Genomic DNA, 227,500 nt, shown 5'->3' on the forward strand with positions numbered 1-227,500 from the left:
TAATTCATATAAAATTCTGTCCAAAAATACAATTTGAAAAGGTTATTGTGGATATTTAGTTTTAAAATCCATAACAGCAGAGTTTTCTAGTAAAAAGTTTCTTTCTCTTGTTTCTAAATGTGAACCTCTGGCGTAACCAAAGGGAGTTAGAAGCTAGGCTGCCTCAGCTCAGTGTGGAGAGCGGCTAGTTTTAGGGTAGAGAGGTCATGTGATCCAGTCAGTGTGTGTGTGTTTACTAGTGTTGGGTTGTGTTCATGTTGATAAACTAGAGTGTGTGAAGGCTGTACCAACTCCAGCCTGTCTGGACATCGAGTCCACGGGTTTCCAGATCAGAGGAACAACGTCTCTATCTCCGTGTCTGAGGGCGTTTTGTGCAGCTGAATAGACGACTTCTGCAGTCCACATCGGTCGGTACCGGGTCAGGGAGGTCCGCGCCGGAGACCCGTGGAGGGTTTTTTTATTTTTATTTTTTTAACACTTTATTTATAATTGTTCAATTATCAGACATACCAGTCATGACTTTTCTTACAAAAAGCCGTAAAGAAAAAGCAATCCCCACATACGACAGTACAGACAGACATGAAAAATACAAAAGAAGAAAAAATAAATAAAAAAAACCTAACTAAACAGATGATTACTTGACATACCTCTGATGGACTCACACAGGACCTCCACAAACCAATAAATAAATAAATAAAAAATGCACCCGACGTTAGTTTTTACAGGATAATTCAGATAGGGCAGATATGCAGTCTTTCAAGATTCCAATTCCAGGCCAGGTAAGTTTTTCACAAAAGTTGTTAGAGGGTCCCAACTTTTGTGGAACTTGCTGATGGAACCATTAAGGGTACATCTGATTTTTTCCAGCTTAATGTTCTGCATAACATCCCGTATCCAGTGATGATGTGATGGAGGAGTAGAAGCCTTCCATTTAAAGAGAATCAAGCGCCTGGCTAGTAGAGAGGTGAAGGCGATAACCCTCTGCAGACGAGCAGGGGGAGCAGTTCCATTACCAGGAAAACAGCCAAAAACTGCCACCAAGGGAGAGGGTGACATTTTATAACTGTAGGCATTGGAGATTACTTCAAAAAAACATGACCAGAAAGGAATAAGTGTACAGCAGGACCAAAACATATGATAAGAAGAAGCAGGCGTGTTTTACACCTATCACATAGCGGATCTATATTTGGAAATATTTTTGCTAATTTAGCTTTTGAGAAATGTAACCTGTGTAATACTTTAAATTGCATCAGACCAAGCCTGGAACATATGGAGGAGGAATGAATTCTGGAGAGAGCTGTATCCCATTCCTCATCCAATAGCTGGACTTCCAAATCGTGTTCCCACTGTTTCCGAATAAGAGAGATAGAGGGGTTGTAAGCAGCCATGATATGGGAGTAGATGAATGATATTCTACTTTTTTCATTGTATTAACCTTTAAGATAGAATCCAAACAAGGAGAGGGAAGTGTTGGAAAAATAGCAAGCTTTTTACGAGTAAAATCTCTAATTTACAAATACCGCAGGAAGTGATTGTTGGTTTAACCAAATTTCCTGGATAGCTGTTCGAAGCTTGCAAAGGTGTCATTTATATATGAATCTTCAATACTACGAATATACCTTTGTAAATTTAGGAGTGAGAGCCCACCTGCATTTATGTCGGTCTTTCCATGAATTCTGTCCTAATACGAGCTGCTTTATTATTCCATAAGAAGGAAGAAATAATTTGATTAAATGTTTTGCAGAAAGACTGTGGTATATACACAGGCAATGCTTGAAATAAATATAAGAATTTTGGTACAATAGTCATCTTAACAGAATTTGTTCTCCCAATAAGAGATAATGGCAAACTCGCCCATCTTTTAATGTTACACTGATCTAACAAAGGCTACTTCTAAACAAACTAGAGTAGGATTTTGTAACTTTAACTCCCAAATAAGTGAAGGACTCTGTTGACAACCTAAATGGAATATTGAGGTGCTCTCTAATGTTGCTCCTAATCGGGAAGTATTCGCTCTTAGTGGCCTAGTGGTATAGTGTCCGCCCTGAGACTGGGAGATCAGGGGTTCGATTCCTGGTCGGGTCATACCAAAGACTTTGAAAAATGGGACCCAATGCCTCCCTGCTTGACACTCAGCATTGAGGGGCTGGATTGGGGGGTCAAACCACCAAATAGTTCCCGAGTGCGGCTGTGTCTACAGCTCACCGCTCCCCCAGGGGATGGGTCAAATGCGGAGAACAAATTTCGCACACACACCTGTGTGTGTGACAACTAATGGGACTTTAGTCAAATTTAATTTATATCCGGACATGCTTCCAAATTTCTGCAATGTTCTAAGGACTTCTGGGACAGAGGTAATGGGATTGGTGACATATAATAACAAATCATCTGTGTAAAGCGAGACAGTGTGGGTTAGGCCACCACGTGAGGTGCCTTGTATAATGTTATTACTTTTTAAAGCTCTAGCGAGTGGCTCTATAGCCAAGACGAAACGCAAAGGGCTTATTGGGTCTCCCTGTTTTGTCCCTCTAAAAAGAGGGAAGAAATCAGATGACAACCCATTAGTATTAACAGAAGCAGTTGGACTCGTGTAGATGAGCTTGACAAGTTGAGTAAAGTTAGGACCAAAACCAAACCTGCCAAGTGTATGGAAAAGATAATCCCACTCGATACGATTGAACGCCTTTTCGGCATCAAGTGATATTACTGCTTCTGGGAATGAAGTGCCAGAATCAGTGTAGATGATATTAAACAATCGTCTAAGATTAAAGTACGAAGTCGACCCTGGATGAACCCAGTCTGATCCCCTGAAACAATATGAGGAAGAACTGTCTCAAGTCTAAGTGCAATGGCCTTTGAGAACACTTTGCCGTCAGAATTTGTTAAGCTTATCGGTCTATAAGATGAGCAATCCCGAGGATTCTTATTTTTCTTTAATAGCAGTGTAATAGATGCCTGGTTAGGGCATTCTATAATGTCACTAAGCAAATAAGGATCAACCAAGAAAAAAATCTATTCTGGAAAATGACTTGTGCACATTAGAGTAATATGAATATTCTCTTTTGATAGGATATTTAAATCTCCAAGGGTCTATAAATTTGTGTGTGTCTATAAACGACTGGACCGTTTGCAGCGATTTAGATGGTCTAGGTACAGATTGAGAGGAGCAATCTAGCACCGAATTTATCACCAAGTTGTAATCTCCAGCCATAATCAAATGATGACTATCCAGACTGGGGATACAGTTGAACAGTTTCTTAAAAAAATTCTCATTGTCAAAATTTGGACCATAGATATTGACCGTCGACATACATATACATATTGACCAACACTAGTTGAAACAACTGTCCCATAACAACTACATATCTACCATTTGGATCCAGGATGGTATCTGATACAAAAAAAGGAATATTTTTGTGAATGAGTATTGCTACTCCCCTGCCTTTGCTGTTAAATTGTAAATGAAACAGTTGCCCCACCCCTGTGAATTTTAGTCTGGTCTCGCTTTTGAAGGTGGGTTTCCTGTAGAAAAGTAATACCAACCCTAAGATGTTGTAAATGAGAAAAAAAACAACCTTTTCTCTTGACAGCCTGATTTAAACCCTTCACATTGCAACTTATAATTTTCAAGTAATCTTTACTTGGGATAAGATTAGAATTACTCTGAGCTATTAGAGCCAGTCGACTCCAGTATATCTGTTACTCCCCTATTAAATGTATATAAAAAACAGAATACCGTGGGTGCACAAAAATAATCTAGAACAAGAGCCACATAGTTACAACATAAGACACTTAAACAGGCCTCTAAAAGGCTATCCCCCCCAAAAAACGTTGAACTACTTCAAACCTGCATTTGCATGCTACCCGCAGAGTTATGTATATGAACCTTTAATGAACCCCTCTAACAGATCTTTGAACAAGTTGTGATATTCTTTCACTTTTAAAGAGTATAAACAAGTACCAAAAAAACAAGAAGAGAAAAAAAGAAAAAAAAGATTAGTAGCAGTAATAATAGCAAATAAAGTGCTACAGAGAATAAATGTCAGAAAATACTAAACAATACTAATAATACTGATCAGAGCCAACAATGCAACTCGTTTTTCCTCTTCTTGTCCTTCTCTCCTCCCTTCCTTTCCCTCCCCCTCTCCTTCTAATAATTGTCCGAGTCATTGATCACCTCATTAGCATTACCTTAGTCGCCACCCTCTGTAGTGTGCAAGGCGGGGCCTCCGTCCGCAGCAGAGACATTATTGCTTATGTAGGTCAGCGCCTCAGCGGGATCAATAAACCTCATGTGCTTCCCTTTGTGTGTAAACTGCAGAGTGGAAGGGTAATAAAGGCCGAACATGATATTTGTCGAGTGGAGCTTCTTTTTGGACTCGGAAAAGGCAGAGCGTCGTTTGTTGACATCTGGGCTGTAGTCAGGAAAAATGTGAAATCTTGATCCGTTGAATAAGAGTGGGCCCTTCTGTCTGGTGAGGCACAGGATCAGCTCTTTGGTTTGAAAGTGGTGGAGTTTGAACATAAAGGGCCATGGTCTGTTGTCACCATCTGCTGGTTTAGAGACCAGGCTCCTGTGGGCTCTATCTATCGACAGTGGCCTTTCAAAGTTGTCTTCACCAAACACATCAATAAGTAGTTTGGCGATGAATTCTGACGGTCGCGGCCCTTCTGCGTTCTCTGGAATTCCCAAGATGCGTATATTTTGCCGTCTCGTGTAATTTTCCAAATACATCACCTTCTCCCTTAGTGCCTTGTTCTGCTTGGCTAGTGACGTTTGGGAAACCTCCATAGTATTTAGCCTCTTGTCAACCTCGTTCAGTCCTTCCTCCACGTCGGTAATTCGTTGACCATACACACTCAGAATTGAATGAAGAGAAGCGATAGCCACCCTGTTTTCCTCACGGAACGAATCAATGGAGGCCTGCACCGCAGTAACGGCCTCTGCTAGCGTCTCCACACAGTTAGCATTAGCATCCGTTTCTATGCTAGCCGAGGAGTTATTGGAGTCGCCTCATGTTGCAGCTTTCACAGACTGTCGTTTGGGAGACATTCATCTACTCATGAGGTGGTAAAGTCCCTTACTAATTGACCCACCAGTCTCTGACCGGTTAGGTGGTCCAAAATAAGTAATTTTAGTAGTATTCAGCGGGAGCTGTGGAAGACACAGCTTTTAAAAATACCAGCTGGACTGGCTCGCTGGTGTCTGGGTCGGATCCAGCACCCAGAAGCTCGCATGAGCTCCAGAACCGGATGACAAGCTGCCCCCCCCCCCCACCCCCACCCCCCGTCTGTAGCTCAGCTCTGATGACGCTCACTTCTAGTTCCTGAAACAGGTGCACCGGAGCTTTTTTCCCCCAGTCATTCCTACTAGAGACCAATGCAGATCTATAAGGAACATTCTGATTTCATCAGCTGATGTTTAGTTTTTCAACATTTCAAGAAACATATCAGAAATCAAAGAACTGGTTCTGCAGACCAGTGTCAGGGAACTGGATTCATTTGGATTTAATCAGTGGCAAAAAGAAGCAGTCACAGAGAAACACCTGAAACAATCACAGCTCACATTGTGGGTCTGAAATGGAATGTGGCTGATCGGCATTCTGAGATGCAGAGAGGAGAAACCAAGACTTCAGCGCTAAAGCCAACTACAGAAGAGTTATTCATTCATCACCTGTGACCCCGTCCTCCTGGTGTCTCCCTCAGTCAGATGGGGAGAGGGGCAGAGACACCGTGGACCGTGCCCCAGTCCATCACAGAGACAAAAGGGACAGACAACAATAAACATCGCCCTTTAAATCAACATGTTTGTTTAGTTTCTAGGAGAAAAACCAAACATGCACGGGGAGGACGCGCTAACAAAAGGGCCAAAAGGCTGCAGCCGGGATTTAAACTTACAACCTTACTGTGAGGCAGCAGTGCACCACTACACCCCCCCATATAACAGTTTTACTGTATAACTCCAGGTGGTAGCAGGGTCAGTTCCTGAAATCTTGACTCAACATAACTCAGAACAAAACACATTCCAGACATTCCGGGTGGATCCTGCAGCGGGACGAGGGACTGAAACGTTCCTGTAGACACCGGTTAAATTTAACTTCTTACTTGTAAATCTGCATGATGTCCACATCTTCAAACAAACGTGGAGTCTGTTGCATCCGTATGGATCGTCAGCATCCGAGTTACTGAACAGGAAGTGACGCTTCAACCAACCCACTGTCATCTGGACACAGCAGGCAGCACTGTTCTTTGTTCATGTTCTTTGATTTCTCCAGTGCATTTAACACAATTCAGCCTGATGTACTTTGCCAGAAACTCCAGAAGACACAGGTGGGGGCCTCAACTATCGCCTGGACTAAAGACTACCTGACAAACAGACCACAGTTTGTAAGGCTGAAGAACTGCACATCAAACCAGGTGATCAGTAACATGGGAGCACCACAGGGGACTGTACTCTCACAATTCCTTTTCACCCTGTACACCTCAGACTTCCAGTACAAATCAGAGACCTGTCATCTACAGAAATACTCAGATGACTCTGCAGTTGTCAGGTGTATCAGAGATGGACAGGAAGCTGAATACAGAGAGCTGGTGGAGCGCTTTGTGGCATGGTGTGGAAACAATCATCTGACCTTGATCGTGAACAAAACAAAGGAGATGATTTTAGACTTCAGAAGAAACAGGGTGGAGTCAAACAGTTTCCATCATGGGAGAAGAAGTGGAGGTGGTTGAGGAATACAAATACCTTGGAGTTCACCTGGATAACAGACTGGACTGGAGAAAGAACAGCGAAGCCGTTTACAAGAAGGGACACAGCAGACTGCACTTCTTGAGGACGCTTAGGTCCTTCAATGTCTGTAGCAAGATGCTGCAGATCTTCTACAAGTCTGTTGTTGAGAGTGTAATCTCTTCAGCCATCGTCTGTTGGGGTAGTAGCATCAGAAGCAGGGACCTGAAAAGGCTCAACAGCCTAATAAAAAAGGCTGGTTCTGTTCTGGGGATGACTGTGGAAACACTGGAGGAGATAATGCAAAGAAGGATTCTCCAGAGAATCAAGAAAATTATGGGCAACCCTGAGCATTCTCTTCACAAGACTGTCCGACAACGGAAGAGTGTCTTCAGTCAGAGGCTTCTTCAGTATCGCTGCAACACTGACCACTACTGGAGATCCTTCCTGCCAACAGCCATTGTAATATACAACAACTCTTTGATGACTTGATTATTATTATTATTCTGAGCTACTACAGCAATCAGTTTCCCTCTGGGATTAATAAAGGATATACACACACACATATATATATATATACACATATATACACACACACACACACACACATATATATATATATATATATATATATATATATATATATATATATATATATATATATATATACACACACACATACATATATATACATACATATATATATAGACCTGCACCAGGCTGGGAAGAGTGAATCTACAATAGGCAAGCAGCTTGGTGTGAAAAAAATCAACTGTGGGAGCAATTATCAGAAAATGGAAGACATACAAGACCACTGATAATCTCCCTCGATCTGGGGCTCCACGCAAGATCTCATCCCGTGGGGTCAAAATGATCATGAGAACGGTGAGCAAGAATCCCAGAACCACACGGGGGGACCTGGTGAATGACCTGCAGAGAGCTGGGACCACAGTAAGAAAGGTCACCATCAGTAACACACTACAATGGCAGGGCCAGACGTGTTCCGCTGCTGAAGCCAGTGCATGTCCAGGCCCGTCTGAAGTTTGCCAGAGAGCACATGATGATACAGCAGAGGATTGGGAGAATGTCATGTGGTCAGATGAAACCAAAGTAGAACTTTTTGGTATAAACTCAACTCGTTGTTTTGGAGGAAGAAGAATACTGAGTTGCATCCCAAGAACACCATACCTACTGTGAAGCATGGGGGTGGGAACATCATGCTTTGGGGCTGTTTTTCTGCTAAGGGGACAGGACGACTGATCCGTGTTAAGGACAGAATGAATGGAGCCATGTATCGTGAGATTCTGAGCCAAAACCTCCTTCCATCAGTGAGAGCTTTGAAGATGAAACGTGGCTGGGTCTTCCAACATGACAATGATCCCAAACACACCGCCCGGGCAACAAAGGAGTGGCTCCGTAAGAAGCATTTGAAAGTCCTGGAGTGGCCTAGCCAGTCTCCAGACCTCAACCCCATAGAAAATCTGTGGAGGGAGTTGAAAGTCCGTGTTGCTCGACGACAGCCCCAAAACACCACTGCTCTCGAGAATATCTGCATGGAGGAATGGGCCTTACTGAACAGGAAGTGACGCTTCAACCAACCCACTGTCATCTGGACACAGCAGGCAGCACTGTTCTTTGTTCATGTTCTTTGATTTCTCCAGTGCATTTAACACAATTCAGCCTGATGTACTTTGCCAGAAACTCCAGAAGACACAGGTGGGGGCCTCAACTATCGCCTGGACTAAAGACTACCTGACAAACAGACCACAGTTTGTAAGGCTGAAGAACTGCACATGAAACCAGGTGATCAGTAACATGGGAGCACCACAGGGGACTGTACTCTCACCATTCCTTTTCACCCTGTACTCCTCAGACTTCCAGTACAAATCAGAGACCTGTCATCTACAGAAATACTCAGATGACTCTGCAGTTGTCGGGTGTATCAGAGATGGACAGGAAGCTGAGTACAGAGAGCTGGTGGAGCGCTTTGTGGCATGGTGTGGAAACAATCATCTGACCTTGATCGTGAACAAAACAAAGGAGATGATTTTAGACTTCAGAAGAAACAGGGTGGAGTCAAACAGTTTCCATCATGGGAGAAGAAGTGGAGGTGGTTGAGGAATACAAATACCTTGGAGTTCACGTGGATAACAGACTGGACTGGAGAAAGAACAGCGAAGCCGTTTACAAGAAGGGACACAGCAGACTGCACTTCTTGAGGACGCTTAGGTCCTTCAATGTCTGTAGCAAGATGCTGCAGATCTTCTACAAGCCTGTTGTTGAGAGTGTAATCTCTTCAGCCATCATCCGTTGGGGTAGTAGCATCAGAAGCAGGAACCTGAAAAGGCTCAACAGCCTAATAAAAAAGGCTGGTTCTGTTCTGGGGACGACTGTGGAACCACTGGAGGAGGTAATGCAAAGAAGCATTCTCCAGAGAATCAAGAAAATTATGGACAACCCTGAGCATTCTCTTCACAAGACTGTCCGACAACGGAAGAGTGTCTTCAGTCAGAGGCTTCTTCAGTATCGCTGCAACACTGACCACTACTGGAGATCCTTCCTGCCAACAGCCATTGTAATATAAAACAGACTCTGGGGCAGATAACCTGGTTGGTGTCGGCGTAAACAGGTGTGAAAGCCACTCTTTGAAGACTTGATTATTATTATTATTCTGAGCTACTACAGCAATCAATTTCCCTCTGGGATTAATAAAAGATTTTTGAATTGAATTGTAAAGCAAACTGACTTGTCTCAGCTGTTCGTGAATAATTGTATTAACTCAAAAGCGCTGGAGCGCCATTATTCCAGTCGGGTCTGTTATTCTGACACAACTTTTTTTTATTTAAACATCTGGCATTTTGGAATAAAGGTCAGTTATAAATAAAAATATGCAGTTTAATCAGGAACACGCGCAAAAGCTCTCAGTAGAGGCAAAACCAAAAATTTCCAGGTGAAGTAGCCCCGCCTCCTCTGGAGCTCGCTAGCTCAGGTAGACATCCCAGTAGAAATGTCATGCGGAGTCTAAACGGGTCACAGGGAGTTGGTCTTCACAAGCCTGCTGGTGCTTTTACTCAGGATGTTGACCTGCCAGCTGATGATGTCAGACTGGGGCCAGGATGACTTTAATCCCAGCCCCAGAAGAGGATTCCTCTTGATCACGTTTGTTCCATAAAACAGACTCTGGGGCAGATAACCTGGTTGGTGTCGGCGTAAACAGGTGCGAAAGCCACGTCGGCAGCTGTTGACGGGAGTGACACATTCCTGGTATCTGGATTAGTTCAGGCATCTTGCTCAACGGCATCACGGTGGAGAAACCTCTACCTTTGAACTCATTTTATGAAACATTCATCTTTGTGACAGGCCTCACACACCCCGGCTGCAGGTTACCTGCTCGTTCGCAGTAAACTCAGACCCGTTTGGGTCAGTCACAGAAACAGTAGCCATTACGGTGGATCAGTGACGACGCTGCATGGATTCAGATCCTCCTTCAGAGGAGGTGTTTGTTTTATTTACTGTAGTCGGCTCAGGCGGCCTCCTGTAACCACATCAGGTGTGCTGGATTGGGTGTTGACCTAGAGCTGGAAAAGGACATTTTAAAACAGACACACCTACCAAGTCAGCCGACGGACTCAGACTCCAAATCTCCCTGCTGCCTCTAAGGAAGCATTCACTCTAGTTCCACATGTGGAAAGCTGCTTCTCTGGAGTTAAAGCCACCCAGAGAATCCAGGAGGAACTGGAGTTCACCTGAGACTACAGCTCTGAGTGTCCCACACAGGTTTTGGGGACAGATGTGGATTTGGGAGCTGTCCTCCAGCCTGGAGGATGCTGGGACGTTTAAGCTGAAGCACCGAGAACGCTCATTCAGCTTTAAGCCAACGCTGGTGCTCGGCACGTCAGCGGTGTCATCACAGCATACCTCAGCTCACACGCACACACACAACTATGCATTCTCACCATACCTGTTCACGGACTCATTTTAACTGGGTTGAAGGAAAGGAGCAGCTGGACGAAGAACGCTCCAAACAGAATCGGATTCAAAACGTTTTATTGTTAATTATACAGGAAGAAATAACAAGTTATAAACATACACGGTATGTCCGAAAGCTTCGCCACGCACAGAGCCTGCAGCCTCCAGAGGTCACAGAGGTCAGCTGATCAACAGGTTGTCTTTGACTGGAGACATGGGCTCTCCTTTCTTACAGGAAGTCATCTTCTGTGTGTCCCTGGTGGAGACACACACTCGTCAGTGAACCGTCCGCACTAAAGTAATAAATGCTTGCACACTTTATCAGAACTACAGGAATCACTGATTTATGAAGGAGTGATGAGACAACAGAGCAACACGTCTACCAACAGCTACACTAGGATATCCAGTAAACGACAGCGAGGAATGTAAACAGACACTTCCTGCGTATAAGAATGGGCGTCTGATGAAGAACAGCCCACAGATAAATCCGTCTTTCCGTCAGTCTGTTCTGCTCCTCCGGGACCTGAAGTGTCTCCCATTATTTATTATTTCCACCATTTCGATCAGAAATGAACTTTTACTCAGAAATAACAACAATAGTTACTCTTAAATACCTGAAACCAAACATTTCTACCCTAGAGCGTATTAGATAAAGGCTTCCCAGCCGTCGTTCCTCCAGGGTTCCTTTCCTGTCTGTCGTTAAAACGAGGAACGTTTGGTTTAACCATCAGAACGAGAGCTGCAGTGAAGCTGGTTTGGGTCAGAGGAACGATCGGATCAGATCAACAGTCTGTTAATCAGAACCAGAAGAGAGGAAATCTGGCCTGTACAAACCAAACAGGAAGCTCCAACATTCCCAACATATTCCCAGGATCGTTGGTGTTCTCTTACTTTTTGAAGCTGTAGTTCTTCCACAAGCTGCTGATGGTGACCTGGAACCCGGGGTTGTTCTCATTATTGGTGGAGGAGTATTTCTTCCCAGAACCGGAACTCCTCTTCCTCAAACCGCTGGCTCTAGCCGGACCTAAAGACTGGATCTTGGCTGTTTGAATCCGACTGCTGGACTTTAGCCTGGACAGTCCGGAGACCTGAAAGGGACACCGGGAGACGGAGGAGAGGATAAAACACCAAAAGACCAAAGACGTGGTAAAATGTGGACACGTGGCTCTGAGCTCCGTTCATCGGCACCCTCATAATGGGTCATAATGTTTTTGCCTGTGTCTGGGTTTGGCATTAGCTCAGAGGTCACAAGCCTAACCAACTAGAACTGACTAGAACTCCCCAGCTTTGTTAAAGATTCGTCAAGACTGGTCCCCAACACCTTCATTATAAAAAACCCAGTTAGAGATAAAGCTCTGAGGATCTGTGGCTGAAACCCACCTTTGATCCCAGCATTCCGGGTTTCCCGTCTGCCTCTGCCGGACAGACGGGACTCTCTGGTTCTGGTTCTAAATCTGAGGTGGAATTCATCTCCTGAGAGATCAGATAAAACACAGAAATGAAGACAAATCATTTGTTTCTGCTTTGCTCACCAGACAAGAGGAGAACAAGGACGCCTAAAAACGACAGATGATCCGGATCCGAGTTCGGAAACCGGGTTAGGGTTTAAACAGCCTGTCTGGGAAAGCAGCCAAAGTGTGTGTATGTGTGTGTGTGTATATAACATACAGGGGCAGCGTCTTCAGGGCCAGTGAGGGGGAAGCTGCTGTTGAGGGCTTCTTTTTGGCAGGAAGTGAAGGAGGACTGGGACAGGGACTGGGAGATAAATGTACCCTCCTCAGAGGGAGGAGAATCTGAGAGGTTGTCCTTGTCCTCTGATTTGATCTCAGGGGAAGACGACTGTGAAGAGGACAACTGTCCAGAAGGTCTGAGGACATTTTGGGAAGATGGAAAACCCTCCTTCTTGTACTGAAACTGCTGCAGGGTGCTCAGGCCGGAGCTGCAGGACCACTGGAACAGTTTGAGGCCCTGACTGGCTGAACTGGGAGGGGTGCTAGTAGGAGACACAGGTGGACTGGGAGCGTCCACAGAGGGGATTTCAGGACCACTACTGTCATGAATTTGTCTTCTCAGGGAGGACCGGTCCTCAGATGCTGGCTCCACCCCCTGGTTCGAGCTCCTGAAGAACCTGCAGGTGAGGAGAAACAAAACAGCCATCAGATAACTGTAATGACTGAATGAAAGTCTGGCGGTAACCATGGTGATGCTTCAGATGTTTAAGTTCTGATTCAACAACAGAAAACCTGCAGAACCATGAAGCGTCAGGTCGATATCAGAGGTTATCCCTCAGGTACGGCTGACCTTTGACCTCCAACACTTAAAATGTTTGGGCTGATTTCTGCTGATGAGAACGACACATGCAGACGACGAAAACCCCGGTGACTGGAGCACAAACCCTCACAGCAGCGTTGTGAGCTCGCTTCAGAAAACGAGACCAAATCGTGCCAACATGGTGGATGACAGTGACCCGGAGTTCCTCTAAGTCCAGCTGAAGTTAAAGTCCTACAGCCAATAACAACAAAGCACTGAAAAGCTAATCACCGCAAAGGTATCTTCATTCTTATTGGTGTTTCTTAGCCCCGCCCACTCTCAGCTTCTCCAAAGTTTTCCCTCAACAACTGGTAAATGATAAATGGTTTGTGTTTGTATAGCAACTTCTTAGGTTCTACAGCCCCCCAAGGCACTTTACAACATAATCACTCTTTCACACCCTGGTGGTGATGAGCTACGATGTAGCCACAGCTGCACTGGGGCGCACCGACGGTCCCTCCGACCACCACCAGCAGGCAAGGAGGGTTAAGGGTCTTGCCCAAGGACACAACAGCAGCATTCTCTGATCAGGGTTGGAATTGAACCTGCAACCTTCCGACTACTGGACAACCCGCCCTACCTCCTGAGCTTCTGCTGTCCCGTGGAATATTCCTGTTTCCTGAAACTGAAGGAGAACCGAGTCTGATCGGCCAATCAACCGTGGTGAGGACACGATGACATCACCTGCTGCGGGTGGCCTGGCCGCCGTGCTCCTCGACCTCCTGGTTCCTCCTCTGCAGCAGCGTGGCGAAGCGGTTGCGTGGTCGTGTCTGAGCGCTGGACGAAGACCGGTCTGGCTGCTGATCCGGCCGGGATCGCTTCAGCTCTGAAGTGGAATACTGCTGAAGAACTTCCTGATCCGATAAACAAGAGTCTGCAGAAACACACAGACGAGTTCTGATTGGCCAGAGACTTTTCACATAGATGACATCCGTTTAGTTTATTTGGTGTAGTTTTTAGATCATTCGTGTTTTTATCAGACCAGAGCACATCCATCACTCTGTCCTCGTCTCGGATATCAGAAACGTGTCTGTCCAGAGCTGAAGGACATCTGCTTACATAAATAACTGATTCAGAGCGAAGAGGAGAAAAGTCTATTTAAGGACCGTAAACAAATGATCTCATAATCAGCTTTTATCTTTTCTACATTTAAAAAACTGAACCGAGAGTTTTCATTTCACCCAGGCTGCTTCATTAAATCAGACCTCCGATCCTGCTGGGTCCAGGTGTGTGTCTGTGCAACAGAACCAGCAGTTCACCTTCTCTGGGCCTCTTGGCCTGCAGCTTCAGCCTGTCCAGGCTGATGACTCTCTCCTGCCTCCTGGTGGAGGGAGGCTGCTGAGCAGGGTGGAGAGGAGCAGCAGAGGCAAGCGTAAATCTCCTGCTCCAGATGCTGGTCCCGGCTGAAGCCGGTGGCTGGTTCCAGCTGTTACTGCGAGCTTTACACAGCTGGAGAGATGTTTGCTCATTAGTGACGTTTATTTCCTGTTGGATGTGGCAGACTTGCTGTGATGCAATACCTGTGGGGTTGGTTCGTCTGGGTTGAAGTCATCTATCCTCTCCATGGTGTTGATGTTGAGGTTTCCCAAGGCCAAATCCAAACCTCGGTCATCATCTAGATTTCTAAACGTGTCACCATCAAGGAGGGAATGCTGCAGGCGCAGTGAGACAAGAACCTCTGAAAGAGAGGGAGGAGTGAGGGAGAAGGATACAGGCCGGCGTAGCTGAGGGTGGACGGGTCCAGGTGCTTTGGGTACGGGTTCAGGGGCACCACCTTTCTGCTGACAGGATCAAACACCAGCTGGTACAGGAAGGTGTTGTTGGCTTTAACAAACCCCTCCATGTACTCGTCAGGGATGACCAGATTCATTTTCAGGTACTGACCCATCTTCCTGATCACCTGACAGGAAGAGAACTCCCAGTAAACAACAGACTCTGTTCATTAGAGCGATAAATGGCTCAGATTGTTTGTTTCTGCTTCTGGTCTGAAATAGCAGCAAAAACACAATTTGATGCTTGTGGCTGTAGAAAGGGTCAGCAGCCCTTATTACGCTCTCTCTAGACCCAGGAAGTCTGTTAAAACATAGGAAAGGACTGATGAGGGGCCACACTGCCCCTAGAGGCTGACTGTGGTATAACCTACCCACTAGAAGTAAAACATGATTCTCACCCAAAAATAAAACATTAAAGCTTCAGAGTCTCGAGAAAAAGCTGCGAGACGTCAGAGCAACAGGATGAAGACCTGAACGCTCAGGAGTCAAACGGCCGCTGACCTTCAGGATGTCGGGGTCTCTGGCGAGCCGCAGCAGCTTGCAGGCCTTCCCCAGGCCGATGCCGTGCAGCGAGGGCAGGTAGTCGCAGCCAGACAAGATGCACATGTGGCGAAACTTCTCCTCCGTGAAAACGTTGCCCAGGGAGCGGCAGCGGCCCAGGTTACTCTGGTCGATCTCCAGGCCGTTACCATGCTTGTCCATTTTCAGAATCACCTGCAAAAACAGAAAACACTGAGTCCTCCACTTCTTCTGTCAAATTGGTCCCCCCCCACCCCCAACCAGGATCCTACATTCATTTATTGCGGACGCGCGCGCGCACACACGCACACGCACTCACACACATGTCAGACTTTACCGGATCAGAACAGAATAAAAAGGGTCTGACCTCGAGGAAATACCAAGGCGCTCTGAGTTTTTATTTATGGGCTAATGGAAGCTCAGCTGGTGTGTGAAAGTCCAGCAGCTTCTAGAACCTCCTTTATGCAGTCGTCCCCAACAGCCCTCACTACGTCTCACTCACGCACGCACACACACACGCACACACACTGAACTTGAGGTTAGATTAATTATCATTGAACCAGATTAAATTCAGATTATATGTAAAATCCCAGAACACAGAGACTTTTGTATGACTGTAAGCTTGAGTGACAGAAACACATTAGACAACTTCCTGTGACACTTATTCAAAAACAAATACCAGAAAAGCTCAGGTCTGTAAAATTAAAATGTGTTTAGCTGTTGAACACGTGCAGCATGTGTCAGATACCGTTTTGCAGCCAAACGCCAGCAGATCCGAGTCCTCGGTGATGACCGCCTGAGCCAAACCGCACTTGTTGAGGTAAGCCAGCTGAGCGTCAGCCTCATAAGGAGCCACCACACAGTCCACCCCTCGGGTCCTGGCAGCCTGACACACACACGCACACACACACACACACAGGAGGAGGGGGGGGGGGGGGGGAAACACACATACACACACAAACATACATACAGAGAGAGAGAGAGAGACACACACACTTATACAGGAGGAGAGAGAGAGACACACACTTATACAGGAGGGGAGAGAGAGAGACACACACACACACACTTATACAGGAGGGGAGAGAGAGAGACACACACACACACTTATACAGGAGGGGAGAGAGAGAGACACACACACACACTTATACAGGAGGGGAGAGAGAGAGAGAGAGAGAGAGAGAGAGAGAGAGAGAGAGAGAGAGAGAGAGAGAGAGAGAGAGAGAGAGAGAGAGAGAGAGAGAGAGAGAGAGAGAGAGAGAGAGAGAGAGAGAGAGAGAGAGAGAGAGAGAGAGAGAGAGAGAGAGAGAGAGAGAGAGAGAGAGAAAAACACACACACACCAGATGAATGTGCTGTTGCTGATTCGGTTCTTTGCCTCATCGCCTGGCGGCTGCGACTTGACCCTCACCTTAATGAGGTTGTGAGCCATGGCGGGCGTGATGTTAACACAGCGGCTGAAACAGTCTCTCGCCTCGGACGGCTTACCCTCACGAAGCAGCTGTTTGCCGCGTTGGAGGTTAGCTTCTCTGCGTCTGGAAAGAAGCTGAAGTTATTGCGAGTTCCTTCCTCTGAAGGGATTTCTAGAGAAGGACATCTCAGTTACAGACGAGGGGAGTAAGGCGTGGGCCGTCACGGCTGCAGCGGAGGCCTGCTGGTATGTTTGAGGTGGACTTCTGCAGGTCTGAACATTCCTTCCTGCGCTGTCACACATAACAATGTAGCTCTGTTGCTGCTGTGGAACGCAGCGCTTAGAACAAACAAGTCAACGTCTCCGAGAACGACCAGACCTGAGGAGCAGCATTACTGTGGTTGGCACGGACCATTAGTTCATATCCGATACTTCATATCAGAACGATCTGAAAACAATTCCTGAGAAGTTTGATTCTGAATATGAATTCATCGTGTTCTGCTCAGACACCCGTCCGGTCTGAAAGCACAGACATCTGTTCATGCTTCAGAGTTTAGTCTGCAGAAAAGAGTTTAACGATCCTAGAGTTGGGTTAGAAATCTATCAGGATCCATCAAGAATACATGCAAGAAGTCAAATAATACAACTATTCCCAGGAGTTCACATCAGCCAGAGTCCATTAAACCCAGATCAGGCTTTAATGATGAAGCTAAAACCATTTCAGGTGTCAGGATCCATCTCAGGAAATATTACATCAGATTTCTGAAACACTGAGTCTGGAGTGGAGGCAAACATAGAGGATTTCACATCGCTGGCTCACGGGGATCAGAACCAGACGAGAGTTAGTAAACAGGTTAAGGATACATTTTATTTTCAGAGTAAGCAGCAAGCATGCACCTTACTTCAAGCGTAAGCACTTTATTTAGGTAAGTAATGTAACGGTACTGAGAAAACGGAGTTGCTGGATTTTTTTAAGTTAAAGTATTTGTTCAGGCAATAATGGACTCTCATTGTTTACAGATTATCAAAGCATGTCATTTATGCTGAAGAACGTGAATAAAATGACTTTAGTACAAATTTTTGTTCTGTTTCTTTTCAGGTAGCTATAGTGCTGAAAAAGTAATCAGAGCTATACACTGTTACTTTGTACTTCTAAGTAATTTCTCCAGATATTTTTAAAAAAGCAGTAATCAGTTGGTTATCGGTTAGCGGATATAAGAAGCAGGAATGATCGGTTGAAAAATTCATTATCGTGCATCACTAGTGGAAACAGGAAGTACTTTAACACACACACAGAGAGAGAGAGAGAGAGAGAGAGAGAGAGAGAGAGAGAGAGAGAGAGAGAGAGAGAGAGAGAGAGAGAGAGAGAGAGAGAGAGAGAGAGAGAGAGAGAGAGAGAGAGAGAGAGAGAGAGAGAGAGAGAGAGAGAGAGAGAGAGAGAGAGAGAGAGAGAGAGAAACATCCTCACAGATAATCAGCTGAGCGAGTACGGATGGTTTATTTGAGCCTCCCAACAGGCTCGTCTGATTTAAAGAGCAAGTCACCCCCTACCAGAGTCTTACTCCACTCCCACTTCCTGTTTGAAAACTGCAACAAATGTAGACCGAGAGGGGGGAGCCGCTAACAAATACACACACACACACAGGCTCACAACGACATTGTGACATCATACGGTACCAGCTAATGTTCTAGGGTACCTCTTAGCCAATAGCGATGTCAGATTTAAATTCAAATGCAGTACAGAGTTTTTACCTGACAACGGCACAACACTGACAGTTTTAGGCAGAATATTTAAATTTTAACTAAGATGCACTAAAGTGCAAAACTACTGACTACACGTGTCTGCAGCACGATTAGACACACATTTATATAGTTTGTCAGAAAAAAAGTTGATTTGGGGATGACTTGCTCTTTAAACAACAAAGAAACATTCAGACCTAAAGGCCACGGCTACGTGTGCTTCTAGAACAATAACCTCCCATTAGAGGCGAAGGCTCTGAATGTGACCAACGACAGAAAAAATTATCTGAACGTTCTGCTAAATCTGCAACAATTCATTTCTGTCTGGCTATAAATATGGTGATGATGTTTCTATGGGCAGGAGTCTACAGAACTGGTTTTACTCACTGTCTGCGAGCCTTTTCCACCTCTTGTTTGGACGGGAGGTTGCGTCCGTCGAACACCAGGATGGGTTTAACGCTGAAGTTCAACAACATGTCTACAAACTTCATACAGTACCACACATACCTGCAACAGGAAACGTGTTAGAGCCGGCGTCACACCTGGGTATTACGTGGTTGTTTTTATTCATTTAATAATAAAACTACCCACTGGTCGGTTGGTTCCCCCTTTGCCAGCTTCTCGGCACAAGAAAAAGCTCCTTTATGCAGCCAGCAGTACGTGTCCACAGCCACCGTCTGGCCTTTGTACTTCTTCACGTTGACGGGCTCTGCTGCATCTTTGATGAACTGCAACAGCCCAGAAATTCCCATTTTCACACGAATTACAGACCTGAGAAAGAATCAACAAATAAAAACTGCTTTACTGACATGCAACTTTAATGTACAGAACAGAAATGATGATCAACTAAAACACAAAAAGGCCAATAAGGAGGATTTAGAGAAATCTGGCAGCTTGTGGGGAACCTGCAGAGGGAAGTAAACAGTTAACGAGGTGTTGGTGTTTTCTGATGATGACAGCAAAAGTTCAGGTTGTGTTTGATGGTCAATTCAGATAAGATTCTATTTGCTGTAAAATCGAACTTTTTTGTCTTTCTTTGATAATCTACTCAACACTCAGGCATGTTCACTAGAGTAGATGAAGATGTATAGCAGCAATCCTTCTACTGCACAATTTGGGTGAGTTTGCACACGTTTTGTTTAGAAAAAAAGTTAAAACTTGTGATGTTGGTTTGTGGTTTTGCATGTGCACTGATGTGTGCACAATATCCACTAATCACAGGTGCCTGCAGATCTTCACCTCTCTGAAATAGATGTCACCTTCAGTCCCCAAATAAAAACCTGCAGGACCCTCAGACAGGTTTAAACCTGCAGCTGTTTTCAGTTCTTTTCATTACCTCTTAGCTGAATTTGATCATTTTAAAAGAACTAAGCATCTTAAGTTAACATAAAATCCACCGTTAGGTGTTTAAGAAACCCCTTTTAGCGTTTTTAACATATTCCAGACGAGAGAAAATGTTAAATCCATAAATCTCCAAACATAATTTTGACAAAAAAGCGCCACAAAATAATAAAACAGGTTCACATAACCCAACGGTACTACAACCGACATCCAGGGTACGCGAACTCGAACAGGCAAACCGCTACATATTGTTTTATTTCAGTGGTTTAAAAACGAAATCTTACCTTTTTTTGGTAAATCCTCCACATACACACGGCTGAGCAACGCAGAGCATTAGCGGGTTTGGTTTTAGCGGCAAAAGCTGAGACTCGGGAGAAAGGCTGCTATTGGCTGGATGAGAAAACTGATTTAGTAAGACATGTTACCATTTGTTGTTTGGACGAAGAGGGAGGAGTTAGCAAGATGGCTGTAAAGTAATATTTGGGCCAGCAGGTGGCGACAGTGACACCACTGTAGACTCAGATTTATTTATCTATTGATTGATTTTGTGACTGAATCCGGACTTGATTGATGTTAATTATTTTATTATAAAGATTAAACTGTAGATCAGACTATTTAAACGTTTATGTTGATTTAATCATCTTCTCGTTTCTCTTCTAAATAGTTCCCTTTTTTAAAATACACACATAAGAAGAGAAATCAAACAGAAAGACAGACACATTAACTGGAGCAATAACATGCTATGAAGCAAAACCAATGAAATAAGCATGCATTAAACAAAAAGGAGCAGATACAAATACATTCACTAGGTGTGTAAATAATCAATTAAACTATAAATTACTACTACTAATAATAATAAATTGCCGAATATTGACTTAATGCAATTTAAAATGACTGATATTTGGATGGATAGCATAAAATGTTTTGTTTTTATAATTATTTGTTCATTATATTTAATATGATAATAGTTGTCATAGTTGTAATGAATTTATTCCTAAACTTTTTGGATCAGTTTAGGATTTTCTCCTTTCAGACTTCCTCTGTGACTGTCTAGAGTTAAGCTGTGCACGTTTCAAAAAGAACCACAGCTGTAGACATGATGAATCTCTACTAGATGTTCATGTGCTGGCGGACAATAATCACACAATACTTCCTGTTCCTTTTTTTCTACTTCAGTAAATAAAGTAGAGTCTTGCTGGGCCGGCCGCAACAGTTTTATGTGAAAAGTGATTTCCTGTACATAACAGCAAACATTTAAATTAGCTTAAAGGTGGACTAGTTTACCTAAACAGGATGTCAGAGTTTGTGTCTGTTTGACATTATGGTGCTGAGGTCTCAAAGATGTGCAAAATGCTCTTTTGCACCAATAAACCATCACACCATCACATGGAGATCTGTTATTTGAACTTTGCAAAAGCAAACATTTTTTTTAATTATTATGTATAAAAAATCCAAGGGTCCTCCAAGGGTGTCCAACGTGTGGCCCACTGGACATCTGTTCTCCTCTAGCCTGGCCTGCCTGACTCCTCCTCTGAGGGATTTGTGCAACCCTCAAGTCAGGACTCATCAGCACGGGCTGTTGATGCAGATACACCTTAAAAATATCATGTTCAGGTGTTTTACTAATGTGAAGTCTGAAAAAAAGCCGATTATTTTTAATTGTTGTGAAGAGAAATGCAAAGGTTTTAAAATAGGTCCATCCATCCATTTTCACCCGGGGTTAGGTCGCGGGGGCAGTAGCCTACAGTGAGAGGCCCAGACTTCCCTCTCCCCGGCCACTTGGGCCAGTTCCTCCGGGGAAATCCCAAGGCGTTCCTTGGCCAGGTGAGGGACATAGTCCCTCCACCGTGTCCTGGGTCTTCCTTTAGGCCTCCTCCCAGTTAGACATGCCTGGAAAACCTCACCAGGGAGGCATCCAGGAGGCCACCTCAACTGGCTCCTCTCGATGTGGAGGAGCAGCGGATCTACTCCGAGACCCTCCTGGATGACCGAGCTTCTCACCCTATCTCTAAGGGAAAGCCCAGCCACTCTTCGGAGAAAACTCATTTCGGCCGCTTGTATCTGCGATCTCGTTCTTTCGGTCACTACCCAAAGCTCATGACCATAGGTGAGGGTAGGAACAAAGATCGACCGGTAAATCAAGAGCTTCGCCTTCTGACTCAGCTCTCTCTTCACCACGACAGACCGGTACAACGCCCGCATCACTGCAGATGCAGCACCAATCCGCCCATCGATCTCACGCTCCAGTTTTCCCTCACTCGTGAACAAGACCCCGAGATACTTAAACTCCTCCACTTGGGGCAGGACCTCATCCCTGACCCGGAGAAGGTATTCTACCCTTTTCCGAATCAAGACCATGGTCTCAGATTAGAGGAGCTGATTCTCACCCCAGCTGCTTCACATTCGGCTGCAAACTGCTCCAGCGAAAGCTGAAGATCACATTCTGATGAAGCCAACAGGAACACACCATCTGCAAAAAGCAGAGACCTGATACTCAGGCCACCAAAACGGATGCCCTCACCACCTTAGCTGTGCCTAGAAATCCTGTCCATAAAGGTTATGAACAGAATCATGACAAAGGGCAGCCTTGGCGGAGTCCAACTCTCACTGAGAATGAGCCCGACTTACCGCCGGCAATGCGGACCAAGCTCTGACACCGGTCATACAGGAACCTAACAGCCTGTATCAGAGAGCCTGGTACCCCATACTCCCGGAGTAACCCCCCCCCCACCCCCCACCCCCCACCCCCCCCGAGGGACGCGGTCAAACGCCTTCTCCAAATCCACAAAACACATGTAGACTGGCTGGGCAAATTCCCACACACCCTCCAGGATCCCCCTAAGGGTATAGAGCTGGTCCAGTGTTCCACGGGCAGGACGAAAACCACATTGCTCCTCCTGAGTCTGAGGTTCAACAATCCAACGGACCCTCCTCTCCAGAACTCCTGAATAGACCTTACCAGGAAGGCTCAGGAGTGTGATCCCCCTGTAGTTGGAACACACCCTGCGGTCCCCCTTTTTAAATAAGGGGACCACCACCCCAGTCTGCCAGTCCAGTGGGACTGCCCCCGATGTCCACGCGATATTGCAGAGCAGCATCAGCGTCTTACCGAACTCCTCCCATGCCCGGGTTTTTGCCTTGGCGACCACCCAAGCCGCGTTCCGCTTGGACTGCCGGTACCCATCAGCTGCCTCTGGAGTCCCACAGGCCAAAAAGACCTGATAGGACTCTTTCTTCAGCTTGACAGCATCCCTAACCGCTGGTGTCCACCAGCGGGTTCGGGGGTTGCCACCACGACAGGCACCGGCGATCCTGTGACCACAGCTCCGGTCGGCCGCCTCAACAATGGAGGCACGGAACAGGGTCCATTCAGGCTCAATGTCCCCCGCCTCCCCCAGAACATTTTGGAAGTTCTGTCGGAGGTGGGAGTTGAAGCTCCTTCTGATAGGAGACTCTGCCGAGGTTCCCAGTAGACCCTCGCGATACGTTTGGGCCTGCCTGGTCTGACCGGCATCCTCCCCCACCATCTGAGCCAACTCACCACCAGGTAGTGGTCAGTTGACAGCTACGCTCCTCTCTTCACCCGAGTGTCCAAGACATGCGGCCGCAGGTCAGACGAAACAACAACAAAGTCGATCATCGAGCTGGAGCCCAAGGTATCCTGGTGCCAAGAGCACATATTGACACCTTTATGTGTGAACATGGTGTTCATTATGGACAATCCATGACTGGCACAGAAGTCCAATAACAAAACACCCCTCGAATTCAGATCAGGGGGGCCGTTCCTCCCAACCACACCTCTCCAGGTCCCACTGTCGTTGCCCACATGAGCGTTAAAGTCCCCCAACAGAACGAGGGAGTCACTGGAAAGAGCGCTTTCCAGCACCCCCTCCAAAGACTCCAAATGGGTGGGTAGTCTGAACTGTAGTTAGGTGCATAAGCACAGGCCACAGTCAGAGCTGTCCCCCCACACGTAGGCGTAAGGAGGCTACCCTCTCATTCACTGAGGTAAACCCCAACGTACAGGTACCAAGATGGGGGACAACTGGTATGCCCGCCCCTGCTCGGCACCTCTCAGTGGGAGCAACTCCAGAGTGGTAGAAAGTCCAACCCCTCTCAATGAAACTGGTTCCAGAGCCAGAGCCATGCGTTGAGGTGAGTCCGACTATATCTAGTCGGAACCTCTCAACCTCACACACCAACTCAGGCTCCTTCTCCACCAGAGAGGTGACATTCCATGTGCCAAGAGCCAGCTTCTGTAGCTGAGGATCAGACCGCCAAGGTCCCTGCCCTCGACTACCACCTGTCACACACTGCACCCGACCCCTTTGGCCCCTCCCATGAGTGGTGAGCCCATGGTAAGGGCTGTGCCCGGCCGGGCTCCATGGGCTCCAGAGGGGGGCCCCGGTGACCCACGTCTGGGCGAGGGAACACGGTTTCCATTTATATAATTCATCATAAGAGGTCTTCGGGCTGCTCTTTGTCTGATCCCTCACCTACGACCTGTTTGCCATGGGTGACCCTACCAGAGGCAGAAAGCCTCAGACAATTTAGCTCCTAGGATCATTGAGACACTCAAACCCCTCCACCAGGGTAAGGTGGCAGCCCAGGGAGAGGCTTTAAAATAGGTTTGTTTCATTAATTTAGTTTAGGTGCTCTGTTGTTTCTCGCCTGCAAGTACTTTCAGTTTGTCCCTGGCTCAAAAGATTTGCAAATCAATGAACAAAGAGCCATCATTACCAAGTTTGAAACTGGGCTTTCATCCACACACTCAATTTTAATTTATTTTATTTTTTCATTTTATTATTGGTGTTTCTAATGTCCGAGCAATGCGACGGGGCCCTGAACACGCGTTAAGACGTGTCTGTTTTCAGCTTCCTCCTGACTTCCGGTTTGTTGACCACCGCAGCGCTAGGGCTGAACGAAAACAAAATGCAATAATTAAACTTTCCCGATGAGCTGTGATCAATGACAGCTTCATTAACGAGCCTCGGCATATTTCACCAACTGTTCAAGTAAATGCCATTACTCTGGAGCTGATGGGAGAAGCAGCAAAGGAAAAAACAAACATGCAGTTCTCTCCGACAAACGGAGATTTTACCTTCGTCTCCTCTTCGGAAGCTGAGGGTAAGCTAATGCTAGCAGCGCCACACAGCTGTAGGCCGTGACGTTCAACAGCAGCTCTGTTAAATATTTTACATAAGTTTTATTTTGGTAAAACAACGCGTCAGCTCAGTCAGTTAACTTAATTCTCCGCGAAATTATTAAACGTAGAGGATGACTATTTGTACTGTTTATTAGCCTAGCCTAGCATCATGTTCTAGCTGGAATTCCAGCTACACGAATAACAAGTAGATATGAAGTCATTAAACTGATACTATTTTTGTTTCATGAAGGAGATTGAGCTCATTTTTGGACCCATTGCAGATGATTTTGGTCCAGTTCTCCTACATGTACCCACCGGCGCATTTGTCTGTATTTTAGATGACGCATGTGGAACATTAATGTGTTGTTTTATAACATTTGAATCCAAAATAACCCGTAAAACAAAACTTTTATTTTGTGTTTTCGGGGGTTTATTGTATCAATCAAACATATGTCTGACTCCATGTATGATTTATATTAGTATGTATTGAGTCAGTCATTGCTGATCTTCTGGCTGCATAAAGAAATGTTTGTGCATCTTTATGCTGAGTATCTGTGAAGAAAGCCGACAGTCTGAAATCATCTGTGCTCTTCTCAGACCTCAGCGGCACCATCAGCACTCCGGATGTGAAACTAAACATGGACAGTGATGGAGGTAAAGATCCGTACGCCACCACCTTCCTGAGGCAACGAGGCTATGGCTGGCTGCTGGAGGTGGAGGAAGAGGAGAACGAAGAAAGCAAACCTCTTCTGTACGAGGGTTTTCTAATCAATTTTGCTCCTAGCCTTCAGGTTCACATGTCTGATTCTTCTCTACACATTAGGGTGACGGTAGGAAGTTAGAAGAAGTCCCTGATTCACAGACCACGAACAATGAGATCAACAGAAACACTTGAGCTGGAATCCTGTTTATTGTGGATTGTGTTGAGTTGTTGCTGTCGGTCATTGTAGCCGTGTGTCTCCTTTTCAGGGAAGAGCTGGACATTGACCTGAAGGACATCTATTATAAGATCCGATGTGTGCTGATGCCCATGCCATCTCTGGGTTACAACCGGCAGGTCGTACGAGACAACCCGGACTTCTGGGGCCCTCTGGCTGTAGTGCTCCTTTTCTCCATGATCTCCATCTACGGGCAGTTCAGGGTGAGCGGGACACCCACAGCACAGCTGGATCATCTGCTTCCACCAACCATGTTGACCAGTGGCCCTCAGTCTAAATCTGGTTATAACTTATAAATTAATTCCCATCTCCTGTCTGGATCAACACAGCTTTATATCAACACAAAACTCACGATTTTCTGTTTTCTGTCCTCATTATTTTTGCAATAAAACAAACTGTACAGAGTGCGTCTAAAACACCTGATTTTTCTGATTGTTGATTTTATTTATTTCACCATTTAGAGTTATTTTTAGTGTTTTTGCCTCTGAGCCGAGAATATCAGCGGTCTGGGTCTTCTCCAAACTCACACTGAGGCTAAAATGTGGTTTTGTTTGGCAGGTTGTGTCTTGGATCATCACCATCTGGATCTTTGGATCTCTAACGATCTTCCTTTTGGCTCGTGTTCTCGGTGGGGAAGTAAGTTCTGCAGGGAAACCAAACAACCGGCTGTAACTTCTGATTGGTTCAAATAAATCATGTGGTTCCTGTTGGTGTTTTGAGCAGGTTTCTTACGGCCAGGTGCTTGGAGTGATAGGATATTCCCTTCTTCCGCTCATAGTCATCGCCCCTCTGCTCCTAGTGATCGGAAGGCTGGAGGTCGTTTCTACACTGATCAAAGTAAGTCAGAGAAATCTTTTATATCTTTGCTTTAAAAGACAAAATCGCCCGAAATGTTCTTTGAAATGTTGCAAAAAGGGAAAAACTTGCTGTAAAAAGAGTAATCTTTTGTAAAACTTGCAGATAAAAAGGATCAAACCTCACTTTGGTTTTATTGGCTTTAAACTGACTGAATTAATGATGGTGAGAAGGTAATTAGCTGGGATGGCAGCTGAATCCTAAAGTTTGATCTGTGAAACAACAGTAAAGAGTTTTATTAACACAGGATTTGTTTACTTGTTCTGGTCAGGGTTATGTTTCGTTTATATGTTTCAGATCAGCAAAACATTGATCAGACAAAAAAAAAAACGAGTAAATAAAGTAGTTTTTATTAATGTAAAGGTGCCATCTGGGCTAAAGGCGAGACCTGTCAGGTGTTCTGATGTCTGTGTTCTCTCCCTCCAGCTGTTGGGCGTGTTCTGGGCTGCGTACAGCGCTGCTTCACTTCTCGTCGGAGATGAATTCAAAACAAAGAAGCCTCTTCTCATATACCCTGTTTTCCTTTTGTATATCTACTTCCTGTCGCTATATACTGGTGTGTAACTGGACTAGTTGGGCCTCATCACAGACATTGGCCTCGGTCGCACAATAATGAGTTTATTTTAAAAAGGTGTCCATTTCCTTTTTTAACGCTGTTCATTTGAGGGCTGTGGGGAAATATAAATATTATCACTGTAAATACTTTTACTCCTGCTGTCTTTGGTTAATAAAATGCTAATAATTTTGCAGCTTGAAGCTCAAAAATGTCTCGTTCAGCCGTGCACTTCTGTCCCTTCATTTTCTCTGTGGTTTATGGTCCTCTGCAGGGTTGTTGGTGTGAGAATAAATGAAACTGAATGATTTGATGTAAATGTGTAAATAATATGTTCATGATGGAGGAACTAGATACGACACTGGGCTTCTGCTCATGTTTTCACTGTTACAGGATGAGAAGGTCACCCATCATCTCACAGATCTGCTGGCTGATTTTTATAACCCTTAAGGTGCCGTTTGGGTCCTGAAAGCAGGCGGGGTGTCTTTCTGCTCCTGATTCTGTTTTAGACCGACTTCATTCAGAAGGAAATCCAACACTCCTCCGCCTGAGGAGGCCTGGCCTTTAGCCTCCCGGTGTCGGTACAGGATCTGCTCGGGTGCAAGATCGGCTCGGGGTCCGTCGACTGCCGATGACGTCTAAGTAGTTGATTGGCTGAACATGAACCTTACGGAATTACGTAATCACGTTACGTTGTTATCATGTTACGTTGGTCCAGGCAAATCTTTCTATTGGAAAGATGGACAACTTTTACAAAGAAATCCATCATTACCTCTTTGAAAATACACTTGTAGCATAGAGCTGCATGTATATTAGGGCTGAACGATTAACTGCATGTGCAATTAAATTGCGATGTGACAAACGGAGATTTTCTAATCTCAAAGGCTTCAATTTGGCAGCGAGTGGTTAGCGCAATGCTAATATACATGGAAAAACCCATAGGAATGCTAATGCTAATATCGCCGATTACATTATTACAAATTATGATTTAGAAACGTGCCAAATGATTACATTTGGAGTCTAATAGAAAGTAAAAATACCATCAATCAAATAAGTACAGACAGGTATTTTACTAAAGCCAGGAGATTTTCTAATCTCAAAGGCTGCAATTTGGCAGCGAGTGGTTAGCGCAATGCTAATATACATGGGAAAAACCCATAGAAACGCTAATGCTAATATCGCCGATTACATTATTGCAAATAATGAATTACAAACGTGCCAAATGATTACATTTGGAGTCTAATAGAAAGTAAAAATACCATCAATCAAATAAATACAGACAGGTTTTTTAGTAAAGCCAGAAAACTTTTAACTCCAGAGTTTTGGCTAGCAGCTACAGTCTATGACAAGACGTCAAAAACTCTAAACACAAAAATACTTAAATAAACGGGACACACTTCTTTCCTGCAAATACAATTTCACAGGTGTTGCTAATACCTATGATTCTTCAAGGGATGTGCTCAAAGAGGAGTTCAACATTATGAATAAGATATAGTGTTTTATTTTACTAATACCATTATAAACACAAACTTACGTCTTAAGAAACGTTATTTTAATAACGAAAGTGCTAAATTCTTTCCAACAGTATAGAGGTGTAGTGTATTTTGTCCGAGTCGGTTTGCCGTACTTTGACGTCATCGGCAGTCGAAGGACCCTGAGCCGATTTTGCACCCGAGCAGATCCTGTACCGACACCGGCTTCATCAACATCTCAGCTGGACGCATATTTAAGCCATTTTACGTACCTGAATATACGACTGGCCGAGCAAAATAATTTTGCTTCTGCTACACTCTGTCTAGATTTCTACGCTAGATTTATTTCAACTTTAGCCTGATCTTTATGTTTCAGTGGGCTTACAGACCTACTGATGCACGAGCAACATAAATCGTTTTCTCTTATTTATAGCATAGCACATGCTGCTGTTACGCTGGGATTTCTCATCTCCACATCTGAAGGAGGCCTGTAGCCAACAAGGGGGAACAATGTTAGCTTTGCGTCCCCACTTTGAAAGTTGGGAGGCACCTTCAGTCTGTGAGAACCTTAGTTTGTCTATTTTTAAAGCACATCTTTTAAAGGAACAAATGTTGCTTAAAGAGCAAGTCACCCCCTACCAGAGTCCTACTCCACTCCCACTTCCTGTTTGAAATATGCAACAAATGCTGTTGCCTAGCAGACGGAGAGGGGGGAGCCTCTAACAAATACACACACACACACACACAGGCTCACGACATTGTGACATCATATGGTACCAGCTAACATTCTAGGGTACCTCTTAGCCAATAGCAATGGAAGATTTAAATTCAAATGCAGTGCAGAGTTTTTGCCTGACAACGGCACAACACTGACAGTTTTAGGCAGATAATTTAAATTTTAACTAAAATGCACAAAAGTGCAAAACTATTGACTACACGTGTCTGCAGCACGATTAGACACGCATTTATACAGTTAATCAGAAAAAATTGTTGATTTGGGGGTGACTTGCTCTTTAAGGTCCATCTGATTCTGCAGCAGTGAATCCCAACTACCCCTGACGAGAGGCAGTCAGGGGAAACTACCCCTGACTGCCTCTCGGAGATTGGGGCGAGGCTAAATGTGGGGCTACTCGAGTCAAGGTGGTACAGCTTCTTAAAGGGACATGAACGTTGCCAACTTGCACATCTTTATACAGTTAATCAGAAAAAATTGTTGATTTGGGGGTGACTTGCTCTTTAAGGTCCATCTGATTCTGCAGCAGTGAATCCCAACTACCCCTGACGAGAGGCAGTCAGGGGAAACTACCCCTGACTGCCTCCCGGAGATTGGGGCGGGGCTAAATGTGGGGCTACTCGAGTCAAGGTGGTACAGCTTCTTAAAGGGACATGAACGTTGCCAACCTGCACATCTTTTCATTTTTTCAGATCAAATATATTGACGCGGAAAAAATTATCTCGATAAGAGTCAGAAATTTTGATAATGATACATTTTAGATTTATTGCCCAGCCCTGAAGAAGATCAAAGTAAACCCGTAAGCACGGCTTCCTCAATGACCCCAGGCACGCTGGACGTCTCCTGTCTCACCACCCAGGTGACCTCAATGATTGACCCCAGCGTCCATCATCTGAACCGGTGCAGCTGCGCCAACAATAAAAAGCTGACCACCTCATCTGCCACATTCAGACTCAATAGTTTTGCACTTTAGTGCATTTTATTTAAAATTTAAATCTTCTGCCTAAAACTGGCAGTGTTGTGCCGTTGTCAGGTAAAAACTCTGCACAGCATTTGAATTTAAATCTGCCATCGCTATTGGCTAAGAGGTACCCTAGAACGTTAGCTGGTACCATATGATGTCACAATGTCGTTGTGAGCCTGTGTGTGTGTGTGTGTGTGTGTTAGCGTCTCCCCCCTCTCGGTCTGCTAGGCAACAGCATTTGTTGCATTTTTCAAACAGGAAGTGGGAGCGGAGTAATGCTCTGGTAGGGGGTGACTTGCTCTTTAATGAAAATGAAATTGTGAATTTTTATTTATTATTCTACAAATAAAAATGACAAGAGGAAATGATCATGACGTTTATTAAACTGTTGGTCAAAATGAAAACAAACATGTCTAGCGTAATAACGTGTTTAATTAAGGCCCACCCAGAAATAAAACCCGTGTTAGCGGTTACTTTTAACTTTTACTTGATTATAAACGTGTTGCAGTAGTAGTACGTTGACTCAGGTGATTTATTATCAGCAGTGTTTGAGCTCCATTTGTTTCCCTTCAGGTCGTTGGGATCTACAATGTCGATTGGAGACGATTTCTGAACATTCTGATCCCTATCCTCCTTCACAACTTCATCCCTGTAGGGAAGTGTTCATCCTTGTTCTTTGTATCCATCCTTTCCACTTGTTCTGCTTCGTCTTCAGTTGCAGCTTGCCCTAGCAACGCGAGTCATTCACGATGGTTGTCATTCACCTATAATGGCGATAAGGGGGTGTGGTTGACACGCAGGTCACGTGTCTGACAAGGACCAATGATAACTAGCACAAACCAAACCACGTCATTCAATCGTTGCCAGTCACTAAAGAGGACTTTTACAGTGATGCGGGGGTCGGATAAAATATCGCAGTCAGTTAATCCAAGTTTTTGTCGGACTAATTTTAAAAATGTAATATTGATTTCTTGGAGCTCGTGGGGAAAACAATTTTAATATTCCCATTATTTTGTCCATCAGCTGTTCTCGGTTCTAGTTGGTGTAATCGCGAGATGTGACGCAGAGCGGCGGAGTGCGTAACTGACACAGAGCCAAGACCGGAGTTCCTCACTGCTGATGGTACCGGGCGGAGGAGAACCAGGAGCAGAAGGAGTCAGCAGTGGCAGGGGACTGATGGTTCCGACTTAGTCTCGTAGATTTAGTAGTTTTACGTTTACCGTTGGATCCTTACATATCCAGAAAAAAAGAGAAAGGGAAAAAAATACGTGAAGATGGCGGCCGCGGCCTCGCCGGGCTCCGGTTCGTCGCCGGGCTCCGGCTTGTGTGCCTCCTCGGACTGGATTGTGGTGAGAGATGGATGCCTGCGCTGCGACGAGGAGGGCCTGCGGAGCCTCTCCTACCACCCGGCCCTTAACGCTATTTTAGCCGTCACCAGCCGGGGCAGCATCAAAGTCATAGACGGCACTTCTGGGGCCACTCTCCAGTCTTCGGCGCTGCAGGGTAGGTTCTGGGGATTTTTGTGTGTCCTGACAGCAACACCTTCAGTTTTCACAAATCCACCTCCGGTTTGTCAACAGAGTCCGGACTGGGTTCGTTAGCTGTCCCAGCATTTGCACCGGGGCCTAGCTACGTTATTGAGAAAGCAGGGCATGTTTCGCCTTTTGTGCCCCTTTCAAATGCACAGCCAGCATCCTGACACAGTCGTTAAAGATTTTATCTGTTTGTACTGAAATGGGTTGTGACTGTTTTGCCACCTATAGTCATCATGACACCTCTGCATGTAAGCTAACCGAAAGCTACCGGACCTAGCGTAGCGCTAGCTCGCCGGGTTGCTCTTCCTGTTAGAGTTCGTGGGTTTATTCTGGCTTCCGACAACATGTCGTTGAAAGTACAGACCAGACGCCGAACACCTGGAGCAGCACCACGGCTAGTTCACTAAAAGTTTCAGCTGTCCGGAGATGTGGGAGTTTTCAAACGCAAACTGCTGTGTTAGCCGTGTAGCTAGCTGGAACAGCTCACCGGTCGTTTAACGTGATGCTCATTCAGTGGAACAACACGGATTTGTTTGCTGCGTTGGGAGTATTTTCTGCTTCAGAAAAGATTTGTGAAACGTTGTCTGTCAAAGTTATGGTTCTAAAGCTTCTGTGAGAGGAACAGTCCTCTAGGGCAGTTGTTTCTTATCTTAAGCTAAGTGTTTCTGCTTATTTTAACGTGTTAAAATATGCAGGAGAAATATTTGTGTCACAATTCAAAATAAAATGTTAGAAAATAAACATTTAGCGAAGGCGTTACATCATTAATCCGATATATAACGTTTCCTTGATTGGATGCATTTTTATGGCATCTGAATTCTTTATTTAGGGAAAGATGCAACAAGTAAAAGATGAGCTTGTCTGTTAAAATAACTGCTGTTCCTGGAGGCAAGTGACAGTTGTTTTAAGGAACGCAGTGAAACGCTAGAAACGTCACAGCAGCAACATGTAAGGGTTATTCAGGGTTATTATTCATGTGCTGCACCGACATTTGATAAAAAAAATAGCAGTTTAGTTCAGGTTCCAGCTGAATCAAGGTGTTGGAATAATTCATATTTGAAGCGCGCTTATCCATCCATACGTACATGTTAGGAGAGCTGTGCAGAAGCATGTCTGCAAACCTCACTGAACTCAAGCAACAGAAAATTCCTCCACAGGCTTGTGGCTTACTGATGAGGTCATACACAAGACAGTTACTGTTTTATTTGTATTAGTCACATTCCGGCCATGTTTAATGTCCTCAGCTTTTTTTATTTGTTTTTTGCCATATACAGAAAAATCTGTATGCTGATGTAGTGGCATCAGCATACAGACATCAGGTTTACCTCCACGCTGTAATCCTGTAACATTTGTTGTGTTTAGATGCTCTCGTTCTGTTTCCTTAGAATATATGAAAAATGGTTCAGTCACGTGTGTGTGTGTGTGTGTGTGTGTGTGGGGGGGGGGGGGGTACCAGAATGAGAATAACTGAAGTCAAGTCATTTATGTTCACTAGAACATGTTGATTCCTTTCCGTTTCTAATGTGTGCTGTTGCTTTTAAAAGACGTACTAGTTAGTCATTAGTCTTAACTTTTATTAGTCTTAACTTTTTATTAGCTTCTATGACAGCTGGCTCTCAGAAACTAGATGGCCTTTGGCTCTGACATAGAGGTTAGGAGGTAACCGAGCGGCCGACCTTCTGACCTCTCTGTCTCACCTAGATGGTTACCTGGGCGGGCGAGTACAACTCACCCACTGGAACATCCAGAGTGTTGTGGTTAGTTTCTGATCAGACGGGATGATTCTGAATCATTACGTTTCAAGTGTGCTAATGAAAATCTCTCAGGCTGGTTTTCACACTCACGTTTAAACGAAACAGTTTGGTCACGAGAGATGTGTGGGAGCTGATCTGGGGTCTCCGGCTGCACACGTTTGTGGAGTTATCTGTTAGTGGTCAGCTCAGTGAGAAAAACATTAAATTCAACTTATTTTACCACAATGCAGAGCGTCATGCCAGCTCAGACACACAATCCTGCTCTTGTTTTTGTTTGGTGTCTCAAGCTGCGATTCCTAGAAAGAGTTTAGAGAAGAATGAGAAGTTCCACATGTTCTGCTTTTGTTCAGACTGTTTCATGTGATTTCCTTTCTGTTGGAACAGAATTGTTATTCTCAAATGAGGAAAAGTAAAGTTTTCTGAAACTTTCTGTTTCATTAGAGAAGAGTTTTTAGTTGAGGGTGTGTTTATGATCTGACCTTAAAGAGCAAGTCACCCCCAAATCAACTTTTTTTCCTGTTAAACTATATAAATGCGTGTCTAATCGTGCTGCAGACACGTGTAGCCAATAGTTTTGCACTTAAGTGCATTTGAGTTAAAATTCTAAAACTGTCAGTGTGTCATTGTCAGGTAAAAACTCTGCACTGCATTTGAATTTAAATCTGCCATCGCTACTGGCTAAGAGGTACCCTAGAACGTTAGCTAGTACCATATCACAATGCTACCAGCTGGTATGATATCACAATGTCGTTGTGAGCCTGCGTGTGTATTTGTTAGCGGCTCCGCCCTCTCGGTCTGCTAGGCAACAGCATTTGTTGCATTTTCAAACAGGAAGTGGGAGTGGAGTAGTACTCTGGTAGGGGGTGACTTGCTCTTTAAGTAAATTGTGTGCTAACATGCCTCTGTTTAAAAGCACAGCGTGTTAATAAATATAAATTTTACTTTGCATTTACCTAACATAATAATATAAATGTGATTTCTCTCTTTGTGCCTGTGGTTCTACAGCAGAACATCAGCAGGAACTTTGATTTATGTTTCCAGGTTGTGTTGTTCTCCTGGTTCAGGTCTATTATTTAGTTCCAGGGATCTGATAAATGTGTGTATTCAGTGATAAATGTGTGTATTCTGTGATAAATGTGTGTATTCAGTCCTTTTCTGATGCTTCTCCTGTTTTGTCTCATCGTCCTCCCAGCTAAGCCCGGTGGTCGTGTCAGGTGTCAGTACTTTCCTGCAGTGGACAAGGTGCTTTTTGTGGACGACTATGCTGTAGGATGCAGGAAGGACCTTAACGGCATCCTGCTCCTGGACACGGCTCTGCAGCCTCCCGTTGCCAAACCGGAGGACATGGTTCAGCTGGAGCTGCCGGTCACAGAGGTGAGACAGGACAGGGTGCTGTTGTTGTGTTCTCTGAAAAGTTTCTTTCTGCTGTTTTCACCACCCCATGAACATCTTCTACTCATCTTTTTGTCTGAGTCCGAGCTGAATGATTGTGTAAACGGTTCATCCGACACAAACCCGCTCTTCTCTGAATATCATCCACCTTAAGGTTGACGGCGTGAGCTGTACTGATGTTTATATATTTAATACTTGTTCGGTTTCTTTTATTAACTTTGGCTAAATGTTGGATTTTAAGGCTGAGAACAGAATTAAGATTCAACAGCTTCTAACTGGAGGTTCTCGAAACGAGTCAGTTCTGATCATCAGCTGAACTCGCTCTAGAGACGATGGTCTCCATCCTGATCTGTTTACAGCTCAGAAACGCGCTGGACTGCTCACATTCCAGCAGTTTGCTTTTGTACTTTTCTGGTTTCATGATAAAAACTAGAAAATCCAAGTTTTCAGTACCTGCTTCATTGTGGTTCCTAGCGTGCTGATCCAGTCCAGAAACACGACGTCGGCGAGGATGTCAGCATCACCATTGTTGTTTCTGTGTAGCATACAGGTCACCTCCTGCTGTTTTTCTCTGGAGTAAAGGTGGCGATGGTGCTGTTTTCTATAGTTTCTATGTGTAAAGGAACAGAAATGTGTCTTCAGGCTCAGCAGATGCTGTCAGCTTGTCAGGAGAAGATCGACGTCTCCAACATGGAGGGCTACCAACTTTTTATCAGCCAGCTGAAAGAAGGCCTGAAGAATACCTCACACGAGACCGCCGCCAATCACAAAGTGGCTAAGGTGAGACACTGAACATGTTTCTTCTATTCTGTGCTTAATTTCCTTTGAGCTGGTGAATGTGTTTGAGCCGAGACAGCTGAGGCTATTTAGTGGTGGCGAGGCGCGTCTGAACACGTGGATGTCACATGAGCGCGTTTGCTGAAGGAAACCATGCTTCACCGTGTTCCAGAGTTTGCCCAGAGCCACGGTTGTCTTGTTTGGGTAGAATTTACCTGTTTGATTCCTGCTGGGGAGTCGGGGCCATGAGAAGGTGTGGCTTCTGACGCCGCTAACAGCTGCTGATTTATTCAACACAGTTCAGAGAATCAGTCAAGTCCTACAGGGTTGTGTGTTTTTGAGTTTATTCTTCTGTCTGTCTGTCTGTGTGCATGGTGTGTGTGTGTGTGTGCACACCTGTGTGTGTGTCGGAATGTTGCAGGTTCGAGCCCCACTCAGTCTGTCGCTGCTGTTGTGTCCTTGGGCAAGACGCTTAACACCACCTGTTGGTGGTGGTCGGAGGGACCGGTAGCGCCAGAATACGGCAGCCTCGCCTCTGTCAGTGCGCCCCAGGGCAGCTGTGGCTACATCGTAGCTCATCCCCACCATGGTGTGAATGTGAAGAAGAATGCGAATGTAAAGCGCCTTGGGGGGGTTCCAGGACTCTAGAAGGCGCTATAACAAATACAGGCCATTTACCATATAAATGACCCACACTTGTATAACGCCTTGGTCTCCAAAGTGCTTTACACTACAGTTTATCATTCATCCATTCACACCCTGGTGGTGATGAGCTACCGTGTAGCCACAGCTGCCCTGGGGCATGCCGATAGAGGTAAACCTGCGGTGTACAGGCACCATCGGTCCATCCAAACACCACCTGCAGGCAAGGAGGGTTAAGTGTCTTTCCCAATGGACACAACAGCAGCCTTCTCTGCTGGGAGCCGGGATCGAACCAAAAACCATCCAATTACTGGACAACCAGCGCTACCTCCTGAGCTACTGCTGCCCTTTTAGGGGTCACATATCTCCGCTTGACTCCTGCTGTAGACATTTCGAGGGTTTTGGTGTTCCTTTAGCTCCAAGATCGTCTGTTCATTTTTACTCCTTTCCATCTCAGGAACATTGCTAAGCTGAGTCCCATTCTGTCCCGCTCTGAACTTGAGACAGTTATCCAGTCCTTCATCTCCTCACGCTTAGACTACTGTAACTCTCTTTTCACGTGTCTGAGCAGAACCTCCCTGAACCGTCTACAGGTGGTTCAGAACGCCTGTGCTCGGCTTCAGACCAAGTCCTCCAAACACACCCACATCACCCCGCTTCTCCTCCAGCTTCACCGGCTGCCAGTCAACTTCAGGGTTCATTTCAAGATCCTGGTTCTGGTCTATAGGGCCTTACATGGACAAGCACCATCTTACATTGGTGATCTTCTTAGTCCCCTACACCCCCAGCAGGTCCCTGAGGTCCAGTGACCAAAGCCTACTGGTTGTGCAACACCACGCTAAAGGTCAAAGGTCATTTGCTGCTATGGCCCCCAGACTCTGGGTCTCTCCCCCTGAGCCTGAGATAAGTGGACTCAGTGGTCTCCTTTAAACTCACCTGTTCAGGTTTGGTGGGACCTTCATCACCTCCCTCTCCTTGTTCTGCTCTTATTCCACCTTTCCCAGAGCCACTGGTTTCCCTCTTTTTTTATTCATTTGTTTATTCTTCCTTTCCTTTTTTCAAAATGTTTCTTCTAATATAATCTTCAGCACTAAATAAAACTGTTTCTTCGTATTCTCTCCATGTTTATTATTTAGTTTGCATGCAGATTATTTAACATTTAGCATTCTTGTTTAAATGCATAGCAACAGTACAATGAAGGTCACCTCTCATTAAACTAGAGTCTTTGAATCCATGTGAACAGTTTGGAAACTTTTGGGCTCATTCTCTTTCCACGAGGAGCTGCTCCGACTCTCAGCCAGACACTGGTGTAGCTCTAGCAGCTGAGCGTGTCAGCGGGACACGTGGTGTTGTTCCTCTGAAAGGAAAGAGTTGCAGAAGCAGCTTCTGCCTCAGATGCTTTGCTGTCGATGACTGCAGCACCGAGCTGCTGCTGGCAGCCGTCCCACTGTGCAGCACTTTAGCTTCATGGTTGCTTCATCACTTCTATTTAATCTACTGCAGAAGGTCATCTTCACTTTACAGGAATCCACCGTCACATACATGCATACTTCACTTACGATGGAACCATTTACAGTCAACTGGAAGGCTTTGCCTTGGGAAACCCACCATCAGCCACCCTTTGTGAGTTCTTCATGGAGGACCTTAAACAAAACCCCCCCCCCCCCCCCCTTCAAAACTGCTAAATAAAATAATGGAAATGCTATTTGGACGACATATGAGATCATACCAAAAGGACAAACGGACTGTAACAGAACACCTGAACAATATGGACGACATAAAATTTACATATGAGGACCAACGTTTACAAGATGCTGTAAAGACCTGCGGATGTCCGACATGGACAATAAACAAAGGAAAACAACAACAAAATGAAAAGGACAACTAAAACCAGTGATAACTCTTCCATCCGTCAAAGGCATAACAAAAAAAATTAATGTCGATGGAAAAAAAACGTAAACACACCGCCCAAACCATCCACAACAGGTGGGAAAAGACTAGAACACCCAAAGGACAAGATGGCAGCAGCACATACGTGTGGAGTCATTTATGAAGTCCCATGTGAACTCTGCTGTTACACATACATGGGAGCAACCGGAAGCCACCTCAGCACACGAACAATGGAACATAGAAAAGAGTGAGGGGGAACAAGTCGAAGACACAAGAACAGGAAGTAAAATAAAGAAATCAGCTGTAACCGACCACTGCACCAGAGCGAATCATGTAATGGACTGGGACTGTACACGGATCATAAACAGAACAACTAAAATACAAAAGATGGATCAAAGAGGCGATCGAGATGAGGAGACGTTGGCCCAGGACCATAAACGGAGACGATGGAGTTTTAACGCTGGATCGCTCGTAGGACAGTGTCATCGGTGAGGAGGGCGCGGGCAGTAGAGGGTGACAGGAGCGTCTTCCTCTTCATCCTAAACTCAGCTGTGCGTGCTTGTGCAGAAGCAAACTGATCCCGCGGAAACCAGAGTGTTTTGGAGCTTTTGGACCTTCATACTTTCAGCCTGGCTTCGTTGGCTGGAAAATCAGTCAAATCCTGTTAAATTTAACTTCTGCAGTTTGTGTGAAAACCATCATCATGAAGTATGATCAGGCGTTAAAACAAAAGCATCTGAGCTGTTGATGATGCAGCTTTTGTTGGCACTCGGACTGTGGCCTGATGCATGATGGGTAATGTAAAGTGACCTCTGTGGCGCTGTCAGACATGTTTTCGTCACGGCGATGTTCAAGCAAGTCTCATCAACCAAAGTAAACGGACCCCATCTTGCTGCAGATGTCTAACTTCAGCGAATAGAAGATCAATACAAACACATTAAAGTGTGGAGAGAGAGGGGCGATCATCTGCTTCACACCAGAATATCTCACCAGTCCTTCTGATCCAGCCTAATAATCTGATTAAATGTAGTTTTTGAATATTTGAAACCACCTTGAAGGCTCAGAGTAAAAATATACAGTTTATATACACAACAAATCTGTACACACACACACACACACACACACACACACACACACACACACACACACACACACACACACACACACACACACACACACCTGCGTTTGGTTTACCAGTAGGGTCAGCAGCAGCTCACCTTGCCTGCTGGTGGTGGTCGGAGGGACCGGTGGCGCCAGCGCTCAGCAGCCTTGCCTCCTTCAGTGCGCCCCAGGGCAGCTGTAGCTGCATCGTAGCTCATCACCACCAGCGTGTGAATGTGTGTGAAGCACCTTGGGGGGTTGTGGAACCATAAGAAGGTGCTATACAAATATGGACCGCTTACCATTCTCACCTCTTCCCTGTTTCTCTGTTTCATCATCAGTGGGCAACCGTGACCTTTCACCTCCCCCACCATGTGTTGAAGCTCGTGGCTGGCACCATCGTCAGCGAACTCAAGAAGATAAACCAGAACGTCGCTGCCATGTCTGTGGCCTCCTCCATCATGGACAGGCTGTCCTACCTCTTGTCCAGCGCGAGACCTGAGCTCGGGGTGGGTCCCGGGCGCTCCGTAGACAGGTGAGACCAGCCAGATTTGTGATCAACAAGATTATGTAGGTGTCATCTGACTTGATCTTGTTTGCCATAATGAGTTTTAAACCGGATTCAGTTTAATCTCTTTGATCCCCAGATTCAGTAATTTGCATCCATCGGGGCTGCACCGTGTTTGTAATTGTAATCCTTTATTTATTTATAACATAGCAGTTCTCCTCCACACCACTAGGCTGTGCTGTGACACACCAGCTGGGCTCATCTCCAGTCATTACTCGGCTTCATAAAGCGGACCCTCTGGGGTCTATGGACGCGGATCTGGGTCTTTTGAACAGGTCCGATTTAGAAAGACTCCGTCTCCTCAAGTTTCTGTTTCATTTCAGGTTTAAAAAGAAGATTATAAACTGCGACTGGTTTTTAAATGTTACTGGGCCTGGTAAAAGCGGAGTTATACTAAACTAAAGAAGCAACCTTTTTTTTTATTAGAAAATCGGAGAAGTTGTGTAAACCGAGATTGTGAGCTGTCACGGAGTGCAGGAAACTGCAGACGGACGTCGACGGAAGACTTAAGATCAGGGGTGCCCAATCCTGGTCCTGGAGGGCCGGTATCCATCAGGTTTTGTGGTTTCTCTGCTCCAACACTTGATTTAGTGGTTGAGTTGCATGTGCAGCTGCTCCTCGAGCTCTGCAGAAGCCTGCTAATCACCTGCTGATTAAAATCAGGTGTGTTGAAGCAGAGTTGAAACTAAAACCTGCAGGATACCGGCCCTCTAGGACCAGGATTGGGCACCCCTGCTTTAGATATTGGAGTGATCTGTGACAAAAAGATTATAGTTCATATGTAGTTGAGTGTTTTTATGTTTAAATGAGGATGAGAACGATGAATACCCAGCAGCTCAGCTGTTTTTTAGCTGGAAGACAGGAGAGTGAGGCTCACAGCTGGAGTCTGACGCCACAGTGAGGGTTTTGATGATCAGTCCTTCCTCTTAGACACTGAAAGAGAGAAGCTGGGTCATACTCAGGAAGATGAGGTCCTGGCAGGCACAGAAGAAGCTGCTCAAAGATAGAAAGAGAGGAATGGGTATCGTCGTACAGCATCAGTGTTATTCCTCCGTTCCCAGGATTGAGGCAAAGCCCCCGCCCCCTCTGTGATGCTTGTAAGACTGGAGAGGGACTAAAAAGTTTGTCAGGAGCAAGCAGGTTCTGGCCATGGAGAAAAGCAGTCCAGCCAATCCTCCCTTAGTCCAAATGATCTTTTCTATTGTTTTTTCTTACATGGAGAAGCCAGGCCTGATGCTCCTCTGCTCAGTGGACAGAAACTCGGGGTTTCCCCCAGCGCTTTATAAGCCTGGCGGCCTGCCAGGCTTTGCTTGGCCACACATAGATATGTTTATAAGCATGTTTATTATATACATATCTGTGAAGCCACCCATCAGGCCCCACCCCCTTCCCGATCCTACCGTGTCCGCTGACACGAGCGGCGCAACGAAACTAGAGCCCTCCATCAGCTGATACTGGTGAGAAACAGCAGCGGAACGCGTGCAAACCCTCACCCCCGCTCTCACGGCTGAATCAGCCAGGCTTAACTGGGGGAAACCCTGGAAACTGCTTCTTGGAGGAGCACAAATAACTTGAGTTATCTTGGAAGACAAAAAAATCCAATTCATGTGTAAATAGTAAATATTTATTGATAAGGAATTAGCATAATTGTAACTTATTTTGGCACAATTATATATTTTTTGACATCTTTTTGACGTGCGTGCATTATTAATCAAAGACAAATGAACAGTTTCTTTAATTTTCCTGTTAAATTTTTTAAAATGTGTTGTTTGCTGTTCATATGTATATATATATATATATATATATATATATATATATATATATTAATTAATTTACAGTCTAGGTTGTCATTCTAAATGATAAAAAACATTCATCGTACATGTGTGTGGGTGAGGGTTATCTCCAAATATAAAAAAGACGTATACATTCCTACAGTTGTGCTGTATAAAGGCAGTAGTTATGCTCTTTGTTTGGAAATACAAAGGAAAAATCAATGAGTCAACAACGGCTAATTACACCCTGGAGCCCAGAGGGTTATAGCTTTAAGCTAGCCGACGGTAAAAGGTGGTTTAACCCGGCAGCACGCTCGGTTCAGTTAGAGCTTCCTCCTCACGGCTCTGGTGTCTGCAGATCCCTGATGTACAGCGAGGCCAACCGGCGGGAGACGTTCACATCATGGCCGCACGCCGGGTACAGGTGGGCTCAGCCCGACCCGATGGCTCAAGCAGGATTTTACCACCAGGTCTGTTCTGTTGTTTAGAGAGACATTTTTGTTTGTTTACATGTGTTCGTAGGTGTGTGGTCAGACATTTTGGGACCGTTGGAGTGTTCAGTTACTTTTTTCTCTCCTTAACCTCTGAACTTTCTCCCCACAGCCGGCCTCGACAGGAGACGACAGAGCCATGTGTTTCACCTGCAGCGTGTGTTTGGTGTGTTGGGAACCTACAGACGAGCCCTGGTGAGTGGACAACATGGACGCATCATGAGACTGTCGTCATCCTCTCACACGTTTCCGCTCTATAAATCCTGCAGGTCGGAGCATGAGCGACATTCACCCAATTGTCCGTTTGTGAAGGGAGAGCATACACAGAACGTCCCCCTGTCAGTTACCCTAGCAACAAGCCCCGCCCAGTTTCCCAGCAGTCCCGACAGCTCAGATAAAATTGCCTGCTACGGGTTCGGTAGCTGCCCACAGTTCTTGGCTGCCGCCACCAAGAGGGGAAAGATCTGCATCTGGGATGTCTCCAAGATGATGAAGGTCATTAGCGCTGGCGTTTGTTTTCTTCTCATGTGATGATGACAAGCATCCTTTAGCAGCTGTGGTGGTCTCTGCTCAACAGGTGCACCTGAAGTTTGACATCAACCCGTACGATCCGGCCATCCTCCGACAGCTGATCCTGTGCAGCGGGGAGCAGGTTCTGACAGAGTCTCGGAGACCAACTGTGACCTGGTTGGAGGAGTCGTCGTCCTGCTCCGACCTGCCCAAGCTAGAGGGGGACAGGTAGGAAACAAGCCCTACCTATGTCCACTTACACAGTGAGAAGAGACCCTGACTGTGTTTTTAATCATTTCTTGTCTTTTCAGCGACGACCAGCTGGAGGACTCGGACAGCGAAGAGCATTCCCGGTCAGAATCCGTAACAGGTTAGTAATCTGCCGGATTGTTTCTGGAGTTGTGGATGATTGAGAAAATGAAATCTAGTATAAAAACAAACGGTAGATGTGGACTGGAAGACCTTCAGATCTTGTTTTGGTTTGGTTTCAGGCCAGCCGTCCCAGTGGGAGAGCATGGACCTGAGCCTTGGGGTGACGGCGCTGAGCGTGCTCCAGCAGCCGGAGAACCTCCAGTGGGAGGTGGTGGCAAGTGTCCTGGAGGACACCGTGAAAGATTTGGAGGAACTGGGTGCAAACCCCTCGTTGAACCAAACCAAGACCCACAGCCAGGCTAAAAGTAAAGACAAGCTGCCTGAGCACCACAACATTCCCTTTCCCTGCCTGTTGGCTGGAGGTCTCCTCAGCTACTGCTCAGCATCCAGCACCCCCATAGCGGTTCCCCCTACATCAGCCCTACCTTCAACACGGAGGACCACACAGGGTCCACACAGGACTCAGGGCCCTGAGCCTTTTTCTGGGCCTCTACAGGAACAAGGTCCCATGGAAATAGATGCTTGCAATCCCCAGACTGCCCCCCAGGAGCCGATGTTTTCTAATCAGTCAGGGTCTCAGCTTCCCAGCCCCTCCTCTCTGTCGGCTCTGCGCAGGACTATACCGGTGCTGCTGCTGTACAGCATCAGGGAGGTGGACGACAAGTCCTCAGGACAGGTGTTTGCCCAGATGAACAACCTAATGAGCAAGGGGCTCCACGAGGAGGGCTTCACCGTGCCACAGATCATCGAGATGGAGTTTGATACGCACGAGCAGCTGCTGCTTCAGGACCCGCCCATCACCTACATCCAGCAGTTTGCTGACGCAGCCACTAACCTGGCAGGTTTGGACGGTCACGTGGACAAATGGAGCACGTTGGGTGCAGCAACCGTCTCCACCCCGCCTCGACCCGGAGCACTAGTGCAGTGTTTACGGCTGCCCAAGCAGCTGGAGGAGGAGAGCCTGTATGTGGACTCCATCACGCCGTGCTGGGACGGCGTCCACCTGCTGGTCTGCCTGCAGCCTTGTGGCTCAGAGTCTCTCAGCGCCACCAACCAGGTGGAGGCGCTCAACAATCTGAACCGTCTGCACTCGGCCCTGTGCAGCCAGCGCAAAGGAGACCCTCTCCACCCGGTGGCCAACGGAGTGGAAAGCCTTCATCCTGGGGGATCCCCCCCTCAGACCCCCCTCATTTTACCCCCAGGAGAGCCGCTGCAGCAGAGGACTCAGAGCCGGGGCAGTGGGGGGGGCTATCTTGCACTCTACAAACTCAACTACTCCACCCATATAGTCACTTTAGAAGAGGAGCCAATCAAGGTGCAGCAGATCAGGGACCCTTGTGATGCCATCACCTCTCTCATATTACTTCCTCCAGACGTGCTCGACAGCAGAGAGGATGAGAGTGAGGAGGCCTCTGAGGAGGCGCTCCCCTCAGCTCCAAAAAATGGTTCCTGTGGGCCTGAAACGGGTCCAGCAAGTCCTGCTGGCTCTGGGACTGCATACAGAGCAGCCACCAGCAGCAGTGCTACGGTCACCAGTCCTTCCACCTCTGCCTCCTGCTATAAAGAGTGCAAACGGGCAGAGATGGCAGGCCTGGGCCACCTGGTGGTCACCACCCAAACTGGACACATAATGATCCTGGACCTGTCCACGTTGGAGGTCCTGGCCAAGGTAGAGCCCCCTAAAAGGGACGGGTTAGCTGAAGAACCCGACCCATTTGTCTCGGTTACCTACTGCTCTGGGACCGACCGCCTCTGTGCCTGCACTAAAGGTGAGGTTTCAGCACTTCCTGTGGGATGTTGCATCAAAACGCAGAAACGTTCATTTCATCATCTGGGCACAGCAAAACCTTTCTCATGTGTTTCGAGTCCTCTGGTTCAGGCCCAAGGACCTCCCCCATTGTTCTGCAGCTCAGTCAGCGGGTGTCTTGTCTCATGTTGATGACATCACTCACAATGGTTTCACAGAGGCTTCATCTAGCTTCAGTTTATTGTTTTGTTGTGATGAAACTAAAAGATGCCATAAACATGTGAGCCATGAACACGCGGCTGGCCAGCGTGGTTTTACCTGTCGGCCCGGTTTTTAGGAGTAACTTACCGGTACTAAAATGGGATGTTGAGTTTGTGTCTAGCTGCGGTTTGGTTTCAGGGTTCATTCATTCATCATCAGTCCTGTTTTTAATCAGCTTCTGAACTAAACGGTTCCTCTGAGTTTAACTCGACTTTTGTCTTGCTGAAGGTGGAGAACTTCATTTCCTTCAAATTGGAGGTGTGTGTGATGATGTAGATGATGGAGACATGTTTATTGATGGCCCCCTTTCTAAAGGGGCTGAACCGCTTCTGGAGGGCACCAAGCCTTCCTCCAACCCATCTAGTCCTGGAATCACAGGTACAGACACTCGGCCGCTTGCTGCTTTTGATCTGATGCATCCGACCCAGGGGGGTAACAGTCCCATCTGGCTTCCTGCAGGAGTGGACCTCCTGGTGGACCAAACTCAGACCACAGAGAGTCTGATGTCTTTAGTGGAGTTGACCCGCTTCGAGACGCTGACGCCTCGTTTCTCAGCCACCGTGCCTCCGTGCTGGGTGGAGGTGCAGCAGGAGCAGCAGCAGCGGCGCCACCCGCAGCACCTTCACCAGCAGCATCACGGAGATGCAGCCCAACACACGCGAACGTGGAAGCTCCAGAGTTACAGGTAGCTCTCTGTCACGGATGCAGCAGTTTCCTAGTTCAGATTCTTTACATCTGGACAAAATTCCCAGTAGCAGCTTTATTTTTTGTTCATCCCCACATTGAGACATGATTTGATTTCTGCTGCTGACCTGAGTTTTGTCCTCAGCTCCAGCTGGGACGAGCATGTGTTTGAGCTGGTGCTCCCTAAAGCCTGCATGGTCGGCCACGTGGACTTCAAGTTCGTCCTGAACACCAACATCGTCAACATTCCTCAGATTCAGGTCACTCTGCTGAAGAACAAAGCGCCCGGGCTGGGCAAAGTCAGCGGTGAGGATGCTTCTCTTTTACAGTTCCTACACATTGTCGTCATGGTAACGTGGACTAAGTGGCTTTCGGTGCACATTATTGTCTGCGTAAAACTACAGAGGCGTGTATTTATTCTGAATGGACGGGAGAGGAGAGCTCTTGTGTCTGTTGATTTGATGCCAGCAGGTCTTTGATGTTTCTTACAGTTTGAGTTTTTTCTCTTGTGACATAAAAACATTCAAAGGGATTCAGGGTGTCTGATTCTTGGTTTGTCTCCGTCAGAGACAGCAGTGGACAGACAGATTTCATTTCCTCTTTCAAACGTCCTCCATGCCAACGGCGAGAAGAACGGTCCGCCTCTGCTACAGGACTTCAGCGAGGACATTCAGTTCATGGACATCGAGGAGACATCAGGTTAGTCTGAGATCACTCGGCGCTCACGCTGGAACGCTGTCCTGGTTCCTTCAGCTGGTGTTCTCAACCCACACGGGTGAGCGGCGCGGACACCAGCGACCTGCGCTGCGTGGAAATCCTCGGATGAGGCTCAAATCGCGGGGTGAACGAGCATTTGTCCATGCTGCCCCAAAGCTATGGAACTCATTGCCCATTGGAGTTCGGCAGGCTCCATCTCTGGCGGTTTTTAAATCTCGTTTAAAGACCCACTTTTACACTTTGGCTTTTAGACAGTGACTCGTTTTAGTGTTTTATTGTGTCATTGTTTTAATGTGTTCTTATTATTCATGTTTTCTCTGCTTTTAATTGAGATTTTATCCTTAGTTTTAGCTCCTTGTAATGGGTGTGTTTTATTTTAGCCTGTGCAGCACTTTGGGCAGCTCCCATGCTGCATTTTAAATGTGCTATATAAATAAACTATGCTATGCTATGCTATGCTATGCTATGCTATGTCTGGGTGGGGGTGGGTGGAGGGGCTGCTCTCACAAACCAAAAGATCACATTTGTCTCCACAACAACCATGGAAGCAGATGCCACTTTCTACAGAGGATGTGATGTCATAATGCTGATTCTGCAGCGTCAGGATAAAGTCTCGTGGCTCACTCTAAACATGCCGATGCTCTCCTCAAACAGCGTAGGGAGCAAATCAGCCCCGTGCTCACCGGTAAAGACGTAATTCATAATTATTTATGAAGCGCCAAATCACAATAAGTCATCTCAAGGACCTTCACGAAGTAAATATTCCAATACAGTTCAGTTCGTTAAAGTCCCATAGTCATCATCACACACTGGTGAAATTCATCTCCCCATCTGACTCATCCCCATGGGGGAGAGCGGTGAGCTGCAGCTGTTGCTGCGCTCGGGAACCATTTGGTGGCTTAAACCCCCCCCCAATCCAACCCTTTAAAGCTGAGTGTCAAGCTGGGAGGTGTTGGGTCACGTTGTATGACCCGACCGGGAATCGTACCCTGATCTCCCAGTCCCAGGTGTATACTCTACCACTATGCCACTGAGCTGGTTAAGCCAATCAGTAACAAGTTTCCTGTGTAAGGAACCCAGCAGGTTGCACCGAGTCACTGACTAGTGTCACAGTCTTTACAGCAATCCTCATACTAAGCAAGCATGCAGCAACAGTGGAGAGGAAAACTCCCTTTTAACAGGAAGAAACCTTCAGAGGATCCTGGCTCAGTATAAGCAGCCATCCACCACGACTCACTGGGGATGGAGAAGACCGAACACACACACACACACACACACACACACACACACACACACACACACACACACACACACACACACACACACACACTCACACTCACACTCACACTCACACTCACACTCTCTCACACACACACACACACTCACACACGCACACGCACACGCACACGCACACACACACACACACACACACGTTTCTATGGCTACATTGTGATTTCTTAGTAAATATTCTATTTGGTGAGAGATAAACTTTAACTTAGTGAATCTATAATTAATTCAACAGGTGAACTAGTACATCACAAGTCTTTATTTGGCCTTTATTTTGAAATTCACTGGATGATTTGCACTGATGCAGTGTGTGATTTCCTGTTTAGCCCCATGGTAACTGTGGAGCCTGATGCGATCTGGAAGTGTGTTGCATCAAAAATAGAACCAAAGCTAACGTTTAGCGGCACACCGCATCGACACGCTTCTAAAAGATGCCGCGGTGTGTCTGATGGAAATCTGGGGTTACACAAAAACACACATCTGTAGCGTATTCCACTGTTGGGAGGTTTTTGTTGGCTCTTCTCAGCTTGTTATTCTTTACTGTTCATCACAGGTTCTGTGTTGTGTCCGTTTCTGGAGGACCACAAGGAGGACATCCTGTGTGGTCCAGTGTGGTTAGCCAGTGGGCTGGACCTCTCTGGTCACTCTGGGATGCTCAGCCTCACCAGTCCCAAACTGGTCAAAGGTAACAGAAATCAGCGTTTCCAGTTTACCAGTCGAACGGCTCAGATGTGATGGCAGCCATCAGTCTGGGTTTGAGTAAAAATGCTGAGTCATCCTGTCTATCCTGCAGGCATGGCAGGAGGAAAGTATCGCTCCTTCCTGGTTCACATCAAAGCAGTGAGCGATAACGGCATGGAGGAAGGCCCGAGGCCCGTGGTGAGAATGCCCAGTGCAAAGCCCCAGAGCTCCAAAGCTCACTCCCTGTCCTCCCTGCTGCAGCAGGCTCAGGCCTCCAAGGTGCTCATTTCATGTCTCAGCAATTTCCTTTATGGTTCCTGCTCTTAGTGAAATGTTTCAGTCTGCTTTCTGTCAGCAGAACCAGAGAACAGATCCACTTTTGTCTTTAATGATGCAATCCATCATTTTCAATACACAAACACAAATGCTCATGTAGGGAATGAGTCTTCTGCTCCTTTAACAAGGACTGGTTTGTTCTGATGCATTTGTCTAGAGACAAGCTAAACGTTTTCTGTGCTGATCGTATTCTTGCATCCGTAGGAGAGGGTTTCTCCTGGAAAAATGGAGAACTCGTCACAGTCCAAGAAAGTTGAGAACCTACGAGGGTGTGACCAGCTGCAGGAAGTTTCAGTCACAATCAGAAGGTTCAAGAAAACGTCGGTACCCAAAGAAAGGTTGGTTGTTTTTTTCTCATAGATAACAGGAAACGGAAGAAATACTTTCAGAAGTTTTCTTTAGCTTCACATTAATGTCCTTTTGGCTCCGCAGGGTCCAGCGCTGTGCCATGCTGCAGTTCCCAGACTTCCATGAGAAGCTGCTGGATGCTCTGTGTCAGCAGGCGGAGGGCATCCCTGCCACCGAGCACGCCCAAAGCCTCACCCTGGACATCCTGTGCTGGCTCGCTGGCGTTTTCTCTAACGGACCCTGCAGGTGAAACCAGGACAGAATCACCTCCTGTCTAACAGACACTTTAGTTCCCCAAGATGACGACCCACCTTGTTCCCTTGTTTTAGCATCAGAGAAGGAAAGGAGGGTCTGCTGGCCAAAACTCGGATCAGGTTAACCAACATCGTGCGGGTTTGTTTCTTTGAAGCGGGTCGCAGCATCGCACACAAATGTGCCCGCTTTCTTGCACTTTGTATTAGGTAAGAAACACGAGTTTGGACACACACACACACACGCTCGCACGCACACACACACACTCACAAAACAAAAAACAACTTCAGCTGAAACTGACTTCCTCAAAAGAAAATCACCATTTGAAGTCACGATCAACAAAAGACGTTTTGACCTTGAAGACGGCGACTGGTGTCTAGCACCATCTCGTTTCCTCTGGCAGTGCGAGTTCTGGTATTGGACGGTCGTGTCTCAGGGTTGATAGTCGGTGGGAGGTTAAGGGTTCTGTGACGTGTTTGTGTTGACCAGCTAGCTTGTTTTTCAGATGTGCCATTGCCACTTTAGTACTAACGTTCTGGGTCATGTGGGATGAAGTTTGAGCTCAAAATTCAAACCCTTAAGGTTCTGCTGTAGTGGGAAGAGGCCCATTCGGTCTGTTTTTCATTCAAATGTTTTTGTTTGTTTTGTAGCAATGGCAAAGGAGACCAAAGTCAACAGGGTTTTGGTGTGAGCCTTCTGAAGGCTCTGCTAGATAACATGCCTTACTTACCTGCAGCAGCCACAGGTGGTGAGTACCACTCAGAGCAACAAGCAGCCCCTCCCTGCAGGAAACCCTCTCATCTCATGTTCTAACTGGTTTGCTCCTAGGTTCTATGTTCTGGTACTTTGTGCTGCTAAACTACGTGAAGGAGGAGGATCTGGCAGGTTGCAGCACAGCGTGCGCTTCCTTACTCACCGCCATCTCTCGCCAGCTGCAGGACCGCCTCACCCCACTGGAGGCGCTGCTGCAAACTCGGTAAACGTCGATTCTGTTGAGCTCTTCTTGGCGAGTTTACCTGGAAGTGCCTAGTTTTAGCTTACACCCCCCTGTTCCCAGGTACGGTCTGTACAGCTCTCCGTTTGACCCCGTGCTCTTTGACCTGGAGGTCAGTGGTTCTTCCTGTAAAAATGCCTTCAGCGGCAGCATCGGAGTCCAGTCAGACGAGATCGACCTGTCGGACATCCTCTCAGGTAGGAGCTGCTGTTGGCACATGGCTCAGCTCCAAATGACCCGAGATTGTTTTGATCTCTGTTCTGTGATTGAAAAATCTGTTCTTATTGGTAAAGATGGCTGCCTCTGAGTTTAAAGAGCAAGTCACCCCCTACCAGAGTATTACTCTGCTCCCACTTCCTGTTTGAAAAATGCAACAAATGCTGTTGCCTAGCAGACCGAGAGGGCGGAGCCGCTAACAAATACACACACACACAGGCTCACAATGACATTGTGACATCATATGGTACCAGCTAACGTTCTAGGGTGCCTCTTAGCCAATAGCGATGGCAGATTTAAATTCAACTGCTGTGCAGTTTTTACCTGACAACGGCACAACACTGACAGTTTTAGGCAGAAAATTTAAATTTGAACTAAAATGCACTAAAGTGCAAAACTTTTGACTATTCGTGTCTGCTGCAAGATTAGACACACATTTATATAGTTTAACAGAAAAATAAAGTTGATTTGCGGGTGACTTGCTCTTTAAGCAGCAGCTGACAGACACGGTTACCATGACGACACAGAGGAGGAGCTCAGGTTGTGGATGTGTTGCAGGAAACGGGAAAGTGAGCAGCTGTGCAGCAGCAGAGGGCAGCTTCACCGCACTGACTGGACTGCTGGAAGTGGAGCCTTTGCACTTTACTTGTATCTCCACCAGTGACGGCACACGGGTGGAGCGGGACGATGCCAGCATGTTCACTGGTAACACCTGCATGCATTTATTTAACAATAACTCTGATCATAGGGTCTAGCTGATTTCTGAGTTCTCTGGTCTAACATTTTGAACCCCAGTGAGTACGTTTGGAGTGACCCCGAACGTGGGCGGCCTGTCCACCGGGACGGTCGGAGAAGCTTCCACAGCTCTGAGTTCTGCTGCTCAGGTGGCTCTTCAGTCGCTGTCCCACGCCATGGTGTCAGCAGAGCAGCAGCTGCAGGTCCTGCAGGAGAAGCAGCAGCAGCTGCTGAAGCTGCAGCAGCAGGTGAAAATGCTCCTTCAGCTATATTTAAACCCTGTTTTGGGGATTTTACCACAAACATCAGCTGGTACTAGTGTTGAATTTGACAAGAAATTTTCATTTAGTTTTTGTCTTTTGACTAAAGTTCGTTTTAATTGTAGTCATTATTTAGTCCGATTTGTTTTAATTTTTGTCCTTTTTTTTAGTCGACTGAATAAATGTATTTTTCTTCTGATGCAGTAATTCTCCGCTTGTGTGAAGGAAATGTTAACTACATCTACTAGAAACTAAATAATTATGTAAAATTCTGTGAGGAACCCAAATGAAAATTCTTGGCCAAAACCAAAATAAGTTATGTCAATAATTAGAACCGTAGCATTAGAAGGACATTAAAATCAATCGATACGGCGTTTAACCAGCCCAATAAAATCCCTCGTGAAGTTTTTGCTTTACACCAGAAGATGACCTGAAGCTTTAGGGTGTGGTTCTCCCTTCAGACATGACTTTTGTCGACATCAGTACATGAGCTCTGGTTAAACGGTGGCTGGCTCCGAACTTGGATTGGTTCTTTTGTCGTCTAGTCCTGCTTCTTCCATTTGCTGATTGGTTCTTTTTTCCGGTCTCCCATCTTTTCTGTTTGCAGATTGGATTTTTGTTTCTGTCAAGTTTTCTTGTTGTCTCTCTAAAAAAACCTGAAATATTTAGTCAATGGAATTAACACTGGCTGGGCGATATGGCCCAAAATCCGTATCTCGACATATTGAGGATTTCACCTCGATGACGATAACTACAGGTATGCGCAGAAAAAAGGTTGCCCACTAGATGGCGCTGTCACATGCATTACAACTCAAGGTGGTACAGCTTCTTAAAGGGACAAGAACGTTGCCAACCTACGCGCATCTTTTCATTATCAGATTTATTGACATGGGCAGAATTATCTCAATAAGAGCCATAAATTTTGATAACGATATATTTTTGATTTCTTGCCCAGCCCTACTGCTGAGCGTTACACTGAGATATATTCCAGATGTTACACATGTGGTCTGATTACGTTGAACTATGTTGAGGAAAGGATAAAAAAGATGAAACCACAGGGTTCCTACAAGTGCTTGAAATTCTGGAAAATGCTTGAATTTTAATGTAAATATTAGTTTTTGTTTCGTGGTGTCGCTTGAATCTCCCGACTACTCATTTTCGTCTCTTTGTGCCGTGAACAGAAAGCGAAGCTGGAGGCCAAACTGCACCAGACCACCTCTGCAGCTGCTGCTGTTGCCTCAGGGGTTGGACCCATGCACAACTCTGTGCCTTCAAACCCCTCATCTGCCCCGGGCTTCTTCATCCACCCCTCTGATGTCATCCCACCTACACCTAAAACCACGCCCCTCTTCATGACCCCTCCCCTCACCCCGCCCAACGAGGCGGTGTCTGCTGCCATCGGCTCGGAGCTGGCGCACCTGTTCACCGGTTCCATGATGGATACTGGACCCGTCAACCTGGCTGCACATAAGAACGCCCAGAAAGCCAAACCGGTGAGACGGGGTGCTGAGTTTAACGTCGAAGCACAGGATAAACACACCAGCCATGATTTATTTTTGTTCTTTTTATATGAAAACTTGATGAAACACATGTTTTTCATCCCAGAGCCCCGTGGGCAGTGGTCTGGCTCTGGCCATCTCCCAGGCATCGCACTTCCTGCAGCCTCCTCCGCACCAGTCCATCATCATAGAGCGGATGCATTCAGGTACTGAATGTTGGAATATTCCTTATGTAGCTGGATGGATGTCTGGTTGTTTCCATAAGGAAGCCTATGTCCCAGAAACAGACCTGAATGAGTAGAAGGAGGTTTGTTAGGAGTTACCAGAGAAATAGTCCATTCTTTGGACAGAGGGCTCCGTATCAGGTGTGCTGTGGGGGTTCTGTCTAACGGGGTTAGCGTCCCTGGTACTGATGCTGCTACCTCATCCCTCTGCAGCACAGAGAGATGCACTTGCTGCCACCGACTGATTAGAAGTCTCCAGCACCTGAGTCTGATCTTCTCCCGGTTGTAGACGGCATCAGTGTTGGTGTGCCGGTCCAGAATGTTGTTTAGGAACACACCCAGGTGTTTGGGGGGTTAGGAATCTGAAGTCCACCACCTTCTCCTTCACCTTGGTCAGGAGCAGATGATTCCTACTGGAAGGCTCATCTCAGACTTGGACGAGAGATGCAGCTCAGCTCTGATGTAATTCCTAACACTGCTGCTGGTTGTAGACTTCTCCTGTGGTTTTTTTCCAAGGAGCTCGTCGCTTCGTCACTCTGGACTTCGGCCGACCCGTGCTGCTGACGGACGCTCTGATCCCGACCTGTGGAGACCTGGCCTCCCTATCCATAGACATCTGGACGCTGGGCGAGGAGGTGGATGGCCGCCGGCTGGTAGTGGCCACTGACATCAGCACCCACTCACTCGTCCTCCACGACTTGCTGCCACCGCCAGTGTGCAGGTTCATGAAGGTCAGTCTACATGACACTTAAGTCAACCGTTAAGAGTTGAGCTCTCCACAGCGATGGTCCATCTTGTCCCTCAGATTACGGTGATTGGGCGCTACGGCAGCACCAGCGCACGAGCCAAGATTCCCCTGGGCTTCTACTATGGCCACACCTACATCCTCCCATGGGAGAGCGAACTTAAACTCATGCATGATCCTCTGAGAGGAGAGAGCGAAGCTGCTAGTCAGCCAGATGTGGACCAGCATCTGACCATGATGGTAGCTCTACAGGAGGACATTCAGTGCAGGTGAGACAGCAGAGAAGTCTGGTCCAGACTTATCTTCTTACTGCTTTCACCAGTTTGACTAAACATGATTTTATGAGAGTTTTTAACGGGATAAATGTCTCCGAACTTGTTCTCCAAACTCACGCTTCCTGCAGGAATTTAAGTGGATTTGTTCTTGTCCTTCAGGTACAATCTAGCGTGCCACCGTTTGGAAACGCTTCTTCAGAACATCGACTTGCCGCCTCTTAACAGCGCCAACAACGCCCAGTACTTCCTACGAAAGCCAGACAAGGTGGTGGAGGAGGACCAGCGGGTGTTCTCAGCCTATCAGGACTGCATCCAGCTGCAGCTGCAGCTGAACCTGGCTCACCACGCCGTCCAGCGGCTGCGTGTGTCTCTGGGCGCCAGCCGCAAGGCTCTGCCGACAGCGGGCGACCCGGAGGCTGAAGAGCTGGTCCACAACTCCTCCACAGAGCAGCTGAGGACCATCATCCGTTACCTTCTGGACACGCTGCTCAGCCTGCTGCACTCCAACAATGGTGAGGCCCGGCTAGATCTGCTGGAACGTGGGTGGGTTTTCCTTGATTGTGTTTGATTGATCCTGTTTTTATTGTTAGGACACTCTGTGCCTTCGGTGCTCCAAAGTACCTTTCACGCTGAAGCCTGTGAGGAGCTTTTCAAGCACCTTTGCATCAGCGGAACACCTAAAATCCGTCTTCACGCTGGCCTGCTGCTGGTGCAGCTGTGTGGAGGAGAACGCTGGTGGGGCCAGTTCCTCTCCAACGTTCTGCAGGAACTCTACAACTCTGAACAGCTGCTTATTTTCCCCCAGGACAGGTAGAGTAACCCCTTCTCACACGGATAATAGGGATGCACCGAAAATGACCCAAAAGGGAATTTTTTGGTTTTTGGCCAAAACACCTAAATCACCAAAAAACACCGTCAGGTGAACCCCGTTTTCGTTACATCTCGCTACGCCTTATTTGGCAACTTGCTGTTTGCTTCATAAAAACGGTACATTTTGATTTCAAAAGTAAGGTTTTCCCCCTTCTATTAATGCTGTTATTACGATCGCTGGAATATTCTTATCAATTACGTGATGCAGTTTTAGTTTCAGTTTCACATCTAGCACATCTGCCACTATCGGCGGTGTTTTTACCGTCTTTTCTACACCTACCGTGTCCCGAACACGGTGAAATAAGATGTGGATCCTGTGTGATCCACATCAAGCACACAGACTGATGCTGCCCGCAGCGGCGCTTTCTTTTTCACTGGATGAGTGAACCGCGGTGACGAACCAGCACCTTCATCAGAGGCTGAATATTATCTTTCTGATTCAGTCGGCCATTACCAGACAAAGAGCCTTGTCAACAGTGAACAGTAGAGCTGAGGAAAATGATCGATGCATCAAGATGCATCCCTAAACCGTTCTGCAAACCTGTTAGAGCGGGTGCTCTCCACGTTTACCGGGTAGGAAATATTGGTCCGCCATTATGTGGTGCTGCAGGTCTGAGCGCTGGAGTTGTAACCTGAGACCTAACTGGATCAGCCCAACCGGTTCTGTTGCATTTGGGCTGGTGAATTATGTTAGTTAAGCAGGTTGTCACGCAGCGAGAGAGAGAGAGAGCGAGAGAGAGAGCGAGAGAGAGAGCGAGAGAGAGAGCGAGAGAGAGAGAGAGAGAGAATTTCAACAGAAACATCCAGAAGTGTCTCAGATTAAAGTTACACATCTCCACTGTCTTCTGGTTTAACGTAATAACTTCATCAGGGATTATAATTACAGCTGTGGCTCAACATGGTGCTTAAAGGGTTGATTTTACAGTCCTCAGCAGGCCTTTCAGTTATACGCTCATACATTTCTAATTATTATTCTTACATATCATTCATTATTTAGTGCACACGAGTGGGGTCAAGTGAAGGATAGTGTATATTGTTGCTATGTCGGTGCTTTTCACGCTTTTGTAACTGATTTATTGCATTGCCTTGAATTTAGTGAGGTTGGTACACATGTAGCCATAAATGCTACGGTTATAATTACTGATATTAAAATTATTTTGGTGTTTCAGTTTTCAGTTTTCCAGCCTTGGTCTCCTCATTTTCGGTTTGCAACAAGAATTTTTGTTTCGGTGCTTCCCTAACTGGCTGAACTCTTTTGGTGCCAGAGGAGCTCGTCTGTAATCAGCATCTAAACCCATCTGCTGGGTTCTTATGGGTGCTTGAAATTCTTGAAAGTGCTTGAACTTTAATACTTAAATTTGAGAAGGGATGAAGTCAAAATCATTTAGCGTTCTAGGAAGGGAAATAATCACAGGAGTGGCTCACGTTGGTGTCGACCATCACCACGTAGAAGTAAAACTCGCCCTAAAGGTGCTTGAATTTGACTCTGGGAGTTTTAAGCCCTGGGCTCTACTGTAGATCCTGTAGCTCATCAGTAAAGCTGACCTTCGTGAGGATGCTGTTAGCAGCTGGTAACGGTCCCTCCGGTTCCTCCTGTCCTCTTCAGGGTCTTCATGCTTCTGTCCTGCATCGGCCAAAGATCTCTGAGTAACAGCGGCGTGTTGGAGGGTCTCCTAAACCTCCTGGACAGTCTGCTGTCTCCACTGCAGCAGCCACAAGCCATGTCCCAACGCAGGACTGAAGGTAGAGTGCCATTACAGTGGGGGTGGAGGTGGTATGACTGTACCCACTGCAGGGGGGTTTGTTTGTCTTTCAGGTATTTTGGACATTCCTATGATCAGCTGGGTGGTGATGCTGGTTTCCAGACTGTTGGACTGCGTGGCCAGTATAGAAGACGAAGCTTCTGGGAACAAGAAGAACCTTGGAGGGAAGGAACGGGAGAGGCCCGTAACAGGTAACCATGGATTTGACACCTGGCTCTGTTTTACACGTTTAAGATGCTGATGACCTGAAAAGTTTAGAAAATATCAGACCTTCTTTATTTATAAAGCTCCTTCCGCGCGACCTCATTGGATGCCTAAGGTGCTGAACACAATATACTATTTATCAGCACAGTTGATCAAAAATGGTTCAGAATTCACTAAAAAAGCAAATAAAATGAAAACAGCAAAGTAGGACGACGATGCCAAGCTACCTCACTTAACGGTGGAAAGCTGAGACATAAAAGTGGGTCTTAAGGCGGGACTTGAAGACCAACGGTGAAGGAGATCGGCGCACAGCCAGAGGAAGCTCAGACCCATCACAGAGAATGCACGATCCCCATGTGATTTAGATTTTGAGCGGGGAACCACCAACAGCTCTATCAGCTGAGCACACAGCCCGTGATGGAGCATGCCTCTGCAGAGGCCAGTAAGGTATGGTGGTGCAGCTCCCTGGAGAGCTTTGTACACCGATGTTGGCAGCTTAAACGTGGCCCTGAAATGCACCAAGAGCCAGTGTAAAGAATGGGGTGATGTGCTCCCTGCGGCTAGTGCCTGTCAAGAGCCTAGCTGCTGAGTTCTGTAGCAACTGCAGTCGTGCAACCGCGCCCTGACTCAGGATGGCGTACAGCACATCGCAGTAATCTAATCCGGAAAGGACTCGAGCACGAGTAACGGAGTCTAGATGTCCTCTAGACAACAGCTTTATTCTGGCCAGGTGACGCAGATTAAAGAAGCAGGACGGCACAGCTGGATTAATTTGTGCATCAAACATCAGGGCCACGGTCAGCGTCGGAGGTGGTACAATCTGACGCACCTGAAGTGAAGATCTCTGCTTGAGTGTCATTTAAGAGCAGAAAACGTCCCCCAAACAGTCTAAAAGTAGAGATTGATTCAACTTTAACTCTGTTGGCTCTTCAGGGATCCAGTGGAGTTTCATCAACAACAGCCTTCAGTCTCAGAACACCAGCAGGTCCGCTAAAGGCAGCAGCAGCCTGGACCGGCTCTACTCACGCAAGCTCCGCAAGCAGCTCGTCCACCACAAGCAGGTAAATGTCACTCAGCCCAACCCCGCCCCCCCCCATCTGGTCTATTAATCAATGATTCTGAATAACTCATCAAACGTGTCCGGCGACTTGTGTTTGAGATTCTCAGACAGCAGATTAGCCTGAAATGTGTTTCTAGTGTTTATATTTTAATAGTGCCTTTTTTATCGTAGCAGTTAAATCTATTGAAAGCAAAACAGAAAGCTTTGGTTGAGCAGATCGAGAAGGAGAAGATCCAGAGTAACAAAGGCTCTTCCTACAAACTGCTGGTGGAACAGGCCAAACTCAAGCAAGCCACGTCCAAGGTGAGCCCCACGCCACGCACTCCTCTCGACTCTTGAGGTTTATGGTCTGGAGATCTGTACTCTTCTGGGAGCCTCGCTCAGCCCAGGAGTTGGTTTTAAAGTCTTCGCTCAAAGAGAAGAGTGCAGAGTTTCAGGCTGTAAACTGTGGTGAGATGCTGCTCTTGTTCAGCGTCCTGAAGCCTTCTGGTCCTCCGCAGCACTTTAAAGACCTGATCCGTCTGCGGCGGACCGCCGAATGGCCTCGCTCCACGTTGGATGCCGAGTCCACAACAGCCAAAGAAGCCCCAGAAGTGGAGCCTTTGCCCTTCACCCTTTGCCACGAACGCTGCATCTCTGTGGTGCAGAAGCTCGCCCTCTTCCTGCTCTCCATGGACTTCACCTGCCACGCCGATCTGCTGCTTTTTGTCTGCAAGGTACTCGCTGTCTGGAACAGATCAAACGCACCGACAGAAACACACTCATCATTCTTCTCCACATCCAGGTGCTCGCTAGGATCGCCAACGCAACACGACCCACAATCCACCTGTGTGAGGCGGTGTCTGAGCAGCAGCTGGAGCGCCTCCTGCTGCTGCTGGTGGGGACGGACTTTAATCGTGGAGACATCTCCTGGGGGGGAGCTTGGGCACAGTACTCCCTCACCTGTATGCTGCAGGACATCCTGGCAGGTGTGTTTGATAACTTTTTATTGTAGTTTTTTAGGAGGGGAGTGTTTGTTTTCTACTTCTGAAGCTCCTCTAAACCTCCGCCTGAGGCTGTGATATTTATTTTATCTAATTTTATTCAATTCTGCGTTTGTTAATAAGACCAGATTAAACTCTAGCACAAACCCTGTGGCTGTTTCAGGTGAGCTGCTGACTCCGAGCTCTCTGGACGCCATGGATGAGGTGGTGGTCGTAGGTGACGAGGTCGGAGCGTCATCGTCCTCGGCTGCAGCAGATTCCGACGACTCGCTGGTCCAGCCATCCACCATCCCGCTGTTGGAGAGCATCGATCTGGTGCCTGATATAATCGCAGGTACTACAGGGAGCTCCTCAGTGTTCCTAAGTGCGTGGGAAGACCGCTTCCTTTTCCACACAGCTGATAGAAACTCACGTTGTGTCAGAACAGTACAAAAAACCTTTTTGGTTTCATTTCTGCGCTTTTGTTCAGCTAAACGTGCAAAACTTAAGTTTTTATTCTGAATAATAATCTCTGCCTGTATCCTTGCTGCTTTAGTTTGATTCGACCCGCGGATGCAGAACCTTTGGGTGTTTTCTCCACTTTCATTCGTCTCTTTTTGGAGGATTTCTCTTATCCGATGGCGCCATCTAGTGGCTGACAAGCATATCACACAAATCATTTCTTGAGTTTGTTTAAGATGGCGACGTCACGTTTCTGTTTATAAATGTGCTTCTGTAGCGACAAACAGCTAAAACGTTGTTTTTTTACGAGTATTATTCCCGTGTCATGTTGTGTTCTCATATGTTTTTATTTTAGAGACTTACTTGTCCGTGAAAAGTTCATCAACTCTGCATCAGCCGAGGTTTTCCTTACATTTAAACCTCGTAAGCGGTAGTCTGACGCTTTTGGTTAGTTCTGGTTGGCGCTCAGTTTCCTATTGCACAGAGCTCAGCGGGGCGGGGGGCGTGCTTAGCAACAATAAAGACGTATCACTTACATTTTATCACAGTACATGATGAGATCATCACTTTTACAGATATCTGAAAAATCATACATCGTTTCTGAAAAGGGGAAAACTTTGGAAAGATACTTTAAATGTAAAATGTGGTCTGAGGTTGTCAAACTCAAGACTTCAGCAAGTTTTTATTCAATTTGCATGAATCAGGAGAGACGTGTTGCTGGATCATGTCATGTTCTGTCTCTGGTGGTTTTGGTGTCTGATTTGGTCTCTCACTCTCTTATCTTAACATCCAGATAACGTGCAGGTCCACTCCTAAAGGACAAAATCACACTCGTCTTGTGGTGGTTAAGAAATCTGCAGAATCAAAGTGGCAGAACACACTGCTGGCATACGAAGCGCACATATTTGGTTTCAGTCTTTGGTGCTGGTGATATTTCACCATTCTGTCTTTAGAGACCATAATAAACACGTTTTATTCCCAAAGACTTGGGTCTGAACATCCTGGCTCCGGTCGCTCTTCTTTGCTTTTATAGCAGCAGCGTTGTTGCTCCTCCGTCAAATAGAATCAGACGTTGTCTAAATGTGTTTGAAGCCATCTGAAAACTTTTTTATTGTTTTAACTAAATAATTATGGAAACAAACACTAAACAGCTCAACTCTGCCACCTGCTGATGGAAATCGGTGTCTATAGTCTCTGGATGTTCAATATTTGATGTTTTTACCCATAATCCAGTGTTCCCAGTGTGCGTTACAGATGTTTGAAGTTGGGAGTTTGTTGCTAAGCAACATAAACCTGGTTTTGTCCTCCACAGGTGCTCCGCCTCTGTCGTCTTTAGAAAAAGATAAAGACTTGGACTTTGACCTGCTTCAGGACCTGATGGACGTGGACATCGATCCTTTAGATATCGATTTGGAGAAAGATCCGCTCGCCGCCAAAGTGTTTAAGGTTAGCTGATCCTGGACCTCTTGATCAAGACCTTGTAGCTTCATGGGCAGACATGCTTCTCTGAGGCATCTAGAAGTGACTTAGGTTCTAATGGGAAGATGTCAGAAGACATGAGGTGTCCTAGTTTGAGTCAGGGTGTCCACACTGGTCTGTGTCCACCTCTGGAGTTATCCGGAGAAGGTGTGTGGGTTATGTGGGTGGTTCTGTGTCAGGGTGCATTGTGGGAAGATGATGAGCTGGCGAGGGGAGCGTGAAGCTCAAACCTTCAGTCCTGTGGTTCATCTGGACCTAAACGTGCAGCTGCTTGAAGCGGTTCCTGAGTGAAACACCTCTATCCAAACATGTTCAGATGCCGATCTGGCTTCCAGGTTCTCCAGATCTTATGGAAGCCCACTTCGGGATGCCGTGGTTGTAGGTGGGAGCTCACTTTTCCTCTTCCAGAGCCAGATCCCACATCCCACCTTCTGTTGGCAAAGGAAGGTCATAATATTATGGCTCATTGTTTTCGTGGCATTAACATGACAGTTCCCACTTTTAGGAGTTGAATTGGGAAAACTGGGAATTCCTCTGAACAGATTGTAATAATCTCAGTTGAAATACTGTGTTGAACAGAAACGGATGTAAACACCGTAAGGGATGGAGGTTACAGTTCTACTTTCAGTAAAATAATGTAGAAAGGAAAGCTTTTGGTGATAAATCAGACCTGGTGTTGTTTTCCAGCCTATCAGCAGCACCTGGTACGACTACTGGGGAGCAGACTACGGCACGTACGGATACAACCCTTACATCGGAGGTGTCGGAATTCCAGTTTCCAAACCGTCTGTCGCTGTGGAGAAGCCTGGCTCTCAGAGTCTGTCTGTGTCCGTGTCTCAGGGTGAGAACATCTGCCTTTAGCTGATGTTTCTGACGCTGCTCACCAGATCTGACTCCTTTCCTGTGTTTCACAGCGCTGGACGCCCGACTGGAAGTGGGCCTGGAGCAGCAAGCTGAGCTGATGCTCAAGATGATGGCGACTCTCCAGGCCGACTCCATCCTGCAGGCACTCGGTTCTACTACGTCCACTGGTGAGGTGCTGCCTGTAGGGAGCGCTGGTTCCTGTTAGGAAATGGCTTTTTACCCAAACTCCCCCCTCCTGCTGTGGTTTATCATAAACGTCACTATTCACTGATTCAGAGCAGCGGCAGAAAATGTGTTTTGGTGGAATTAAGCTCCCAGCTGCTTCTGTGGCACTGCTCTCCAGAATAATGACTCATCTCGTTCTGTGGTTTCCAGTCAGCCAGCCCTCTAACGGGACCGACGACTCGCTGCTCCGAGCTCTCCACGGGGGAGGCTCTCCTCCCGTTGGCAGCCTGATGGGCCAGCCCTCCTCAATCCCCATTCTGAGTGCCTGCTTCAACAAGCTGTTCTCCATGCTGCAGGTCCATCATGTCCAGGTCTGCTCCACCTCACCCGGGCTCCAACCATAGCGCTCCTGTAGACCGGTGCTCATTAAGTCCTGCTGGAGCTATTGGAGACGGCAGCCCTGAATAAGCATAAAAATATCGGTATGCTTGTTAACGTTGACCAGGTGAGCTATAGTAACATTTCCTGTTCTCCCAGCTGGAGTCGCTGCTGCAGCTGTGGCTGACGCTCAGCCTCAACACCTGTTCTGGCGGCAGCGAGGAGAGCGGCTCGGAGATCTTTCTGTTCAACGCTAGCCGAGTGCCGACCATCCCGCTCAACCAGGGTAGGAGCTTCTGACGAGTGTCTGGTCACTCCGTCAGGTGCTTCCTGTAGTTCTCATTCCTGTGTGTGTCTGGTTCAGCATCCATCAGCAGTTTCCTGTCTGTGCTGGCGTGGTACCCCAACACCTCCTTAAGGGCGTGGTGTCTGGTGCTGCACTCCCTTACTCTGATGACCAACATGCCAGCGTGTGGTAAGGATGGATGCGACTTTAGATCCCAGTCAGAACCCCAGTTAGTATAGGCTAGTGAGTAGTAACCCTAGTTGGTACCTGTGAGGGCATCTACCTGAACGCCGAAAGCTCCTGCAGAAGAAAACATTTGCCAGATTTTTCTTGGAAGTCCAGATTAATAACCCTAATCGTGTCCTTCGGTTGTTGTGATGTGGAGGGACTCGTATGAAACCTGTTTTGAACTTGCAGCATCCAGCAGCGGGATGAGTTCTCAGGAAAGCTCCGCCCAGCAGATGGTGTCCGACTCCAACCTGCTCCATGTGCTGGTGCGCTTCCTGTCCAGCAGCAACACCAACGGTATGAGCCAGCACAGCTCCCAGGTGGGACCCACAGCCACCCAGGCCATGCATGAGTTCCTCACCCGCCTGCAGGTCCACCTGTCCTCCACCTGTCCCCAGATGTTCAGCGAGTTTCTGCTCAAACTCATGCACATCCTGTCTACGGAGAGGTGAGGTCTCATACTGGAGCTTTTAGCAGCTGGACAGCAGGGCTCGATGAGAGGACTAATGATTGATTCTGATCCATCAGAGGTCCGTTCCAGTCAGGCCAGGGTCCGCTGGACGCCCAGGTGAAACTGCTTGAGTTCACTCTAGAGCAGAACTTTGAGGTGGTGTCAGTGGCGACTATCTCCTCCGTCATCGAGTCCATTACCTTCCTGGTTCACCACTACATCACCTGTTCAGATAAAGTGGTTTCCCGTAGCGGCTCAGACAGCTCGGTGGGCGCTCGGGCCTGCTTTGGGGGTCTGTTTGCAAACATAATTCGTCCAGGAGATGCAAAAGCCGTCTGTGGAGAAACCACCCGTGACCAGCTGATGTTCAACCTCCTGAAGCTGGTGAACGTGCTGGTGCAGCTGCCTCTGTCCGGAGACCGGGAGTTCAGCGGACGTCTGCCGCCGGTCGGCAGCGGAGCGGCTGATAGCAGCGTGTCGGACGAGGAGAAGGTCTGCGGCAGCAAAGAGGGCATTGCTGGTGGATCCACCTCCAGTCATGGTCCTGCTGCGGGTGTGGCTGACCTGGTGCTGGCCAATCAGCAGATCATGAGCCAGATCTTATCAGCTTTGGGTCAGTGCAACAGCAGTGCCATGGCTATGATCATTGGTGAGATGTGTAGAGATTTATCAGCTGATTAACCTGACCTAAAGAAGGTCCTTGTCAGGTGGGGAAGTCTCTACATGCTAACACACGTGTCTGCTTTCCAGGAGCTAGCGGTCTCCACCTCACCAAACATGAGAACTTCCATGGTGGTCTGGATGCCATCTCCGTGGGGGACGGCCTCTTCACCATCCTCACGACTCTGAGTAAGCGGGCCAGCTCGGTGCAGGTCATGCTGCAGCCTATCCTCACATACATGGCCTGTGGTTACATGGGTCGACAGGTAAATGCCTGCTTCCCTCACCTTCAGCAGAAACGTTGTTTCTCAGACTGATGTCGGCTCTGTTACTCTGACCTTCAGGGGTCTCTTTCTACCTGCCAGCTGTCGGAGCCGCTCCTGTGGTTCATCCTCCGAGTGTTGGACACCAGCGAGGCCCTGAAGGCCTTCCATGACATGGGTGGGTGAACAAAACATGCCGTGTCTCTGATGCTGTAAGCTGCTGTTTCTCTCATGGGGAGCTTCAGATGATGATAACTGAACAGCTTGTTGGTTTAGTTTGAATCAGGATCAGATGATGGGTGGTGTGGGATTGTTGCCTCCTCCTGGAGGATAATGGTCGTTTCTTGTTGTCCCTACTCAGGTGGTGTGCAGTTGATTTGTAACAACATGGTGACAAGTACCAGAGCCATTGTAAACACAGCACGGAGTATGGTGTCCACCATCATGAAGTTCTTGGATTCAGGTCCTGGAAAGACGGCAGACGGGAGTCCTAAATCCAGAGTGATGACGTCAGAACCGGACAATGCAGAAGGACTCCATAACTTTGCTCCTTTAGGTGCTTTTAGGATCTTGTGAAGCTTCTTTAGAGTCTGCAACCTCCTCTAATCAGTGTTGTTCCTCCTCAGGTACCATCACCTCCAGCAGCCCCACGGCACAGCCAGCAGAGGTTCTCCTCCAGGCCACTCCCCCTCATCGCCGTGCCCGCTCAGCAGCCTGGTCCTATATCTTCTTGCCAGAGGAGGCATGGTGTGACCTCACCATCCACCTTCCAGCCGCGGTGCTGCTGAAGGAAGTCCACATCCAGCCTCACCTGGCTTCTCTAGCCAGTAAGTAGCTCTGGTTAGAAGCTTTGTGCTTTTGTCTCTGAGATAAAAGCTTCTCTATTTCTGATACGTTTGACCACATTTCCTTCCTGCTGCCCGCCAGCCTGTCCGTCCTCTGTGTCGGTGGAGATCAGCGCAGATGGAGTGAACATGCTGCCGCTCTCCACGCCTGTCATCACCAGCGGCTTAACGTACATAAAGATCCAGCTGGTGAAAGCGGAGGTGGCGTCTGCTGTCTGCCTGAGGCTGCATCGCCCTAGAGATGCCAGCACTCTGGGTCTCTCTCAGATCAAACTCCTGGGTCTGACGGCGTTTGGGAACACCTCGTCTGCAACCGTCAACAACCCTTTCCTGCCCTCTGAGGACCAAGTTTCCAAAACCAGGTACCCAAGCTGCTTCCTGATTGTCTGAAAGGTATGGCTGGTGTTTGACCTCCTCCTCCTCCTCCTGCAGCATCGGGTGGCTTCGTCTCCTCCACCACTGCCTCACCCACGTCGGTGACCTTGAGGCCATGATGGCCAGCTCTGCTGCCCCCACAGCCAACCTGCTGCAGACCTGCGCTGCACTGCTCATGTCACCGTACTGTGGCATGCATTCCCCCAACATCGAGGCTGTGCTGGTTAAGATCGGCCTTCAGTCCACAAGGATTGGCCTGAAACTCATCGACATTCTGCTGAGGAACTGTGCTGCTTCTGGTACCGACCCGGCTAGTGAGTCACACACAGCGACGCATCAGACCTGAACCCGACTAGACCCCAAACGCATCAGACCTGGAACCGATTAGACCCCAAATGCACCAGAGAGCCGACTAGACCCCAAATGCACCAGAGACCCGACTAGACCCCAAATGCACCAGGGACCCGACTAGACCCCAAATGCACCAGAGAGCCAACTAGACTCCAAACGCGCCAGACTTGGACCCGACTAGACCCCAAATGCACCAGAGAGCCAACTAGACTCCAAACGCGCCAGACTTGGACCCGACTAGACCCCAAATGCGCCAGACTTGGACCCGACTAGACCTCAAATGCACCAGAGAGCCGACTAGACCCCAAATGCACCAGAGACCCAGCTAGACCCCAAATGTGCCAGACTTGGACCCGACTAGACCCCAAATGCACCAGACCTGGACCCGACTAGACCCCAAACGCGCCAGACCTGGACCCGACTAGACCCCAAACGTGCCAGACCTGGACCCGACTAAATCCCAAATGCGCAAGACCTAGACCCGCCTAGATCCCAAATGCAGCAGAGAGCCGACTAGACCCCAAACGCACCAGACCTGGACCCGACTAGACCCGAAACGCATCAGACCTGGACCCTACTAGACCCTAAACGCACCAGAGAGGCGACTAGACCCCAAACTCGCCAGACCTGGACCCGACTAGACCCCAAACGCGCCAGACCTGGACCCGACTAGACCCCAAACGTGCCAGACCTGGACCCGACTAAATCCCAAATGCGCAAGACCTGGACCCGACTAGACCCCAAATGCTCCAGAGAGCCGACTAGACCCTAAATGCACCAGACCTGGACCCGACTAGACCCGAAACGCATCAGACCTGGACCCGACTAGACCCCAAACGCATCAGACCTGGACCCTACTAGACCCTAAACGCATCAGACCTGGACCCTACTAGACCCTAAACGCACCAGACCTGGACCTGACTAGACCCCAAAAGCACCAGAGAGCTGACTAGTCCCCAAACGCGCCAGACTTGGACCTGATTAGACCCCAAATGCTCCAGAGAGCTGACTAGACCCTAAATGCACCAGACTTGGACCTGACTAGACCCCAAATGCTCCAGAGAGCTGACTAGACCCTAAATGCACCAGACCTGGACCTGACTAGACCCCAAACGCATCAGACCTGGACCCTACTAGACTCTAAATGCACCAGAGAGCCGACTAGACCCCAAACGCATCAGACCTGGACCAGACTAGACCCCAAATGCATCTGAGAGCCGACTAGACCCCAAAAGTGCCACACCTGGACCCAACTAGATCCCAAAAGCACCAGAGAGCTGACTAGACCCCAAACGCGCCAGACCTGGACCCGACTAGCCCCCAAATGCACCAGAGAGCTGACTAGACCCCAAATGCATCAGACCTGAATCCGACTAGACCCCAAACGTGCCAGACCTGTACCCGGCTGGACCCCAAACGCATCAGACCTGGACCCAACTAGACCCCAAACGCATCAGACCTGGACCGGACTACAGCCCAAACGCCCCAGACACCCGACTAGACCCCAAAAGCATCAGACCTGGACCCAACTAGACCCCAAACGTGCCAGACCTGTACCCGACTGGACCCCAAACGTGCCAGACCTGTACCCGACTGGACCCCAAACGTGCCAGACCTGTACCCGACTGGACCCCAAACGTGCCAGACCTGTACCCGACTGGACCCCAAACGTGCCAGACCTGGACCTGACTAGACCCCAAACGCATTAGACCTGAACTCGACTAGACCCCAAACGCCCCAGAGACCCGACTAGACGCCAAAAGCATCAGACCTGGACCCGACTAGACCCCAAACGTCTCAGACCTGGACCCGACTGGACCACAAACGTGCCAGAAACCTGTCTCTTAACAGCTGCTCAGTAGGCGACGTCTTGTGTTTCCTCTCTGTCTTCTCTAAGCCCCGTAGATAACTAGTTTCTTTTTGTGGTGTAAAGTCGACTCCGGTGCGGTGGACTCTGATTGGTTAGCAGCAAAACGATGGTTACACCTGGTTACTGTTTATTTTATTCATCAGCGATTATTGTATTTAGTGTTTTATCCGTTACTCTTCGTCGTTTCGTTACACCACCAAACGATTATCCTCGGACCGGTAACAAACATCCAGGTTAAGCTGGGACTGGGAGGAATCCCAGGTCCAGAGGAAAAGGACCTGTTTTGACTTGTATTAATCTTTGTTTTTGTCTCTAAGACTTGAACAGTCCTTTGCTGTTTGGGAGACTGAACGGCCTCTCCTCCGACTCCACCATCGACATCCTGTACCAGCTGGGGACCACACAGGATCCTGGGACCAAAGATCGGTACGGAGAGCCCCGGGTTTTAGCATTTATTCATAATAAAGGGAGGAGCGGCTCTGACATCGACACTGTGAGGAGGTTCTTCATGCTCGTTCTGACCTTTGACCTTCCAGGATCCAGGCTCTCCTGCAGTGGGTCCATGACTCCTCTCGAGTGGCGGCCCATAAACTGAGTGTCCCGATGGGATACGCCGGTGCTGGCTCCTCCTCTTCCTCCTCGAGGGAGTATGGCCTCCTGATGCCGTCCCCATCCCACCTCCACTGCGTGGCGGCCATCTTGTGGCACAGCTACGAGCTGCCTGTGGACTACGACCTCCCGGGTCTCCTCAACAGAGACCTCTTTGAGTCAGTCGTGCCTCATTGGAGCTGAATACCCATAATTCCGTTCTGTCTTGTGTACTGATTCTGCTGTTTTCTCCAGGCTGCTGTACAGCTGGTCCATGTCTCTGCCGTGTAACATCGTCCTGAAGAAGGCTGTGGACAGCTTGTTGTGTTCCATGTGTCACATCCACCCCAGCTACTTCGCTCTGCTCATGTCCTGGATGGGGATCGTCTCTGCGCCCAGCGCCACGCACTCTCAAGCACAGCAGCGCCGCCTCGCCATGACGGACGATGGCAAAAAGCAGCATGATGCCAACGCTAATGCTGCAGGACTCACAGATGACTCCAAGCATGCCAGACCTCCGGTTAATCTGTCAGAGTCTCAGCTGACCACCCTGGCTGCCGCTTCCCAGTCTCCCGGGGCGATAGAGCAGCTACTGGACTCGGGCCTGCCCTCCCTGCTGGTCCGAAGCCTGGTTCAGTTCTGCGTTGGCCTCCTGGTCAGCGCCGACCTTCCTCTGCCTGCCGCCCAGGCCGAGAGGCGGCACCACCACTACCACTCGCCCTCCTCCCAGAGCCACCGTCCTCTGGCTGCAGAGCTGGCTGCTCCGGTTCTCCAGTTCCTCACTGAGGTCGGAAACAGTCACATGATGAAGGACTGGCTGGGAGGACCGGAGGTGTACCCTCTGTGGACGGCGCTGCTCTTCCTGCTTTGCCACTCCAGCGCCAGCACCAGTGCTGGTTCAAACGCCGGTCAGCCACCGGGAGCCGGATCTGCTGCCGGCCCCCCTCCCCCCCAGAGCCAGCCTTCAGGCTCCCGCTTCTCCCTGCTGTCTTCAGGAGACACGGGAGGCCTGACCACACAGCAGAGGACGGCTCTGGAGAACACCACCGTGGCCTTTTTCCTCCAGTGCATCTCATGTCATCCTAACAACCAGCGGCTCATGGCTCAGGTCAGTTCCCAAGTCGGAGCTGTTCATTTATATTTTAACAAAATGGGGGGGTTCTGGTTCTGGAACATAAATCAGGGTCTAACCAAAGGTTTTAACACTGAAGATTCCCGTCATTATTTTGCTGAGTTTCCTTTCTGGCTGCAGGTTCTCTGTGAACTCTTCCAGTCCGCTCCTCAGCGGGGGAACGTCCCCGTCTCCAGGAACATCTCAGGATTCATTCGAAGGCTTTTTCTGCAGCTGATGCTGGAGGATGAGAAGGTCACAGTCTTCCTCCAGTCTCCCTGTCCGGTTGGTACCCCCCCCCCCCAGCTTCTAGAACAGCTGTTGCTTTGACTGAGTGTGATTGGTGTTTTGTAGGGCTTTGACCAGAAGGGGGCAGCATGGTCACATGAATCTGTTTCCTCCATCACATCGAGTCCTTCAGACAGATCTGTGACTTTCTAATGACCTTTAACCACGGGCACCAGGTTGGTGCTGAAACAGAATAAACAAACGATCTAGTTCTAAATGTGAAGCAACTTTTCACTACGATGCAGAAAATGTATTCTTGTACAGTTATTGTTATTTACAGTACCGGCCAAAGGTTTGGACACACCTTCTCATCCAATGTGTTGTCTTTATCTTCATGACCATGACCATTGGGAGATTCTCACTGAAGGCAGCAAAACTATGAATGAACACATGAGGAGTTATGTACTTAACCAAAACAGGTGAAACATCTGGAAACATGTTTTATTTCTATTTTCTTCAAATAGCCACCCTTTGCTCTGATTACTGCTTTCTTGGCATTCTCTTGATGAGCTTCCAGAGGAAGTCACCAGAGATGGTTTTCCAACCGTTTTGAAGGAGTTCCCAGAGGTGTTGGCCCTTTGTAAATGGTCATGGTCATGAATGTAAAGGAAACGCTGAACGAGAAGGTGTGTCCAGAACTTTGGCCGGTACTGTAAGTAGAAAACGATTCAGAACAACACCAAAAATCATTAGATGTATTCAGCCAGAGGAGAAAGTTGCTTCAGATGGCAGGACCTGATATTCGGTCATCTCTCCTCTGATTGGCTAAGAGCGACACAACTCCACCACTTACTCTGTTTGTTCTGCAACGTTGATGCTGTATCTCCACAAATGACACAAGTCTGGAGGAGTTCTGCTATGAGGTGGAGTTGCTAGTGCTAGCAGTTAGCTTCTACTAGCAGAGACGTTCTGCTGTTTCCTGGACTAAACCAACAACAGCCTTCCCCGTCATGAGCCAAGATGGGTGAGTCCATGAATGTTACGCCTGGAACACACCAGACACGGAAGCGCGATGAAGCGCCGTGGAACGACGAGCGCTTCTAATCAGCGACCTTGTTAACCTACGCTCTCAGTCACATCAGCTGCGAGGCGCCACTAAGGCTCGCATTGTGCAGCTATTGTTTTGGCGTGAACTCTCATTTTTTCGTGAGCTGCGTCAATCCTAGCAGGAAGTCTAAACAAAGCAGAAGAGGCAGGCCAGTAAATTTAACAAAAGAAAAGAAAATTTTCAAAATAAAACACCGCAATTGATTAATGTGATCATTTTTGTGTTTCTAAACAGACTAGAGAGTTGAAAATGAACAAACACACACACACACCTGCGGACAAACACAGCGTTTCCTTAATTTTTTATGCAGTTTTTACAGCAAAAGATGGATTTAATAAATGTGAATACAAACAAATATGTTTAATTAAAAGGTAAGTACACAATAGTATTGTACACTACCACAAGCACTTGGTTATTTAACCATTTAGAAAGGAACTAAAACAGCAGCAGGATCAGCGCAGTTTCTATCAAGCAGGGAAAACTGGTTACACACACACGCACACGCACGCTTGCATGCACAGCAAGGGCACGGGGTGGGGTGTGAGCAGAAAAGCTCGTTGAAAATTCTCGCCTGATGTGAACAGAGGAGGAGTGATTTGCTTTGCAGCTGATGTGCTCTGGGCGTTCAGTGACGGTGTGATGTAGATCTGTCAGGATTTTCTAATCCTAGAGTTTCACCGTCTGTTTTCTATCAGAAGCTACTGCAGGAGGTAGGTGTAGGAGACTATTTTCATGTTCAGCCTGACCCGTCAGAAATAATTACAACATTCCACATTTTTTTAAAACTGAGTAAATTCTAATAAATGAATGAATCTGTGGTTTGGGTTAAACGTGTGAATGTTGGTGTTCTGGTGAGTTAGAAGTGAAGCTAACTGTAAAACAGCTGCTTGTTCAGCTCGCTATCCTTCACCTGTCCTCCTGATCACGGCTGTTTTTTTTTCCAGTTGTATAAAGGACGCATAAACGCCACCAGTCACATGATCCAGCACCCCATGTACGGCGCGGGCCACAAGTACCGCACCCTCCACCTGCCCATCTCCACCTCACTGGCTGAAGTCCTGGACCGCGTTTCAGGTGTGTGATGCTAGCTTACAGGTGCAGCGTGTAACGGGTGTGGTTGGCTAACACCCACTGAAACGCTGAGCACAAACGATTTTAAATGCATTCATAAGGAATATGGTGAATTATTTAAACAAAGCCAAGGTAAAGATGGAAAAAGCAACACATCAAGGTAAAAATCAAACTTGCGCTAGTCAAAAGCTGAGTGGAAAAGACGAACGTTTCCAGGATCAGCAGCAAAGGCTGGATCTCGTCTGAGCCTCCACCCGATCCAGGACCTGGACCGGCTGGTCGACAGACCTAAGATCTCGGGCTTGTTGTTTTGATGACTGGATGTAAACTTTATTTAGGACTAACGGGTTTTTGCGTTAATGTTTCTGTAAGCTCCTGATGAAGGCCGGCGGATGCTTCGTGCTAAGAGTCGATGAATTATGAACCATGAATACGTCTTTGACCCCTTAAAGCTGCAGGTTTTATTATTGCCCTGATGTCATGGAGGTCGCTGTGGCGATGCCGTGAGCTGCAGTCCTTCCTATTGGTTTGTAGCAGGCTGTGATGCTGATTAATAGCTCCCCTCTGGAGACCTTGAACAGCTGATGGAAAACCTGATGCACCGCCGCTAGTAAAGGATCACGTGTGAGGTGGTGAGACTGTTATGTACGTGTTTCTGGTTTTCTGTCAGACACGCCCAGCATCACCGCTAAGCTGATCAGTGAGCAGAAGGAGGACAAGGAGAAGAAGAACCATGAGGAGAAGGAGAAGATGAAAGCAGACAGTGGTTTCCAGGACAACTACAGTGTTGTTGTCGCCACAGGTACTCGAATAAAACCCAGTCCTGACAATCCCTTTGGAACAGTACCAATTTAAACTATGGTGGGGTTAAGGAGTTGGAGTCCATTTTAAGATGGCAGCCATCTCTTTGGTGTAGATAGCTAACAGCTAACTAGCTGTTAGCATATCAGTCCTGTAGAAATTGGTGGGAAACTCCCCTTCTTGGTCATTTATCAGAAACAAAACGTTTGTTCTGCAGTCAGAGACGTGAATGCGCCTCCATTCATTTTTGCCCTCAGGTCTGAAGTCCCAGTCCAAACGAGCTCTTTCAACACCACCCCGACCCCCGTCAAGAAGGGGACGCGTCATGAGTGACAAGCTGACGGCTTCGTCAGGCGTGGACCCCTCGGCGAAGACCATCAGCGTTCCCGTCTTCCACCTCTATCACAAGCTGCTCCCAGGTACCGTGTGCAGACACGGATGTGTAACTGGAAGTGGCCAGAGCTCATTCCTGACTCCGCGGTTTTCCTCTCCAGGTCAGCCCCTCCCCCCCGAGATGACCCTGGCTCAACTGCTGACGCTCCTGTACGACCGCAAGCTGCCACAGGGCTACCAGTCCATCAACCTGACGGTCAAACTGGGATCCAAGGTCATCTCCGACCCGGGCCTGTCCAAGACGGACTCCTTCAAGAGGCTTCGCACCGAGAAAGGTACTAAAGAGTCCATAAGGATGATATTAATGTAATAACGTTCAAATGCCTCGTTTGAGCCGGTTCTGATCCATTTAATCACATTCAGGGACTCGACTCGCATCGCCTGCTTTTAGGTGCAGTTGAAAGAGAAGCTTTGATGTCTGATAACTTTGAGATTAGTTGGTTAACTAGTTGGTTAACCTTCAGTGAATGAAAGCATTTGGACCCTGGGTTCTGTTCCTGCCGGGCCTGAGCCAACGGGATGTCTGATAGTCGGATCCACTGAGTCGGATGATGGAATGAAGGACATTTGGTCGGGATGGACTCGGAACCGTCGACCTTCCCGGGCTGCAGCCTGGGTATATTTAGCCTTTTGGTTCTGCAGACTCACGGATCAGAACTCGGTGCTGTGATGACATCAGCACGGTCGTCTCCGCAGTGACCTGCCGTCCTTCCATTATGATCCAGCATTGATGTTCTAACACTTTACTGGCTGTTAGTTTGCAGTATGAAGAGTTTATAAACCACATGAAGACAAATAAATGTTTCTGTGCTGATTTAAAAACTTTATTCTGTAAATGATCGAACTTTAAGCTGAAAGTCTCGTTCTCTGGTTTGGATTCTCGTTGTTCTGAGCCAAAGGCCGAGCTTTTCCCTGCTCATGTCCTGCTGCTCTTGTTGCAGTCGACCACTGTGACTTGCTGAACAGCTGTCCTGAGGACGAACCCATGGCGGCCGGTGATGAATGTCTGGAGGCCGCCACAGACGAGTCCCTGCTTGAGACGAGTCCAATCCAGTCTCCGCTGCAGGTCTTTGCTGGGATGGGCGGTCTGGCCCTCATTGCAGAGAGGCTGCCGATGCTCTACCCCGACGTCATTCAGCAGGTGACCTTCAGCCTCAGATTGCTGCTGTCCTCGGCTCAGAGCGGTTTTAATTCTCCGGGCTGTTCACAGGTCAGTGCTCCCGTGGTTCCCTCTGCCACGCAGGAGAAGCCCAAGGACAGCGACCAGTTTGAGTGGGTCACCATCGAGCAGTCGGGCGAGCTGGTGTACGAGGCTCCAGAGTCTGTTGCTGCCGAGCCACCTCCTGTCAACAAGCAGCAGTCCCAGTCCTCTCCCTCGTCCTCCTCCTCAGTGCAGACCATGTCTCCCATCCCTGCCCACTCGCTGGCTGCTTTCGGCCTCTTCCTTCGCCTGCCGGGGTATGCTGAGGTGCTGCTGAAGGAGAGGAAGCACGCCCAGTGTCTGCTGCGCCTGGTGCTGGGTGTGACGGACGACGGAGAGGGCAGTAAGTTGAAAACACCACGCTGCTCTTCTCTGGAGGAGTTTTAGAAAGACCCACATCTCACTTATATGTGTAGATGACCTGATTACCAAGTCTGTTCATTAAGGATGAAGTTTACCCTGAATTTAGTCTGATTAAGAATCCACAACTGATAGCAAAATGAAAACGTGTCTTTGGATGTTCTCCTAGGTCACATTCTGCAGTCTCCATCAGCCAACGTCCTGCCCACGCTGCCGTTCCACGTCCTCCGAGCTTTGTTCAGCAGCACTCCTCTCACCACAGATGACGGCGTGCTGCTGCGTCGCATGGCTCTGGAGATCGGAGCCATCCACCTCATCCTGGCCTGTCTGTCGGCGCTCAGCCACCACGCCCCCCGCAACCCCAATGCCACCAACAGCGTCTCAGAGGTGGGAGGAGGTCATTGACCAGTGTTTGCCATATTTATCAGTAAAGTCTCCATTACCTGCAACCAGGTATCACCTGCTTCTGGCATCTTCTGTAGTAAACTAGTCCACTTTCCTCATTCATTTCCTCTAATGATCATTTTTAAACATTACCAGAAGGTTTAAACGGTAAAAGTAAAGCTGCAGACTCCTGTTGGGCTCCTGGCCTCAGGTCTGCTGCCAGCCCTGACAAAGAAACCAAAGGATAAGCGAGTCATCATTAACCACTCCCCGCCTCTCTGGCCTTTACTCAAGGCTCCTTTTGTAAACCTCACCTACACCTGTCTCTGCACAGCCAGACCCTGACAAACGACTTAATTGTTATTCCTGAAAGAAAAGGAGCAAATTGAGTTTTGGAGAGGAACGGGGGGATGTCGGAGACATGTCCTTCGTCTTATTGACACCCTCAGGGTGAAAAGCAGACAGAGGACAGTGACGTGAATGGAGCCCATTTAAATTCCTCTCGGGTTTCTCCTCCTTTTTTCTGATTCAGAGGATTTCTTTTGAGCTGAACAGCAGCTGACAAAACCTCATGAAGTTTTAGGCTTCGGAACGTAAATCCTCTAATATTGGCCTGTATTCAGTAGGGCTGCAACAACGAATCGATAAATTCGATGAAAATCGATTACTAAAAGCGTTGGCAACGAATTGCGTCATCGATTCGTTGTGTCGCACAACTCTTCCAAAAGCGCCCCCCCCCCCCCCCCCTTCCCGCCTGCCGTTGCGCGCAGACCAGAGCAAGTCAGATCAGCACGTGGGAGAGCCGCAGATCAGCACGAGGGAGAGCCGGCAGATCAGCGCGAGGGAGAGCCGGCAGATCAGCGTGAGGGAGAGCCGCAGATCAGCGCGAGGGAGAGCCGGCAGATCAGCGCGAGAGAGAGCCGCAGATCAGCGCGAGAGAGAGCCGCAGATCAGCACGAGGGAGAGCCGCAGATCAGCACGAGGGAGAGCCGGCAGATCAGCGCGAGGGAGAGCCGGCAGATCAGCGCGAGAGAGAGCCGGTACCGGCAGATCAGCGCGAGGGAGAGCCGGCAGATCAGCGCGAGGGAGAGCCGGCAGACTTGCGCTGCTGCGAACCGGTTCCGCATTGTTGCGCAGCGATCCAGGCAGCTGCTTCCAGCGCATGGTCCATTCTCAAAGTGGCACAACCAAAAAACTATAATTAGCACACGATCGTTCATGTCCGCACATGTTCTCTATTTTCTGTCTTATTTGTGCCTGAAGCTCGCTACTGCGGAGCTCATCACCTGTGCTGTGGTGATGTCACCTCACGCAGCATCGAAAACGCGCTCTGCGCTTTTCGGTCAGGAGATCCCTTTGATCTGCTCAAAAGTAACTGGTGAGGTGAAAAGGTAAGAATCCAGGCAACAGATTTTCTGGAGAATTAAGAGGAGATGCAGGAAGATGAGAGACAGACAGGACAGGAAAATAGTTAAATTAAAACAAGAAAACAAAACTAAGTGTTGAAAAGTAAAATGTAGGTAGATTTATCTCCACGACACGTTTTTACCAGTAAAAAACAATAAGTTATACACATGTCATAGTTATACATCTGATACAATTCAGATCACCTTCAAAACTCAGTCACACACCCAGGGCCGTTTCAAGACATTTTGGGGGCCAAGGCAAAATGCCCCCCCCCCCATAACTGGGCTCCCCAGAAGCCTCTGTGTAATTCATACCCTCTCCAGTAGTGTTAGTTATACGGTGTTTATAAAATCCCCTCAGACATTACTGACATGTTCTAATATTATCAGATGAAAAACTAAATTATCAGACATGCTGTCTCATCTGCTGCTTTTCTAAACTTGCAAAAAGTAACAAAACCATTTGAAAGCCACTATTTGTGGATTCTCTGAAAGTTTCCATGGAGTGTGTGACAACTTATTTTTTCATTGATCCTATCGTCTAATCTCACAGCTGAAACAAGCATCCTTAATAATCTGTCCACACGAAGCGTACCGATGCTGTAGTAAAACAAAAGGTATAATAATTTATTATTAATAAAACCTTGTTGCAGCACTAAAGCAGAAAAATGAGATTTTGCATTAAATATGCAAATTATTTACATATGAATTGTTTTAGAGCCCTTTAATTGACAGAATCTGATATTAATTTAGTTCTTACAAAAAATGGGTCCCAACATGGTTTGTGTGGCGTTGCCATAGTGTGACGTCATAGGCACAGATCCCCTGTCCTCTTGTTTGGAAATGGAAATATGGTCACCCTATATTAAACAAAATGTCCACCCGGGCTTTTGCACTGCACAGAGACGCTTCGCTGCCTATGACTGAACGTCAGTTGAGAGTCAGTCTCATGCAGACTGACCAATGAAGAGAGGGCCTCAAGTTAAGACCCTCTCCTCATTGGTCAGTCCACATGAGGTGGGTCAAAGGTTACTCTGGGCGGGTTACGTGTTGTCAGGCATTCAAGTATTGAGAATATTTACTGCATATTACAGTAAAATATTCTGTATGTGACCATATTATGGTGATCCTTGGGTCGTGATGATGGAGCCCTTGAATATTGTTGCCCAGGGTACAACAAAGTGTTAATCTGGCCCTGGTTCCGCCGTCACATTCCCGCAGAAACTGGTTGATCACACCGGGGCCAGACTACTAGCATGTGGTTTTACAACCACAATGTCCTCAGAAGCAAAAACGCTTTTAAAAGGGAGGGAGGAGTCCTAACTGTTGCTGCAGGCGTGTTGTGTGAGAGTGCAGTTATATACTGGTTAATATATTTTTGGGTTCAGTTGCTTTCATGTGGCCTAATGTGAGTCTATTTGGGATCATTGGAATGATCAGCAGCATTTCTTGATGTGACTTTATGGCAGTTGCCCAGGGCATCATCGCAAGGAGGATGGCATTCATTTACTTTTGTTTTATTTGGTATTTTTTCAGTCATTTTTGGAAATAGTGATCAATTTTGATTAATTCACAGCCTATGTTTAATTACATTTAAAATAAATGTCAACAGATGAGATCAAACAAAACAGATGTGAATTGCCCTTAAGCTGTTTAACTTGGACCAAGCATTTTAGGTCACAGATAGATGTAGCTTAGGGTCTCTGTCTATACACCTTATAAGACAATTTAGGTGATGGCATGTTGTTTTTCTGCTATTGAACTGTTTTCTAATAATGTTGTGTTAAATAAAGTGAAGGAAGGAGAGAAATAACGTTTCCCTAGCAGTTTTTAAAAATTTCCCCATGTAATCCGATTAATCGATTAATCGTGTCGAGACCCCATCCGATTCATCGATTATCCAAATAATCGTTTGTTGCAGCCCTAGTATTCAGTTAACTGCCGGGTGTCATATTTTGGCCGGTGTCTGAGTCGGCGGAGGTCAATAATGGCCGGTATTTTATTGTGGCCGGGTGGAATGTGGTAACAAGCAAGTACGGGGGGCGGTTGTGTCATCCGTCTCACTTTTGATTTGCCAGTGACAGACGGTGAGGGTAACTTTAACCGTGCGGAGATGAAGAGGAGGCGAAAATTTGATATCAAGTTCAAAGAGAACGTGCTGATTATGCTGCAGAACACTCTGGGGAGCAGTAGGGGTTGTATGATCTAGTCACTAGTCGACTTCACCGCTCTATAGTGACTTGTTATGCCTGTCATCGACTAGTCGCTGCCACGTGATAATGACCGGCAAGATGCAGTCCTCGGAAAAGACAGCAGCCTGCTGTCAGCAGGTGACAAGCTCCTGCGCGTCGGGGGGGGCAACGCGCTGTGCCAGAGCGTCGGTACTGACACCCACCGTAAAACGGCCATAATTGTGTCATTTACCCTCTTGCAATTTATCCTTCCCCTCACCCCCATCCTAACCTTAACCAGCTTGCGCATGCAAAGCTCTTGATCGCTGATGCGCTCCAGACATCTGCGTCCTGAGCACGGCCACAGTAACATTATCAAATCAGGTGTCGCCACCTCAAAAACTAATTTAACACGCAATCGTTCATGTCGGCTCATTTCCTTTTATGTTTTCTGTCTTTTATTTGCGCCTGATGCGTTTCGCTGCTGTGGAGCGGGGCGCATCACCTTGTCCTCTGGTGACGCACCTCACTGATGCGGCCGCCAAGCAGCGAGCACTCAGCTGTTTTTGCGGTCGGTAGATCTTTTAGAACAGCAGCTCAAAGGTAACTCATAAGGTGAATATATATGAACCCAGGTAGCAGTTTTTCTTTAGGATTGAGAGGAGATGCAGGAAGATAATAAACAGACAGGACAGAAAAATAGTCAAATAAAAACAAGTTAGTTTTTGTACCTGCTGGTTGCAACAAACAGACACCATTGAAGGTAATAAAAAGTGAGGAACAGAAAATGAAATAATTATTTTTAATGTTTAGAGCAGCAGGAACTCCGAGAGGCTGCAGGCGCATCAGTGAGTTTGCGGCCGCTGCGCAGGGGGAGGGGGGAGATGGCTGAAGCAGAAACTACCGTTGTTTAAAGAAATGTGTTTAACTTTGAAAATGTGGGCGCAATTTTGTCAAAAACTCCAACGAACCATTAGTTCATTTTGCTCAAATAGAAATAGAGGCCTGCCTCTAATTCTGGCCCTCCTTCCAATAAAGGCCCGGAGCTTGATGAGCTTGAGTCAAATACAGGCCCGGGCCTGTGTTAGAGGATTCACAGTAATCAAAACAAGAGTTCAGACAAATGGAAGAACCAAGCAGGATTACGTGTCCCGGTCCTGGCTGATGATGGACGAGCGCCACCCTCTGATTATCATCATCATCAGGGATAAGTGGGAAATCTAACCATAAAAAACTGGAAAACACGGAGCAAAAGACAACTTTAAACAAAAGTTTTAAAAATAAATCCTTTTTACAGTAAAAGAAACTTTGGGATTTTCACCAATGAACAGAAACGGTTTGAGTTTCCATCTCTGTGTTTTCCAGCAGCAGATGTCCAGCTGTCACAGTGGGGGGACCAGTGAGGAGCAGCAGCTGTACTGGGCTAAAGGGACCGGGTTTGGGACCGGATCCACTGCGTCGGGCTGGGATGTTGAACAGGCTCTCACCAAGCAGCGGCTGGAGGAGGAGCACGTCACCTGTCTGCTCCAGGTAACTCTTATCCTGAGACACACCTGGTTTAGGCAACACCTCACATAAACGCATCCGTCTAAATAACATGATTTAAACATTAGTGTTGGTTATTATTATTATTATCGTCGCTATTGTTGTTATAAGTAATAAATTCCTAGAATGATCAGCTTTGTTTAATTATTTAATACAGAAATAAAATTGGCACTCACCACCCGTAGATTTGAGTAATTTCTCTGTTCCGATGTTGGTTATGAGTTAAATGTAATGACTGATAATTAACTCATTCACTGCCAATGACGACTAAAGTCGTCATTTACATGTTTTTACTGTGTGGGCGTCGGAACGAGCCCCCGCACGGCGAGAACAAACATCTCAGCTCTAAAGCCGATCTTCATCCGCATACGTCACACGTCACGTGATCAGGAAGCAGAACATCCATGTGTTAGGACAGGGGTTCCCAAACTTGCTTAGCCACGCACCCCCTTCTATGTCCCAACCATGTCGACGCACCCCCCAGCCCCCACATCAGGGCATGGCTATATATATATATATATATATATATATATATATATATACATATATATATATATATATATATATATATATATATATATATATATATATATATCAGACGTCAAGCTAAACAGACAGGGTTAAAAAACTATGATCGACCTTTTTCCCCATCACTTTCATTTTTTAAATAGTAATTAAAAAGCAATCGATACCATTACAATTTCCTTTAATTTAATTTTAAATAAATATTTAGAGAGCCCAGGTAGTACATAAAAATGCAATTTAACGGTTTTCTTAAAGTAGGAACGTTTAACCTGTGCGGCCAGAGCGCTCTCCTTCCTTCTGCTCTGCGTAAACCTGAACTGGTCACCTACTTGTGTGTAATCAAATGTCTATAGAAAATATGGAAAGGATATAGCCATGAGGTTCACTTTTGCCTCAGACCGACTTATTGCTGTTTTATGGTGTGGCTGAATCTGCGATCCGCTGCCACGCGGACTGGAATAACAAATGCTGCAGTAACGGGAGTTGTGGTCAGGTTCGGAGTCACTGGCTGGAGCGGACCCGACTTTAATACGTCATCCCAAAATAGAAACTAATATCTTAATTTGACCTTGAATGAAAAATGTTGTTAAAAGTTTTTATCACAGAGGAGGCAGCGCTCATTTCTGCCTTCAGTCTGATGGCGCGCCGGGGTTTGCGCAGCGTGCGTGCTTATTGAATCTGTGTGTGTGTGTGTGTGTGTGTGCGTGTGCGTGCGTGCGTGCTTATTGAATCTGTGTGTGTGTGTGTGTGTGTGTGTGTGTGTGTGTGTGTGTGTGTGTGTGTGTGTGTGTGTGTGTGTGTGTGTGTGTGTGTGTGTGTGTGTGCGCGGCACAGCTCCATGAGCCACTCCAGTCACCGCGTCTCGTTATCGGCCCTATTTAAATCAATGTTGTAAAATGACTTCTGCCCAGCCCAGATGTGCTCACATGTGCACCCGTGAGCCGTGGTTCCGCTGGAACGCGTCTGACCTCTGACAGACGCACTCTGAACTTCAGATCTTCAGCGCGCTGTTAATAGCCTGAATGGGAATCATTTCTTGATTTATTTAGTTACATCCACAATGTTCTGTGTGTGAGGTTTACAATGTCAGAACACCTGCATGAGACAGGTGTTAATTACAATCTGCCAGAATGACTCACCACCTTCAGATTTCTCCAACACCGTTAAACATGATCAAATACGGAACATATCGGCGTGCGCAGGCCAGAGTGCTGAAGCTCGGCGCATTGTTATTATGAAGCTAGGGCACATGTGGAGGACACACGCGCAAAAATATACTTGTTTTCAATTACATTTATTGGGCCCACTTACTTTTTCTTAGGCCCACCCACAAATGAGTTTCTGGCTATGCTAATGGTGACATATGACAGACTTCTCTGAGCTTCGCAGCCATTACACTTTTCTCCTCGCGCACCCCCTAGCGGCAGCTCGCACCCCCAGGGGTGCGCGCACCACACTTTGGGAATCCCTGTGTTAGGAGATCGTTTTGGGCCGCTGATGTAAAAAATGTGAGGAGCGAACCAGAAAAGCTTCTGCCGATCACAATTCAACAACGGATTATGAAAGAACGGATAACGCTCGAAACGCGCGGATTCTTCCTGATGTAAGAGGCGAGTCTCCGCTTTGTTTTGGTAGTTTTGGCGTCGGCATCATCCTAGCGCAATGTTCTGTCACTCTTAAAAAAACAGTAAAAACGGTGGCAGCGAAGGGCTTTAGCGATCAGGAAATGGCTGGCGGTGAATGAGTTAGCAGCAGGTGATTCATGAATGTTTTCTGAGGGAGAAGTTGATCTAAGAACTCACACAGACTAGCTGTTAGCTTGTCAAACTTTTCTCCAAAACGGATCAAATTATCTAAAAATCAACAATAAAGCTAAAAGTCAACAACGGCCCTGTGTTTAATAGAAGGCACCATTCTGTTATCAGCTGTTAGGTTTTTTATTCATTCCTCATCCCTTCACTGTGGGTGGGTTTAGCGTCATTTATGACCGAGCCTCCGTTTTCATTCGGTGAAGAATAAACTCTTAAGGTGTTTATTTGGCCGCTCACAAGTGCTCTCTCTTTGTTGTTTTTGTTTAAACTGTTACAAAGAACGAATCGTGAGGATTGCTGTAAACACTCTGACACTAGTCAGTGACTCGATGCAACCTGCTGGGTTCCTTATATAGGAAACTTTCCTGATTGGCTTAACTCATTTGCTGCCAGCGTTTCACACCGTTTTACTGTTTTTTTAAGAGTGACAGAACGTTGCGCTAGGATGATGTTGGCGCCAAAACAACCAAAACAAAGCAGAGACTCACCTCTTACATCAGGAAGAATCCGCGCATTTCGAGCGTTATCCGTTCTTTCATAATCCGTTGTTGAATTGTGATCAGCAGAAGCTTTTCTGGTTCGCACCTCACTTTTTTTACATCAGCGGCCCAAAATGATCTAACACATGGACGTTCTGCTTCCTGATCACGTGACGTGTGATGTATGCATATGAAGATCGGCTTTAGAGCTGAGATGTTTGTTCTCCTGGCGCGGGGGCTCGTTCCGACACCCACACAGTAAAAGCATGCGCATGACGACTTTAGTCGTCAGTGGCAGTGAACGGTTGGATTTAAACCGACGACTGAACTGTATTGGAGTGTTTACTGTGTGAAGTGCCGTGAGACGACTCTGGTTGTGATTTGGTGTTTGATAAATAAACTTGTATTCAAATTCAAACATGACTGCGTTCAGCGAAGTCATCAGGAGCGAAGCATCGGTGTCTCCTCCTTCTAGTTGTAACGCCGGCATCCATGTTAATCTTCTGCTCTGTTAGGACACTAACACCAAGGTACAGGAAAGTCTCAGAAACCCCACTGTTGCCATCTTGGAAATTTAGTACACTAAAGACCTCCCTAGGCAGGCATCAAGGGTGTTTCTCAATGTCAAGGCGCCTTGCCTTGCGAGGCGATGTTTTGCGAGGCCAGGCTCCTTGCCTACGAGGACACGGTCCTTCTTTGGTCTAAGAAAACGGTTAAATGGAACAGACTTGCATCACGTGACCGCTGCTTCCACGGAGGTAATGTCACGTCACGTGACTCGGGAGATAACGTTATATTTTATATGTATTAGTTTCAATATAAATATATAACTTTTACTTTTTAAATTGTGTTTATGTGTATTAAATTAAATATATAAGTGAGTTACTACCCGCTAGCCACCGAAGCTACAACTACTAAGCTACTAACTTGCAGATCAGACTGGCCCCTCTGAGCTGGCGACACTGCCTTGGGTGTGTGTGTGTGTGTGTGTGTGTGTGTGAGCTTGGAGTTACTTTTATTAAGGTTTATTGTATTTGTAGCAACTTTTCTTGAATTTTTTCTTCAATTGGAATCTGCTCTAACTACGCATCATGGGTGTTTGTGACACATGTGTCCTGGTGCTTCTTGTGTGCGTAGTGATGTGCTGGCACCCAGTGCAAACACTGCGAGTCAGGAGCGGTGATGGCCTACCGGTCTACACGTATACCTGGGATGAACTTTTAGGTCTGCGGCTGCATGCGACAGGTGAGCCTTATCTGGACCCAGAGCAGGATCTACCAGTGTCAAAACCAGGAAACGAGGCTGCAGAGCGGGAATCAAAGTTAAAAACCGGCGGCGAGGATACAAGCCGGTTCTTCCTTCTGCGATTATTGGAAACGTGCGCTCACTTTGCAACAAAGTTGATGAGCTTTCTGCGTGTGTTCGCCACAACCGTATGTATACTGGCAGAGTAGCCTGATGTGCTTCTCGGAATCTTGGATGTCGGAGAAGATACCGGAGTCCCACGTGAAGATTGAATGGAGATACGCTTCGCAGGATGGACAGAGACCTCAGCGTGACAGCTAAAAGCAAGGCGGAGGGGTGTGTATGTATGTGATTGAACGCTGTTGTCATCTGAACCATGTCACTGTTGAGGAGCGGGTGTGTGACGAGAACATTGAGCTGCTGGTGGTAAGCTGTCGGCCCTACTACCTCCCGAGGGAGATCTCCCACATAATTGTAACAGTTGTTTATATCCCACCGTCGGCCAATGGAAAGCGAGCTATAGAGGCAGTTTCTAAAGTGACACATAAGTTACAAAGCTCTTCCCTGGATGCACTGTTCATTATTACAGGAGATTTTAACCAATGTTCTCTCTCTTCTACGCTCCCGTCCTTCAAACAAATGGTTAAATGTCCCATGCTGGGGACGCAGATCATTGACTTATTTTGTGCGAACATTAAGGATAGTTTTTATTCGTCAGCCCTACCCCCACTTGGTAATTCTGATCACAATCTTGTATTATTGAGGTCCAGGTATACACCCGTTGTACAGAAACAGCTGGTTACATTTAGGACGATGCGCGTGTGGACGTAGGAGGCGTGTGAAACTCTGAGGAGATGCTTCGAATGTACAGACTGGTCGGTTTTTACTGAAGGATGTGACTGTGATGATGTTGATGACATTGCAGACAAAGCGACTTGCTATGTTAATTTCAGTACCGATTTGTTGCTGCCATGTAAACAAGTTAAGGTTTTTGCTAATAATAAACCATGGGTGACCAGAGAGGTTAAGGCAGCAATTAACAGGAAAAAGCTTGCTTTTTATAGTGGGGACCCAATGCAAATTAAGGTGGCACAAAGGGAGCTTAAAACGCTGATCAGATGAAGTAAACAACAATATAAATATAAGATTGAAACCTCTATTGATGGTTCTGATTCTAAGTGTCTTTGGGACAGGATGAAAACCATGACTGGCGATGGGGGTAAGACAGGTTTACACAGCACCAGGATGGATGTGAATGAGATAAACCAGTTTTTTTTTGCCAGATTTGATGATCGTGATTTTACGCATGAACACAACAAACTTTTGTCTGCACTTGCCTCAGATCAGGTTGAGTTTGCATGCCCAGAGATCAGCTTTAGTGTTGAAGATGCCCAGCAGCAGTTTAGTCAGCTAAAGCCTAACAAGGCAGCAGGCCCTGATGGTGTCCGTCCACGCACCCTTAAAGTTTGTGCAGAGCAGCTTGCAGCTGTCTTCCACTACATTTTCGTGTTGTCCTTGTCTGCTGCTAAAATACCTGTAATGTGGAAAACTTCTTGTCTTGTGCCGATCCCTAAGAAAACAGGCGTCGGCTCAGCTGTATGCTGGCCAATCTTAGGCCAACTGCGTTGACATCACACTTAATGAAAAGTTTTGAGAGAGTCGTCCTTCAATGCCAAAGAGAACAAGTTGTTTCCTTCCAAAATCCCCTTCAGTTTGCATATAGGAAGGGTGTGAGTGTGGAGGATGCCCTTCTGTATCTGCTGGACATTATTTATTAACACCTTAAAAAGCCAGCAGTTCAGTGCAACTTATGTTCTTTGATTTTTTTTCTAGTGCTTTTAATACCATCCAGCCCCATATTTTAGGAAATAAGTTATTGGATTTTAAGCTGCACAATTCCACCACTGCCTGGATTTTAGACTGCCTCTCAAACAGGCCTCAGTTTGTGAGGGGTAAGTGCTCAGACTTGATTTTTACAAACTCTGGTGCACCACAGGGGACAGTTTTATCACCTTTTTATTTACACTGTACACAGCTGACTATCGGCACAGTTCACCATCTTGTCACGTACAGAAGTTCTCCGATGATACTGCCCTACTGGGCCTGATCTCCCGGGGTGACGACCTGGCTTACAGGGAGGAAGTTAACTCCTTTGTTAGATGGTGTGATGTAATATTTCTGCAACTCAATGTTGGCAAAACACAAGAGCTAGTTATTGATTTTAGAAAGAAAAAACAAACATTCTCTCCAGTAGTCTTCAAAGGCCAACCTGTTGAAACTGTGGAGACATAAATATCTAGGGGTGTACCTCGACGATAAGTTAAACTGGAAAAGGAACAGTGATGCTGTTGTTAAAAAGGCCCAGTCCAGATTGTTTTTTCTTAGGAAGCTAAGATCCTTTGATATAAGTAGAAGGCTCTTGAATGTGTTTTATCGGGGGATCATGGCCAGTGTGTTGTTTTATGCTGTGTTGTGTTTGGGCAGGAGCCTCACTGCTGAGTACAAAAACAGGATCAAGAAATCTGGCTCAGTGGTTGGGCAAAGCTTGGACTCATTTGACATGATCATCGACAAAAGGATGAAGAATAAACTTAAGACAGTCATGTCTCTGGAGGATCACCCCCTTTACCAGATTTTTAAAGATCTCAGGAGCTCCTTTAGTGGACGAATGTTAATGCCCCGTTATTCCACTGAACGTTTTAGGAACTCTTTTATTCCTGCTGCCGTGCGTTTTTACAACGAGCATTTTGTATGATCGTATATATTTGATATTTCTATCATGGTTGTGGCTTATAGCAGTGTCCAGTGAATGCTTTGTTGCGTGTGTGTGCATGTTGTTGTTGTTTTTTACTTGTCCAAGGCAATTCAGTTTCCCCCTTTGGGATTTTTAAAGATAACCTTGAACCTTGAAACTAACCAACCATAGATAACTTCTTTGGATCTAAAATAAACATTTTAAATTGGCTGACTTACTTTTAAACTTGAAAATTGTCCCCGAAGTAGCTGCCAGCTTCTGACCTGCCGTTCTTTTTGAAAATACAGCGATGTATTCTGGGTAATTTTTGACCAAGGCTAGGCTACAAGACAACTTCCGTGTGTCCTTGCTCAGCTAGCTAAACGGCTAACAAACAGAGAACACACGCCTCGGTAGAACATGAACATTGGAACCGATTGGAACACGTCTTGGCGGCTCCTGATGACGTATCTCCTAGGCAACTGGGGCGGGGCCAAGACATCAAGGCAAGTTTCCTTGACATTGAGAAACACCCCAAGTCTGACTTTTTGGCCAACATGAGACCCAGATTTGATTTTTTGTTTTATGACCATCGGCACAAATGTGAAATCACAACCAGATGGTTTATGGTCATTTTTGCTGTCTGACCATGCGTCTGACTCAGTTGTATGTAGGGTGGAAATGAGTGTCTTGACTGTTGAGGAAAGGTGCCGACAGGTAATCTGATTGCGGATGAACTCTGCATCAGTAAAGGCCTTCACAATTCCACTCCTGGTCCCAACTCTGCATCTACTCACACGTCAGTACGGCGGTAGCAGCCACAGCTTGAACTTTATAGAAAGTTGTTGGTTTTCCCAAGAAGATAAATGATAATGATAAATGACCCGCACTTGTATAGCGCCTCTCAGAGTAAGGACTCAAAAGCGCTTTACACTACAGTGTATCATTCATCCATTCACACACACATTCATACACTGGTGGAGATGAGAGGCAAGGCTGCCGAGCACAGGCGCCACCGGACCCTCCGACCACCACCAGTAGGCAAGGTGGGTTAAGTGTCTTGCCTAAGGACACAACAGCAGAATTCTCTGTCCGGAGCCGGGATCGAACCTGCAACCCACTCAACCTGTTGAGCTACTGCTGCCCCAAGATGCATTCCAGCTGGTAATATTTAAAACTTTAAAGCCAGTAAAAAGCTTTTACAGGTGATTTTGTGTTTTCCATTGTTCACCAGGTCTTGGCGAGCTACATTAACCCAGCAGGCTCCAGCGGCGGCCACAGCTCTGACTGCTCCTCCTCAGACAGTCGATCCCAGAACAGCTCGGCGCTACCGGCGGTGCTTCAGGAGCTGCTGAGCCAGTCCTGCCTCATCCCCGCCATGTCCTCCTACCTACGCAACGACTCGGGTAGGTCCCAGGTCCTCACTAGGAGACCAAATCGCATCAGAACGTCATCAATCTGTTCTCAGCCTTTTACTTATGTTGCTACTGATGCTTCATGTATTCCAGCAGAATGTAGCTGCCACACAGCATTATGGCAAAAGGTTGGAACTTGTTTGTATTTTAGAAAAGCAGGATGGATCACCTGTCACACGGCGGTGGGAAACCACTGCATCTATCCCAGAAAAGAAAACCGCTCTCTGACATCGTCATCCCTCCGGTGCAACAGGCCCATCGCAGCTTCAGCAAAGCTGAAGGGTTTCTGTGTGAGAAGGGCGGATTCAGCAGAAACACAAAGGTTTTACAGTTACTGTCAAAGGGGTAACACAGCTGTCTGAAAAACCACAACCCGCTCTGTCAGAGGCGCCTGGGCACTGTGTCTGCTTAAGTTTCCATGTTGAGACGGAGGAGTCAGACTACGGGCAGGAGCTGGTGCTGAGGCAGCAGGACCAGCAGGAATACATCTCAGGTCCTTCAGTCCAACGCAGCTGACTTTTCCTTTGGCCTTAGTTACTCCCTCTGCAGGCGTAGATTCTCACTAAAGGTGGAATAAACCTCACGGTTCCTTAGATCCTGGTGAACGACTCATCCTGCTGGTAGTTTTCTGAAGTTTAAATTGCTTCTGAATCAGTTGTTGGTGACAGAGTAAGGTCGTTAGAGTCTGGATCTTGTGTGTGTGTGTGTGTGTGTGTGTGTGTGTGTGTGTGTGTGTGTGTGTGTGTGTGTGTGTGTGTTGGTAGGTTTGAGCAACTGATCTCTTACAAATAAAGATGAGGCGTTACTACAGTCGGTTATTTATTAAAGTGGCTTCAGATTCAAACACCAGGCCTTCTCATTTCTGGTTTTGTTCATGAAAAAGATTTTTACTGCTATAAAACTCTGTGTGGGTTTGATAACCACAGTGTGCGCTAACGTAAATGGCTGGTGTATTTGAAAAGCTGTACACGACCTCCTTTCCATTCGCCTTCTTATCCAGGCTTTGCTGTTAAACAATTTTAAATGTCATCTCTCCTAATGAAACACTGCCGCTTCACTCCTACAGCAGCACTTCGCTGCTTTGATGGCGACGCACTGTATCCAGAGGTTATTTCTTGTGACTAGTCAGTCAAGTAGAAGTTTAAATAGGTTGTGCTACATGCTAATATACTTTGTTGATCCATCCATCCATCCATCCATCCATCCATCCATTTTCATCCACTTATCCGGAGTCGGGTCGCGGGGGCAGTAGCCTAAGGCGAGAAGCCCAGACTTCCCTCTCCTCAGCCACTTGGGCCAGCTCCTCTGGGGAAATCCCAAGGCATTCCCTGGCCGGGTGCGAGACATAGTCCCTCCGTGTCCTGGGTCTACCTTTAGGTCTCCTCCCAGTTGTACGTGCCCAGAAAACCTCACCATGGAGGTGTCCAGGAGGCATCCTGACCAGATGCCCGAGCCACCTCAACTGGCTCCTCTCGATGTGGAGGAGCAGCAGGTCTACTCCGAGCCCCTCCTGAATGACCGAGCTTCTCAACCTGTCTTTAAGGGAGAGCCCAGCCACTCTTCGGAGAAAACTCATTTCGGCCGCTTATATCCGTGATCTCGTTCTTTCGGTCACTACCCAATAGGGCTGTCGCGGTTGAGGAATTCCCCCTGCGGTGATTCAGGGTGGCTTAATATTGCGGTATGCGATATTATTGCAGTCCTTTTTTTATTGCAGTACTATCTAAACAAAATGTTTACACATTTAAAAAGGTTAAAAATTGCCGTGCCTTCTTTTATAACGCTTTACTGAATGCAGATCAAAGGGCAGTAACAACACAGATCGCAGTAACGTTTGTTTGTCCGACAGTTGGAGTCCGACTGAACTTAAAAACAACAAAATTCAGGAGAAGGTTAAACTTTTAAATGCAAATTTGGCTGCATCATCTAACAAATAAGAAACAAGTCCCCATTTTGTTTAGTTGTTTAAAATCAAGCATAAAAAATTGCATGTACCGGGCGCGCGCGCGCCGGGGGGCGAGCGCACTATCATTTCACTTTCACACACACACGAATGACGGTGATTTATAGCTCGGTCACGTCCTTGTTACCCACAAGGAAAACCAGCATGTTAACCATATACGGTTTGAGAGAGGATCTGAGAGGGGTGGCAACATTTCCAGCAACACTGAAAACCCTCTCGGATGGTGCGCTCGTTGCACTAAACCCAAATTCCACTACCTCCGCTCCCCTCCGCTCCTCCGCTCCGGTCCGGCCCCGCTCGCTTCCGAACTCAACTTGCGTGCGACTCTGGCGAGCAAAGGGAATCTCTCCCGGTTGTTGCTCCACCATGTCAGGGGGGTTCTTTAGGGTGGATGTATTCCTCCTGCAGGTAGCGAGTGAGCTCCAGCTCGGCTCAAACTCTCTTCGGGACGGTTGCAGAAGCAGTGCTTGTCCGGGACTTCAGGAGGTCTCCGAGCGTTTATTATTTATTTATTTTTTGCCGCTGGTGGCAGCTCTGTCTCGGCCAAGGACTCTGGCTGCGCAGCAGCTGACGTACTGAAAACCAAAGTGCTCCCAAAGGAGCGAAGTAACGTTTCGTTTTGATACCAGTGCAGCCATCCTTCTCTACATGCATCATTGAGTTGAACCAAGTTCAGTAATCGCGGTGGCCCATGATGCAGCGCGGTGGGCTTCTTCATATCGCGATATTTCATTTTTGCGGTTACCGCGACAGCCCTACTACCCAAAGCTCATAACCATAGGCGAGGGTAGGAACGTAGATCGACCGGTAAATCGAGAGCTTCGCCTTCTGACTCAGCTCTCTCTTCACCACGACAGACCGGTACAACGCCCGCATCACTACAGATGCAGCACCAATCCGCCTATCGATCTCACGCTCCAGTTTTCCCTCACTCGTGAACAAGACCCCAAGATACTTAAACTCCTCCACTTGGGGCAGGACCTCATCCCTGACCTGGAGAAGGCATTCTACGCTTTTCCGAATCAAGACCATGGTCTCAGTTTAGAGGAGCTGCTTCACACTCGGCTGTGAACCGTTCCAGCGAAAGCTGAAGATCACGTTCTGATGAAGCCAACAGGACCACATGATCTGCAAAAAGCAGAGACCTGATCCTCAGGCCACCAACACGGATGCCCTCCACACCTCGGCTGCGCCTGGAAATCCTGTCAAAGGTTATGAACAGAATCGGTGACAAAGGGCAGCCTTGGCGGAGTCCAACTCTCACTGGGAACGAACCCGACTTACTGCCAGCAATGTGGACCAAGCTCTGACACCGGTCATACAGGGACCTAACAGCCCGTATCAGAGGGCCTGGTACCCCATACTCCCGGAGTAGCCCCCACAGGGCCCCCCGAGGGACGCGGTCAAACACCTTTTCCAAATCAACAAAACACATGTAGACTGGTTGGGCAAATTCCCATGCACCCTCAAGGATCCCCCTAAGGCAGGGGTCGGCAACACGCGGCTCTGGAGCCGCATGCGGCTCTCTGTGTTTGTAAAATAATGAATGGATATTTAAATAAAATGCTTTATATTCAGGGGTGGACATTAACTTCAAAACCAACCGGCCAGCCCTGCCGGTAACTCTGAATATTTACCGGCCCCGCTGGTCAGCTGCCAAAACGAGTCAAAATAACTTTAGGTTACTGTCGTAACCCCGGTTCTCTGAGTAACATGAGTGAGATGTCTCACTATGGGATACGCCCCTCCGCGGATTCCTCAGAAGCACTTATCTCAATACGCCAATCCTGATTGGCCAGTGACCGTGACGTACGCGTCCCCATGCTACTATAAGTAGCAAGCGTCCCAACGTACGCACTATTCAAGATAAACACCTCTTCTCGCTTCGCCCAGCAAGAAGGGTTGTCTGGTGAGACATCTCACTCATGTTACTCAGAGAACCGGGGTTACGACAGTAACCTAAAGTTCTCTTTCTTAACATTCGTTTCGATGTCTCACTATGGGATATGGAGACTCCCGTATTGCCAGACAGCTTATCCAGCGATCACCAACCTACAGGGATACGTCTTGGCCCGCCAAAGACCCCACACTCAGAATCGTGTGAGTCATTGCAGGGACCGAAACATCAAGCTTATAGAAGCGTGCAAATGCAAGTGGAGAAGCCCAACTTGCTGCAGCACAAATCTCCTGGATTGACAGCCCCCGAAAAAGGGCCCAAGAAGCAGACAGGCCCCTAGTAGAATGGGCCCTGAGCCCAACAGGAGCCTGAATGCCCTGACAGGAGTAAGCCATAGAAATAGCCTCCACAATCCAGTGGGAAAGCCTCTGCTTTGTGACGGGTTTCCCCTTACGAGGCCCACCCCATGACACAAAAAGCTGGTCCCCCCTGCGAAGGTTCTCCGTCCGATTCACATACTCCTTGAGCGCGCGAATCGGACACAGCTTGTGCCACCGCTCCTCCTCAGGAGAGGAGAAGGGTGGCGGGTAGAAAGCTGTGAGGATAATAGGAGAAAAGGAGCCCACCACCTTAGGCACAAAGGCAGGGTTGGGCTTCAGGGACACCTTCATGTCACCGGGTGCAAACTGGGTGCAGGATGGGTGCACAGAGAGAGCCTGTAAGTCACTAACTCGCTTTGCAGATACCAAAGCCAGGAGTAGCACCACCTTAAGAGACAGGATCTTAAGGTCCAGGCCGTCCATAGGTTCAAATGGAGGCCCGGAGAGGGCCGACAGCACCAAGGACAGATCCCATGAGGGCACCAGGGGTCGAGACACAGGGAGAAGCCTGCGCGCGCCCCTCATGAAGCTACACACCAGGGGGTGTTGACCTGCCAGTTTCTTCCCAAAACCCAAGTGTCGGGAGGAAATGGCTGCTAGGTACACTTTAATGGTGGAGAAAGCCTTCTTCCCATCCAACAAGTCTTGCAGGAAAGACAGAATGACGTTCACCGGGCATTGGAAGGGTGAGACCTCCCTGCCCTGACACCAGGCTTCAAACACCCTCCATTTACAGTCATATAGGGACCTAGTGGAGGGGGCCCTAGCATTCTGAATGGTTCGAATGACCGCCTGGGGCAGCTCTGCTGACACTAGCCCGCACCCCTCAGGGGCCAGGCCCACAGGGCCAGCCGTTCTGGACGAAGGTGGAAGATCGAGCCTCCCGCTTGGGACACCAGGTCCCTGCGAAGCGGAAGTTTCCAAGGTTGGCCCTCCAGGAGCTGGAAAATGTCCGCCACCCAGTGCATAGCTGGCCAGTATGGGGCCACCAGAATAAGAGTGTGGAGCTGGGTTCGTACCCTCAGCAAGGTGGGTGGTATCAGGGCCACTGGGGGAAAAGCGTAAAGCAGTCCCCGTGGCCAGTCGTGCGCCAGCGCGTCCACGCCGAGTGGAGCGTCTCGGTCGCGCAGAGGACAGTGAGCATTCTCCTTGGAGGCAAAAAGATCCACTACGGCTGTGCCGAACCGGATCCAAATCTGTTCCAACACTGCTAGATGCAGGCTCCAATCCCCGTACAGGGGTGTCCCTCTGGACAACAGATACGCCCCCCGATTCAGAACACCCGGGACATGGGTGGCTCTGATTGAGAGGAGATGCCTGCTGCACCATAGGATCAGTCTGCGTGCCAGCGTGTGTAACCGCACGGAGCGCAGCCCCCCTGGTGGTTTATATAAGCCACAGCCAAGGTGTTGTCTGTTCTCACTAGGACATGATGGCCGGAGAGAAAAGGCAGGAAGCGCCTCAGGGCTAGAAAGACCGTGAGGAGTTCCAGATAATTTATGTGTGTCCCCCAGAGCTCTCTGCTCCACACACCCCTGACAGAGCGACCCTCCAGGAGCCCCCCCCAACCTGACAGGCTCGCATCTGTCGTGACCACTCTCCTCACGAGAACCAACCCCAAAGGCACCCCCTGTGCCAAGAGGGAGGGGTGACGCCAACAGCGGAGCGCCGTGACGCACGCTGCAGAGACCGTCACCCTGCGCGCTCTGTGGCGTACTGGAGAGAGACCCAGAGAAGCCACCCAGCGTTGAGAATCTCTCATGTGTAGACGGCCGAGTGGTACCACTGAAATAGCCGACGCCATGAGACCCAAAAGCCTGAGGCATAACGCAAACCGCACCGAACTGTGTAGGCGGAAGCGCGCCAGGCAGAACGAGAGCGCGTTCACGCGCGGTGCCGAGAGACGGGCCGTGAACGCCCCTGAGTCCAGATTCAGACCTAGAAAGGTTATTTTCAGGGAGGGGAGCAAAGCGCTTTTCTGCCAGTTTATTCTGAAACCCAGACCACACAAGGGAGGGATCACAACCAGCGTGTTTGACGCTGTCTCCTCTCTGGACCGTGCCAGCAGGAGCCAGTCGTCTAAATACGTGGCCAGCCGAATGCCCCTCCCTCTCAGAGGGGCGATCGCCGCCTCCGTACACCTGACAAACACCCTCGGGCTCAGCGAGAGGCCGAATGGGAGCACGGTGTATTCGTAACACACTCCCTGAAAGGCAAACCTCAGAAATGTCCTGTGTGGAGGGTACACGGGAACATGAAAGTATGCGTCCCTCAGGTCGATTGAGGTGAGCCAGTTGCTCTGGTGAATCAGACGCAAAAGGGATGAGAGCGTGAGCATTTTGAATCTGTACTTTCTGAGGCATCGGTTCAGGGCCCTCAGATCCAGGATCGGGCGAATCCCGGTCCCTCCCCGCTTCGGGACCAGGAAGTACCTGGAGTAGAAACCGCTCTGAGACCGATCGGGAGGCACAATGCATATCGCTCCCTTCTCCAGCAGGGAGGAGATTTCTCCCTGAAGGATGTGAGCTGACGACCCCTGGGCGTGGGAGAACACTACGCCGGAGAATCGAGGAGGAACAGAAGCGAATTGGAGCCTGTAACCCCTCGAAATTGTTCTCAGCACCCAACGTGAAGCAGAAACCGCTGTCCATTCCTCCCTGTGAGTGGAGAGCGGTGACACAGCCGTGACACACGGAGCACCAGCTCCCTCCAGAGGTTGTGGGGCAGCGGTGCTCGTGGCAGCCACTGCGCATGCGCGGGGGCTTTGTGCTTTGACGGCCCAGGCTTACGGGGACGACCCGTGGCGCCGCCCCCGCCTGGAACCGCTCATGGGTGACATTTATATTGATTTTTGCTGCGCCCTTGACATCTTGTCTGGATGCGACAGCGAACCTTTCAATGCTCCTTGAGCGTGACATGTTTGTGAAAAACAATGTGAGTGCTTGTGACGTGTGCTTTGAGCCGGCACCGCCGGCTGCACGTCCTGGCCCCACCCTGGACCGCTCGGGAACTCTGCCGGAGGGGTTCCGTGAGGGGGGGGAGAAAGCACCATGGCAACATCCAACAGGAGGAGCTGGCGAACGGGGAACCGCCAGCTGCAGCGTCGGGAGGGAAGAACTCCGACAGGCTGCCCACTTCTTCCTCCTCACCTGCTGACCGCCGTGTCTGGTGGATTGTCCCGGTGGCGGAGCAGCTTGGTTGCCGGATCCCTGAGGCCAAACTGGTCGAGGCTCTGAGCCCGAAGGAGCTGGTTGGACAGCTTGAGGCTTCGGGCGCTTTGGGATCCGGAACTGAGGCTGGGCTCGGGCAGCTGCCTGAGGCAGGTTCGGCCGAGCCGGCAGCGCCGGTGAGGGTTTACGGGGAAGGCAGAGATGAAGGGCTTCATCCTCTTTCTTTTGAGCCGCACACCGTTGCTGCATTGATGCCAGGGCAGAGCCGAAAATGCCTTCAGGCACGATTGGCATGTCCAAAATGTCCTCCTTCTCTCTCTCAGAGAGGTTGGTGAGGTTCAGCCATCGTGCACGTTCTTGAAGCACCATCATGCCCATAGCTTTAGCCGTAGCATGGACCGCGCAGCGCTGCACACGCAGGCAGATGTCGGTCAGTACGGTGATTTCCTCCCGCACCTCCGGGTCCGGCTTCGTATTCATGTCCTCACAGAGCTCGGCTTGGTACGCCGAGAGCATGGAGGAGACATTCAAAGCTCGGACCGAGATGGCGGCAGCCTTGTACGCTCTCTCGTTCAGCGCCGACTGGAAGCGGTCCGCCTTCGCAGGGAGAGCGGGAGGCCTGGAGGAAGTCGCCGAGAGCCGTGGGTGCAGGTGGGCTGCAACCAGCGGTTCCATCGGCGGCATGCGAAGCATGCCAGCCGTCTCCATCCCTTCGAAGTCCAGCGAGGAGGCTCCTTGGACAGGAGACCTGGAGCTGAACGGGTGTTTGTCCCAGGAGGACCCCACTTCTTGGAGTAGCTCCGGGAAGGCGGGGAGGAGGGGCTTTGCCGCCCTCGTGGCCTGAGGCAGCTTCTTTCCCTCGTAGCGGGATCTGACAGCCTCAGTGACCACGGTGGGCCAAGGGATGTTGAGCCTGGTCGCAGCGCGTCGGCAGACTGACTGCATGTCCAGGTGGGCGGCCGGAGAAACCGCTCCATCCCTGGGAGAGGACGGAAAGCTAGGCATGGAGGCCTGAGCGATGGGGAGAAAGACGTCGTCCTCCTCGTCCTCCTCTGAAATGAGGAGTTCCGAGGTGTCCTCGTCGTCTCCGTAGTCCAACTCCAACACATCCTCGGCGGGGTGGCTCGGACCGGCCAGTTCGAGCTGTGAGCCCCAGCTGAGTTCGGCACACGGTTCCGGCTCCGGGAGGACATGTTCGCTGGCGTCCCCAGGCGGTGGCCCAGGGGCCGGCAGGCAAGGGTCCTTCCCCGACAGGCTAGCTTGGCGCGCTAGCCGCCGGCGAAGGCTCTTCAGGGTGAAGCAAGCGCAGCTCTCACATGACCCGGGGACTTCCAATGCCGGCTGGGCGTGTTCCAGCCCGAGGCAGCTCGAGCAGACCCTGTGCGGGTCTTTGCTTGAGATTTTGTTCCCACAGGTACAGAGGCGAGCTCCTGCACCGTCGACTCCTCTGGTGGGAGGAGCGGCTTCCATGTTGGCTAACTGGTGTGTTAGCATAGAACGAACAGATGCACTGGAGTGTGAAGCTGCTCGTTATGCCCCGAGCCTATGGTGAAGGTCAGGACAGAAGGACGGTAAGTTAACGTTCGGCGACGGAGAGAATATTAGAAGGCTCCGTCTGTGAACAGTTGAGCTAACTTACCTCAGAGATAAGCGACCACCGAAGCGAGAAGAGGTGATTGAATAGTGCGTACGTTGGGACGCTTGCTACTTATAGTAGCATGGGGACGCGTACGTCACGGTCACTGGCCAATCAGGATTGGCGTATTGAGATAAGTGCTTCTGAGGAATCCGCGGAGGGGCGTATCCCATAGTGAGACATCGAAACGAATGTTAAGAAAGAGAACAACTGAACCGTTTTAAATGTAATAAACCTTTATTTTGTACACATTCACAAACATAATAACGTATTCAAGTTTGAATTTGTTTGTTCCCTCAACAACTCGAATTTGTCGTCGCATACTTCCGGCATACAACGCAGTACATCACCAACTCCGCTTTGCTGTACTCGAGCCATTGGCTGTGTTCGAGATGAGCCAGTTCTGCGCAGATAAGACCAGCGGTGATCGGCGAGCAGTGCATGCTGGTTAGATTTGTGTCCGACTTGCTCTGATGTCATGCATACGTAGGCAACGATAACCTCGTAAGATCAAGGCAGCTGCAGATTTTGGAGCAAGGTGCTGCAGTTGCTCTCCCTCAGCTGCAAAACCTAGGGGATGACGGGAAACGCCTGGCTCTCACCTGATCTAAGATCTGATTGGTTCATATTTTGATCCAAACATCCGGTGGTAGATCATGAAATGATAGTTGGTCACATGTATTCTGTAAATCATGTTATGTTGATGATGACAACTATATAGGCCACAAAGAGAAATGTGTTTTGTTTTATTTTGTCTCGTTTCCTATGAGCACACTGAAGCTACAGCTGATGACCGTTACTTATTATTACAGTCATGTCTTCATATGCAATATATGATATCCACAAGCACGTGAGGATGTGTTTCAGCTGCTAACAGGCACCAGAATTAAAATTGAAAATTGAACAAGTGTGAACGCTCACGCGATATCTTCAGCCATCATCACCCCTGAGCTACACATGTAGGGAAATCTGTCTGACTAACTGGTTTATGCTTCTCCGTCAGCTCCGCAAGGGACAGACACGCACGGATTGACGGAAGCCTTTTGCTCTTTTACTTCTCCGTCTCCTGAGAGTGTTGCAAAGCAATTGCCCGGCAGGACAACAGAGGGCGTAGCGCTGTTCTGTGTTATCCTGTCATGTATCGGTCCAAGATCGTGTGTTTATATTGTGTTTTTTGTGTATATAAGAGACTTTTAACACCGGCATATTTGTCTCTCATTCTCCCACCGCTTCATGCGCTCCCCACCTCTAAACCCACGTTTCCTGTCATTTCTGTCCACAAATAAAACGCTTGCTGCGTATCTTTTCACTCCTCCTGTCACGGGAGAATTAAACGTTCATATTTTTAGAGTTTTTCGCGAGGTATTCTTCAAGCTTCTCCGTGTCTGCCGCTAGTTATCCTCGGCTCTCTGCAATGGTGGCGCTGTAAACAACAGCGGCATCCTGACCAATCACAAGCTTGCGTAATCCGTCTCGTTCGACGGATGTTTAAAAAAGTGGGCTCGACTCCGTACGTACTTGCATGCCCTACGCAAGGACGGATAGTGGTGTTGCGTGTCTCCGCACTGACGCAGACGGAGAAGCATAAATCAGGCTTGCCGGCTTTCAGCCACTCACACCCCGCAGGGACTTAAACCCACACTGCCATCAGCTTCTGGAGGCTGCTGAGCCCCGCTGCGGGCCAGGTCCGACCCGGCTTTCAGCCCCTCCCCCTGCTGCTTCCGTCTGCTCTCATCTGTTTTCCAGGCGAGCCGCTGCTCAACTCGAACACGGCTATTCTTTGCGCCTCCCGTCTTCTTTAAACCGCCAAGAATCATTCCACCTACGCACACGCTTCTCTGCTTCATACCGTTTCGAACTGTCTCACTTCTCCTCACCAGTTTTAAAGTGTTTTGCCAGAGATTTCACCAAGAAATCCCATCCCTGTGGCGGCGGCATCTCCCTGCGTGCTTGTGTGTTTCTAGCGTGGTTCCACTTCGTCTTTAATAGTGAACTTATAGTTCACGTGACTATAACTAGAATCGTGCAGTACGTGCACGAATCGTACAAGTGCAGTACGTGGCTTGAAGCGCGCAGGTTCACGCGCGCGAAATGAAAACGGCGGCTTCCTACAGGGCGCGGCCATGATGTAGGTGAAAGCCGGTATGTAAATGACAAATAAGGCTTGGGCACCACCCGGGCAATGAGTCGTCAAGTATTTACCGCCCGACGAGAAAATTTAGCGCCATTGGCGCTCGGGCGCTTTAAAGGTCCATCCCTGATATTTTACTGCATTAATTTTACATCTGTATGCCAATTCTAAATATAAAGATTGTCTGCGTAAACCTTAACAGGTCCAACCCGGTCTTACTGTGAGACCGGGTTGACGCGTCACGCTTGTGCGTAATCATAGGCGCTTTCTGAGCTGAAGAGGGTGTGAGATTCTGGGATTCTCCTCAGACGGCTCCTGGATGTGTTGCCACATTGGAGACAGAAACAAGCGCTATTCAGCCAAAGTTTCATAATCAGGGAACATTTTCTAAGTAACAAGTCTCTCTGAAAGACAGGGTTTGGAAAACACTCGCTTCAGTCGGAGGAATCTTCTCGCATGCGCTCTGGTTCTGCGACGCGCTCCAAGCCCCTCTCCACATCTTCAGCTCGCTGTGGACCTTACGTAAGCGCTGACAGTGAGCAGCGCTGAGCAGTGTCCAGCGCAGATGTTCAGATGGGAATCTTTTCTTGGGTGATTTAGCTACATCTGCGATGTGCGTAACGAATAAAATGTCAGTTCGTCTGCATGCGTCGGGGTAATTCTTTCTATTCTTTCTCCGTCAAAATAAACTGTCAAATACGGGAACTGTCCGGTCAACACAAGCCCTGCTTTTAAGTGATCTGTTGTGAAAATTGTTGCAAAGAGATAAATTTTAACTTGATTAACACCAGAGCCAGGCGCACTGCGCCGTTGTCTCCGTCACTGTAAATGAGGGAAAAACAAAATGATCGGATCCTTTTCTGACCTTCCCCACCTACAAAGTTTAATTACAACAATCAAATGTGACAGAGCCTGGATTTGTATTCTAAACAGTCTAAACATGTTTTAAAAAGAAACGTATGACAAAAGTGGCACCTGCTCAGTAAAACCACCAACAGGGTGAAAAATATCAAAATATTATAGGCAGAGACGGGCTACAACTTCTGGATCCACTTTATATAAATCGTTTTATTGATTATTGTCTTATGAAAGATAACTTTGACGTACACGAGCGACCGGTACTGGCTGCTGTCACCTGTTGTGAGCAGCTCTCTGCTGTCTGAGGTTAGCCCCCCCCCCCCCCCCCCCCCAACGCCGCAGCTTCTGTGGCTCCCAGTGTTTTCTTTACTGTGGGAAACAGGTAATAATGGCTCTTTGATGGGAACAGGTTGCCGACCCCTACCGTAAGGGTATTGAGCTGGCCCATTGTTCCACGGCCAGGACGATAACCACATTGGTCCTCCTGAATCTGAGGTTCAACAATCCGACGGACCCTCCTCTCAAGAACCCCTGACCTTATCAGGAAGGCTCAGCAGTGTGATCCCCCTGTAGTTGGAACACACCCTGTGGTCCCCCTTTTTAAATAAGGGGATCACCACCCCGGTCTGCCAGTCCAGTGGGACTGCCACCGATGTCCACACGATATTGCAGAGCCGCGTCAGCCAACACAGCCCCACAACATCCAGAGCCTTAAGGAACTTCGAGCAGATCTCATCCATCCCTGGAGCCTTGCCACAGAGGAGCTTTTTAACCACCTCAGTGACCTCTGCACCAGAGATTTGAGAGGCCAACCCAAAGTCCCCAGACTCTGCTTCCTCACTTGTAGACGTGTCGTTGGGATTAAGGAGGTCTTTGAAGTATTCTGCCCACCGATCCACAATGTCCTGAGTAGAGGTCAGCAGCACACCGTCCCCACTATAGATAGTGCTGGTAGTGCACTGCTTCCCCCCCCGAGGCACCGGATGGTGGACCAGAATCTCCTCGAAGCCGTACGGAAGTCTTGCTCCATGGTCTCACCGAACTCCTCCCATGCCCGGGTTTTTGCCTTGGCGACCACCTGAGTCGTGTTCCGCTTGGACTGCCGGTACCCGTCAGCTGCCTCTGGAGTCCCACAGGCCAAAAAGTCCAATAACAAAACACCTCAAATTCAGATCAGGGGGGCTGTTCCTCCCAACCACACCTCTCCAGGTCTCACTGTCCTTGCCCACATGAGCATTAAAGTCCCCCCAGCAGAACGAGGGAGTCACTGGAAGGTGCGCTTTCCAGCACCCCCTCCAAGGTCTCCAAAAAGGTTGGGTAGTCTGAACTGTAGTTTGGTGCATAAGCACAGACCACAGTCAGAACCTGTCCCCCCACACGTAGGCGGAGGGAGGCTACCCTCTCATTCACTGGGGTAAACCCCAACGTACAGGCACCAAGATGGGGGGGCAACTAGTATGCCCATCCCTGCTTTGCGCCTCTCAGTGGGAGCAACTCCAGAGTGGTAGAAAGTCCAACCCCTCTCAAGGAAACTGGTTCCAGAGCCACACCCATGCGTTGAGGTGAGTCCGACTATATCTAGTCGGAACCTCTCAACCTCACACACCAACTCAGGCTCCTTCTCCACCAGAGAGGTGACATTCCATGTGCCAAGAGCCAGCTTCTGTAGCCGAGGATCAGACCGCCAAGGTCCCCGCCCTCGACTATCACCCGTCACACACTGCACCCGACCCCTTTGGCCCCTCCCACAAGTGGTGAGCCCATGGGAAGGGGGACCCACATTTCCTCTTTGGGCTGTGCCTGGCCGGGCTCCATGGGTAAAAGCCCGGCCACCAGGCGCTCGCCAACGTGCCCCACCTCCAGGCCTGGCTCCAGAGGGGGGCCCCGGTGACCCACGTCTGGGCGAGGGAACACGGTTTCCATTTATATAATTCATCATAAGAGGTCTTCGGGCTGCTCTTTGTCTGATCCCTCACCTAGGACCTGTTTGCCATGGGTGACCCTACCAGAGGCAGAAACCCTCAGACAACTTAGCTCCTAGGATCATTAGACACTTAAACCCCTCCACCACGGTAAGGTGGCAGCCCAGGGATTCTGAACTTAAATGGCCTAACTATTGTTAAGGAAGTCTAAATGTTAAGATCAAGACCCAAAGCCTTTCTTGTCATTGCTCATCACTAAACTGAACAACTTTCCCACAACCACTCACATCAATCCAGGTGCGGCCTTCTCTTGGATGCTTTATGCATCCAAGGGCTGCATGGTGGCGCAGTGGTTAGCACTGTTGCCTCGCAGCACGAAGGTCGCAGGTTCAAAACTCGCCTTTCTGCGTGGAGTTGCGTGTTCTCCCCATGCATGCGTGGGTTTCCTCCGGGTACTCCGGTTTCCCCCACACATCACAACATGCCCTACAGGTTATAAAAAAAAAAAAAAAAGGAAAAAAAAAACTTGTACGTCGCTTTGGATAAAAGCGTCTGCGAAATGAATAAACATAAACATAAACATTTATGCTCTTATTTTGGCGAGCCACACCACCACATTCCTGATAGACTGATTGATTGATTTTATTTTTCAAAATGAGACTAAACCCTCGAGGCCCAGGGTTTTGCGACTTTTCTGGCTGTAATGGTTGTAAACCAGTGATGAATGTCTGACGCGTCAGCGGTTCAGACTGGTTTTGTTCCATCAGAAGGAATTTTCATTTATGTAGCGGTAGACGAGAGGATTCTTGGGTGAATGTTTACCTTTGCTTGGTGTTTAGTTGTGTTTCAGTCCAAAGGCAGGTGCAGCAGCTCTGCTGGGTGTTTGGTTTTCAGGCAGCGTCTCTTCCGTGCGTGTGCTCCTGGCTTTATAAAAAGCGTTGAGCGTTGTAATTGTACTGCATTGTCTGGCGAGGGCCTTTAACACACGTGCTTATTATTGGTTTCTGTATCACCACACTTTTCTTGTTGCAGTTTGGGGGGGGCTGCTGCTGTTTGGATCGCTGGCTGTAATGTACATAACACACACGCTTGCAATATTAAGAAGGACAACACCTGTCCCCCTCTCCAGCTCGGCTGTGTGACTGCACTAACCTGTCCTGTGGGACCCTCACCATGTGACCCTCATGCCCATGCTATCTCTGGAGGAGCAGATAGGAAACAAGATCTCCTGTAACTTAAAATGAACCAAAGCTTCCTCCTAGTTTCTCTTTAAGCTGAATTTAACATCAGTTTATCACGAAACAAAAGAATAAAGTGGAACAAAAACGTCTATCTTCTATTTCTCTCTCCTTATAACTTCTCCATGCCACTAAATAAGAGACAGATGATTATGATGCAGCCGCTGTCACTCTCTCCCCAAGACCGGATCTCCCGACATCACAACACTCGGTCTGACTAACAGAAGAAACAATATTGAAATAATGAAAATAGTAATGCGTGTTTGGAGGAGTGTCCTTCGATCCTCTCTCTTGTGTGAGCAGTCTCTCTCTCTCTCTCTCTCTCTCTCTCTCTCTCTCTCTCTCTCTATCGATCGATTATTTGATTATTTTCCTCAGCTCTAACCTACACGTCCCAGTTAAAGGTGGGGGTGCACGCGGGGTTAGGGCCATATGTGGCCCGCGGGCCGCTAATATCACTGCTTTAGGGGTAGTGACCGTATTTAAGTCTTGAGCTGCAGCCTAAACCTGAAAACCAGCAGAGATGATTCCTTATGGGGCAGGAACCTCATTTCTCTGGACCACGTCAACAGCTTCCAGTCTCCTGAGGGTCTTTCCTCTCCCACCAGGAAGTAGATCTGTATTTCTTCTTCAGCTTCTCTCCAGCACCACTAAACTCTGCTGCTCATTCAGCTGGACACACAAACCTCTCCACATTAATCATGACTGCCTTGGCAAAGCCTTTGGGAAACATTATCATTTACTACTGTTGCCTGGCACTCAGTCACAGAGAGCCAAGCTATTAATGAGAGGTAATGTGGCCTCATACTAATTTATCTTAATTGAAGAGAAGATTTCTCCCACATTTAGTTTGCTGCTAAATGAATCCTAGGTGTGATGTAAGATTCTGACTGTCCAAATCGGCACCCTTCTAGCAATCCGTCCTACCTTGTCCTTCCTCGTCATTATGTTGGACAGTCTAGCCTTCAGATTTGCTCCCGCCCTTACTTCACTATATGTCCTGTTGCCTAGCAACCGTGACACAGAATTCAAAACTTGCAGCTATACGGGACCATACTAGCTCATTTATGCACACTGACACCTGTTTGGACCTCAAGGCTGCCGTAGCAACTCTTTGCTTTTACAGCAGTGCTGTTTGTCCATGTTTTTTCTGTGACTGATGGATGAAGTTGAATTCTCTATCTATTGTCATAATCTACGCTTATCAGTGTGTGAATGCGTGTGTGAATGGATGAATGATACACTGTAGTGTAAAGCGCTTTGGAGTCCTTACTCTGAAAGGCGCTATACAAGTGCGGGTCATTTATCATTATCATAATCATAATCCGATGATACCTGTTGGTGATCTGCATTCATATTAATTAAGGGATTCCTTCACAACTTAGATCCTGGTGTCACTGAGGCTCTTATTTTGATAGTCCAATCTGTAGTTTTTCATGGTTAATATTAACAACCATGATAATTTCTAGTAGAGTTATTTATAATCACGCAGCTCGACAACAGACTGAAAAAGCTCGATGCTGCGGGAGGGAACGTTGCCGCAGCAACAGCTCTGTTATCCTGTCACTCACTTCGAGCGTTTCCATGGTTTCTCGTTATTTATTTATCACTTCAGGCCACATTTGTTGGCACACATAATCCCTAATAGTTACTGCATGTGCAGCTGTAAGCAATGTTTTGTTTTGAACAGGCCTTGGCCTGTTCACCCCTTATATGTTTTCACAAAAGCAATCAACAGAAAACCAATTTATTCCAATTTCCCACAGCACAAGGTGAAAGCTACACAGGCCTCTGCAGCAGCGTCATTCATGAAAATGATCCGTTTGTTGTCACAAATCCTCTAAACCGATATGAAAACAGGCTCTTTGGCCAGGTTGGTAGCAGGTTTAGAGGGGTCACCTCCACAGATAAAACAGACTTACTCCTAAACATTTTATTCTGTAAAATAAAAACAAGCTTGTGGTCTGGTCTGTTTTATGTTATTGCTTTAAATAACAGCAGTAATGAGTCAGTCATAGACCCGCAAATCTTATCAACACCATCTGAGTTTAGAACAACCTTACTTAGGAAACTACGATAAATACCACTAAAGGGATTTAAACTGGTAAACAGGAATGAACAGTAAAAATTCATTAAATCCCAAAAGTTTTTATTGGATTGAATGATTAATATTAGTGATAAATATGCTCATCCAGCTTCTTTTGTAGTTTTAATGAAGATGGACCAAAGTTATTTTGCTGGGAAATTTGTTTATATTAAGAAACGTCGTCCTCTTCCTCCACTTATCCGGGTTCGGGTCGCGGGGGCAGCATCCCAACTAGGGAGCTCCAGACCGTCCTCTCCCCAGCCACCTCCACCTGCTCCTCCGGCAGGACCCCAAGGCGTTCCCAGACCAGATTGGAGATGTAACCTCTCCAACGTGTCCTGGGTCGAAAAGGGAGCCTTCTGCCAGCAGAACATGCCCGAAACACCTCCCCAGGGAGGCGTCCAGGAGGCATCCTGACCAGATGCCCAAACCACCTCAGCTGACTCCTTTCGAGCCGGCGGAGCAGCGGTTCTACTCCGAGTCCCTCCCGAATGTCCGAGCTCCTCACCCGATCTCTAAGGCTGAGCCCGGCCAACCTACGGAGGAAACTCAGTTCGGACGCTTGTATCCACGATCTCGTTCTTTAGGTCATTACCCAAAGCTCATGACCATAGATGAGGATTGGGACGTAGATCGACCGGTAAATCGAGAGCCTGGCTTTCTGGCTCAGCTCCCTCTTCACCACGACCGATTGGCTCAGTGTCCGCATCACTGCAGATGCTGAACCAATCCGCCTGTCGATCTCCCGATCCCTCCTACCCTCACTCGTGATCAAGACCCCGAGATACTTAAACTCCTCCACTTGAGGTAGGACCTCTCTCCCGACCCGGAGTTGGCAAGCCACCCTTTTCCGGTCGAGAACCATGGTCTCAGATTTGGAGGTGCTGATCCTCATCCCAGCTGCTTCACACTCGGCCGCGAACCTACCCAGCAAGAGCTGAAGGTCAGAGCTGGATGAAGCTAGGAGGACCACATCATCCGCAAAAAGCAGAGACGAGATTCTCCTGCCACCAAACTCGACACACTCCACACCATGGCTGCTCCTAGAAATTCTGTCCATAAAGGTAATGAACAGAACCGGTGACAAAGGGCAGCCCTGGCGGAGTCCAGCCCTCACCGGGAACAGGTCCGACTTACTACCGGCTATGCGGACCAAACTCACGCTCCTCTGGTAAAGGGACTGAATGGCCCTTAACAGAAAGCTACCCACCCCATACTCCTGGAGCGTCCCCCACAGGGTGCCCCTGGGGACACGGTCATAAGCCTTCTCCAAATCCACAAAACACATGTGGATTGGTTGGGCAAACTCCCATGCCCCCTCCATCACCCTTGCAAGGGTATAGAGCTGGTCCACAGTTCCACGGCCAGGACAAAAACCACATTGCTCCTCCTCAATCTGAGATTCAACTATCGATCGGACCCTACTCTCCAGTACCTTGGAGTAGACCTTTCCAGGGAGGCTGAGGAGTGTGATCCTCCCATAGTTGGAACACACCCTCAGGTCACCCTTCTTAAAGATGGGGACCACCACCCCTATCTACCACTCCACGGGAACTGCCCCCAATGACCACGCTATGTTGCAGAGACTTGTCAACCACGACAGCCCTACAACATCCATAGCCTTGAGATACCCAGGACGAATCTCATCCGCCCCCGGGGCTCCGCCGCTGTGTAGTTGCTTGACTACCTCAGCAACTTCTGCCCCCGAGATTGGACAGTCCATCCCCAGGTCTCCCGGCTCTGGTACCTCCTCGGAATGCACGTAGGTGGGATTGAGGAGCTCCTCAAAGTATTCCTTCCATCGTCCGACTATAGCCCCAGTTGACGTCAACAGCTCCCCATCCCCACTGTAAACAGTGTGAGCGAGTTGCTGCCTCCCTCTCCTGAGGCGCCGGACAGTTTGCCAGAACCTCTTTAGAGCCGATTGATGGTCTTTCTCCATGGCCTCACCAAACTCCTCCCACGCCCGAGATTTTGCCTCGGCAACTGCCACTGCTGCACCCCGCTTGGCTGTCCGGTACCTGTCTGCTGTCTCCGGAGACCCACAGACCAGCCACGCTCTGTAGGCCTCCTTTTTCAGCCTGACGGCTCCCCCTCAACAATTGCAGAGTGGAACAAGGCCCACTCGGAGTCTATGTCCCCCACTGCTCTCGGGACGCGGTCAAAGCTCTGCCGGAGGTGGGAGTTGAAGACCGTCTTGGCAGGTTCTTCTGCCAGGCGTTCCCAGCAGACTCTCACTATGCGTTTGTGTCTGCTAGGTCTACGCGGCATCTTCCCCTGCCAGGTGGTGATCAGTTGATAGCTCCACTCCTCTTCACTCGGGTGTCCAAAACATGCGGCCGCAGGTTAGATGATACGACTACAAAGTCTATCATCGTCCTGCGACCTAGGCTGCCCTGGTACCAAGTGTACCGATGGGCATCCTTATGTTCGAACATGGTGTTCATTATGGCCAAACTGCGGCTTGCATAGAAGTCCAATAACGAAACACCACTCGAGTTCAGATCAGGCGGGCTGTTCCTCCCAATCACACCCCTCCAGGTCATGCTGTCATTGCCCATGTGATTATTGAAGTCCCCCAGCAGGACAATGGAGTCCCCTGATGAAACACTATCTAGCACTCGTCCCAGGGACTCCAAAAAGGGTGGGTACTCTGAACTGATATTTGGCCCATAAGCACAAACAACAGTCAGGACCCGTTCCCCGACCTGAAGGCGCAGGGAAGCTACCCTCTCGTCCCCTGGGGTAAACCCCAACACACAGGCAGAGAGTCTTGGGGCTAACAAAAAGCCAACCCCAGCCCTCCGCCTCTCACCTGGAGCAACTCCAGCAAAGGAGAGTGTCCAACCCCTCTCAAGGACTTGGGTTCCAGAGCCAATGCTATGTGTCGAGGTGAGTCGGACTATATCTAGCCGGTACCGCTCAACCTCTGCCACAAGCTCCTGCTCCTTTCCCGCCAGCGAGGTGACGTTCCATGCCCCAAAAACCAGTTTCCTTGTCCGGGGATCGGACCGCCAAGGCTCCCGCCTCGGTCTGCCACCCGATTAAGAAACGTTAACATTTAAAATAATTTGTACGATCCAACGCTTTAGCTCTGATTCGGTACGATCCAACACTTTTAAACAGGATGAGTAATTGGGAGATGTATCTGACATTTCTTACAAATGTTCACATTTTTGTATCACCATTTATTCTCAGTGACTCTAGTATGTTTTGATCTAACCTCATTTACTTCATGTTGAAGGTCAGATTCTCTCTTTTTTTGTCTTCAGTCGTTTTCATTGGTGCCTGAGACGATGACCGAGACAAGCTCCAGATGCCATTAAGACTAACCATTTTATAGAAAAATCTTTAAAACTTTTCAAACATGTTCAAGATTTAAGAGCGAGGCCCTGCAAGTCACGAGGGGGATTTGAGAGCCCCACCAAAGGCTTTGAGATGTTTCTGAACTCATTCTCTGCTGCCCTGTGAGAAACCTGCAGAAGGTTTGAGTCGGACATAACTTGAATGTCTCCATTCTGATGGGATTTATTTTTTAAAACCAACCCCAGATTTCACAATACATTAAGTCTTTATTCAGATATTTATTTTTAAAAAGCATCATTGATACAGGCAAATAATTGCTGTTGACTCCTGGAAAATTAATAAAACGTTTAAGCCCACCACATCCCACTTAAAAGACTCAATAATTTATGGTGAAATGCAGGAAGTGAAAGTATAAAATAGGCTTCATATAAATTGGACACATTGTTTATTAGCAAGTTTTAATCTTTAGCGTCTTTAAAGACCTATTTTATACAAAAATATCTTCCTATTTTGAAGGTTTCTTGAAGAGGACTTTGATCTCATCCTGAAGTTAGACATGTAATTCTTCTCAAATGGAATGTCCCAAAGGTTGTGTGAAGGAATTATCTGGAAAATGTTGGAACCGTGAGGAGAGCACAGCCATGTTTTTGGGCGACTTGCCACCGACCCCCATATTTTAGCATCTTTTAGTCCCACATTGATTGTGGCTAACCTTGTGCAGCTTCCTGCGTAGTTTTCACAGGCTTTGCTTGTATTTATATTGTCCTTGTATTCAAATGGAAATGACAGTCTCAACGAATGGCATCGGTTTGCTACATGACTTCATCTTCCCAGTGCTTCCAGCAGGTTTTCTTACTTTCAGCCCACAGAGGGGTCAGTCCTAGCCGTGAGCTTCATCAACTCCGTCCACTCGAGTCCTGCTCCTGCCATGTTTTCCTTTATCTCCCCAGTACATACCTGCTTTTTGGCAATATGGCTTCTTTTCCCTTCTCATTCTCAGCCAGTGTGTTTCGTTTGCTCTTTCTGTCGCTGGGGTAGCTGCTCATGTCACACCTGTTCTGTTCTGCTCACCTGAGCATCCCCAGTAGATGTGGAAGTTTACTGGGGATTTACAGCGTGGTGTAGATGTAAACGAAAACAATCACAAAGAGGTTGAGGAAAGTACCGATGATGCCCAACATGGCTAAGATGGACTCCTCCTGCTCCTCCTTGACCTCCAATGCTCGCACATCATCAATGGTGATGACGGTCGTGCCCATGATGCTGGTGCTCACCTAACCTGGCAGAGGGGGGGAGTTAACCTGGAACAAGAGGAAGCAGGTGTTAGATAACCACAGATTGATCGTGATGTGCACCCTTCTTCGCTCCTCATGTTGCCACCACATCAGCCGATGGACAGAAGGACCCCCCACCCCACCCCACCCACCCAACCAGAAGAAAATCCATGGAGGATTGAACAAAATAATAGCTACTCAGGAAGAGACAGGGGATTAGTGTCTGAACACTGGTGAATCCAGCTCTGGTCATAAACAGCAAACCCTCGGCTTCATCTGCTGCTGATGTGTTGAAATAGCAGCAGTGACTCCCAGTGGTGTTTCCCCATGCCAGTATAAATGCTGTCTAATGCCACCATCCAGTGACTCACAGTAGCTGCACATCATCTGTTCTGCGTAAGTAACGAGCCTTCTCCGCGTCCTCATGAATTCATTTGAGCACAAACCCAACCTTTGGTTTGTAGACGCCTCGGACGATTAGAAAGCTAACAGAAATGGAAACAGGATCGGGTATTTACGCTCACTTGTGAGGACCCTGTCGTCATTCACCTCCTTTTTACATCAGAATCGGTCTGAAATAGAAATCCAGGCTAATGACAACAAGGTTGGCTTACCCTGAGGCGTTTCATGTGTACAGCATCATCCAACATGCTTTCATGGTCCTCACAGGAGACATGTGGCTTTCCAGACATTCTACATAGGGAGACCCGGAGAAGGAAGGGAGAGGTTGGATACGTAGTCCCAGGAATCGGATCAACAGACTGACAGCAGAGAGAGGAATAGTGGGCAGGAGCCTCAACGGTGAAGCTCTAACAAAACCTCCTGTCTTCTGTTCTTCAGTGCTACTTTTGAAGTTCAGCAATGTCCCCGCTCCCCCCACCCCCCCAAAAAAAATTACAAAATTTCCCTCACAAGCCTTCCATCCAGGTAGGATAAGCGGGTTTATGTTGCTGCTGCTGCTAAAGCACTAGCCGCTTGTGTTGAGGGATGCTCCACTCGTCCATCGTTGCTTTCTGTCTGCTCCGTCTCAGAGTTCCCTGTTAACACCCTCCCCAAAGTCCTCCACACAGCGACGCCACCTCCTCTGTAGTATGTCTTTATCTACACACCACCTTGTTTCCCAACACACTTCCACTTGCTGTTCCCTCCTTTGGGCATCACTGGAGTGTGTGCGTTAAAAAAAATCCATCAATGAAGCCACCGTCCCAACACCGTGCGTGATTATGCCTGCAGGGTGATCTGATTGTGTCTCGGTGACACCCAGTTTCCGCTGAGATGAACGAGAATAGGCAGGTCCCCAAATTAGGCAGCGCCTAGCAGGTGATAGTCCAGAGAAACTGTTAAAGCTGAAAATCCCAGGAAGGAAACGTCTGTGAAGGCAGCCTGTGTTCCTGTCGCCGTGTCCACCAGTGACAGCGGCGTTACGGCAGGTCTCCAGCACCAGTTAGTCACCGTGGGAGGACTGTGCATTGCATAACCAAGCAGAATGATGGCAAGAGGGGAGGACAGGTTCTGGTGGTCGTGGCTGTGAAGGAAAAGAAGCAGGAGAAAGCGAGGGAGGGGTGAGAAGAGAATTGGAGGGAGGGGATAACGATATTGCTCACGCTTACAGTTGTTTCCTCCTCTCCCACCGCTCTGAGGGCTGGCAAAACGCACGGACACATGCACACGCCCACACAGCTTCCCCGTAAACAATGAGCAAATGCAAGAGGAGAAACATCCCAGAAGGAGGTGAATCTGATCCCTTTGCTCTGAGTTTGTGCAATCCCACCATCAGCTCCAGCTGGAGGGGGAGGAGGGGGGAGGAGGGGGACACAATAAGAGACAGCAGGGAAATAAAGGGCGGAGGACAAAGAGCAAGACTGTGGAAAAGTGTGTGTGCCTGTGTGTCTGTGCCTGTGTGTGTGTGTCTGTTGTTCATGTTTATGCGTGTGTGTATGTGTGTGTGCGTGTGTGTGCGTCTGCTTCTGTATGCGTGTGTCTGTATGCGTGTGTGTGTGTGTGTGAGTGCGTGCGCGCGTGTGTGTGTCTGTATGAGTGTGTGTGTGTGTGTGTGTGCCTGTATGCATGTGTATGTGTGTGTGCCTGTATGTGTATGCGCATGTGTGTGTGTGCGCGCGTGTGTGTGTCTGTATGCATGTGTATGTGTGTGTGCCTGTATGTGTATGCGCATGTGTGTGTGTGCGCGCGTGTGTGTGTCTGTATGCATGTGTATGTGTGTGTGCCTGTATGTGTATGCGCATGTGTGTGTGTGCGCGCGTGTGTGTGTCTGTATGCATGTGTATGTGTGTGTGCCTGTATGCGCATGTGTGTGTGTGCGCGCGTGTGTGTGTCTGTATGCATGTGTATGTGTATGTGTGTGTGCCTGTATGTGTATGCGCATGTGTGTGTGTGTGCGCGCGTGTGTGTGTCTGTATGCATATGTGTGTGTGCCTGTATGTGTATGCGCATGTGTGTGTGCGCGTGTGTGTGCCTGTATGCATGTGTATGTGTGTGTGCCTGTATGTGTATGCGCATGTGTGTGTGCGCGTGTGTGTGCGCGTGTGTGTGTCTGTATGCGTGTGTGGCTAATGAGAGCTTCTGAAAAAGACTCCACGTCTCCAAAGCACCCATTTTTTGCTTCCTTCCACACTTCCTCTGTGTTTTGATTCCTCTCTCTGGGCTTTCCATCCTCCCTGATGTGCTTCAGCATCATGTCTGGTTTCTATCCGTACATCTTTGTTCTGAATTTCCCAGATTATAGAAACACAACAGGACCGTGGCTGTCTGTCCACATTTTTATCATCAGTTATTATTTTTTTTACTGAACTGTTCTTATTGGTTTGCCTGTTCATTCTGCAGTTTCTAGCATTTAAATGTCTTTGTTGTTAAATTCAGAGCCACTAAACCCTGAACTTCCTGTTTGACTCGTCCTGTAGGACATTGTGAAGCCTGCTTCACACATGGCATAGGGCAGCTTCATGTGAAGCCATACGTTCTAGATAGGTAGTATGCTGAGCAGCCCCAACATGTCATTGAGTCTAACTGCACCACACCTCACTGTAGCAGGACGCCTCAACATGACGAGCACACATCATCAAAAGCGTGCATCACTAAAAGCTAGGGCTGCTCAATTAATCGAATTTTAATCACGATTACGATCTGAGTTTTGAACGATTATAAAAAACAAAACAAGCCGATTATTTGCTCCTCCCGCTTGCGCTGCCCTGAGTTACAAATGAAGCGCACCTCCACAGTGTCGCCAACTTAGCGACTTTGACGCTATTTCTAGCAGCTTCTCAGACCCCCTTCTTGACTTTTTAACTTAAAAGTACCTGGCGAACACCTCAGAAACATCTCTGGTAACCCTTAGCTACTTTCTGGATAACTGTCGTCGACATTTCCTGCAGGTTAGCTAAACACTCCGCCTGTGCTCTGGACCGTTCTTCACAACATTAGGAAAGGGAATGATGCAGTGATGTGTCAGTCGCTAAAGAAACGGCTCTTGGAGCCGGCTCCCTGTTAAACTAACCAGAGTGAGTGACACACACCCGCACCTGCGGACTCCTGAACAGCTAAAAACGGCTAAATGTGCGCGTGCAGCATGCTAAACACACGTGCAGCTTGCCCGATTGCTGTGAGACCGGGGTGGGGGGTGGGGGGTGCAGCTGTGTTTGGGACAATTATTACATTAACTGATTGACCTGTAAATACGTCATAGTTTATAAATAAGGTAGAAATAAGTTCCTCACGCTGATAACTAATCTCTCTGAGGGCACGGTGCTAGTGCACTCTCCTACAGCACCTTGACATGACTCAATAAATGTTATGTAACATTTTATGAACATCAATTTATTTGCATTTATTTGTTATAAATGCCACTGTATAATTCTTGCTGTCAGTATTTGCAAGATATTGGTATTTGGGTCTGTACTGGTTAGACTTAAATGAGTTAAACCAAGGTCTACAGCCCTTGGGTCATAGACTATGAGCTATAAGTATATTGGTCTTTTTCTACTGGGAATGTGGAATTATTTTAGTGATCATCTTGTTTCTTATTTATTTTTGTCCTGATTGTGCCCTGAGCAGTTTTATGACTGAATAAAAACAAATAAAATCAACATAAATAGAAAAATCGTCCTAAATAATCGTGATCTCAATTTCAGTCACCATAATCGTGATTATTATTTTTGCCATAATCGAGCAGCCCTACTAAAAGCTGACAGATACTCAAGATGTCAACGATGAGAGGTCTCAGAATCCGCCCCAAAAAGGAAAAGAGATGGCTGTGGACTTGCTCTTGGCTAGTTGCTAATGTCACTACTGTCATATTATACTCTCATCACCACATTACATCACTCCCTTGGTTTATTTTCACTGGCTGATTGCAGACCTGGGGCATAGACCTGACTGTGCTTGAGGAGCATCTGGATATGGTCGTGAAAGTGAACAGTAAGCTGTCTGGGCTTGCACGCTCAAGCACTGTTCACAACAAGTCAACAGTGTGAACCGGACTTGAGATGGGACTTTTCATTCTCCAGTAAACATGACATCATCCATTAAAGAAAAGGCTAAACTAGCATGTAGCTTTGTTCTGCTGGACTAAGCCATGATTCAGGCCAGTGGCCTATAGTAGGTCTCTGAGTCTGAGTACTCTGCTTGTGAGTGCTCTGCTGCGAGTGCTCTGCTCCGGGTTCCTACAGGTTAAATTCAAGACTTTTTAAGACCTTTTAAAGACCACTTGTGGAACAAATGAATAACTTATTTCACAGCTCTACCAGCAAAGAAAATCCTTGAACTTTAATCATTTATTCATCTTTTTTATCATATTTTGCTAAAACTGTAGAGAACAGTAGCAGAGCGGTTTGAGCTTTAGGTTACATAAAACATGTTTAAAATAAACCTGTGTCAGTAGGGCTGGGTACCAGGAGATACTTCTTGATACTATCACTTTAACGATACCTGGTTTTTGATGGCGGTACCTTAATAATACTTTTTAAAAAACTATACTTTTTAATTTTAAGAGAGAATAACAAACTACCTAAAAGTTTAGTTCTGTTGTTTATATTATATTTATTGTTATTATACTTTATTTCATTTTTTCTAAGCAAAAACAGAACAAAGCTTCAGTGCAAACAGCAAAGGCAGAAGATGTAAATATATGTATAAAAATGGCTTGCCTTCATGTCAGTAACAGCAGGAATAACAACGTGCTGAACTGCCTTCATAAAGCTGCTAAACAGCAGCTGAGGTGGTTTATGTCCTGTTTCTGCTTTTCTCAGACTCGGGTGTTTTGGACGCTGATGGACTCGGGTTTATTTATTTATTTAGAAAACTTCTAGCAGTGCTTTCTTAGCATTGTGTGCAGATGGGGATGCTATAAATAAAAATGCCCGTTTAGTTCAAATGTCCTAAAAGAGATGGTAAAGGGCGTGTTTTTGACATGGTTCCTTCTAGGTTTCTACAACACCCCCACCCGACGCTTTACAACACAGTCCATCATTCACTCGTGAACAGTCACTGATGGTGGTGATGAACCATATTGTAGCCGCAGCTGCCCTGGAGGGCACTGGCAGAGGCGAGGCTGCTGTGTGCACTGATACCACTGGTCCCTCTGACAACCTCAGGCAGGCAAGTCGGGTGAAGTGCTTTGCCCAAGGACACAATGACTGTGACAACTCAGCAGGATTTGATCCCACAACCTTCTGGTTACAAGATAAGCACTCAATGCCTCTGCCACCATCCAGTTGGGTTGTGCGACAGGATTAATTATTCAACCATCGGCGATGAGCTGAGGCGTTACAGTTGTTTTTACAAGAGGGGATTTGTTTGTTTGTTTGTTTGCTCGTGAGTACGTTTGTTGTGACTTATGCAGGTGCACAGATGTTTACACGTTACTCACGGAGAACAACAGTCAATCAAGAAGAGATGTCCATCAGTGCATCTGAGCATTGGGCCACACTTTCTCTGCACCTCGCTGCTGCCGGTGTGGGCAAGAGGAGCGCTGAGGAGGAGCCACTGACACACGAGTGCAGTGCGAGTGGAAAACCTTTTATCTTTCAGAGTCCGGTAGACTTCCGGTTCTTTCATTTGGAGAAATTCTTCCTGAAGTAACGCTCGTTACTCAGCAGCTGCTGCGAATCCAGTCATCAGCGTGTCAGCAGAGCGTGGATTCATCCAGAACAACATTTAAACATCCACGAGTCTGTCTGAGGCAAAAGTCCAGAATCTCATAACCTCGCCAGCAAGCTCCCTAGAAACATTTGAGTACGCATAAGCAGGTGACCAGTTCAGGTTTACTTTGAGTAGAAGGAGCACAGCAGGTGAAATGCTCCTAATTTAAGTAAAACTGTTTACTGCAGTGTTTATATGTTTACTGGAGCACTCTGTTCAGTTTGTTCGGACTAAATAATTTAAACTGAATGGAAATGTATTGGTATTATTGAATACTTATTATTTTAAAAACAAAAGTGACTGGAAAATTATGAGAATGGGGAAATCGCTCCCATCGTCACTTATTGGAACGTTAGCGGTTGGAAAAACTATATAAGTTGCCCAACCACCCAGAATATATTAAAATGTTCTTTACTCACTGAAACCTTTTTTTCTATTTAATTTGTGAAATTCTCTCGACCCACCATTTAATAATATTAAATATATATATATATATATATATTTTTTTTTTTAAATTATATTTTTATTGAAAGAAGAAAACAACAGTACTTGCAATTACCAAAATACAATTAACCATTCTTCATTTTTTCTAGGTAAATAACAACAATCAGACAGAACAACAACAAAAAAAGGGGGGACAAGACAATTAGACAAAAACCCATACCAAAAAAACAAAAAAAAAAAACAAAGCCCCCCCCCCACCCCCACCCCCGTCCCACGCAGATCAACACAACCGTCAAACATATTACCGGAATATAACAATAACAGAAGTACAATTAAACAGGTAATACCTCTAAACTAGTAAAATAAGAGATAAAGGGTTGCCACTTATGAAAAAAACTGGCCGTGCACCCTCTCAGCGTATATTTAATTTTTTCAAGTTTAAAAAAAAACATGACATCTTTAAGCCACTGGGAAACAGTAGGACACTTAGCAGACTTCCAATGTAACAATATCAAACGTCTCACTAATAAGGATGTGAAGGCAATGATATCCTTTTGTGTGGAGTCCAGTATAAGTGAGCGGTCAGGAATCCCGAATACCGCAATCAGAGGACAAGGATGAAGAGTTACCCCAAGAACAGTTGACATAATAGCAAAATACCCTGTCCAGAAACGTTGTAACTCAGGACACAAAAAAAACATGTGGCTAAGGTGACAAGGAGAACCCTGGCATTTATCACATTTATTTTCCACTTCCGGATACAGTTCAGAAAGTCTAGACTTAGAGAAATGCACCCTATGAATGACCTTAAATTGGATAAGTCCAAGACGAGCGCAGGAGGTGGAAGATCGTACCCTTGCTATAGCCTGTTCCCAAGACTCCTCATGTATTCCAATTCCTAGTTCTCCTTCCCATATATCCCTAAGCTTAACCTTAGAGTGGTTACTAAGAGACAGAATAGCATCATAAAGTTTCGAAATGGTTCCTCTGTGATGAGGAATAACATTTAACATAGTTTCCCACCGCTGTTCTGGAGGTAAAAAGGGGAAATTCGGGAAACACTTGGCAACAAAATTTCGAATTTGAAAATAGCGAAACAAATGGGTAATAGGGAGATTATAACGAGAAGACAAATTGGGAAAACTATCGAACACACCATCCACATATAAATGTTTAAACTGTCCTATACCCTTGTCACACCACACTGAGAATGTCGTGTCCAAAAGTGAAGGGGGAAACAAATGATTGTTGGTTAGAGGACCCGAAGAGGATGGCATTACAAAATTATTGTGTCGTCTAAACTGAAACCAGATTTTGAGTGTGTTAAGAACCACCGGATTATCAGTATACAAAGAGGGTTTTACAGGTAAAGAGGAATAGAGCAAAGCTGGTAAAGAGGAGCCCTTACATGATAATAGCTCCAATTTACACCACGAGGAACCAGAAGATTTTAGCCAGTAGCAGAGTTTTTGAATGTGAGCGGCCCAGTAATAAGCTAGAAAATTAGGTAATGCAATCTGCATTGCTGCAGCAACGTTTTAGAAACCCTAGGCGGCTTCCCTCCCCAAATAAAAGAACCAATAATCTTGTCCAGTGAAGCAAAGAAATGTTTAGGCAAAAATAAGGGAATTGAGTGAAATAAAAATATAAATTTTGGGAGGATATTCATTTTAACGACATTAATCTTACCGATTAAAGAAAGCGGGAGATTACCCCATCTTTGAATATCAAATGTGATCCTAGATAAAAGAGGAGACAAATTTGCTGATTTAAGGCCAGATAGAGAGCGAGTCACGTTAACCCCTAAGTACTTAAACCCAGAGGGACTAAGACGAAAGGGTAGATCGGACTGTTGGAGTTGACGTGCTGCCGTATTAACCGGAAAACACTCACTTTTCCCTAAATTTAATTTATAACCTGAAAACGAGCTGAATTTCTCCAGAATACTTAAAACAGCAGGAATGGAGCGAGCAGGGTCAGTCATATATAATAACAAGTCATCCGCATACAATGATACTTTATGTGTAATTCCATTACGGGGGATTCCCTTGAATACAGAAGAAGATCTTAATGTAATGGACAGCGGCTCGATGGCAATGGCAAAGAGTAAAGGTGACAAAGGGCAACCTTGACGACAACCACGACCCAGCGCAAAATAATCAGAATAAACATCATTAGTATGAACACTGGCTTTAGGGGATGAATAAAGAAGCTGAATCCAAGAAGTGAATTTATCACCAAAACCAAATTTCTTCAAAACTGCAAACAAGTATTCCCACTCCACCCTATCGAAAGCCTTTTCAGCATCTAAAGAAATCACAAGTTCAGGAAGTTGAGATAGATGCTTTGAGTAAATAACGTTAAAGAGTGTACGGGTATTAAAAAATAATTGCCGTCCCTTTATAAAGCCATTCTGCTCTTCGGAGATAATTTGAGGAAGCACATCCTCAAGGCGAGACGCAATTACTTTAGCCAATACCTTTGCATCGGCATTAAGCAGAGATAATGGCCTGTAAGAATCACAGGAAGTTGGGTCCTTGTCATTTTTAAGAAGGAGCGCTATGGTGGCCTGCGTGAAAGTAGGAGGTAATGAACCTGATTCCAAGGACTCGTTAAACACAGACAAAAGCAAAGGTGCCAGTTTACCAATAAATGTTTTATAAAATTCAATAGGAAACCCATCCGGGCCTGGGGCTTTATTAGACTGCATAGCTGTAATAGCTTTTAATACTTCATCAGCAGATAGTGGGGAGTCCAGTTGCCCGGCCTTATGAGTACCGATAACCGGGTTTGAAAGAGACTGAAGAAATTCATTCATTTTAGCTTTATCCGTGGGAAATTCTGACTTGTACAACAAAGAGTAAAATGCTTTAAAGGTAGAATTAATTTCCAAAGGATCTGTAGTAATATTATCATAAGAGTTTTTAATACCAGGTATCACACGTGAAGAGGCCTGACGTCGTAACTGATGCGCCAACAAGCGATTAGCCTTGTCACCGTATTCATAATATGAGCCACGACTGCGTAGTAATAAGTGCTCAGCCTCTTTGGTTGACATAAGATCAAATTCGGCTTGCAAATCAAGGCGCTGCTTGAGTAATTCTGGAGAAGGATTCAGTGCATAAATTTGATCAAAGTTACTAATTGCCACCGTAAGTTCTTTAAGCCTGGCATTAATCTTTTTATTAGTACGTACAGAATAAGAAATAATTTGACCTCTCAAATAGCATTTAAGAGTCTCCCACAGCAGAGAATATGAAACAGAATCATCCCGATTAAACAACAAGAACTCGTCAATAGAGCTTGAAATAAATTCACAACATTCTTTATCAGCCAAAAGGAGAGAATTAAATCTCCAAAGAGGAGGACTACGTTTATATGTAGAGAGTTGAACATCTAATAGCAGAGGAGAGTGATCAGATATTACAATACCAGAATAGTCGGAGTTAGTAACACATGAATTGAGAGTTCTATCGATGAAAAAATAATCAATCCTGGAATAAGATTGGTGGACCTGGGAGAAAAACGAAAATTTTTTGATTGTAGGGTTGCGAAGTCTCCATGGATCAACAAGGTCATTCTGTATCATAAAATCTGAAAATGTTTTAGACATAGATGATGGAGTCAAATTACGAGGACCAGAACGATCCAAGCTTGGAACAAAAACACAATTCAGATCACCACCAAAAATAAGCAAATGTGTATTCAGAAAGGGGATGTTACTTTGTAATTTATTAGCGAATTCAGCATCATCAAAATTCGGGGCATATACGTTTACCAACAAAACCTTTTTCTGCATTAGGGTGCCAGCAACAATTATGTATCTACCGTTCCCATCAGCGATAACATTGGTCGAAGAGAATTTAACTTTCTTATTGATGAGAATGGCCACTCCTCTAGCCTTTGAATTGAAATTTGAGTGAAAAACCTGACCTACCCAAGGACAATATAACCTATGTTGATCCTTAATATGGAGATGAGTCTCCTGTAAAAAGGCTATGTCAGAATTCAGACGTTTCAAGTGAGTGAAAACCTTAGATCTCTTAACAGGGTTACCCATACCTCTGATATTCCAACTAATAAACCTAAGAGGCATACCTGACCCAGCAATGCTGGGGTCTATATTACCATTAACCATTCATAAAAAGGAGAAAGAAAAAGACAAAACCAAGATGCAGGTGGCCATGAAGAGCCAAGTGGGACAGCTCCCCCCCCAACCCCCCCGCCCCCCCAACACACCCCCAACCCCCCCAACCCCCCCCCCCAACACACCCCAAGTCTCCACAAAACAAAACAAAGGAGACAGCAGTGTACCCCAAAGTAGCAAAAACAATGGTTCACAGAAGTGATTGGACTAACTGGCGTCTAAATACAAGATAAAAGCGAGAGAGGGAACAAGAGAGAGAAAAGAAAAAAAAGAACCACAACCTCTCGCCAACTTCTCTACAGTATAACAGTGTGCGCTTCACAACATACCACCTAGTCCTTTGAACTCTCTAGAGTATATCATATAATTCAGTCTCATTAGTTAACAATGAAAATAAAAGGAACCAGCACACCAACAGTATAATAACTGGCACAGCGGTCTAAGAAAACAATGCACAGGTGGCGTTAAACCTAATGAGAGCGTGAGCACTTAGTTACATTACAGCATCTAACTAAGAGGCTATTCAGGCTCACCCAGAGATCAAAGTTTTAACATAATCACTTGCCTCTTCTGCTGAGACAAAGTCCCTCTCAACACCCTTGTATGTGATGCGGAGTCGTCCTGGATGAAGCAGGCCGTACCGGACACCTTCAATGCCACGGAGTTGCTGCCTGACCGTGTTGAATGCAGCACGAGCCCGTGCCACCTTGACGGTGTAGTCGGGGAAGATTGAGATGGTTCGGTCTCCAACTTTAATCTGTCGGCGTTCTCTAGCACGTCGTAAAATGTCAACACAATCAGTGTGGTAATGAAACCTGCATATAATAGCTCGTGGTCGGTCGCCAGGTTTAGGTGTAGGCTGGAGGGTCCTGTGTGAACGATCCAAAAGCGGCTCCTTCCCCAGGTCGAATGCTTCTTTTAGCAAGGAGGCTACGGCAGCAGTGGTGGACGTGTCAGGGCCCTCTGATACTCCTAATATCCTAACATTGTTGCGCCGCGACCTGGACTCCAAGTCTTCACACTTGTTTTCCAGCTTGGCTACATGAGCAGTGAGGCTCTTGATAGTAGTTTTCATCTCAGCAACATCATCAGAACAAACAGTCAGTGCATGCTCCATCTCCTTGACCGTACCTTTTAGCTCGGACATGGTAGAGTCATTGGCAGCTTTATCGATCGCCAGCTGCGTCTTCACAGCCTGCAGGTCGAACTTAATGGTGGACAAAGCATCACCCAGAGTGTCCTGAAGTTCTTTTTTAAAAATGTCAGCAATGTCATTCCTCAACGAAGCAAGCAACTCGACCTTGAGAGCCTCGATATCAGGATTAGCTTGGCCCAAGGGAAACTTTGCCGGAGACGGCGGCTCACTCGAGGGTGTGGCCGCGGTTTGCAAACCAAGCTTCAGTTGTGTTTGAGTAGCATTGCGGGTTTTTACATTTTTTGCTGCCATTTTATGCCGAGCCGATTAAAACGTCCCAACAAAATAATTCAAAAATCAGAATTAGGACAAGAAATATGGTCAAAAAAGCGCAAAGGAATATCAATTTAATCGAAGTCGGCAGGAGCTCCCAGACTCGCGTCCTACTCCATCGTCTTCCTCTCCCCCCCTAATATATAACAATATTTCAATAATATTAAATATTTAAGTGTAGAACATCCGTTCCCCTTGAACCTGTACAGGGTGAGTTGGATGGATGGGAGAATGAATGCTGGATAAAATATAGGATTCAAAGAATGTTAAAAATGAATGGGGATGAATAAAATGCAGATCTCATTGTTTGTGATAAACTGAAAAAATGTTGAACTATAAAAATCTGAAGTCTCTTTCTCCAGATAAACAGCCCAAAATTCTGAAGCCTTTTTCCTGCTGGTTCCTTGGTCTTTACTGACTTTCAGTGTAAAACGAGGACGTAACTTTTTTCTGTAAATCTATTTTCACTCACACAGATGAAGCTGCAGTTCTTTGTGTTTTAAAATGACCAAAGAGCTCCAGGCTGCTTTTTCTGCAGCTGTTCCACACACTCCCGCCCTGATGCACATTGTCTACAGCGTCCACTCAGGCAGACGGTGTGTTGGCAGAGACATGTCACAGTCCGACTAGTGCAGCTCCTCTCCTCGGTCTCTCTGCCCTGGAGGGGTCAGAAGACCTGACACTGTCCAGCCATGAGCTTGAGTCACAGTACTAGCCACCCACTTGGTACGACACACGCACGCACACACACACACACACACAGAGGTTCAGTGTGTAATGTTATCTGACTCCGTGTTTGCTGACACCTACAGTAAACACACTGGTGTGTGAAGCGTGTGGGTTTACGGCTTCCACTGACCGGTCCTGTTTGTCTCTGTGAGCTTATTAAACCGGTGTGTGGGAGGATTTATTTTTAAACTATAAAAACTGAGTTTGTTTTTACACGGATGAGAACAATCCTCTATGAGGCTCAGAATAACGGCCACAACATGAAAATCAGACCTGTAGATTTACAAACCAACCGTTCAGACTGGTCCTCCTTTATTCATCTAATCACTGTTATATGTGCTGGGGCGAAGAAAATCTGCACTTTCAACGGACTTTAGTTATACTTTATTTTAAATAAACAGGAATGTTATGCCTTCACTAAGTTACGTCAGTTTGACGTCCGGCAAAATTAAAATGAGATAATTTTGCTACAAACACTGATGGAAAGCCTCCAGATGGAACATCAAGATTAGTACGTTCCTCAGAAACCTGCACATCCGGTCCTGTACATGTCTGCTGCCCCCTGGTGGAGGGTCCACAGCTGGTGAGGACCTGTTTGATTTCTTTCTCTCTGTTGGATTATAATAGAATTACATAATAAAATAAGTATTATTTTGTTATACTAATATTGAAAAATAAGTAGCTTAATTTTAAAAGCTAGATTGTCTAAATATATTTCAGTCTTTAAAGGACACTTAAAGTTCCATTTAAAATAGTTTAAATAGTCCTACGGTGGTCAGTAAACATGTTTGTGAAGCTTTTTGCACTAAATCCTTCTCACATGAAGCAGTCTCAGTGGTTTTATTCAGACTGTTTCAGTACCTTCCTGAATGAGTCGTTTCAGCCCACCCATCCCCTGATTGGCATTGGGGGGATGTTCCTGATTGTGATGTCACAATTGGGCACATTTAAAGCAGCTCATCGTAAACAAATAATTCCTGAAACCAAACACTAACAGAAAGCAGACAAATGTTTTTTATTAACCTTAGCAAAAAGATTCAAACTTTCAGGTTTGTGTTATTTGTCCAATTTAAAGTTTGTTTATAAGTTGTGTCCTTTGTGCACTTTAACATCATTTTATTTTCCTTATTAAAACAGGCTTTTGTCCCAATGTTCCATCTGAAATGACTTAATGCGGTTTAGGTGGCTCTGTGGAAAGCATTTCATTATGATGTGTGCTTATCTTGATAGCCCGGGCTCATGTCTTCCTGTTGTCCTGCTGTGGGGACATTTTTAGTCCTTTGTATCTCTGAGGTGTGCATTTCCCTGCCAACTGTCTGTCCATCTGTCACCTGTAATTACGAGAGTCTTCTCGTCTCTTCAGTGGACCGTGGGGCAGAATAGGCAGTAAATCTGATGACAAATGAGGCAGGGGGTCATTAGTGGACAGATGGGTTTGGGGGTTAATTAGAATTCCTCTGCTTGACATTTGATAGCAGTGCAGCATATTTCTGTGGTTTATTATCGGTTCTATTTATAAGTCAGAACTATTTAAATGCTCACAGTCGGCTGAGAAGTTCTCAAAGTACAAAATAAAAAATGGATTTCCATGCAGGCTCCAAATCTACGGAGATCCATCTAAAGTGGAGCTGAGGTTCCAGAAAGTCTCTTCACTTGACGAGGCCAAGGCTTATTAGTTCCTCGTTGGTGATCGTGATTGAGCGGTCGTTTCCCTTTGCATCTCTAATAGGATTAGTTTGAGAGATCTTATAGATAGACTGATACTCTGAACTTCAGAGATGTTCCATGGACTCGAGGATCTAGGAAGTTTTAGATTTGAGGTTGGGGAAATCTTTGGGGCCATTTCCAAACAGCTGTAAGGACGAGTGAATTTAGTGTCTATTTTACTGAGGTTGGGGTGAATGACTCTGGTCCACAAAGCCCATGGAGGACCAGCTCCAAATTCTTCTGCTCTACCTGAAAACATCAGCTAGATGGTTGAAACGTGGACCCAGGAACACCAAACACATCCAAACTGCTTTCTGAGGGGATGAAATGGGATCACAGGAACATTAAAGCTCTGATCTAAACCCAAAATAAAAATGTACCGACCAAAAGCAGAGTCTGTTCAGGAAACCGACTGAAGCGAAATCTTTAAACCAATCATTAAAAGTCCAAAATGATTGACATTCCTGCTGGAGATGAGCGTAAACGTGGATATTCATCAGGTGGAGCATTTCCTCTGCTAAAAGATCAGCAACAGGTCCACGTTGTCCGACATCTTTTTGTTTCCTTCCATCCAGACTTTTAGCTTCCAAGCAGATCAGTTTGATAGTTCAGGGAACGGCTCTGATCCGGTTCAGCAGCACAGGTGGCGTTCCAACCAGCAGTGCAGGAATTTTGAGGAGCAATGACTTCGATACATCTGGAGGGACGGGACTGCATGCTAGGCGCCATCCAGAGGATTCGGGGGGTGGGGGGTGTTCCAATATAAATGTCAAGCAGTCTGAAGCCACAAACAGGAGCTTCTCTGGGTTAGGGTTAGGTGAGCCCATAGTCGCATAAGTTCGTCTGAGCATTCTCCTCTGTTAGAAGACGTGTCCAGCATGATAATTATTATTTATACCGTTGCTTTCCAGCTGTAGAATATTCCTCCTAAATCTGCTCATGTGTCATAAATCCCCACCGGTATCAGCTCTTCCGGTTTATAATGGAGTGTTTTTGTTTTCATACAAGTCTGTTTGGAGTTCCGTTTTTTTTTTTCGGAAGCCCAGAGAAGCTCTCTTAGCTTTTTCTGTTTTATTTACTCTGAAGGTTGGTCTTCTGATTCATTTGGTCTTGAATTGAAGCTTTTTTTTTCTTGCTGATGATTTTGGTTGTGAACAAAAGCAAAAACTGGTGTAGCTGAGAGGGAATTTCCCAGTTTTCTCATCCCAGTTCAGCTTTCCATGAGCTGAAGTCAGGAGCGATTGTGGAGACGAGGGATGTGCATCCTCCAGTCTTCCACTGCCTTGGGGGGTGCCGCAAGGTTCCGTTCTTGGGCCATTGCTGTTTTCAATCTACCTTCTGCCTCTGGGCAATATCCTGAATCAGCATGGCCTGAGCTACCACATCTACGCAGATGACTGTCAGCTATACGTGGAAATGGACGAGAAAAATGCGGGCTCGAAATTGGCTGCATGTATGGATGACGTGAAGGGCTGGCTGGCATCCAACTTCTTAAAACTGAATGAAAAGAAGTCTGAGTTTATTGTTTTTGACCCCCGCAACCACCATGGCTCTCACCCTGTTTGTGACCTTTTAACCCTTAACCCCAAACAGTGTGTGACGAGTCTCGGGGTCAAGCTGGATGCTGGACTCACAATGGCCCCACAGATAAACTCTGTAGTGAGGTCGTGTTTTTATCAGCTTCGCCGCCTTACTCACCTCAGACGAATCCTGAAACGGAGGCATTTGGAGTCAGTCATTCATGCATTCATTACCTCTCGCCTGGACTATGCAAACGCCCTCCTCGTTGGTGTTCCGGACTCTGCCCTGAATCGGCTGCAGGTTGTTCAGAATGCTGCTGCCAGGTTCTTGACGGGTACACACCGACGTAGCCACATTACACCTGTCCTGGCACATCTTCACTGGCTCCCTGTCATTTTCAGAGTGCAGTTTAAGTTACTGACTTTTGTTTTTAAAGCGCTCAGTGACCTGGCACCTTCCTACCTCTCTGCCCTTCTCACTCCATATGTGCCCACCCGCTCGTTGAGGTCGGCTGACCTATTGCTGCTGCACACGCCGCGGATGAGGCTCAAATCGCGGGGTGAACGAGCATTTGTCCATGCTGCCCCAAAGCTATGGAACTCATTGCCCATTGGAGTTCGGCAGGCTCCATCTCTGGCGGTTTTTAAATCTCGTTTAAAGACCCACTTTTACACTTTGGCTTTTAGACAGTGACTCGTTTTAGTGTTTTATTGTGTCATTGTTTTAATGTGTTCTTATTATTCATGTTTTCTCTGCTTTTAATTGAGATTTTATCCTTAGTTTTAGCTCCTTGTAATGGGTGTGTTTTGTTTTAGCCTGTGCAGCACTTTGGGCAGCTCCCATGCTGCATTTTAAATGTGCTATATAAATAAACTATGCTATGCTATGCTATGCTATGCTAGGACTGAAGACATAAGTTGTGCGCACGCACCTGTGATGTTTACCTGCCTCTCCAGAGAGAAGGTGTTCCTGATCCCGAGTTAAATTAGATTCTAATATTAATGATGATTACTGACATCGTATGAAATCCTGTAAAGTTGAGGCAGAAAATCAGATGTGCTAACGTTAAACATCTTAGGCCGTCTTTAACGTTAAACACTCTTCAGATGTTTTCAAGTCGTAAACGTCTGACTAGACTCAGAATATCAGACGCTTCTTTGTTTCTGGAGGCAGAAGAATTAAAAAGCACGGAGAAGATGAAAAAACTACAAATGCTAAAGGTTTATTTTAAGCTAGCACCTTTCACCTCGTTCCGGAGCAAACATCTTAAGTTTTGTGTCTCGATGTGCTTCTAATGAAGTTGTCAGCAGTCTTTTCCTGCTCAGTCCCTCCTTGTGTCCCCGACGGCCTGTCCTCTGTTGCTGTATGAGACGTCCCATGTTGGACTGCTGAGCAAATGTCTCTAATTATCCCCACAGTGCTAGACATGGCGCGCCATGTCCCGTTGTACCGAGCTCTACTGGAGCTGCTGAGGGCCATTTCCACCTACACAGCTCTGGTCCCGCTGCTGCTGCCTCTGTCTGCGGACCCCGCCCAGGAGGAGGAAGAGGAGGACGAGGAGCAGTCGGAGGGACAGACCTCAGTAGGGATGCTGTTGGCCAAGATGAAGACGTGTGTGGACACATACACAAACCGTCTCAGGTAAGACGCTAGCTACTTTGCCACCATTTAAATGACTTAACACTTTAAATTAATATCTGAACAACTGGTATGAAAGGCCAAATGTGCCACCATTCAATAAACTGCAAAAACTGATTTCTAATAAAATAAGTCTCATTTTTAGACATTTTATCTTTTTAGTCTAAAAAGAAAAATCTTTTCTTGAAAAACAACTTGACCTAAAATAAGGAAAATGTTCTCAAATGTGAGCTAAACTTTTTGTTTTGAGTAAAAAAAATCTGCCAATGAGGTAAGCAACGGTTAAGCCACACAGCTTTTGTTTAGAGAGCAGAAATGCCTGGTTTACCTCTCTCGTATCACGTAGATGCGATCTGCGTTTCATCTGTCAGAAAGCATGTTTGTGATGTTTGAAGTGAGCAATGGACTTAAAAAAAAAGTAAGATGCGTCAATGCTCAATAGAGTATTTGGCTGCATTCATGACTGTGACAATGTGCTAACCTTTATTATTCTATGTCCACAGGAATTTATAGAAAAAGCAAAGATTTAAATTGGTGACATTTTTTAATTATTTTATTCTAATCACTTTTGGCTCTCCATGAACGGTTTACTTCTAAGGAAGCTTGTATTAATGAAATGAATCCCAGAGTTGTCTCGCACACTGGTGTGGGGTGAAATTTGACCTCCCCATCTGACCCATTCCCGTGGGCAGCAGCGAGCTGCAGCAGTGGCTGCGCTCAGGAACTATCTGGTGGTTTAACCCCCCAATCCAACCTCTTAAAGCCGAGCGTCATTTGGTGGTATTGGATCTAAAATGCAAGTTGAAGGTTTAGATGAAGCTAATATTTTTGATAACTCTGAAAGCTCAACTGGATCAAAACGGTTCAAACACAGATGAGGTTCTACAGTCACCTCAGATGCTGCCTCACTGAGGAAGAAGAAATCGCATTAGGGAGGATGCTAATGATTTTGTTTCTAATAGAATTTATTTTACTTGTAAAAAATCCCATGAAGTCGTTGCTGCTGAGGGCTAAGGGAATAGAGGGCTCAGAGCTATGATTCTGTGTAAGTTTAGCAACTGTACTGAAAAGAAATTTAGGATTATTCTTATTCTCCTCAATTAATGCTGAGAAATAAGCAGTTCTAGTTTGTCGAAGCTTATTTTTATAAAGCACAAAACTATTTTTCCAGGATTGGTAGGACTCCTGGTGCGTAGAGCGCCATGTTCTCTCCAATTTCCTAGAGCAGTGGTTCCCAAACTTATTTAGCCGCGTACCCCCTTCTGTGTCCCGACCATGTCGACGCACCCCCCAGCCCCCACATCAGGGCATGGCTATATATATATATATATATATATATATATATATATATATATATATATATATATATATATATATATATATATATATATATACGTGTATATATATATATATATATACGTGTATATATATATATACGTATATACGTGTATATATATATATACGTATATACGTGTATATATATATATACGTATATACGTGTATATATATATACGTATATACGTGTATATATATATACGTATATACGTGTATATATATATACGTATATACGTATATATATATATATATATATATATATATATATATATATATATATATATAGTTCCATTTAGAATTCTAATAATTACGTTTAGTTCACATTTTAGAATTCTAAACTAAAATTTTGTTCCATTTAGAATTCTAACAATTACATTTATTTTTCATTTTAGAATTCTAAACTAATATTTAGTTCCATTTAGAATTCTAAACTAATATTTAGTTCCATTTAGAATTCTAAAAATTACATTTAGTTTACATTTAGAATTCTAATAATTACATTTAGTTTACATTTAGAATTCTAATAATTACATTTAGTTTACATTTAGAATTCTAATAATTAAATTTAGTTTTCATTTTAGAATTCTAATAATTACATTTAGTTTTCATTTTAGAATTCTAATAATTACATTTAGTTTTCATTTTAGAATGTTAAACTAACATTTAGTTCCATTTAGAATTCTAAACTAACATTTAGTTCAATTTAAAATTCTAATAATTACATTTAGTTTACATTTGGAATTCTAATAATTACATTTAGTTTTCGTTTTAGAATTCTAATAATTACAGTTGGTTTTCATTTTAGAATTCTAATAATTACATTTAGTTTACATTTTAGAATTCTAAACTAACATTTAGTTCCATTTAGAATTCTAATAATTACAGTTAGTTTTCATTTTAGAATTCTAATAATTACATTTAGTTTTCAATTTAGAATTCTAAACTAACATTTAGTTCCATTTAGAATTCTAATAATTACATTTAGTTTACATTTAGAATTCTAAAAATTACATTTAGTTTTACATTTAGAATTCTAAACTAACATTTAGTTACATTTAGAATTCTAATAATTACATTTAGTTTACATTTAGAATTCTAATAATTACATTTAGTTTACATTTAGAATTCTAATAATTACATTTAATTTACATTTAGAATTCTAATAATTACATTTAGTTTACATTTAGAATTCTAATAATTACATTTAGTTTACATTTAGAATTCTAATAATTACATTTAGTTGACATTTAGAATTCTAATAATTACATTTAGTTGACATTTAGAATTCTAATAATTACATTAAGTTTACATTTAGAATTCTAATAATTTCATTAAGTTCCATTTAGAATTCTAAACTAACGTCTAGTTCCATTTAGAATTCTAATAATTTCATTTAGTTCCATTTAGAATTCTAATAATTTCATTTAGTTCCATTTAGAATTCTAATAATTACATTTAGCTTTCATTTTAGAATGTTAAACTAACATTTAGTTCCATTTAGAATTCTAATAATTACATTTAGTTACATTTAGAATTCTAATAATTACATTTAGTTCCATTTAGAATTCTAATAATTACATTTAGTTTACATTTAGAATTCTAATAATTACATTTAATTTACATTTAGAATTCTAATAATTACATTTAGTTTACATTTAGAATTCTAATTATTACATTTAGTTGACATTTAGAATTCTAATAATTACATTTAGTTTACATTTAGAATTCTAATAATTACATTTAGTTTTCATTTAGAATTCTAATAATTACATTAAGTTTACATTTAGAATTCTAATAATTTCATAAAGTTCCATTTAGAATTCTAATAATTACAGTTAGTTTACATTTAGAATTCTAATAATTACATTTAGTTTTCATTTAGAATTCTAATAATTACATTAAGTTTACATTTAGAATTCTAATAATTTCATAAAGTTCCATTTAGAATTCTAATAATTACAGTTAGTTTACATTTAGAATTCTAATAATTACATTTAGCTTTCATTTTAGAATGTTAAACTAACATTTAGTTCCATTTAGAATTCTAATAATTACATTTAGTTTTCATTTTAGAATTCTAATAATTACATTTAGTTTACATTTAAAATTCTAATAATTACATTTAGTTTACATTTAGAATTCTAATAATTACATTTAGTTTTCTTTTAGAATTCTAATAATTACATTTAGTTTTCATTTAGAATTCTAATAAATACATTAAGTTTACATTTAGAATTCTAATAATTTCATTAAGTTCCATTTAGAATTCTAAACTAACATTTAGTTCCATTTAGAATTCTAATAATTTCATTTAGTTCCATTTAGAATTCTAATAATTACATTTAGTTTACATTTAGAATTCTAATAATTACAGTTTTCATTTTAGAATTCTAATAATTACATTTAGTTTTCTTTTTAGAATTCTAAACTAACATTTATTTCCATTTAGAATTCTAATAATTACATTAAGTTTACATTTAGAATTCTAATAATTTCATTTAGTTCAATTTAGAATTCTAATAATTACATTTAGTTTACATTTAGAATTCTAATAATTACATTTAGTTTTCATTTAAAGAATTCTAATAATTACATTTAGTTTTCTTTTTAGAATTCTAAACTAACATTTATTTCCATTTAGAATTCTAAACTAACATTTAGTTCCATTTAGAATTCTAATATCTACATTTAGTTTTCATTTTAGAATTCTAAACTAACATTTAGTTCCATTTAGAATTCTAAACTAACATTTAGTTTTCATTTAGAATTCTAATAATTACATTTTGTTTACATATAGAATTCTAATAATTACATTTAGTTTACATTTAGAATTCTAATAATTACAGTTAGTTTTCATTCTAGAATTCTATTACATTTAGTTTTCATTTTAGAATTCTAAACTAACGTTTAGTTCCATTTAGAATTCTAAACTAACATTTAGTTCCATTTAGAATTCTAATAAATATATATATATATATATATATATATATATATATATATATATATCAGACGTCAAGCTAAACAGACAGGGTTAAAACATATGATCAACCTTCTTCCTCATCACTTTCATTTTTTAAATAGTAATTAATAAAAATTCGATACCATTACAATTTCCTTTGATTTAATTTTAAATAAATATTTAGAGTGCCCAGGTAGCACATAAAAATGCAATTTAACAGTTTTCTTAACGTAGGAACGTTTAACCTGTGCGGCCAGAGCGCTCTCCTTCCTTCTGCTCTGCGTAAACCTGAACTGATCACCTACTTGTGCGCAATCAAATGTCTATATGGGGAAAAGATGGAAAAGATATTTTGCCTCAGACCGACTTATTGCTGTTTTATGGTGTGGCTGAATCTGCGATCCGCTGCCATGCGGACTGGAATAACAAATGCTGCAGTAACATGAGATGTGGTCCGGTTCGGAGTCACTGGCTGGAGCGGACCCGACTTTAATACGTCATCCCAAAATAGAAGCTAATATCTTAATTTGACCTTGAATGAAAAACGTTATAAAACCTCTTAAAAGTTTTTATCACAGTGGAGGCAGCGCTCATCTCTGCCTTCAGTCTGACGGCGAGCTGGAGTTTACGCAGTGTGCGCGCTTATTGAATTTGTGTGTGTGTGTGTGTGTGTGAGTGAGTGAGTGTGTGCGCGCGCGTGGCACAGCTCCATGAGCCGCTCAAGTCACCGCGTCTCGTTATTGGCGCTATTTAAACCAATGTTGTAAAATTACTTCTGCCCAGCCCAGATGTGCTCACTTGTGCACCCGTGAGCCGTGGTTCTTGATTTATTTTGTTACATCCACAATGTTCTGTGTGTGAGGTTTACAATATATACCATATATATATTTATATATATATATAAAATATATATATAGTGTGTGTGTGTGTGTGTGTGTGTGTGTGTGTGTGTGTGTGTGTGTGTGTGTGTGTGTGTGTGTACGTATATGTATACATATGAATAATTAGATCTGCAGCTTGTTTGGAGTAAATCTATCAGCTGGTTCACCTGAGGTTTGTGTTTCAGGTCAAAGAAAGATAAAAGTAAAGGAGTGGTGAAATCAGAAGGCTCTGACCCAGAACCTGAAGGTTTGACTCTGCTGGTTCCCGACATCCAGAGAACTGCTGTGATCGTCCACGTGGCTACCACCAGCCTACGTCAAGCCAACCAGGGTATGGAAACATTCCTACAGCGGGTTGATCCTTTCAATATTTTATCCTCCTCTGTGGCTCCCGAGGTTCATAAATCACTCTTAATTTCTTGGATTTTTTTCCTTTTGAGGTTCTGAAATAAAGAAGATAAATAATCATTTTAAGATTCATCACAGGATTCAGACTTTGAGGAATGATAAAGGGCAAATTGGACGTGTCACAACTTGTTCTGTAATGAGGAGAGAAAGAAGATTCTTCTATCTGGTCATTAGTCACCTCTAAGAGTCAGCACCATCAATAAGCATGATGAAGTATTACCCCTTCACATTACCGTGTTGCTACAGAGTACACCGTATTAATTACCCCCGTCCCTATTTCTTCTGAGGGGTTTTATGCTCGGCCCACATAAACCGCCGTCTGATGGATGGCTGAGGCGGCGCGTTGGCCATTAGATGTGATGGGAGTGTGCATGTGAGATGGGGGGTGTAGCTGAGAGTCAATGGCGTGTCTCTTAATGTGGAAAAATCCATACGATGAAGTCCTCTGGAGTCACGCCGCGTTTAGAGCTGTACAGCGTGGAGCTCCAAGGTGGGGGGCTGATTCTCACTTCTAGACTGGATGTTCTCCTAATCCCAGGTTGGGGTTTCCTTCAGATTCACTCATTTAAATCTGATCACACAGAACCAGCAGACCTCTCAGAACCAACAGAACCCTCAGAACCAGCAGAACCCACACCAGGTCCCTCTGTAGGCCGAGGTCAGCTGCTGTTCGTGGGCGACTTTAATATGTTTAAAACAAACATGGAGGGTGGGTTGTAGGAAGGATGCGAGCCTTCTTGATCCCAGAGGAAATGTGGTGCTTCTGCAACTTCTCTAGAGACACGGTACCAAACATCCCGTCCCACTGGTGAATCGTAAATATTGACTTGTTCCTGCTGGGATCGAGTCAACATAGAGTTTGTTGAACCATCTTCCTGTTCTCGTCTCCTGGTCGCTCAGACTCGGCCATCTTGTTATAAATGCGTTTTCTTTCTCTCTTCTCCAGAGAGGAAGCTTGTTGAATCTTCGAGGAAAGCGTCGAGCCGGCCGAAGCCGCTGTCCGTTCTTCGTTCTGTGGAGGAAAAATATGTTGCTGCCATGAAGAAGCTCCAGTTTGGTGAGTTTGCACCAGCTGTTCTGTTCTTCAGGGTTCTTTACAAAGGATTGTTAGACGACGGGTTTACCGACGAGACACCTGTCTAGCACCCCCCCCCCCCCCTGTCGTTCCACTCATCAGCCGTGTCGCCGTTACTTAGCCTCATCTGGCTGTGCTGAGGTTGATTTAGTACGTAGCAGAATGTCTGGAGTAATCTCAACTGACGTGATGGTAATTGGGGTTGTTTCAGTCGGGTTTGGGATTAGCTAGTGGTCACATGTCAGACCAGCCGCGGAGCTACACCCATTTTGCAGAATTTGGAGTAAAACTAGAATCCCTCTTTTCATGTTTGATAAATGCAACAAATGCTGTTGGCTAGCAGACAGAGAGGGCGGAGCCACTAACAAATACACACACACAGGCTCACAACAGCAGTGTGACATCATAATGTACCAGCTAACGTCCATGTGTACCTCTTAACCAATAGCAGTGGCAGATTTAAATTCAAATGTAGTGCAGAGCTTTTACCTGACAACAGTTTCGGGCAGAATATGTAGATTTTAACTAAGATGCACTAAAGTGCCAAATTATTGAATACACATGTCTGCAGCACAATTAGACACTCGTTTATAAAGTTTATCAGCAAAAACAGTTGCTTTGTGGGTGACTTGCTCTTTAATGACCCTTTCCTGGTGACATCTAGGACAGGAATCCTTCTTTAGGTGGTTCTAATCCACACGGGATTATAATCTGTTCATGAAAACAGTTCAAATTTGCAGAGTAAACAGAGTTTCTCCACATAAAACAACCACAGCTGTAATCTGGGACTACCTAATGTGTGTTGGAGCGTTAATCTGAGTCCCAGCGAGTCAGACTCACGCAGGAGAAGGAACGCTTTCGGACACAACACCGTCTCTGTTCACTTTGAGCTCACTGTTTCTGCATTCACGACTCCATGTTTACCAGTTCTGAAGGGCACTCCTGTAATCCCAGGAGAAGGGCTGGTGTTGGGAGTGTAATCTGTGGAAAAACCTCCAACATTAATCCAGTTATTCTGGTCTCTGTCCATCCAGACACCTTTGAAATGGTTTCAGAAGACGAGGACGGAAAGCTGATGTTTAAGGTCAACTACCACTACATGTCGCAGGTGAAGAACGCCAGCGACACCAACAGTGCAGCCAGATCCCGGCGCCTGGCCCAGGAGGCCGTGACCCTGTCCACCTCTCTGCCCCTTTCATCCTCCTCCAGCGTCTTTGTCCGCTGTGACGAGGAGCGGCTGGACATCATGAAGGTAACAGTCTCCGGATCTGGAGCGTGAACTCGTCCGTAACGGCGGCGTTGGCGTCTGAGTGTCACATGCTTCTGCCATGCAGCGGCTCCGCTGACATTTTAACTAATGTCTCTCAGCTGATTAACGACGCTTTTCTTTAGCTAAATGTCAAAATCCTCGTCTGTTGAACTCGACTTTGCCAGGAAAACATTCAGCAGCAGTCAGTTAAACAAGCAACACAGCAAATCACTCAGCAGAATTAAAAGGTTCTGATATGGTGTAAACATCTGGATCTTTGAAGGGTTTTCATCTCCGCTGCTGAATCCTCAGACCAGCGTCCGCTCTGTCAGATTAACGCCGCTGGTGTTGGAATGATCCCACTAGGAACGACCTGAGAGTCGGGAGGACCTGGACCTAGACTTGTTCTCTGTGCTCCAGATGTGTAGCTTACATGTTAGCTCATAGCTATAGTCCTGTTCTGGAAACATCTGTCATAGATCCTCACGGTTTCTAACCTGCTTCTGACTCAGCTGAGGCGTCCTGTTCAGGGCCCGGTGCTGAGCCCAAGAAATCCAGATGTTTCTGGGGTTTACATCGATAGTGGCGTGAGGGAACGGGCTTCCCTGGAAAGATGGGACTCGGAGGTTTGCAGTGATTAAACAGTTATGGTAAAATGGTAACGGACCTGTATTTGATAGAGCACCTTGGGGGGTTCTACAACCCCCCAAGGTGCTTTACAGCACACACACACACACACACACACACACGCGCACGCACACACAGGTGGTGATGAGCTACATCGTAGCCACAGCTGCCCTGGAGTGCACTGACAGACGAGGCTGCTGTAAACCGGACCCTCTGGCCACCCGCTGGCAAGGCTGGTTTAGTGTCTTGCCCAAGGACACAAGACTTTGTGGGACTCGACCCTGCAACCTTCAGATTATGGGGTGGACACTTAACTCTTGTGCCACCACCCCCTAGTTACTGATGGATCCTCACAGACTGATGCTGTTTGGGCCTAAACGTCTCAGCTGATTAACACAAGGGTCTGATTTTAGCTCAGCGAAGCAACAACAGGACGTGCTGTCACCCTCTAAGAACAAAACCTGGTCGTCAGCCGTCCGCCCCTCTTCGGTCGGCCCTCGGTGTGTAGTAATAAACAACCTCTTCATCGCCGGTCTGTCCTGAAGCTTCTCTCACCATGTTGACAGGTTCTCATCACCGGCCCCGCCGACACTCCCTACGCCAACGGCTGCTTTGAGTTTGATGTGTATTTTCCTCAAGACTACCCCAACTCTCCTCCACTGGTCAATCTGGAGACCACAGGGGGTCACAGTGTGCGCTTCAACCCCAACCTGTACAACGACGGCAAGGTGGGTACAAGAAAACCAGCAGTGTGTTTGTGTAGAACGGCGTCTTTCTGGAACCTTCAGAGGCAGCCGGCTGATTGGCTCAAGAACGACCAATCACAGCTCTGTAACGTGTGCTTGAATTCTTTGGACTTTTCATGTGTTGTTAGAACAGAATGGTGTTTTATTGTAGGGTGCTGATTCTGCTAACCTCTGTGGTTCTGTGGAGACGTTCAGACAAGAACTTGGATAAAAAGTTAAGGAAACATAGAGTAGGTGTGATCAGGGTTAGGAGCATCGTGTCCAGCGTGGGAGCCTGAGGATGTGTGAGGTCAGGCTCGATGTTTCAGGGAGTTTAACAAGAGTTACACATGTTCTGATAAAGATGAATTACGTCCATTTTAATACTCAACCTGCTGAATTTGGATTTATTTAAAATATGAGGTTCTTAAGGAGGCTTAACACCATTGAACATGCTGGAATTTAATATATATAGTACACACACACACACACACACACGCACACACACACATGCACACACGCGTTTCAGACCTCCTCTGCTAACAACGGGCTGATATTATATATAAGTGGGACTAAAGTCAGTGTGTGTTTATCTGCTGTGCATTTTGTAATGAATGGATGAATACCTAAACATGAATGACTAATAATGGTCCCCAGCACCTTCGCCCTTCCTCTCCATCACACGTAGAGACTCATAACATTTGGATTAGCAGTGGTTGGTTTCTTCCAGTAAAGTTTTAGTTTGTCTGAGATTGATGCCATGGATGTGTTTTCCTCAGGTGTGTTTAAGTATCCTGAACACCTGGCATGGAAGACCCGAGGAAAAATGGAACCCTCAGACCTCCAGCTTTCTACAGGTGAGCATCACATCAGTCAGCTGTCACGATGCATCGCCCGTGCTGCTGTTTGTGTCTCAGACTCGACTCCATCAGCTCCGTCATCCCACAGCCTGGAGCTCCGTAGTAATGGCTTTGACCTGAAGGGTCAAGGTATTACTTAGCTTTGGTGATGGTGAGTTTGTGGGTGGGTGGTTCTCAGACCCCCACAAGCTGCTGTCGTCTCAGCCTCCAGGTCTCTCACCAGGGCTGTACAGTGCAACATATATGTCACATGTGCGATGAAAAAAACTGTGTGATAAACTATTTTTAAACTTAGGACTCGTGCACCATCTTTTCAAGTGACCTTTTCCCCCTGAACTTTATTGATCCAAGGTAAGTTGCTTGTTATTTTGTAAGGAAGATGCTTTTTACTGACGCACAGCGTGCTAACAGGAGCTGTGGAGGAAAACCGAGAGACTGTCCGAAGTTTGGGCAGATTAGCTAGTGCTAGCAGGTAGCAGGCTCACGATCAAACAGGGTTCCCAAAAAAAAAAAACGTTGGCTGTGAAACTAAGAACATCTAAACTCTACAAGCGGGAATAAAGTCCCCATCGTCCTGCTTATTCTTAGCTGTCTGCGGCGCTATGCAGCAGAACCGCAGACGTCAGGTTGCTGATTGAGTCTGCTCCATACGCTCCTGCAGAAATATGGCAAGCCACTGTAGCATTTAACTCGCTAATGTGTCTATCTTCAAACCTAATTTAAAACAGGTTATTGCTAACCTGTACATTTGTAGTAGTAGAAATAAACATTATTAGCAGTTCCAGTATCACTGAACATGTTAATGAAGTACATTCAATTCTACTAATCATAGTTTAACTGTGTATATATTTATATATGTCATTCTGACTACGATGAGTGACTTTAATACAAACCTAAAATGTTACTGAAAAGGTAATTTTTTTATAAAACATCTAACTATAAATATCAGATGGGAAAGAGAAACCTGCACAACGCCAATTTAATACATATTATAGGGAGCCTAAGTCACGCCCATCCACTTCCATACCACGGGTCCCCGGAAGAACGAAAAAAAACGAACGCAAGTCAACGGATCTAAAAAACAACATTTTCTAATTCTGCTTGTTATGAGCCATGGATTATGATGTCCGTGAGTTTTAAAGATGCATTTTGATACCAAGAACGGTACCGTTTCCTGGACGCTCCTTGTCATCCCAAAAGTCGGGACTCGCTCTCAAGGCGAGGCTTCCTTCCAGTTTTATGGCCCTCATCTCTGGACCTCAAGGCCGCAGAGAACCTTCACATTAGCATAGCTTTTAGCTTAATTTTATCTATTTTAGTTTGTATTTTAACCATCCTTCGTTAATTTTATCAGTGTTTTATTACTTAGTCTTTTACTTAAATTATATCTATTTAAAGAGCAAGTCACCCACAAAGCAACTTTTTTTGCTGATAAACTTTATAAACGAGTGTCTAATCAAGTTGTAGACACTTGTGTTCAATAATTTGGCACTTTAGTGCATCTTAGTTAAAATTCAAATATTCTGCTTTAAACTGTCAGTGTTGCGCCTTTGTCAGGTAAAAACGTTGCACTGCATTTGATTTAAAATCTGCCACCGCTATTGGCTAAGAAGAAGAAAATATTGTTTCTTTGGTGCCTCTCAAGATGAAAATCACGAGGCACGTCACAAAAACAAAAAATGTTAAAATATAAAAAATAATTTATAAAATGGTTAAAATATATTTAAAATGAGCAAAGAATAGACAATTGTGATTAAAAAATATAAAGAGAGAGAGAGTGAATTGGAAAGAAGGAAATCAGTGGACCCTGAGGAAGGTGGAATAGGTGGGGAGAGCAGAATAAACAGAGAGTGGTGAAGAAGGTCATACAAAAGCCTGAACAAGTGAGTCTTCAGCTGCTTTTTAAAGGAGACCACTGAGTCCTCTGATCTCAGGCTCAGGTACGCTATGATGTTAGCTGGTACATTATGATGTCATAATGTCATTGTGAGCCTGCGTGTGTGCATTTGTTAGCGACTCCGCCCTCTCGGTCTGCCAGGCAACAGCATTTGTAGCATTTTTCAAACATGAGTGGAGTAAGACTCTGGTAGGGGGTGACTTGCTCTTTAAGTTAATTTTAACCCATTTTAACCTTTATTACTCATTCGTATTATATTATTTTATATGTTTTTTTACTTGATTATACTTTATCAGTGTGTTTGCTTTTATTTATCCTTGGTTTATGCTTAATTAGATTTTTTTAAATCAATAATTGAACACATCTTAATCTTTAATCTCTGTGGGGGCCAACTGCCCCAGGAGAGGAGGTTGGCTGTGGCTGCCTGGGTGCTTCTCGAGCCTCCTCTTGGAGCCCGGGCTGCTGCTGCCGGTGCAGGTGGCTCCTTTTGATGGCATTTCCTCCTTTAGAGTTTCACCGTCTGTTTTCTATCAGAAGCTACTGCAGGAGCTAGGTGTAGGAGACTATTTTCATGTTCAGCCTGCATGAAATACTCAGAGTGACCCGTTAGAATCAGAGATGATCATTAAAACGTGTTTTTTTTTCACCGTTCCACACCCTTAAGGAAGATTTATTTGCTTGTGTTAGTCTCACAAATGGTCAAATCAGCGTTTTCAATGATGCATGCCTCTCAGTGATCCAACCATGACGGTAGACCTTCAACACTTTAGTCACACTCAGACATTCAAAATGATCTCTAACCATTAGAGCCATCGTACCATTGAAGGAACAGAACCATCTTGGGAAAAAAATGGTCTTTATGTCCACCCCGTCCACCCCCCGTCATCGTTTGTTGGACTGATGAACATCGGTGAGAAAATGGTACATTTCGCCCGATCGTCTATCATCTAGAAGCTGTGAGTTGTGTGTGACCCCTTGGTGTCCATATTGGTGCACAGGCTCACAGATCTACTTGAACGTGATGTATTGACACACACCCACACTATCATTTGGTTGTCTGCCATGCATACACACTCACATTCATTTTCAGTATGTATATTGATCCGAGGACAAGCGAGCCGGAGCTCCTGGGAATGGATGTCCTCGTGATTTTTTCTTTACAACTCCCTCATTTGCAGGACTGGAGAGTGCATAGAGATGTCTCCACTGATTATCATTCCAGTTAGCGTGCTCCGGATCAATAATGGAAAATACGTGGGTTGGTGAATGGGAGACGGGGGACAGGCTGGAACCGAGCGGGGGAGGGGGATCCCCATTAAAGACGAGTGTGTGGTGTAAGCTGAAGGTCATTGCCGTTCACCTGATGGAGCGTTTTCAGTTCCTCCCACCCCGTCGTGGCCAGAGACGGCTGACAGGAAGTTGGTGACGTCATGGCTCGGAACAGACGGGGCGGAGCTATCCAGCCAGGCCAAATCATTTATAGGCCGTTAATAAAGGAAGTTTGAAAAATGTAGTTTTTAGGGTTCCTGGTCTTTGTGTGCGGCTCTGCCAAGATCCTTTTGTAGGTTTGACTTTTTGAGGACACTGAGGGGATCTTGGGCTAATTCCATAATCATCTAAATTCTCCCCAAAGGAGAAACAGTGATTGTATTAGGATGTGCCGCTTATCTCTGTGTTAATTAAATGTTTCCTGCTTCTCCTCTCTCAGGTGTTGGTGTCAGTTCAGTCCCTCATCCTTGTGGCCGAGCCGTACTTCAACGAGCCCGGGTACGAGCGCTCCCGTGGCACCCCCAGCGGCACCCAGAGTTCCCGGGAGTACGACGGAAACATCCGTCAGGCCACGGTCAAGTGGGCCATGTTGGAGCAGATTCGAAACCCGTCTCCCTGCTTCAAAGAGGTAGAGACGTCTCAGCTGTTGTGCTGTTTCTGTGTTCCCTCGTCTGCACCTTAAGCACCTGAAAACCAAACGCTGCATCAGCGAGGGCCGGTGTCAGCATGTTTTAGTTGTTTTCCTGCACCTACACTCCTGATTCAGTGGTTGATTCACCTGTTCAGCAGCTCAAGCTCCTCAGAAGCCTGCTAATCACCTGCTGATTAAAATCAGGTGTGTTGAAGCAGGGAAACACCTAAAACATGCTGATGGATGAAGCAGAGTTTATATCTGACGTTGGAGCACTGCTGAGTGGAGTTTTTACTCTTAACAGCTGATTATTAATATTTGTTTCATTTTATGATCCAATCAGCATTAAAGTAGAAGTGAAGCTGATTCCTTCTCTTCTGGTTCTGTTGGATCTGACTCTCACCGTGCTCCATTTAAAGCAAAAGAAATAAGAATCCATGACATCAGCCCGAGTCAGTAAAACGGAACGCTGAACAGAGAGATCTTCAAGAGTCGTACTCACACTTGGCAGCAGCACCGGGCTGAATAATCACACACACACACACACACACACACACACGCACGCACGCACGCACACACACACGCACGCACGCCTCCATGTGCTGTTCTTGCTATCTGCCTCTTAGCACCTTTAATCCTCTGCTGAGACAAACACGGACACTCAGGAAACACCTAGAAGGGAATCACTGCTAGATCCGTTTGGATCAGCGCAGCCATCTCTGCAGTTTCAGATTTAACTTCCTTATTTTTATTCCCCGTTTGTCCCTCGTTAACCCCAACATGAGCTCAGTCTCCGGAGTCCTGGATTAGACCCGTTGGATCATGGAGCTCCGCTGGTGATCTGAAGCTCGGAGGTCAACCTTCTGTGGAATCAGAGCTGAACTCGGAACCTTCCTCAGTCCGTCCTGAGACTCCGTAGAAGCGCCCCGAAGCATAAAAGCAAAGTTGGAATGGTTTCTGTGATCATAACTGATGTGAAGCGTGAGACCTCTGCTGATTTAGTGGGATTCAGCTGGTTTGTGTCTCATCCAAAACCAGGAGGAAACTCAGGATTTGTATTCCTGTCGTACTCCAGACAGAAAACCAGGAATATTTATTTATTTTCCCAGCTGTGATTCATTGGAGCTGCTGACCCTCAGGAAAGATGAGTGGATTACCTCAAAGGTCACAGGATATCCAGACCACACACACACACACACACGTTTTCCCTGAAAGGTCATCTACGATGCTGTCACGTCAGAACCAGAGGTTTTGCGCTGTGATCGATGGCCGCGTCCCAATACTAAAAGTCAAACAGCTGCTGGTCCGCTCCACATGGAGCCCCAGAGACGCCGGCTTTCAGCCAGCTGATCGTGTTGGAGCATAAATCCGGAGGTTCCTCATGGGTCTGCTTGCCTCCCAGCAGCCTCCTTGTTGTCTTTTTACACACGTATGACCTTGAGAAGTCCTCGCTAAGCTGAGGGCTGAGGACAGTCGTCCCCTTCGCTGGGTGTCACTGAAGCAGCAGGGGGGTGAGGGGGACGGATGGTCTAATGGAGGGGGAGATGGAGCTGCATAAGGAGGAGAGAGATTAAAGCTGAGGCACCTCCCCCCTTCTCCATTCCTTCTCTACAGCAGCTGTAATCCCCCCCCCCCCCCCCCCCCCAAGAGCGCACGCTGAATACTGATGGCCTGGCCCTGGCGACTGTTGCTAGGAAGTGGACCTGGGGGGGGGGGGGGTTGTGGCAGCAGAGGCGTGTGTAGATGATTGACATCATCCATCGAGCAGAGTGTGGCGTGTGTGATGTCATCATGACCTAAAGAATAACCAGCTTCTTGCTATGGTGTGGGTGTGTGTGTGTGTGTGGGGGGGGGGGGGGGGGGAGGTGCAAACACCCAGATTACCTGAAGCTTCCAGGTTCTTTGTTCTCCTACATTTTTAGAGGGTTGATAGTTGGATACCTGCAGCTCTGCCACATGTCGTTGTGTCTTTGGGCAAGGCACTGACCCTCGAGCATGTAGGACCCGTTATTGTCTGGATTCTGTTTCCTGATTCATCAGTCTGAATGCTTTTATTTTGAAAAGGGTGCTAATGATCTGTGTCTGCAGGTGATCCACAAACATTTCTACCTGAAGAGGACTGAGATCATGACTCAGTGTGAGGAGTGGATCGCTGACATCCAGCAGTACAGCAGTGACAAGCGGGTCGGCCGCACCATGTCCCATCATGCCGCTGCGCTGAAGGTAATCTCATTACTCTGCTCACTGGAGGGGAGGAGCTTCTGCCTTTAATCCAGCTACGATTGGATAAAATATGATTGGAGTTCAGGTCTGCAGACGGATCATTCTCTCTGCTCGCTGCCGTCGTGTTGGTTTATCTGAGACAGAACCGTGTTGCTGTGGAGATCTCGTGTGGAAAATAGACCCAGAAGGTCTGATTTACCTTTGTGTGTCCCTGCTGGTGGACGTCTCCGTCCTCAGACACATCCAGAACCGGGCTCAGGTCACGTTTGAGTCCATTCAAGCAGCTTTGTCTGGAGTTGATTAGGATGAGGATTCAGTCGCTCCTGTCCTCCGGCTGGAGGACGTCGGGAAAAAGATGGACTCAGTAAAAACGTTCCTTTAATCCATCGGGTGAAAAGTGATAAAAACAAATTTCTGGAAAACTCTTTTGTACATTAGTTCTGTGTGAACTCGGTTCTTGTTTTTACACAGCTTACTGACATGTTTGGGCTAACGAGTCTAGCCGGCGTTTATCCCGTAAGAACAAGAACCAAGTCATGCATAATTATAGAAGTTCAGATTTCGAGGTCTGCTAGAAACCGTCCGTTACCATGGTGACGGACTCAGTTTTCCCAGAATCCTCCGAAGGGTTCAGAGGGGATTTTTCTGTGGTGAGTTCAGGCCGGACTCACCTTAACCCTACACTAACACGGAAGCTTCCCCACCACTCACCCAAGGCCCAAAACCTCTGTCAGCTTTCCCAGAGGTCAGAGGTCACAAAGAAATAAAATTAGTTTTTTTCCCTGCCCAATCAGAAGAAATAAATTCCAACTTCCCGTATGTGTTTAGTGTGGTATGAGTTATCCGGGTCTGGTTGAGTTGGTTTGTGACAGGCTCGGTTCTGTCCCCACAGAGACACACGGCTCAGCTCAGAGAGGAGCTCCTGAAGCTGCCCTGCCCCGACGGCCTAGAGCCCGACGCCGACGAGTTCTCCGAGAAGAGCGCCTCCCTCATCCTCAAAGAGCTGCCGGGTCCGGATGCAGAGAAGCCCGGCAGCAGCCAGGACAGCCACTGCAGCGAGGGCCAGCTATGAGACCCGCACCCCAGGCCCCGCCCCTCCCTCATGATTACTACTCTTTTAAGACTTGACGGCTGCAGAAGGCGAGCCGACTCTTTGTCCATATTTGTATGTAAAGATCTAATTGCAGGATAGCCGATAACGAGAAGACGCGAGTTTCTGGACTTCGCTACGTCCACACAAACTTTTATTTACCTGTAAAAGACTGTAAACATTTTGTGCTTTTTCCAATTGTGAGATAACCACTGATTGGTATGTTATTAAACTTGTTTATGTATACATTATGGCAGAGGAAATGACAGATTATATAAGGGAAACTACCTTCAGAGAAGAATGTTTACTGAATGTGTTGTGTGTTTTTGGGACTGTTGGCGTGAAGACGGTGAGGATATATTGGTCAATCAATAAGCAGATCATTTAAAATGGGTGAGTGATTCAGAGATGAACCTCCTTGCTGCCTTTGATTTTCTGGGATCAGATCCACCTGATTAAAGCTGAGACGGACATTTTAAATGCTATGTTACCCCTTTCACAGGCTCCGAATTAAAAGGCTTTACCATACTCTTGATAAACCTGCGCTTCTCCATGACTGCTTCCTGTTGCCGTGGTGAAGTCAGAGCCACACCAGTGTGCGTGTCTGTGTTTTCTGTGTCGGTGCATGCAACAATCCCTGTGATGTCTTTTGACAGCCAACCACCAAACCAGCTGAAACCAGACAAAACCGCTCTATTTTTAAAATTATTTTAAAATGTCGAACAAAAGGAAAAAGCAGAATAACTGATGCATAACAAGAACGTCCCATCATCCTTTTGGCATGACTTTAAATGAAGCTTGACTGAAGGAATGATTCTTCCAGCATGTAACACAAGCTGATCTCAGATCAGCAATCCAGACCCAGCCTGGTCACTGAAAACCCAGCGTGCTGTACAAAAAACATAGATTTTTTAAAACAAAACTTTGGACCTATGGCCTAAAGAAAGATTCAAATATTCTCTGAGTTAGATATTTAATCAGCACAAAGATCATCTGGAGGACAGCAGGTGAGTGTTCCCATGGGAGGTGGGGGTTCTGAGCTAAGGGAATAGACTCCCTCCCAGTTCAGCCTCAAAACGGCCATGACTAAAGAATGGTGCCTAAACATCTGCCCAGAGGAGCTCCTCCAACTATCCAACAACAATCTTCTCCAGCATGGAGCACCAGGCCAGAAGGATTTAGTCAAAGCTAAGTGGATCAGGACCAGAACATCTACATATTGGGTCCAGGTCCAGGAACTTCACCAGACCTTCATTCCACTGAGAACTTGTGGTCCATCCTCCTGAGGCAGAAGGACAAACACAAATCCAGGATCTGGACCTGCAGGTCAGGGTGGATGACCGAGGTCTAGAAGGACCAGCACTGGAGATGTGGATTATTTTGTTTGTGAAACACTGAAATTCTATTTCTGCAACCATAGAAATGTCTAAAACCGCTGGTTCGATTTTAAAATGAAGGAATGTTATTAGCCCAGACTTTATGGACGTAATTCGGCCGGGGGAGGGGGTGGGGGTGGGGGGGGGTGATGTCCCCCCCACTTTTTCCAAAGTCATGTTTTGACCCCTGCACTTTTTACCATCCAAAGACAATATTACACTATATTAAATTGACACTGGTTGAGCTCTAGGACCAAGCAGAAAACAACCGTTAGTGTTGAAGCCTGTCTCCTATTAGAGCATACTGTAAAGATACCCCCCACCCCGTGTTGCCCCCACTTCCAAAGTGAAAATTACGTCCATGAGCCCAGTCCCAACACTTGCACTTCGCCCTACGATCTTCTGCGAAGTGCACTTGGAGGAAGTGCACAAGTGTGCAAATAAAAGCCGAATTGAGACGAGGAGCATTGTGTCATCGACTAACGCGTGCCACGATGCTGGTCGCGGTGCCACTTTTTCAAAAACCTTTAATGACTAAAACAACCAGTTAATTGAAATAAATTTACATTCATCGCTGCTTTGCCTAAAACATTCAGAGCACCAACTAAATGAACTATCATTTAAAAATGCATATTTTCACAAAAGGCATTTGAGTGGATCCACTTTTATTTATGCAACACAGGTTGCCTAAAACCCCCCCAAGGCGCTTTACAACACAGTAATTATGCACATTTACATGCTCACGTGTAAACATGATGCATCACTGGGCGTGTGAAGCGTCTGTTTGCTACTGAGACTCCTCCGTAGTAAACACTAGTGAGAGTTTACTGCAGAGTGAACATATCGAGCCGCGCCTGATAGCTTTTCCCACAATGCAACGCGCGTGTGTCATGGCTGCTCACTGATGCCACTGTGGCCACATGGATGGATAAAAACATTTAGTGTGTGATAGTGAAGCCGTGACTTGTTTCGGTGACCGATCAGATCAGAACTCGGAACCGCTGCCGGTTGGTGTTCGGCCATGCTCGGAGTCGAGATCCCGGTGCTCAGGGGCTTCCTGGCTCCCGGAGAGGCGGCGGAGTGGCAGCAGAACATCAGTACTCTGGCAGGTGAGTCTCCGGACCGGTTCGCTCTCATTGTCCGGTTTTACTGCGAGTCTGTCGGTACCGGTAGAAGCCGGTTGGCTGGCAGAAGGAGCTCCGCTGGTCTGATCCGGTTCTATGATAAATAACGTCTAACGGATCCGGTTGAGTATTTTTACGATTGTTGCCGACTGAACATCGAGCGACATTAAATATTTGAGAAGCTTAATGTGTCACAGCAGACAGAACCGATGATCTCCGTTCCGCCGAACTCCGTTTAAAACGTGTTTAATTTGATCTGAGGGACGTTTTAAAAAACCAAATCAAGTCAAACTAAAGCGGTTTAAAATCTCAGGAGTTGTTTTGGTGTTCGGCTTCAATCCGCTCAAAAATATCACCAGATTTTAAAATAAAGACTGTTTTTAGTTGCAGCTTCGTGTTTCATCTGGACGGAACCGCACCGAACCGTTCTTCAGATCACAGGCTGGTTTTGATCGGCTCAATTTACTGACCAACATCTCAAACTAGTCCTCTAATACTTGGGTTGAGTTGATCAGAGAGGTTTCTGGGTCTACATCTGAGAATAATCTGGAAACTAAACGGGTTTTCTAAAGAGAAGGATGAAACTGTCTCCGGTGTCTCCATGAACAGCCTCTTTTCAGAGAAGTAGCTTACGGGACTGACGAGCTAACGGCTAGCCTGAGTGTATCTGCATCGATTCAATTCAAGTTTATTTATAAAGCGCCAAATCACGACAAGCGTCGTGTCAAGGACCTTCACACAGTAAACATTCCAATCCAGGTCAGTTCATTAAGCCAATCAGTAAAAAGTTTCCTATATAAGGAACCCAACAGGTTGCATTGAGTCACTGACTAGTGTCAGAGTCTTTACAGCACTCCTCATACTAACCCCTTCTTTCCACCGGAGCCGTCAGCAGCACGTCTTGCTCGCGTAAGCTGCTGTTTGGCCCTTCCCACGAGACGCGAAGCAGCAGGGGAGCAGCTGTCACCGACAGAGCACGAAGTCATGCGAGTGACTTCGTCAGTAAACACAACAACAAGCAGGAGAAAATTACAACATGGCTCCAAAAGGTTTGTGTTTTATGTTCTGTCCATTTTATAATCGCCAATACGGACCTGAAAAACGAAGGAGACCGCTAGCTAGGTGATAACTTCTCACGGGGCCGCACAGTTAGTTACTTTTTTAAAGTAAAACAACTGGAAGGCAGTATGTTTCTTTATTCTGACAATCTTGGGAAGCTTCGCTCAGTTTCCGCGTCCGATTTCCTGTCTTTCCCTCCCCAAAAATGTCGAACTTGACCCGTTTCAGAGGCGTAGCGCGTAGAAAATAGAACCGGCGCGTAAGGGCCGCGACATGCTGCTCCTGAGACGCGGCCGACTCGCGCTGCTGACGGCTGCTGACGGCTCCGGTGGAAAGAAGGGGTAAGCAAGCATGCAGCGACAGTCGAGAGGAAAAACCTCCAGAGGATCCTGGCTCAGTATAAGCAGCCATCCACCATGACTCACTGGGATGGAGAAGACAGAACACACACACACACACACACACACACACACACACACACACACACACACACACACACACACACACACACACACACACACACACACACACACACACACACACACACACACACACACACACACACACACACACACACACACACACAACCAAGCAGTGTGTCTATAGTTACATTGTGATTTCTTAGTAAATATTCTATTTGGTGAGAGATAAACTTTATTGTATTTATCCTAGTGAATCTATAATTAAACGGGTAAATTAGCAGTAGCACATTCAACGTCAAGGAATCAAAAAGTTATTATCAGGAGAGGGAGAAAGTTTAAGTGGTTAGCAGCAGTGTGCTAGATGATGGCCCCCTCCATGAGGCCACCACAGCTCAGCAGAACATCACCGTAGCTTCCTCTGGGGAGAAAAACACTTAGAGTAAGACCGGGTTGGACCTGTTCAGGTTTACGCGGACAATCTTTACATAGAATTGACTTACAGATATAAAATTAATCCAGTAAAATATAAAGCATTTTATTTAAATATCCATTCATTATTTTACAAGCACAGAGAGCCGCATCAGATGGATGGAAGAGCCGCGGGTTGTGACATGTTTTCTCCAGGACCGGAGAGGACGCAAACTCAATACATCTCTTTTATTGTGAGGTAATAATTTCTCCGAGTTTTGCGGTTGCGGGCGGGAGTAGACATGCACGCTATGGGTGCGGGCGGGAGTGTAACACACACGTTGCAGTTGCAGGCGGTAATGGTCAGAAATTCAGCGGGAGCGGGCAGGAGCAGGATGAAGAAAACAGTCCCGCACAGGGCTCTACTGCTGCATTTGTGTTTCAATTTTTTTTATGAATTCGATTAAAAACAAAGGCGCCCGGCCCGTGTCCGAGGTAATTGCACAGTCGTTGGCCCGAAGCCCGGCCCGAGGGCCGTCGGGCCGGGCTGACCCGAGGGCCTAGGGCTTCTTCAGTGCAGGGCTCTACGCAGCGGTGCACCGAAAAGCACTAAAACCGCTGTAGAAAAAGATCAAAAATAGCTTTTCTCGCTAGTTGGTACATATCTATGGTTGGTGCTATTGACGTCCTGATTTTCCCCATCAGAGCAGGGCTGTACAGGGCGATGAAACAACTGTCGGTGTGTGTCTGTTTATTTTTAAACATAGCATTGGTGCAACATATTTGAATTTCTATTTTCCCCAGAAAACAACAAAAGTAAGTTACGTGTAAGAAAAATGCTTTTTACTGGCGCACAGTGTGGGCATCTGGATGCAGTGGAGGAAAATAAAGGAACCAGCAAAGGCACCACCTGAGCGGTGGCAGGCGTCATTTGGAATTCTAGGATGTCCAAGGAATGTCCCACCTTTCTTGCCTCTGATTGGCTGGAAGGGCTCTCCAACGATTGGCTTGTATTTAATGTAAGAGGAAATAAATTTCCCTCGCTGCAGGTTTTTATGTGTACAGCCAGATCTTTAGTAGTTTTTTGTGAAGAAAATGTGAACTCATCGCTATAATTAACATCCTTTCCTGTTTTGCAACAAACCAGTTTGTTTTTTTTCATGAAAGAAATTGAAAAACGTCAATGTGTCATTAGTTTATAAGTATAGTATTAAATTCATTTTTATAAACTACATTCTTGACTCTGAATTATTATGAAGTGTGTGTTTCCCTGGCAGTCCAAAGAACCCAGGTTCATATGAAATCAAATATTCAAAGACCAATAAGGTTGATCATTCATATTTATATGGAACATCACATCTTATTGATCATTCAGTAAAAGTAACAACTTCCATCACTTTGCATAATAAATCTTGTTGCATTATCACACCGTAGACTGACTTTTTATCTGTTTGCTCTATTGGGGTTAAGGCTGTTTATCAGTTAGAGCACGTCTCTCATCATTGTATTAAATATGTATCATTTAATCAAAGTTTAATTCAAAGCTGATTATGATTGACATTTTTCACCAGTTTTCATTATTCTAGAAAATAAACTGACCTGATGCGCACAGCTGGGCAGAATGGGGCAGTTTTATTACGTTTCATACCCAGGTACAGCACATGTTTATCCTATCTAGTGCTTGAGAGCCAATTATGAAGTCCAACATTTTGATAAATACAACAAGATTATAAATTCACATTTTACGTTCTCCAGTTTTTTATAAAACATAAAATGTTTTGCAAAACAGGACAAAGTCGTTGTTATGGAGCTAAGTTCACATTTTCATTACAAAACTCCCCAAACCGGCTTTCTGCTGGTGGGAAAAGGACAGTCCACATTTAATGAGTTTGTTGCTTAATTGAATAGCAAATCGTAGTAGAGCCTTTCTAGCCAATCAGAGACGAGAAAGGCGGGATCTTCCTTGGACATCCTAGGATTCCAAATAACGCGACCAGCAGAAACTAAGTGAGCACCTAGTTAGCATCAAAGCTAACCCTGGAGCTCTTGCGATGTTAAACACAGCGAGAATTAACAAACCTCCAGTCGCTTTGATTTTATTTATATTCGCGTGTCTTTTCAATTTCGCGTGGTCCAACAAAGCAACACTAACAGCAGGAACACATTAAAGTCCAGGTTTACCTGGAATTGCCTGGATGTACCCTGTAGGCTAATGCTAATAACGCTTCCTGCTTCCTTTTCTTGCTACTCTCCACCTCCAGCAGTCACAGCGCCACCTGCTGCACCGGATGTCGTTAACGCTTCAACCCAGACAACAAACAAAGCTGCAGCTCAAAACACGATAATTTTCTAAAACTAAATACTTTAACACACGTACGCAAACGTGCAAGCACATGCCCACAGCATGTGCACGCGCAAACACATGCAAGCACACGCAGATGCTGTCAGGGCCAAGCATCAACATTAATATACTGGACATCTCCTTTCCATAGGCTCCAATATCAAGTTTTTGAGGCCAAATGGGAGGTGGCCACCACCGCCATTTTGACCGTGTCACAGGTTCCGTCAAGCCCAGACAATTCCACAAAAGGGAAGAGAGGAAGAGCTGAGGGTGTGGCTGTAAGGCTGGGATCAACTGACGACACCTGGTCGAACTAGCTACAAGCTAACCCAAAGCTAACGCGGAGGTGGGAGCTAAGCTAAGGGAGGTAGCAACCTAGCTACAACCGGAGTTAACTGTGCACAACACCAGAGCTTCTGAGTCAGAGATACGCCGGGCTGACCGCTGGGTAAAACCGGGTGGAACACAGAGGTCTCTGAGACCTCCACTAGCCGGCAGCCGCACAGCAGACAAGCGCCGCTGCGATCTGAGATGCGCAGAGCTGCTGCTGGGGAGAACCGGGTGGAAAGGTTTCCATCCCAGAGCTCCACAAGCCGACAGCCCGGCGCATCAAACAGAAGCCGCTATCAGACAGAAATGAGCCGAGCTGCGGGGAGAAACAGCCGGCATTCCGCGCAGCAAACAGAAGCCGCGAAGCCAGGGGAGAAACGGGTGGAAAACATTGGTCTCCCGAGAGCTCCACAAGCCGATAGTCGGAATCCAGCTCCACCAACATGTAATATTTCAACCCATTTTCTAAAGTGCAGCATTATGTTAAATGCACTGGGTTTTACCCTATTACATTTAAATTTCATGGTTAAACAGTACATGTTAAAATCTAAGCTCAGCTCGGCAGTGACCTAAAATACATAAATATAATTTTACTTACCGAAAAAAATGAAGTGGAGACTCCTTGGACGCTCTATTAGTGCAACTAATGCCACAGCAAGTCATTTTGTCCAACAATTGCACAAAAAATATCCAAAAAAGAATACACAAACACAGAGACTAAAAATGCCGGAGCAGTTTCCAAGCCAGACTGATTCTCTACTGAGGCCTTTCCACGGAGCTAGCTCTGTGGTCACGTAGGTCTGATGCTCATTAATTATACAGAATTTTAGGCGTTTAATACACTTAAACAGAAGAGTGAGAAAAAAATCCACCCCCCTCAGAGTTGTCATGAGTGTAAACTAGATCATTTAAACCAAAAACATGTTTTGGTACCAGGCTGTAAACATGTTTATTTCTGCTGTGAAATTGGTATTTTTAACATGGGAGTCAATGAGGATTTGCTCGCTCCTGTCACCAGCCCCTAATGGACGAGGGTGGAACTGCAATTTTTGGTACTTCCGTCCGGGTTTGACTCAATTTTAGAGCGGCATTGTGGGGGCTTGGGGTCAAGCCTCTATAAATATGACATCATAGTCCTTTGAGTCACATTGATAGGCCGTTTGATCTGAACAGGTCGACAGAGACTCATCATTTGCAAATGGCTGCAGGAACAAACAGAACACACTTCACACCCATGGAAAACATGCATCTGACAGGAGTTTTATTCTGCAATGTGAATTTGAGCATCTGGAAGATGAGAGAATAAAACTCAGCAAACAGAAACGCGCTTTTGAAGAAAAAAGTGACTTTTAAACAAGCACGTTGCTGAAATTAAACAGCGTTTCCTGGATGAGAACCAGCTTTTGGAGGTCCAAGAACGAAGCTTATAGGCTAAAGGAGCTGGAGTTTGAGAACAAAAATGACAAAACGATGAAAGACTGAAAAACTAAAAAGAGTTTACAGGAAGAGAAGGATGAGTTGAAAGTTCAATCTGAATCTCTAGAGGAACAGAGAATGAAGGTTGACATGGGAAACAGAACTACAGATTACAAATCCAAGATGAGTGGATTAAGATTACTGAACGCAAAACTGCTAATCTTAGGACATCAGACAATTTGACCAACACAAAAGCAAAAATAGAAGAATTATGGAAAGTTTTTCAAGGCAGTAAAGAGGAAGCAAAAGAGGAAATAAACGAAATGAAATTTGATCTGGGAAGACAAAAATGAGTGTTTATTTAGTCTAAGAAACAACCAGAAAGGGGAATTCATGATGAGAGAAAACGTGTAAACGCAGAGAAAACAGTTGGAACATCAGAAACGTGATTTTTCAAATAAATGTGAAATATCTGAGAAGGAGACTGAAAAGGTTCAACAAAGTCTCCTTGAAGAGAGACGGAAGTTAAATTCCTGGAGAACCTTGCAGAGAAAAAATGGGAGATTGTGAAAACCGCTGAACGTTTAGCTGAGATGAAAAACAATTTGTAAGAAAAGTTTGAATGTTTGATTCTGGAGAGAGAATCTCTGGATACAGAGAAAACTAGCTTTGAACTAAGTCAAACGCAATCAGAAGAGAAGCGTAAACAAATCTACAGTTATCTCCAGGAAAGGCTTGAATCTTTAGAGACTGGGGAACAAAGTCTCAGAGAGCAACAGGCGGAATTCGAAGAGATGATTAAAGACGTCCGCCAGGATGTGCAGGAAGCCAGAGATGGTTTAGTAAGGATGGAACTAGACCTGGAGGCTGAGAAAGACGAGTTTGTTGAATTTGTTAAATCAAAAAGTCAATATTTAGATACAAGGAAACAGGATTTAGTGGAGGGGTTTGAAGGTCTGATTCTAAAGAGAAAGAATCACAGCAAAGAGTTGGTTCATTTAGCAAAAACCAAGGAATATGATCAGGAAGCTTCTAAAATCCTCCAGATTTTGCTGAAAGAGAGAGAACAGATGAGACAGAGCCTTGAGGAAGAACAAATCCAGTTTGAAAGAACAAAAGAAGCAGAAACGCTTATTTTAAGAGAGGCAGAGGGCTTTGGACGATGACGTCTAAAACTTGAGAAAGAAAATCTGAATGAAGAGAAGCTTAATTTTGAGGAAAAGAAAAAACAATCCGATCAGGGAACTGTGGAGAAGAGAGAAGAGGAAGAGCGAAAGCTGCAAAGCCTGCAGGAGCCGAAGGTTCAGATTCAGGAAATGATACAAGCAGCAAACCTGAACCTAGAAGATGATAACAGAGTTCTTCAGGAGGAGATGGAAAACCTTCAGCCTAAAACGTGAACCTTCATCGCCCCTCATCGTCCTGATACCAGAACCAGCTCTAGCATGTCTGATTGGAGCTCTGGAACGATGACAACACGTCAGGTCAGAGCTTCTAGTTTAGTTAGATGTTTTAGGTGTCAGTACACTGCAAACCCAAATGGTGAACGTATTCAAACTAGGTGAAACTCATCATTTTAATATAGTTTTTAGAAGTGAAATGTGTTGAGTTAGTTCAGCCTTTTCCTTGTTTTTAGTACTTGGAACTTCACCCTTTTAATGAATCTGAACATGTTTTACTAAGCATAACCTAAATTAATTAATGAAGAAAAACTTAAGTTGAATGAGTAATAATAACTAGAAAAATGCGCTTTGCTGACTCCCGACAGATGAGAGTGGGGTGTACTCAGGGTTTTTCCTGCATTCAAATTTGCGTGGCGGCCTCCTCCAGCTAAGTTAGTGCTGCCCCAGCCTGATTTCACTTTGCCCCCAGCTATATGGATGTTATTTTAACTGCAGTTGCAGCATTGCACCACTACAGGGTGCTGTATCAGCAGCGGTGCACCGAAAAGCTCTAAAACAGCTGCAGACAAAGATCAAAAATGGCTTTTCTCGCTAGTTGGTACATATCTGTGGTTGGTGCTATTAACGTCCTGATTTCCCCCAGGCTCTTCCATATCGTAGCAGGGCTGTAACTGTCTGTGTGTGTCTGTCTATTTTTAAACGTAGCACGGGTGCAACATCTTTGAATTACTATATTCCCCAGAACTTTACTGAACAAAAGTAAGTTACGTGTAAGAAAAATGCTTTTTACTGGCGTACAGTGTGGTCATCTGGATGCAGTGGAGGAAAATAAAGGAACCAGCAAAGGGACAAAGGCAGAACCAGTCCATAGTTTGGTATCAAAAGTGCAGCTACACGCAGAATGGCTAATGCTAAAGCTAACGGGTAGCAGTCTCACGATCAAGTGGCGCACTGAAAAATATATGATGATGATCGTAAAACTAAGAAAGACCAAACTCTACAAGCGAATGAAAAGTCCCCACTATCCTGTTTATTCTGCATCCTGCAGCGCTACGGATCAGAACCGCTGCAGATACGAGTCACATTACTGCTACAAGTCTGCTGCACACACAGGAGCAGGATGTACAGCAAGGCATTGTAGTATATAATTCACACACGCTTCTATCTTTGAACATAATTCAAACTAGATTATTGCCAACCCGTACATTATAGACATGCCACCATTACATTGTTAGCAGCAGAAATTAAATGTTATTATCATTTCCAATACAAATGCATGTTAATGAAATGCATTATATTTTACTGCATATATTAATGTGTTTTTTGACTAAGGTGAGTGTTATTAATACAAACCTAAAATGTTACTGAAATGTGGATCAAATATTTAAAAATATTTTAACTATAAATATCAGATGGAAAAAGGAATTAAACACCAATCTAATGCATATTATTGAGCCTTTCATAATAAGAGTCTGTTATTTCAGTCTGTTGTTTTATTTCATATTTTTTAGCAGCAAATGATAAATAAATGATAAATGACCCGCACTTGTATAGCACCTTTCAGAGTAAGAACTCCAAAGCGCTTTACACCACAGTGTATCATTCATCCATTCACACACGCTTCACAAACCAGTTTTGTTTCACTTTAAACGTCAAATGTAATATTCAATTAATCAACAGAAGCTTAGATTAGAACACTTAACGATAACATATTTTGCCTTTAAAAAAGTGAGGCAGTTGAATGTACAGAGTATGCTTGTGCATGTGCATGGTCAGGATGGTACCACCTCTGCCTCAGTTTGAGCCAGGAAAAACCCTGCCACTGCTAGCTAACTACATGTTGTTTTCGTCCAACAAAGAATATTAATGTAAGAACTTGTTCAATTGAAAACTGTGCCGTTATTCTGTTAGAAAATCTTAAGAATTTCAAAAGTCATGTTGGTTGTTTTATAGGGTTATAGCTGAACTTCCTGATTCCAGATGCTTTGAACGCCAAATGATAAAATCTGAGCATCCCTAATTATTACTAAGGTTATTATTAAATGTTCTATGTAATGTTTTATATAAAACAAAAAAAAGGTCAGAGTAATAAACTAGAAAATTTTGGAAGAAATTTTGAACGGGACTGCCTGCTGGCACAAGATCGTGGCCATGAGTTATGGAGGGCCAAAATCATGATATTGTGGTGACGTTGGGGTGATCACCCCAAAATCCCAACTTACCTCTTTTCCCACAGCCGAGCCGGTCGTTTGCATGTAACATGTGTGGGGGTGCACCTTGCCGTTCGGGCCGCATTAACGTCAGCGGAAAAAGAATAACAAAGATCCTCTGGGTAAGAACTGCCTGTAGCAGGTCCCTTAATGAAAACATGCACTGGGGAGATTAAAAAAAAATACAATTATTGATGTTAATGCGGCTTGAACGGCAGCGTGCTAAATGACACACATCAGACTCCCTTTCATCACTGCCAACAAGTGAAGAGGTAAATGTGTTAAAACGTTTAAGAATGACAAAAGTTTTGTAACCACCTGTTACAAACCAGTAAATGGATTTAGTCCTCGCGGGCTCCCGTAGAAGGAAACATGGTGTCGCCCAAAGACGTAGACCCGCTCCCATGTATTTTAGACCCAAATTTATGGTTTTATGTTGCAAAGCCTCTTGGAGTCCTCCTTCGTCAGCATAATGTGAAATTTCATTTTTTTTGCTGATGACAGCCAGATCTATCTCCCCCTTCAACGTGGGGAGGATAGATCTGTTTCTCCTTTATTGGACTGTTTGAAGGGCATAAAATGTTGGATGGCTTCTACAGGTGCTGGCCAGTAAATTAGAATATCATCAAAAGGTTGAAAATATTTCAGTAATTCCATTCAAAACGTGAAACTTGTACATTATATTCATGCAATGCACACAGACCAATGTATTTCCAATGTTCATTACATTTAAATTTGATATTCATAAGTGACAACTAATGAAAACTCCAAATTTGGTATCTCAAAAAATTAGAATATTCTGAAAAGGCTGAATATAGAAGACACCTGCTGCCACTCTAATCAGCTGATTTACTCAAAACACCTGCAAAGGCCTTTAAAAGGTCCCTCAGTCTTGTTTTGAAGGCCCCACAATCATGGGGAAGACTTCTGACTTAACAGCTGTCCAAAAGACAATCATTGACACCTTGCACAAGGAGGGCAAGACACAAAAGGTGATTGCTAAAGAAGCTGGCTGTTCGCAGAGCTCTGTGTCCAAGCACATTAACAGACAGGCGAAGGGACGGAAAAAATGTGGTAGAAAAAAGTGTACAAGCTCTAGGGATAACCGCACCCTGCAGAGAATTGTGACGACAAACCCATTCAAAAATGTGGGGGAGATCCACAAAGAGTGGACTGCAGCTGGAGTCAGCGCTTCAAGAACCACCACGAGGAGACTCATGAAAGACATGGGATTCAGGTGTCGCATTCCGTGTGTCAAGCCACTCTTGAACAAGAAGCAGCGCAAGAAGCGTCTCGCCTGGGCCAAGGACAAAAAGGACTGGACTGATGCTGAGTGGTCCAAAGTTATGTTTTCTGATGAAAGCAAGTTCTGCATTTCCTTTGGAAATCAAGGACCCAGAGTCTGGAGGAAGAGCGGAGAAGCACAGAATCCACGTTGCATGAGGTCCAGTGTAAAGTTTCCACCGTCAGTGATGGTGTGGGGTGCCATGTCATCTGCCGGTGTTGGCCCACTCTGTTTCCTGAGGTCCAGGGTCAATGCAGCCGTCTACCAGGAAGTTTTAGAGCACTTCATGCTTCCTGCTGCTGACCAACTTTATGGGGATGCAGACTTCACCTTTCAACAGGACTTGGCACCTGCACACAGTGCCAAAACCACCAGCACCTGGTTCAAGGACCATGGTATCCCTGTCCTTGATTGGCCAGCAAACTCGCCTGACCTTAACCCCATAGAAAATCTATGGGGTATTGTGAAGCGGAGGATGCAATACGCTAGACCCAACAATGCAGAGGAGCTGAAGACGACTATCAGAGCAACCTGGGCTCTCATAACACCTGAGCAGTGCCACAGACTGATCGAGTCCATGCCACGCCGCATTACTGCAGTTATTGAGGCAAAAGGAGCCCCGACTAAGTATTGAGTGCTATACATGCACATTCTTTTCATGTTCATTCTTTTCAGTTGGCCAACATTAGAGAAACAAACATTTTTTCATTGGCCTTTAGAATATTCTAATTTTCTGAGATACCAGATTTGATGTTTTCATTGGTTGTCACCTATAAATATCAAAATTAAACGTAATGAACATTGGAAATACATTGGTCTGTGTGCATTGCATGAATATAATGTACAAGTTTCACGTTTTGAATGGAATTACTGAAATATTTTCAACCTTTTGATGATATTCTAATTTACTGGCCAGCACCTGTAATTTTTTGCACCTAAATGAGAGCAAAACGGAAGTCATAATACTTAGTCCTGGCAGAAGAAATGGCTCAGGTGCTGATATTGACCTTGGCCCATTGACCCCCTATGAAAAGAAAATATTCAGTAATTTGGGGATAAAAATGGACTCCTCACTTAATCTCGACACTCACGTAAATACAGTGGTGAGGTCCTGTTTTTTTTTTTACCTGAAACGACTATCCAGGATCAGGCCTCTGCTGTCCAGAGCTCATCTGGAGTCTGTGTTGCATGCTTTCGTCCTGTCCCGTCTGGACTACTGTAACGCTCTGTATGCCGGTGTCGGTACAGGATCTGCTCGGGTGCAAGATCGGCTCGGGGTCCTTCGACTGCCGATGACGTCAAAGTACGGCAAACCCACTCGGACAAAAAACACTACACATCTATACTGTTGGAAAGAATTTAGCAGTTTCGTTATTAAAATAATGTTTCTTAAGACGTAAGTTTGTGTTTATAATAGTATTTGTAAAATAAAACACTATGTTTGATTCATGTTGAACTCCTCTTTGAGCACATCCCTTGAAGGATCATATGGTATTAGCAACACCTGTGAAATTGTATTTGCAGGAAAGAAGTGTGTCCCGTTTATTGAAGTATTTGTGTTGAGTTTTTGACGTCTTGTCCATGCGTAGTTCAGTTACGCTCATAGCTGCTAGCCAAAGCTCTGGAGTTAAAAGTTTTCTGGCTTTACTAAAATACCTGTCTGTACTTATTTGATTGATGGTAGTTTTACTTTCTATTAGACTCCAAATGTAATCATTTGGCACGTTTCTAATTCATAATTTGTAATAATGTAATCGGCGATATTAGCATTAGCATTCCTATGGGTTTTTCCATGTATATTAGCATTGCGCTAACCACTCGCTGCCAAATTGCAGCCTTTGCCATTAGAAAATCTCCTTTTGTCACATCGCAATTTAATTGCACACGCAGTTAATCGTTCAGCCCTAATATACTTGCAGCTCTATGCTAAAAGTGTATTTTCAAAGAGGTAATGATGGATTTCTTTGTAAAAGTTGTCCATCTTTCCAATAGAAAAAATTTGCCTGGACCAACGTCACGTGATAACAACGTTACGTGATTACGTAATTCCGTAAGGTTCATGTTCAGCCAATCAACTACTTAGACGTCATCGGCAGTCGACGGACCCGAGCCGATCTTGCACCCGAGCAGATCTTGTACCGACACCGGTCTGGCCCAGTGCACGGTTGCACAGCTCCAATTTGTACAGAACTCTGTGGCTAGGTTCCTGACAGGTACTAGATGTCGAGAGCACATTACCCCAGTGCTGACTGCTCTGCACTGGCTCCCGGTGCAATACTGAGCTAAATTTAAAATCTTAACTCTCGTTTATACGGCCCTCCAGGGCAGTGCCCCCTCTTACATTACTGCACTTTTGCACATGTATGCTCCATCTTGCTCTCTTTGCTCAGCCGAGCAGGGACGTCTGGTGGTCCCCCGGCCGAAATATCGATCGAGGGGTTATCGTGCATTTTCTGTTTTGGTTCCAACTCTGTTGAATGAATTGCCATTGAGCATTAGGCAGGCACCATCCCATCAAGTCTTTAAGTCTCGTTTAAATACTCATTTTTATTTGATTGCTTTTCATCCCTAGGGTTCTTTGAATTGCCCTGACATTATGGTTTTTAATACCTCTTCTTTTTGATCAGGATGCTTGATCTTATTTTGTCCACCATTTGTTTTTAATCGATTAGTCTTATTCCGTTATCTGTCTGTATTTGTAATATTGCTTGCTTGTTATTTTATGATTTTATGTTTTTATCTTGCTTTTATGCCCAGGTACTGGGAATGTTTTTATGATGATGCTGTTCAGCACCTTGGGCTTCTGATAACGTTGTGGAAGGTGCTCTACAAATAAAAATGATTGATTGAAAGCTATTTTCCAACCACTAGGCATAATTCATTTTCAACATCATTTTGATGGATATTTTCAGGGATTACCAGTAAAAACTACACATTGTCTCTTTAAAACAAAATTAAAGCCAATACCAAATAAAAAAAAGAGTGATTGAGGGCGTCAGCGTCAAGTTCTTATGAACATTAAAATATGTTAGATATGGGAAGTGGACCAACAGTACACATCTCTGTCCTCCCTCTGCACTGAACGCTGGTGACCTGCTCCCCTTTAAAAGGCGCCACTTGTCAGCCATGATTGGAGGGACTGCTGTGCAGGACTGATCAAGGGTGGAGCTGTCCATAGTGCTGTCCATGGTGCTGCATACTGTTGGTGAAGCTCTGGATGACCCCTGTGATGTAGACAGAGTCAGTGTTCCTCTTCTGCAGCTGGTTGAACAGCATGTCCACATGTGGCATGATCTTGTGACACAATGCCAGCAGAAAGCCGAAATCTTCTTCCTCCAGCATTCTCACAAAGCCTCCTGCCTCTCTCTCAGTGATTGGATCAAAGTCATCCGAGTCTCTGATCATCTGGAAAAATCTGAGGAGGTCATCCTTGTGCTCATACACTGTGTTGACATCTCTCTCTTGGACAAAATGTGCCGGTTCTGATCCACTTCTTCCTTGTGTTTCTTCACTGCAAGCCTGTGTCCCTCGTCTCTAGCTGCATGGCAATGTTAGCTCTGCCTAGCATAGGTAGCTTCACCGTGTTGTCCATGTGCGCCCGGGATAACTCATGTTTCTTCACCTTCTCAGAAAAATGTTTCATGTCCGTAACTCCTGACTCAATCCATGCCTCATCTGTCACAGTCGTTTTGAATAACAAACACGGAAAGCAAAATAACGCATTAGCGTGATTGCATCCAGCTAGCCAAGCCTTCCCAGAAGCCTGGTGTGTACAGTTTACCTCTCTCCTCCTGCTGGCTTATCTTTACGTCGAGCTGATATGGTCCAAGCTCTTTGACATTAAGTTTTTCCACCATAGTTCTCCTCTCGAACGGATACTGGAGAAGAGACCGAACTGAATTCAGTGGCTGCTGAGATCCGGTATCCATGCTGGTTGTATCACTGGCGTCCATCTGCGTCACGACCATGACCGTCACGACCAAAAACGTGCTGGAGTCGAGAGTCTCCGAGTTCTGCCGAACACCAACGAAAGCCTTTGGCGGTAGCTCTATCGCCCATCATGCTTCTGAAACAACGTCGACGCTGATTGGATACATTCCCATTCCTACCGTTTGATTTTCTTGTCAGCAATTGGCGGACTGCTTTCGTGATGTTTGGGCGATTGAAACACAGCCCACAGCCTTTCTGTCGGCTCCACAGCTCAGCAGAGAGCTTCTGACCAATATATATATATATATATATATATATATATATATATATATATATATATATATATATATATATATATGATTTGTTTTTGTTACAAAACACACAATTAACTTAGAATATGTGATTATTGTTAATTTTATTTATTTATTTTTTTAAATAAAAATTAAAATCACTGGGGAAAACTGGGAGGGCGGCGCCCTATCGCCCTCTACTGGCCAGCCGCCACTGATGATGAGTCAGCATAAATGTGCGAGGTGGAGGACCTCCTGGCTGATGAGTCAAATCCAACTGATGTTCAATTTTGTACCGGACTAATGTAACTTTTCTATATCAATCTTATATTTTATTTATGATTGTATAGGTGTTTTATAATGTCCTCCCTAGGATGCCGACTGTACAACTGGCACAGGACTACAGTTGTAAACTAGCCTATGGCTAACTCTGGCATGTTTCAGCGTGACTTATGTTAACATGCACTGTCCTGATTATTAATAAATAAATTGAAATTGAAAAACCCGAGTACACGTAGTACTACTGCAACATGTTTATAATCAAGTAAAAGTAAAAGTAGTCGCTAACACAGTTTTTATTTCTGGGCGGGCCTGATCGTTTCCTCTCATCATTTTCAGAAATAATGAGGTAACCACTGGACAACAGGAATAACATCTTTATGGTGCTCTGTCTCCTAACAACACCCACTCTTGTGACCTCATCACTCTTTTCTCTTCATGACCTCCACTGGCTTCCTCTTCCTCAGAGCATCACAAAAGTCCTCCATAACCAGGTGTCATGCCAATGTAATTATTAGTGGTGTGCATCTCCACCTGCCTCACGATTCGATCCGATTCCGATTATCTGCCTAACGATTCAATTTGAGTCTGAAATGCATCACGATTGTTCACACAAAATTTTTCATTACTTAATAAAAGCAGTAGAATAGTTTTCAATTTATTTTTTATTTCGATATCCCTGAAATACAGAACATACATCTATTCACTATAGTGAGCAACAATTTTTAAAGTGTGCTGCCTATAATTACTTAAATAATATAATAAATAATGTTTTCTGTGGAGCGGCTTTAAGATAGAATATTACTGAACTTAAAAATTGTAAACAAATACTGTGCAGAGAGCTGCTTTAACCAATCACAACAAGTGACAGCAGTCAGTACCGGTCGCTCGTGTACGTCAAAGCTATCTTTCATAAGACGATAATCAATAAAACGATTTATATAAAGTGGATCCAGAAGTTGTAGCCCGTCTCTGCCTACAATATTTAGATATTTTTCACCCTGTTGGTGGTTTTACTGAGCAGGTGCCACTTTTGTCATACATTTCTTTTTAAAACATGTTTAGACTGTTCAGAATACAAATCCAGGCTCTGTCACGTTTAATTGTTGTAATTAAACTTTGTAGGTGGGGAAGGTCAGAAAAGGATCCGATCATTTTGTTTTTCCCTCATTTACAGTGACGGAGATGACGGCGCAGTGCGCCTGGTTCTGGTGTTCATCACGTTAAATTATATCTATTTGCAACAATTTTCACAAGAAAACAAAACCGTTAAAAGCAGGCCTTGTGTTGACCGGACAGTTCCCGTATTTGACCGTCTATTTTGACGGAGAAAGAATTACCCCGACGCATGCAGACGAACTGACATTTTATTCGTTAAGCACATCGCAGCTGTAGCTAAATCGCTCAAGAAATGATTCCCATCTGAACATCTGAGCTGGACACGGCTTAGACAGCTCGCCGTCAGCGCGTACGTATGGTCCACAGTGAGCTGAAGATGTGTAGAGGGGCGTCGCAGAACCAGAGCGCATGCGGGAAGATTCCTCCGACTGAAGCGAGCGTTTTCCAAACCCTGTCCCCCAGAGAGACTTGTCACTTAGAAAATGTTCCCTGATTATGAAACTTTGGCTGAATTGTGCTTGTTCCTGTCTCCAATGTGGCGACGCATCCAGGAGCCGTCTGAGGAGAAGCCCAGAATCTCACATCCTCTTCAGCTCAGAATGCGCACAAGCGTGACGCGTCAACCCGGTCTCACAGTAAGACCGGGTTGGACCTGTTCAGGTTTGCGCAGACAATCTTTACATTTAGAATTGGCACACAGATGTAAAATTAATGCAGTAAAATATAAAGCTTTTTTAAAAAATATCCATTCATTATTTTACAAGCACAGAGAGCCGCATTAGATGGATGGAAGAGCCGCATGCGCTCCAGAGCCGCGGGTTGCCGACCCCTGGGCTACGGCAACGCAATGCACATGTCATAGCAACTCTGCCCCTGGAAGTAGTTGTAAAACCTCAAAACTTGATTTTCCTCACGCGTCCAGAACATAGACATTGTGAGAATCTCATTATGTCATGTTGCTGCATCGATGCAGGATCATACACGGCTGAATCGCGATGCATCTTAGAATCGATCATTTTTCCCACCTCTAGTAATTATCCCCGCCAGAGTTGGTTTCCCCTGCGTCGGGAGGGTGTACAGGTGTTATGACAAATTCAGTTACGTCTCTCGTCTCTCGTCTCGTCTTCCTCCGCTTATCCGGGTCCGGGTCGCGGGGGCAGCATCCCAACTAGGGAGCTCCAGGCCGTCCTCTCCCCGGCCTTGTCCACCAGCTCCTCCGGCAGGACCCCAAGGCGTTCCCGGACCAGATTGGAGATGTAACCTCTCCAACGTGTCCTGGGTCGACCCGGGGGCCTTCTGCCGGCAGGACATGCCCGAAACACCTCCCCGGGGAGGCGTCCAGGAGGCATCCTGACCAGATGCCCAAACCACCTCAACTGGCTCCTTTCGATCCGGAGGAGCAGCGGTTCTACTCCGAGTCCCTCCCGAATGTCCGAGCTCCTCACCCTATCTCTAAGGCTGAGCCCGGCCACCCTACGGAGGAAACTCATTTCGGCCGCTTGTATCCGCGATCTCGTTCTTTCGGTCATTACCCAAAGCTCATGACCATAGGTGAGGATTGGGACGTAGATCGACCGGTAAATCGAGAGCCTGGCTTTCTGGCTCAGCTCCCTCTTCCCCACGACAGATCGGCTCAGCGTCCGCATCACTGCAGACGCCGAACCAATCCGCCTGTCGATCTCCCGATCCCTCCTACCCTCACTCGTGAACAAGACCCCGAGATACTTAAACTCCTCCACTTGAGGTAGGACCTCTCCCCCGACCCGGAGTTGGCAAGCCACCCTTTTCCGGTCGAGAACCATGGTCTCAGATTTGGAGGTGCTGATCCTCATCCCAGCCGCTTCACATTCGGCCGCGAACCTACCCAGCAAGAGCTGAAGGTCAGAGCTGGATGAAGCTAGGAGGACCACATCATCCGCAAAAAGCAGAGACGAGATTCTCCTGCCACCAAACTCGACACACTCCACACCACGGCTACGTCTAGAAATTCTGTCCATAAAAGTGATGAACAGAACCGGTGACAAAGGGCAGCCCTGGCGGAGTCCAACCCTCACTGGGAACAGGTCCGACTTACTACCGGCTATGCGGACCAAACTCACGCTCCTCTGGTAAAGGGACTGAATGGCCCTTAACAGAAAGCCACCCACCCCATACTCCTGGAGTGTCCCCCACAGGGTGCCCCTGGGGACACGGTCATAAGCCTTCTCCAAATCCACAAAACACATGTGGATTGGTTGGGCAAACTCCCATGCCCCCTCCATCACCCTTGCAAGGGTATAGAGCTGGTCCACAGTTCCACGGCCAGGACGAAAACCACATTGCTCCTCCTCTATCTGAGATTCAACTATCGATCGGACCCTCCTCTCCAGTACCTTGGCGTAGACCTTTCCAGGGAGGCTGAGGAGTGTGATCCCCCTATAGTTGGAACACACCCTCAGGTCACCCTTCTTAAAGATGGGGACCACCACCCCGGTCTGCCACTCCCTAGGAACTGCCCCCGATGACCACGCAATGTTGTAGAGACGTGTCAACCATGACAGCCCTACAACATCCATAGCCTTGAGATACCCAGGACGAACCTCATCCGCCCCCGGGGCTCCGCCGCTGTGTAGTTGTTTGACTACCTCAGCAACTTCTGCCCCCGAGATCGGACAGTCCATCCCCAGGCCTCCCAGCTCTGGTTCCTCCTCGGAATGCGCATTGGTGGGATTGAGGAGCTCCTCAAAGTATTCCTTCCACCGTCCGACTATAGCCTCAGTTGACGTCAGCAGCTCCCCATCCCCACTGTAAACAGTGTGAGCGAGTTGCTGCCTTCCTCTCCTGAGGCGCCGGACAGTTTGCCAGAACCTCTTTGGAGCCGATCGATAGTCTTTCTCCATGGCCTCACCAAACTCCTCCCACGCCCGAGATTTTGCCTCGGCAACTGCCACTGCTGCACCCCGCTTGGCTATCCGGTACCTGTCTGCTGCCTCCGGAGACCCACAGACCAGCCACGCCCTGTAGGCCTCCTTCTTCAGCCTGACGGCTCCCCGAACCTCTGGTGTCCACCAGCGGGTACGGGGGTTGCCACCACGACTGGCACCGGCCACCTTACGGCCACAGCTAGCAACAGCCGCCTCGACAATCGCAGAGTGGAACAAGGCCCACTCGGACTCAATGTCCCCCACTGCTCTCGGGACGTGGTCAAAGCTCTGCCGGAGGTGGGAGTTGAAGACCGTCTTGACAGGTTCTTCTGCCAGGCGTTCCCAGCAGACCCTCACTATGCGTTTGGGTCTGCCAGGTCTACGCGGCATGTTCCCTTGCCATCTGATCCAACTCACCACCAGGTGGTGATCAGTTGACAGCTCCGCCCCTCTCTTCACTCGGGTGTCCAAAACATACGGCCGCAGGTCAGATGATACGACTACAAAATCTATCATCGACCTGTGACCTAGGCTGCCCTGGTACCAAGTGTACCGGTGGGCATCCTTATGTTCGAACATGGTGTTCGTTATGGCCAAACTGCGGCTTGCACAGAAGTCCAATAACAAAACACCGCTCGAGTTCAGATTAGGTGGGCCGTTCCTCCCAATCACACCCCTCCAGGTCAAGCTGTCATTGCCCACGTGAGCATTGAAGTCCCCCAGCAGGACAATGGAGTCCCCTGATGGAGCACTATCTAGCACTCGTCCCAGGGACTCCAAAAAGGGTGGGTACTCTGAACTGATATTTGGCCCATAAGCACAAACAACAGTCAGTTACCCCCTCTAGATCTGTTTCGGCTCCAACCAGCCAAAAAATGCGTGTCCTAACCCTTACCCTAATCATAACCCTATAACAAACTTGAAATCGTCCCACAAACATGAAATCGTCCCACGCAAAACCATACTTTTTTGGTGATTGAATGTTATGGTTACAGTAGGTGTCAGGGTGAGGGTTATTTTTTTGTGCCCAAGGCAGGGCAAACAAATTTTGGCAGGGGTAACTACATTGGCACGACACCGGCCCCTCCTACCTCTCTGCTCCGTTGCTCTCCCTCCTCTTCCTCCCCACAGGACCAAGCTCTGAACTTGGGGAGACTCCGCTTTCTCCATTGCTGTACACAACTTATTTTCAGAATCATTATAGCCACACCTCCAATATCTCGTTCTGTTTAGTTGACCCTGTCGAACCAGAACCGCTGAAGACGCAGCGGCATGCTCTCGTCTTCTTTTAAGTTCTGTTTGCCATCCGAACATTTGTGCAGAACTGAAAGGCTAGCTAGCTTTTCTCCACTAAAGTTAGCTCAACCAGATGGCTCGTCAGTGATGACATTAATGATAACAAATAAACTCGATTGGATCAACAGCTTCGTCATTTTGTAAATATTGAAAATAAAATAAAATAAATGAGTTTTCATTCGTTTTTGCTGGCAGCAAATGTAACATGATCATTACTGAATCAACTAAAGCAAACGGGCCAGAAATTGATCCATGACATATTTAGTGGGAGTTTGGAGGGCTGACACCATGACTCAGATGGTGGAGATGGTAATGCAGCAGAAACAGCAGGAAGCTTCATCAATCGTTCTCATAGAAGAGCTGTTGTCGAACTTTTCAACAACTGACCACATGTATGTGTATGCATTTGAGCCAAATGTGTACCGTAGAACTGGACCCGACCTCTGACGGTGCAGCTTTTGCTGAGAAGTTGGGGTCCACCCTCCAGAGGCAGGAGGACAACACTGATGATGAAGAATGAACCTGGACCTGCTGGTTGGGGTGGAATACAGAGACCTAGAAGAACCATCACTGGCGATGTGAATTCTATGTTTATTGTAATTGTACCTCTGTAACCGTGGAAACGGCCGACAGAATTTCAGCTTTTTGTCCTGAGTTGCATCATGAATCATTTTGTTATTTTGTCTGACGCACAGCCTTCTGGGAGAACAGATCCTATTCAGTTGTTGAAGAGGAAAAGCCTTTGGAAATGACAGGAGGGTAATTAGGGGCAGGACGGAACCAGAACATCCCCGCCCACCTCGCTGACCACCGTCTGAGGCCGGCTTTCGGTTGAGAACTGATTTGTAAACAGTACAGGAATAGCGAGGCCCACGTGAGCTGTTCCTGAGGCTCCATCTTGGCTCTAAATTGCTGCTCAGCCTCGTCCGCTTTTGCAAATCCTTTTCACAATTGCCTTATTAACTGCAGCTCACTGCTGGACCCTTTATGAGTTATGGACTAATTTGAGCACCCTCTCCCTTGTTTTCCATAATTGCTTCCATTTCATTGGCAGGCCTGAAGAGGAGCTGAAATTTCATTAAACGTGTGGCCGCACCTCAGGTGTTCATTTCCCCCTCTCATAAAGCCGGAGCCTTCCTCGTCCTCCTCCTTGTCCTCTGCCTCCCTCCTCCTCCTGCCTTTATGGCAGCCCCTGGGTTTCATTAGATCAGCTGTGAGATGAAAATCTCCACAGCACTTTACAACGTCGATCGCACCTTATTAAAGCCAAGGGTACGGCGGCGAGGTCATGTGATTGATGGATGTATCCAGAAAAGCGTTTTCGTGTGAGGACGCAGTCGGCCATTGCTGTTTCCGGCATTTGCATCATGAGGATGTTTATGAAAGTGTTAACGCCCGTCTGCATGAACAGGATACAGGAGACTTTTATTTACTGATGCTTTTAATCATCCTGTCATTCAGCTGATATTTACTCTTACAGAATTCTTATGGGTGCTTAAAAATCCTATAAATGCTTAAAGGTTAACCAGGGCATTTAAGCTGAGGCTAAAATGGGATAAACAAGATGAATCTGGTAATCTACTGTTGGGAGCAGGTGTAAGAACTCAGTTTCCAAAGCGCTCTTGAATGCAGCATTACGCTTTGCTTCATTTAAACTGGGCGGTGTGGGTCCGGTAGGTGTGCTGTTGTGTCTGTCCCACTGTAAAAGCTGAGCCGTACCACACCTGGACCCTTTCTGTTCTAACGGACCGGTTCTGTGAGGGTGGAGCTTCTTTTTCCCCCGTGTCTTGTCTGGCTGTGAAGAAAACAGAATTGATGTCTGAATGCTGGTGACAAGCCTTACAGATTTACTCTCAGGTGGAGCATCAAAGCTTCTGCTTTAATGCCACGCCCGATACTTAAAACTTCATTGTTATTGCTTTTTGAATGCTCTGTGAGGGCGGAGCTTCTGGCATCACACAACTAGGGCTGCCACGTTTAGTCAACTCATCACGACAACGTCGACAAACGAAATAGTCGTCTATTAATTGCTAATTAACTGCTTTTGACTAACCCCAGAGTGTTTCACTTCACCTCATCGTTCACGGACGTGTGGAAGACGAGAAGGAAGATGCCACAAAGCAAAACCCAAGCAGAGCTGCCACCTGGACGCCATTATTGATTGGTTTAATATGTTCAGTTATTAATAGAATGACGCCGTGACTCCCATTTAGGTTTATCCCACCTGCCCAGTGAGAGCCCAGCTTGTGGGGGGAACCATCACCTGGATATGTGGACCATAAAGTACCAGGATCCACCTGTCTAGTGTACCACGATCTTCATGTAAATCAGGTGGTTTTCTAGTTAAACTAAAGACTTCACCAAGAGAACCATTGTTGTTGGACAGCTCAGAGGTCTAACTGATCAGCCGTTCATAAAACACAACCCTAAAACACCAAGTAAGGATTTATAAAAGCACTGAAATGGCTCTGCCCATTACCAGCTGGTCTGTTCCCTTAAAATTTTTTGAATAACTCAACTTAAAGATGATGATTTCATTCACTGTCACATGACTGAACAATTATATATATAGATATATACACACACACACACACACACACAGTGGGGCAAAAAAGTATTTAGTCAGCCACCGATTGTGCAAGTTCTCCCACTTCAAATGATGACAGAGGTCAGTAATTTACATCATAGGTACACTTCAACTGTGAGAGACAGAATGTGAAAAAAAATCCATGAATTCACATGGCAGGATTTTTAAAGAATTTATTTGTAAATCAGGGTGGAAAATAAGTATTTAATCAATAATAAAAATTCAACTCAATACTTTGTAACATAACCTTCGTTGGCAATAACAGAGGTCAAACGATTACTATAGGTCTTTATCAGGTTTGCACACACAGTAGCTGGTATTTTGGCCCATTCTTCCATGCAGATCTTCTCGAGAGCAGTGATGTTTTGGGGCTGTCGCCGAGCAACATGGACTTTCAACTCCCTCCACAGATTTTCTATGGGGTTGAGGTCTGGAGACTGGCTAGGCCACTCCAGGACTTTCAAATGCTTTTTACGGAGCCACTCCTTTGTTGCCCGGGATCATTGTCGTGTTGGAAGACCCAGCCACGTTTCATCTTCAAAGCTCTAACTGATGGAAGGAGGTTTTGGCTCAGAATCTCACGATACATGGCCCCATTCATTCTGTCCTTAACACGGATCAGTCGTCCTGTCCCCTTAGCAGAAAAACAGCCCCAAAGCATGATGTTCCCACCCCCATGCTTCACAGTAGGTATGGTGTTCTTGGGATGCAACTCAGTATTCTTCTTCCTCCAAACACGACGAGTTGAGTTTATACCAAAAAGTTCTACTTTAGTTTCATCTGACCACATGACATTCTCCCAATCCTCTGCTGTATCATCCATGTGCTCTCTGGCAAACTTCAGACAGGCCTGGACATGCACTGGCTTCAGCAGCGGAACACGTCTGGCACTGCAGGATTTGATTCCCAGCCGTTGTAGTGTGTTACTGATGGTGACCTTTGTTACTGTGGTCCCAGCTCTCTGCAGGTCATTCACCAGGTCCCCCCGTGTGGTTCTGGGATTCTTGCTCACCGTTCTCATGATCATTTTGACCCCACGGGATGAGATCTTGCGTGGAGCCCCAGATCGAGAGAGATTATCAGTGGTCTTGTATGTCTTCCATTTTCTGATAATTGCTCCCACAGTTTTGCTCCTTTTTTTCACACCAAGCTGCTTGCCTATTGTAGATTCACTCTTCCCAGCCTGGTGCAGGTCTACAATTCTTTTCCTGGTGTCCTTCGAAAGCTCTTTGGTCTTGGCCAAAATGGAGTTTGGAGTCTGACTGTTTGAGGCTGTGGACAGGTGTCTTTAATACAGATAACGGCTGTGTCTCAATTCAGGGTCTGCATCCTACCTCGGCCGGATTCGTCGGCCGGTTACGTCACAGCGCCGCGACTCGGCCTGTCCCAATTCGAAGACTCCTTCAAATGCGGTCGACGAATGCGGCCTTCTTTTCGCCTGAATGAAGGATGGGTCCGGTGTATCCTTCAATGGGTAGCATTTCCCAAGATGCCTTGCGGGCCGGCCGGCAGAAAAACTTAAAAACAATGGCGGACAGTGAAGCGGGAGCTGTCGGAGAGGATTGCGCTTATAAATGTAAGTATAAACTTGAAAACTGTCAGTTTAAGGACTTTTTGTGATACATGAACGTTATTTTAGTTAAAAATGTTACAGTAAAAGTGCTTGTATTGCGGTCTCGGCTCGTATGTTCGGCCGCTCGGTGTCGTACTTCTCCCGCTACGTTTCCCCCTGATTTTAATAGAAGTTTGTATTTTAGGACCAAAAGAGAAAACCAGGGAATTTATTAAGCTTAGGGCAGAGATGGACCACTTTTGATCACTGGAGCAAAGTATTCGGCGGCTGTGGCATGGAGGTACTATAACATCTCATATTTTAAAGAACTCGTTTGAGTTTATTTTTTCTGTGAAAACATGAAAGGAATAACCCGTTGTCCTCTTTTCTCTTCCTGTTTCTTTTCTTACATGTTTGTTAAGACTATTCTGGAGAAAATGGGCATCCAGGGGAAGGTGCCAGCAATGACCAGCTTCTGGAGCTGATCAGGGAGGACATGAGGCTGCAGAGGGAGGCAGAGCAGCAGAGGGCCCAGGAGAGAAGGGAGAACTTTGACAGCTTTTTACTTTGCTAGAAAAATGGTTAATAAGGATTAAACATGTACATGTAAAAGAAATATCTAAATAAAATCAATTCTGTATTAAACACTTGAATTCTATTTTTGTTTACAAATGAGAATTGTTTACTAGAGGGTATCCGCTGGGTCTTGAAAAGTCTTAAAAGGTGACAAATCGGTTTTGGTCAAATTAAGACCCTTAGAAAGTATTAAAAACTATTATCACATCTTTGCTCAGGCTCAGCTTGTCTAAAGTATTTTCTCTGAATTAGCTCTCCAACAGTCAAGGAAATGATTAACCCCCAGAGACCCACGGTTGTAACATTACAACATCAGATTTAAGTCCACAAAAATAAACCTTCCCCATTTTTTTTCTTTTTAAAACAACATTTACATTGCTAATAGGTCCTATTGTTCAGTTCTGCAACACTATTGGCTGTTAAAATGTGTAAATAGGCCCGTTTATCTGGCCTAGAACATGTGAAAGGTTAAAAAAAGATTTTGCAGTTGTTTTCTAAATTTGGGTTTCTGGGGGTTAAAAAGCTAAATAAAACGTCAAGCTCCATCATTTAAAGTTCCTTCTCCCTTCTGCCCAGCGGTTCCACGGTTGCTAGGCGACGGAACGTTCGCCGAGGGAGTTCATGAAGGCTAGGCCTGTCCAAATTCACAGCCGTTAACATCCGGTCTACCCGGCCGACGGAGGACGCAGCCCACGTCGGCCGGGTGGGCTGGGTCCTTCGAAGGATGCAGACCCTGAATTGAGACACAGCCAACGTGTTCAAACAGGTGCCATTAATACAAGTAACGAGTGGAGGACAGAAAAGCTTCTTAAAGAAGACGTTACAGGTCTGTGAGAGCCAGAGATTTTCCTTGTTTGAAGTGACCAAATACTTATTTTCCACCCTGATTTACAAATAAATACTTTAAAAATCCTGCCATGTGAATTCATGGATTTTTTTCACATTCTGTCTCTCACAGTTGAAGTGTACCTATGATGAAAATTACTGACCTCTGTCATCATTTTAAGTGGGAGAACTTGCACAATCGGTGGCTGACTAAATACTTTTTTGCCCCACTGTGTGTGTGTGTGTGTGTGTGTATATATATATATATATATATATATATATATATATATATATATATATATATATATATATATATACACACACATACACATACAGTTGTGGTCAGAAGTTTACATACACTTGTAAAAAATATAATATAATGGCTCTACTGAGTGTCCCGTTATTTCTAAAACTCTGATTTTTCTCTGATAGAGTGATTGGAACAGATACTTCTTTGTCACAAAAAACATTCATGAAGTTTGGTTCTTTAATGTATTTATTATGGGTTAACAAAGAAAAGTGATCACATTTGTTGGGTCACAAATATACATACAGCAGTGCTAATATTTGGTTGCATGTCCCTTAGCCATTTTCACTTCAATTAGGCGCTTTTGGTAGCCATCCACAAGCTTCTGGCAAGCTTCTGGTTGAATCTTTGACCACTCCTCTTGACAGAATTGGTGAAGTTCAGTTAAATTTGATGGCTTTCTGACATGGACTTGTTTCTTCAGCACTGTCCACATGTTTTCAATGGGGTTTAAGTCAGGACTTTGGGAAGGCCATTCTAAAACCCTTATTCTAGCCTGATTTAGCCATTCCTTTACCACTTTTGATGTGTGTTTGGGGTCATTGTCCTGTTGGAACACCCAACTGCGCCCAAGACCCAACCTTCGTGCTGATGATTTTAGGTTATGTTGAAGAATGTGAAGGTAATCCTCCTTCTTCATTATCCCATTTACTCTCTGTAAAGCACCAGTTCCATTGGCAGCAAAACAGCCCCACCACATAATATATGTATATATGTATATATATATATATATATATATATATATGTATATATGTGTATATATGTGTATATATATATATATATATATATATATATATATATGTATATATGTATATACGTATATATATATATATATATATATATATATATATATATATACGTATATACATATATACATATACATATATACATATATATATATATATATATATATATATATGTATATATGTGTATATATGTGTATATATATATATATATATATATATATATATATATATATATATATATATATATATATATATATATATATATGTGTATATATGTATATACGTATATATACATATATGTATATATGTTTACATGTATATATGTATATATGTGTATATGTATATATGTATATGTATATATATATATATATATATATATATATATATATGTATATGTGTATCTGTTTACATATATACAAATACATATATATGTATATATGTATACATATATATGTATATGTATATGTATATATATATATGTATATGTGTATCTGTTTACATATATACAAATACATATATATGTATATATGTATGTGTATATGTATACATATACATATATACAAATACATATATATGTATATATGTATACATATATATGTATATGTATATATGTATATATTAGGAGCTTTGTGGGTTAGAGTGTCTCGGGTTGCTTGGACACATAGTGGGACCGGGAATCAAACCAGCGTCTCATGGATCTGGTTAAAAACGGCGTTTCAACCCCACATTAAAATAAATGGCTGTTACTTTGGTCTGAAGGCTTGCATGCGCTCCCTCTGTACACGCCTATAGGAGAGGGACTGCCAGCATACGACACGACTAAAGTCTACATGTGGAGATGTGTATTAAAGTTTCTGCTCATTAATAATCGTAAATATGGCTTTTGCAGCTGAAAACAGTCGGACAGCAAATTATATTTGGTGTTGGTATTCGAAGCATGGCGGGCTGCCTGGGAAAGAGATCGTCTCAGATTAAAAACATGTTTATTTGTCGGAGAAACGTGACGCTGTTTATTTGTTATCCTGTTTCTGTTCCTCTGCCTTCGCTCCACCTGGGAACACAAAGCAATCAGCACTAATGAGCCAAGCCTGCTCCCTCCTCTAATAAAGACCTAATGAAAGACGGGCCGATGTTAAACCGGCAGCTCAGTGCAACCGCCGTTCTGCTCAGCGCGCGTTGGCCTTGTAGCCACCCTCAGTCTCTTCCTTTATCATTTTCTGTTTTATCCGAACGTCCTCGCCTCCCAGAGAACGCGCCGGCATGACCGAAGCTTCAGTCTGCTCCTAATGAGGATCTGATGTTTACACTACAAAAGGGTGGAAGCATCATCCTGTTGGGAAAAGCTGTGAGACTTCCAGAGTCAGACACACAAACCGAAACGTTGATTCATGTCTAATAAAATAATGCAGGTTGGTTGTAGCTGATGTTTCCATGGTTACAGAAGTAGAATTAGACGTTTCACATCTCTAGTGTTGGTCCTTCTAGGCCTCTGTGGTCCACCCTGACCTGCAAGTCCAGGTCCTGACTGATGGAGCTCATTCTTCATCAGAGTTGGGTTTGTGTGTCCTCCTGCCTCTGGAGGATGGGATGAAGGTCTGGACCTAGACCCAACAGGTACCGTCAGTATGGAGAGTTTTCAGACCCCCGTCAATTTTTTACTTCAGTTTTTAATAAATCTGCACACACTTCTAAAAGTCTGTTTTTCTGTCAACACGGGGTGCTGTGTGTACATTAATAAGGAAAAATTACATTTAACTGATTTTAGCTAATGGCTGCAATATAACAGAGTGAAAAATTGATGGGGGTCGGAATACTCCATACTCGTGGTAGATGTTCTGGTCCTGATCCACTTAGTTATGGCTCTATCCTTCAGGTCTGGTGCTCCATAATGCTGGAGTTCGTCACCAACCGTTGTGGAATGGTTGGAGGAGTTCCCCTGGGAAGATGTTTAGGTACAATTATGTTCTGAGGCTGAACTGGGAGTGAGTCCACTCCCTTAGCTCAGAACCTCTCAGCCCCCCAGCCTTGTCCCTTTCAGCCGTTGGAGTTTGCCACCTTTTAAGGTTTCAACCCTGATGTGTAAGTGGATCCTAAAGTTTCTCCTTTTTGCTCGTGTTCCAGCTGAGTGAGTTTGACACATAGCCCTTTGAAACATCAGCGGATTGTTTCAGTCCGTACAGAGTTCAGGATAATCTGTTTGAATCCCGTCTGTCTGGTTCTGAGCTGTTGGGTTTCATCTCTCCCCCAGAGGCCGGATCTCTGCTGCAGTCCTTGTTGGAGGGAGACTTTCAGACAGTTCTGCTGAGCCCACCGGTTCTGGACCTTCTTGCTGGAGATGGCAGCTGCAGCGAGGAGGAGGACGTGGAGACCTACCTGGAGAGACATCTGCTGCTGTATCTGACCCATGGTTCCACCAGCAGCCAGACCGACAGGTGATCCAGCAGCACGGATCAGCTGCTCTACGTGTAAACTAATTATGTTTATGTTTGTTTATTTGGCAGATGCTTTTATCCAAAGCTACTTACAATTTATAACCTGTAGGGCACATATGTCAGAGTCAAGGCCCGCGGGCCAGATGCGGCCCGCGGAGCATTTTTATGTGGCTCGCGAAATAAATATCAAAAATATATTAAAACTGGCCCGCTGGCTGATTTTACCGCAAAGACTACAACTCCCATGATGCTTTGCGGCGCCAGCGCGGAGCAGACGCGCCCCCTCCTTTGTGTTTTTTCAGCGCCGAGGCAGTCAGAGGTAGTTGGGTCTCTGCAGCTCCGCGGTCTCGGACAAACCACTCCTCTCACTCAGCGCCGAGTTCACTCAGCTGTTTTCTGACGTTGAAGCCCAGAAACTGAGATTCTAGCCGCTCAGTAATGTGTTCACGACTGACAGAGAAAGTTTTCCAACTAACTTCCAGACAGAGGTGATATAACTCCAGCGAGCAGCGACACGCTCAAACCAGCATGACTCTGTGGCTGCTGTCGTTGTTATTTTTCCTCCCCGACACACAACAACGTGGTCAAGCTGCTCAGACATGTTCATCAGCACAAACCTATGTGAGCACCTGTTGTCATCTAATGTTGTCATTATTATGATGAAGATGAACAAAACAACAGGAGTATCCTCCTCAGCTCAGATCAGCCCCATGATGCAGGTATCTGGCTGGAACAGGTGAGCATCACAGTAAACCAGTGGAGCAAACTGAGCTTTAAATATGTTGGTTTTATGCTCTTTTTCTGCTCCAAAACATGAAAGTTAACAGGTGAGATGTTGCATTTTCATTTAAGATAAAATGATATTTTTATTTTGTTGTTGGCCCGTGAGAAAAGATTAACCTACAGTAAACAGGAAGTGGAAAGGCTGCAGATAGATGAATAGAATAGAAAATCCCTTTATTGTTCCTCAGTGGGGAAAGCTAGACGTCACAGCAGCAATGACACTTATTACAGGAGAAAAAAAGGAGAATAAAAAATAAGAAAAATGAATTAACAAGAAAACATAAATCCTGAATAGATTTTAAAAATGCTGAATATACCACAAGTAATGAATACCACTGATGTGTTTTATTTAAAACTGACTTGCTCGTGTGTAATTTGGTTATTCCACATTCAGTGTTAATGCAGAAATATGTTTGTTTCCAAATTTAAAGGTTCAAAATTGCATATATGTTGATAAAGAAAACGTGCAAATTTGCCGTCACTTTTTCAAAAAATATTAAGTTTGGCCCTCGACTCCGTCCCAGAGTCTCATTTCGGCCCCTTGTGAGTTTGAGTTTGACACCCCTGCTGTAGGGCATGTTGTGATCTGTGGGGGAAACCGGAGTACCCGGAGGAAACCCCCGCGTGCATGGGGAGAACACGCAACTCCACGCAGAAAGGCCGCAGCCGAGTTTCGAACCTGCAACCTTTGTGCTGCGAGGCAACAGTGCTAACAACTGTGCCACCATGCAGCCAATTTAGGACTAGTAAATGCAAATCCAGGGTTGTTTCCTGGTTGCATCTGACTGGAACCATTCTGGAGGTGGAATAATTAGCCTTTTCATCATGACGACGTAGCCTCCTCCTGAGCTCCACCCCATCACGACTCACTCCATTTCTCCTCTTCTGTCTCTTCTTATTTGTCTCTTTAAAGTGATCTAATTAAAACACATAAATGATGTGGATGGCTCTCGTTAGTCAGATGTAGAATTAGCAGGTAGGAGAAGCCCAGAGTCATCACGTCTACTGGCAGCGTGAGGAAAACGAACAACTCCCTCGTCTTGATTTCTTCTGTCTGATTTTCCTCCTTCGTTCGACCTGATCTTGATCTGAACCTCCTGAATAGTCGGGCAGCAGTAGCTCAGGAGGGAGAGCTGGCTGTCTGGTAATCACAGGGTTGTAGGGTCGATCCCGGCTCCCTGCTGTAGTGTCCTTGGGCAAGACACTAGACCCTCCCTGACTGGTGGTGGCCGGAAAGACAGGTGGAGCCTGTCAGTGCGCCCCAGGGCAGCTGTGGCAATGATGTAGCTCATCGTGTGTGAATGGATGAATGATGCACGGGAGTGTAAAGTGCTTTGGAGTCCTTGGACTCCGAAGGCGCTATACAAGTTCAGGTCATTTGTCATTACTGGTGTCTGTCTGCAGGGAGCTGGTTCTGATGGCCCTCGCTGTGTCCTGCCTCCATGTGTTTGCTCAGAGTAACTGGACTGGACCTCCGGTCCCGTTCCTCCTGTGGGATGTGCTTCCGCCGGCCCTGCGGCCCTCTCAGGTAAGACGCTCATGCCTGAAAGGAAATGAGACGGTTTCTTGCTCTGCTATTGTTGAGGTGAGAAACACGGGGGTTCCCTTTGGGCTTTTAGCTCATAAACGATCAGGTTTGGGCCGATGTGGTGTGTGGTCAACAAAGGAGCTTTTATTTTGAAAACCACGCAGCATCTCCATTAGGAGATTTATTTTTTGTTAAGAGATGAAGGTGTCATTTAGTCTGTATGCTGTCTAGAACAGTGCTGTCCAATCTGCTGGGATCTCCGTAGGACCATCATTAGTTTTTCAGCAGAACACACGTCCAGAGTTCTGCTTCACGGAGCTGGACCTCCGTGCTCAGTCGCAGCTGGATGAGTCGGGCCGCTGAGTGTTGGAAAAATAGCTCAACAAGGGTGTGGCACACGTCAAAATTCTCTCAGGATTTTAGGCCCCACCCACAACGCCACGGCTCCCAGTGTCTTCTTTATGGTGGGAAACGGGTAATAATGGCTCTGTGATAGGAAAAGGTTGCCGAGCCCTGGACTAGCCGTTAGCACCTCAGTCCTGTGGTTAGAGAGAACCGAGGCCGTTCAGGTGACCTTCTACAGGATGGTTATATTCTTTTCTGCTCAAACATTGATAAACGTCTCAGATCTCCTTTAATGTTGTAAGTTTGTGACCAAGTCCTGATTCCTGGTTGTGTCCAACGTCCTCCTGATGATCCTGGACGTTTCAGGAGTTGAATCCTGATCCGACACCGGAGAGAGCGCAGACGAGTGGAGAGGCAGACGGAGCTGTAGGCTCAGGAGAAGTTCTCAGTAATGACGCATCTCTGGGGGTCCTAATTACTCCGACTCCAGGATATTGGTCCGCCGTAGCGTTGCACAATAACGTGTTTCATCCCACCGTTACACCCGAGGAGAGACCATTCCTTATGTCGGAGTAATTCCTTTGGCGTTAGTGATTTATGTGCTGTCACGGCGAGGAAGCCGTGTTACGAAGCAGGTCGTCCATACGTGTTTGACAGCACAGGTGAAGGCGAGGACAAACTCGGTAAAGTGCCTGTCATGTGGCTGTCTGAGCAACAGAAACCATTTAAATGCTGCTCAGGATGCCGTGGCAACAGAGGCAGGAAACGGAGGGATAAAGCTGCAGAATTTCATGAGTGGTGTAAGACATCCCTGGAGAATTATGGGATGATCCTGATTACTGCAGCAGCAGCATGGAGGACCACATGGCTCCGACCCGTAACATCTACATATCGCCACACGGAGACGTGGAGATGTTTCCGAAGCCTCGTCTCTGATTTTCTGCCTGGTAACAAACATCCTAATCATCAGGAAAATGGAACCGATTGGTGCAAAGAGAAGCTGGTTGACTTTACTGTTTCACTTGTATTCTCATGTGGGATTGTTCACGCTGAATCACACCGTCGTCATTCCCAGGTACTGTTCTCTCCCAGTACACCAATCAGTGGTGCTGCTGGTTGGAGGAACCGAGCCTCCTCCGGTTGGTGTCCCTGCTGCTGCCTGCAGGGATTCATCATGAATGCAAGCAGCTGGAATGAGTTTGGCTTCATACGTGTCTGGCCTCACAATTCCAGGGCGGAGAGGCTGGGTCAGAACCAGGATTTGGTTCTGCTCTGGTTTTGGGATGCTGGGATTCCTGTGTTCCTGAAGGATTTGGATGAAGGAACAGACACACCTGGAGGCTTCTGGAAGTCGGTTTAATGATCAACATCAGCTGAATCCCTCAGAGAGGTTTGTTGTTTGTTGGAGGGTGTGAGGAAGGATGATCCCATCTCATCATCCAGTAACACGATGCTCCTATCCAGGACCTCTCTCCTCCTCTCAGCAGCATCTGTTTCATCAGGAAGCAGGAAATGGAGAGTTTAGAGAGGTTTTCATTCTGGGAGAACTTTAAGGTGTTCCAGGAGCAGCTTTAAAGACCAAGTTCACTGAGAAACCATTTTTTTCTGATTCTAATGGGTCACTCTGAGCTTCTCATGCAGGCTGAACATGAAAATAGTCTCCTACACCTATCTCCTGCAGTAGCTTCTGATAGACAACAGACGGTGAAACTCTAGGATAGAAAATCCTGACAGATCTACGTCACACTGTCACTAATATTCATGGATTCACCCATCTGGACTCATGACGGGGAAGGCTGTTGTTGGTTTGGTCCAGCAAACAGCAGAGAATGTCTCGGCTAGTAGAAGCTAACCGTTAGCATTAGCAACTCCACCACACAGCAGAACTCCTCCAGGCTTGTCTTATTTGTGGAGATACAACATCAACGTTGCAGAGCAAACAGAGTCAGAGGTAGAGTCGTGTCGCTGTAAGCCAATCAGGGGAGAGATGTCCACATATCAGGAAATAGTCAAACTCAACTCAAACAAGCGCGCCAGAGCTTTTTTTCCTCTCAAAAAGACTCAAAAAGGCATTAATTCAGATTAGAGACATCTGCAGTGAACTTGTTCTTTAATGTCTCGGAGCTCCAGAACTCCAGTCAGCAGAAACAAGAAGATCAATCTGTTCCTGCTGTTCAGCTCTAATGAATCTGACTCTGGATTCATCAGAAACATGATGAGCTCAAATAAAACATCTGGTGTTGGTGCTGCAGGTTCTGAGCAGAACGTTTAAAACAAGGGAGTGAGTCGAAGCTGCTGCCCACTAAACTAGGAATTTACGAGTCGAACAAGTCATTCACCATCTCCTATAACACACACACACACACACACACACACACACACACACACACACACACACACACACACAAAGTTAAAGTCCCATTAGTCATCACACACTGGTGAAATTCATCTGTGCATCTGACCCATCCCTGTGGGGAGTGGTGAGCTGCAGCTGTGGCTGCGCTTGGGAACTCTCTGGTGGTTCAACCTTAAAGCTGAGTGTGAAGCAGGGAGGCAGTGGTCCTGTTGGTAAAGTCTTTGGTATGGCCCGACCAGGATTTGAACCCCAGTCTCTCAGTCCCAGGCTGGACACTCTACCACTAGGCCACCGAGAAGGTCTCTAAAAGATGGAACAACTAAAATATTTTGGCACTTAGGTCACATTTTAAGTCTGAAGCTCAACGAGACTCCAGCATCATCATCTTCTTCTTCTCCTCCAGAGCTTCCTGACTGATGCTGTCCACTCCAGCCTGCTGCTGGACGGGGAGTCGGTCTACAGCCTGGTGGTCAACCCTTTCCTCCTCCTGCTGGTCAGGGTGATCCTCACCAAGTGCTCGTCAAAGATGGACGGTCTCCAGGTACGTCTGGGCCTCGGTTAGTGAAACGCCTGCTTCAGAGAAGGAGATAGGTCAATAAACGTTTGACTAAGGGTGAATTTCTTCAGACAAAAGCTGAGTTTTAGACATTTAGCTGAAGGTTCAACTGAGACTTTAAAGGGTTCATTTTATTTGGAGATGGAGAGGAGTGGGGTTAGGAACCAAAGATGATCCAAACATCCGGGCTGATGATCATTTTACGCCTGGTTGGGTTAAAACATCATAAAATCATAATAAATGAGTTATTTATTTCTGTTAATCACCTAAAGCAAAAGAAGGACTAGGAATAAAGTTTTCTTTTTTATAAAGCGAATTTTACGGAAGTCTTTGAAAGTCTGACAGCAGAGAAATAAAAAGTGTCTGAAATCTGAATTTACACCGAGATAAACGTCCGAGTGTCCTTTTTATTAGGAGTCGTGCATTAGCAGACTCTGAGGGTTTGGACCCGGCCCAAGATGGTTGTCCTCCAAACTAGAGCACTTTGGAGTTATTGAGCGGCTAATGGAGGTTTTAGGGCTGTGACGTTTGACGGCTTCCTCCCAGACATCCCAGAATGAGCTCATGCAGCTCAGGGATCGGAGTTTCGGACTCATAAATACTTGGTCCCGTCGGCTCTGATTCACCATAGTCAGTGGCAGCTTTTGGTGTTTTTGCTCCGTTTATCGGCACCGGTGGCTCCTCCTCACCACTCAGCTGTTTACAAAGCTAATGAGGCTAAATTACACTCTGAAGTAAACGCACTTGTGAGCTCAGCAGGTGTGAGGAATTTACACTGTTTTCCGTTGGATTGGTTGTGTAATGCTGTAAGAGTTATTCAATTCACTTAGAGGACTTTAAAGGGTTTAAAATGGGAAATGAATCGGTTTTAGAACAATAACGTTCGCTTTCATGAGACGAGGAGGTGAACGCACGTTTAAACCAAGATTCTGGAAAAACTTTAAAGCTCACTCTGGGAACTTGGGCTAGCAATGCTTTTTGTTGTGATCAGATTCATTTAATCCTTTAACTCAGCAGTTCCCAAGCTTATGCAGCCGCGCACCCCCTTCTATGTCCCGACCATGTCGACGCATCCCCCAGCCCCCACATCAGGGCATGGCTATATATATATATATATATATATATATATATATATATATATATATATATATATCAGACGTCAAGCTAAACAGTCACTCGAAAGACAGGGTTAAAAAAAATATGATCGACCTTTTTCCCCATCACTTTCATTTTTTAAATAGTAATTAATAAACATACCATTACAATTTCCTTTGATTTCATTTTAAATAAATATTTAGAGTGCCCAGGTAGCACATAAACAATGCAATTACTTCTGTCCAGCCCAGATGTGCTCACATGTGCACCCGTGAGCCGTGGTTCCGCTGGAACGCGTCTGACCTCTGACAGACACACTCTGAACTTCAGATCTTCAGCGCGCTGTTAATAGCCTGACCCGTTTAGAATGCTGTCCCACAGTCAGTGTGCTAATATAATAATATAATAATGCTAAAATGCTCAGATGGGAATCATTTCTTATTTATTTTCTTACATCCACAATGTTCTGTGTGTGAGGTTTACAATGTCAGAACACCTGCATGAGACAGGTGTTAATTACAATCTGCCAGAATGACTCACCACCTTCAGATTTCTCCAACATCGTTAAAAATGATCAAATATGGAACATATCTTGCTATGAACAGCGTGCGCAGGCCAGAGTGCTGAAGCTCGGCGCGCATTATTATTGTGAAGCTATGGCACATGCGGAGGACACGCACACACACACACACACACACACACACACACACACACACACACACACACACACACACACACACACAAAAATATACTTGTTTTCAATTACATTTATTGGGCCCACTTACTTTTTCTTAGGCCCACCCACAAATGAGTTTCTGGCTACAATAATGGTGACATATGACAGACTTCTCTGAGCTCCGCAGCCATTACACTTTTCACCTCGCGCACCCCCTAGCGGCAGCTCTCGCACCCCCAGGGGTGCGTGCACCACACTTGGGGAGTCCCTGCTTTAACTGAATCCTCTTAGTGGAGGTCATTTATCATTTTAAAGAGGACATATGTAAATCTGCGTTTTGCTTCCTTTTCTGCTGCCATGTGGCTCTTTTCTCTCCAAACATGAATGAAACCCATCTCCATTGGTTTCAGGAAATTTTTGTTTCTACGAGGCATTTGGAAATGTCCCTTGTTGTGATGTAACAATCAGGGGAGCTGACATAGAAACCTCCTGATCTGTGGAGCAGCAGCTCTACCCAGATATCCAAACTGGGGGTGGCCAGCAATAGCTTGTGTTCTTGAAGCGACAGAACCCTGAAATGGCTCGTTCTGATTTTTGAGTTGTTTTTTTTTACATTAGTTGAAGAGTTTTGATCATTTAAACTTTAACACGATGAACCGCAGCAACTAAAATCCCAGAAAACATGAAGCCTGAAGAGTAAAAGCTCCGCATCATGTGACTTGTTTGAAATTTGGATGAAGTCTTTAGGCAGAAGTTCAAATGAAAGACCAAGTTCACATCTTCAGTGGTCTCTAGTATAAATGAACGCCTTAAGTCGATCTTTGTGGGGGAACAAAGTTCTGGTGCTTCATCTGCCTCATATGATGTCCACATCCTGATGAACTACAAGGAAGTTTCTGATCCTAGATGTATGTTCTCATCCCGTTCCTCCTGCTGTCGGGGGGCAGGAACGAGTCGCAGATGCAGATCTAGTCAGATGGACAATTAAACCTCCGTACAACCAGAGAAGGGTCCGGGTCGCGGGGGCAGCATCCCAACTAGGGACCCGGACCCGGATAAGCGGAGGAAGACGAGACGAGACGAGACAACCAGAGAAGATGAACGCTTGTGCGCCCCCCCCTTCCCTGGCTGCCTTTTGTTGTAGTCAGGTGGAAGGAAAGGAGTTTGCTGTTTCTACTGCTGGCTCAGCACTCTGCAGCTCTCTGGATGTTTTATTTGTGCTGATGGGGCCAGCGGGGGTTTCCAGCCCACACTAAACGTCTTACCATAGTCAACTCTGAACAAAACAAGGGTCAGCTCAGAAATAATAAACAAGTCATGACTTAAATGTTTTAGTTTCTCATTAAGGGGATTTTTTTATCTGCAGCTGCAGAAATAGTCAAAAGTACAATTTCTAACATTTATTTGTAATTTGCAGCAAGTTTTTAGGAATAAAACTGATGACCTTTGCACTCTTCCTCTGCAGCTGATGTCCTGGTGGACTCTACGCTACATCAACCTACACCAGCAGGTCCTGGAGGCCCGTTCTCCTCAGCTCCTGGATCTGGCCCACAGCAGCATGGATGAAGGTCTGTCTTCTGCTGCGAGTCTTCATGTGGATTAAAGTCAGATCATTTCATTGTTTTATGTTCTGATGGAGCATCAAGTCATTTATCTGTGGTTTATTAGTTATTCAGGGTTTCATCCACACACACACACACACACACACACACACACACACACACACACACACACACACACACACACACACACACACACACACACACACACACACACACAATCGCATCAGTAAAAATTTATATTTGGCTGAGTCCAGGTGAGCCAGGTAAGGCAAGGAAACACCATCAGAGGAGCCGTCTGCCCCGGCAGCATCAGGTCTTCCATAGCAACTAAGTCAGGGCGCTCAGAGGAGGGGGAGCATAGACCCCCACCTCCACTTAACCCTCCCGCTGTCTTTATGGGTGACCCCGCGAGGAAAGTTGACCATTGAGCAGGATTGATGGTTTATCCTTTGGGTCCACGTGGCAGGGGTGAGGAGTGAGCACCACCTCACCCCTGCCACGTGGACCCAAGGGATAAACCATCAATCCTGCTCAATGGTCAACTTTCCTCGCGGGGTCACCCCTATTAGGATAGTGGGAGGGTTAAACACTACCTGTGGAGTGCCCAGGAAGCAACTGTTGGCCACCGCCCCCGGGGCAGAGGGCCCCTACAGAGAAAACACCAGATTAAAATGAGTAAAAATATGAAACTAATATAAATGAAAAAAGTAAGATAATAAATAAAGTCATATGGACATTAAAGTAATAATATTATTAAAATATAATCATATAAAAGATGCAAAGCCAGTAATAAAATATAATCATGTAAAACAAGAAATAAAACTATACTAAATAATTAGATAAAAGCTAATCTAAGTAGACGGGTCTTGGTCTTGAGCCTGGACTTAAAGACATGAACGTTCTCTGCGGCCCTGAGGTCCTCCGGCAGATCGTTCCAGAGGCGAGGGCCATAACACTGGAAGGATGCCTCGCTCTAAGTGTGTGTCCTGACTTCAGGGATGACCGGGAGACGCCTGCCAGAGGAGCGCAGAGGCCGTGAGGGTTCATATGGTAAAAGCAGTTCTGAGAGATAAGAAGGCCCCATACCATTAAGACACTTAAAAACCATTAGAAGAACCTTAAAATGGATCCTGAAACATACGGGGAGCCAATGCAATGATTCTAAAATTGGTGTAATGTGCTCCCGCCTCCTGGTCTTCATCAGGACACGTGCCGCTGAATTTTGTAGAAGTTATAAACGTGAGATGCTCTTTTTGGGAAGTGCAGAAAGCGGGGCATTACAGTAGTCTATTCTACTGGTGATAAAAGCACGCATCAGCATCTCCGTATTGGCCCGAGAGAGAATAGGGCGGACTCTGGCAATGTTCTTTAGACGATAAAAACCTATTTTTGTGATCTGATCAGCTCAGAGTCAGAAATCACATCCAGGTTCTTCACGGGTTCAGAAGGATTAGACAGAGATTGTAGTTTTGGTAAAAATTTCTCTCTCTGGGCCTCAGGACCAATGACTAAAACTTCAGTTTTGTCCTGGTTGAGCTGGAGAAAGTTCTCTGCCATCCAGGATTTGATGTCTAAAATGCAGTTAAAAAGTGCATCCATTGGCCGAGAGTCATCAGGAGACACAGAGATGTACAACTGTGTATCATCAGCATAACTGTGTAAGTTGACTTCATGTATCCTAATGACACTGCCAAGAGGGAGTGTATAAAGGTTAAAAAGCACTGAATTTAATTCCTGTTCCTAAACTAATAATTTATACATGACAAGAAATGAATAATGAGATGTGATGTGGTGGATGTGAGGTGTTGTGAGGGAAGCTAGATGTTGTAGCAACTGTTCTTTGTATCTGAGAGAAATTGTGAAATCTGAGTGTAAAATAATTTGTTGTTTGTTATAAACTAGAGAGTTGTTTATTAAAAACAGCAACAGACGCAATCTGTCGTGCCACATCTACGCACCCTTGGTGTGGAGGTTCTCGTACGTTCCGGGGGTCAATGGTCACTGCCGGTGGAGTGAACTCTGATATCGGGAACCCGTAGATAGCTCCGATAGGACCCGTCCAGTCTGAGATCCCTCCAGGTGAAGGCAGGAAGCTGGAATGCTTGTTCGTATCTAAAGTTGATGTTTGTTTGGCTCTTAGAAGAGCCGGTTGTCTGGTATCAGCCGCAACGTTGCAGAGAGGCTTGGACAGGGGGTCGAAGGAGAAGGTGGCTTCAACAAGGCTTCTTTCCTGATTTGGCCGGTTTGAGGGTCAGCGAGAAACTGAATTAATCGGGAAGTAATTCTTGTTTTATTATTATTATTTATTGAACAGAACCTTCTGGGTTTAGCAGGCCAAACAGAGGATTTATTTCTGTGGATGAAAGGTTATTATGTTGGTCAATATATAGAAGAAAATTGACCCTTTCAGACGTTTAATATAATTTAATATAATATAATATAATTAATCTAATATATAATATAATATATAATAATATATAATTAATCTAATGTAATATAATATATAATATATAATTAATCTAATATGTAATATAATATAATATATATAATATATAATTAATATAATATAATATAATATATAATTAATATAAAATAATATAATATATAATATAATATATAATTAATATAATATAATTTAATATAATATAATATAATCCAAACAAGTTAAGGAATGACCAAAATAAACTTATGGAACAGTTCAAAACCCGGACAGTTTACAGAATCCGGCCCAGCAGAACAAAGACCGTCTAATAAACCTGACCCAGCAGCACCAGGACCCCCTCCTGAACCTGAACCAGCTGTGGGATTGGGTCTCCACCAGTGTTGCTGAGATGGTGGATTAAAAAACATTTAGATGTAAAATAATGATTGTTGTAAAACCTTTAGGCTGTGGTTCCGTGTTGCTTTGGACCAGGATGTCGTGGTCCTTGTGCGACACCACCTGGGTTTTTTTCCCATCTTGTTAAGATTCCAGAAGCTCCTGCAGACGTGTTGTTTGTTGTCCCGGCAGCAGAGACGTCCCCCAGTGAGTCATTTTCCTCCACTGTGAGACTGCCAGCTCTAAAGGTGACTGTGGCGGGCTGCATGTAAATCTCCATCTGTCCCGGCGCCGGCACCATCGGACCTGCAGCTGCTTCATGAATGTTGAAAAGGGAGGAGAACGTCTGCTTTCTGCTGATGAATTATGCACTTCTTCTCAGCTTGGTTCCCTCTGCTGGTCTCCGCCGACGAGAGCCTCTTTGTCTCTGAAAAACAACAGAACCTGTAATCATATCAGAAGAGAGGAGAGCATTCCTCATCAATGATGACTCTTCTCAAGGTCTCAGGTCTTCAGGCTGGAGGTCTGAGGAATGGGGGAGAGCAACCTCCACTCCATGTGGATCATGCTCCTTCAGAATGCTCTAATCAGTCTTAACAGCGTTTGTGATTATTGACTCATCAGTTTAATCTGCTTTATCAAATCTGCACAACAAGCTAGCTGTTAAACACAAACACTGTCATGGAACACTCGCCGCACCCCCGGGCCACAACCGCCAGATACCAGAGCCCAATGGTGCTGGTTCTGGTCCTGCTGCGGGTCCAAACCTGGAACCCAACGGACTCTGGTCTACGTTATGATTGAGAAGATCCAGAAACGCACAGTTCACCCGCCAGCTGGTCGAAGAGCGGTCAACGGTTTTATTCTCACGTTTGTGACGATAGATGTTATTTTCACTAATCTCTCTCTCTCTGTGTGTGTGTGTGTGTGTGTGTGTGTGTGTGTGTGTGTGCGTGCGTGCGTGCGTGCGTGCGTGTGTGTGTGTGTGTGTGTGTGTGATGACTCCCAGCTACCTTCATATCAGTAGAACTACAGTTTTAGCTGATTAGCTGTAGAGGACATGTTGAATGCTGCTGCTGGAGAAGCAGCAGCTCTACTCGAAGCTCCTCCCCCCCAGTTATCGAAGCATCTCAGCCTTTAGGACCCTGAGCATGTAATGGGTGGGCGTGGCCAGCTCTAGCTTGTTTACTTAAAGTGCCAGAGCTCTAAATCGGATCATTCTGGAAGGTCTTTTATGAGAGGTTTTGCTAACAGATTAACAGACAAGCATCTGATCTAAGTTCTGAACCGACTTGTGAGCAAATTATCATCAGAGGAAATTTCTTCTGCCTGGTCCGGTTGTTCCATAAGCCTTGGATCAAACTCCATCCAGTCCTTCTGCAGGATCTCCTGGTTTTACTCATCAGAAGGATGTGTTTGTAGGTCAGAGGTCGGAGGTAGCATCTGGTCAGCTGGTGGGATTGGACCATCAGGTATCTCCTAGCTGACCTTCATCATTTATCAGTGTTGGTTCCTGTAAAGGTTTAGCTGCTGAATATCAGACTGCAACCGATGATCTAAAAAATACCTTTAATGTCTCATAATATTCATCTGATATACTAGCAGAGCTCTGATTCATTTGCTCGTTCATTAAAATAAGTGAATGAATCATTGTATCTCACACACACACACACACACACACACACACACACACACACACACACACACACACACACACCTCTGATCCCTGTCGTTCCTCCTCTGATGGGCTCTCAGCGCTGAAGCAGCTGTCTCTGCTGTCGGAGCAGAAGAACCTGGAGATCCAGCTCCACCTGGAGTGCGCCCACATCAGCCTGACCTACTACGAGTACCAACCAGCCAAGCAGCACATCCAACGGGCCCAGGAGCTCTCTGGACTCAGCATCAACATGACGGGTCGGTAACCACGACTAGCGGTCCAAATGGTGTTTGATGTCTGACTAGAACTAAACAAATGTTCTGGGTCCAGGTGCTCTTGGCAAACGGACCCATTTCCAGGAGAAGTTTCTGGCTCAGCTCATTCTTGATGTTAAAAGGAACCCGGATGGACCAGATCAGAGGGTCCATGAGGCCAGCCCCACCCCCACTCCACGGAGCAGCCTACCCAAAGTAAGAGCGTGTTCAGGAACCATTTGGGTCTGGGCCACAGTCGGTTCTGGTTGCACAAAATCCAGTTTCAGATTTGGCTGCCTGCATGATGTCCTCATATCTTAAAATACATGTGAGATGTTTTAAAGAGTTTTCGTGTTCCCGGTTTAAGACTGGTTCTGGACCTAGTTCTGAACCGCACGGGTCAGCAGTCCAAACCAGAGAATTTTTAGTATTTTCCTCCCAAAGCCGCGGATCCAGCGCTTCATCCTCTGATGAAAAAACAAGTCTCCATCTGAGCAGGAAGCGTGCAGAAATGTGGCGAAGACAACTGAACGATGCGTCCTGTGCAGATGGACCGGATCAGAAGTTACTGCAGAACTCGTGTTTTAGGTTTTTAAAGCAAAGACGAGAAATCTGCTGCCGCTTCAATCGATCCCAACAGCAGAGAACTTCCTGGTGTTTTTCAACATACAGCTAGTAGTAGTACTATAGTAGTAGTAGCAGTAGTATAGTAGCAGTAGTATAGTAGCAGTAGTAGTATAGTAGTAGTAGTAGTATAGTAGCAGTATAGTAGCAGTAATAGTATAGTAGTAGTAGCAGTAGTAGTAGTATAGTAGCAGTAGTTGTAGTAGTAGCAGTATTTGTAGTATAGTAGTTTTAGTATAGTATTAGTATAGTTGTAGTAGTAATATAGTAATAGTAGCAGTGGTGGTAGTAGTATAGCAGGTGTAGTAGTATAGTAGTAGTAATATAGTAGTGGTAGTAGTAGTAGTATAGTAGTAGTAATAGTAGCAGTAGTGGTATAGTAGTTGTAGTAGTATAGTAGTAGTAGTAGCATTGTAATAGTAGTAGTGGTATAGTAGTACTAGTATAATTGTAGTAGTAGTATAATAGTAGGGTAGTAGTTGTAGTGGTAGTATAATAGTAGTATAGTAGTAGTAGCAGTAGTAGTATAGTAGTTGTAGTAGTATAGTAGTAGTAGCATAGTAATAGTAGTAGTGGTATAGTTGTAGTAGTATAATAGTAGGGTAGTAGTAGTGGTATAATAGTAGTAGTAGTAGTGTAGTAGTAGTAGTATAGTAGTAGTAGTATAGTAGTAGTAGTTGTACTAGTAGTAGTAGTTTTAGTATAATAGTAGTAGTAGTAGTATAGTAGTAGTAGTAGTAATATAGTAATAGTAGTAGTGGTAGTAGTAGTAGTATAGCGGTAGTAGTAGTATAGCAGTAATCGTAGTAGTATAGTAGTAGTAATATAGTAGTAGTAGTATAGTAGTTGTAGTAGTAGTATAGTAGTAGCAGCAGTAGTAGTAGTAGTATAGTAGTAGTAGCAGCAGTAGTATAGTAGTAGTAGCAGTAGTATAGTAGTAGTAGCAGCAGTAGTATAGTAGTAGTAGTAGCAGCAGCAGTAGTATAGTAGTAGTAGCAGTAGTATTGTAGTAGCAGCAGCAGTAGTAGTAGTATCATAGTAGTAGCAGCAGTAGTAGTAGCAGTATAGTAGTAGCAGCAGTATTAGTATAGTAGTAGTAGCAGCAGTAGTATAGTAGTAGTAGCAGTAGTATAGTAGTAGTAGCAGCAGTAGTATAGTAGTAGTAGCAGTAGTATAGTAGTAGTAGCAGCAGTAGTATAGTAGTAGTAGTAGCAGCAGCAGTAGTATAGTAGTAGTAGCAGTAGTATAGTAGTAGTAGCAGCAGTAGTATAGTAGTAGTAGTAGCAGCAGCAGTAGTATAGTAGTAGTAGCAGCAGTAGTATAGTAGTAGTAGCAGCAGTAGTATAGTAGTAGTAGTAGCAGCAGTAGTAGTATAGTAGTAGTAGCAGTAGTATAGTAGTAGTAGCAGCAGTAGTATAGTAGTAGCAGTAGCAGCGGCAGTAGTATAGTAGTAGTAGTAGTAGTAGCAGCAGTAGTATAGTAGTAATAGCAGCAGTAGTATAGTAGTAGTAGCAGTAGTATAGTAGTAGTAGCAGCAGTAGTATAGTAGTAGTAGTAGCAGCAGCAGTAGTATAGTAGTAGTAGCAGCAGTAGTAGTATAGTAGTAGTAGTAATAGCAGCAGTAGTAGTATAGTAGTAGTAGCAGCAGTAGTAGCAGCAGCAGTAGTAGTGTAGTAGTAGAAGTAGTATAGTGGTAATAGGATAGTAATAGTAGTAGTAGTAGTATAGTTATTGTAGCAGTACTAGTAGTATTGTAGTAGTATAGTAATTGTAGCAGTAGTAGTATTGTCATAGTAGTATAGTAATTGTAGCAGTAGTAGTAGTATTGCCGTAGTAGTAGTATAGTAGTAATAGTGGTAGTATAGTAGTCTTGGTAGTAGTATAGTAGTCGTCGTAGTAGTAGTATAGTTTTAGTAGTAGTAGTAGTGGTAGTAGTAGCAGTAGTAGTGTGGTAGTAGTAGTAGCAGTGGTAGTGGTGGTGGTAGTAGTGGTGGTGGTAGTATTAATCATATAGTAGTTGTTGTAGTATAGTAGTGGTAGTGGTGGTGCTAGTAGTAGAAGTAGTAGTGGTAGTAGTAAAGTAGTAGCAGTAGAAGCAGTAGTAGCAGTAGTAGTAGTAGTAGTAGTAGTAGTTGTTGTTGTCATGGACTCAAATCCATTAAGCTTAAACACTCCCAAAATCTCCAGGGGACAGTAAGTTGATTCCATAAAGTTTAGTGGGAATCTTGTAAAACTGTAACAAGCAATACAGAAAGACACATATGTAGAAATAAGTCACATCATCTGAAAAAATGAAGTTAGCTTAGCATATCACAACCCAATCGAATTCCTTCAGAACTGATGAGAACCGGTAAGCCAGAATAAGTATCAACTCAATGTTATATGCTGAAAGGTACTTTCAGACGTTGCTTGAGCACAGAGGTAGAAAGAAAAGCGACATTTGAGAAGCTAACTACTGGGAAAGCTTAAATACGTTAACAAAATAGTTACTTCCGGTTTAGCGATCTTACACTAAAACGTTATTGCTATGGTTACGAAGTAAACAATTCAAACTGAACTATTGAAATTACATACAAAAACATATTTAGAAGACATAACAGTAGTAGTATAGCAGCAGTAGCAGTAGTAGTCGTCGTCGTCGTAGTAGTATAGTAGCAGTAGCAGCAGTAGTAGTAGTCATAGTAGTAGTGTCGTAGCAGTAGTAGTAGTAGTACTAGTAGTAGCATAGTAGCAGTAGTAGTAGTATAGTAGCAGTAGTAGTCGTAGTAGTAGTATAGTAGTAGTAGCAGCAGTAGTAGTCGTAGTAGTAGTATAATAGTAGTGGTAGTAGTAGTAAAGTAGCAGTAGTCGTAGTAGTATAGTAGTAGTTGTAGTAGTATAGTTGTAGTAGTAGTAGTATAGTAGCAGTAGTAGTAGTAGTAGTAGTAGTATAGTAGCAGCAGCGAACAAAGTAATGAAGCCTTCACTGCAGCATCAAAGAGTGGGAGAACAGAGCATGCAGCCAGTTTTGTTTGAATAAAGCAAAACTAAACCTTTCAGTGTTTTTAACTTTGAACTCGCGCGTACCTACATCTGAACTTCTTAGTAGTTTTTATGTTTTGGCTCCTGATGTGTTGGTTTGATTCCAGGACAACCTGCTGGGGGACGATACGGTGATGGATGCCATCAGCTTTGCCGAGCCGGATCAGTTCCAGCTGCCTGAGCTCAGTGCTGAGGAGCAGGCCCTCATCCTGGGAATCTGGTAAGAGCCCCTCCCCCTCCCGGCCACCTGACCTTTTGCGGTGACGCTCCAGTAGAGATTCCCGTCAGCACCTGATGACAGAAATCACTTCCAGTCTCTTCCCAGTCTCCCGCACATTAATAAGGAGTTGAGGAGCCACGCAGCCCGGTCTGCCTCAGGCTGGATTTATTCCATATTCACCATTTCATCGGACTGGTGTTGCTTCGACGTTGCTGGAAACTTTAAAAATGGTGACAGGAATCGGTCATCGCAAACAGTTAATCATCAGACAAATCTCTCTTTATGCTGTTTTTACAGTCCTGCTTGTTCTTGTTTTTATTCGTTAGATTTCAGAAGCAGAAGTCAGCAGAATGCTAATCTCATCAGAAGCTTCATAAGTTCTGCTGGAGATGAGTTGGTCTCAAGAGAACTCCTCACAAACGTTTCCTTCTAAATCTCGTTACTGAGCTTTTCTGTGAGAAAACCAGCTGATCTGACCACAGGTGCATTCTGGGTAATGTAGGTTGTTGTTTTCCTCAGAGGGGTGTTTGTCTACAGCCGGTTAACTTTTGGAGTCGTCCATTTTAAAGATGGCCACCACAGCTGATGAAGCTAACATGTAACGTTAGCTGCTGAGAATCCGATCTTTGTGATATTTTAGAAAACCAGCAGCAGCTCAGGAGGTAGAGCGGGTTGTCCAGTAATTGGAAGGTTGCTGGTTCGATCCCAGCTCCCAGCAGAGAATGTTGCTGTTGTGTACTTGGGCTAGACGCTCAACCCAGCTTACCTGCTGGTGGTGGTCGGAGCAGAGGGACTGATGGCGCTCCATCAGTGCGCCCCAGGGCAGCTGTGGCTAGACAGTAGCTCATCACCACCAGGGTGTGAATGACTGTTGGTCCATTTATCATTTATATTTGTTGTTTTTCAGCATTTGAACACAACAGCTATAACTATCATTTTCAACAGATTTTTATTTTAAACATTTGGGATGAAAGGTTGAGCTTTAGGATTCCTCCAGAGCTGATTAGTGTTAGTAAAACCAAACAGGAAGTAGCGTCCCTGATGTTTGGACTCAGGGTTAAAGCTGTTCTTGAGACCCAGACTTTAATATAACAGCTCTGCTGGTGATGGATCCCTGTGGTTCTGCTGGGACCCGGCGGGTCGGGTGAAGGGCAGTGGAGTGGTCGGTGTGAGGGCTGGGAGATGATTGATGAGCAGCAGGTCTGTTTAAATTAAAGGGAGATCAGTGGAGCATCTCCCGGGTAACGTCAGACCTCGCAGTCCTCCAATGAGCAGACGCATCAGATTCACGTCGTTTTTCTATCCGTCCTCATCTTTTACCTCTGGAGCCACAAGTCCGTCACTCGACTCATCATCACCTTCTTGATGCAGACACCCAGCTCAGATTAAACGGAGCTGAAGATCAGTTCACTGATGAGGTTTCTGTCAGACTTGGAGTCAGAGGAGATCTGGTCTCTAAACAGAGAAGATGGGCTGGATTCATCTTGTTGTAAACAGAAAACATTCATTGGTTTAAACCGGTCACGAGTTCCTGGTTGGGGGATCTGAGTTCTACTTGGTTCTGGTAACTCTGAGGACCTGACCCGGAGGCTCTGAGGTGCACGTTTGAAACATGAATGATGAAAGGGTTTTTCGGCCATCGGTTTAAATTAAAGCAAATATGAAGTAAAAATGAAATATTGGTACAAAACAATACAAATGAGAGGATTATGTAAGATTTTATGCGTTATTAAAATATGTAGTTAAGAGTCTTGAACAACAATTTAACACTTCTGACCTTAAAGCCTCAGATGGAGCATCAGGATTAGTGCCTTCATCAGAAACCTGCCCTACATGTCTAGTGCCCCCTGGTGGAGGGGCTACAGGTGGCAAGATTCTGTTTTATTCTGTTATTACTGTTACATATAATAATTATCTAATATAATTATGGAGCTATTATGTCGACAGATTATCCCAGTTCTCATGTTTCCTGTTGGTTTTAAAGTTGGTTCTGATCCAGATTCTGTCTTTCAGCACCGATTTCCAGAAGAACAACCCGGTTCACAAACTCACCGAAGAGGAGCTTCTGGCCTTCGCGTCGGTAAGTCTCATGTTTACATTAAAACGTAGTTTGCGTTATGGAGCCTCAAGGATATTCTGCTCAGCTCAGTGAAACTCATCAGTCAGAGAAACGACTCATTCAGCTCCCATCATGTCTGAATCAGAGGCTTCTGAGAGATGAACTCCAATAAGTTACGAGTTTCTTCATTACTTCCGGGTTGTTGGTAATAATCAGCTGTTTGTGTGAAATATGATTTAAAGTTTCAGGCATGTAATGGGAAGTACCAGGAGTCCATTTCAGTCCAGAACTTTAATTGAACAATATTTTATAGAGTTAATAGTTTTTATTATGAAAGAAACCTAGATACAGTCTGTAGTTGGGAAAATTAAAGAACAAAAAAAATAAAATTCCCTGAAACAGTAGAAATGTTTCTTGTTACTTTGTGAATATTCTGTTCACACATGAGGTTCCTCATGGTTGTGCTCTCAGTCCTGTGTGTTTTTACCATTTACCTGCTTGTTGTTGGTTCGGTTCTTTAAAGCTGCAATGGCAATTTTAGAAGACAAACCTCCCTAAAACATTTTTTCATGCTTCTCAACAACGTTCTAACATCGTACAGCTACAAATAGACTGTGCTCACGTTTGCCTAAAAAGCTCCACCAACAACACGTTTCAGACCAACACCAGCCATCGGACCATCTCACCGAACCCCCGCGCCTCCTTTGGTCCTCACTCATCACACACTCACATGTTCAGCAGCAGAACACCACTGGTGTGAGAGGTTCTCCGCTCAGTAACATCAGAGAAAGATCAAAGATTCCCTAACATCAGAAAATAAAACTTCAGGTGTTTGAAAGGTTTTTTTGAACTCTGAATTTTTAAAGCATCTTTCAAATTTCTAAAATTTAGACACCGACAGCGTTTCAGCGATGAAGTCGAAAAAAGTTTGGTTTGTTCATAAGTTTGTGAATAATCTTAATATTAAATACGGTTTTGTTTAACAACTGATTTAATTTAATTGTGATATTTTGTACGATTCTGCTGGACAAAATCCAGAATTCTGTTTGAAGATCTGAAAGACGACAGGCATGTAATGGGAACCTCTAGATGGCAAAAATACAGAAAAAAGAACAAAGCAGCAGTACTTCATGAAAATGCTCACGGATCTTTAGAAAATTTTGTTCTGAGTCCAAATCACAAAGAAAATGTGTGAAACAAACAAACATTAACTCTGTCGGCTCTGGTTGCAATGCATCATGGGTACAGCTTCAAATGCTTATTGGACCGGGCGATGAGTTCCTGAGATTTTATTTAGAGTCGCAAATAAAAGCTTGAACATGAAGTAAACTCGTCTGCTTATGGTGAACGTTTTACGGGAACATGGCGGGGTCCGGCCGGTTCCGACGGGAGTCGGATGAACATTCCAGCGGTTCGTGGTGTGGTCTGAACCGATGATCATTCTTGGATGAACGCACACTTTTGTTTCTTCTGCGGACGAGGCGAGTCGACTGAACAAGGTTCCGTTTTGGGTCTGGATCTTGTTCTCTTCAGACACCAGGATGGAAGGTGGAACTGATGGTGGAACGTTCCGTGTAGCCTCCGTCCTGCAGGAAGGAGCGGTCCTGATAGCGGGTCCGACTCTTATCCAGGTTAAATTGTTATTCATGTGTCTGAAGCAGTTTTCTTCGTGCTGGTGTCCCGGTAGTGTTTCTGGTCAGGCAGCAGGGCGCTGGACTGCTTCCCATTTGTGCAGCTTGCCTTTCTCTGATTAGATATTGATTCTCTAATGTTAACCCCTTTAACCGGCTCTGAGGCTCCGGAGTTTGCTACGAGATGTGGTGCGTTAACAGCATGTGGAGACACTTTAAACACCAGCGTTTTGTTTTATCCTGTTCAGCAGGCTTCATGCTCCTAGCTTTCTGACTCTTATTTTGTTGCTGTTGATATAAAAGACTCTGACTCGCAGTGAAAGGCGTAACCTGCTTTATGGGTCCGCCATGAGTGGGCAGATTGATTCAAAAATACGTTTCAGTTGATTTCACCGCTGTAATGTGAAGGTTAAAGGGAATAAAAGAGTCCAGCAGCCTGAGAAATACAAGTGTTATTGTGGTGGGAGGTGTTATTTGTGGCTCTGCCGTTTTATTTGTGTTCACTGAGGCAGAAGTTTGTTCATTAATCTCAGTTTCCCCCACCAAACGCTGCTCATGACGGTGGTGTGTGACGGACTCTTTACTTATTTAATCTCACATGAATTCAAAATTCACTAAAAAGTTACCTGCACTGTAAATAAACTGTAGAAATAAAAGTGTCGAGATCTTAATGAGATTTAGCTGTATTCGTGCGTGCAGTCATTCAAAGTGGGATTTGTTTGGTGTTTTCCAGGTTTGGGTGGAATCATGAAGATATTTTACACCTTTTCTGTTTCAAAGCCTTGAAACTTTTTTCTTCCTAAACACTAAAAAGGAAATGGTTAAGTTGCCCCCGTCTGACACTTCCCTGTCAGACGAGCACATGCGAGGTTCCCAGGGCTGTACGCTCAGTCCTGTACATTTAACTCTTTACCTGGCTGCTGCATGATGGTTTAGTTCTTTAAAAGTATCAGTTTCTTTATTTTAATACGTCAGTGACTTAAACAGTGTTGGGAGTAATGCGGTACAGAAGTAATTAATTACTGTAATGCATTGCTTTTTGTTGTAATGTGGTAATGTAAGGCATTACAGGGAAAAAATGGTAATATTTACTCGGTACAATTGTCAGTAATGCAGTAATTACAATGCATTTTAAACCCAGAATCAAGATGCGTTCCTTAAAAATTCAAATTGCGGGAAACCCGAAGAAAGATCCAGTATCTGCATGTACTACGTCATTTATGGACTCAGCTTTGCAGGCAGAGAGGACGCCGCGGTAACGGCTCAAATACTCCAGCTGCGTCCTCCACGCGGCCGCTGTAACATTCACAAAATCGCTCCACTAAAACAAAATAATTCACCTGCGATCGTTCATATCAGCGCATGTTCTCTGGTATTCTGTACTTTTCTGACGTGCTTTGCCTCATCTGAGTTAGTCTGGGCCCCGGTGATTTAAACTCATTACTGCTGGAGCGCCGCGCATGTGAAGATCCCTTTGGCTGATCGTTAGAAAGTAGGAAATCTAGGAAACAGTTTTTTCTGGAAGACGGAGAAAACATGCTGCATGCAGGACGGTTAGAGAGAGAAAGGGCCGGAAATAATTCACATAAAACCAAGAAAACAAAACAAAGTGCTTGAAAAGACAAAAAGTAGGTAGATTTATCCCCAGTACACATTTTTACCAGTGAAAAGCAATAATATATAAGCATTCATTATTTATACATGTGATAGAATCAGATCACCCCAGAAGTCAGTCCCACATCCAGGGCCGTATCAAGGCATTTGGGGACCAAGGCTAAATAGACTTGGAGCCCCCACCACCTCACTCGCCGCTCAGTTAATCTAAGATGGCAGCGTGCTGAGAGTACAGATTGTTGTTTCATTTATTTCATAAACAATCCTTCTAAAGAACTGTTTTTAACAGCAGTCCTAGCTCAGACACCACATCACCTTCCACCGGATGTGTCATGAGTTCACCAGGCATCAGATTACCAAACTCATACTGAAGTTGTTTTGTTGAAAGTAACTTAGAGTAATGCAAAAGTAGTGTAATGCCTTACATTTTAAAACCAGTAATATTGTAATGTAATGAATTACTTTAAAATGAGGGTAACAAGTAATAAATAATGTATTACAGTTTTGAAGTAACTTGCCCAACACTGAACTTAAACAACGCTACATACCTTTGAAGTCTTGACGACTTACCATCGTAGATACTGTAACAAACTTTAATGAAGAAGGAAACAAGATCCATAACAGGGGTTTGACCCTTAGGAAACGTTTAATAAACTATTCCTAAAGATAGTCTTGTGCTTGTTTTGAACTAAAGCTGCTGGCTCTGTGAGCAGGCATCTTCCCAGCCTACATGTAGATCCAGGAATCTGCAGGCTGGTTAGATGGTTGTCACATATCTGGCCATCTTCATCAACTCTGTCTTGATTGAGTCTGTAGTCTATCCTGAAGCGTCAGAAATAAGTCATGATTACATGAAAACTCAACCCTGAAGCTGACATATTCATCTTCTGCTGATATAACATCAGGTTAATAATAATAATAATAATAATAATAATAATACATTTCATTTAAAAGCGCCTTTCAGGACACCCAAGGTCACTTGACAGAAAACACGTGATAAAATACAATAAAACAATAATAAAACCCAAACAAGAAAAAACAAAGAGAGAAACAGTTCAATAAAATCAGAGGTTGTAGGCAGATTTAAACATGTGTGTTTTGAGTTTTGATTTGAAAAGGGTAAAACTGTCGATGTTTCTGATGTCTGGGGGAAGTGAGTTCCCGAGTCGAGGAGCAGAGCAGCTGAAAGCTCTGCTCCCCATGGTAGCGAGACGGGCAGAAGGAACCGCAAGATGGATGGAAGAAGAAGATCTTGGAAGAAGGTTAGATCAGGTGTACATCCAAAAAATGTAAACACATCTCTCAGAAATGTGAAATAATGTCAAACTCACCATTCAACACCTCGCATCGTCACCAGAACAGAGTCATCTCGATCAAAAAGGTTTTTTTTTTTTTGGTGTATTCAGGGTCTTTTTACTCTTTAACAATAGAGCTTATTCACATTCAGGGGGTTCTCTTCAGAGAGCCCTCATCCATGCCTCTAGTCCAGATGGTTCAAGAAAAACTTTAATTTAAAAGTGTGGAACATGGTAAAACCAAATTTAAATGATTATTTCTGATTCTAACAGGCCACTCTGAGCTTCTCATGCAGGCTGAACATGAAAATAGTCTCCTACACCCATCTCCTGCATTAGCTTCTGATAGAAAACAGACGGTGAAACTCTAGGATAGAAAATCCTGACAGATCTACGTCACACTGTCACTAACGTTCATGGACTCACCCATCTGGACTCACGACGGGAAAGTTGTTGTTGGTTTAGTCCAGGAAACAGCAGAGAACGTCTCTGCTAGTAGAAGCTAACCGTTAGCATTAGCAACTACGTTTGTGGAGATGAAACATCAACGTTGCAGAGCAAACAGTCATTGGTAGAGTCATGTTGCTGTTAGCCAATCAGAGGAGAGGTGTCCACTTACCAGGAAATTAGACTATCTAGATCCTGCAGTTGTTGGGAACGTCAGCAGATCAGCCTTCTTCAGGTTCGTCCAGGCTTCGTGTTTTTATAGAAAAATTAATTTGTCCACGTTGTCTGCTGCAGGACAGATCTGGAATGTCTCCGGTCTGACCAAGGACAGAGGTAGCTCGTATGGTGGGTCCCTTTTTGCTGCTGAGTTTAGTTTTCACTTAGTTCTCACCCTTACCTGGGCGACAGGACATACGCCCAGGTAAGGGTGAGAACTTCCCAGTTAACAAGCACTCGGTGTCTGGACTGGCATCAGCCCACGTGTACTTAATAGGCCGGGTCCTTCGAAGGATGTGGGACCTCGGTGCATCTCGGTACATCTCTGTCCCGTACCGGAAAATCTGAATGTGATTAAAAGCACCCCCCCACCCTGAGGGGAATCCTCATGTGCAAAAAGTCTTTCTTCATCCACAGATCATGACTTGTCTAATATAACGGATGTCTGAGTTTTATGAAGTAAACTGGATGATAAAGGCTGATTCCTGTCTAATAAGTGCTCTGATGTTCGTGTCGAACTCATTAAATAACGGTGAATATTCTCATGTGGGCGTCTGTGGAGCTCGTTTGTGTTAACGGCAGCGTGACTAATGTTTATCATGTTTTATCATTTGATTTTAATGGTTCGATGACTCATGTTGCTTCTGGAATAACGGCATAATCAGGACAATTTACTGGAACACTAACGAGTCCGACGGGACTCACCGAGCAGCCACAAACATAATCAGAGCTTTGTTCTCTTCGCCTCCATCCATGGATCACTTTCATGGTGCGTTAACATTATCATCAGCGGTGTGTGTGTGTGTGTGTGTGTGTGTGTGTGTGTGTGTGTTAATCCATTCTCAGGCCAGAACCTGGTGTCAGACTAACGGTGTCAGTAATGTTCTTGTGTGCTGGATGTTCCAAAGCCCCGTTCCCGATAATCCTTTAATCAGCTGATCTGCTGCTGGAACACCAGATCATCACCGCGGCTCACACATGAAGACCCCCCGGCTCTAATAGCTGTTAATAATTAGGTGATCTCAATGAAGCTTGCTAGTCGGTTTCTCTCAGCTGAGAGCAGCAAACCTCCGTGTTGACTTCAGAGTTCGGTTTTCCATTTTAACGACAGAGAATCACCTGGAGGATCTGGTTCCAGGTCAGTGATCCTATGGACCAGAGTGTGGCGGTGTCCCGAGGTTAGGACATCTACGGACGTTTAACTACTGGTGCTATGAGGTCAAAGGTCAAGTCTATTCCCAACTTTTAACTTTCTATATGAAGTACTGAGGATGATGGAGGGCAGAACCCATCCAGGCCAAAGCCTGCTGAGCAGGACACTCTGGTTCTGGGACCGTTTCTACCCCATCACCATCAGACTGTTGAAGACCCTCCATATGAATGTTCACCGAAGTCCACACGTGGGAATGTTTGCACATGATAAAATGGTAAATGGCCTTTCACACATTCACACGCTGGTGGTGATGAGCTACCATGTAGCTACAGCTGGCCTGGGGCGCTCCGACAGAGGCGAGGTTGCCGAGCACTGGCACCACCGGTCCCTCCGACCACCAGGAGGCAAGGCGGGTTAAGTGTCTTGCCCAAGGACACAACAGCGGTGAAATATGTTCTACTAATAATTCTTTACCTGTTTCTATTTTCTAACCTGTTTATTTATCTCGTGGTGGTTTGAGTGTTTAGCCCGAGACCATGGTCTTGATTCAGAAAAGGGTCATTCTACCCAATACTTCTCCAGGTCAGCGATGAGGTCCTGCCTCAGGTGGAGGAGTTTAAGTATCCCGGGGTCTTGTTCACAAGTGAGGGAAAACTGGAGCGTGAGATCGATGGGCAGATGGGTGCTGCATCTGCAGTGATGCGGGCGTTGTACCGGTCTGTCGTGGTGAAGAGAGCTGAGTCAGAAGACGAAGCTCTTGATTTACCGGTCGATCTACGTTCCTACCCTCACCTATGGTCACGAGCTTTGGGTAGTGACTGAAAGAACAAGATTGCAGATGCAAGCGGCAGAAATGGGTTTTCTCCGAAGAGTGTCCGGGCTCTCCCTTAGAGATAGGGTGAGAAGCTCAGACATCCGGGAGGGGCTCGGAGTAGAACTGCTGCTCCTCCATATTGAGAGGAGCCAGTTGAGGTGGCTCGGGGATCTAGTCAGTCGTTTTCTAACATTTTTAATTCTTGTGTCTTTGTGTTGGTTAGTGTCTTCTGTCCCAGCCGAAGTTCTGGGCCGTGGAGGTCACAGCTCTGTGTCTCCGGACCAAACTGGAGAAGGGAAGGTCTCGGTGTGTTGAGAGGGCCATGATGCAAACCCAGGTGAGTAACTAAAGATTAGAACGTGTCAGGATCAGAACACACTGCTCCTTGTAGCCCTGGCCCCAGAACACCTGACCAATCAGCAGACTGAACCTTCTTGCCTGGTTTGAGCCGTTACAGGTGTGTGTGAACCGGCTCCCCTGTGAGGGGCTGGAAAAGCTTGAAAACACACCTGGAAAGTGCTCAAATTTTATTTTGGCAAATGTGTTAGAAGTCTGAGAAAAACGCCCTTATCAGGTGTCTGGAGTCAGTCCAACTCAAGATGGCTGCCTCTGCAGATCGTAGCTGAGCCATGAGCTCAGACTCCGGCTAACTGGTATCACAGGAGAGAGGTTTCACTCCTGACCTTTGACCCTAACCCTTAGAAGATAAGGGATAGGAAAGCGTTTATTGGAGAAGGCCGCTGTGTCCCTCTGTTCTGGTTTTTGTTGCTGATGGATGTAGATCAGATGATGGAATGAAGGTTGATGTCTGGACCTTCCTCACACAGAACTGGAGAAGCTATGGAGCTGTAGAGCTCCTCCCAGCACCAGTGAGTAATAGAGTAACCTTGTTCTTTCTTTCAGAGCAACACGGCACACAAACAACCATTAATCCCCCACAGCTCTAAATGTTATTTCTGATGTTGATCAATAACATCCCTAAAATAGCCGAGTCAGACAGCAGCTCGAGATGAGGAAAAGCTGCTGAAGGAATAAAAACCAGCCCTGTTGCTGTTTCTCCTCAAACCTTCAGAGCCAGAGGCTCGGTGCGGAGTGAGCACTGGAGCTGGTAGCAGCAAACATTCACTTCTTAGACGTGTTTTATGTCCTTTGTGCAGCTTCAGGGTTACTGAGCCAACTCTCTCCACATCTTATAATCACGCACGTGTTTCAGATGCTGACAGCTGATTTTTTTTCCCCACTCTGACTTTCTGGCTGTCACTGCCAGAAGAAGAAGAAGTTTGCTGTCATAGCAGCAAATAGTTTGTAGTTCGACGTGTTCCTGGATCCTTGTTCTGGCGAAGCTGACCTCTTTTTACTCGTAATCTTCTGAGAGGATCAGTGAAGATCATCACCGTTAATGTCCAGAAGTTTAAGCTTCAAAGACTTTTTCTTTCCTTCCTCTTTTATTTTACTCGTCTTTTATTGAAGAAGCATGGTGAATATTACAGTTACTCAGTTATATGTGCAACCGAACCTGGTTATGGGTGGAGCCAAGATAAGTACAGGTTATTTGAGTTGATCGTTTAGCCTTACAAAATAAAAGCGTAATATCTGTACGTACTAACAGAGTTCACAAGACGTCCACTCTGACTGGTTTGAGTCACTTTCTGTCCATTTGGACTGTATTCTATAGAAATGAGAAGGAAACCTTCTCCAACATTTGTCCAGCCCTCTGTTGTTGGTGGTTCCATCTCTTCGTTATGGCTTTTTTACTTGCTGCCAGCAATCTTTCCTCTTTACATCAACTACTTTGGATTTCTAGATTCAGAAAATGGTTCCACTTAAATCGTAAAATAAAGAGAAGAGTTCCAGAAAATCCGGGCTCGGTGGTTTGTCTAACTCGAGTCAATGAGCCTCTCGTTTGTACAGAGCCGCTAAAATCGCTGTGCTAAGAGTTGATGTTCAGACACAACAGAGGTCTTTCACGTCTCCCCTTTAGGTGAAGATGAGTAAATACACTTTCCTGTGAGAGGCAAGAAAAGCATTACGTTACATCTGAAGGATGTCTGAGCTGCAGGCTGCAGAACAAAGTTCTTTGCAGATGATGTGTTTCTGTTGGCCTCTTCAAGCCATGACCAGTGAACAGCATCATCTTCCAAATGTAAGACCACATTCCCATCTGGGAAGAGCAGGAACCTACCCTCCCGAGTGGGGAATCTTTCCCACAAGCAGAGAAGTTCTAGTACCTTGGTGTCTTGATGTGATGGCCGTATGGAGCGATGGAGCTCCTCCTCCTCCTCAGCAGTAGTCAGCTGAGGTTGGTTTAGGGTTAGGGTTAACCTTTTGACTAGGGCCACTTCCTTCTGGATGTTCTCCATCAGTCCTTCAGTACCTAATGATCCTGAAACCCGGTCGTGAGACTGAATCTGCTCTGAGACCTCGTCTCCCAACAGGGATGTAGATCGCAGAGAAGACAGGTTCTGATTCTGGTTTCCTTTCCAGACGATAGTGGACCACTTTGAAGACCAGAGCTGTCCGGTGACTGACCGCCTTAAAGTCTTCTACTGCTGCCAAGTCCCGCCCAGATGGGCCGTCCAGGTATCACACCTGTTCTCCGTACAGACACAGCACAGCTCTTATTTACTTGGAAGAAGGGAAAATGCTCTCCTTTATTATTCTGATCTGTGTTCTACAAAATGATCTACAAATTCTAAAAACTAATTTAACTAAATCTTAACTTTAGACCTTCAACCCAAAGGTCCGATATGAGCTTGGTCGACCAGAACCGGATGTTCTAGGGCGCATGTGTCAGACACGAGGCCCGCGGGCCACATATAAAAAATATATTAAAACTGGCCCGCTGGCCGATTTTACCACAAAGACTACAACTCCTATGATGCTTTGCGGCGTTAGCGCGGCGCCGAAGCGCCCCCTTCTTTGTGTTTTTTCCAGCGTCTGCTGCTGGTGTCTGCAGCTCCGCTGTCTCGGACAAACTAAACACTCCTCTCACTCAGCGCCGAGTTCACTCAGCTAATTTCTGACGTTGAAGCCCAGAAACGGAGATTTTAACCGCTCAGTAATGCGTTCACGACTGACAGAGAAAGTTTTCCAACTAACTTCCAGACAGCTGATATAACTCCAGTGAGAAGCGACCCGCTCAAACCAGCATGACTCTGTGGTTGCTGTCGTTGTTATTTTTCCTCCCCGACACACAACAACGTGGTCAAGCTGCTCAGACATGTTCAGCAGCACAAACCTATGTGAGCACCTGTTGTCATCTAATGTTGTCATTATTATGATGAAGATGAACAAAACAACAGGAGTCTCCTCCTCAGCTCAGATCAACCCCATGATGCAGGTATCTGGCTGGAACAGGTGAGCATCACAGTAAACCAGTGGAGCAAACTGAGCTTTAAATATGTTGGTTTTATGCTCTTTTTCTGCTCCAAAACATGAAAGTTAACAGGTGAGATGTTGCATTTTCATTTAAGATAAAATGATATTTTTATTTTGTTGTTGGCCCGTGAGAAAAGATTTAACCTACAGTAAACAGGAAGTGGAAAGGCTGCAGATAGATGAATAGAATAGAAAATCCCTTTATTGTTCCTCAGTGGGGAAAGCTAGACGTCACAGCAGCGATGACACTTATTACAGGAGAAAAAGGAGAATAAAAATAAGAAAAATGAACAAACAACAAGAAAACATAAATCCTGAATAGATTTTAAAAATGCTGAATGCACAAGTAATGAATACCACTGATGCGTTTTATTCAAAACGGACTTGCTCGTGTGTAATTTGGTTATTCCACATTCAGTGTTAATGCAAAAATACGTTTGTTTCCAAATTAAAAGTTTAAAATTGCATATATGTTGATAAAGAAAATGTGCAAATTTGCCGTCACTTTTTCAAAAAATATTAAGTTTGGCCCTCGACTCCGTCCCAGAGTTTCATTTGGGCCCCGTGTGAGTTTGAGTTTGACACCCCTGGTCTATGGCATCGGTAGGACAAGAGCTGTTTCTAACACCACTGATTAGCCGCTCATTTGTTAGCAATCTGACTAGCTATGAGTCTGAGGAGACTCCACCCACTTTGAGTGATGTCACCTTCAGGTATGATCCTGCCTGTAGATACACGACTCACGGTACAAATAATCTCTAATCTCGTATTTTCTACATTTCTAGGCCCCTGAATCTAAATTAGGACTCGTTCCAGACAAATGCAACAACTCTGCAACTAGTTTGAGACAAAAATTGTCGTTCAAGATTTTTTGCATGATTTCCTGACAGAAGAACGAGGACCTGCAACTCCCATTAGGAAAACGTTTTGAGACGTTTTTGAAACTGCCTTGAGAATGCTGTTAGTCACCAGCAGCTGCAGACCAGTAAGGTACTGGTTTTACTCACTGGGTTTAGTTTGTGGAGAAACTCTCAGCTTTAAAAGCTGCTGTTTCTTAGCTCTGATGAGTCATCCTCATGTCGTCATTGCGTGGCTGTTAGCGTAGATCAAACAAATGCTGCTGCAGAAAGGCATCATAGGAAACAGATCTAAAGGCCTCACGGGGCTGCAGGAAGCAGCTCTAATGGTGTTTAGTTACAGAGCTAAAGAACAAAGATGTGTGAAGATTAAACCCCCAACAGGAAAGAGAACAAACACAGACAAAAGTGATAGGAAGACTTTAGCTTGTCCAGGAGATTAAAGAAGGATGAGCACTGCAGGAAGGGAGAGATCAGCTGGGGAGGAGACATCACCGAGGCAGCGTGTAATAACTGATAACGGCAATAAAGCTGGAATTGAAGAGCGGGAATCAGCGCCTGGGGACTGGAAGTGGGCTGAGGTGGAGGAGGGTTGCAGCAGGAGTTGCTGTGCTTTTTCACCTCACAGCAGAACCGAGGTGTTGATGTAACAAAGGTGGTGTGTGTGTGTGTGTGTTCATGAATAAACATGATTGTTTTGCTCGTTTTCTGCCCGACCTCCATGCTGGTTGGTGAATCATTGTGATAAAGAAGGTTGTGAACATTATGATTCTCCGTGAGCTTCCTGAAGGTTCCATCAATGTTCTCCTCCTCCTGCAGAAGCAACTGGCCGGTCTGCTCATCGACCTCGGCTGCGTCAGTTCAGCTCTCCTCCTGTACGAGAAGCTGGAGCTCTGGGAGGATGTAATCGTCTGTTACGAGAGGCTTGGTCAGCATGGGAAGGTGTGTGTATGCGCACACACACACGCATGCACGCGCACACACACCTGTTCATACCTACCAACTATCATGGGACTTGTTCCTGATAGATTAGCGTTGCATCATCCCTGTACCGAAGCAGGGTTCTAGAACCAAACCCCGTGTGTAAACCAGCTCCCGTTAGCTTTAAGTTTGGTACTTTGTACTTTTTAGCTTGAATTAAGAAAGATTCTCTAATGAGAACGTCGTCCAGCTTGTTTCACCTTTCCAGGATCAGATGACGTAAAATGCCTGATTTATTTTAAATGTACTTCTGAACACACACACACACACACACACACACACACACACACACACACACACACACACACACACACACATACACTCTATCTGCGTTCTCAGCCTTCAGACTGAGAGACCATTTACTACCCGATACTTCCTTGTCCAGACGAGGCCATTTCTCACTGACTTTCAGCTCCAACTCACCGACGCTGAGCGAGTAACTCACAGAGGAGTTAATCTGCTGTTTGATGTGGATGAAGCAGCATCACCCCATACAACCCTCCATATCTCTCCTGTTTTATGGATGTATGGAATCTCACACTCACACACACACACACACACACACTCACACTCTTTATTTCTGAATTATTATGAGTCTATCCGGTCCACTGGAGCACCAAGGTTTTATCATAATCGATAGTGATGCAGAGCTGCTTTCCTCTGAGACACTCATCATGATGCTGTCTATCAGCTGATCGATGGAGCTCTGCTCCTCCTGGTCTCGGGCTTTAAAATGAGGACTTTCGTCCTTTCGGAGGGACACAGAGCTGCTCTCAGGCGGATCTCGGCAGGTTTCTGTTCTAGTGCGTTGAACTGAAGCGCTCAGACTGTGAAAGGTCAGGATTCTCAGACACGCTTTGGTAATTGATCTCTACGTTTTGCTGGATCTCGAACAGGACTCGTCTGTGAGGATCAGGAGGAGCCCCTTTGTTGATCTTTAAGGAATCAGGAGTCCCTTTTCACCAGAAGTCACCAGAAGGGTTTCCGAAGTTAGAGTAGATTCTCATCCATCCTGGAGTAGTTTCACCTCTCATCCAAACAACCGTGGAAGTCCCTCAGCTGTTTGGTTCCTGAGATGTTCTCCTGTCGACTCCATGGACTTTTCATCTGATTTAGCTCAACTTTCTTCATCCTGATTGCTGTTTATCATTTTTTATTTTAGTTTATGGGCCGATGTAAACAACTGATATTTTTTCCATCTTGTTTCCTTTTGAACAAAATCTGCTGATTTCAGAAACATACATGTCAGCATGTATGTTTATATCGGTATCGGTCATCGACCATAACAGCAATATTAATATCAGCTATCGGCCCAAAATGACATATCGGTGCATCCCTTATAATGTTGGATCCAGTTGGAACCACCAGCTTGTTTTCCATGAGCATCAGTTTTATCTTGAAAAGTCATTCGATGACAATGCCCCACCAGCTGGACTATCGTCGAGACGTTGTTGGTTTACACGTGTGGTATTGGGGACAGCGGGTTTTCAGCCGTTCTGCCCAGGGTTGGGTTTGTTGGGTCGTCGCTGGAGCATCTCGCCTCCTGATAGGCTGATATTTATGTCCACTGACTTCCTCCACTCGGATCAGCTGGGGCCCGATAAATGGTAAGTGGTCTGTATTTGATATAGCGCCTTCTAGAGTCCTGTAACCCCCCCAAGGTGCTCTACAACACAATCAGTCATTCACCCATTCACACACATTCACACACTGGTGGGGATGAGCTACAATGTAGCCACAGCTGCCCTGGGGCGCGCTGACTGAGGTGCCACCAGTCCCTCCGACCACCACCAGCAGGCAACGTGGGTTAAGTGTCTTGCCCAAGGACACAAACCTGCAACCTTCCGATTACGGGGCGAGCACTTAACTCCTGTGCCACCGTCGCCCCATGACCATACATTAGCTCTTCTGGAGTGTACTGGTTCTGTTGGAGGGATAAACCTATAACTGGTGCACAGAACGACTAGGAGTGGTTCTGGGTTCTCTTTGGATCTTAGAACTGAGATTGAGTCTGTCATTTAATGATTACAGGTGTGGCAGAGTTACGAGCTCATAGTAGATAATCCACCTAAGGTCAATAATAAACTCCTAAGACTGAAATCAGACCGTAGGAAACAAACGGCAGAGAACAGTTGAAGGTCAGAGGTCAGCAGCCTTGTTGGAGCTTCTGCCTGAAGGAAAGAGGGTGAGTCCTGAACCTAAACTGCTGATAACTACAAACATCTTTAAGGTTTTTGTATTTATCGTTGTTTAAATAAAAACCATCAGATTCCACCAATCTGCCAAACCTCGTTATTGTGGATCAGAACCAGAGAGGCGGATCTGATCCCCGGTCTGTTTCAGACTCCTCCTTTATGTCTGGAGCTCTCGGTGGGCTGCCTGCCAGCTCTTTTATTCGATTACATCCTTCTTCGTCTCCCCAGCGTGATTACCCAGGTTGCTTCTGGCTAATAATAAAGTCTCCTTTCCCCTCCTGTCTTAAACCGTGTGCTGCGCTGCTCCGGCCAACAGGCCCAGTTATGTTCCCGCTGAGGTCAAAACAACAAGGTAATCCATTTGTTTGGAGTGATTTGGTCTCAGTCCAAAGCTGCTCCTCTCTGACTCACACAGACAGAGCAGTGGAACGGTTCAGGATTAGACCTGCTGGACGACACCGCGGCGGTGGCTCCGGGCGAGGCGCGTGGTTACGTTCATGTTTTGGTAAAACCTTACCAGTAAGGTTACATACTGGGACGTTTCCTGTAACAAAAGCTACTGATGCTCTCCATAATAAAACCTTTGACTGCTCCGATTGGACAGCTCCAGCAGACCAGCCAATCAGATCACAGAAACTTTTGTTTAAGTGAGATTTAAATTGGAGAAATGTTCAGCTTCCTCGCAGTGTTGTGATGAGTTCTGTTCCGTTTAACATCAGCTGGTTCCTCTCTGCTCTCAGGCCGAGGAGATTGTGCGCAGAGAGCTGGAGAAGAAGGAGACTCCGAGTCTTTTCTGCTTACTGGGAGACATCCTGAATGACCACCAGTATTATGAGCGGGCGTGGGAACTGTCAGACCGGCGCAGCGCCAGAGCCATGCGCTCCAAAGCTCTGCTGCACCTCAGAAACAAGGAGTTCCAGCAGTGCGTCGACTGCTTTGAGCGGTCGCTGAAAATCAACCCCATGCAGGTACGAACCCTCCTGCACACAGGAAGTGATACCAGAAACCATTCAGATGATGGTTAGAAATCTAGTTTCAGAACTTTTCACACCTTTGTTAATTTGACTGAAACTCAACGGTTCAGAGTCCAAACCTCCGTCTGATCAAGTGTTTTTGGACCTTAAAGCTACAAACTAGTCGCTGGCAGACCAGCCTACACGTGTGGCCCTGACCGTAGACGGCTCCGTCGTGGGGCGGGATCAACGCTCGTCTTTCAGGCTGTCTCCGCATGACGACCCCCCATTACAGATGTCAGTCTACGGAACAGTCCGCCATACGCAGCCGGAGGAGACCCAAATGCATCCTTTTTCTAAATAGGCTGAAAGCTGTTCTAACTAGTCTCTGGAACCCTCACCTCAGCTTTTATTGGTTTGATGGTGTGATGTCATTTCCTGTCACGTTTGTAAATGTTACTGTACATTGTGCTGAAGCTGGAATGAAGGTCTGTATGTATATAGCGCCTTCTTAGGGTTCTACAGCCCCCCCAAGACGCTTAACGATACAATCAGTCATTCACACGCTGGTGGTGATGAGCTACGCTGGAGCCACAGCTGCCCTGGGGCGCACCGACAGAGGCGAGGCTGGCGTACACAGGCGCCACCGGTCCCTCCGACCAGCACCAGCAGGTGTCTTGCCCAAGGGCACAGCGGCAGAATTCTCTGGGCCGGGATCGAACCTGCAACCTTCCCATTACTGGACAACCTGCTCTACCTCCTAAGCTACTGCTGTCCCTGAAATCCATCTTCTCGCCCCCAGTGTTCTGTCCGTTAGAGAACCCGTCAGACTTCACCGGGGTGGAACCCCTTTCCCTAAATGATGGCGGCAGCACATGCTGTGGTCTTCCACCTGAAACCCATTAACGACCAGTCAGACCAAGGGACAGGGTTATGTGATGACATGCAACATGAAGGTTTCCAGGAGACACGTAGAAAACTGCTGAACTGGAGGTTCTCCACCTCTGGTGTTACTGAAGCTGAATAAATTTGTCTTTGTTCTTCAGTAAAAACGTTTTTTTAAATCCAGCCAGCAGCTTTTAGAGCTCTGGAGGAAATCTGTGTTTGGGTAGACTCTCATCTGTCCCTCTGTCTGCAGCTGGGTGTCTGGTTCTCCCTCGGATGTGCCTACATCACTCTGGAAGGCTATGAGGGAGCGGCGAGAGCTTTCCAGAGGTGTGTGGGACTCGAGCCAGACGTAAGAACACACACACACACACACACACACACACACACACACACACACACACACACACACACACACACACACACACACTTGAAATCATCGTTTTTAGTCTTTTATAAACCTAAAGCTTCTGTCTTATTGTTAAAGAGCAAGTCACCCCAGAGTTTCCCCCAGAAAATGAGTTAAGCCTAGCGGCTTCGGCCGTTGGGGGTGGGGGGGTGCACACGTTCCGCTGATGTTTCTCACCAGTAACAGCTGATGGAGGGCTCTAGTGTCGCTGTGCCGTTCGTGTCAGCGGACACGGTCGGGGAGGGGGACGGGGCGGGACATGACGGGGAGGAGGGTGGGAAATGACGCTTAGCCTGGCGGGCTTATAAAGCACTGGGAGAAACCCAGCACCCCCTACCAGATTCTTACTCCACTCCCACTTCCTGTTTGAAAAATGCAACAAATGCTGTTGCCTAGCAGACCGAGACGGCGGAGCTGCTAACAAATACACACACAGGCTCACAACGACATTGTGACATCATACGGTACCAGCTAACGTTCTAGGATACCTCTTAGCCAATAGCGATGGCAGATTTAAATTCAAATGCAGTGCAGAGTTTTTACCTGACAACGGCACAACACTGACAGTTTTAGGCAGAAGATTTAAATTTTAACTAAAATGCACTTAAGTGCAAAACTATTGACTACACGTGTCTGCAGCACGATTAGACACACATTTGTATAGTTTATCAGAAAAATAAAGTTGATTTGGGGGTGACTTGCTCTTTAATGTGCCAAACTCATTTCCTTGAACTTTTCTGGCCCATCCTGGTCCTCCTCCTGTCCTTCAGAATGCAGAGGCGTGGAACAACCTGTCGACGGCTTACATTCGCCTCAAAATGAAGTAAGTGTGTGTGTGTGTGTGTGTGTGTGTGTGTGTGTGTGTGTGTGTGTGTGTGTGTGTGTTTGTTATTGGACAAATCTTTTAACGTGTTGGAGTAAACCCAGCTGCTAATGAGGCAGGCTCAGCCTGGGGGCAATTCCCAACAGGCCACTAGCATGTGACCTGCTGCAGTGTGTCTGTGGAACGGTAGAGGAAACCGGAAAACCTGGGAATGACAGAATAAAACCTAAAGCCGCTCCGCTAGTTCTGAACGTCATTAAGGAACCGGAACAAATCCAGCAGAGACCTGCAAGGTGCTTCATCCCTGAGCTGATCATTGGAGATCCGGTTTAAACCAGATTCTGCCCATTTTCTGTTGGTTTTTAGATGTTTGAACACCTGCAGGATTTCTAGAGAATAAAGTTTGTGTAAAAACAGAAATGGTTCCCTTCTTACCCTGGTTAGCTTCCTGGACAGCCTCTGTTGACAGAAATAGTTTACACCCCTCAGGAGTGATGTGCTAACGGCTAGTCTGAGTGTAGTGTGTTGCTGCTGTCTAACATGATGAATGCATAAAAGATGGAACAGTGGACCAGACCTTCATGGGTTCTCCAGTCCACCGGAGAGGGACGTCTCTGGCCCCTGAAGAACTGAGAGTCCGTATCTCAGCAATAAGATGAGCTCGTTCCCATCGGGCGTTTCTGGGCAGGACAGGGTCATGGACAAGAGGGTTCTGGTGGGTCATTACCCCCTCTAGGTCTTGTTCTTTGGTGATGGAATGATGGAGAGGTGGCCCAACAGGTCAGGTCTTTGTCAGTGATAAGAGTGTCTCTCTGGACTGCAGTGGTAAAGAAGAAGCTGAGCAGAACAAAAGGTCTGGTTTCATTCGACTCTGAACTGTGGTCATGTGATCTGGATCAGGACCAAAATGTTAAGTCTTCTGGCGTCCTGTTTCAGTGAATCTGCCTGGTTTCCTCTGACAGAACCAAAGCCTTCCACACGCTGCAGGAGGCCCTGAAGTGTAACTACGAGCACTGGCAGATCTGGGAGAACTTCCTTGTTGTCAGCACTGACATCGGGGACTTCTCAGAAGCAATCCGGGCGTACCACCGCCTTATGGACCTGAGGGAAAACTACAAAGACATCCAGGTAAAGCAGCGACCAGCTTCTCCGTTTCTGTTGCCTTCACGACCGCCCGGAAAAGTCAGTAGTTCATGATGTTCTCCATCGTTTCTCTAAGTTTTGAGTCAAAGTGTGATTTATGTCCTGATCAGGTCAGACTTCCTGTTTCTTCCGACTCGTTTTGATTGTGATCAAATTAACTAAAGTCATTAAAAACATCAGAGGGAACAAACTCCCTCCTGGTCGCAGCAGCAGAACAGGAACCAGCTGTGAGTGAGTGGAGGATCATCTGCATGGTTCTCCTAAACCAGGAGAACCAGCCGGAGCTTGTGCAGTCGGGATAATCCATTCTCCGTTTCTCCTCAGAAATAATTCTCTTTTACCGGAGAACCCAGTTCAGCTCCAACTCGGCTGGTTCTGACCGACGACAAAAACACTTAAAAGCATTTTTCATCCTTGGTTTTTAATCTGGTTAATCTGCTAATCTGTGATCAGTCTGATGAGAGGAGTGAGATGGAAAAACCCTCCAGAAAATAAATCAAGTCGCTTATTCAAGGATATTTCTGTCATTTGGATGTTTTTTTCATCTACAGTAAGGATCACACATGCAGGTGATGTCATTCAAAGTGGGCGGAGTCTCCAAAAACAGGAAGCATCAGCTGGGTAGATGATGTCTGATGTTTAAACCGAGTCAGATTGAGTCACAATTTATGAGCCTACGTTTGAGTCTCGTCTCCGGTCCTGTCCGAAGCCTCAACATCCCATAATAATGTTTGTGCAGCTCCTTCTCTGACTGGAGTTCTGCAGCAGAAGCAGAACCAGCCACTCTAGGCCTGCATCATATGATCAGTCACGTTTCTCCTGCCCGTGTTTTTCTTTCATTTCTTTAAGCCGAGCTGAGGCGGCGACGCCGGCACGGACCACCATGAATTCCTGTCTTATAGACTGGAAACGGCACCGCCTGGTGCCCCATGGGGTTAAACGGGCGCTACGCCCGCGCTCTGAATCACCTCTTTATTCTCTCCCCATCAGAATCTTTTGAGCAGAAAATAAGAACTGAAATCTGGAAGGTGATCGGTTTGATTCCGGCTCTGCCAGCGTGAGTCGTTCATCCACTTTTTACTCTAATGATGAGACTTTTATCACCGTGATGGACGGAGATGCTGTAAAAAAATAAGACTTATGGATGTCATTTTACTCTGGCCACAGAAAATGGGCCATGGAATGGACCACACCTCCTGATGATGAGCTGTGAATCATCTCCAGCTCCTTTGGTTGTGAGATCCTAGGAAATGTGTCCTGAGGTGTAGACAGGCGGTGAGGACGTGTCCATCAGCGGTCCTCAGCTGCATCCTGCAGGAAGTCTGACGTGATGTTGCTGGGTTTGTCTGCTCCGTGGAGTTGGGCTGATTTATTGCGATCATCAGCACAGTGAAGAACCTCCAAGTGAGGAGGCTGACAGATGGTCCATTAGACTCTGGAGGAAGGTCGTACGAGGAGAGAGGGGAGGTGGTTCAGCTGCTCTGGTGGCCTGTCACATCTCTGTATCTGCATTCGAGGGTTGATTCAGATCTTAACCCACACACCTGTGAGGCAGGGCGGGGCCTGCAGGGAGGAGGTGTTGTGGTGAAGAGGGTCGGGCAGAAGAAGGTCACGGTGCCTGTCCTTGTTCCATGAGATTGAGTTTTGACACCTTAAAAGATCCTGAACACAGGAATGTTTCCTCGTCAGGGGGGTGAGGTTTAGCCTCAGAGGTAGGGCGAAGAGCTCAGACATCTGTGAGGAACTCCTCCAACTCCAGAGGAGCCTGTTGAGGTGGTTCAGGAATGTCCTGACCCCCAGAGGCCTCCCAGGTCGACCAGGACACGCTGGAGGGATTATGTCCCCAGGCTGGTCTGGGATTGTCTTCAGGTCCAGCTGGAGGAGCTGATGGAGGTGGTTTGGGGCGTTTAACGGGACGGTTTGTAATTGGCCTTCCTCTATTGTTCCAGGTTCTCCAGATCCTGGTCCGGGCCGTTGTGGAGAACTTGACTGACAGCCAGGGTTCTCAGGCAGGAGCCTTGGCGTCCAAACTGAAGGAGCTTTTTGGTCGGGTGACATCACGCCACAGCTCAGATGCTGAGACATGGCAGCAGTACGCCCTGCTGTACGGTGGGGGTCACGGCGCCGACCCGGAGGACAACGAGAAGGTGACTCTTAGTAACGTTAGATGATTTAAATCTGTATCTGAATAAATGAAACAACAATAATAACAAATCGGTGCTGCTGTGAAGAGCATCCTGCTTTTATTTGACGTGGTTAGATGCTTTAACCCATGCCAATGTACAGAAGTGGACTAGGTGGAAACAGTTTTTTAGACTTTTACTCTGAAAGGTTATAAGAAAACCTGAAAAAGGTATTTAATGAGTTTTGTTGTCTCTTAAATGTCTCAGATCAGTGAAGAAATATCGTAAAAATGAATAACCCTAACCCCGAAATGATGATCAGATTTGTTCGGAGCCTAGCTGGTCCTCGTTAAATCCTGAATTATCCCAGATTATCATGTTATTTATACAGCGGAGTTTAGCTCCACCTACACCTGATCACTACCAGACCTCTTCAGTAGAGCCAGTCTAACAACACGAGTGGGCTGAAGATCTAAAAAAGCAACACATCCTGCGTCGTTTGAAGAAATTAACCAAGAACCCAAAAGAAGACCTCAAGCTCGTCTCCCCCGGAACAGAAAACTTAATGAACTCTATCTGAAGCAGCTTTTGGTGTTCACTCAGATCGGTGGCGCTGAAACGTCTGCGCGACTCACGAATGCAGCAGGGAAACAGCTTTTGGTCGCAGCACAAACATGACCCAGTCCGTGCACACGTGCACGTATGAGAAGCTTTTTAATTCCTATTGGTTGGATGTTAGATTTGGTCTGTTGGAGCGTCTCATGTTGCTCCTGCAGCAGCAGCAAGTCAAACCGGCTGCTTTAAAAGGCTGAAGGTGAAAATGTGTGTGATGGTATTTGGGACACGCCGGAGGGATTATGTCCCTTTGGTGGATGGCTGCTTATACTGAGCCAGGATCCTCTGGAGGTTTCTTGCTGTTAAAAGAGAGTTTTCCTCTCCACTGTCGCTGCATGCTTGCTTAGTATGAGGATTGCTGTAAAGACTCTGACACTAGTCAGTGACTCGATGCAATTTACTGGGTTCCTTATATAGGAAACTTGTTAGTGATTGGCTTAATGACCTGACCTGTACTGGAATGTTAACTGTGTGAAGGTCCTTGAGACGACTCTTGTCGTGATTTGGCGCTTCATAAATAAACTTGAATTGAATTGGGTTTTTTTACTTGGATTTTGCAGTCACCATCAATGTCAGGTCTTTCTCTCACTCAGGTAGCTGTAATAAGTTATGCGTCTACCTGCTTTCCACAGCACCTGTTTGGTTTTTGTGGCTCAGAGCATCGATCTTCACTTTCACCTTTCTTTCCAGCTGGATCCGACTCCGTCAGGCTGATTAAATAGCCTGTTTGTTTCTTCCAGGCGCTTCAGTTCCTGTGCAAATCCCATCGCTGTGAGGTTCAAACAAGCAGCTGGGAGAAAGATCCTGTTCTGTTCAAGGAGGTGATCCAAAGAGCCGTCCACATGGGAGAAGGTGAGCACCACCTTGCTGCAGACATTACCACCACACGGTCCAGCAGGTGGCGCCGTGCCAGAGCAGGCGAGGGCGGTTATCAGTGCGAGCAGCACAGCTGGTGTGTGTGTGTGTGTGTAGCCTCTTTTGCAAGACTCACTATGCCGGCATGGCGTTGCGTGAATATTGCGGCATTCGTTCCGCCTCGCTTGCGGTAATGGTCTGTCGTATGCGCCCTGTCGCAACAGAGGCAGATGTCATGATGACGTGGGGAGTTATTACTGAGCTCCGGCTGGCAAATTTGTTGAAAATGAAAGTAAACACAGGCAATAAAGTTTGCTTTTTGAACAAAGTCAGCTGAGATGGAAAACTGGAGCGCCGCAGGGCTCCATGAGCCCCTCTGTTAGAGCTGAAGCTCTGATCATCAGAGACTGCACACGGACTGATGGGGACAGACACCTTTAGGAGCTGCTTGTTAAAAAAAAAACTTAACGATCACAACTTCAATCGCAATAAAAAACAAGTTATGTCCAAGATGAACGGTAGTCTGCGGCAGCGCAGAGACCGCCCCCATACCCCCTTTATGCCACCATCACCTAATCGTTTATAAAAAATGCCACGATTGCGCCACATTACTGCCACGGTCTGATCTTATAAACGAGCTTTACCCTCCCCAGGGAACCACGGCAAATCCCGTTTTGCAAATGCTATGGTCCTGTACAAACAGCTAGTGTGTGTGTGCGTGTTTGTGTGTGTGTGTGTGTGTGTGTGTGTGTGTGTGTGTGTGTGTGCGTGCGTGTGCGTGTGTGTGTGTGTGTGTGTGTGTGTGTGTGTGTGATCAGTCACTTTGAGGTTCACACTCAGGCTAAATGTGAAAAAAGTCCCCTACCTCCTAGCCGCTGATAGAAAATAGACAGGGAAACTCTGATTCCCAGACAGGAAGTGACATCATACTTGGAGTTGCTGGAGCATGTGTACTTGTGCTGCATTTATAAGAAGAACCAGAGAATCAGCAGAACACCTGAACCTCCACTGTGGTGGTAGGCGTCTGCATCTTTTGCTGCTAGGGGCTACCCGGTTGTGCCAACATCTGCGTCACGCGTAACGCTTCCTAACCGGTTTGTTATTTAGAAGATCCATAAGCTAAAACTTAAACCACGAGCTGCTCTGCTGGGTTGGATCCATGTGACCGGACTCCAGAAGTAGAGCAAGACAAGAACAGATCAGGCAGAGAGGGGAACGGGCCTCAGAAATCACCTCTGGTTGACCTCTCTGGGCGTAGGGGGGTTGGCAGAAACAGCAGGTATCCTTCCATGGGGGAGACGGACAGTTGCTCATAAACAGCTAACATCAGACTACTCATGCCTACTCATCATCCTCAGTGGTGAAGATGAACATGTTTCTGATTCTGTCTCTCAGTGACGCTCAGCTGCAGTGAGAAGAAGAAGAATCCATCAGAAGCTCTCCAGATGCTGTCCTCCACTCGCCTCAGTCTCCGGAGTCTGGCGTCTAAAGCCAAGGTAGGGTCCAGGAGCTCTGAGCCCACCTCTCCTTAAGAGGAGTGGGTGAGGCTTTGGTTGCTCCTCTAGAAAGCTCCCTCCACCCCTGCATCAGGATGATGGTTTAATACGAGTCCATGACGAGAAGCTCCGCCCCCTTTGATGCTAGAGACCCTTTGCTCGTGATGTCATCAACCTTTATTTGCATAGCACTTTTCATACAAAAGATAATGTAGCTCAAAGTGCTTTACAGATTAAAATGACCCCATATAACCCATGTACCAGACACACACACACACACACACACACACACACACACACAAGCTTAAAAACAATGTTACACATGGGAAAGCCTCTATCTCCATGATGGACGTCCTGGACGACTCCATTGAGCTAGTCCAAAACAAGCTAGCTTGTAGCCTAATATTGCTATTATTTTGTTGCTTTCACAGTAAAATGGTAACGCTCGCTTCATGGCTGGCTGCACTAACGGACACGAATGTGAACCAAATTAGTCTTTTTGTCGAGTAACTTGATGGAGACAGAAGATGGGGCCAAACCGCAGCTGTCATTCAAATGAACGAGCAACGCTCAGTTTTCGGGTTAGCAGCGTACGCGTTTCACCGGCTAAGATTAGCATTCATGTATGTGATGAGAAGGGCAGGTGTGATGTGGTTGTATTACTGGTTTAGAGTGCTTTATGAGGATGTGCCCTTCTGTTCACTATAGTGAATGTGAGATAATAAAATAGCTCCAGTGTTTATTAAACACCATGAGCTTCTCGGTTATGAGGTATCCATCTCCCCCGCCTGGTGTGGGCTGGTCCCGCTGACCCAGTAGAGATCCAAACTTCTTTAGGGCTTAAAATCTGCTCCGGTGTGAGTGGAGATGTCACTTGTCACATACGGGATAAATCCAGCCAAAGTCAGCCACTCAATCCACATGAGCACAGCAGCAGGAGGAACGTGAGCTAGCTAACACATCTCTGTCAGCCCCACCAAGGTGTGCTAAGCCCTCTGACAGGTGACCTGGTGGAAGCCGGGCTGAACTGGTAAAAGAACCACTTTTACCTTCATTCAGTACTCCTGTAGCTTACTGTTGACGTCCACCATGGTGGACCCATGTGATCAGGTGACACAGGTGCGAAGGGTCACTTGCTCAGGTAGACTTAGCTCTAGAAAAAACATTACCCTATATGACCATCAGAGCCTTCTGCTGCTCACCATTTAACAGGAAAGTGGTTGTCATGGTGACCTCAGCAATCTGCAGCTTTAACATTTCTCTGGAATTTGTTCTCGACATTTGTACAGTTTAGGTCAGAACATTAGGACTTGGTGGATTCCTTCATGTCTTTTGTTTTCCAGCAAATGCACACAGACGTGTCCTCGGGACAGGTCCACACCGAGCTGCAGGACGGCGTTGCTGCTCTGGAGCAGCTCATCACGGAGGTGCAGCAGCTGAGTGGGAGGCTGCGCAGCCAATCACAGTGACCGCTCTCAAACACACGCCCCCTTTTCAAACAAGAATCTGATACTGGCGTGGGAACCGGTCCCACACAGAGACTCTTTCAGTGTTTTTATATCTGTGTCCACATTGGAATGTAAAACATCAGAATTAAATGTTTGAACAAAAACAAGATCTGTGTCCGGAGTTCTTATTCCAGCGTGGGGTTGCATCCACCAGTTTGGTTCCTAGTGTCTGAACCTGTTTGGTCTTCCTGGAGGGGACAGTGTCTGGTTTGGGAACCTCAGGGCCTTGTCTGTTGTCTGCAGAAGGTGGATCCGTTGGCGTCTCTGGGACATCGCAGACGCCTTTAGTATGCTTGGGGGCGGTTTGATCGCAGAGTGAACATGATAGGCTTTTGGGTGCATCTTCTCAGTAGGGGTTCAAGTATCTTAAGGTCTTTTGATGGTGGTATGGAGGAAAGATGACTCCGTGGACTTTGCAGTAATGAGGGTGTGACTTTGGTCAGAGGATGAAGAGGAGGTCCCACCAAAACCAGAGCAGGTGAGTTTAAAGGAGACCACTGAGTCCACTGATCTCAGGCTCAGAGGGAGAGGTTCAGAGTCTGGAGGCCACAGCAGCAGATGATCTGTCACCTTTGACCTTTAGCCTGGTGTAGGGATTTAAAGGAATATAGCTTTTTGATGGGAATGCTGCTGTTGGATGTAAAGGCTGCTTTTCATTGGGAATGCTGCTGTTGGATGGGAATACTGCTGTTTGCTACTTTGTCTATGCCTGATGGGATTCATCAGGGTTTCCAGGATTGTGGGGTATTTGCTGAGATGTTTGCATCGATCCTGTTAACTAAGTGATGGTTTAGTTTACGGAATACTTTTACATTATTGTTCATTCATGAATTAGTTTCTGCTGGTGATCGTTTGAGTCAGGCTGCATTGAAGCGGCTACAAACGGTCCAGAACTCGGCAGTTAGACTTTTGACCGAGACGAGGAAAAGAGATCACATTACCTGTGTGTTAGCTGTGTGTAAGGTAGCTTGTTCCATATTCAAACTTTAATCCAAAAACTGAAGTTTAATTTTCTAGTTTGGATTATTTATATCTGAGCATCACAGGAAAGGTCAACAGTGTAAAAAAAAAATGGCAAATTCCAGATTAAATCATTTTAAAGTGACAGTAACGTAACCGAGCCTGAACGGATTCTTGACTGTTTTCCTAAAAAGGAAAAGGAAAAAGTTCCCTGCACCACAATAAAACACTTTTAAAAATGCAGGCCTCGCTTTCTCAGAATCATAGAAAATGAACATTTGAAATCTGCAGCAGAATTTAGGACTTGTGGTCCAGCTTTTTGATCAACAGCCCCGAAGCTGTGGGGAGTCATGGTTTTCCACTTCATCCCGGGAAGGTGAGCGAACACATGTTCTGTCATCCTGTTTCCAGCACTCGTTTCAGGGAGGATCTCTTCTTCTTTCCCTACATTTGTTTCCTGTTTCCAGCAGAAACACGACCTTCACCCTGCATCGCCCCCGTTTTTTACTGTAGTAAAGCTCATCCTTTGTTTAGTGGGATTGTTTTATCTCAACACCCAGAGCCGCTGCTGCAGGATGATGGTACAGATGCTCTTTATGAGCTGTATTTGTTCTGTCGGACTGAAAAACTGCAGCCATGTGTCACATACAGGATCCATAAATTTAATCTGTAGCTGAAGGTGCTGCTTAGTGCCGTAACTGCTGCAGGTGTCTGCAGCGCTAACCCTCAGGTAAGGCTCATTAAAGTTTCTGGCCATTTCAGTCATCGCCACATTATATCGCTCACTGATGGCACGAGTGATGACACCTCCAGATGATTTAATTTCCCACAAACTATTCTTAGACAGAACTCATCAGATCGCGGTCCTCTGGGCTGTCATCGCCCAGAGGACCGCGCTAATAAAACGAAACACAGCTGGACAGATGGACCTGTCTGAGCTGGTGGACTGCTAAGATCAGAGAAAGCTTTGATTCGGGGGAGGGTAGAACATCTTTTGATCTGATCTTAGCTGGAAGACTCAACTCTATGGTTTTATCAGACCAACGTGAAGGAAACCATTGGGTTGTCTCCAGGTCTTCAGGTGGGATGATTCCATTCTCAGAGGAACAACAGACTGGACATCTGTTTTGTCCTTCAGGACATCCCACAGGCTCAAACACAAACACACTTCTTTCTTTGAAGACTTTTTGTCCAACGAGCTTTAACAGTTCAAATAGAAAGCTACGTTTTAAGAACCAGACCAGTGACTTTCAGGAGGGCTACTGAGTTGGTCCGCAGGAGTCGTTCACTCGTTACAGTTTAGAAACTTAAAGGAGACACGTTAAAGCTCTTAGACAAGTCATAATGGTTCTCTGGTCTCAAAAAGTGATTCCAGCAGCTTTGTTCTTGGTGGTTTCCATACCCTCCTGAATGAGTTGTTTCAGATGTTAGTGGTCACGCCCAACCCTCCTCTGATTGGCTGCTATGAGATGAAGAGACTAAATATCTGGGAGGGGGTCAGAGTAGAGCTGCTGCTCCTCCAGCATTGACAGGTGATGGATGAGAGTCAGATTTACATTTGTTGCCTTTAAAACAACTTTTCTGTTTGAGTTGACAATCAGACAAATGAATCTAAAGGTCTTAAAATACAAACAGAACTTGTTCCTCTTAACCTTCTCGGACCTGCTGCTCTAGTCTTAGTTCCATCAGCTGTCACAGACTCACATCACACTCTAGAACATTCCTGAGGGTTTCATGATGCAACCTGAACCATCATCCTTCCACCACTGTGCTGATAGCGGATTTGAATTATGTGTGCTAATAGGCTGTTTGGTTTCCCCAAATGTGCTGCTGTGCATTATGGGTAAACATCTTCACCCTGGTTTCTGGACATTGTTCATGGAACCTTGTGGTTGACTCTGTCACGTTATAGGAGGGATGTTGGAAACCAAATTGCAGAAACCCAGGATGACACAAGGCAGGAGATGATGAACAAATAAATCCTTTATTTCAAGGTGAACCAAAACCATGTAAATCCAAAGGGGTGGGGAGCCAAAATCCAAACACGTTCGTAATCCAAAACTAGTGATCCAAAACTGAGACACAAGAAGCACAAGTAAAACTAGAGACAAGGAACTAGAGACTGACAGAGTACTCACACCGACAGCAAACAATGGACCGACAAGAACACAGAGAAAAGACAGGGCTAAATACACTGGGAAGAGCAATTAGGGAAACAAGGAGCAGGTGTGTGGAGTGAGGCTGGAGGGAAGGCAGGTGACAACAATTATCTGAATGGGGAAGAGAACCAGTGGAGGGCAGATTAACCTAAAAAACTCTAACACAAAACCAAACCTAAAGGCTGCGGGAAGGATTAACACACACACACCATCACTCACACAAATGCACTAATATAACAGGAATGGGGAATGGACAAGCACACACACACACACACACACACACACACACACACACACACACACACACAAATGCACACACACAATGACCTGGGGGATGGACACAAACCCACACACACACACACACACACACACACACAATGGACTGGGTAATGGACACACACCCACACACAACTGGGGACAAAGAGGCTGGAGCTGCAGCTTGGGGCACAGAGGATAACTAAATGCACACTGGACCTGAGGGGATGATAAAAAGGTCTACAAACAGAACACACCATATAGAGATGCAGACATGACACATGAGGGCGCTAGAGGACAACAAAAGGAGCACCTAGAGAACTAATGGAGGACAAAAGGAGACACATGAGATGAGACGCCGACACAGACCATGACAGACTCAAACCCAAATGATGCTCTCATGACCTTGATCTCCTCTAACCCTTCAGAAGAAGCCATTCCTTTTCTTGTCCCTTGAAATGGTAAAGGGCCTGTGTTTGGCATGGCACCTTCTAGGGTTCTACAACCCCTCAAAGTGCTTTACAATCTGTCCATTCAGTGGCCACAGCTGCTTTCGGGTGCACTGATGGAGGCGAGGTTACCGAGCACTGGCGCCACCGGTCCTTCTAGTCACCACCAGAAGGCAGTGTGGGTTAAGTGTCTTGCCCAAGGACACTGCAACAGACTGAGTCGGGCTCGAACCTGCAACCTTCTGATTACAGGGCAGGCACTTTAACTCCTGCCACCATCGCTCCTTTATGACATTTAACCTTTAATCTGCTAACTGAGTCGGAGTCTGAGATTAAACTGTTGGTGTTTCCTGTCTTGTCTGAGTTTTGACCTCTGACCTTTGGTAAGCTTGCTAGAAAGTCCAAAATGTTCTCTTATGAATAAACCACCTGTAGAATGTTTGTTAGGAAATGACCTTTGACCCTGCCGAGGTTGACTTAGTAGCAACAGTTGCATTACTGATGATCTTGTTAACACGCGCCTGTATGCTCCAGACCAGGGGTCACCACCTCCAGTCGTCGAGGGCTCCCAACCTGATTGACATGAGTGAGTAACTAACAGGCCTGGGCAGAAATAAAGGTGGTGAGGAGAGGATTAAATGACTCTGTCCAGGTGTGGTACACAGCCCTGGAGGACTGGGTTGGTGACACCTGCTCCACACCGTCTTTTCATGGATGATCCTGTTAGCCTAATAAATAAAATAAAACCAGGAAACAGCTACTTAGGTAGTTTTTAGATGTCGACACAAAACCCTTAGGTATTAGTGTACGTGGAGTTATTTGTTTCCATTAAAACTTGTAAGGCTCCTTTTACACGTGTGTCCCATCAGGTGGTGAGACATTTGTCTTCGTGCTACAACACAAAGAGCTGAGAGGTTCTGATTCCTGGTCTAACACGTTCTTTTCAAACTGATGCTTGTGATTTTGGTCTTTTTGAGACTTTTTGTGTTTATTCAGG

The 227,500-nt window shown here is 45.8% G+C and overlaps 4 protein-coding genes across 10 annotated transcripts; 3 read left to right on the forward strand and 1 right to left on the reverse strand.

Annotated features, from left to right (window-relative positions):
* Positions 1-10,757: 10,757 nt before the first annotated feature.
* exo1 (exonuclease 1) lies at positions 10,758-20,201 on the reverse strand. Of its 2 annotated transcripts, none has more exons than XM_015944032.3 (14): positions 20,069-20,201; positions 19,035-19,214; positions 18,831-18,950; positions 16,704-16,827; positions 16,046-16,183; positions 15,280-15,492; positions 14,719-14,906; positions 14,527-14,629; positions 14,266-14,455; positions 13,691-13,880; positions 12,365-12,824; positions 12,077-12,169; positions 11,588-11,784; positions 10,758-10,952 (listed from the first exon to the last, which is right to left on the reverse strand). In XM_015944032.3, exons 1-14 carry the CDS (start codon positions 20,116-20,118, stop codon positions 10,877-10,879), a joined length of 2,322 nt encoding a protein of 773 aa, XP_015799518.3. In that variant the 5' UTR covers positions 20,119-20,201; the 3' UTR covers positions 10,758-10,876. The 2 variants fall into 2 exon arrangements, with proteins under 2 accessions (XP_015799518.3, XP_070398335.1); XM_070542234.1 differs by lacking the exon at positions 20,069-20,201 and adding an exon at positions 19,683-19,754.
* A 4,445-nt stretch (positions 20,202-24,646) lies between these two features.
* On the forward strand, positions 24,647-27,589 carry yipf4 (Yip1 domain family, member 4). The gene is made up of 6 exons (XM_015944031.3): positions 24,647-24,911; positions 25,528-25,681; positions 25,900-26,071; positions 26,427-26,504; positions 26,592-26,705; positions 27,150-27,589. The coding sequence occupies exons 1-6, from the start codon at positions 24,824-24,826 to the stop codon at positions 27,285-27,287; spliced, it is 744 nt and encodes a 247-aa protein (XP_015799517.1). The 5' UTR covers positions 24,647-24,823; the 3' UTR covers positions 27,288-27,589.
* Positions 27,590-31,551: 3,962 nt separating this feature from the next.
* birc6 (baculoviral IAP repeat containing 6) lies at positions 31,552-146,058 on the forward strand. 6 transcript variants are annotated; one of them, XM_054749981.2, is made up of 73 exons: positions 31,552-31,948; positions 34,927-35,108; positions 35,769-35,906; positions 39,878-40,071; positions 42,235-42,346; positions 42,480-42,562; positions 42,637-42,862; positions 42,945-43,105; positions 43,189-43,247; positions 43,369-45,018; positions 45,486-45,635; positions 45,717-45,942; positions 46,087-46,247; positions 46,509-46,640; positions 48,499-48,630; positions 48,739-48,905; positions 49,167-49,300; positions 49,395-49,556; positions 49,640-49,771; positions 50,213-50,310; positions 50,391-50,538; positions 50,620-50,753; positions 51,331-51,477; positions 51,568-51,755; positions 52,949-53,260; positions 53,373-53,472; positions 54,007-54,221; positions 54,296-54,504; positions 54,670-55,022; positions 55,101-55,320; positions 56,987-57,123; positions 57,197-57,334; positions 58,281-58,408; positions 58,579-58,710; positions 58,908-59,123; positions 59,192-59,375; positions 59,554-59,724; positions 61,144-61,277; positions 61,998-62,151; positions 62,225-62,341; positions 62,550-62,710; positions 62,877-63,003; positions 63,082-63,192; positions 63,421-63,679; positions 63,760-64,331; positions 64,433-64,608; positions 64,687-64,783; positions 64,967-65,161; positions 65,232-65,432; positions 65,533-65,812; positions 65,883-66,139; positions 68,364-68,472; positions 68,583-68,813; positions 68,890-69,742; positions 69,887-70,030; positions 72,026-72,155; positions 72,823-72,954; positions 73,211-73,372; positions 73,448-73,621; positions 74,288-74,487; positions 74,557-74,890; positions 75,077-75,294; positions 80,234-80,398; positions 88,442-88,613; positions 128,071-128,293; positions 133,651-133,796; positions 134,820-134,930; positions 135,983-136,200; positions 137,391-137,552; positions 138,329-138,406; positions 142,015-142,203; positions 144,295-144,429; positions 145,322-146,058. In XM_054749981.2, the coding sequence occupies exons 1-73, from the start codon at positions 31,720-31,722 to the stop codon at positions 145,499-145,501; spliced, it is 14,967 nt and encodes a 4,988-aa protein (XP_054605956.2). In that variant the 5' UTR covers positions 31,552-31,719; the 3' UTR covers positions 145,502-146,058. The 6 variants fall into 6 exon arrangements, with proteins under 6 accessions (XP_054605956.2, XP_054605950.2, XP_054605952.2 ...); XM_054749975.2 differs by having other exon boundaries at positions 74,288-74,890; XM_054749977.2 differs by having other exon boundaries at positions 58,582-58,710; positions 74,288-74,890.
* A 1,725-nt stretch (positions 146,059-147,783) lies between these two features.
* On the forward strand, positions 147,784-222,787 carry ttc27 (tetratricopeptide repeat domain 27). The gene is made up of 20 exons (XM_054749986.2): positions 147,784-148,004; positions 177,552-177,735; positions 179,923-180,046; positions 183,151-183,288; positions 186,540-186,642; positions 191,210-191,368; positions 191,442-191,581; positions 195,118-195,230; positions 197,244-197,310; positions 204,683-204,796; positions 206,944-207,039; positions 209,514-209,636; positions 212,611-212,838; positions 213,962-214,060; positions 214,888-214,940; positions 215,903-216,068; positions 218,033-218,230; positions 219,562-219,673; positions 221,072-221,172; positions 222,516-222,787. The coding sequence occupies exons 1-20, from the start codon at positions 147,917-147,919 to the stop codon at positions 222,639-222,641; spliced, it is 2,532 nt and encodes an 843-aa protein (XP_054605961.1). The 5' UTR covers positions 147,784-147,916; the 3' UTR covers positions 222,642-222,787.
* The last annotated feature ends 4,713 nt before the right edge of the window (positions 222,788-227,500 follow it).

Source organism: Nothobranchius furzeri, chromosome 12 (assembly GCF_043380555.1).
Source record: "Nothobranchius furzeri strain GRZ-AD chromosome 12, NfurGRZ-RIMD1, whole genome shotgun sequence".
In the NCBI taxonomy this organism is placed as follows: Eukaryota; Metazoa; Chordata; class Actinopteri; order Cyprinodontiformes; family Nothobranchiidae; genus Nothobranchius; species Nothobranchius furzeri.

Coding starts and splice junctions, on each gene's coding strand:
- yipf4 (XM_015944031.3), top strand. CDS start 24,824: ATGGGAGAAGCAGCAAAGGAAAAAACAAACATGCAGTTCTCTCCGACA. Junction 26,505..26,591: donor CTCGTGTTCTCGGTGGGGAA/GTAAGTTCTGCA, acceptor TGTTTTGAGCAG/GTTTCTTACGGCCAGGTGCT. Junction 26,706..27,149: donor TCGTTTCTACACTGATCAAA/GTAAGTCAGAGA, acceptor CTCTCCCTCCAG/CTGTTGGGCGTGTTCTGGGC.
- ttc27 (XM_054749986.2), top strand. CDS start 147,917: ATGCTCGGAGTCGAGATCCCGGTGCTCAGGGGCTTCCTGGCTCCCGGA. Junction 177,736..179,922: donor ACCAGCAGCCAGACCGACAG/GTGATCCAGCAG, acceptor GTCTGTCTGCAG/GGAGCTGGTTCTGATGGCCC. Junction 218,231..219,561: donor ACCCGGAGGACAACGAGAAG/GTGACTCTTAGT, acceptor TGTTTCTTCCAG/GCGCTTCAGTTCCTGTGCAA.
- exo1 (XM_015944032.3), bottom strand. CDS start 20,118: ATGCTCTGCGTTGCTCAGCCGTGTGTATGTGGAGGATTTACCAAAAAA. Junction 16,828..18,830: donor GTGGAAAAGGCTCGCAGACA/GTGAGTAAAACC, acceptor GCTTCTTTCCAG/ACGCAGAGAAGCTAACCTCC. Junction 10,953..11,587: donor AAGAACTACAGCTTCAAAAA/GTAAGAGAACAC, acceptor TGTCTCCACCAG/GGACACACAGAAGATGACTT.
- birc6 (XM_054749975.2), top strand. CDS start 31,720: ATGGCGGCCGCGGCCTCGCCGGGCTCCGGTTCGTCGCCGGGCTCCGGC. Junction 55,321..56,986: donor CTTATTTTCCCCCAGGACAG/GTAGAGTAACCC, acceptor TGTCCTCTTCAG/GGTCTTCATGCTTCTGTCCT. Junction 137,553..138,328: donor ACCTGTACAACGACGGCAAG/GTGGGTACAAGA, acceptor TGTTTTCCTCAG/GTGTGTTTAAGTATCCTGAA.